Below are 288,358 nucleotides of genomic sequence, written 5' to 3' on the forward strand. Positions count from 1 at the left end.
GTGAATATAATGAGCATGTCTAAATCATTCATGATTCCACTAATTCGCAGAAGCAGGCATGATTAGAACTCGATTAGAACATTTGATCAATGCTAGAAATGCAGTAATAAGTGGGTAAATGATCATTAACAAAATAAAAAGGTGAGTTAGGCCTAAACACTATTTCACAAATAAAAAGATGCATAAACTGCGTTTATGTGCGTGTACCCTCCACTACTTCCCTGATTACATGTACTTTTAGTTGATTACTTATTTTGTGAATTTTACAATTGTCAAGTAACTGTTGCAAATGGTATTCTTCCTATGAACAAAAATTGTGTGGTGGATATGGTAATATAAATAAAGTGGCACAAACAATGTAGCCTTATTCTAGCAAAAACAACAACATCACAGGAGCTAGACAAAAAGTGGATCCAACATAGAGGAGGAAATAGCCCCATGTTCTTCACCTGTCCCATAGATCTTAGATAACTGTAAATCTCTATCAGTGGAAATTCCATCTGGGCTCCTGACACAGCCGTAGATGGTAGATCTTGATCATCTCATCCCAGTGTGAACCAGGTATGTGGAGTATGCTCCAGGTATGAACAGCATTGGTACCGCTGATTCAACTGCTTTAAAAAAAAACTTGTTTGAAACAAACGATTCCCCACAGTTTTTATTCAACCAATGCCTACAGTGGTTTGCACTGTAGGCAGCACCCATACTTTACGTTTACTTATTTGACTTGGGGGAATTCATTATTGTAGAAAGACTGTCATTTCTGGTTAAGCAGTAATTTTAAAATTGTGTATGATTTGTAACATGATTCAGTGCCTTCAGAAGGTATTCATACCCCATGACTTCTTCCATTTTTTGTTGTCTTACAGCATAAGTTCAAAATGGTTTAAACATCTACACACAATACCCCATAATGACAAAGTGAAAATGTTTTCACATTTAATGAAAATGAAATACAAAACTATCTCATTTACATAAGAATTCACACACCTGAGTCAATACCTTGTCGAAACACCTATGGCAGCGAATAAAGCTGTGTCTTTTCGGGCAAGTCTCTTTGAGATTTGCACACCTGGATTGTACAATATTTTCTCATTATTTTTTTTTTAATTCTTCAAGCTCTGTCAAGTTGATTGTTGATCATTGCTAGACAGGCATTATGAAGTCTTGCCATAGATTGTCAAGCCGATTTAAGTCAAAACTGTAACTATGCCACTCAGCAACATTGAATCTCATCTTGGTAAGCAACTCCAGTGTACATTTGGCCTTGTGTTTAGGTTATTGTCCTGCTGAAAGGTGAATTCATCTCCCAGTGTTTGTTGGAAAGCAGACTGAACCAGGTTTTCCTCTAGGATTTTGCCTGTGCTTACAGCTGTATTATGTCTATTTTCATCCTAAAAAAACTCCCTAGTCATTGCCAATGACAAGCATACCCATAACATGATGCAGCCACCACCATGCTTAAAAATATGAAGAGTGGTACTCAGCGATGTGTTGTGTTGGAGTTGCCCCAAACATAATGCTTTGTATTCAGGACAAAGAACCATATCAGGCCAAACATGGAAATAGACAAACCAGACACACAACACAGAATGCCCACCCAGCTAACGTCCTGACCAACACTAAAACAAGGAAAAACACACAAGAACGATGGTCAGAACGTGACAGTACACCCCCCCAGCTTCACCGATAGCTCCGATAACATCCATGGCTCCTTACGGTAAACAGGGGCTCAGGTCTGACTCCTGACTCTGCCACACTCTCCCTGTGCCTCCCCTGTGCCTCCCCTCAAGAAATTTTGGGGCTGCCTCTCGGGCTTCCAGCCGCTCTGCCGTGCTAGCTCCTCATAATGTCGCCTCTCTGCTTTTGCTGCCTCCAGCTCGGCTTTGGGGCGGCAATATTCCCCTGGCTCTGCCCAGGGTCCTTTCCCGTCTAGGATCTCCTCCCAAGTCCATTCTTCAAAATAGTGCAGCCTCTCCCACTGCTGCTGCTGCTGCTGCCTCTGTTGCTTCTCCTGCTGCTGCTTTTGCTGCTGCTGCTGCTTCTCCTGCTGCACCTGTTGCTTCTCCTGCTACTGCTTTTGCTGCTGCCTCTGTTTGCCACGCCGCTTGGTCCTTGGTTGGTGGGTGGTTCTTTAACGGTTTTCTTCTGGTGAAAGAGAGGCGGACCAAAACGCAGCGTGGTTAGGGTTAAACATCTTTAATCAAGACGAATACTGGGAAAAACACTACAAATATACAAAACAATAAATGTGAAAACCGAAACAGTCCTGTGTGGTGAAACAAACACAGAAATGGAAACAACCACCCACAAATCCCAACACCAAACAGGCTACCTAAATATGGTTCCCAATCAGAGACAATAACTAACACCTGCCTCTGATTGAGAACCATATCAGGTCAAACATAGAAATAGACAAACCAGACACACAATATAGAATGCCCACCCAGCTCACGTCCTGACCAACACTAAAACAAGAAAAAACACACAAGAACGATGGTCAGAATGTGACACGTAGTCACTTTAACTATACATTCATGTACACACTACCTCAATCAGCCCAACTAACCGGTGCCTGTACATAGCCTCGCTACTGTTATAGCCTCGCTACTGTTATAGCCTCGCTACTGTTATAGTCTCGCAACTGTATATAGCCTCGCTACTGTATATAGCCTCGCTACTGTATACATTCTCGCTACTGTATATAGCATCGCTACTGTATAAAGCCTCGCTACTGTTATAGCCTTGCTACTGTACATAGCCTCGCTACTGTATATAGCCCCGCTACTGTATATAGCCTCGCTACTGTTATAGACTCGCTACTGTATATAGCCTCGCTACTGTTATAGCCTCGCTACTGTATATAGCCTCGCTACTGTATATAGCCCCGCTACTGTATATAGCCTCGCTACTGTTATAGACTCGCTACTGTATATAGCCTCGCTACTGTTATAGCCTCGCTACTGTATATAGCCTCGCTACTGTATATAGCCTCGCAACTGTTATAGCCTCGCTACTGTACATAGCCTCGCTACTGTACATAGCCTCGCTACTGTATATAGCCTCGCTACTGTATATAGCCTCGCTACTGTACATAGCCTCGCTACTGTATATAGCCTCCCTACTGTTATAGAATCGCTACTGTTATAGCCTCGCTACTGTTATAGCCTCGCTACTGTTATTGCCTCGCTACTGTTATAGCCTCGCTAATATATATATCCTCGCTACTGTTATAGCCTCGCTACTGTATATAGCCTCGCTACTGTTATTGCCTCGCTACTGTTATAGCCTCGCTACTGTATATAGCCTCGCTAATGTTATAGCCTCGCTACTGTTATTGTCTCGCTACTGTTATAGCCTCGCTACTGTATATAGCCTCACTAATGTTATAGCCTCGCTACTGTATACAGCCTCGCTACTGTTATAGCCTCGCTACTGTTATAGCCTCGCTACTGTATACAGCCTCGCTACTGTTATAGTCTCGCTACTGTATATAGTCTCGCTACTGTATATAGCCCCTCTACTGTATATAGCCTCACTACTGTATATAGCCTCGCTACTGTTATAGCCTCGCTACTGTATACAGCCTCGCTACTGTTATAGCCTCGCTACTGTTATAGCCTCGCTACTGTATACAGCCTCGCTACTGTTATAGTCTCGCTACTGTATATAGTCTCGCTACTGTATATAGCCCCTCTACTGTATATAGCCTCACTACTGTATATAGCCTCGCTACTGTTATAGCCCCTCTACTGTATATAGCCTCGCTACTGTATACAGCCTTGCTGCTGTTATAGCCCCTCTACTGTATATAGCCTCACTACTGTATATAGCCTCGCTACTGTTATAGCCCCTCTACTGTATATAGCCTCACTACTGTATATAGCCTCGCTACTGTTATAGCCCCTCTACTGTATATAGCCTCGCTACTGTTATAGCCTCGCTACTGTATACAGCCTCGCTACTGTTATAGCCTCGCTACTGTTATAGCCTCGCTACTGTATACAGCCTCGCTACTGTTATAGTCTCGCTACTGTATATAGTCTCGCTACTGTATATAGCCCCTCTACTGTATATAGCTTCACTACTGTATACAGCCTCGCTACTGTTATAGCCCCTCTACTGTATACAGTCTCGCTACTGTATACAGCCTCGCTACTGTTATAGCCCCTCTACTGTATATAGCCTCACTACTGTATATAGCCTCGCTACTGTTATAGCCCCTCTACTGTATATAGCCTCTCTACTATATATAGCCCCTCTACTGTATATAGCCCTTCTACTGTATACAGCCTCACTACTGTTATTTTTCACTGTCTTTTGAACTGTTTTTATTTATTTTCTTATCTATTGTTCAACTAATACCTTCTTTTTAACTTAAAAATTGCACTGTTGGTTAAAGCCTGCCTGTAAGTAAGCATTTCACTGTAAGGTCTACCTGTTGTATTCGGCGCACGTGACAAATACATTTTGACTTGATTTGATATGTGCTTCACTTTGAACTGTGCTTCACTTTGAACTGGACTGTGTTAATAGCATGAGTGGGCATGATTAGATGCGCTTGTTTTGATATCAAATCAAAAGCTGCATTTCGCCAGCCGCCTCTGCACATTTGTTCATATTCTTTGCTGGTTAGTGAATTATTAGCCCAGTTATGGCTAATTTCTAGTCAACAATGGGGGAGTGGTTGCTTCCTACAAGAGCACAGAATGTGTACATCTCTAGCCATATTTGAAAAGTGAGTCAGGTAAAGAGCTTTTTTATGTCTTAAAGGGGCAGTGTTGTATTTTGAGACGGTCTTAAATAAGTAGTCAATAGGCAGAGGGTATCATCATTTGTCTGTTTTTTCTATAAAATTGGTATTAGAATAATAATGCATTTTATTTTGTGAAGTGGTATCTTGCATCAAATAACACAACATTTTCAGTCACCTCCTTGTCTGATGGACACATGGACAAACAGGTTCATGTCAAGCCCTGCATATTTTTTCGTAAATCTCATGGAATGTAGGCCTACATTCAACACCACACATTTGCTGCTACTGACAGAACAGCTATTTCCATATTAAAATGTTATGGGATGCCTTTTACTCCATTGTTTATGATGGTAAGCCACTCTGGCAGGCCTACATTATGACTAACAAGCCACAGTAGCCTACTTGGCCACTGTTAAAACTGTCATTTAAAGTGGGTACAGCCTCAGTGTTCACAGTAAACACACGACGGAAGTTGCACGAACATTGTGAAAATTCTAAGTTTGAGCTTAGCAGACCTGACATTTGCTCAGTGCCGAAAACAATCAGACGTAACATTGGGTGTGAATACTTTCTGAAGGCACTGTACATAAAGAACCTTGTTAGATCTGAATGATGTGAAATGAAAGTGATTACAACTCTAACTTGATACCTACATGATGTGCTATAGATGTTAGAAACTGTGGTTTATTTCCAGTTTGATCATGTTTTCAAAAAATGTGTACTGTTTTCAAAGATATCATAAAATCTAAAATGGTGCTGCATAAAATGAATAGAAAAATCCACAATTTTAGTATAATAACTAATGCGTAGTAATCATATGATAGATTTGATTTTTGACTTGACATGACTCAGTAGAGTCAAGTGAGTGTTAGCACCAGAAGAAATAAGCAGCATCCGTTGTTGGAACATAGGTATTTTCCAGAGAACTGTCCCTCCCCTTAGCCACCCTCTTTCTCTTTCCTTATGTGATGAGCTATGATTTGTGTATAAACTACAGGCACATGTGCAGACTGAGAGGAGTATAAAAACAGCAAACACTCTCACCATCTTAGAACTCTACTCAACCTATTGTAGGTGTATGTACTATAGATTGCAGAGCATACGAAGAGCAACCTGTACAAGATGGTGAGGGAGATGGTCAGCAGAAGCCTTGGTAAGGATGGCCTCTTATTGATGAATGATGACAACTGTGTTGTAATTGTTATAGGAGGAAAATGATAACGCTATATGTACATTTTCATAGATACAGAAATATAACTTATATTATAATGGTTCCACGTTGATCTTTATATCTACAAACATTAGTAGTACAATATATACACTACCGTTCAAAAGTTTGGGGACACTTAGAAATATCCTTGTTTTTTAAAGAATATTGAATTTTTTTGTCCATTAGCATAACAGCAAATTGATCAGAAATACAGTGTAGACATTGTTACTGTTGCAAATGACTATTGTAGCTGGAAACGGCTGATTTTCAATGGAATATCTGTATAGGCGTGCAGAGTTCCATTATCAGCAAACATGCCCTGTGTTCCAATGGCTTGTTGAATTAGCTAATCCAAGTTGATCATTTTAAAAGGCTAATTGATCATTAGAAAACCCTTTTGCAATTATGTTAGCACAGCTGAAAACTGTTGTGCTGATTAATGACGCAAAAAGATGGTTGTGATCAAACAAAACTGAGAAAGAATGTATGTCTGAAGTGACTGAGAATGAAACTGAAACTGCTTTACTGAAAGACATAAAGGCACAAAAAAATGGCCTTCTTTAGACTAGCTGAGTATCAGCATTTGCGGGTTCGATTACAAGCTCAAAATAACCAGAAACAAATACCTTTCTTCTGAAACTTGTCAGTCTATTCTATTCTTGTCAGGCTATTCCATGAGATCTTCAGTTTCTTGGCAATTTCTCACATGGAATAGCCTTCATTTCGCAGAACATGAATAGACTGACGAGTTTCAGAAGAAAGTAATTTGTTTCTGACCATGTTGAGCCTGTAATCGAACCCACAAATGCTGATGCTCCAGATACTCAACTAGTCTAAAGAAGGCCATTTCCCTTTTTCTTCTTCAATCAGAACAACAGTTTTCAGCTGTGCTAACATGACTGCAAAAGGGTTTTCGAATAACCCTTACCCTAACCCTAACCCTTTTAAAATGATCAACTTGGATTAGCTAACACAACGTGCCATTAGAACACAGGAGGGATAGTTGCAGCTGGTGGCCACACAAGATACCGACTGTTACTTTTGATTTTGACCCCCCTTTGTTCAGGGACACATTATTACATTTCTGTTAGTCACATGTCTGTGGAACTTGTTCAGTTTATGTCTCAGTTGTTGAATCTTGTTATGTTCATACAAATATTTACACGTTAAGTTTGCTGAAAATGAACACAGTTGACAGTGAGAGGACACTTCTTTTTTTGCTGAGTTTATTTCTAAGTAGATCAGAAAAGCTTTCTTCTGCAGTTCTGAAACTGCTCAAAGATTTTGTATTTTTCCTTCAATTAATCATACACATATATTGACTAGACTTCTTTATACTGATCTACTTTGTTGGCACAAAAAAAATTATTTGAGTAAAGCAGTTTCAGTTTCATTCTCAGTCACCTTCAGACATACATTCTTTGTTAGATTTGTTTGATCACAACCATCTTTTTCTTTATCATGACTGAGGTACTGTAGCATTCCAATGATTAACTGTAGTTGCTCTTTTTTAATCTCCTTTAGAGTCTGAGCCAGCACACATTTGTGGACCCCACTGCCTGGGCCCCTTGACCTTTCATAAGGAGGTGATGGGTGCCTTGGTGAGCCTGAGCCAGGGGGCCAGGCAGGCAGACAGGACTGGGGACACCTTCAGACACGGCCTGGTTTTCAGCAGCCGCCCGGTACGGCCCCAGGAGAGGGTGCGTCTGCGAGTGGAGTTGTGCAAGCTGACCTGGTTTGGAGCCATGCGTGTGGGCTTCACCAATGTGCTTCCTATTGCCAGAGCCCTGCCGTCCCTGGCCATCCCAGACCTCACAGACCTCTCTGGCCACTGGGCCACTCCTGTGCCTGAAATTTGCTGCCTGCCAGGCTCAGAGCTGGAGTTTTGGGTCTCCCATGGCGGTAGAGTGTATTTCAGGAATACCAACAGACGAAAAAACAGCCGAAAACACAAACTGCTGAAGGGAGTGGACCTCAGCCGCCCCCTGTGGGCCATGATTGATGTTTATGGGCAGACCTGCTCTGTGCTCTTACTGGGTAAGTTCAGAAATCAATGGAACATGTATGAATGAACAGTGCAGTCTGACCTAATTTGATTTCTTGGTTTGAAATGATGTCCATCTGTCAGTGTCAGTGACTAACCACAAATCTGGTTATTTCTTGTAGGGTCGGAGAAGAAAGAGTTTTTGGGGATTCAAAAGTCCTGTCCTGCTCCGCAACGGCGTTCCTCCTGTTCTGCTCTTCAGAGACACACCTCGCTCAATATTGAAAACTATGTGAATGTGAGACAGATTTGTGATTACATTCATGACAGCTATCTTTTTCCCCGTCCAGCCAATAAGCAGACATCAGGTAAGCATCACAATTATACAATAAATTCCTGCTATCTTGTTTTGGATATTCTTTTATGAAAATGGTACTTCATTTGAGTATAATATCTTGATATTTAATCTAAGGTATTTTTGGTTTAAAAAACTAAATATATATGTTTCTATTGTCACATGCTTGGCAAACCTAGTATTTTTACAAGTTAACATTTTACACACGTACTACTTGTGTAGCTTAACATTTACAGAAACATCTAAGCCACATTTGTTCAAGGACATAGATACAGTATATGTTAGCCTCACGTACTGTAGGACTCAGGGGCATCTATTGGGTATGGCAGAGTATGGCGGTTGCCATACCTTAGCTTTCAACACCAACAATTTCAATCCCCATTAAAAGGCAAATGCAGTTTAGTGGTATTAGTGGGCTGGCTTTAGGACCATGCAGATGGCTCAGAGCAGACTGGCACGGTAGCAGAGAGCATGTTTTAGGCCCATGTGGACACCTCGGAGCTGGCTGGTGGACACCTCGGAGCTGGCTGGTGGACAGCAAGACTTTTCTCTCAAAACAGTGCAGAGATGGAAGGTGGCTGTAGATGACTAGGACACTAGGTATCTGATGTTTGACTTGACATGAAACTAAACTCATTTTTAATCCCAGTGCTGAGCTATGGTGGAGCAGCTAATTGCTGTATGACATGTGTTGAGGTGAATTAAGCCACAGCAGATAATGTGATAATGGCTGGAGTCAGTTTAGCTAGTTTTTGCTGTTCTCCAAATAGTATTTTAGAGTTTTGAAATTGTGTAGAAGTGCAGTAAATTGAGCTTTAACCTTTTTTTTTTAAATACCTCCCCCCAGCCCTGTAACTTTGCCATATCCTAGGTTTAGCAGAAATGACACCCAGATCAACCTTATGGACACAACAACATTAGCCACCCTGAGCCAAGTCCCACTTGACCTTATAGGTCTTGTAACTGAGCGTATCTCATTTGATTGCAGACTGTGAGAGCGTGGAGGACTGTGTGGTGTGTATGAGCCAGAAGGCCTGTATCAGCCTGCAGTGTGGCCACCAGTGCCTGTGTCTCCAGTGTGCCATCAGAGTGATCCAGGAGTTTGGAAACTGCCCTCTGTGTCGCCAGAACATCAAGAGCATCAAGAACATCAAGAACATCAAGAACTAAATGACCCAGTAGGACTGACCCCAATTACTCGATTGGCCGATTGTTTGGTCACTAGGCTGTTGGTCGACAGAGATTGTTTTAGTCGAGCAGTAACAAATATATATATTTGCACCCATCTCAGTGACTTAATCCATTGTGGAGGCCTAGACTAAAAGCCAATTTATGTTTGATTAGAAAATGTGGTTAGAGGCTCCATATGGAGGGTGTGACACAATTGTGGAGCCTCCAGAAGCATGCAGAGGCCAAATCGAACTCTGTAACGCATCGCCATGTGCCTCCCAAAAATGTTTAACAATGTGGAGGTCTATGTATAATTCAGCATTGATATGATTGGTTGATGGTAGGTGGGGCGGTACATCCTGTATAAACACAAAATCACTTCCTTGACAACAGCTCTGCACTGCTCTGTGAAGGGCAATAAGTATTAATACCCTGACTTCTAATGAGGCCATTCCTGCCATGACTTTTGCTGAGGCCGTATCACCATAAATGCCGCATGGCCAACGTGGACGTCTGATTGGCCCAGATGCACAATGCACTTCTCTCTTCAGAATGTGCTCTCCCTGCCAATTTGTGCCAGTGGCCATTTTAGCATGTAAATCTTGGTGGGGCAAGCTCCCCCAAAACATATTGGGATGCATGTCAGCAAAGCTCTACACAACACTAAACAATACATTCATTGCACTACAACATTGACAAACGGTGCCCACAAACTGCTAGGGCCTACACAAAACTGTCCCCACAGCAGTCCCAACAGCAGTCCCAACACCTGACCACAACACCACTGGCCATCAGCGGAGCCTTGTCTGGCAGCAAAACACTTCATTCAGACTCATTTACTGCCTTAAAAAAAAACCATATCTATTATGGCTGATTTTCTGATTTTCTTTTTTTACTAACAATTGAGTAGTACAAACTATGGTATAAGGGAACGTGAGCGGATAAGAGGCAATCCACAATTCCGATTAAGACATGAATAAGCGAGCTAGGACGGACGTAGTCAATTTAACTATTTGTTCTGCACTTTCGAAATGTACAGCAACAGAATTGAAAACATGGGCCGTTCTTACACTCCCTGTACACCTGTCAGTTGACATGAAGGATCAGGAGACAGACGCAGGAATGGGTAATAGTTGTTTTTTATTGTACCCAAATTACAGCGTGCCGTGTAAAGGCACGGGGACGAAGACCAAACAAACACTACACAAAAACACAGGGTTGAAACCCAAACAAAAGAGCGAGGAGTACCTCGAACAAATGTGCACAATGATTAACACACAGGTTGAGACCTGTAATCATCTGCGCAATCCACAATGGCACGAAAGCCAAAACACACAGCACAGGTACTCACACGCACCAACGAACATAGGAACAATAATCGACCCTCCAAATGGAAACCAAAGGACACATATATACAAATGCTAATCAGTGGAAATAGGGGACAGGTGTTCCGGAGGGATCCGTGACAACACCAAGTCAGAACCGTAGGATAAATAAAGGGGGCATATAAGCAGACAATGAAACCTCTTACAATATTCTATGATTACATTTCTCTAAAACAGGCTATAGGCTACATGCACACCACCAAGTCAGAACAGTGGAAAAGGGACCAAATTATTAGAGTGAGGCACATTGGCTACTAACAGCTTACTACACAACATACAATCAGTATTACTTTCTTAACTACCGTATACATATCTCCCTGGCATATTAAGTAATTTATGCAGCAGCATACAAGACATTTTGGACTCACCTTGTTGTACTGTGCTCAATTGAACAGGAAGGTGGCACAGTGGTCCTTTGTTTGCAAATTTTGTTATTCAACTTTTTTAGATATATATTTTAGCTGAACAGGTGGGGCTCAAAACAGCTGGGGCTCTGTGTGAATTGTTTGCTTTCGATTGTTACTTATTTTATATCAATTCCCCGTTACATATATCACCAGTAGTAAATGTACAGTTAATTCCTATCATTTCGACTCTACAATGTTTTTTACATTGGTTACGGTCATTCATTTTAATGCATTTAACATTATTATTCCAGTCTTCCCATTATCATTGTCAGAATGGACACATTGTTTGCAGAGTGCACAACGTATGCTACACTTGTGAGAAATATATATATTTTTTAAATCCCATTTACAAGTTCTGTCAATTTAGTCATTGTATTTTGTTTGTATTCATTGTATTCACTGCACATTACTGGCCTGTATGCCAAAGTTAAAAGGAGGAAACCTATGTTTTAAAAAAATCCACTCCAAATCATTCATTATTTTTGCAACTAGGCCTTTAACTAACACTGCAAGACAAATATTCTTACTTTTTGGCCAAAATGAAAAACTACCGGTTTGGGTCAAATCTAATACAACACAACACATATTGGAACCCTCTGTGTTTTCATGTATTATGGTGGCAGCATAATTTCTCTTCTAAAATAGGTTTTGAAAGAGTTATTTTCAATTGTGGGATAATAATAATCAAAGCAGATAATGTCCATGGACATGTTTCTCTTTTGTAGGGTATGGGGGGCCCCTCAAAGGCATTTTGAAATGCTAACCCCAACCCTAATCTGAGCTTCATGTCAACACCCTGGCTCAACCTTAACAATAACCATAACCCTAAACCCTAACCCGTAACTCTTAGTTTAGGCAACATGATGTTGGGTAAATACTTAATCTGACCACTAAGTGGCAGTGTTACACTGTTAATGAAGAGTTAGGCTACACCTTCTAAATTCAAGAGGCAGATCACAGGCCACAAGTTTAACACGACCAGTTGTGTGACTTGAGCCACATTGAAACCAATGCCATAACCCACTAAATATCAATTTCTTATACACCTTTCTTCTTAATTTATGGTTGGTGTGACTCAGCTGATGGTAAGGTGACATGATGCTGGAAGCCTGGAACAGTTGGTTTTCTCTCATGAGGAGATAATGTGGACAGAGGGGAACAGAGAGGGTTGTTGATCTCACAGCACAGCCAGGCTGTTAAATATTTATCTTGGATGGCAGAGCGGAGCTGGGTTGCAGTCAGGACAGAGAGAGATAGAGAGAGCCAGAGAGAGGAGGAATCCACTAGTCCACCATGGGCCTGAAGAATATCTGAGGACTGAGTCAGACGTTGGGTAAGACAGAGGGGCCAGCTAGCCTCTCTGGCACAGGTTGTCAGGAATAACAACAAAACTAAGGAACTCTGTGAACCGAAACAGGAGGAATAACGTTGTACCTGTACTGTAAGTACACTTTCTGGACCAGATTATCTCTACTTCTGCACAGGTTGTTTATGTTGAGAAACAGGTTGTTTATACTGCTGTCATAACAGCTGTCATTACAACAGTTTAAAGGTAATTTCTCCAACCACTACCACATTCAACGAGTTTCTTGTTCTTCAGCATGTTTGATATTCTAAAGTAGAAAGCAGTTACCAATGTGTCCACTTTACACTGCTGTCCTGCTACATACTACAGTACTTTCCTCTGCAACACACTACTTCCCAAACTGGGTGGGCAAGAGAGGCCTGCCTTTGCAGCATAGGGATGGCTGTTTTTGGAGCAGATCATGGAAACACTGATTCTTCTCCTCCAGCTTTGGGCATGTGTATATCATGTAAATGTGTGACTAAGTGTGTTAGTGTGAGCCCAGGTCTGTATTTTGAATTTGTGTATTCGTGCAGAGATAGCAACCCTAACATTGCATGGCTTTGTGTCAACTTACATTATGACTCAAGGTTTAGTTTAGCAAATCTGCATCTCATTCTCTCACACCAACCTTTCTCAGAGCATTTCTTTTTATTCTGTACGTAATTCCGAGACAGTCCATTTAGTATTATATGTTACGTTTCGTATGGTATGTATTCATTTGTGGATGTCCATCACCCATTTCGTATGAAACAGTGATGCAAAAAAGTATTTAGTCAGCCACCAATTGTGCAAGTTCTCCCACTTAAAAAGATGAGAGAGGCCTGTAATTTTCATCATAGGTACACTTCAACAATGACAGAGAAAATGAAAAGAAAAAAATCCAGAATTCAGAAATCCAGAAAATCCAGTAGGATTTTTTATTAATTTATTTGCAAATTATGGTGGAAAATAAGTATTTGGTCAATGACAAATGTTTATCTCAATAGTTTGTTATATACCCTTTGTTGGCAATGACAGAGGTCAAACGTTTTCTGTTAGTCTTCACAAGGTTTTCACACTTTGTTGCTGGTATTTTGGCCCATTCCTCCATGCAGATCTCCTCTAGAGCAGTGATGTTTTGGGGCTGTTGCTGGGCAACATGGACTTTCAACTCCCTCCAAAGATTTCCTATGGGGTTGAGAACTGGAGACTGGCTAGGCCACTCCAGGACCTTGAAATGCTTCTTACGAAGCCACTCCCTCGTTGCCCAGGCGGTGTGTTTGGGATCATTGTCATGCTGAAAGACCCAGCCACGTTTCATCTTCAATGCCCTTGCTGATGGAAGGAGGTTTTCACTCAAAATCTCACAATACATGGCTCCATTCATTCTTTCCTTAACACGGATCAGTCGTCCTGGTCCCTTTGCAGAAAAACAGCCCCAAAGCATGATGTTTCCACCCCCATGCTTCACAGTAGGTATGGTGTTCTTTGGATGCAACTCAGCATTCTTTGTCCTCCAAACACGACGAGCTGAGTTTTTACCAAAAAGTTATATTTTGGTTTCATCTGACCATATGACATTCTCCCAATCTTCTTCTGGATCATCCAAATACTCTCTAGCAAACTTCAGACGGGCAAGGACATGTACTGGCTTAAGCAGGGGGACACGTCTTGCACTGCAGGATTTGAGTCCCTGGCGGCGTAGTGTGTTACTGATGGTAGGCTTTGCTACTTTTGTCCCAGCTCTCTGCATGTCATTCACTTGGTTCCCCCGTGTGGTTCTGGGATTTTTGCTCGCCGTTCTTGTGATCATTTTTACCCCACGGGGTGAGATCTTGCATGGAACCCCAGATCGAGGGAGATTATCAGTGGCCTTGTATGTCTTCCATTTCCTAATAATTGCTCCCACAGTTGATTTCTTCAAACCAAGCTGCTTACCTATTGCAGATTCAGTCTTCCCAGCTTGGTGCAGGTCTACAATTTTGTTTCTGGTGTCCTTTGACAGCTCTTTGGTCTTGGCCATAGTGAAGTTTGGAGTGTGACTGTTTGAAGTTGTGGACAGGTGTCTTTCATACTGATAACAAGTTCAAACCGGTGCCATTAATACAGGTAACGAGTGGAGGACAGATGAGCCACTTAAAGATGAAGTTACAGGTCTGTGAGAGCCAGAAATCTTGCTTGTTTGTAGGTGACCAAATACTTATTTTTCACCATAATTTGCAAATAAAATCATTAAAAATACTACAATGTGATTTTCTGGATTTTTTTCTTCGAATTTTGTCTGTCATAGTTGAAGTGTACCTATGATGAAAATTACAGGCCTCTCTCATCTTTTTAAGTGGGAGAACTTGCACAATTTATGGCTGACTAAATACTTTTTTGCCCCACTGTATGATAAAAATTACAATTCGTATTGTATGCTACAAATTTGCAAAACGTATGATATTTTACGAATTCTAGCTAGGTGGCTAACGTTAGCTAGGCTAGGGCTTAGGTTGGGGTTAAGTTAGGAGTTAGGGGAAGGGTTCGCTAAAAAGTTTAAGGTCAAGGTTAGGGGAAGGGTTAGCTAAAAGGGTTAAGGTAAGGGTTAGGATTATGGTTAGGGGAAGAGTTAGCTAACATCTTATGTTGTTACAAAGTAACTAAAAAGTAGTAAGTAGTTGAAAAGTTGCTGATTAGCAAAAATGCTGAAGTAGTCCATGACGAGATTCAAACTCTCAACATTTGGGTTGCTAGACGCTCGCGCTATACTCCCACCCATCCACCCCAACCAAGTAACGTTCTGTCTTTTGTTACCACACCAAAAGTTTCATATCATACTAATGCGAGTCAGATTTACATTTACTATGTCAAGTCTAGTTTATGAGACCAGGCTGCTCACACAGGCATTAGACGTGAATTAGATGTGAATGGAGCACCATACTATTACTGGATCTATCTCAAACAAAAGTCTGTTTTATTTAGATGGCTATGGAAATGGCCTCCTCGGTTTCTGCTCATGGAACACAAAAGGTTGGTGCCACTGAGGCTGTGCCTGCACGGGGATTTCTATTATTTCCAGCTGCAGATGGAAACTATTACAAAGTCACTGTATAGTGGAGTGGGGGGGGGGTGCATGCTCAAACACACACCCACACACACATACATACACACATACAGTCACTCACTGACACAAAAAAACCTTCAAACTCAAGCTCGCAGAAGATAAAAGACACCCTGTTGGCTGGAGAGAGTGAGAAAGAGCAGCAGTGGTTCTCTCCCTCCCTCCTTCTTTTTCTTTCTCAAGAACACCTCTCTACTCAGCCTGCACTGCTCTGTAAGTACAACTCTCTCTCTCTCTGTCTGTCTCTGGTGCTCCACACCAAGACTAAAAAACAGTTCATATTGTGAGACTCCTGCTCTCTCTCTCTTCTGCTCTATCACTTAGAGGACTGAAGAGATCAGGAGCATAATGACAGGATTATACACTTGAACTGTGGGAACCTGGAACTATATTTATATTTAGTTCTCCATGTGTGTCAATTACTTTTTGTCTGAATATTGTTAAACAGTAACAGCATAGTAGTTCTGGTAGAGTTCTAACATTGTGTTAGGGAGGAGCTATCTTTCACTGTCTATGGTTGAGCAGATAGGAATCAGAACTCCAAGGAAAAACAGGTTTCTGCTGTTTCCATGGCTGTTGTTTTGGGCTAAGAGCTATGCTGAATGAAACCACTTCAGTGCTGCACTTCTGGTTATGCTGTGCATGTTCATGTACACACACTGTATACGTTAATTTGTTCATTCGTTCATTCAACATGCCAGTGTTTTATCATGATCATTTTGTTACCATCCCGTATGTGAAGGGCTTACTAGTAATTTAACTATGATTTCCACTTCTATGGTTTTGGTGTTTGTTCTCCGTTGAGCTTGTTTAAAAAAAAAAAAAATTACCCCCTTTTTTTCTCCAAAATTTTGATTTTGTCTCTTCACGGCAACTCTCCAACTGGCTCGGGAGAGGCAAAGGTCGAGTCATGCTTCCTCAGAAACATGACCCGCCAAACCGCGCTTCTTAACACCCGCCCGCTTAACTCGGAAGCCAGCCGCACCAATGTGTCGGAGGAAACACTGTTCAACTGACAACCGAAGTCAGCCGGCAGGCGCCCGGCTCACCACAAGGAGTCGCTAGAGCACGATGAGCCAAGTAAAGCCCCCCCAGCCAAACCCTCCCTTAACCCGGACAGCGCTGGGCCAATTGTGCGCCGTCCTATGGGACTCCAGGTCACGGCTGGTTGTGACACATCCTGGGATCAAACCTGGGTCTGTAATTTTTTTATTTTTTTTATTTTACCTTTATTTTACTAGGCAAGTCAGTTAAAAACAAATTCTTATTTTCAATGACAGCCTAGGAACAGTGGGTTAACTGCCTGTTCAGGGGCAGAACGACAGATTTGTACCTTGTCAGCTCGGAGATTCGAACTTGCAACCTTTCGGTTACTAGTCCAACACTCTAACCACTAGGCTAATGACGCCTCAAGCACTGTGATGCAGTGCCTTAGACTGCTGTGTCACTCAGGAAGCCCTAGCTGGGTTGTTTTATCCTAGTAGTAGATAACCTTGAGAGCTCCAACTGGATAATGATTATTCAGATTCTTCTTTGGGCAAACCACCACAAGCATATCTTCTTGTGTTCATTCCTCTACTCTTATACTCAGCGTGAATAAGTGCTGTGCATCTTAGTGCTAATAGAGAGAACGAAATAGAGGTTTCTTATCATAGGTTAACTCTCAGAAGAGCATTCCTCTAAGGAGAGTCTAAGCAGAGGTATACATGGGAATGGTTGGCTTCACCATCAGTCAGCATTATGGCTCATAGGGTTGGGAGATGGACCGACCGCTGTCACCAAAGGTTTGTGTACAAGCTGTTGTGTCCTTCTGAAAGGCATTGTAAGAACACTGTCACATTGTACACTGAGTGTACAAAATATTCTCTTTCCATGACATAGACTGACTTGGTGAATCCAGATTTAAGCTATGATCTCTTATTGATGTCACCTGTTAAATCCACTTCAATCAGTGTCGATGAAGTGGATAAGATGAGTCAAAGAAGGCTTTTTAAGCCTTGAGACGATTAAGACATGGATTGTGTGTGTGTGCCATTCAGAGGGTGAATGGGCAAGACAAAACATTTAAGTGCCTTTGAACGGAGGATGACTGTGTCGAGAACTGCAACGCTGCTGGGTTTTCATCTTCAGGTTTCCCGTGTGTATCAAGAATGGTCCACCACCCAAACAACATCCAGCCAACTTGACACAACTATGGGAAGCATTGGAGTTACAATGTGCCAGCATCCCTGTGGAACACTTTCAACACCTTGTAGAGTCCATGCCCAACGAATTGAGGCTGTTCTGAGGGGAAAAGGGGTGCAACTCAATATCAGGAAGGTGTTCCTATTGTCTTGCTCACTCAGTGTGTGTCCGGCTGTATGGGTGACGGTGGTGATCATTTAGGCTGTATGGGAGACAGTGATGATCATTTAGGCTGTATGGGAGACAGTGATGATCATTTAGGCTGTATGGGAGAGAGTGGTGATCATTTAGGCTGTATGGGAGACAGTGGTGATCATTTAGGCTGTATGGGAGACAGTGATGATCATTTAGGCTGTATGGGAGACGGTGGTGATCATTTGGGCTGTATGGGAGACAGTGATGATCATTTAGGCTGTATGGGAGACAGTGATGATCATTTAGGCTGTATGGGAGACAGTGATGATCATTTGGGCTGTATGGGAGACAGTGATGATCATTTAGGCTGTATGGGAGACGGTGGTGATCATTTAGGCTGTATGGGAGACGGTGATGATCATTTGGGCTGTATGGGAGACAGTGATGATCATTTAGGCTGTATGGGAGACAGTGATGATCATTTAGGCTGTATGGGAGACAGTGATGATCATTTAGGCTGTATGGGAGACGGTGATGATCATTTAGGCTGTATGGGAGACAGTGATGATCATTTGGGCTGTATGGGAGACAGTGATTATCATTTAGGCTGTATGGGAGACGGTGGTGATCATTTAGGCTGTATGGGAGACGGTGATGATCATTTGGGCTGTATGGGAGACAGTGATGATCATTTAGGCTGTATGGGAGACGGTGGTGATCATTTAGGCTGTATGGGAGACAGTGGTGATCATTTAGGCTGTATGGGAGACAGTGGTGATCATTTAGGCTGTATGGGAGACAGTGATGATCATTTAGGCTGTATGGGAGACGGTGATGATCATTTAGGCTGTATGGGAGACAGTGATGATCATTTGGGCTGTATGGGAGACAGTGATTATCATTTAGGCTGTATGGGAGACAGTGATGATCATTTAGGCTGTATGGGAGACGGTGATGATCATTTGGGCTGTATGGGAGACAGTGATGATCATTTAGGCTGTATGGGAGACGGTGGTGATCATTTAGGCTGTATGGGAGACAGTGGTGATCATTTAGGCTGTATGGGAGACAGTGGTGATCATTTAGGCTATATGGGAGACGGTGATGATCATTTAGGCTGTATGGGAGACAGTGGTGATCATTTAGGCTGTATGGGAGACGGTGATGATCATTTAGGCTGTATGGGAGACAGTGGTGATCATTTAGGCTGTATGGGAGACAGTGATGATCATTTAGGCTGTATGGGAGACAGTGATGATCATTTAGGCTGTATGGGAGACAGTGGTGATCATTTAGGCTGTATGGGAGACGGTGATGATCATTTAGGCTGCATGGGAGACAGTGGTGATCATTTAGGCTGTATGGGAGACAGTGGTGATCATTTAGGCTGTATGGGAGACAGTGGTGATCATTTAGGCTGTATGGGAGACAGTGATGATCATTTAGGCTGTATGGGAGACAGTGGTGATCATTTAGGCTATATGGAAGACGGTGGTGATCATTTAGGCTGTATGGGAGACAGTGGTGATCATTTAGGTTGTATGGGAGACAGTGGTGATCATTTAGGCTGTATGGGAGACGGTGGTGATCATTTAGGCTGTATGGGAGACAGTGGTGATCATTTAGGCTGTATGGGAGACAGTGATGATCATTTAGGCAAAGGTCACCTAAGGATAAACCAGCTGAACTGACAGTTTTTATATTAAACGTCTTTCAGTGTTCAGCAATACTTAGTAATAGGATTGTACTACTATGTATTAAATCTTAAAGGCTTGATGGAAACCAAATAGTTCCTTTTATGGGCAGTTTTGATTGTTTAATTCCAAATGCATGATTCTATTTTGCTATAAATTCAGATACTGTAGAATAGTGCTTTACAAGGAAATGTTTTTCCTAAGCAGTAGTAGAAATATGCAGCCTATAGCCATCATCAAGTGAGGTAGTTCACTGGTATGTGACAGAGATTTATATCATGATGTATTTTCTCACTTGGCTTTCATTTGGGATTTTAATGACCCACACGATTGTTTCATAGAAACATCCTGGAACATCCAGGAAAATACCACTGAGGTTGGACAGGGTTTGATAGAAACATACTGGAACATAGTGACATACCACTGAGACAGGACAGGATTGAATGTGTTTTGCTGTCGTTGAAAGTTGCTCGGTGGGATTTACCAGTCTGGTACAGAGCTTGAGAGTTGCTAGGGTTAAGTTATTAGGATCCCATCACTGTTACAAAAACCATGCTATGAACTCAGTGGGATAGTGAAACAAGCTACAGTTCCCACCTCTCCAAATATAGTATTTATCATTGGAGGGAGGTACAGACAAGATGGCAGTGAGAGAGAAAGATATGTATGTGTATAGGGGAGAGAGAAGGAGAGAAGAGTGTTTGTGAGAGAGGTGCTGGGTCCTCGGCCAAAGCAGCGATCCCCTCTTGCACCTCATTGAGCCACAGAGTGACAGGGTGCAGGATTGGGTCACAGCGGGGGACTGTGCCTGCCTGACTTCCCTAACTGGGACCTATAGCCTACTCCACTACAGGCCAAACTATCCAGAACCATGCTTTCCTCAAGCAAAAACAACCTCCAGAGAAGGGGTGAAGACTCAGTAATGGATACTGCCTGGTATTTGCCTGAGTTTCACTGTCCCAAGCCAGACCACTGACTTATTAAAAAAGAGTTGACTATTTCAATTCCAACCTGGAACTGGCCAAGGAGAGGGGCTTGCACACACGCACGCGCACACACACGCATCCGCACACAGCTTATCAAATATTTTCTAGTTTATAGCTGGTCTGTCTGGAAAGTGCAATAAAGGTGAGTGGACTACCACCTGCAACGTGGGCCGTGTAAAGGTGAACTCAGTACCTGAGAAACATGTGACAGAAACATTTATGTCAGCATACAAAACTTCAGGGTTTAATCCAGTTTCTCTCCATTGGCAAACACTGCATACAAACTGTAGAACCCAGTTCTAATTTTCCATGTATGGTAGAGAGAACAACTAAGGAATATGAGAGTGTGCTGCTCTCTTCACTTTAACACAGTATAGTGCCATGTACCGTAATATCTCATGCACTTGATGTATGGCCTGTGTGCCCCAAAGGCTAAATATTATGAAAGACAAATTGGATATTTGAAAACAGAATATCTGGATTGCTATCAGTGGCTGAAGCATATTGAAATTGATTCACCTACCCTCATATATAGTTTCTCTTTAGTCATCGTACTAACGTGCTGTAGTTGGATATCAGTGATATGTGGAAGGGCAGGGGATGTGAGAGAGACCAGCTTTGTCTGTCTGCCTAGGGTCTAGTGGTGGCTCCAGTGTCAGTAGGATACATGGGGTGGACCCCCCAAAAGACTAATGATGCCAGAGGATCATCAGAGAACCCCCCTGGACTGAGAGAGCTCTTTCTCTCCCCTCCCCTCCCCTCCCCTCCTCTCTACTCCCATCCCTTTGACTGGACAGAGACCTAGCCTGTATATGCCCGCAGAACAGACACAAACAAACAGCAGCACAAAAGAGAGGGTGTCATGGGAGATAAATCGGCAGAGAGAGAGGTGTGTGATTAGGGTGGGGTGTTGGAGAGGTGGAGGTGATGAACTATTTGCATTCCCCTTTGGTTAACCCTGCGCTGTGAAATATCACCTCATCACAACAATGGGCCCTCTTCATTGAAGGAGCCCTACACTGACAAGCAAAGAGGAGGGTGCCTTTTGAACACGGCCCAGGGGTTGCCATGGCTATGCCTGTCAACCGGGAAGTCCTTCACAGGCGGAGCAAGTCCAGAGAGAGAGAGAGAGGGAGGGAAAGGGAGGGAGGGCAGGCGGGCGGAAAAGAGAGAGCGCGAGTAGAGAGTGACTGCCCACAACATATTGGGCTTACATGCACCACGGAGCAGACAGGACTTTGAGAGGTGTGTTGTTCCCTGGGATTCTGCATCAGAGGTGAGTAGCCTACATTTTTCCTATGATGAGGCAGTACTGTAGGATGACATAGCAGTAGATACACTTGTCAGATATAGCCAGACAGATATTTTGCACTAACTATGTAACTATGTAATCACGTGGTTGTGCTCTGCTCTGTTTTTATTGAAGAGTTGATTAGCCTGCCCGTCGGCTGTCTGCTCCTTGCTTACTTGCTTCACAGGATTGGTGAGGTAGACTTTCCCAGGAATTTGTCCGTGGTTTCTTTTAGAGACTCTCAGTAAACTGAGAGGATGGCCATACAGCGAGACCCAGTACAATATAAATATACTTACGTTAAGGCTGTCTCATTCTGACAAAAGAGGCTGATTTATTCTGCTACCCTCAGTGATGACGTCAATGCTGTGATTTAGGAACTGTCCTAGAGTAGCAGTCTGAGTTGTGGCATGTGGATGATTGAGTGGAGGAGAGGAGAGGGCAGCTCTGAGGCACCCCCTGTCACATTACAGGAACACAGAGGGTGGGCATGACAGGACGGGGCTGTGTTATTATGGTCCTTACTCACTGCTCTGCCCACGGGTTTGGAAATACTGTACTGTAATCATGGGGGCTTTCTTATTAACTCTGTATAGAGGTGTGATTCCCATGATGTGACATGTGGAAATAAACATCCCTGTCAGGGACACTTCCCTGGGACACTGCCCCTAACACAGGGCCCACTGGCTCCAGACATGTTCTCCCTTTACCTTGGGGGTTATTGTGGATGTCAGAAGGATTTCTACACCCTGCACTGATCCTCTTTGAGCTCTTCTGAGATCTCTCTTGCTCCATCACCACAGCCTTTACTGACTGGGAAAAAAATAATCATATCAATCATAATTACAAAAATAAAGGAGTGTAAAGGCTGAACTACCTTTCATAGCACTGCATGAGCCCTAATGTGAGTACAGTGACCTCTCTGAAAACTCCAAACACTCTCTGGTTCAGCCGTCATATTATTAGCGGCCCCCTCAAAGTGAGGCTATGGTATGTCTGATGAAGAGCATCTAATCTAGCAGGGAACATGTAGTATCTCCATTGACAAGTAACACTGAAGCCATGTCTCCCCCAAGCAGCAGGCTGAGGGGAGGGATCACCATACAAGGAGGCAGAATAGTTTCCTTCTGATAAATGTGTGTATCGCTCAATAAACGCATGTCATAAACAGGACGGGTCCAGGTCCTTGTATGGTCTACTGCTGTGTGTTCACATGGGCCAAGTTGCAGTCTGGAGACAAGGCAGGAGTGTGTGATTAACCTTGTAGGATACTTTAGAGAACCTCTTTATAATAACAACCTGATGACGAGTCACCCCTCAGGTCTTTGAAAAGGATTTGCGATGATCTTACATCATGTTCAAGCAAAAAGATATTGACGGTCTTTACAGGTTTATTGCTTTCATACGAAACTTATCCCCTGGAATTTACTACATTGTGTGAGATTATTTGATAAGGCATTACCTGCCTCCTACTCATCCGGAGAGTAGTTGTGCGAGTCCAGACATGGCTCACTGGGCACAGACGTCAGTTTTTATTTACATTTGATTGAGTTTTCAATTAACTGGAATTCATTGTGAAATCAACAAAACAATTCATGTTATTGGATTTAGGTTAAAAGTTGGGTGAAAAAAAAGACAAAATGCCCTACGATGACGATTTGTTGATAATCCAATCAGTTTTCCACTTTGATTCAACGTCATCACATAGAGTTTTGGGGTTGAAATGACGTGGAAGCATAGTTGATTCAATCAGTTTTTGCCCAAATGTAAAAAAAGAAATATATATATATCCATATATATATATATCCATTAAAGGATGCATGCAGATGAAAGGATGTTTATGCTGTCTGATATTAAAGGAAACCAAGATGTTTTCAGGACCTGTATTGCACTACACTCCAGGAACACACAAACAAACAAAATGACCACTTTAAGCAGACATGTCGGTGTTTTGGTCTGTCCTTATTAGTCTAACTCTGAGCAGGACTTAGATCCGTTCTCATGGCTGGGAACAACATTATGGAGTCAATGATTAACCTGCTCCTTCTGCCAAACACAGCCCCTCACACAGAGGCCAATGGAGATGGTCAGTCATAGAAATACAATGAATAGAGAGGATGTCGCTAGTTTGATTAGTTGCAGGGACTTTTTTAGGTGTCAAATCGAGTTATCCATAAAGTGACTTTGCACACCAATTTCACTATACTCAAGCTATGATACTCGTGATGGGGGAAAAATTGATATATTGCGATGTTATAAAAATGTTTTGCGAGATAGTGTTAAATCGGGCTTGTCAGATGTACCTACAACAAACTCCTGTATTTGCTTATAGCTTGTTCTCTATCTTCTTTTAAATAGTGAGCCAACATTTTTTCAGCACTTTTATTTCCATGACTGATCAAAACTAATTTTCTCATACTCTCTCTTTTCTCTCATACTCTCTCTTTACCCTCATGCGCTCTCTTCAGAACATCAAATTGCAGTATCGAATCACAATACATATGGAATTGTGAGAATTGCACTACATATCGTATCAGCACCTCAGTATTGTGATAATATTGTATTGTGAGGTCCCTGGCAATTCCCAGCCCTATATGATACTACCATGAACTGCACTTTTTGGTTTATGTCAAATAACATGAAAAATGTCTAAATCAATGCTTCAATTCAATTGTTGAGTTTCGTCCATTCTCTTTCAAGCTGAAAAATGTTTCCATTATGTTTGGCATGAAGACAAGTTTTTCTATTGTTATTCCAACTGACTGTAAACTCTCCCTCTACCTTGCTGGGGCTCTGGCAGGCTGCCTGTTGTGGTGATACAGTTGGTAGAAGAAGTTCAGGGGTCGCCACCACGACAACCAGAACAACAACTCATGAGGTCATTTCAACATCAACGTTACATTTGGTTGAGTTGTCAACTGACATGAATTCAATGTGAACTCAACAATACATTTCACCATGGATGTAGGTTAATATTTGGGTGAAAAAAAATAACATTGCCTTTTTATTTCACTAGGCTAGTCAGTTAAGAATAAATTCTTATTTACAATGACGGCCTACATGTAAAGCCCCCGCAGCCAAACCCTCACTTAACCCGGATAACGCTGGGCCAATTGTACACCGCACTATGGGACTCCCGATCACGGCCAGTTGCGATACAGCCTGGAATCTAACCCGGGTCTGTAGTGACGCCTCTAGCACTGCGATGCAGTGCCTTATAACACTGCAACACTCGGTGCAACACTCGGTGCACCACTCGGTGCACCACACACTGATGACTTTTTCCAAATCCAATCAGTTTTTCACATTAATTCAATGTCATCATATTGAAAGTTGTTGTTGAAATTATGTGGAAACAAAGTTGATTCAACCAGTTTTTGCCCAGTGGCCTCCTACAGCAGAGAAGAGGAGGAGAGGAGCAGAGGAGGAGAGGAGCAGAGGAGAAATCTGGGTGACAGAGAAACAGAGTGCCAACTCATTTTTCATGAGATCATCCTATTGCAACATTTGACCATAAAAAAATACTGGTGCTTAGAGAAATCCTGTTGTGAAACACCTTCTTGTAATAAAAGGTATTTATGGGATTGAAGATTAAAGCAAATATATGAAAAATGTCCCTGTACGTTATTGGCTACGATGAAAGCTAATATAGTTTGGTTTTTGCCCTAGCACTACACAGCTGATTCAAATAATCAACTAATCATCAAGCTTTGATCATTTGAATCAGCCGTGTAGTGTTAGGGCAAAGAGAGCTGAGCTTGGGAAACGCTATTATCAAAGACAGATTTACTCACAAATAAACCAAGATGAACCATACGACAGATCGCTCCAACAACCAGAGTGACATAGGCTATTAACTGAGATTGACAAACAATTTTCACCAAATGTAAATACCAATGTAGCAAAGATACTGTACACAAGCGATAGCCTTGTGTACAGCGATAGCCGATGTAGCATCCACAGTTACAACCAAACAACGAATAGGTGTCACTAAAAAAACAATATATGGACACATTTAATCAGTATAATTTACAACACAAACTCCATAGCCTTTCACAATAGATTTACATACTTCCAACACACACACACACACACACACACACACACACACACACACACACACACACACACACACACACACACACACACACACACACACACACACACACACACACACACACACACACACACACAACACACACACACACACACACACACACACACACACAAATAATAATATTATTATTATGTGAAATATTATTACACACACATATATAATAAGATTCTAACGAAATGTCCAACAATCAAAATGACTGAAAAATGCAATTCAAAACATCAAAAAAGTGTCTCATCAAAACAAAATTTGAGCTTGATTAATCAAATGCATCAAAGGATGCAAATTTTATTTGTCATGTGCGCTGAATACAACAAGTGTAGACCTTACCGTGAAATGCTTACTTAAAAGCCCTTAACCAACAATGCAGTTCTAAGAAAATAGAGTTTAGAAAATATTTACTAAATAAAATAAGTATAAAATAAAAAAAATAAAAAACCGTAACACAAAAAAATAACAGTAATGAGGCTACATTCAGGGGTACAGGTACCGAACCAATGTGCGGGGGTAAAGGTTAGTCGAGGTCATTTGTACATGGTGGTAGGGGCAAAGTGACTATGCATAGATAGTAAACAGCGAGTAACAGCAGTGTAAACAGAGAGTACAGTCGTGGGTGAACAGGGAGTACAGGAAAGGACTAAGCACACAACCCTGAGGGGCCCCCTGTTGAGGATTAAGGTGGCAGATGTGTCGTTGCCTACCCTTACCACCTGGGGGCGGCCCGTCAGGAAGTCCAGGATCCAGTAGCAGAGGGAGGTGTTTAGTCCCAGGGTCCTTAGCTTTGTGGGCACTAGTGAACAGGCAACTCCGGGATGCTGGCAGAGTTGCAAAGAAAAAGCCATATCTCAGACTGGCCAATAAAAATAAAAGATTAATATGGGCAAAAGAACACAGAACTCTGCCTAGAAGGTGCAGTATAGTGTCCATTCGTCAGACTGTTTTTACTTGCTCTCTACCTTTGTTCAGTTTAAGGGATGCAAGCGCCAAATTAGTCAGGAACGACCACGCCCGTCAACAATTTGAATGAATTTGAATGGAAAGCATGCATACCTTGACACCTTTCCTATGGTTTTGTAGCATTCTTAGCATATTTTTTTATTTTGAGCCTAAAAACCACCAGAATCATTGGGAAAAAACATTAGATAACAAAAAAGAATGATTAAAAAATATACAATTATATTTTCTATTTGGCTTTTCATAACAACTTTTTTATTTGATTATCACAGCATGGCTGACCCTGCCTACCCTGACCCTGCCTACCCTGACCCTGCCTACCCTAACCCTACGTCACTGATATAGTCATACAGCAGCTTTGCTGTTAGTTATCGAGTCGGTTCCTTGACCTATGTAACTGTGCGTCTCCATTCTACTCAGTTACGCGGTTGCTATTCTGGGCCGTGAGGGAAACGTCCCATAGATTTCCTGGGAATCAGCAGCAGGGAGTGGTGAAGTTCAGTGACCCCATGCTGACAAACACTTTTCTGTCTCACTGCATCATAGTGCACTGTTACTGTTACTAACACCACCTCCTACTTCCTCTCTCTGCAAAGTACAGTAGTCTGTTGTCTCAATCTAATTAGTCTACTGGTCTCTACTGATCTCTGTATCTGTATCTAACATCTGAGTTTGTGAACCATTATCTCATTAAATGGGAGGCAACTGCTTATGTATTAAAGGTAAAGTCACATTTATTGACACCCCCATTCTCTTGAAATGTGAGTCTATTGCAAAGCATCTGGCAAAGTTCAAAGGGACGAAATGAGTTCGGTTGAGCAGAGATGTGTGAGGCCATGTGAGAGGGATTACCACACAGACATCCTCCCTGTCTCCTATTGTCATATTTCTTCAATTATCTATCCTCTTTCCTTGTCCCAAAGCAGCCTGGTTGTTGCCCCATAAGGCCACAAGGCAGATGCTGGAAGACATGGTGAGGGCATTACACAAGGCACACTGCAGCTCTAGCAATCTGACATAAGATATTGCATGTGTGAGAAATGTTCAAAATTACTAGAGCATTCCAAATTATACCTGTGTGACTTAATCATGGTATCCAGAGTACAAGAAACATCTTGGACATCAAAGTCAAGTTGACAGACTCTGACATTCCTCACTAGTAGTAAACCAGCCCTGATCTTGGATTTTCAACCCTTATATGGTATACCAGACATTATGAGCTTTGCAGGTGTTTTTTATTCATATATACAGTATATTGCATTTAGATTAGTAGAATTGTATCTGACTTTGTTTAATACTGTTGGAGGAATCTGCTCCATGTGAATGAGATAGTAATGGTATTTGAACGTTACTAATCAGATAAGAATGTGTGGGGTGTTCAAAGTAAACATATCCCAGGGAGAAGCAAGGTTCTGGAGCAGGATTTGTTGCCAGATATCACAGCTGATTTTGCCTTATTAGGCTGGATCATGTTTGGTGCTCTATGAGTGGTAATATGCGTCGCTCTGGCTGATAGAGTTAGACCTCCATCCTCCATCCAGACTCATTTAGGTAAGGAGAATGGTGGAGACCAAATGCACAGACAAAAGGAGAATCATTTTTTGTGTGCTTCTAATGCATACTGATGGAGATACTTCTACCTATGATTTTATATTTTAAAGGCCCAGCGCAGTCCAAAACGTGATATTCCTGTGTTTTATATATATTTCAACATGAGGCTGGGGTAATACTGTAAAATTGTGAAAATTATGATGATGCCCTTTTAGTTTGAAAAGACTGCCTGAAATTTCAGCCTGTTTTGGGATGGAGTTTTGGTCTGCCTGGTGACATCACAAGTTAATAGTTATTGCTTGAGAAATTGCTCTTAGCTAAGAAGCTATTTGTATTTCTTTTTGACCATTTTAATTTGAAAATAATCACAATACGGTACTTATGATTTGATATTGAGATAAAAAAAAACACTGCATTGGATCTTAAAGTTGTTTTTGTTGTGATGCCAAAGATACTAAAACTACCTAGGCTGGAATTCTTTCAAACCTGCAGTAAGGAAGTGATATTGTTACTGCCATAATTGGAAATGCATTTGAAGTAATTTGGTGAATCAGAAAATGTTAAAGGATACTATTCTAATAAACGCATTAATTTTTGCAGTGCATACGTTATGCATGTCTATGCAGTATGCAGTGTGGGTGGGTGTGCCACAGTGGCTGTTTCACTGAATCCCGCCCTCAGGGCAGATATTGTAATGGTGTTCTGTTGTGAACTGAGAGGATGTTTGTCTGCAGCTGTTTTCTTACAAAGTCTGTAACAAAACAGTCAATGCATGTTGATCCCCCCTCTTCATGTATCATGATTCGATATGTCTCTCCAGTAATAACACAATTTATAATATTTATACATGAAAAGAAGAAATAAGAGACAGCCCTATTGCTGCAATGATTGACGTTGAGACATGAATGGCAGCAGTGTTTGGAACAAAAAGGAGCTCAATTGTTTGCCCTTTTGGAGTATTGGATTGAACAGTCCTCCTATGTGGAAATATTATTTGTCCAAAATGCCAATGAATTACACGTCTAGTTATCCATCAGTGAGATGGGATCTCAGAGTGAATGTCAGCCCAAAGAGCACCACATACAGCCAGACCTGAGGGTTGTAATGGCCACAGAATCAAAAGAAACCAACATGATGTCAAACATCTATAATGCTGCCTGCCCTAAAGGCCATTGGAAGTGTGAATATTTATGTTGAAATACCACAGTGAAAACAACCAGAAAGCCTAACTGATTAACACTGTTGGCAAGTGTGATATACTGTTAAAGTATCCCTCACATAAACATGATTACTTTTAGTGCAGTCTTAACATCTGTGTTGTATCTGAGTTGTAATGGTATTATTGTAGACAATGATCCCCCATTTCCCATATTTTCCCTCTTACGTAACCTGATTTATTCGGAGGTGATGAGTCAGAAAGAGTGACATCATTGTCCGGAACCAGAAACACTGATTGGATCTCTCTGCTACATTTTGTCCTTGTTGTTGTTGTACTGTACACAGACAGAGTGCATATATCTGTCTCTAAGCACTGACCATAATGATTACAGTCCGTAAAGTTGCGGGCCACATGGAAAACCCATCAACCCAAATACTCTTGGACAGCTCTCAGCCTCGCCTGGCCAAGGCACAAGTCGGAGAAAGTTGATCTCAAATGGAAAGTCTTAATAATCACGTATCAATTCTCAAGTCCCATGGTAGCAGTTGTAGATCTTTTCAGGTCTTGCGTTTCCATGCCAACCCTGTTATTATGGGCTTTTGGAGCCACTGTAGAGGAGAGGAAATGACCTCCCTTTGAGTCCCCAAAGGCCTTTGATGTAGAAACAGCTAATCTGATTTTCCAAGGTGCTGGTGATTAGGACCTGACTTCAGCCTGACATGGCTCACTCTCGCCACGGTGGCCATTCCCACAGCTCTCTTTCACTGTGTGTCATGGAAGAGTTTAGGGAGAGTTGTGACTCATGTTTTGAATGGCCTCTGCTGTGGTAACAGGGATAGGAGGATAACAAACGTTCTCCTTTCAGAATGCCTTGACCGTGGGTTAATAGAACCCCAGTCAACTCAACTCATGACTTAGTTTTGATTTATGGACGAAAAGGTTGTTTGGCAGACAGACTAATGACTCAGAGATTAAATGTTAAATGTTCCATTGAAAAGAATGGTCTGTGGCATAGGATGAATCAATCAATCCCACAGAGACCCAACAAAGGATGTTACACATTAACATGTAATATAGACGTGCAACGTTTTCTACACAGTAATGCTATTTTGATCTGGAATGCGTTCACTCGTCTTTAGAGAACACACAATTCAGTCTTGAATGCCTGCCTGCTCTTCTGCCGGGAATTGCATCAAAGTTCAGATCTCTGGGAGTGATGTTCGGCATTTATTAAAAAATGATCCAATAACTGAAGAAGCACAGTTTGTTGCATTATAAGTGACTTTTATCAGTGCAGGCAGCTCCTGAGCTCTTTGGTCAGTCCCTTCCCACTGGGCACAGATGTCAACTCAATGTGTATTCCAGATTGGTTCACAACAACGTTGATTCAACCAGTGTGGGTTATTTGCCTTCAAAACTTGGACGTGACCCAACTAAAAGGCATAATGAATTGTCTCTGGAATAAGAGGTAATTGACCATAAATCTGTTTCTCTCCTTTTAGGGTGTTGTGTAAGAGAATATGTTACCATGGTGTTCTCTGCATGTGAGTGACTTGATATCAATTATTTGCTCACCATCTAACCAGTATGTGTGTTTTGTTTATCACAGGTGAATACTTTGGCGGCTGCACGAAGACTTTGGCGTCAGAGACCAGCCAGGCTCATAACAAATGAAATGCAGTCTCAGGTACAGGCATTTTGGCTCACAAATTTCACTTAGGATTTGAGAGTAAAACTGACTTCTTTCTCTACAACTCCACATGAAGAGAGCTAGATTCTTAGTAGAACTGAATTCTATGAAAGAACATATTCAGACAGACCCAGAGTATTGAAGATGTGATAGAGATATTAAAAACAAATCGAATTTGCTGTGTCAGAGAAAATAATCTTTGAAGTCTACCTTGGCAGAGTTGGCATGAACAGCATACAGAGAGGTGCCTTTTAAAGATGCTATACAACAAGGCAAAACAACAACACATAAGTTAGAATGAAAATAACAGCTATTTATTGTATTTATAGGCTACAATTTCCATAAAAATGCCCCAGTCCTAGCTCCATAATGGTATCTCTCGGAATAGCTAGATACAGTTTCATCCTGTGTGAGAGGCACAAGAGCTTCCCATGACCCCCAGAGTTCATGCAGAGAGAGCTGAAACGCCCCTTGTGGACTCGAACACGCAGGAGTAGGATAAGAGGGGCAGTGGTGGGCAGTTGACACGGAAACTTAGAGAGCAGGGGAGGGCTTTGGGAGAATCACTAATGCTGGTGCACTTTCACTGCGGTCAACATCAGCGACCCCTTTTCGACCCCCTCGGCCTGGGCCACTCCCCCTAGTTGGAGAACACAAGGCCCAGCTGAATGGATGGTTAATGGGCTTATAATGGGCCTCTCCTGTTTCAGCCCCCTGATCTAGGTCCTGAATGGGCCCTTTCTACAGCCTCTGCAAGGGAGATGATGAAGTGGGTGGAACAGCACATCCTTCTGCTGCTCTGCTTTAAATAAATGAGAGGCCTTTTCACCAGGAGCCCCACTGTTAGGGTCAATTAATGTCCACATAAAAACAATGTCGTTAACAAGCCCACCCGACCTCCCTCAGAGAGAGAGAGCATTAACAAAATGACATGGCTGTGTTTAGATGTAGTGTTCAACTGCCTCTCTCCTCTAGCAACGTGTGGACATCCTGGACCATCTGAACGGCTCTCGTATCGTCTTCTCTGACGATGGCCCTCCCTCCAGCCAGCAGCATCACCTGTCCCCTCCAGACCTGACCCAGGAGGTGGTGGTCATCTCCCCGGGGCTCCCCACCCCCCTTCTCAGCCCCTTCCATTCCACAAGACTGCCACCCGTGGAGCTCATTAAGGCAAACAAAACTGTTAAGGTGATACACATGGTTATTGTACAGATGTAGAATCTTAATTTGGGCCAATTTGCTACAGCAGGAAAATAATCCTGCAGCAATAGGAAATGTGAATTATTATATGAATTATAATTAATGTACATTTATGTAGGGGTTGATACATTTTTCTTAAGGGAAAATCAAGTCTGACATTTCTAAGTGGAAATTGCAAACTTCAGAGGCCTTGTTCAACCTCAAATACACTAAAGGTTTTAAATGTCCTGCATTGCAGGAAAGTTCTCCTGAAACAGGGTGATCAAATTAAGACCATTGGATGACCTTTGGGTGGTGGACCATTCTTGATACACACAGGAAACTGTTGAGTGTGAAAGCCCAACAGCACTTAAATATTTTGTCTTGCCCATTCACTCTCTGAATGGCACACATACACAATCCATGTCTCAATTGTCTCAAGGCCTAAAAAATCCTTTAACGTGTCTTCCTCCCATTCTAATACACTGATTGAATTGGATTTAACAAGTGACATCAATAAGGATCATAGCTATCACCTGGATTCACCTGGTCAGTCTATGTCATGGAAAGAGCAGGGTTTCTAATGCTTTGTACTCTGTGTAGATCACACGTTATATTGAGAGACAACGGCTCCTTTCTGTGGAATTGTCTAGTATCACAGGTTCAGTGTTATGCCACTGGATTGGAATAGACTGGATACTGATAGAGGACCTGCATTTGTGTTGGCTAATCCAATATATGATAATGTGTCCTGCACTACAGACTATTTCCACAGTTTAGTTTAGTTTATTAAGATCCCCATTAGCTCCTGCACATGCAGCAGCTACTCTTCCTGGGGTCCACATAGAACGTACAAGTACACAACGAAGTACAGAACAGTAATAGACAAGAACAACAGAAGATATTACTTTTTTTTAAATAAATAGAGTTATATATAGTAAAAACACATTTACATTACATTTACATTTAAGTCATTTGGCAGACGCTCTTATCCAGAGCGACTTACAAATTGGCGAATTCACCTTATGACATCCAGTGGAACAGCCACTTTACAATAGTGCATCTAAATCATTTAAGGGGGGGGGGTGAGAAGGAGAGAGACAACAAAAATACTATTTACACACAATTCATATATACAATCACATGCTCTCCAACTGTTAATATTTATATCAGACTAATTGATTTTCCATCTTAGGTTACAGAGGTCAATGGGAGTGACCCTCTTACCGACCCTCTTCGTTTTGGATCATACTATGGCCCTGCTCAATCAAATGGTAGGATTATAGTTTTCTTGAAATTATCATATAGAGCATTACAGTTTGAGTTTTATGTTTAAGTCATGAATCAAATCAAATCAAATTTTATTTGTCGCATACACATGGTTAGCAGATGTTAATGCGAGTGTAGCGAAATGCTTGTGCTTCTAGTTCCGACAATGCAGTAATAACCAACAAGTAATCTAACTAACAATTCCTAAACTACTGTTTTATACACAGTGTAAGGGGATAAAGAATATGTACATAAGGATATATGAATGAGTGATGGTACAGAGCAGCATAGGCAAGATACAGTAGATGGTATCGAGTACAGTATATACATATGAGATGAGTATGTAAACAAAGTGGCATAGTTAAAGTGGCTAGTGAGATCTTTGGTGGGAGAGAAGACAAAACACTCTGGAATACTCTCAATGGAGACATGACTGATATGTGCTGCGGACGCAGTCTTCCGCTAAAAGACTCTCAGAACTCTGTGTTTCAAATGTCAAGGCTTAATGTCTATATAATGTATTTTTTATCATTAGCTTTAATGAAGACTTCACAATCATATTATTATCACCCTAAAATGTATTATAGGATGCAGGGCATTAACCACACAGTTGCTTCATAAATGAAAACAAACTTCACAGTGGCACTCTGTGGCCACCCAGTGGCAATGGTGCTGAAGAAGGCTTCATACTGCTACTCAGCTGAAATGTCATAGAAAAATGAGGACAGTTAGAATTGCTTTGATAACAGGTCTGTCCTGTCTTTCTGTAACAGGGGGTCTTTCTAATGGAGTCCAGACCAGGGGCTCTTCCACTCTGCCACGCAGGGTTGCTACAAGGGAGGAGCGCCTCATCAAGTTCTCTGGGATCGGCCCAGTGGATGAAACAGGGATGCCCATCGCCTCAAGATCAGTAAGATGAACACAGACAGATAGCAGCTTGCATAACCATACATAAAAGCATCTGCTACGTAGCATATATTATTGTTATATTTATATTATATTATAACCATATATCGCCCTAGGGCCCAGACTTTTTCTTAATCTGGTCACGCAGATAATAAAAACTCCTTGGTACACTCAAACAGGTGTAGGATCTTAATTTGACCAGTGTTGTCGCAGCAAAATAATCCTGCAGAAACAGGATTTAAACGTTTAGTCTATAATGGTGCTTGATCGATGGTTAGGCTATTAGCTGTCCAAAATGAGGCTACATGAAAAGTGCAATACTGTTAATATAATCCAGGCTGTATCACATTCGGCCGTGATTGGGAGTCCCATAGGGCGGCGCACAATTGGCCCAGCGTTGTCCGAGTTTTGCCAGGGTAGGCCGTCATTGTAAATAAGAATGTGTTCTTAACTGACTTGACTAGTTAAATTAAGGATAAATCCAAAAATACATTTAAAAAATAAATTATTATTGAATTTATGTAACACATGAAGCTCATCTGCATTTCCTGCGGTACAGCAAAATTCTCAGCAACAAAAGAGTGGTCAAATTAAAATCCAACATCTGTAGTTGTCATTTACCTGGAGCCAAAATGTCCTCATTCATGTACTCTGAAACTGCTGAGAGCTTTTTCTCATATGTCTAACAAGGTGTTTTTGTCACGTTTCCTTCTTTTCTCACACCAGAGCGTGAACAAGCCCAAAGACTGGTACAGAAGCATGTTCAGGCAGATCCACAAGAAGCCAGAAGGTATGACTTCTCCTCCCTTTCACCTTCTCTCACACACACTCACTCACACCAGCCCAGACAGAGAATTCCTTTCTATCAATGTCAGCCTCCAGAGAGCTGATCCAGAAGGCAGATTATTCCAGGGACGGGAGAACTCTCAAGATGTTTTGATATCTATACCCAATCATTCCAACTTATCTACAGTATCTCCACATATCTAGCACCATCCTAAATGTATTCCTTCATACCAGTTCGTATATCCAGTAGTCTATTTCTGGTTATGTGTCTGCTTGGTGGTATTGACAGGCAGCACTCAGGTCCTCAGAGTGACAGGACAGGAATGGCCAGGATGGAGTTTAAAACTGATTCTCAGGTGTCACCACTCTCCAGGCAGTTGGCTTTTAACCCACTACAGGTTTCACAGCCACTGATCCCTCCTGAGAGCAGTGTCTACTGCGCTGGTTCATTGTGCCATAGGCACCAACCTGATTAATGTGCAGGTGATGGATTCCTTTGGCAGAGTACGGAAAATATTTGCATTAGTCACATATCAGAATTGCATTGGAATGTCACTAGGGCCCGATTCTGACTGAGGAAATGACGCCTTTCGTAGGCACGCCGTTCAGCCCTTCTCAGTCGTTGATATTCAGACTTACCTTATGAAGGTGCGTAACGGGCTTTGCAGGTGTGGTTACCTTGCTCCGCTGAATAAATGTCATTGAACCAGTGATACCCCTCCCACTAGCTGGCCAACAGATTTTCTCATTGAGTTTTCATTCAATTGGGTTTTCAGTGCATTTTAAGCCATCCCTTTAAATACGGTGTACATTTAATTAGAATTTTGTCAGCAGACTAGAAGACATCGAGAGAACGGGTTCAGAAAATGGGGGTCAATGAAAGAAATCCAAATATGTGCATATTCGTCTCCGTTTTAACACCAACTCTTAGATAAAAACAAATATCTGATATTGTAGATTATATAGGCAAATTTTGGGGTTAGGAAAGTACAGAATAATTTTTTAAAATGGTTTGGAGTGCCTTTACACACAAAATATATTGATGAATCAAATATACAGTGGTTTGATTCCTTCTGGAAATTGCCATATTCCATTCTTTGACCCATGGTAATGTTAGAAGATTTTTATTTTATTTATGATTTATTTCACCTTTATTTAACCAGGTAGACTAGTTGAGAACAAGTTCTCATTTAAAACGGTGACCTGGCCCAGATAAAGCAAAGTAGTGTGACACAGACAACAACACAGAGTTTCACATGGACTAAACAATAAACAAGCCAATAACACAATAAACAAGTCAATGACACAGTAGAAAAAAAAGAAAGTCTATGTGCAGTGTGTGCAAAAGGCATGAGGAGGTAGGCAATAAATAGGCTATAGGAGCGAATAATTACAATTTAGCAGATTAACACTGGAGTGATAAATAGAAAAGTACATAAAAACAGTATGGGGTGAAGTAGGTAGATTGGGTGGGCTATTTACAGATGGACTAAGTGGACTAAGCGATCGGTTAGCTGCTCAGATAGCTGAAGTTTAAAGTTGGTGAGGGAAATAAAAGTCTCCAACTTCAGCGATTTTTGCAATTCGCTCCATTCACTGGCAGCAGAGAACTGGAAGGAAAGGCGGCCAAATGAGGTGTTGGCTTTGGGGATGATCAGTGAGATATACCTGCTGGAACGTGTGCTACAGGTGGGTGTTTGTTATTGTGACCAGTGAACTGAGATAAGGCGGAGCTTTACCTAGCATGGACTTGTAGATGACCTGGAGCCAGTGGGTCTGGCGACAAATATGTAGCGAGGGCCAGCCGACTAGAGCGTACATACAGCTTTCAGTGGTGGGTGGTATAAGGTGATTTGTTGACAAAATGGATGGCACTGTGATAGACTGCATTCAGTTTGCTGAGTAGAGTATTGGAAGCTATTTTGTAGATGACATCGCCGAAGTCGAGGATTGGTAGGATAGTTAGTTTTACTAGGGTAAGTTTGGTGGCGTGAGTGAAGGAGGCTTTGTTGCGAAATAGAAAGCCAATTCTAGATTTGATTTTGGATTGGAGATGTTTAATATGAGTCTGGAAGGAGAGTTTACAGTCTAACCAGACACCTAGGTATTTTAAGTTGTCCACATATTCTAGGTCGGAACCATCCAGGGTGGTGATGCTAGTCGGGCGGGCAGGTGTGGGCAGAGAACGATTGAAAAGCATGCATTTGGTTTAACTAGTGTTTAAGAGCAGTTGGAGGCCACGGAAGGAGTGTTGTATGGCATTGAAGCTCGTTTGGAGGTTAGTTAGCACAGTGTCCAAGGAAGGGCCAGAAGTATACAGAATGGTGTCATCTGCGTAGAGGTGGATCAGGGAATTGCCCACAGCAAGAGCGACATCATTGATATATACAGAGAAAAGAGTTGGCCCGAGAATTGAACCCTGTGGTACCCCCATAGAGACTGCCAGAGGACAACATGCCCGATTTGACACACTGAACTCTGCTTGTAAAGTAGTTGGTGAACCAGGCGAGGCAGTCATTAGAAAAACCAAGGCTATTGAGTCTGCCGATAAGAATACGGTGATTGACAGAGTCGAAAGCCTTGGCCAGGTTGATGAGGACGGCTGCACAGTACTGTCTTTTATCGATGGCGGTTATGATATTGTTCAGTACCTTGAGGGTGGCTGAGGTGCACCCGTGACCAGCTTGGAAACCGGATTGCACAGCGGAGAAGGTATGGTGGGATTCGAAATGGTCAGTGATCTGTTTATTAAATTGGCTTTCGGAAGACTTTAGATAGGCAGGACAGGATGGATATAGATCTGTAACAGTTTGGGTCTAGGGTGTCACTCCCTTTGAAGAGGGGGATGACCCCCTGCAGCTATCCAATCTTTGGGATCTCGGACGATACGAAAGAGAGGTTGAACAGCCTGGTAATAGGGGTTGCAACAATGGCGGCGGAAGGTTTTAGAAAGAGAGGGTCCAGATTGTCTAGCCCAGCTGATTTGTACGGGTCCAGGTTTTGCAGCTCTTTCAGAACATCTGCTATCTGGATTTGGGTGTAGGAGAAGCTGGGGAGGCTTGGGCGAGGAGCTGTTGGCTGGGGTTGGAGTAGCCAGGAGGAAGGCATGGCCAGCCGTTGAGAAATGCTTATTGAAATTTCCGATTATCATGGATTTATCAGTGGTGACCATGTTACCTAGTCTCAGTGCAGCGGGCAGCTGGGCAGATTAGTGTACATAGCATTATAATTGGTAGAATAGTGTACAATAGCAGGCTATACCCTCATCTATTGCCTGCACTAACCGGGGAACTGTGTGATTACACAGCCAAGTACTGCACCATGCGTCAGGTTCAAACTGTTACAGCTTGGTCTGCACTCCACTCCATAACAATTCAATTAGCATATATATATATATATATATATATATATTTATATTATTAACTGTTACTAATCATCCTCTTCAACAACCACATGACCGTGATGGCATTTACAGAGGAAGCAAATGAAGTTAACAAAAACAATGTAATTAAATGGAGTGATAAATTGGCAGTTGAATATATGTTGTTATTATGCCTACTGAGGGTCGGTACCGATAGTGGCTAATATTTAACATGATAGAAACAGGAAACAGAGGGAAAGTCGGGGTAGTCTATAACTAAGAGATTTGAAAGTGCCCATCCTTGCAAATTAAAAGACTGTATAATTTCAATTCAGCATAATGGCACAGTATTTCATAAACTTTACTGTGGGAAAGCTGATATGTTGATATGCTTCAGTTTGCTTTCATATGACTGATTTCACATTTGTCTCCATCAATTATAAGGTAAAATAGATCTAAAACAAGTGTCATTTATATTTACAACTCCCTTATCCAATCGGATTACTCATTTACATAGCTCTTGTCAATAGCTCTTATCAAGTTGTAAATTACAGTGCATGGAGAATGCTGTTATTTATAACAGAAAAAATAAAGTAGATGCTTTTTCAACCTGGGTCCGGCAGATTGCTCGACCTTATTCATGGTTTCCTCATATGTAAAGGTGGTGGAATTATTAGGGAGTTGAGTCAAGGTCAGAATATGGCGTATCTGTAGACACACCTCTGCCACTCCTTCATTTATTTGATCTCCACCCCAATCTAATAGCAGGAGAATAGCACGCTATTCTCATGCTTAAGTTCAAGGTCAGAATACGCATATATAGGGAATAACGTTCCATTTACGTGAGCTTAACTTGAGACGGAATTCGGAATCAGGGCCCTACTGAATAGAATATACACTATATATACAAAAGTACATGAACATGCCTTAACATTTGTGGATTTGGCAATTCCAGCACACAGCCATGCAATCGCCATAGACAAACATTTGCAGTAGAACGGCCTTACTGAAGAGCTCAGTGACTTTCATTGTGGCACTGTCATAGGATGCCACCTTTCCAACAAGTCAATTTGTCAAATTTCTGCCCTGCTTGAGCTTCCCCGGTCAAATGTGCATGCTGTTATTGTGAAATGGAAACATCTAGGCGCAACAATAGCTCAGCCGTGAAGTGGTAGGCCACACAAGCTCACAGATTGGGACCGCTGAGTGCTGAAGCGTGTAGCGCATAAAATTGTTCGCAACACAGTTGCAACACTCACTCATGCTACCTCAAATGTCAGCACATGAACTGATCGTCGGGAGCTTCATGAAATGGGTTTCCATGGCCAAGCAGCCGCACACAAGCCTAAGATCACCATGCGCAATGCCAAGCATCGGCTGGAGCAGTGTAAAGTCAACATTGGACCCTGGAGCAGTGGAAACGTGTTCTCTGGAGTGATGAATCATGCTTCACCATCTGGCAGTCCGACTGACAAATCAGGGTTTGACGGATGTCAGGAGAACGGCCCGAATGCATAGTGCCAACTGTAAAGTTTGGTGGAGGAGGAATAATGGTCTGGGGCTGTTTTTAATGGTTCAGGCTCCTTAGTTGGGGTGAGTGTACTATTTATGAGTAATGTTCTCTAAATCCCTCTAACTCTGCTATCTTTGCCCATTTGTTAGAAACTGACGAGGACTCTGAGCGATGGTCTGCTGAACGTGAGTAAAGTGGAAATAACATAGCCATGTTCTGGGGTGTAACTTATCTACTCTGTCAGATGGCCAGTCTTTGCTAACACTAATTTTGACTGATCCTCAGGGAGCCGGGCCCTTGCTGCTGACTCAGCCGGTGGGCAGCAGACTCAGACCCATATGGACAATTACGGAGCCCTCCCTGACTGGTGAGACTGGGAGAGACTGATGGGACTGAATAGGACTGGGAGATTTCACGTTCAACCTCCTCATTTAAACCAACAGTAGAGCTCATGTTGAGAATGTTAGAATGTATTTGTTTCTGTTACTGTATAACCATGACCAAGTTCACAGCATATCAGAAGCATGTGGTCAGTCATTGTGAAACACCCAGTTCGTGCTACTTCAGTCAACCTGGTAATTGGGTGAATGGTATAAGTGTGAATTCCAAACCCCGACCCAAGACAAGGAGTGTGGGGAGAGACAAAAACAACTGCCAGGTAGACACGTTTGGATCTGTTCCTACAGGCATTGACAATGAAACCATGATTAACTTGTGTTGTGTTGTGTTGTGTTGTGTGTGTGTGTGTGTGTGTGTGTGTGTGTGTGTGTGTGTGTGTGTGTGTGTGCGCGTGCGTGCGTGTGTGTGTGTGTGTGTTTGTGTGTGCGTGTGTTCGTGCATGCATGTTGTTGGGGATTGTGTTTCAGGAGTGAGCTGGGGGTTGAAGATAAGCTTTCAGACCGATGGGGGGAGCCACCACAACCCAGGAGCATATTTGACTTTGAGCCTGGACAGAGCACCACCTCAGAGGTCCACAGCCAGGTTAGGCCTTACCCTCCTTTACCAGGGTGCTTAACATGTAGCAATACCACACATTTTAATATAGGTGGTACTTGGATTGAACATATTTGTTTGTATTTAAAGGTTGCACTGTGGCAAATAATTCCTGATTTTAAAGCAACATGTTTTTCATTGAGGTTTTCAAAAGATTTGTGGCTTAGCTTCAAAACTATTTTTGAGAGTTTTTCTTTGAACTGTATTTGTTAGTGTGGAGTGGACTGCCTACAATAGCTGCTCGTGGTGGCAAACACCCTATCCCTTTCTTATTAGGATTAGTTTGTGTCAATACCCTGGAATGCTTCTCAGCTAAAAGCATCTCACGCCAGGTAATAAGGAAGTTGTTAATGCGATCATTGCTACAATGGCAAACCCACACCAGCTGTGTTCCGGCTTTCTTCTTAATTTCGAGATCATAATTTGTAGAACAAACAAAAGAACATGAAGACAATGTTTGTTAACCATGAACTGCCATAAACTACTGGATGGTCAACAGTGTATGTATTGCTGTCTCTGATGCATGTGTTCCCTTGGAAATGTATCTAACATTGAGTGTGTGTGTGTGTGTGTGTGTGTGTGTGTGTGTGTGTGTGTGTGTGTGTGTGTGTGTGTGTGTGTGTGTGTGTGTGTGCGTGCGTGCGTGCGTGCGTGCGTGCGTGCGTGCGTGCGTGCGTGCGTGCAGGCATGCGTGAGGCCCTTTGAATACTGTATGTCTGTCTGTTAAAACACTCTGAGTGATTTAGAGAGGAGTGTGTTTGTCTCTGGGCTGATGTTTTGAATGGCTCTTGTCGCCAAGCCCCAGATCTGGTGCAAATTGAGCCTGGCGTCTCACAGCGGGAAGAAAACAAATACAGGGCCCAGGCGTCTTGTGATACTGATTATGCCTGTTAAACCTCTTGTGGTGCGTTATGTTTCACAGTATGGAGGCGTATTTCATTTACTCTGAAGGTCATCACCAGGCTCTAGAATAGGTAGAAGTTGTCCCTCACCAACTGATACAGGGTCAGATGTGTTTAATACCCCTAATGGTTAAGAATTGGAGGTATTGTAATATGATCCTAGATCTGTGGTTAGGTACAGCTTCTGCCTCCAGCAACTCCTCTCCTCAGTTCAGGCCAGCCTGTGTACAGAGAATCACACAATTACAGAGGACAGACCAAATCAAGTGCTGAACTCCTGAGTAGTGATATCATTGCCTGTGATTGCAGTGATGACTACTGACTGAGAGAATACTTTGGCTTTCACAGGAACTCACTCTGCCAAGGTATTTCAAGGAACATGAAAAAGGGGTTGGGAGTTGAAGGTTTCTTAAGTTTATACCCTTTTAAAGTCGTGTAGCAACTCTTTCTAGTGTAAGGTACTGGAACATATGTCTTCTTAAAGGCCCAGTGCAGTCAAAATCCAGTTTGCCTGTGTTTTGCATTGGCTGATGACACTGATTTTTTTGGGGAAAAAATGTGATCTCTGTTATTTCCTGATAGTTGCTGGTTGAAAATACAATCTACACAGGACCTTCTAATCAGCAGGTTTGGGCTGGAGTTTCGGCTTGCCTGGTGACATCACCATGTGGTAAATTGGTAAATAAACCAATAACAAAGACAGTTCCAAACCTGCCAATAACAGGTAGTTTTAGTTTTCCTTCCCCACTCCCAGACAGTCCTAGCAAAATTATTGCTTGAGAAATAACTTTTTGTCAATTTTATTGGAAAACTAGTATGGTAAGGTATGTAAAAACCCAGTGCAGTCAAGAATGTGATTTTCCTGTGTTTTATATATATTTCCACACTTTAAGGTTGGAATAATACTTTGAAATTGTGAAAATAATGATAATGTCTTTTTAGTGTAAGAGCTGTTTGAAAAGACCACCTGAAATTTCAGCCTGTTTCCGTTGGAGTTTTGGCCTGCCTGGTGACATAGACCTTTAATTGTTACCCCAAAATGATTTGATATTGATATAAAAATGTCTGCATTGAGCCTTTAATCAGGGAATGAGTTCGGTTTCATCTGACTGTTGAATTATTTATGTGGATGTAGAGTTAATGAAGTAAATCAGATTGACTGACTATAAAGTAGTTTACAGGAACGCACTTCTGTGTTTGGCTGGATTACAAAAAAAACACAGGTTTTGTATGTATCCCAAACTATGATCATGCTTTACTGTCAAAAATCAAACTGCGGGGTTTTTTAAGTGGGAGATCTTGAACAATTGGTGGCTGACTAAATACTTTTTTGCCCCACTGTATATGACCAACTCTCAGGTGTCCCTGTCTGACTGTGTGCTCAGAGTCTATATGTTTGTGTTTCCCAGCCTCAGAGTCAGCCAGCCCAGAAGCCCCAGCAGCTTCCCATACAGCTGGCCCAGCAGCCTCCGATACAGCTGGCCCAGCACAGACCCACAGAGAAACCCTGGTCCCCCATAGAGAAGCCATCTAAGCCATCCGCTTTCGAGGTGAGTGCTCACAGTGATATGATAGTTGTCCTAACCTCCACCATGATGGCCAAAGGCAGTGATTGTTTTAATGAGCTAGCAAAGAAAAAGGAAAAGTTAGCATGGACAGATTGAATCATGCCAGGAGCATGAAAGTATGGGGCCACCATGAGTTACTGTATTTAGTTGGATATTTGATTGATTCATTCCTTCCAACCACCATGCTGCGTTGACCAGGAGTCTCTGCTCTCTGAGCTGAGCTGTTTTGAGGCTGAGCTGGACTCGGACATCCAGGGCCTGGAGAGGAGGCTTTCCCAGAAGAAGCAGACGCGGCGAGGCCGGGGTGAGGTACTGAGGCCCCCCTTGTGACTCTGCTGAAGCAACCCTCCTCCCTGCTACCCTGCCTGTAACCCTCTCCTTACTCTCACACTCCTCTAGAAATACACTGAGAGGAGGTCAGGTTGCTTGCATGGATAATGTCAATACCATACCTCCCTGTTATCTCCCCATCTCCCCCTCCTGTGAGGACTGTTTGAAAGACAGACAGGCCTGCATGCCAACCCCGACACTGCCCTGTGACCCTGCTACCCCCAGGACCTGCCTGCCTTGCACTTGGATGTGTCTGCCTCAAATCACACGCCTACAAATCTAAACCCCCCACAAATCTAAATCAGACTGCAAATCTAAACCCCCCACAAATCTAAATCAGACTGCAAATCTAAACCCCCCACAAATCTAAATCAGACTGCAAATCTAAACCCCCCACAAATCTAAATCAGACTGCAAATCCAACACGCATTTGTTATATTTTCCCTCGCGCTTTCTGTAGAAAAAGAGGTTCAATTCAATGAAGAACTTAACTGTTTGCAACACTGTATGCCTTGTATGCTTTTAATGCTGAATTGAAGGATTTAATTTCACTCTTCAAAAGTTGATGCTGATTCTCTTCACAACCTTAATTTGCACCTCATCTAATCAGCTGTATGTGGTTGTATACTGCCAGTCCTCAATCAAAGATGCCACAGAAAGATACTGTTACCAACCTTGTCATTGTATTCAATGGAGTGTAGGACCCAGGGGAGTTCTCTCTCCCTCTGGCTCATTTGGGAGTGGTCACCACCTCTGCTCTGTCTGAGTATCTGTGAGATTTCCTCCAAAAGAGAACAGCCTTCAATGTGATCTCTGCTTCCAGGGTGCCAGGAATGCTGATCCAGGAACTTCTGCAGGGACAGGGACAACACAGGACAACAGGTGAGTAATGGGACAGCGTTGTTGCTTTGTCTGTTGGTGTGATTGTACATACAATGGTTTTATCCCTTCAGTAAAACTATGTCTCAAGTTGTACAGGCTAGGTCATTGGGTGTAGCTGCATCACTTTTCTGATGTTGAGAAATATGTACAGGAATTGTTGTCGATACAGGAAAGTTATTATACTGTTCATTGTTTTATCCTGCTACTATAGTTGCGTCCCCAAAACCATGTTAACATCAACTGATTCACGCGCCATTATTTAATTTGCTCTGACAAATCTGTTCATGACAGTGGATTTACTCAGCAAATCTTTTAGCCTTTTTTTAAATCATTGGGGCCTTTCTTAAGCTTCCTTATCCAGACAATATTTTGTTTTGGACAAAGATCAAATCTGGCAGTTGGTCTCACTGACATGAATTGTGCTTTGTTTTTAGACCATAAAGTTTTTTTTACAACTTTATTGTCCCACAGAGGCTACAGATGCACTATTGACCTGTGTGCATAATTTCTGACTCAGTATACCACTTGGGTATGAGTAGAAAATCCACATGTTGTTACTACAAGATTAATGTATGTCAATGGTATTGAGACTATTGCTTGCGCATTACAGTTGGATGACTGATGCCTCTTCAGTGACTAAGCATCTACAAGTCTGTTTTACAACCATTTGGATTGCTGTTGTCTTGATACTAATGGGTGGGACCCACTTCCCCAGGCATGTGTCTGTGCACTGGCAGGTTGGTCATTGAAGAGTCTAGCTAGACTGCGGCTTGATGACCAGTGCAGAGAGATGAAGCAAGTCTAAGCCATGATTCAAATTATTGCAGTCAATGCATTTTTGCAGGCATGTGAAATAACCGCCCTACAGTAACAATGCCGTTTTTTAAAGACAATGCAATTCAAAAGCTTGTGACTTTCTAAAGATGTTCTCCAAAATGATCCCAGATTGTGCGGTTAGTGTGCAGCATGAAGCCAGTGTGAACTGCAGAGGGAGGTAACACCAGGACATGCCAGGTTAATGGTTGAGCCCCAGTCTGGCTGGGGGCCACATACCAGACCTCCTCTGAGCCCAACTCCCACGTTCTTAATCCAGTTACACATTTCTTCATCCACTATGGATACATGCACTTGTCCATCACATTACTCTTGCAATAAGTTACAGTCTTTACAGTTGTTGGTTCCCTATCAGTAAGAAATGAGAACTTAGCAAAGTAAAGTTAGTCTTGCTGCCGAGTAGACACTCTTATAGAATACTTAATAGTTGAGCTACATACCTTTTTAACAAATTGAAGTTCAGTTAATTTCTTGCCTACTGTGTAATACATTCTTGGACAGATCTCTCCTAGTTGTTGTTTGCTAAACTTAGCTCATGTGTTTTGGCCAAGCGACCTTCTTCCTACCTCGAGACCTCAGAGTCCGGTTACTGAGCAGGTTGCTAAGGAGATGTAAAATGGAAACATACAACAGTAAGAATATGGCAGGTTTTTACGGCTTCCTGTTGTCCAGGCCTCCTGTTTGGCTGCAGGCAGACAGCCAGCTGCCAGACTCTGACTGGATCAACAGGCAGGTGTGATGCCTTTCTGTGACTGTGTTTATCTGGTTCAGACAGTGGACAGCTGTTTACTGATCTAATGCACTTTCTCAGATACATGTTTGTTTAATAATTATACTGATTTGCTGATGCTGCTATGTCTTTTAACTTCACATTTATTGGAGAACCCTGCATGATGTTTCCCTGTCATTTACACATGGTAGTAAAGTCAGCCACTATGATGATGACTATAAGTTCTCCAAAGGCAGAAGGTCTCCAGAGTAATTTCCTCTCTCTCCTGTCTCCTCTCTCTCAATTTTGTCATCTGTTTCAACTTTGTTTGATCTTTATATGCAAACCAGCAGCTGTGGCCAGAGGCCAAATCTGCATGACAAATGTATATACTACTGCACACAGTAACCTGTCCTTATACAGTGTGGCGCTCCACCATGTGGGCTGTTAATGTTGGGAAACATCTAATTGACTGGAGTTTGTGGGAGCATACAGTCATATAGTAAACCTGTTCTCTTTTCCTGTCATTTTTTCCAGCTCTTTGACTGGAGCAAAGCAACTTCTCCATCCTCCCATTGTCCCCACAACAGCTGTTTCTCAGAGGGCAGACCCTAGTCCCACACATGGTAAGGCTATGTAGGAGTTGATCCTGGATCCAATCCATACATGACAACCTTTATTCAGAAAGAGTGATGCTAAGGCTAGGCCACTCAACATGCAGTCTCGGTAAAATGGCCCAGTAAAGACTAGTAACAGTAGGTTATGTATAATACTGCTGTGTACTTGAATGCTGTAGTTGGAATTGATTCATTTTAATAGTGACTAATGTTTCAAATCTAATCTGTGATACTTCCATGGAAAAACAGCCTCTACTAACGGAATACAGTAATTCAATATGGGACTACTGTTGAAGTCTGTGATTCCTTGTCATTTCCTGCAGACTTTCCTGATCTGTCTGAATGAATTTGTTATAAAACTGATCTGGATTAGTGAGAGGAGAGGTTTCTTACTTTTAGCATGGAAAGAGCTGTAGTGTATGGGTGGGGAGGTAGCACAGAAAATAGGGACTGCTGGCCGGAAACCTTGATTATAGATCAGCTTTATCCAACTGTTTTTCTTGGAGATTAGTCTGAGAACCAGCCCAAAGGTTTGGCTTCTTTAGAAGAACATACATTGAACTGGAGAGGGTTCATTCAATGTTTACATATCTTCCCACCAACTTGATATAATTACTCTTAAAGCATCAAAAGCTGGATTGGGAGGCTGTACAATTTCCTGATGAACCTTGTGATTCTGCTCCACTCTTTTGACCCGTGTCTTATTTCCTCACTCTCATCTGTTGCTCTCCACATCTTCATGCTGTTCTACAATAGAACGCCTCTCCCCTGCACCTGAAGTCATGGAGTTCCCACCCAAAAGACAGGAGAAGCAGGTAGATGCCTTTATCCTTCTTGGTGTTGGGATATGCACTTACTATACATACCTGTGTATACTGTACACAATGTGAAAACATTTAGAAAATGTATCTATGATCTTTGAGGAGTGAGGTTCATCGGAAGGTTTTGGTGCTTTATGTATTGTGGTCTGAAAAGAATCTGTATATATGAACACCATTGTTTTGTTTTCTTTTAGCTGCCCTGATTTAGATCTTGCTATAACTATCAACAACTGCAAGCTGGAACAGGCCTGTGCCCTTGTGAGAAGCAGACTTTCACATCTCGCCAATAAACTTTTTTTGTGTTTGTTTGTGCAGATGAAAGCAGCAAGAGCCAAGTTCAATTTCCAGGCTCAATCCCCCAAGTGAGTTATAATTCCTGCTGATCGGGTGCAAACCGTTTCCCTCACATGTCCGTTTAACTGTATTGTCAGTGGAAAGATACACACTCAATGTAATTATATCACATTTAGGCCAGTCAAACCTAATTTGACCAAACCGATTTTCTCAGAAAGCCCAATAATGTTAATATCGAGTTAGTAAAGCTGAGCTCTTCAATTAATCTAATGCATGTCCCTCGAGCCACAGTCTGACTTTTATCCTCCTCTTCCTAGGGAACTGTCTCTACAGAAGGGAGACATTGTTTACATCCTCAGGCAGGTAGACGCCAACTGGTTTGAAGGAGAGCATCATGGGAGAGCCGGTATCTTCCCCACAACCTATGTGGAGGTGGGTGTGCATCCAACTAACCTCTGAGTGTCGATTTATGTGATGCGCTCCACATGTCATTCTGAACCTCACTCATTTCCACCCCAGATTGTCCCTCCTACAGAGAAGCCCACACCCATCAAGTCTCCCACCATCCAGGTGCTGGATTACGGACAGGCAGTGGCTCTGTTCACCTTCAATGCAGACCTGCCTGTTGAGCTGTCCTTCCGTAAAGTGAGCATCCTACTATGTAGTCTATCTTTAACACGCTAATACCTGTATTAAATCCTGAAGAAAGCCAGCCTGGAATCAATGCAGGACATGTTCATAAAAAGGCTGCAAGTAAAAACACAGGGAAAGGACAATGACACACCCCCTCCACAGCACAGGACTGCAACACAGGAGCAGCTTCAGTTGCAGGGCCATCCTGCCCAGATGTTCCACAGAGGTTTAGACGGTCATTTCTACCCACAGCCATTTTACCCACAGCCTTTTTAATGTGTAATTGATTAACTGTTTTATGAGGTCTTCCCATTGAAAAATGTTGTTGCATGTTTTTCCCTCTCCAGAGTAGGTTAGAAAACAGCACTTGAATCAGACTATTCTTTTTGGGATACTATGGTACATGTGCCTTTCAGTGTTTTTTTTATTTTTTTTATCATGTGTTGGTCATTGTTGCGTGTCCTGTCATTGTAAGTCATTGATGCATGTTGTGATAAAACAATTTCCCAAATTGGGATGAATAATGTATTACTCATCTTTAGCTTTAGGATGTTGACTTTCCTTTCAGAATCTTTTAATCATTCAAAGTATTCCCTTTCTACTGTGTCTCTCTCTCACTGCCTGTGTTTCCTTCTTTGTGGTTGATACACAGCTGTATTCAGAATTACATAGATAGTGACAATTAACTGAGGTTTGAATGTATTATGTGAGAGTTATGGTGCTTTTGTCATGAACCATGATGTCCCTGCTCCTCTATCTCAGGGCGAGGTGATCAGTGTAACCAGGCGTGTGGATGACAGGTGGTTGGAGGGCCGGGTACCAGGGACTACCAGGAGTGGCATCTTCCCCACCAACTATGTCCAGGTTAACAAGTTGCCCCGCACCAAATCATCCTCTGACGACTACCCAGTTTGCCCCATGTCATCCACATCCCCAGAGCCAATGAGTCCAGGGCGTCCTCTACATTCACCCTGCTCTCCTTTGACCCGCTCGCCTCGGAGTCTGACACCCTCCTCCCGCAGCCCAGAACCAGGATTTCCCCCCCTGAAGCCGTCCTCACCCATATCCCATGGGACAGAAGCTTCCCATTCACGTTCATCCCTCCAGCCCTCACTATCTAAAGAAGCACCCAATCACTGGCCACACCCCACTTCTGGGCCTGCCTCCCCCACCCCCCAGAGCAACCACCGGGCAGGAGCACAACCGGCTTTGCACAACTCCATTGGCAGAGCTGATTCACCGTCCAATCAGATGTCCCCATCTGCCCACAGGGGAGGAGCAGCCCCGAACAACATCCCCAAAACAAAAACAACCAACAATGCTGGCTCAACAGTAGTGCAACGCCAACCGTGAGTCAAATGTTTTTGCCAATGAAAATGTGATTGTATGTAATGTAATGTAATTGAGGTACTGTTTATCTCATTTTTCACTGCCACAGTCTACTCACCTTGCCAAAAATCAAATCCCACACCCTGGTCTGTGCTCTCACTCAGATACAAAGCAGTTTACAACTACAACCCACAGAACAGAGATGAGCTGGAACTGAGAGAGGGGGACATTGTACAAGTGATGGAGAAGTGTGATGATGGCTGGTTTGTAGGTAAGACATTTACACAAGACTTGAAAGGGGCAATCTGCAGTAGCTACATCTATTTTTGGACTTTATAAATTAATGATATGTACCCATTGATTCTTGAAGAATGTAACTTATAAATGCCTCATGAGCTTAGTTCAACTATCATACCCATCAGCACCCAAAATATAAGCTTGTTTCACACAAATGTTTGTAAACAAACTAACATGTAAACAAACACTATATAGCCTCAAAACATGGTTAAAACTATGTTTATTTCATGGATGGTCTGTCCTTGCATCCATAGCTCTGTCTATGAATTTTAGAGTGCTTACATTTCTCCAGCCCCGCCCCTCAGCTTTTTAGCGGAATGTGCTGGGGAGGACACTTTGTTATTGTTTCGGTAGCAGATTGACACTTTTAAATTAAGTCAAATTAAATGCAAGTGTGCCCCCTATCAGGCAGCAAATGATATTACAAGTATTACTTATATAGTCAGATTAACGGACCAGGGTTGTCTTGGCTGTATGATGTAAAGTAGGAGAGAACAGTCTTTTGGTTTACAATTTGCTCTGCTCTTTCCTTAGGTACGTCAGAAAGGACACATGCCTTTGGGACTTTCCCAGGGAACTATGTCACACCAGTGTAACTGCTTCACTCTACCTTTCCACTCCACAACCACATGGACTGTAGTGGACACATGACTATTAGATCAACCAGCACATCAGATCATTCCAGCAGCCATATGACCAACCCCTTACCCCAACACTCACTGTCACCAACCTGGTTTAGTCAGGTCTGCATGTTCACATCAGCCAGTGACCACAGCTGTTGACCAGTGTGCAGCTAGTCTGGAGGTAGGAACACTGTGGTTTGACAACTCACCCCCAGCATGTGGTCCATCACTGAATAGTCTTGGAGTGATTTTCACAGACACTGCTTGAATGGATATAATGAATGCTGATGATACCGTTCCAGGTACAGTATAAAGAAATAACTTTGTCCTCATTGACTAAAACTCAAATTACATTCCTTCAGTACAGTTCAGCTACTTCTATGGAGTGTTTGGCTTAGCATGCACCTGCTGCACTTTGTCACCCAAGTGCCATCACAGACACAATGCCTGAGAATGTTATGGTCTCTATAACGTAGACAGAATGAATGTTGCCTTTTTAAATGTCTTCCTACACTTTGATTTCAGATCAATAAATGCGTCCTGGGTGTGTCCGAGGCTACAGCAATGATATGACCGTCCAATATACATGAATGGATCACTTGCTTTATTATTCGAAACAATGGCATAAAATATTTGTTGCTTGGTTACAAAATAGTTCTGCTGACTCTCCATTTGTTTAAGATTGTTTGCTCTGCTGCATAGAGTACTAATACAATCAAGGCAACGTCTTCATGTCCTTCAGTGTGTTATTGTTCGCTACTTACATCTTTAATTAATCTCACATGTAATGATTCAGCCAGCCATTTGTGCAGCTTGTATTTCTGTTGGGAATAGAGGTGTTGAGTGTTAGTGGAAGTTGAATGTGATGGTGGAGAAGAGGAATGTTGACTGTAACCCCCAAGTGAATGCAATACAGAATGTCTTGACAGAGCAGAAGTAGAGCTACACCAATTGTATCAATTCAGTGGACCTACTGACATTTTTAGGCCATGACCTAAGGGATAGCAATGAGATGCCATTGCTTCACTTTGGAGCACAGATCTTTTCTGAAACGAATCCTGCTTGTCAACTACAACATCAACCCACAATGGTGTTCAAACATTTCAGAAAGAAAGGCGTGAACAGTAAAATGGACCAGGAGATTGATTCCTTAGGCCACTGTACATTTGATTTGGTAGCTCAATTCTACTGCAAACTGTGTTTGTTTACTACTGTTTCTATTCTGTCGCTTAATTTTTTTTAACCAATTTGCTTTGACATACAGTATACATTAAAACAGCGAATCGGCGGTTTGCATACAAGTGTAACCAATGGCAAATATAAGTTTCAGTCAATACGAAGCAACTAAACCCCAAACCCCTATCATGATGTTGCCAAATGAAATGTTTCTCTGCTTTGGTCATTAACGGTATTGTCAAAATGCATCATACCTTTTCTAGCCACAACATATGATTGTACAGGGTTTTAACCATGTCAGATTAAACGTAATATATTTCATTTAATACCAACCAATGTTCTTCAATATCTATGATACACATACATTATGTAATTCAAATAAACCATATAAAGTGATAAAACGGTTTTGATGTGTGACTCGACTCGATTCCTGTGCGGTTTGACGTTTGTGAAGTAGCTTGGCCAGTGCTCTCCGACCCTGTTCCTGGAGAGCTACACTCTTGAAGATGTTCACTCCAACCCAGTTGTAAGTAACCTGATTCGCTTTATCAACCAGCTAATTATTAGATTCAGCTGCGCTTAGATTAGGGTTGGAGTGAAAACCAATAGAAGAGTGGCTCTACAGGAACAGGGTTGGAGAGCCCTGAGCTAGGCCTACCTCTATTTCCTTCATAAATATGAGTTTACAGTCTGTTTCTGCTCTCTGAAAAGACAGATTTCCCACAAATGTGTAGGCCTGTTCTAGGAGGACTATTTTATTCCAAAGTGTGATCATGAGCACCGAGACAACCATCAGCACACGTGACTATAGCTTGCGCTTCATTTCCTCTTCTTACAAAGTGGTCGTGTTCCCTGCTCAGGAGTTGCGTGCATCAACCAATTAGTGCTACGTCATCGATAGTGCTGCCGGGCACCAGATTGTTATAACATACGATGTGATGAACTGATATCTAAAATTCCTATCAAGGCGTTGTAAGATCTGGCATGGGTCAGCAATGTCTGATGAGAGAAACACGACCATCACGTGCTTAGCTGATACGTAAAATGCCTATCCAGGTGTTATTAGAAGATCCGGCATCCATCAGCAATGGCTGAGTGAAGGAACGAGACTGCTATCTCATGTTGCTAAATACAGTTGGACATTCTCTATTTTTTTTGCAGCGTTTATTTCCGTTAATGTGTATGTAGTTGATTTTGCAATTGCAAATGGCCGTTATGAAAAGCAAATGCTTGGACAGGGACTCATGTCTGAGCAGACTGCGTTTTGGCAACATATTCATGTCTCAGCCATATCCCCTGTCGCCTCACTCGTTAGTCCTACAGCAAATTGCTAGAGATAATTTCCCTGCCAAAATGAATTGGCAGTGTCTGCGGATACCATTTTTCTGAACCCTTCTTCCAGACAGTTTAAGGTCCCGAAGCTTCTGCGCATGTGCGGGATTTCTACTTTAAACACAGTCTCAGTTTCATGGGGATATGCATTTAGATCTTCTTGAGTCATAGTGTTGTTTCAAGGAGCCTACAGTGTTGTTTTGAATATGTGTTATTGGTCACATACACATGGTTAGCAGATGTTATTGTGAGTGTAGTGAAATGCAGTGCAGCAATATCTAACAAGTAATATCTAAAAATTCCACAACAAATACCTAATACACACAAATCTAAGTAAGGAATGGAATAAGAATATATAAATATGTGGATGAGCAATGTCAGAGTGGCATAGGCTAAGATGCAATAGATAGTATAGAATACAGTGTATACATATGAGATGAGTAATGCAAGATATGTAAACATTATTAATGTGGCATTATTAAAGTGACTATTATTTATTAAAGTGGCCAATGATTTCAAGTCAGTATTCAGGCAGAAGCCTCTCTGTGCTAGTGAGGGCTGTTTAACAGTCTGATGCCTTGAGATAGAAGCTGCTTTTCAGTCTCTCAGTCCCAGCTTTGATGCATCTGTATTGACCTTGCCTCCTGGATGGTAGCAGGGTGAACAGGCAGTGGCTTGGGCGGTTGTTGTCCTTGATCTTTTTGGCCTTCCTGTGACATCGGGTGCTGTAGGTGTCCTGGAGGGCAGGTAGTTTGCCCACGGTGATGTATTGTGCAGACCGCACCACCCTCTGGAGAGCCCTGCGGTTGTGGGTGGTGTAGTTGCAGTACCAGGCAGTGATACAGCCCTACAGGATGCTCTCAATTCTGCGTCTGTAAAAGTTTGTGAGGGTTTTAGGTGCCAAGCCAACTTTTGCTGTTGCACCTTCTTCACCACACTGTCTGTGTGGGTGGACCTGACAGTTTGTCAATGATATGTACGCCGAAGTACTTAAAACTTTCCCCCTTCTCCACTGCTGTCCTGTCGATGTGGATAGGGGGGTGCTCTCTCTGCTGTTTCCTGAAGTCCACAATCATCTCCTTTGTTTTGTTGAGTGAGAGGTTATTTTTATGACACCACACTCCGAGAGCCTTCACCTCCTCCCTGTAGGATTACATTTACATTACATTTAAGTCATTTGGCAGACGCTCTTATCCAGAGCGACTTACAAATTGGTGAATTCACCTTATGATGTCTTGTCGTTGTTGGTAATCAAGCCTACTACTGTTTGGTCGTCTGCAAACTTGATGATTGAGTTGGAGGTGTGCATGGTCACGCAGTCAAGGGTGAACAGGGAGTACAGGAGGGGGCTAAGCACACATTCTTGTGGGGCCCCAGTGATGAGCATTGGCGAAGTGGAGATGTTGTTTCCTACCTTCACCACCAGGGGTGGCTCGTCAAGAAGTCCAGGACCCCCATTGCACAGGGCGGGGTTGAGACCCAGGGCCTCAAGCTTAATGATGAGCTTGGAGGATACGATGGTGTTGAATGTTGAGCTATAGTCAATGAACAGCATTCTTACATAGGTATTCCTCTTGTCCAGATGGGATAGGGCAGTGTGCAGTGTGATGGCGATTGCATCATTTGTGGACCTATTGGGGTGGTAAGCAACTTGAAGTGGGTCTAGGGTGACAGGTAAGGTGGAGGTGACATGATCCTTGACTAGTCTCTCAAAGCACTTCATGATGACAGAAGTGAGTGCTACAGGGCGATAGTAATTTAGTTCAGTTACCTTTGCGTTCTTGGGTACAGGAACAACGGTGGCCAACTTTGGCCAGCAGACTGGGATAGGGAGAGACTGAATACACCAATCAGCTGGTCTGCGCATGCTCTGAGGACGCGGCTCGGGATGCCATCTGGGCCTGCAGCCTTGCGAGGGTTAACACGTTTAAATGTCTTGCTCATGTTGGCCACAGAGAGGGAGAGCCCACAGTCCTTGGTAGCGGGTCGCGTGGGTGATTTGGCAGCATGCCAGAAAAATGCGACCATTCACACAAACATCCTAAAATCTCCTAATATTTTTTTCCCCTTCATACAGTGACGTTATACTATGCTATTATATTCAGTTCTGTTATGTAGAATAGGCCTACTATCATTATGGGAACTTGTAGACATGGATTCATTTTTCATCTAACTTTATTAAATTATGCACCAATCACCAGAGTAGCCTGCAAACTGAAGTAGAGAATCCCGCACATGAGCAGTAGCTTCGGGACCTTTAGCTGCTGGGAAGAGGGGTCCAGAAAAGTGGGATCTGAAACCACTCTGAAAGTAATTTCATTAACCATTCAAGACACAGTAGAATGGGACCTTAAGTACTTACACAAATTAGTAACATATTGTACAAATGCACTTACAAATTCTGAACATATTGTACAAATTGGAATTCGTAACACACAAAAAAAGCAGAATGTAACATATCATACAAAATGGATGACGTTATACACAATTGTGCACAATTGTTCAGGGGCCCGTATTGGCTCGTGTGCCGTACTTTCAGAACTAATGGCTAAAAGTCAAACTAACCTCGATCTGGAACGCATCTTTAATTACCTAGTGGCCAATCACTTTGGACATTCTTTGTTCTCCAGGAGATTGCCTGTATGCACTTGCTCAGCACTTGCTCAGCAAGAGCTGTTTGGGAATGAATTGTCCCTGCAGCCAAGTGGGAGGTTAGTTTTGAGAAAAGTTTGCAATTCTCATAATAGTGTTTATTGTCATGTTTTGCTTTCCTACACTCTTAAAAGGGTTCCAAAAGGGTTCTTTGGCTGTCCCCATAGGATAACCATTTTTGGTTCCTCTGTGGAAAGGGTTCTACCTGGAACCAAAAAGGGTTCTTCAAAAGGTTATCCTATGGGGACAGCCGAAAAGAGTGTACTTGTTGTCATTTTTCAATCACTCATCCATGTATTGAGTCTTTTTGTGCCAACATGGTAATGTAAGGGGCCAGTAGGGATAACATACTTAGGCCAACCTGACGGGAAATGTTATGGAGATAGAAGGCCTATATTAATAGCACATTCTTCCTGACACAGAGGCTCAGTTGGTTTCAGATTTTCAGCTTGGATGGAGTGGAACAGATGGTATGGTACTTTATGTCAAGTTTGGGCTGACTGAAGACAATTTATTTAGCTACAAGTTAAGTGTGAAGTGACATTAAGCCAAAGTTTATTTTCTTGTAAGTACATGAATGCAGTTGTCACTACTTTCTGCACCTTTAGGCTATTCAATAAAATCCTGTACCAATTGCAAATCTTGCATTCTATGCATACCTACATTATCACCTACCTCTCTTGGCTGGATGGCATTTATAGGCATAGGCATATTTAGGCCTATTGTATTTTGGGATCCCTATGGATCAGTTGAATTTTGTAATGCTAAGTATTATCTGCAGATGGCGCACTAAGACAAATGTGCAAGGTCCAATGGCCTGGTCATGGCTAGAATGATCCAGTTTTTATCAAATTAAAGTCAGATTTTAATTTTCGTAGCAGATTAGACAAATTTACGCAGCAGGTTGGGATAATTGGGTTAAGGTTAGAAAAATAGTTAGCGTTAGCTAAAACTCAAAAAAATGTCCCTTTTGGCATTCATTTGACAAAAGCTGGATCTCTTCTAGCCATTACCCTATGTAACATCTCAATTATCACCCACCCTTCCAGTATCCCCGACACGCCCAGCGCACTCATGCCTTTATTTTCACAACAGCACGTGGCACTATGAGCCATTATATGGGTGATCACAGGTGGTTTCATATCCAATACCCAACAATAGAAGTACATTTCAGAAGTCTTCTTTTCTGACCCAGAGGCTTTTCATCACACTGACAACATAGTAGCGCGAATTGCTCTCAGAGAAGGCTGCGATACCTGTGAGCAGAAAGAACGGACATTGAAAACCTAATTTTTCTGCATTTTTGGAGGCGATTTGCGCGCAAGGGGTGGAGTGTTTCTGGTCCTGCGCTCTTTTAGCACTGTCTGTGAATTTAGTGCTGTCTGTCTACGAGTTTTTGACTTGTGATAGGCTATTCATCGGGAGAGCCCCGGTGTTGGATCTGCCGGTGTACGGACACACTTCGACTATCACTGATTTATTGACCAACTGCATTGATTTAGGTAAGTGTAATAGGCTACTTTCTGTATGTCTCCCATTACCGGTCAATTCACACTAGTCTATAGGCTAGGAATCATTTGATTCAATTAGGCCTCAATTCACTTTATATAGAGAAATGATAAGAAATCATGTATCCGAATGTATGCAATTTATGCTGGCCTATACCTATAAACATTAGATACAAGTGTTCTTGTTGACGCTGTCAAATTGTCTGTAAACCTTGGTTTGTGTAATTATTCACTTGATTGCTAATTTGAGGCTCCGTCAACACAGGCAGCCCATTTCTGATATTTTGTCCAATCAATAATCTGATTGGTCAAAAGACCAATTGGTGAAAAAAGATCGGAATTGGGCTGTCTGTGTTAATGTAGCCACAGTGCCCCAATGTTTTGTGTATCTTGGATTTATACCCAAACTCACAACAGGCTTGACTGTGCCTGTCTCAGACCTCCACCTGTTGGTTTGACCGAGTTTTCTTAATTAACTGTCACTGAAAAGAAGGAATAGTTGCCACCAACATCATTTTGGATTTCATTGACTGTGTTTACACAGGCGGTCTAATGGAGATGTTGCCGATTCTTTGGTATATCTGATACCAATCTAATCGCTTTCCTGATGTGTAAACAGCAAAACACAAATGCAATCTAATATTTTGAGTTAAGATTTATACCCTACCATGTATACTTCCACTGCTAAATAATTCCCCCACACACACGTTTTCAGGACCGAAAAATGCTTCAGTGCAAACTTAAATGCCTTAACCCAGACTGAAAGTGTGGAGAACAATATAGTTGGCATATAATCTTTTTAAGAACTAGAAATCACCAAAATAAAATCTAGACAGTCGAGATATGAAAATTCCCTACTGATTAATTTAGGAGTATTTTTGACAGGGCATGCAGTGTACATGCCCAGGGGCCCCCATTGGAGTCCCCATTTGGTTTTGTTATTTTTGAGCATAAGAACACAGAAATAGCCATGACAAAATGTAGAGTTGCAGGAAATTTGATGAAAAACGGCCAATTCTTCTCTCTGCTGGACTGATAAAAAATAAAGCCAAACTCTCATCCCCCTTCCCGTCTGCGACCATTGCCACGATTGTAAAAATAAATAAATAATACCATGCTAACACTGGTAGATTTAATTATTGGGCATTTTGAATGGGTGGGGAAAAAGCTGGACGTGTTTCCCAGGACTGTTGCTCTCAACCCAAGCCCCACTCAAACCCCCTGCCCCATTCCCCCTCCCTGCTGTTTGCACTGTACCTGTAACTCTCCATTGTGTTTGTTCTCTGCAACCTTTCATGTGATTGCTGCCCCCAACTCCCCTCCTCTTGTTTTCAATTGTCTATTTCCTGATGGTTCTGCTGTTCTTAGTGTGCAGGGCCATGGCACAAACAGTTAACAGACAAACAGTCCAGGGACAAAACAGACCACAGTAATTTTGGACAAGTAGTAGCCTACATTTTTGGAGAATGTAGGACAGTAGCCATCTCATTTAGCTGCTGTGGAAACATTATATATATATATATATTTGGCCATTTCTCTTGTTTTTCTTTATATGAACAACACAAATGATGTTTGCTATAGGCTCTATTGTGTAGAGCTCTTTTCCTGATTCACAAGAAGCAACATGCATGAAGTTGAAGTTCTGGAGGAAGTTACACACAGATGCAATCTGGTGGAGTTTGTATGATGAAAGCTTCACTGTTGCTTGTTCTCTTGTTTCGAGCATTGTGGTTTTCTCAGTGTCACTGGGTGACTGACTGGCACATGTTGACATCCTTTAAATACTTAGACATTTTTATTGAATTGAAACCTCAATTGCCATGTCTTTCGGTCTGTTTCTCCTTTCTTAGCATTTTCTTGTGTGTGTGAAACCACTGCCTGCGATGGCTTTAGACTTTGAATGAGCTGTGGAGACTTGTCGTTGCAACAGGATATTAAAAAAACAAATGTGCATGTGATCAACTTGACTAAGCAGTGGTAAATTTTCCTGTGACTTCCTCAGTGGTTCAGAAGTCTTAAAATCAAAGTTTATTGGTCTCGTACACAAATTTGCAGACGTTATTGCAGCGAAATGCTGATGTTTCTAGCTCCAACAGTGCACTAATATCTAGAAATGCATTAACAATGAGGATTGTCAGAGTCTGGGATAGCGTTTTATCTTTATACATACATACATACAGTTGAAGTCGAAGTTGACATACACCTTAGCCAAATGCATTAAACTTAGTTTTTCACGATTTCTGACATTTAATAATAGTAAAAATTCCTTGTCTTAGGTCAGTTAGGATCACCACTTTATTTTAAGAATGTGAAATGTCAGAATAATAGTAGTGAGTGAGTTTTTTAAATTTTATTTCAGCTTTTATTTCTTTCATCACATCCCCAGTGGGTCAGAGGTTTACATATACTCAATTAGTATTCGGTAGCATTTCCTTTAAATTGTTTAACTTGGGTCAAACGTTTCTGTTAGGCCCATTCCTCCTGACAGAGCTGGTGTAACTGAGTCAGGTTTGAAGGCCCCCTTGCTCGCACACGCTTTTTCTGTTCTGCCCACAAATTTCTATAGGACTGAGGTCAGGGCTTTGTGATGGCCACTTCAATACCTTGACATTGTTGTCCTTAAGCCATTTTGCCACAACTTTGGAAGTATGCTTGGGGTCATTACCCATTTGCAACCAAGCTTTAACTTCCTGATTGATGTCTTGAGATGTTGCTTCAATATATCCACATCATTTTCCATACTCATGATGATCTATTTTGTGAAGTGCACCAGTCCCTCCTACAGTAAAGCACCTCCACAACATGATGCTGCCACCCCGTGCTTCACGGTTGGGATGCATCTCTTTGGCTTGCAAGTATCCCCCTTTTTCCTCCAAACGTAACGATGGTCATTATGGCCAAACAGTTCTATTTTTGTTTCATCCCAGAGGACATTTCTCCAAAAAGAAAGATCTTTGTCCCCATGTGCAGTTGCAAACTGTTGTCTGGTTTATTTTATGGCGGTTTTGGAGCAGTGGCTTCTTCCTTGCTGAGCGGCTTTTCAGGTTTTGTCAATGTAGGACACGTTTTACTGTGGATATCGATACTTTTGTACCTGTCTCCTCCAGCATCTTCACAAGGTCCTTTGCTTTTGTTCTGTGATTGATTTTCACTTTTCACACCACAGTACGTTCATCTCTAGGAGACAGAACGCATCTTCTTCCTGAGCGGTATGTTGGCTGCGTGGTTCCCATGGTGTTTATACTTGCGTACTAGTGTTTGTACAGATGAACGTGGTACCTTCAGGCATTTGGAAATTGCTCCCAAGGATGAACCAGACTTGTGGTGGTCTGCAACTTTTTTTTTTCTGAGGTCTTGGCTGATTTCTTTTGAGTTTCCCATGATGTCAAGCAAAGAGGCACTGAGCTTGAAGGTAGGCCTTGAAATGCATCCACAGATATACCTCCAATTGACTTAAATTATGTCAGTTAGCCTATCAGAAGCTTCTAAAGCCATGACACAATTTTCTGGAATTTTCCAAGCTGTTGAAAGGCAGTCAACTGTGAACTTCTCACCCACTGGAATTGTGGTTACATTGAATTATAAGTCTGTCTGTAAACAATTGTTGGGAAAATGACTTGTGTCATGCACAGAGTTGATCTCCTAACCAACTTGCCTAAACTATAGTTTGTTAACAAGACATTTGTGGAGTGGTTGAAAAATAAGTTTTAATGGCTCCAACCTAAGTGTATGTATTCTTCCGACTTCAACTGTACATACATACTACCGTTCAAAAGTTTGGGGTCCCTTATAAATGTCCTTGTTTTTTAAAGAAAAGCACCTTTTTTGTCCATTTTTAAAATAACATCAAATTGATCAGAAATACATGTAATACAATATATTCATTGTTAATGTTATAAATTACTTTTGTAGCTGGAAACGCGTACAGAGGCCCATTAGGCGACTCCGAGATGCTGGCCTTCTAGGCAGAGTTCCTTTTTCCAGTGTGTCTTCTTTTGCCCATCTTAATCTCTCTTTTTTTTGGCCAGTCTGAGTTACGGCTTTTACTTTGCGTATCTGCCTTGGCCGCCTCTTCACTGTTGACGTTGAGACCGGTGTTTTGCGGGTACTATTTAATGAAGCTGCCAGGTGAGGCGTCTGTTTCTCAAACTAGACACTATAATGTACTTGTCCTCCTGCTCAATTATGCACCGGAACCTCTCACTCCTCTTTCTATTCTGGTTTATGCTGTTTTGTGAAGGGAGTAGTACACAGCGTCGTACAAGATCTTCAGTTTCTTGCCAATTTCTCACATGGAATAGCCTTCATTTCTCAGAACAAGAATAGACTGACGAGTTTCAGAAGACATGTCTTTGTTTCTGACCATTCTGAGCCTGTAATCGAACCTACAAATGCTGATGCTCCATATACTCAACTTTTCTAAAGAAGGCCAGTTTTATTGCTTTTTTTAATCAGAACAACAGTTTTCAGCTATGCTACCAATTGCAAAATTGTTTTTGAATGATCAATTAGCCTTTTAAAATGATCAACTTGGATTAGCTAACAACGTGCCATTGGAACACAGGAGTGACAATGGGTTGCTGACAATGGGCCTCTGTACGCCTATGTAGATTTTCCATAATAAATCAGCCTTTTCCAGCTACAGTAGTCATTTATAACATTAACAATGTCTACACTGTATTTCTGATCAATTTGATGTTATTTCAATGGACAAAAGCACATATTTTTTTCTTCTTTCAAAAACAAGGACATTTCTAAGCTGAATCCATGGCCATGGATTTGATTATTTCAGCAACATCCATTGCAATCTCCATAGTAAAACATTGGCAGTAGAATGGCCTGCACTGAAGTGCTCAGTGATGCAACGTGGCACTGTCATAGGGTGCAAACTGTCCAACAAGTCAGTTCGTCAATTTTCTGCCATACTAGAGCTCCCCTGGTCAAACTGTAAGTGCTGTTATCGTGAAATGTCTTGGGGCAACAATGGCTCAGCCGCACAGTGGTAGGCCACACAAGCACACAGAACAGAACCGCTGAAGCGCGTAAAAAATAATCTGTTTTAACTACCGATTTCCAAACTGCCTCTGGAAGCAACATCCGCGCAATAACTGTTCATCAAGAGCTTCATGAAATGGGTTTCCATGGCTGAGCAGCCGCATGCAAGCCTAAGATCACCATGCAATGCCAAGTGTCAGCTGGAGCTGTGTAAGTCTTGCCACCATTGGACTCTGGAGCAGTGGAAAAGTGTTATCTGGAGTGATGAATCACGCTTCACCATCTGGCAGTCAGGAGAACGTTACCTGTTTGAATAAATAGTGCCAACTGTAAGGTTTGGTGGAGGTGGAATAATGGTCTGGGGCTGTTTTTCATGGTTCGGGCTATGCCCCTTTAGTTCCAGTGAAGGGAAATCTTAATGCTACAGCATACAATGGCGTTTCTGTGCTTCTAACTTTGTGGCAACAGTTTGGGGAAGGCCATTTCCTGTTTCAGCATGACAAAGCCACCATGCATAAAGTGAGGTCCATACAGAAATGGGTTATCAAGATTGGTGTGGAAGAACTTCACTGGCCTGCACATAGCCCTGACCTCAACCCCATCGAACACCTTTGGGCTGAATTGGAACGCCGACTGTGAGCCAGGCCTGGTCGCCCAACCTCATTAATGCTCTTGTGGCTGAATGGAAGCAAGTTCGCCCCCCCCCCCCCCCAAAAAAAATAAATAAATATATATTTTCCACCATAATTTGCAAATAAATTCATAAAAAAAATCCTACAATGTGATTTTTCTGGAATTTTTTTTCTTCTCATTTTGTCTGTCATAGTTGAAGTGTACCTATGATGAAAATTACAGGCCTCATCTTTTTAAGTGGGAGAACATGCACAATTGGTGGCTGACTAAATACTTTTTTTGCCCCACTGTATAAGTAAATGTGTGTCCCAATACATTTGGTCCCTTTTAAAATGGAGGGACTATTTACAAAAACTGCTTTAGTTTCTAAACAGTTCACCTGATATGGATGAAAATATCCTCAAATGAAAGCTGACAGTCTGCACTGTATAACTTCAAAGCTCTGGAGTACAGACTCAAAAAAAAAACTCTGTTTTAATAATTACTGAGAGCACTGTGTATGGACAGTATAAACATAGAAAAGGTGTGTACAGCAGACGTTAATATGATCCGTGAGGGGGGTCTGATTGCTGACTCCCTACAATCTGTATAGTGATAACACCAGTAACATGATGCTGTCGAGAGGGAGTGCGAAGTGGAGCCAGTGCACTCTGAAGCCACACAACTGACACAACCATGGCTACTGTACCAAGTACAGTAGTAACAGTAGCTGCCAGATATGTGGCATGGTCGTTTTTAGGATAGTATATAAAGAACCTTGATAAAATAATGATGTCCCTTGCGTGGAAGGTTAAATTCATAATGATATTGAAATTCCAGAGATGTATTGGAGATATGTTGGGCTAAATATAAACGCTGCCAAGTTTTCCTTTTAAGAGGGAGTAACCTGCAGCTCACTATTAGATGGTAATATAGGTCTCACACAACATGGGAAGATCTTAGTCACTCATCTCCCTTCAGCAACACCCCATTCTTTTCTTATCTATTCTGTTATTGTTTGATATGTCCTCATCACCTTAGTGATGGCAATTTTACTTGATGAAGTCACTGCGTGTGATTAGTGTTAGAATGTTGAGAATGTAATTCCTTTTTGACACAGGGAGAGGCTTTCCATGGCATTCCTCTCTCTATTCAATGGGTGTGTGTGTCAGGGCAGGCGGCAGGACGGGTGTCCATCAGCCACAGTCCTCCTCACGAAAGGGAGTGTGCTTGAAAACATTACAGGGCATCAGCAAGACAAGAACACTCACGAAGGCTTTGTGAAGTTCAGAGCTAAATTGCCACAAGCGAGAGATTTTCATGTGTGAATCATACCCAGACCATTCTGCTACAACCACAGCAGTGGATGTGTGTTTCTCTGCATTAAAGTTCAGCCAGAAGCAAGTTGAGATGAAGTACATCTGCAGATTGAATCATGCCATTCCCTCTGCATTAGCACAAAGTTCTGCTCCAATGAATTTTGTCGCTGACTTCCAGGAAAAAGGCCTGTGTAAAACCTGGTTCTGTAGTAACCAGGGGGAAAAGTGAGGAGTGTGAGCTGAGCATGGTGCATAAACAGACATGTTCATATCCAGGCCTGGCATCTTCTCTGTGCTAGCCAACAAGACTCCTCTTTAAAGAACATCAATCAGAATAGAGAAACCAATGGCATAATTGTTGTTTAGTGACGTGCACATGAAACCAAAGACTCACCCAAAGGTGTGTTAGCATTATCTTGCTATACTTAGTTCTGCTAAACTGTAGATGATATCACAGACCTGTTTTAGCAGGACCCACACCCACTTTCACAATTACGTAGTTTTGAATGACGGTAAACAAAGAATTCACAGGGAGGGAGTACTTTAGACAAGTTGCATTGTGTCAAAGGTATGGCACTTGTGGTGGTGAATTGGCCTCCAGGTTACTCCCATCCCAAGCCCCAGACTCAGTGCCACCAGTGGACACTCCTGTATCTCTCTCTACCAAGTCGACAGCAGTGACCCTTTCCTGCCCCTGTGTGTTATGTTGTGTACTTGGAAGCGTTTCCATGTTGTGTATAGAAGATGCTAGTCACTGAGTGTACAGTCAGTAACCCAGGCTTACCAGTGGCTAAAGCTAATTGATTTTAATCTGCAGTGTGTGTGTTTGAGCAGTGAGGAACAGTCTGAAGGCCAACACCAAGATACTTGAGCTGTTCTACTCTGTCCTGTGTGTGTGTCTCCTACCTTTACCCTTAAGGGCTGCTCACTCAAAAACATGACAAGTGCCTTTTCATTTGAGTATGACCGTTTTAACTCTCCTCAGATGGATCATTCCCCACTTGGAAACTGAATGCAGCCTTCAAGTCTGTCTGTGCAGTTGATTTCCACAGCCTTTATCAAACTCATTATTGCTTCATTCACCTTTGACTCCAGATTTCACAACTGAAACTCTGGATGATACTGCATATAAAGTGCTGATAAAATGTCCCAGGTATTTGGTAGGCAGGTGTAGCACAGCGGAAGTGAGAGGTAATTTGACTCGCTGGACCTACCAGTTTCTATTTCCTACTGTAAGTACATTTACATTTTAGTCATTTAGCAGATTCTCTTATCCAGAGTGACTTACAGGACACACCGACAGATTTTTCACCTAGTCTGCTCAGGGATTCGAACGACCTTTCTCAGCGACTTTTCTGTTACTGGACCAACACTCTGCCACCAATTAATCATGAACTTCTGTTTACCTGATGAGTGAGGACATGTGAGCCAGATGTATTACTTCGTTACTTTAATTCCTCCCTGTAGTGTGGGTGTTTTTTATTGCACCGCCAGGGCAGGGAGATAGCACCAGAATAAAATAAGCCACATAGTTTTTTAACCCTCTTAAAGCTGGTGTGATTTGGACTACTAACCCTTTAGACATTGTTTTAGAGCTAGACTTCTGGTTTGTACCATTTGGATTTGTCTATTCCTTCGATATAAGTCTGTGTGATTAACAGGGGCTGAGCTAGAGTGGTGTTTGTGAGACTTGGGCAGATCCCGAAGGGGCCCGGTTTCAGGTCTATTTACCAAAACGTCTGTAGAGTAGGCTTGGGTGGCATACTAGGGTATTTGGAAATAGCCACAGTATGGATTAATCTGTCATTTATTTTTACTGAACAAAATATAAGCACAACATGCAACAATTTCAAATTTGACTGAGTTACAGTTCATAAGGAAATTGGTCAATTTAAATCAATTCATAAGGCTCTTATCTATGGCTTTAACATGATTGGGAATACAGATATGCATCTGTTGGTCATATATACTTTAAAAAAAGGTAGGGGCGTGGATCAGAAAACTAGTCACTATCTGGTGTGACCACCTTGCCTCATGCAGCGCAACACATCTCCTTCACATAGAGTTGATCAGGCTGTTGATTGTGGCCTGTGGAATGTTGTCCCACTCCTCTTTAATGGCTGTGCGAAGTTGCTAGATATTGGTGGGAACTGGAACACGCTGTTGTACACGTCAATCCAGAGCATCCTAAACATGCTCAATGGGTGACATGTCTGGTGAGTATGCAGGCCATGGAAGAACTGGGACATTTTCAGCATCCAGGAATTGTGTACAAATCCTTGCGTCATGCTGAAGCATGAGGTGATGGCACAATATTTATATCTCTGTGCATTCAAAATGCAATTGTGTTCATTGTCCGTAGCTTATGCCTGTACATACTATAACCCCACTGCCATCACGAGGCACTCTGTTCACAACGTTGACATCAGCAAACTACATTTAGAAATATGATGGCCATGCATAATATTTTCAAAAAACACCTTGGTTTTTCATTGTAAGCTCCTTTACCTCTGGCTCCAAGCGAAGTAACGTTGTCATCTGTTGAAAATTAAGTTATTTTCTGACGAATCTGCAGAAATGCGCTATTATTTGTGCTAACATTCTGGTAAGACTGCCAACGTTTCTTTTGTGTGTTTTTGGCACCCCCGTGTGGACTAAGCCAGTAATACCGTAACGGTCGGAATGAGAGGACACTATGAAAGTCTGAATACCGCCCAACCCTATTGTAGAGTCTGAATGATTTTGCGCTACAAACTATTAAAAACTACCTGTGGAAAGTTGAGACCCTCACAAACACGCACATGTAACATGTTTTGCTCTATGATGCTCAAGCTACACGAGTGTTTTGAAGAGAAGGGGTTCTTCTACATAAACCACAGGACATAGTCTAAAACTGTTATAAGCTTATAGTTGCTGTTGCACTCAACTCCACACAGTTGTCACTGACTAGTTGGATATTAATTTCAGCAAACAATATCTGTACTACAGCCTTCCTATACATTCCTTTTTATAAGGTTTTTGCTTTGGCAGCCCTTATTTGTTTTGACGTTTGTCAATACAACTCTTGAAAGCAGCTGTTTTTATAGCCTTTTGTTTTCTACTTGTAGCCCTGGTTGTCCTAAACATTTAAATGGTAAAACACTTCATTGTGTGGCTAAATATAAGGGCTGGACATGCAGATGAATGAAAAGCCGGTTTTATTTAAAAAACATCTACTGTATATTCTTGTGTCTCTGGACTGATGGGGTTAACACCTGAAGTGTAACTATATTACTGTAATGATCTGTTTACCAACAACAGAATTTCAGGTCAATAGCTCACGTTGACCTCAACTGATCTAACTGACAGACTATACCAATAGCAAACAGCTATGACCAATAGCAAGCAGTTATCACCCTTACGCTGCCAATAGCAAGCAGTTTTACAGAGAAGTCGGTCCATTAACACTGAATTAGCGCTGTGCCCTGTTGATAATGGCTCCAGTGGGAGAGCTGCTGATCCTAGTCCATTGGACTAATTCAACAGCCCAGAGGCTGGGAACATTAGTGTCTGTCCCGAGGGACTACAGCAGGAACAGCAGGGGCCTCGGCTGTTCCTCATGGCCACAGCAATTAAGGCCTGTAAATGATGGCGAGCCTGGTAACCCCACTAACTGCCTGACTGTGCTAATGACTGGGTTGGTTAGTGCTGCTTGTCCCAAAACCTTGTGGAATGTACAGACAGCTGTAGATGGCTGAAATGGGCCAGTTTAAGGAGGGAGAGATGTCCCAGATCCTGACTGACTGGGTTCACTGTCTGCTATGCTTCTGCCTGGGTGGCTGTGAAACCAGCCTTGGCTCCTAAAGATAGATGACCACCTCAATTGTAACACTATGGTATATGGAACTAGACAGATCATATTTCCAGGAAGATTTAAGGCCAGGGACGACATCCATGTGCGTTCTCCACCGATCAGTTGTTCCTTCAGTCCTGCTAGACATAAGATTAGGAAGGTTGCCACATGGTGTGCCAAGGTTTAGATGTTGATATGTCCAAGAATGTTTCATTTCAAATTCCTACATACACAGTAATGTAGTTGCATAACAACTTCTGAATCCAGAATTGGGAAACGTCAGCCTTTTGATGTAGGATTTGTCAACATTTTGTTTCTGGGTCAAACATGTTTAGTCACAAGTCCACTCCAACTCTCTGTGGCTGTATACGGAACAGATTTCAACAGGGACTTGAACACAATAACTTCCTAATTACACAAGACAAGTATTTGCGAGACTGGGCATGCTTTCTTTTCTATATTTAACTCGATGTTATGCAATTTAGGTTGCTGTCAGTTAAGAGAAGTTGTGTTCATTGAGCCCTCCACTGGTGATTTTTGGCGTTTTTAAATCTAGGTGTGCCAAGCTCCCCCCAAATATGTTGACGCATGCCAGCAAAGGCACTGCACAACAATACATTAATTGCACTATAATGGTGACAAACGGTGCCCACAAACTGTTAGGGCCTACATAAAGCTGTCGCAACAGCAGAGCTTTCTTTTCAGCACCATGGGAGTGAATCCTTAAAACCGCTACACCTGGCTATCAGCGGAGTCTTGTCTGGGAGCGAAACAGTTCATTCAGCCTCATTTACTGCCTTTTACGACGGATGCGGTCAATATAACTATTTGTTCTTTTTAAATGTACAGCGACAGAATTCAGAACTTGGGCCATTCTTACAGTACTCTCCCTGTACACCAAGTTCGAACCGCAGGATAAATATAGGGGGCATATAAGCAGACAATGAATGCTCTTAGAATATCCAATGATTACAATTCTCTAAAACAGGCTATAAGCTACATGTGCACCACCAAGTCAAAACAGTAGGCTAAGTTAGGGAGGGACACATTTATTACACATGGGCTACTAACAGCTTACGACACAACATACACTTAGCATTACTTTTTTACAGTATACAGATCTCCCTGGCATATTGCAGCATTCAAGCCATTTTTGGACTCACCTTGTTGTACTGTGCTCAATTTAACAGGTAGGTGGCACGGCGGTCCTTCTTGCGGGCACATTTTGTCGTCAAAGTATGGTGTTCTCTGGATTCATGGTGCTTTCAAGACGACTTGGAACCTGGAAAAAAAACTTTGTTGAATCAAGACATCAGTGATCTTCAGGTCGACGCTTCAGGTCGACGCTGTAGAATGAGGCCCGAGTTCCCAGCTTGGAGTTGGATGACCGTTCAAAGCATATTTTCTCAGACGGGGCTGAGTTCCCAGCTTGGAATTCCGAGTTGGATGACCGTTCAAAGCATATTTTCTCAGACGGGGCAGAGTTCCCAGTTGTCTTGAATTCACTGAAGTCTAAGATTTCCGACTTTCCCGTTGTTTTGAATGCGGCGGAAGTTATGCTGGATTAACCGACTGGTCAATGTATTCAACCTTTTTATGGCATGTGAATGTTTATCCTTTTAAGCTTGGAAAAGAGCCCCTTAAACCCAGACTTGGACACACCCACACCACTGACTAGCAGGCTAGTGATTGCTTTGTAGCGCTTGCAGTTATCCACTGATTGATTCCTTCCAAACCACTCCTTGTTGAATTTGATTTCCAACTTGTTGTGTAATGTTTGGCTGATGAGCACCAATATGTTTTGTCTATGATTTCTCTTCATATGATAAGGATGAAAAAGGGATTTGCCAGTAGATTGTGGACTTGAGTCATGATGACTGCTTGTCTAGCTAAGATTTTGAAAGTATGATGTTTAGATGATCAGTCCAATCACAGCTACGGTAGATAGATATAGCGTGATTTGACGTCATTTTCTATGTGTGCAGTAACGTTGAGCCTTCTTGAATGGGCACTTCTAATCTAATTCTGTGGCAGCACCCAAGGGGCTTCCTTTTTGCTCTCCCTGTAGATTCTGCAGCGACGTAGTGTCCCCATGAGTGACAGAACACTGAGCCAATCACGTTGCGACGAGAGAACATTACCAACTCCTACGCTCCGTATTTTCCGTTGGCTGTCCCACCACAGAAAGCACTGCATTTTGGAGCTGCCTTCCTCAATAAAGTATCAAATAGACCATGTTTGTATTTGGATTTATTAACTTTTTAATTTTTTTTACATTGTTTGCAAACTGATATGTGACAGGTATTAATGCCAAAATAAACAGGCAAAAAAAGAGTGTGTGCGCCCACACAATACCAGTTTGTCTATTTTCTATGTTGTAAAATAATAGTGAAGACCTCAAATCTATGAAATTACACATGGAATCACGTAGTACACAAAACGTGTTAAACAAATCAAAATATATTTTAGATTCGTTAAAGTAGCCACCCTTTGCCTTGAGAGCTTTGCATTGTCTTGGCATTCTTTCAACTAGCTTCACCTGGAATGCTTTTCCAACAGTCTTGAAGGAGTTCCCACATATCATTCACTCGGCAGTCCAACTCATCCCAAACCATCTCAATGGGGTTGAGGTCAGTTGATTGTGGAGGTCAGGTCATCTGACACAGCACCAAAAATCTTACATTTGAACTAATCAGACCAAAGGACAGCTCTCCACCGGTCTAATGTCCATTGCTTGTGTTTCTTGGGCCAAGCAAGTCTCTTCTTATTATTGATGCACTTGAGAAAACTTTCAAAGCTCTTTAAAATGTTCTGTATTGACTGACCTTCAAGTGTTAAAGTAATGGACTGTCGTTTCTCTTTGCTTATTTGAGCTGTTCTTGCCATAATATAGACTTGGTCTTTTACCAAATAGGGCTATCTTCTGTATACCACCCCTACCTTGTCACAACACAACTAATTTGCTCAAACGCATTAAGAAGGAAATTCCACAAATTTAATTTTGAACCTCCTATGGGATCTATGTCCTTCCACCGGGAAAGTTGAGCTAACGTGCACTAATGTAATTAGCATGACGTTGTAAGTGACGAACTTTTCCAGGATATAGACATGTCTTATTGGCAGAAAGATCAACAAGAATTTAAGCTAACTGCACTGTCCAATTTACAGTAGCTAATACGGTGAAAAAAATACCATGCTATTGTTTGAGTGCATAACAACAAACTTATGGCAACTGGTTTGATACATTCACTTGTATTCAATATACTTATATTCAATAATATTGCTCAGATTTGTCATCCTGAGGGTCCCAGAGATAAAATGTAGCATAGTTTTGTTTTGATAAAATACATTTTTATATTAAAATGTACGAACTGGGTTCTAAAATTTGAACCCCTGCTGTTTCTCAACATAACATGAATTACAAAGGAGAGGGAGCTTTCACTGTCTCAACATAAACACTACAGTAATGTTGTGCATGAGAAGGGCATGGAGTTATGGGGGCCAATTGTATACTGTACCCAGTAGATGCATTGGCATACCGTAAAACACACACTTCCTAAGGGAAAGGGCAGCATCCTGTGCTATGATCCCTTTTAAAATAAGATGGAAATAAGTCCATAGTGAAACGTAAATTAGATATCTGTGGATCTACTGAACAGAAATGTTTGACTTGATTTGTATCCTGTGGTAAGATACCACATTTTGCTATGTTATCATTTTTTTTTCATAAGGATATTTTACGGATTGATTGAAACTGTTGGTTTGCAGGAACTTGAACAATGTCAGTCATGTGCCTTTTGGGTTTCAGATTCCTTCCATTCCTTTTAGATGTGGTTACACAATGTTATGTTAAGTGGAAGTCAGGTGACAGCAGTTCTCACGTCTCCTCTCATTCTCTCTCTCGGGTTGGAACAGGCAGTAGGTGGCAACCTCTGGTCACGTGATGGCGCTGACAGTGAACCTGATTGGTCCGTCTCCATGGGGGTTTAGAATATACGGAGGAAGGGACTTCAAGAAGGCGATAACCATTTCCAAGGTAATTGCTAATGACCTTACTGCTAGTCTGTCACACCCTATCCTCTGTAAAGCAAAACATGGCATGCCAACTCCACTTCCTCAGTCTCTGCTGTACTTCTCTTCTCCTCTCATTGTTTATCTTCATTGGCTGCTTTCTACCTGTTTCCTTGACTACTGTATTTAGTCAGATTGGAATGAAGGCTACATCAGGAGGAAACCGGGGGGGGGGTGCTGCTGAGTGTCAGACCATTGTGAAGCAACAGGAAGAAGGAGCTGTAAAAGGGAGGACATTAGCATATCGTTCTCCTCTGAAAACAAATCAGAAAATCCAGGGCAGACTGCTCCCTGCCTGCCACAGCCACTCTGAAACCCGGGGCAGACTGCTCCCTGCCTGCCACAGCCACTCTGAAACCCGGGGCAGACTGCTCCCTGCCTGCCACAGCCACTCTGAAACCCGGGGCAGACTGCTCCCTGCCTGCCACAGCCACTCTGAAACCCGGGGCAGACTGCTCCCTGCTTGACACAGCCACTCTGAAACCCGGGGCAGACTGCTCCCTGCCTGCCACAGCCACTCTGCCCACTGCACATCCTGATTCCTCACTACCACAATTCTCTATCATTCCTCAAACCTTTTAATGCAAGTAGATCGTAGTGTTTTTGGGCTACTGTTGTTGACTTCAAAGGCATAATTTATTGTCAGCCCATTTAATAGCTACTTTCTTGTGACGATGGGCATTCCTTCTAATTTCCTCGCTCTCGTCAAACATGTAGTCAGCAACACCAGCATGCAGGAAACACAGGGAATTGTCTCAACTATCAAACAGTCACTTAAAAGAAACGGGGACCCATGCTGAGGAGGGAGACCTCATCAGTGAAAGTGGTTGTCAAACCTATTGGAGAAGCAGGATTCCCCCCCTCCTCCCTCTCTGGTTATGCAGCTATGGCTTTGGTCTGTCTGAAGTGGTTGTCAAACCTATTGGAGAAGCAAGATTTAATCTCTGGTTATGCAGCTATGGCTTTGGTCTGTCTGAAGTGGTTGTCAAACCTATTGGAGAAGCAAGATCAGCAACACCTCCATGCAGGTTATGCAGCTATGGCTTTGGTCTGTCTGAAGTGGTTGTCAAACCTATTGGAGAAGCAAGATTCCCCCCCCCTCCTGAGGAAACCTGGAGCTATGGCTTTGGTCTGTCTGAAGTGGTTGTCAAACCTATTGGAGAAGCAAGATTCCCCCCCCTCCTCCCTCTCTGGTTATGCAGCTATGGCTTTGGTCTGTCTGAAGTGGTTGTCAAACCTATTGGAGAAGCAAGATTCCCCCCCTCCTCCCTCTCTGGTTATGCAGCTATGGCTTTGGTCTGTCTGAAGTGGTTGTCAAACCTATTGGAGAAGCAGGATTCCCCCCCTCCTCCCTCTCTGGTTATGCAGCTATGACTTTGGTCTGTCTGAAGTGGTTGTCAAACCTATTGGAGAAGCAGGATTCCCTCCCCTCCTCCCTCTCTGGTTATGCAGCTATGACTTTGGTCTGTCTGAAGTGGTTGTCAAACCTATTGGAGAAGCAGGATTCCCTCCCCTCCTCCCTCTCTGGTTATGCAGCTATGACTTTGGTCTGTCTGAAGTGGTTGTCAAACCTATTGGAGATGCAAGATTCCCCCCCCTCCTCCCTCTCTGGTTATGCAGCTATGACTTTGGTCTGTCTGTTAAACCTGCAGCTATGGCTTTGGTCTGTCTGAAGTGGTTGTGTCTTGGCACTGAAACAACATGGATGGCCCCTCCCTTTCCCGTCCTGTTGGCCTGACTAGAGCCCCTTTTTCTGTCGGACATAGCCCCTGAGAAAGCTGCATCCTTAGTTTATGTGAATTGAAGCGTGCCCTGATCAGAAAAGGCAGGCACCATTGTGGGTTGCCACAGCAACGTGTAATTGCCACTCGAGTGGACCCACAGACATGGCACCTCTACCCTCTTGCTTTGCAAAATGGACAAACACCCTGTTGCCTATCATTCTCTCTGCAGTCGTCCATGTTTCTGCTGGAGATGTATGAAAGTGGCCTCTTCTCTTCACTGATTGGTTTTTCTTTTCTCCCCTATTTCTGTCTTTAATTGTGCGCCAGCCTTGTCGATCGCAAAAGTTGGGCTGCTCTCCGTTGTTCACAAGTGCTCAATACTCCCAAGTTAATCTCCTCATTTGGGTTTTGTATGGTTGAGTGTTTGCTGGTGTGTTTTTGTTCCTGGTAAATCCATTTGAACTCAATCCATTTTTGATAGCACCCCTTTGATTTGAACAAACATTCCCATTCATATATTCGCCTGTTGTGGAAGTGCTCAGAAAGTGACTTTTTGGACCTGAATGCCAAAACATTCAAGCGATAAAGTTGACCTATTTTTGCATACCCATACCATGTGACATAAACAGTGCAGATTGTAAGCTTGTAAAAGTTCTATATCAAACAGGGTTGTTAAACTATTTAATAATTTCTATCATATTTGTTTAATTCTCTAAACATGTAAACTCTTTTTTTTCATATGTTGTAGCTTAGACCCTATTTTCCATCATCTGATGTTTGTTGTGCCCGCCATCGGTTGAAACACAACACGCTCTTGAATACAGGGTGGGTGTCATGTTTTGGCTGGTGAATACAATTTAGATTTACTACAAAGAAGATGGGAGGTCCACACATCAGAGAATGTTGACTTGAATGGGTATGTCTGTTTTTAAATTACACTGTCAATCTTCCATGGGGAAACATATTGAAAGTAATTAGAATTGACAATTTCAATGGTGTACCAGCAAAATTTGCATGTCTTGTGTTAAATGTAGTTATTTATTTATTACTGCATTGTTGGGTTTAAAACTTTAAGAAAGGTATTTCACTGTACTTGAGTAGCATGATGTTAACTTCATCTGAAGGGATAGGTCCATTCTGTTAATAATATTTAAATTTTTGAAATGACACCCTGTATTCAAGAACATGTATCTCAACCAATGGTGGGCACAACACAAATCTCACATGATGAGGTTCTAAGTTACAACAAATGGGCCTTTTCTTCTTCTTTTCTAAACTAGTGAACAACTGTTTGAAGATGTTACAAAGCAATTATAAATTTTTCATTCTTTTTTTTCATGAGTACAAGATGTATAGTTTTGATTCAACTAATTTCTCGTGCTTCGAATCTTCACAGATTTGGCAAAATTCATATGACATAAAACACAATTTCTTTCCTTACATATATTATACTGTTATCATACAGTGCATTCAGAAAATATTCAGACCCCCTGACTTTTTCCACATTTTTTTACTTTACAGCCTCATTATTATAACATTGATAAAATATATTTTCTTCCTCCATCAATCTACACACAATACCCAATGATGACATATTGAAAACAGACTTTTTGAATTGTTTGTAAAATGTATTAAAATAGAACAACAGAATACCTTCTATAAATATTCAGACTCTTTGCTATGAGACTCGAAATTGAGCTCTGGTGCATCCGGTTTCCATTGAGCATCCTTGCGATGTTACAACAACTTGACTAGAGTCCACCTGTGGTAAATTCAATTGTTGGACATGATTTGGAAAGTCGCACACCTGTCTATATAAGGTCCCACAGTTGACAGTGCATGTCAGAGAAAAAGAAACAAGCTATGAGGTCAAAGGAATTGCCCATAGAGCTCCCAGACAGAATTGTGTTAAGGCACAGATCTGGAGAAGGCTACTTAAACATTTCTGCAGCATTGAAGGTCCCCGAGAACAGTGGCCTCCATAATTCCTAAATGGAAGAAGTTTGGAACAACCAAGTCTCTTTATAGAAAGAAAAGAAGCCAACAAGTGCTTAGCATATGTGGGAACTCTTTCAAGACTGTTGAACGCATTCCAGGTGACTAATTCATGAAGCTGGTTGAGAGAATGCTAAGAGGCAAAGGGTGGCTACTTTGAAGAATCTCAAATATATTTTGATTTGATTAACACTTTATATATATATATATATATTTTTAGTTACTAAATGATTCCATATGTGTTTTTTTCCCCCTAGTTTTTATGTCTTCACTATTATCCTACAATGTAGTAAATGTAAAGAAACTCTTGAATGAGTAGGTGTGTCCAAACGTTTGACTGGTACTCTGTGTGTGTTTTATTATTTATATATATAATTGCATGTAAAAACCAACCTGATATTTTGATGTTCAAATGTGGGTGGGGTTAAATGTGGAATGCCTGGTCAAGTGCACAGCCAACACCTCCTGTTCTTTCAAAGTAGGTGGTCACCCTTCTAACACAGTTCTATACATCTATCTATGAATTAATGGCTGCCCAACCAGTGCCAAGATGAGGGCAGATTTCTCCATTTCTGCATACAATTGAGTGTGTATTGACTTATTAATGAACTGTTACTGTAAATGGTTAGCTGACTGATATATCCCAGCTATCTAGCTAACCACAAGTAATCTTATTAAATGATGCTATACAGCCCAAACAGTGTATATATTGCTTGACTAGAGATATGCCCTAGCTTATAGTTTGTTAGTGAGTTGCAGATCTAACTAGCTGGAATGAAGCAAAGGTGTGAATAGTAGCCATGTAAATGTATCCTTGCACTGTTTACAGTAGGTCCTCAGCTAGCCAGACCTGTCTGATCGGGTGCCATGGGTGTGTCCAGCATACACCTGTGCAAATCTCTGTGTGTGTATCAAATGAATTAAACATCCAACCAATGCCTCGTGTAGTGCTGTAGGTCCACCACACACCTGGAGGTTGTGGGGTCCTGTCCAGACAACTCTGAGACACTTGTAGAAATATGAGAGAATTAGACAGGTTTAAGCAATACTGCCAAAATTGCACCAAGCCTGGACCTCTCACCATGTCACCACCTATTAATTCATCTGGGCAGTAGGCTAGGGGTTTTTTCTGGACAGGCAGTGGATATTTATGTTAGCTCAGTAATTCATTGTCTGGCACTGTCCCCAAAAAATAGCTGTCGAATACTTGCTTCCTCTGTCCTCAATTGCGTTTCCTTGATTCATTGCATCCTCTCTCCTCATCCTTCTCAAAACCCATTTGGATAAGAAGGTCAGAGGTCCCTCCCCTCTTGCCTTCTTATCCAATTGGTTTTGAGAAGTGAGGAATGAAGGAAATGAAATGGAGATTCTCCCCTTGTTTCCTCCATTCCTCAACTCCCTCAAAGCACATTTGGGGGAGAGGAGTGAAGGTTCCTCCCCTCAGGCTTCAATGCACTTTTTAAGGAGAGGCAAGGAGGACAGAAAGCAAGAATGTGATGTCTAGTTTACACGCAAACACACACTGCTTGAAGAGTTTACTGATTTTATGTTTTGGCATTCAGGTCCAGCAAGTCACTTTCTGGCCACATCATCAGCAGACATGTATGGGAAAGTTTTGTTTAAATCAAGAGATGCTGTCAAAGGTATTGAATGCAAATGGATGTACCCTTCCATTAGGCTGGAATTCCCCCTAATGCAGGCAGTAGACCCCATTGGCCTTGACATGGGGGGGGGGGCTGGCTGGCATCAAAGGTTAGGCCAGAGTAGTCAACCCCACAGCTCCAGTACTGGCCCACTGATTACTTTTCCCTCCGGGTGTCATAAATCCTCAATGTTGAAGTATTCCAGGTGCATGATGGGCCGTGGTGTCTTACATTTTGGTTGCAATAAACATTAGAATCACTTGCTAGAGTCCTGCAAGACCTGATTGACACCTGAAGGGCAAACTGAGAAACAGCCCATCTCTTCACAACAGCCACACAACCTGGCTGGGACTCATGTTATTACAATCATGACCGTTCACATCTGTCAGCCCTTGACAAATAGTCCAACACTCATAGGATATACAGCCATTCGTTCAGGCATGCTGGTTATTTACGTTGCTGATAGCACCATGTCTGCACCAAGTCCACAGGCAGTAGTGTGAGTCTGACTGCAGCTCTTACTTCTGGCCCACAGGTCAACGGGGGCAGCAAAGCCGAGCTGGCTGCCCTGCAGCCTGGTGATGTCATCCTGGAGATCAATGGAGAGAACACAGTGGACATGCTCAATGTGGAGGCCCAGAACAAGATCAAAAACTCCAAGACTCAACTGCAGCTGCTGGTGGAGAGGTAGGGTTCACTACATTGTACAGCTCCGGAGCATAGATGTATCCTCATGTACGGTATCTAAGAGTGTCAAGATGTTTTCATATCTTGGCGTAGATTTACATTTTTGCCATTTAGTAGACTCTTATCCAGAGCCTTGCTCAAGGGAATATTGACAGATTTGTCACCAAGTTTGCTTGGGGATTCGAACCAGTGACCTTTTTTGCTACTGGCCCAACGCTCTTAATTGCTAGGCTAGCTGCCTAGATTATTTCTATTCTGTAGGAAGTCCTTACATTAACAGCTTGGCCATGGAAACACTCATCCAAACATCAGATGGGGTCACCACAACGTGGCATCGAGACCACATCTGTGCCTTCTGGTCAGCTTAGATCTGCTGATTGCTTGTATATGTGCCAATTCCACAGTCGCCACATCCTCTTTCCCAGTTTCCACTGCTCTGCTGTTTTTGTTTTTTAATGTCATAAGATGTCCCAGCTCTCTCTCCCTACAAAGGACCAGTGGTTTCATTCTGGGGGAATACCAGAATGGGTCAGAATTATGTTGCCAAAATGTACTGTCTGTTACATTTTCCATGTTAATAAACTTTGTTTGGATGTTAGCTGAGACCTTGTTAAGGTGGCAGAGAATTGGCTCCACATTGGACCTTTTCCTGTGAAGTGAGACCATTCTTGGCTGGTGTTTTGATTATGGCTGTCTTTTTTTTTCCTGTCTCTCTCTCCCAGCAACTTCTACCTACCTACACTACTGTTCAAAAATTTGGGGTCACTTAGAAATGTCCTGGATTTTAAAGAATGTTTTTTTTTGTCCATAAAAATATAAAATTGATCAGAAATACAGTGCAGACATTGTTAATGTTGTAAATGACTATTGTAGCTGGAAACAGCTGATTTTTGTTTTCTGGAATATCTACATTGGCGTACAGAGGCCCATTATCAGCAACCATCACTTCTGTGTTCCAATTGTACGTTGTGTTAGCTAATCCAAGTTTATCATTTTTAAAAGGCTGATTGATCATTAGAAAACCCTTTTCCCTCAAGTCCTCAACTGGCAGCTTCATCAAAGAGTACCCGCAAAACACCAGTCTCAACGTGAAGAGGCAAGACTCTGGGATGCTGGCCTTCAAGGCAGAGTTGCAAAGAAAAAGCCATTTCTCAGACTGGCCAATTAAAAAAAAATATTAAAAAAAGATTAAGATGGGCAAAGGAACACCGACACTGGACAGAGGCACTCTGCCTAGAAGGCCATCCCAGAGTCGCCTGTTGACATTGAGACGGGTGTTTTGCGGGTACTATTTAATGACGCTGCCAGTTAAGGACTTGTGAGGCTTCTGTTTCTCAAACTAGACATTATAATGTACTTGTCCTCTTGCTCAGTTCTGCACCGGGCCCTCACTCCTTTCTATTCTGGTTAGAGCCAGTTTGCTGTTCTGTGAAGGGAGTAGTACACAGCGTTGTACAAGATCTTCAGTTTCTTGGCAATTTCTCGCCAGGAATAACCTTTCAATTCTCAGAACACGAATTTGTCTTTGTTTCTGGCCATTTTGACCCTGTAATTGAACCCACATGCTGATGCTCCAGATACTCAACTAGTCTAAAGAAGGCCAGTTTCATTTGCTTCTTTAATCAGAATAACAGTTTTCAGCTGTGCTAACATGATTGCAAAAGGGATTTCTAATGATCAATTAGCCTTTTTTAAAATTTTTATTATCAACTTTGATTAGCGAACACAGGAGGGATGGTTGCTGACAATGGACCTCTGTATGCCTGTGTAGATATTCCATAAAAACATCTGCTGTTTCCAGCTACAATAGTCATTTGCAACATTAACAATGTCTATTCTGTATTTAATGGACAATTTTTTTTTTTACCCCTCTTTAAAAAAACAAGGACATTTCTAATTGACCCCAAACTTTTGAACGTGTATTTTTTTTATGTATATCTCACACACCCCGTGAGATACAGACAGACGTGCACACACTTCCTATTTGCATGTCCTGGGCCCATGTGAGTGGATTTTTCCCTGCTGACCCCATGCCTCCTGAGCCAGAAACAGCACACACACCGTGACTCGCTAGCTGCCCAGGACAATGGTACTCTGTAGCTCTGCCAGCCACTTTGCCCCATCTGCTCCAAGTCCCACTGGTCTACTGGCAGAGACAGACAGGATGGGCAAGGCGGTGAAGGGTGGTCTGCACGATCAAGGCCCTACCGTCTTTAGATGGTAGGGAGTACCATGTCTCTCTTACCCTTCCTAGTCCAGCACCTCTCCAGCCACCTCCAATCAATTACAGTATGTTGCCCCATGTATGGTCAACCTGCAGCATTATGCAATGTGCTGTTCTTAAAGGAAAGTTTACTCCCAGAAGGCATCGTTCAAAGCGCACGCACACACTGCAGTGCAATGCCTGATATTCTGAAGTGTAAGCAGAGAGGACCCTGGTAAATGGGTTTACAGCCCTGCTGAACACAGCAGCTGGGTTTGCCCATGGGCAGAGGTTGGCATCAGCCCACCCTTAGAATAGGAGTGTTGGTTAAGGGCGTGACTGTCTTAAACTGTGGAACTGCTCCATTGCAGATACACTTGCCAGTGTTCAACCCATTAAACAACCCGTTGTGCAATAACCAGACTTGTGGACTCTTTGCTGTACTTCTTGATTCCAGTTTGAAATCTGCAGCTCAGTAGAGATTTTACTGTGATGCTCAATAGAAAATCACCAGCAGTATATTGTCATTAATGCTTGGTCATTTAGCCTCCATTGCCCTCAGCTGTCTCTTAATGAATCAATTGTTCACTGACCCTGTGTGCATGTCTTGAACCTCTGATCCTATTGGTCCTTGTAATGTGATGTTACTGAGCAACTGCAGATGGGCATCGGAAATTGTCTAACAGCTGTTCTATAGGCTACTATAGAGGCAGCCTTATAGTCATTTTGAGCCAAAGTCTCACGTCTGACTATTTCACCTTTATTTAACCAGGTAAGCCAGTTGAGAACAAGTTCTCATTTACAACTGCGACCTGAGCAAGAGCAAGCAAAGCAGTGTGACAAAATCAAGTTACATATGGGATAAACAAGCATGCAGTCAATAACAATAGAAATATCTGCATACAGTGTGTGCAAAAGAAGTAAGGAGGTAAGGCAATAAATAGGCCAATAGTGGTGAAGTAATTACAATTTAGCAATTAACACTGGAGTGATATATGTGTAGATGAGGATGTGCAAGTAGAAATACTGGTGTGCAAAAAAACATATGGGGATGAGGTACAGTTGAAGTCAGAAGTTTACATACACCTTAGCCAAATACATTTAAACTCAGTTTTTCACAATTCCTGACATTTAATCCTAGTAAAAATTCCCTTTCTTAGGTCAGTTAGGATCACCACTTTATTTTAAGAATGTGAAATGTCAGAATAATAGTGGAGTGAGTGATTTTTATTTCAGCTTTTATTTCTTTCATCACATCCCCAGTGGGTCAGAAGTTTACATACATTCAATTAGTATTTGGTAGCATTGCCTTAATTGTTTTAACTTGGGTCAAATGTTTCGTGTAGCCTTCCACAAGCTTCCCAACAATAAGTGGTTGTATTTTGGCCCATTCCTCCTGACAGAGCTGGTGTAACTGAGTCACGTTTGTAGGCCTCCTTGTAAGCACACGCTTTTTCAGTTCTGCCCACAAATTTCTATAGGACTGAGGTCAGGGCTTTGTGATGGCCACTCCAATACCTTGACTTTGTCGTCCTTAAGCCATTTTGCCACAACTTTGGAAGTATGCTTGAGTCATTGTCCATTTGGAAGACCCATTTGCGACCAAGCTTTAACTTCCTGACTGATGTTGCTTCAATATATCCACATTTTCTGGCCTCATGATGCCATCTATTTTGTGAAGTGCACCAGTCCCTCCTGCAGTAAAGCAACCCCACACCATCGTGCTTCACGGTTGGGATGGTGTTCTTCGACTTGTAAGCCTCCATCTTTTTCCTTCAAACATAACAATGGTCATTATTGCCAGTTCTATTTTTGTTTCATCAGACCAGAGGACATTTCTCCAAAAAGTACGATCTTTGTCCCCATGTGCAGTTGCAAACCGTAGTCTGGCTTTTTTATGGCGGTTTTGGAGCAGCGGCATCTTCCTTGCTGAGTGGCCTTTCAGGTTATGTGGATATAGATACTTTTGTACCCGTTTCCTCCATCTTCACAAAGTCCTTTGCTGTTGTTCTGGGATTGATTTGCACTTTTCGCACCACAGTAAGTTCATCTCTAGGAGACAGAATGCGTCTCCATCCCGAGCGGTATGGCGGTTGCTTGGTCCCATGGTGTTTACACTTGGGAGCAATTTCCAATAGTACGCAAGGTTGAACCATATTTGTGGAGGTCTACTATTGTTTTTCTGAGGTCTAGGCTTTCTTTTGATTTTCCCATGATGTCAAGCAAAGAGGCAAAGAGTTGGAAGGTAGGCCTTGAAATACATCCACAGGTACACCTCCAATTGACTCGAATGACGTCAATTAGCCTATCAGATGCTTCTAAAGCCATGACATCATTTTATGGAATTTTCCAAGCTGTTTAAAGGCACAGTCAACTTAGTGCATGTGTTCTGACCCACTGGAATTATGATACAGTGAAATAATCTGTCTGTAAACAATTATTGGATTTTGTCATACACGAAGTACGTCCTAACCGACTTGCCAAAACTATAGTTTGTGAACAAGAACTTTGGAGTGGTTGAAAAACGAGTTTTAATGACTCCAACCTAAGTGTATGTATTCTTCCGACTTCAACTGTAGGTAGTTGGTTGTATCGTCTATTTACAGATTGGCTGTGGACAGCTGCAGCGATCGATGCTTAAAGTTAGTGAGGGAGATAGAAGTCTCCAACTTCAGTGATTAAAAAAAATAATAATATATATATATATATGTTGCCATTTGTTCCAGTCATTCACCTCAGATCTTGATGGAAAAGCGGCCAAAAAAGCTGTTGGCTTTGGGGTTGACCAGTGAAATATACCTGCTGGAGCGCGTGCTACGGGTGGGTGTTGCTATGGTGACCAGTGAGCTGAGATTAGGCAGCGCTTTATGGATGACCTGGAGCCAGTGGGTTTGGTGACGAAATATGTAGCGAGGACCAGCCAACGAGAGCATACAGGTCGCAGTGTTGGTAGTATATGGGGCTTTGGTGACAAAACGGATGGCACTGTGATAGACTACATCCAGTTTGCTGACTAGAGTGTTGGAGGCTATTTTGTAAATGACATCAACGAAGTCGGATAGGTAGCATAGTCAGTTTTACAAGGGTATGTTTGGCAGCATGAGTGAAAGGAGGCTTTGTTGCGAAATAGGAAGCCGATTCCAGATTTAATTTTGGATTGGAGATGCTTAATGTGAGTCTGGAAGGATAGTTTACAGTCTCGCCAGACACCTAGAATGTGGACAACTACAAATACCTAAGTCAGAACCGTCCAGAGTAGTGGCATGCTATGGTCTATGTGAACAGTGTTCGAATGGAAGTCAAGATGTCTATAAGACAAGACATTGGTATGTACTGTATATTAGTTCACTGGATTGTCGCCATTCTTTCTGTTTCCATTATTGTGAAGTTGAGAAGGCAGGCACAATAGACAGATAGGAGTCTATGGAAACTGAAGAATGCATGGCAGGCAAAATACCAAGTCTCCTACATGACAAAGATCAACATACTGTTCCATTTTGGATCATAATACAAGTCCCTGTTCTGTGCAGGGATCAGATCTCTAGAGGTGAGACGATCATCTTCACCTCAGACAGCCACTGCCCTCAGCCCATGCTCATCCACCCATCTACTGCTGTACATGAGGCCTGTGGTAGAGGGCAAAGGTCATATTACATAAGGCCCAGCAGTTAACCTTGGATGCCTCTCATTGTCTGAAGGACATCAGTTAAATGTATCCTCGTCTCACTCAACCACAGGATCTTTCTTCTGTGAACTGTTGGCATTCCAAGTGAACACAGGCATTTCCTTACAGGGAACTTATTTTGAACTCTAATTAACCATCCATTATGTCCCATTTTTATCCTGTAAGTGTAATATCTTCCGACTGCTGTAGCATGAGGAGCCTGTTTTCCTATTTCAGCTGTTCCTCTGGTTGGATGTGTGCCTGCACATGTGGAGTATTCAGATACAGCCCAGGCCCTGTTTCTGCTGTTAGAGGTGTGTTTCTGGGCGATTTACCACAGGCATCCAGGGTCTTCCTGTGCGCCTCATTACCCTGGGCTGAGGCTCAGCTGAGAGGAGAGGCAGGCAGCCCTACAGTGGGGGATCACTAGTTGTTTACATTGGCTCGTACAGTCCCTACATATTTCCCTTCCGAACTCAATGATAGAACTGCGCATATGTTTTATTAAAGCGAGCACAGTGAAAGAGCTGGAAAGATGAGACTGCTAGAAGCGTCATGTTAAAGAGCATCAGAATCTTCAAAACAATTCTCTACTACCTGTCGACTGCAGGCATTTTTACTCAAAACGACATACCAGTGGTAGTACTGACAGCACTTTGGCATAGGGGAAACCAAAACAAGGTGTCTGATTCAAAGATCCGCTTTTGATTCTTGCAGCTGCGCACATTGGTGCATACTTGCGGTTTAGTCTTCAGTTTCGCGCTCTGATCTCTTGTGACATATATGCACTTCGGAGGCGGTAATCAGATTTTCATACCCACATACCGTTTATATACCATATCGGTGTATACGGTATTACAGGAAGTGCACACAAGGGGCGCTATTTCAAAAAACATACAGTACTTGTTAAGTTTGGACACCTACTCATTCAAGGGTTTTTCTACATTTTTTTTACATTGTAGAATATGGGTTGAGGTTGGGTGATTGTGGAGGCCAGGTCATCTGATGCAGCTCTCCATCACTCTCCTTCTTAGTCAAATAGCCCTTACACAGCCTGGAGGTGTGTTGGGTCATTGTCCTGTTGAAAAATACATTTTAGTCCCACTAAGCGCAAACGGGATGGGATGGTGTATCGCTGCAGAATGCTGTGGTAGCCGTGCTGTGAATTCTAAATAAATCACTGACTGTGTCACCAGCAAAGCACCATCACACCACCTCCATGCTTAACGGTGGGAACCACATTCGGAGATCATCCGTTCACCTACTCTGCGTCTCACAAACAGGCACGGTGGTTGGAACCAAAAATCTAAAATTTGGACTCATCAGACCAAAGAACAGATTTCCACCAGTCTAGTGTCCATTGCTTGTGTTTCTTGGCCCAAGCAAATCTCTTCTTATTGATGTCCTTTTAGTGGTGTCTTTGCAGCAATTCAACAATGAAGGCCTGATTCATGCAGTCTCCTCTGAACAGTTGATGTCTGTCACTTGAATTCTGAAGAATTTATTTGGGCTGCAATCTGAAGCTGTTAACTCTAATCAACTTATCCTCTGAACTATAGCCATTGACTTCTACTGTGCAAATATACTGTGCGTTATAGGGAAATAATGCACATTCTAGAACGCCCTTAAAGCCAATCAGAAACAAGTGTTCAACACCGCTGTCAGTATTTTGAAATACCCTGGTATACAATATAAATGGTATATTGCCTAATATGCACGCAAGTACACACACAAGTCCTCCGGCGCTCACAAAATATCTGAAATGAACCTTTTTGTGTAATGTATCTAACCACATCAAATCAGACCATTCTACTTAACATGTTGATGAATAATATGAGACATTACATTGGATGATGTTATCAGAGCTTCCAGTCTATCATTGTAGGGAGTACTTTGACATGGCTCAAGTCATCTAACAGACCTGATTTAAATCATTAGTGTGAGAATTACTGTAGTTGACCTTGGGTCCATGTCTTTGAAGTAAAACTCATGTGGGGGTTTTGGCTTGTATCCTGTAATGCATTGACGTATGCAAGCTTCCTTACTCATTATCCTTTAACAACTCATTTTAAGCAATCATGGTTTCGGGTACTTGTTTAGGGCTTGACATGGGTGAATTATGTGGTACTGAAGACGGTGTTACTCTACTGGGCCAGTGTTGCACTCTCCTGGGATGTGGATACCATTCTCCTGATTTATTACAGGTTAGGGTGTGTGTGTGTGTGTGTGTGGTCCATTGATCTCCAGTGTCTTCCTACAGGCCTGAGCCCCCCAGCCCTGAACAGACCAATGGAACTACCACCCCAGAAAAGCTCACTGGACGCTTCCAGGTCAGTCAACCATGTCCTCTATCTCCTTATGCAGGGGCTTCCATCTTTGGTCTGCAAGTTCCCTTTAGGACAGCTATCACCCTAAACAGTCTCACTGTAAAGTATTTAAACACTATCTGTGAATCAGTACTTTTGTTGATGGGCATATGATGGATGTAAGGCCTATTAAAACGCCGTAGGCCTTCACTTTATGACCCATCGAGACATTCTTTCCTACGGTGTTTATCACACTATCTTCCAGTATCTGGTTACATCAGCAGCATATCTCTACATGATGAATCCTGTCCTAATGGTTTGTGTAATGGCTGATGCCCGAAAGCCATGTAGATGCTGTGTCTGCTTCATATTTACATATCACTTATCAATGATTTTATTGGAGGTCCAGATGAGCCGGAAGCAGACATCCTCATGTGACTGTAGAGATATTCCATAACTCTGTGGCCCTGGGACAGAAACATGGGAGAGTAACCAGAGAATGCTGTAAATCAGCAGAGGTTTCTGTTTTTAATATGGTAACAGAACTACTGCTGGGTCTCCGTGGTAACACTGGCCGAATACGAGCCCATGCAGGGCACAAGGCTGAAGTCTTGGACCGAACACTCACTGTCATCATTTTCACATGGTGATATTACTTATCTGATTCCCACAAACCTGGTTTCACTTACCTCCGGATGTGCAGCTCTAACATGCCTGTACATTATACCTCAACGTGTACTGACTGTATTTCTGTCTTTTTGAAGACTTTTTTTTTTAATGAAGCATATATCCCAAGTGCCTACTTGTCAACAGCGTCTGAGCACCATCTAAAAGTACAAGGAGACAAATGTTTTAGTTACAGTTGAAGTCGAAGTTTACATACACCTTAGCCAAATACATTAAACTCAGTTTTTCACAATTTCTGACATTTAATCCTAGTAAAGATCACCTGTCTTAGGTCAGTTAGGATCACCACTTTATTTTAAGAATGTGAAATGTCAGAATAATAGTATAATTATTTCAGCTTTTATGTCTTTCATCACATTCCCAGTGGATCAGAAGTTTACATACACTCAATTAGTATATGGTAGCATTGCCTTCAACAATTTTAAACTTGGGTCAAACGTTTCGGGTAGCCTTCCACAAGCTTCCCACAATACGTTGGGTGAATTTTGGCCCATTCCTCCTGACAGAGCTGATGTAACTGAGTCAGGTTTGTAGGCCTCCTTGCTCACACACGCTTTTTCAGTTCTGCCCACACATTTTCTATAGGATTGAGGTCAGGGCTTTGTGATGGCCACTCCAGTACCTTGACTGTTGTCGTCCTTAAGCCATTTTGCCACAACTTTGGAAGTATGCTTGGTGTCATTGTCCATTTTTAGAAGACCCATTTCTGACCAAGCTTTAACTTCCTGACTGATGTCTTGAGATGTTGCTTCAATATAGCCACATCATTTTCCATACTCATGATGCTGTCTATTTTGTGAAGTGCACCAGTCCCTCCTGCAGCAAAGCACCCCCACAACATGATGCTGTCACCCCTGTGCTTCATGGTTGGGATGGTGTTCTTTGACTTGCAAGCGTCCCCCTTTTTCCTCCAAACGTAAGGATGGCCAAACAGTTAAATTTTTTTGCTTCGTCAGACCAGAGGACATTTCTCCAAGAAGTACGATCTTTGTCCCCATGTGCAGTTGCAAACCGTAGTCTGGCTTTTTTATGGCGGTTTTGGAGCAGTGGCTTCTTCCTTGCTGAGCGGCCTTTCATGTTATGTTGACATAGGACTCGTTTTTACTGTGGATATAGATACCTTTTGTACCTGTTTCCTCCCTTCAGCATCTTCATAAGGTCCTTTGCTGCTGTTCTGGGATTGATTTGCACTTTTCACACCAAGGTACGTTCATCTCTAGACAGAACATGTCTCCTTCCTGAGCGGTATGACGGCTGCGTGGTCCCCTGGTGTTTATACTTGCGTACTATTGTTTGTACAGATGTGGTACCTTCAGGCGTTGGGAAATTACTCCCAAGGATGAACCAGACTTGTGGAGGTCTACAATATTTTTTTTCTGAGGTCTTGGCTGATTATGTTTTAATTTCCCCATGATGTCAAGCAAAGAGGCACTGTGTTTGAAGGTAGCTTGTAAAGCCATGACATTATTTTCTGGAATTTTCCAAGCTGTTTATAGGCACAGTCAATTTAGTGTGAGTAAACTTCACGCACTGGAATTGTGATACAGTGAAATAATCTGTCTGTAAACAATTGTTGGAAAAATTACTTGTCATGCACAAAGTAGATGTCTTAATAACCAACTTGCCAAAACTATAGCTTGTTAACAAGAAATTTGTGGAGTGGTTGAAAAACGAGTTTTATTCACTCCAACCTAACTGTATGTAAACATCCGACTTCAACTGTACATTGTGAATCAATTTTTTAAACATCCTTGTAATTAAAGTTATTTTAGGAATACGGATAAGTAGTTTCACGTTTTTGTGTGTGGATAAATGTTTTGATCATGCGGACTGTGTCATGCCCTGTTCTGTTGTAGGAAGCAGTGCTGGTGAGTCGAGATGAGAACCAGAACTACAGAGAGTACTCCATCTCCAGCCCAGCCTCTCTGTCACCTGGACCCTACTCACCTGAGCCCCCTTCCAGCCCTGAGGGGAAGAGAGAGGGCACCAAGAGGTACATTACAGCATCCACCATCACCTCAAACTGACTTCCCTCTAAATGACGAGGACAAAAATCCGTTGCTTGAGTATGAAAAGTGGATAGATACCAGAATGGATAGATGGTGATAGGTTACAACCTTTATCCAGGTGTTTTAGTTAAAGGTCCACTGCAATCTTTTTTTACTTCAATATCAAATCATTTATGGGTAACAATTAATTTTTCAATTAAAATGGGCAAAAAGTAACCTATCACTTCTTAGAGTAATTTCTCAAGCACACATTTGCTAGGACTATCTGGGAGTAGTCTGAGTTGTGAGTGGAAAACTAGCTGTTATTGTCAGTGGTTTGGTACTCTCGTTTTGGTCTATTAACTAATTTAATACCTGTGATGTCACCAGGCAGGCCAAAACTCCATCCCACCAAAATAGGCTGACATTTCAGGCGGTATTTTCAAACAGATCTTGCACTTAAAGGGTATTATCATTTGTATGTGGAAATGTGTATTTAGAAAATACAGGTAAATCACGTTTTTGACTGTGCTGGGCCTTGAAGTTGGGGATGGTCGTAGGGTAGACTACTAGAGCATCCACTTACTGTAAGTGCTCCTTTGAGTCCTACACTGGACCAGAGTAAATTGGTACAATAGTAACTGGCAGAAAATGGAGCCATGGAATTGTGTGGTAGTAACAAAGGATGTGCACAGCATATCACATTCCACCCTGTTCATTGACAGCATCAATGGGCCAGGCCGTGGAACATTCGCTACTCTGCGCTGCTCTGTCTGTAAAGCCTAGCTGCTATTCACCTGGATCATTTTGTAGGTCACAGTTCAAACCTTATATTGCCCCGGGTGACTCGAATGCCTGTCTAGGTGCTGCGAAACTATGCTTATTTATTCCTGTCCTAGTAATCTGCAGAGCTAGTAAAAATATGATCCCATGACCTTGAACACACACATTTCATAAATTAATATGAACGGTAATGAGAAGTGTTTGTTTATGATATTTTGTCATGTATTTCCATTAAGACCATTATGGTTCTTTTCCATGAGATGGCACACACCCTTATCAGTGTAATCTTTTTCTGCCGTTTCATAGCATCCAGCTGTGTTCGTGGTCTCCAGAAGAGAAGACGTCTAGTTACAAGCTGTCCAGACCACTGTCACAGGTAGGTCTTCCTCATACTCCCATTGCCCTTTACTTCCTATGTGATTTCAACATGCGTAACTAATCAGTATAAACATAGACCTCCAAAGATTTGCGCAACTTGACGATGTAAGTTTCCAAGGCCTTTACAGTGAGAAAGACAGGATGCAGACAGCATTTGATATTTTCATTGCCGGGGAACTGAAAGGTCACTTTTTAAAGATCTGACATGAAGTTGGAACACAATCTGGAAGCGGTTTGTTTAAAGATCACTAAGGAGGAGAATGATTTAGCTCTCCATAAAACAATAGACTTGACCTTTTTTAGTGGTCTACTATATGAAACTCATTAGTGTAATCTCCACTGGTTGTCTCATTTGCAGTAAATAAATTATGTGGTTGGGGTTATCTGCAGACTTCTGCTTGAATTCACTTCGCTTATTTACTGTTCCAGCAACAAGCGCGGAAGGTGTCTGGAAAGATTTCAATAAGCTAGAGGACAGAGAATGTTGTGGGAAAATTCTTCATGAGATATTCCAGCTATGTCTTACTGCCCCAGTCCAAAGTATTGGTCCCACAGAAGAGACACCATGGGAGATGACCGCAGTAAAAAAAAACATGCAGGACCCTAATGGCCGGGGGACAGGGAATGGAATTCCATTCATTTTATAAGTTGTGTGAACATTTACATGGCGTTAGATAAATATGGCCACTCTGGCCTGGAGAATGAAGATTTAAACTCTTCATCTAAGGAGCCAATGACTTGATCAGAGGCTAGTATAAAAGTCTTGTCTAATATGGAATATTTTCATGGTGAGGGTGGTCCCGCTAGCCAAGCAGCTCCTACTGTTCAGTGTATTTTAATGATCGCAGAGCTCGTAGCTTATAGATATTACAGGTATGTATCATCAGTATCAAGCTGCCTATCAACACTCCTTTGGGGGCCTGGCCAATCCTTTTCCTTTTTCGGGTTGTCTGTCCTGTTTCTAGAACAGGACGGTTGTCTGGAGGAGGGGAGGGTTGTCTGGAGGAGGGGAGGGTTGTCTGGAGGAGGGGAGGGTTGTCTGGAGGAGGGGAGGGTTGTCTGGAGGAGGGGAGGGTTGTCTGGAGGAGGGGAGGGTTGTCTGGAGGAGGGGAGGGTGCAGACAGACAGTTCATAAGGACACTGTTGTGTTATGAGATGTTAATTTTCTGTGGAGAGCTTTGAAGCTATGTACCTCAGGCAGACTGGAGTGGAGACTATTAGGAGCTGTCCTAGTTGGCTGAGACCTTTTATCAGCAGCTTATTAGGAATGCACTGACTTACATGCTCCTCCATCATGTGTGGCTGTCTGGGATGACCATACATGTTTGTGGTATTTATGAAGGCAGGTGGGCCTTGTTATTTAAAAAAAAACTTTTTCTGACATTTTGGAGATTAGCTCTCCCTTGTTCTTCATCTCAAGTTTTGGAATCCATATCCCCTCTCTCACTCCCTCTGGGAGCCATCACATTCCTTCTGTCTCACTCCACTGAACATGGTTTTTATTTTTTCTCCTGTTTAACCAAATTCTTTAGGAGTCACACACTACTGTGTTTCTGAACTGAAGAGACATGAAATTCTAGAGAGGCCAGATAGATGTTTAATTGTTTGTCAGACCTGTGCATCTAACACATGTTAACAGTATTGCTGGCCTCCCCTTGCTGAGGTTTAACAGGGCTGACCTACTGTCTAAAGACATTATCTTGGGAGCCCTCGGTCACCACTTCACTCACCACCTCCACTGTGGCTTTGCTGGAGCCTGTCTTGGAGAGCTCTCTCTGTCCTGTCCTCCTAAGCCTGAAAACGTTCAAATTACTGAGATACAGGGCTGGTGGATGAGGTGTGATTTTGGCGGGACTCTTCCTCCATTGGAGGTATCTCTGGTTCTGAAGAGGAGACGAGCCTCCCACCCTGTATCTGCAATTAGTGAGTGGAGCCCTTCGGTGTGCTCGGCGGGTAAACTGCTGGGAAGAGGCATGACCTGTTGGCATGGACATACTGCTCTGTAGTGTTGTGCTGCTCCGGACTGACTGGCAGCAACACTGCAGCCTAGTGAGCAGCGGGCCTCTGCTCCCCTGACAAGGCTCTCTGTCACGCCTGAGAGGTGCAGAGTACTGCTGTATCAGGTGATCAGTCCCACTGTAAAGCATCATAGTGTTTTCCAAACCTCGTGTGAATCCAAGTGAGGAGAGTGGAATGTGCGACTGGATCCCCCATTTAGCGGGATGTTAGATGTACAGGTCATTTTGTCAGGATGATGGTAGGGGTTCTGGGAGGCTAATTTTGGCTTACCCCATCCTTACAAGGCCTGGCATTGTGAATGGGTGCTTGGGGAGCTGTAGGAGATGGGCAGGGGGGGGAGAAGTGTAGAGGGACACTTGGGACATGGGAGGGCCTCCACCATTCCCAAACAAAGAATGATGGACTGTAATTTTCTTTTGTATATTTGAGCTGTTCTTGCCATAATATGGACTTAGACATATTTGGTAATAGACTATCTTCTGTGTACCACCTCTACCTTGTCACAACACAGCTGATTTGCTCAAATTCCACAAATGTTATTTTAACATGGCACACCTGTTAATTGAAATGCATTCCAGGTGACTACCTCATGAAGCTGGTTGAGAGAATTCCAAGAGTTTTCGAAGCTGTCAAGGCAAATGGTGGCTACTTTAATTAAAATAAAGAAATCTCATATCTATATCACTTTTTTGGTTCCTACATGATTCTATATGTTTTATTTCATAGCTTTGATTATTCTACAATGTAGAAAATAGTAACAAATACAGAAAACCCTTGAATGAGTAGGTGTGTCCAAACTTTTGACTGGTGCTGTACATGCCATACACTCAGTGCCTTCGGAAAGTATTCACACCCCTTGACTTTTTCCACATTTTGTTACGTTACAGCATTATTCTAATATTGATTGATGAAGAAACATTAATTTCAATCTACACACAATACCACATAATGACAAAGCAAATCTATTCAAAATGTAAAAAAAAAAAATAGAAATACCTTATTTACGTAAGTATTCAGACCCTTTGCTATGTGACTCGGCACAGATCTGGAGAAGGTTACTAAAACATTTCTGCAGCATTGAAGAACCTTCCAGAAGGACAGTCATCTCTGCAGCACTCCACCATTCAGGTCTTTATGGTAGAGTGGCCAGACTGAAGCCACTCTTCAGTAAAGGCACATGACAGCCCGCTTGGAGTTTGCCAAAAGGCACCGAAACGAGACTCCGACCATAAGAAACAAGATTCTCGGTCTGATGATCCCAAGATTGAACACTTTGGATTGAATGCCAAGCCATCACATCTGGAGGAACCCTGACACCATCCCTATTGTGAAGCATAGTAGTAGCCTCACAGCATGATGTTACAGTGGCAGGGACACTACTCAGGATTGAGGTGAGCCGGGACTTCAACCTGATCGGACATCTCTGGAGATACCTGAAAATAGCTTTGCAGTAATGCTCCCCATCCAACCTGACAGAACGTGAGAGGATATGCAAGGAATGGGAGAAGCTCCCCAAATATCGGTGTGCCAAGCTTGTAGCGTCATACCCAAGAAGACTTGATGCTGTAACCGCTGCCAAAGATGCTGCAACTAAGTACTGAGTAAAGGGTCTGAATACTTATGTAAATGTCAGATTTCTGTTTTTATATTTTTAATACATTTTGCAAACATTTCTAAACCTTTTTTTGCTGTCATTATGGGGTATTGTGTGCGGTTTTGAGGGGGGGAAACAATTGAATAAATTATAGAGCCAGGCTTTAACATAACAAAATGTGGAAAAAATCAAGAGGTCTGAATACTTGGAGCAGTAATATTCTACATACAGTACACATGAAGGTCAACATAAGTGTGTGTGTGTATATATAGCATTTTGGAATAAAACTATTCAAATATACTGTAATGTTAATGCTTAGTATTATCTTCTGTTGCCTCATTTCACCATGGAACAACATGACTCCATTGTGTCCTGTGCTAGCTACTAGCTAGCCGATCTGCTGTCCCGGCACACCACCATGACAAGAGGAAGAGGCCAGCCTACTAAAGAGGGCAAATTTGGATCTGGTACCACATTCCTCCTATGATACCCTGAGTCAAGCCTGGAGCTGTAGATGAGCTGGCCCCGCGGCTTGCCACCTCCAGGAATCAGAAGGAAGCACTGCATCTGTTTATAACATCAGGAAGTGACCACAACAGGATCCCTGTTGAGATGAGTGGGGCCAAAACCAAGCTGCTTTTTCAGAATGCATGGCTTGTCATTAGGCCATTAGGGACAGGATCACCAGTCTGGGTTTCCAGTTGTACACTCTGAGGTTCCTGAGGGTAGCCTTGGTGGGCTGCCTCATCCTGTGTAGGGGATGGGACAGTTACTGTATAGATGTCCATCCTCTAGTATCATGGTTAACTTCACTGTGACACTCACCATGGGCCCCACACTGACCACACTAGGCAGTATGAACTTGGGCAAATGACATGCATCACTAAGCTCTTTATCCAGGGGAGGAAAACCCATCCCTCAATATATCCATTCAACCCATACTGTTCGTCCTGATGGGCGGGCAGACTCGCAGCAGGCCAGCCTGCACATAAGCCGCTGGTTTCACCCCAGTCTATTTTGGGGGGGTGTGGCGGGTTGGAGTGCAAAACTGTGGTTGTTGCTGTGGAGCAGAGATGGAGGCTTGGCATGCAGTGGTAGGAATATCACTAGATGTTGTTCAAGTAGAGTCAAAAAAATGTACTTGAAATTGCTCTGCTTTCTTTAGTCCGAGAAAATAATATTCAGAAAGCGTTTCATATCCAAACAGATTGAGAAGACGTCGTCTGACATGAGCTGAGCTGCTGTTTGGCTTGGCAGGCCTGGGGTGTGCTCTCTGACAGGGGCATGTTCTAGACAGTGTGGAGGACTAGTGGTGGAGGGAGTCAAGGAGAAGGGGGGATGTTTTCTCTTCTCCACAGAGTGAGGGCTGTGAGAAGACAGAGCCTGGCCTTTTCACGTGGGCCCTGGACATTAAGCTGGTGTCCATTGTGGCAACTCGTCAGACAGTATGCCTCTCCTCATCCCCACTGATTGATCAGCACTGTTTTTCTTTTCCCTGAAGTGGTCAAGGTAATCGTGTGGGTAACTGCACCTTCATATATTCAGTCCAGCAGAAACTGACACGTAAGCATGTATTCTCCAGTTTACATTTAGTATGTTTTATCATCTTAAGATAGCTAGGTGGGAAAACCACATCTCAGTCATAATAAGTACATTTTTCGTCATAGTAGCTATCAGCAAAGTCAGTTCTAGGTGGTTGTTTTTTATGCAGGAAATCAACTTGAGTTTCGTGTAGTGGTTGCCATGGCTCCATTTGTTTGTCGTAGGTCATAATTGTTAGGCTGGTAGAAGTTAGGCTGGTACAAATCTAGAGCTGCTCAGTCATAGACTGTAAATGTCCATCCAGTTAAATACTAGCCATGGGATTAATGAGAGCGGGAGCGAGAGCTCTCTAATTAGGGGTCACTAACGATTATCTTAGATAACATTATTACCTCTGACGAGGTGTCCAGAGAAATTAATAATTATTCAACCGACCTCTTAACACATGAGCACGATTCCCAAATCTTAAATTGTTAGGTTTGCAACTTGGCTGCTGTTTTTCTTCCATGGTGCCTCTCATTGTTATGCAGTGTAAATTAAAGGGTGGATTCTGCCAATAATAAATTAAATGTATCGTGAAGTCCAGCGATTTTAACAAAACCATAATGAACTCCAGATGTTTAATGAGTTTGATATGCAGCTCAAGTTGGAGACTTGTGGGGAATTTAATAGGGATGAAAAATGTGTTGCTCATAGCTCCCTCTAAGGATAAATAAACTCTCTCTCAGCCTGGCATCGGTTTCTCACTGTATCTGTGCCTGTTGGCCGACTGCTGGCTGGATGGGTGCACTGCCCCCCTTATGAGACCACCTATGATCTCACCATCACATGAGTAGGCTTTGCCTTGACACAGAAGTTTGAAGGGAGCTCAAGTTCTGTGTGTGCGAAGCTAGCCACAAAGTTTGGGGCAATATTAAAGTAATCATCCCCATAAGGACTGATTTATGATCTGAAAGGCCCCTTGTCATCAGGGAGTGTAATGATACTACCTTGATGGTAATAGAACAAACGTGCAAAGTACTATAACTACCACACAGACAGTTTGTTGGCTGAAAATATTGCAGTGCCTCACTCAGGTGGGTGTCAGGCTTTCAAGTCCAGCAGCCCTTTAAACATGTTCTCATTGTGACTAAGAAGGGTTCTGTCAGAACTGATATACTGCAACAGCACATGAAGTGGATCTGAAGTCAGCTTACAGACATCTCATTGTCTCGAATGTTCATTTGGCCCCTAATCTTCTCCATCTGGTTCCTATTCAGAGCTGTCTGCTAGGCTGTGTGGCCCTGACAAGTGGCAGTGTCGCTGTGTCTGTGGGCCGGGGCCCAGCCCGGCTTGGGGTGGGGTGGCTTCCGGGCAGGCCTGTAATTTGTGCTGACGTAATAGAGATTTACTGTAGTGATCTCTGACACTTGTAAGCTGTGTTATTAAACACTAATGTATAGCCCCTTCCGTATTTATCTGTAGGTAGCATGTATGAATGTGTAGCTTATGCATTCTTAACGTACTGTATATGGAGGCCACTCTGGGAGTTCAGCGTGGTTGTATTCTATCTGTAGCAGTGCTGATATGGAGGTTCAGTGTGTTTCGACATAGTGGAGGCCCTATGGTTGCTGTGTTAATGGGAATTCACACCCTGCAGTGTCCGAGCACAGCCAGAGTCCACATCCTTCTGAAACGTTCAATCCACCAGCAGTCAGCACTGATCCTGCCATTATCACTAAGGAAGCTTTGATCCTTAATGTATTTTGTGTGTAAACATTGGGAATAACTTTCTCTCAAATACTTAGCATGATCATATCGTATTTAGTGGTTCCACTCTGAACACTGTAAAGGTGAAGTAGGGGAAGCAGTGACTGAGGATAAAGTATCTCAGGTCTTTACAAGAGTCCTCCATGCATGTACACTGCTGGAGAGGAAATACGATACATATCTTTCACTCTGCTCCTTCCCAGGACTCCTGCCATCCCCTGGATGATTGTCCCATATTTATGTTCATGTAAAGTATTTTCATACAGCAGTCCCCAAAATAAAGTGATGTGCGTCAGCCTGCCTCTGTCTGCTGGCCCATGCCCTGTAATTGAAGCTGCAGGGTGGTAATGATGATGAAGATGCTGCACAGTGGCTGCGACTGGAGCCAGACTGAGAGCTCCTCCACTCCCAAAATGTAAAAGAGATGCCAATGCCCCCGCGTCTCCCATTGGCCCTGTCTGAAACACCTGCCCCCGCTTTGTCTCCAATCCTAGACTGAGGTGTGTTTTGACCTTTGTGCTCCCTCTTGCTTGTTCTCTCGCTTGTTTTCACTCACTCCATCCTCCTTCCATGCCCTGGAATTGAGATGCACTATAGCTTGGGTAAGCCTGACAGCATATTTCGGTGGCAAAATGGTAGCAAGGTGAGTGGCATGTGGATTAAATGTTAAGGCCCAATGCAGCCATGTTTCTCTCAAATCATTTCTGGGTAACGAAGTGCCTGAAGCAAGATTTTTGCTAGGAGTGGTCTGAGTGGGGAGGGGAAAATGGAAAACTAGCTGTTATTGGCAGAGGTTGTTGCTCTAACTAATTTACCACCTGGTGATGTTACCAGGCAGGCCAAAACTCCTACCAAAACAGGCTGACATTTCAAACCTCACTTATGCTAAAAGGGCATTATTACAATAACAATTTCACAGTATTATTCCAACCTCAGTGTGTAAGTGTGTATATAAAACACAGGAAAATCACATTGTTGACTGCACTGGGCCTTTAACTTCAGAGTTGGCTTTGAAGTGTTATTTGTCCTGTGCACACCCAGGCTTTGTGCAACAGGCAGACAGCGGTGGTCTCTGGTGATCCGGTGCTCGTTAAGAGCTTCTGATTACAGTTCAGAGCAGGTCTATTCTAGGAAGGCCTCCTCCCCCGCCAGCCGGTCAACCAGCCAGTCAGAGGAATTCTATGTTCCCCTCCTTCTCAACATTCCCAACACCATTCACCTTCTCCAAGACACAGCCATTGTGCCCGGCTGGCGGTGCCCCTCTGCCAGTGAGTGGCCTCCCCTGGGGGCATCCACAGGGGGCATCGCTGCCATTCGAGATGCCATGGCTGCTTTTGTTAAAGGTCAGGAGCACAGAGGATAATAGAAACACGTTGTTGATGCTCAAACTCCACTGCTTCTCTAACCATCTTAGATTTGGACTCTTACTACTTCATTAGCAAGGTTTATAAACAGTACAACTCCAGGTTGGCCTAAGATGACATGTAGCCATTAGAAAGTATTTCCATGGGAAATGTTCATCACAAGACTGACATCTTGACTTCTGTAGCTAATAGCAGGAGAAGGGAGAGGGTTTCTGCACTTATTCAAAGATGATATGGAGGGAGTGAACACTGATCGTTGCTGGTCAAAGCTTCCTGGCAAAATGACCAGTGATCTGCCCTGGAAAAGGAAAAGCTGGACCGTTTGAGAGCAGAGCCATTGTTCAAAGAGCTGCTGAATTGGAAGCGGGTGCTGTTGGTTATGGAGACAGTTCCTGGCTCTACCAGTGCCCATGCCTCAGTCAGCCCCAGGCCTTTTCTGGGGCTGGGAGGTGGGGTGGTTTGGAGTGGGGTGGAGACGCAGCTTTTCCTGGGATGGGCTTCTGAGGGCATTGATGCCAGCTGATGACGAATCTGGACAGGGAGTCGCATCATAAAACTACAGATAATACTGGTTAGGAAAGTTTGTAAGCCATCTTATTCAGACCTGATGTTCACTCCAACTGTATACAATACAGTAGTCATTGAACCACAATAACATCAGCCGTGTGTTTTGTAATGACTTCAGTCTGTTGAAGTATCTCTTTTTTTTCTTCATTCAGCTGCCTTTCTAAACTGAGATTTCTTTAATGCTCAATCTTTTTTGTAGCTTATGCTTTTCAACCTTCATTTCACTATTTAGCTAAATACCCCATAGAAAATAAATATTTTTGTGTGTCTGAAAGCTGCTTAGAATAGGATCTCAGGTGGTCATAGTTAGATGCAGTGCATAGCTTTATAATAAAGTATATTAGTTTGTTGGGATTCCTGACAGTAAAAGTGTCTGGGCTGAGTTATGAGTTGCTCAGAAGTGGACCAGGTGTGCCCTGTGTTCTGCGTGCCCCATGTCCCTGGGGTCAAATTCACTACGAACACACACCGACACCACACAGGAAACCCTTAAACTTGCGTACGTGTGCATACCAAACACACGCACAAACACACACACACACACACACACACACACACACACTGCGTGTACAAAACATAAGGAGTACCTTCCTAATATTGAGTTACACTCCTATTCCTTCAGTACAGCCTCATTTTTGTGGACCATTTTTGATACACACAGGAAACTGTTGAGCGTGAAACCCAGCAGCGTTGCAGTTCTTGACACTCAAACCAGTGCGCCTGGCCCCTACTACCATACCCTGTCCCAAGGCACTTAAATATTTTGTCTTGCCCATTCCTTCTCTGAATGGCACATACATGGATTGTGTATCAATTGTCTCAAGACTTAAAAATCCTTCAACCTGTCCCCTCCCCTTCATCTACACTGATTTTGAAGTGGATTTAACAAGTGACATCAATAACGGAGCATAGCTTTCACGTGGCCAGTCTGTTATGGAAAAAGCAGGTGTTCCTAATGCTGTTTTTTACCATTGGTGTATATATCCAATCAGTCCAATGGTGTCAGGACCTCTAGGGCTCTACTGCTTGGCTGTCACCAATGATGTTACTCTAGCACCCTCTTGGGGTCAAATAGAAGCAGTAGCTTCTCATGTGAGCAGTTAGGTAATTCAAGTAGGAAGCATTGTCAGTAAACCATTGACTCCCAGGTAAATAAAGGTGATGAACTTTGGCATTTTCTCTTTCCCGTCAGAATATAATGGTTCATGCCTAATTGTGTGAACTGTCGGACATCTGGCGTCCATGATGGAAGTATATGTTGGCTCTCCCCTTCTCTTCAAATGAACAAGGGAGCCAAAGCCAAACATCTGCTCCCATGCAAACAGCATCTCTGTCATCAGGCCTGGGGGCTGAGTCCCAGCTGAGATATAAATAGCAATCAAGAGCTAACAAGGTTGACACAGGCAGCCTACACATGGAGTTAGGGCTGGGAGATAAATGTGATATTGATTAGGAGGGACCAGTTAGTAAGAGGACAGGAATGCTGGGTGTGTCTCATGATCACTCCATAGAAACCTGCAATATGGGAGGAGCAGGAGCAAAACCATGACAAATCCGAGCATGTGTTAGCACCAGTCATGATGACTGGGACAAGCCTTTGCTATGGGCACCAGAATTATAGTGGAGGGGAAAAACACACTCCTGCTGTTGGGAGATGTTTGAGTTTGTACGGTCTTAACTCTACATATTTAGGAAGTGAAGGCTTATAGGTGTGTGTTTTCTATTCTCAACATCTGGGATGTATTCAGTAGAGTGAAACATTACAGATACTGTAGAACAAAATGAATAGAGCTCACATAAATCCCAGTTCTGCAACTAAAGCTTCAACTTCCTTGACTGCAGCAGCGCCTCTTCATCCTCAGGAGGCTGAAGAAATTTGTCTTTGCCTCGAAGACCATCATGAACTTCTATAGCTGCACCATTTGAGAGCATCTTGTCGGGCTGTAGCACCACCTGGTATGGCAATTGCACCGACCGCAACCAGAGGGCTCTCCAGAGGGTGACGCGGTCAGCCCAACGCTTCACTGGGGTCACACTGCCTGCCCTCCAGGACCTCTACAGCTCCCGGTGTCACAAGGCCAAGAAGATCATCAAGGACCTCAGCCACCCGAGCCACATCCTGTTGCCATCTAGGAGGTGGAGACGGTACAGGTGCAACAAAGCTGGGACCGAGAGACCGATAGAGGCTGTTTATCTCCAGGCCATCAGACTGTTAAACATTCACCACGAGCTGGCCTTCACCCAATACCCTGCCTTGAACCATAGACACTGTCACTTGCCAGCTACCCCCCTGATACTCTACTCTGCACCTTAGAGACTGCTGCCCTATCTACAGTGCAATCGGAAAATATTCAGATCCCTTTACTTTTTCCACATTTTGTTACATTACAGCCTAATTCGGCAGCGTAAACTAGTGGTTAGAGCGTTGGACTAGTAACCGGAAGGTTGTGAGTTCAAACCCCCGAGCTGACAAGGTACAAATCTGTCGTTCTGCCCCTGAACAGGCAGTTAACCCACTGTTCCCAGGCCGTCATAGAAAATAAGAATGTGTTCTTAATTGACTTGCCTGGTTAAATAAGGTAAAATTTAATTTTCTTTTGAATGGATTCAATAGTTTTTCCCCCTAATCCATCAACACAATACCCCATAATGGCAAAGTAAAAAACACTTTTTTGTAAATGTATTCAAATGAAAAAACTATGCCATTTACATAAGTATTCAGACTCTTTACTCCGTACTTTTTTGAAGCACCTTTGGCAGCAATCACAGCCTTGAGTCTACAAGCTGCAAGCTTGGCACACTTGTATTTTTCGTGTTTCTCCCATTCTTCTCTACAGATCCTCTTAAGCTCTGTTAGGTTGGACAGGAAGTGTCACTGCACAGCTATTTTCAGGTCTCTCGAGATGTTCGATGGGTTCAAGTCCGGTCTCTGGCTGGGCCACTCATGGACATTTAGACTTGTCCTTAAGCCACTCCTGCGTCATCTTGGCTGTGTACTTAGTGTCATTGTCCTGTTAGGTGAACCTTCGCCCCAGTCTGAGAACCTGCTCGACTTCATCAAGGATCTCTCTGTACTTTGCTCTTTCCGACTAGTCTCCCAATCTCTGCTGCTGAAAAACATCCCCACAGGATGATGCTGCCACCACCACGATTCACCATAGGAATGGTGCCAGGTTTCCTCCAGATCTGACGTTTGGCATTCAGGCCTAATAGTTCAATCTTGGTTTCATGGGCTAAGAGTCCTTTTACGTGCCTTTTTTTCAAACTACAAGTGGGCTGTCATGTGCTTTTTATTGAGGATTGGCTTCCATCCGACCACTCTACCGTTAAGGCCTGATTGGTGGAGTGCTGCAGAGATGGTTGTCCTTCTAGAAGTTTGTCCACAGAGGAACTCTGGAGCTCTGTCAGAGTGACCATTGGGTTCTTTGTCACCTCCCTGACCACTGCCCTTCTTCCCTGATTGCTCAGTTTGGCCGGGCGGCCAGCTCTAGGGAGAGTCTTGGTAGTTCCATACTTATTCCATTTATGAATTATGGAGGGCACTATGTTCTTGGGTACCTTCAATGCTGCAGAATTGTTTTGCTACCCTTCCCCAGATCTGTGCCTCGACACAATCCTGTCTAAGCTCTACGGACAGTTCGTTCGACCTCATGGCTTGGTTTTTGCTCTGACATGCACTTTCAACTGTGGGACCTTATACAGACAGGTGTGTGCCTTTCCAAATCATGTCCAATCAATTGAATTTACCACTGGTTGACTCCAATCAAGTTGTAGAATCAGCTCAAGGATGATCAATGGAAAACGGATGCACCTGAACTCAATTTCGAGTCTTGTAGCAAAGGGTCTGAATACTTATGTAAATAAGGTATTTCTGCAAAAATTTCTAGAAACCTGTTTTTGCATCTCATTATGGAGTATTGTGTGTAGATTGAGGGGTGGGGGGGACAACTTCATCAATTTTAGAATAAGGCTGTAACGTAACAAAGTGGAAAGTCGAGGGGTCTGAATACTTTCCGAATGTTTTATTTTTTTAACCTTTTTATTTTACTAGGCAAGTCAGTTAAGAACAAATTCTTATTTTTAATGACGGCCTAGGAACAGTGGGTTAACTGCCTGTTCAGGGGCAGAACGACAGATTTTGTACCTTGGCAGCTCGGGGGTTTTGAACTTGCAACCTTCCGGTTACTAGTCCAACGCTCTAATCACTAGGCTACCCTGCCGCCCCAATGTACCGTACATAGTCATTAAACACTGGTAACTTTACATACTGCTTTACCCACTTATGTATATACTGTATTCTAGTCATGGCTTATCCTTCCTATATAACTACTGTTGTACACCTTTTCTTTACATACATACATTACATACATTACATACATACATACAGTGGGGCAAAAAAGTATTTCGTCAGCCACCAATTGTGCAAGTTCTCCCACTTAAAAAGATGAAAGTCCTGTAATTTTCATCATATGTACACTTCAACTATGACAGACAAAATGAAAAAAAAAAATAATCCAGAAAATCACACTGTAGGATTTTTAATGAATTTATTTGCAAATTATGGTGGAAAATAAGTGGTCTGTGGTCACCACCTGCAGAACCACTCCTTTATTGGGGGTGTCTTGCTAATTGCCTATAATTTCCACCTGTTGTCTATTCCATTTGCACAACAGCATGTGAAACTTGTCAATCAGTGTTGCTTCCTAAGTGGACAGTTTGATTTCACAGAAGTGTGATTGACTTGGACTGACAGTTAAGTGATCCCTTTATTTTTTTGAGCAGTGTATATGTCTGTGTTTCAGCATCTACAGGTGGTTTGGCTGAACATCGGACCAGTGTGACGTTCTATTAATCTCGCTCTGTCTCCCCAGGAGTTCTCTTCTTCAGACTTCAGGAGTAACTCTGTGTCCAGTCGAACGCCCACCCCTCCAGAATGCTACTCGCCCCACAGCCCTGTCGACTGCGAGCTGTCTGTCTCCCCCAGGCGCAGGTAAGGACAGTCTCTCACCCATCAGCTCCTCTAGCGATCTACCATGGGGTACACTACACATTTAACAGCTCTGTCGAACTATAAATAATTACGGGTAAATCAAACTCCTATAGCAATTCAGTGGAACAGTAAGACTGCACTTACAGTGAGGGCAAAAAAGTGTTTGATCCTCTGCTGATTTTGTACGTTTGCCCACTGACAAAGAAATGACAAGTCTAATTTTAATGGTAGGCTTATTTGAACAGTGTGAGACAGAATAACAACAAAAAAATCCAGATAAACTCATGTCAAAAATGCGCTGCAGGATTTGTCCTTCACGGCGTAGTGTGTTACCAATTGCTTTCTTGGTGACTTTGGTCCCAGCTGCCTTGAGATCATTGACATGATCCTCCCGTGTAGTTCTGGGCTGATTCCTCACCGTTCTCATGATCATTGCAACTCCACGAGGTGAGATCAGGCCGAGGGAGATTGACAGTTCTTTTGTGTTTCTTCCATTTGCGAATAATCGCACCAACTGTTGCCACCTTCTCACCAAGCTGCTTGGTGATGGTTTTGTAGCCCATTCCAGCCTTGTATAGGTCTACAATCTTGTCCCTGACATCCTTGGGAAGCTCTTTGGTCTTGGCCATGGTGGAGAGTTTGGATTCTGATGGATTGCTTCTCTGGACAGGTGTCTTTTATACAGGTAACAAACTGAGATTAGGAGCCCTCCCTTTAAGAGTGTGCTCTGAATCTCATTTTGTTACCTGTATAAAAGACACCTGGGAGCCAGAAATCTTTCGGATTGAGATGGATTATTATTTCCCTCATTAAAATGCATATCAATTTATAACATTTTTGACATGCGTTTATCTGGATTTTTTTGTTGTTATTCTGTCTCACTGTTCAAATACCATTTTAAAATTATAGATAATTTTTTTGTCAGTGGGCAAATGTACAAAATCAGCAGGGGATCAAATATGTTTTGCCCTCACTGTAGCTAACCACAAAAGATGTGGCTGTGTACCAAAGGGGGGGGGGGGGGAGAGAAACGTGTCAATGTAAATTGTTCAGTGGCGATTGTATTAATTGTTCAGCAGTCTTATGGCTTGGCGGTAGAAGCTGTTGAGGAGCCTTTTGGTCCTAGACTTGGCACTCCGGTACCGCTTGCTGTGCGGTAGCAGTGAAAACAGTCTAACTTGGTTGGCTGGAGCGTCCGACAATTTTATTGGCTTTCCTCTGACACCGCCTATTATATAGGTCCTGGATGGCAGGGAGCTTGGCCCCAGTGATATACTGGGCCATTCACACTACTCTCTGTAGCGCCTTACGGTCAGATGTTGAGCAGTTGCCATACCAGGCAGTGATGCAACCGGTCAGGATGCTCTCGATGGTGCACCTGTAGAAACCTTGGCGATCTGGGGACCCATGCCAAATCTTTTCAGTCTCCTGAGGGGGAAAAGGTTTTGTTGTGCCCTGTTCACGACTGTCTTGGTATGTTTGGACCATGATAGTTTGTTGGTGATGTGGACACCAAGGAACTTGAAACTCTCGACCCGCTCCACTACAGTCCTGTCTATGATAATGGGGGCCTGTTCGGCACGCCTTTTCCTGTAGTCCACGATCAGCTCCTTTTTTGTCTTGCTCACATTGAGAGGTTGTTGTCCTGGCACCACACTGCCAGTTCTCTGAACTCCTCCCTATAGGCTGTCTTATCGTTGTCGGTGGTCAGGCCTGCCAATGTTGTGTCGTCAGCAAACTTAATGATGGTGTTGGAGTCGTGTTAGGCCTCGCATTCGTGGGTGAACAGGGAGGACAGCAGGGGACTATGTACACACCCCTGAGGAGCCCCAGTGTTAAGGATCAGCGTGGCAGATGTGTTGTTGCCTACTCTTATCACCTGGGGGCAGCCTGTCAGGAAGTCCAGGATCCAGTTGCAGAGGAAGGTGTTTAGTCCCAGAATCCTTCGCTTAGTGATGAGCTTCGGCACTATGGTGTTGAACGCTGAGCTGTAGTCAATGAGCAGCATTCTCACATAGGTGTTCCTTTTGTCCAGGTGGGAAAGGGCAGTGTGGAGAGCGTTTGAGATTGCGTCATCTGTGGTTCTTTTGGGGTGGTATGCGAATTGGAGTGGGTCTAGGGTGTCCGGGAGGTTGCTGTTGATGTGAGCCATGACCAGCCTTTCAAAGCACTTCATGGCTTCACGTGTGTGCCAAGGGTCGGTAATCATTTAGGCAGGTTACCTTCGCTTCCTTGGACACAGGGACTATGGTGGTCTGCTTGAAACATGTAGGTGTTACAGACTCGGCCAGGGCAAGGTTGAAAATGTCTGAAGACACTTGACAGTTTGGCCACACATGCTTTGAGTACATGTCCTGGTAATCCGTCTGGCCCAGCGGCTTTGTGAACGTTGACCTGTTTAAAGATTTTGTTCACAATGGTTGCCAAGAGCGTTTTCACACAGTCATCCAGGACAGCTGGTGCTCTCGTGCATGCTTCAGTGTTGCTTGCCTCGACGCGAGCATAAAAGGTATTTAGCTCGTATGGTAGGCTTGCGACACTGGCCTACTCGCGTCTGGGTTTCCCTCCCACAATCGACGGACGTCAGAGCCGGTATAGTAGGATTCAATCTTAATCCTGTATTGACACTTTGCTTGTTTGATGGTTCGTCTGAGGGAATAGTGGGATTTCTTATAAGCGTCCGGATTAGTCTCCGGCTCCTTGAAGGCGGCAACTCTTGCCTTTAGCTCTATGGGGATATTGCCTGTAATCCATGGCTTCTGGTTGGGATATGTATGTACAGTCACTGGGGACGACGTCATCGATGCACTTATTGATGAAGCTGATGACTGACTGAGGTGGTGTATTCCTCAATGCCATTGGATGAATCCCAGAACATATTCCAGTCTGTGGTAGCAAAACAGTCCTGTAGTGTAGCATCTGCATCATCTGACCACTTCCGTATTGAGCGAGTCACTAGTACTTCCTGCTTTAGTTTTTGCTTGTAAGCAGGAATCAGGAGGATATAATGGTCAGATTTGCCAAATGGAGGGCGGGGGAGCTTTGTATACATCTGTGTGTGGAGTAAAGGTGGTCTAGGATTTTTTTTTTTTTTTCCTGGTTGCACATGTGACAAGCTGGTAAAAATTGGGTAAAACTGATTTTAAGCATCAGACCCAGCTCTTACTATTATCCCCCCAAATGTCTTATTTCACTTCCTCCCCTAATTGGCCCCCCACTCTGTAGTCCCCAGCCTACACACCAAGCCTCTCCCCCCCCCTCCCACTCAGCCAATCACAGGCTTAGAGACACCCCCTGAAACGACTCTTTTCTCTCCAGTCCAATGAGTGGCAGTCAAAGGCACAGCTTTTAGTCCGAAACTCGCTCTTCTCCTGTGTCTGGTCTGGTGTAGATAAAGATGTGTGCCTTTGCTTGTTGGGTTACCACAGCTTAGGATAGATAGGCGTGCAGCCAGGAACAACTGTTTATCCGAAAGCAAAGATTGGCTAGCTGTAAAGGAATTCTCCTCTCTTTGTTCCCTCATTGTTTCTGAGGTGAGTTGTCTGACTTTTATTGTATTTGGTCATGAGTTTAGGGAACACTGGCTTTGATTTAGTATGTGTTTTTAAATGATAGGAAGCAATGGTAAACACCAACGCTCTTATTTTTCTCACTTTGGAGAATGCTGCTGGAGCTGACAGCATCTGTTTTGACTGAGGATTCTTTACTGGCCTGTAATCAGGATATCTCTGTGGAAACATGAAAAGGTGGCTTTTTCCATGAACCCATTTCTAGAGCGGTTTCTTAAATACATTCAAACTGTTGTGAAGAAAACTTGCAGTACTACATGAAACAATATTATTTTCAGGAGTATCAGTATACATACATACATTATGATATAGATTAGGCATCTTTCCACTTTCCTCAAGTTATGGCTATTTATGTAACTGATCTCCCTCTATATTGTATTTTGCCATTCACTGTTCTGACGTGCTATGCATTTGTGCTCTTAGTACATTTGACCCAGTATTTCCATTGGTTTGAAGATGTGATGTCAATAATAAGTGAAATGGTTTGAGCAGGGTGGAGTGTAGCATGAGTTGGACTTGGAGGGTGTGTTTTGGGAGTCTGTTTTCAATTTGAACCATGTTCTGTGATGTAAAGGGTCTGAGCAATGGGTTCACTTGGAGATTTATTGTCTCGTTGTTTTGCCTTCTCCTGTTTCAGCCATGTTACGTCACTGGGACCTAAGTTCCAAATGCTGATGAAAGGCAGGCACAAACTGCAGTCCACACACGTACATTAAATGCTATGAAATAATCTCTCAATCTTGATAGTGCCCCAAACAGGCTTAACCATGTGAATGATATTTTTTTTCTCCATGGTATTTTCATAGATTTGACCAGCATAAGAGTAAGTTATATGGTCAATATTTTGGCAGATACACTGTAATCTGGCATATGAGAACAGAGCACTAGATCCAGCTGATGTGTGTTGGTTGACATCTACTGACAGCTTAGCAGGGATGTTCTGCTCAATTGGCTGCAGGTGAATGGCAACACACCACACCTGGGGACTTGAAGGTCTGTCTGACCGGTTTTCACTTTTCACACAACCTGACTGACTGAAAGGCTCCCTCCAGGCAAACAATGTTGACTAGAGCATTGTATGGGTGTGGGTGGGTGCGTGTGTGTGTGTGTGTCCGTGTTTACATTTGACTGTCATCTTTCGGGCCATTTATTTATTTATTTTTCTCAGTTAACAGGCGGCGACAAAGATAACAATGGCAACCACACACAGTTACTATGGAATGAATAATAAAGTGAACCACTTTTCTGTTCCACCACCCCAGTAGCTAAGAATGTGCTGCTCATAAACCTGTAAGTGCAGTGCTACTGTGCTGCTGCTAATCTCCTTATTAGCCAGGCATCAGAGAAACTACCCTGAGGTGTCAACTCTCTGTAGACTATTTCCCACCACAAGCACTCCTATTGGTCCAAAGTAGTCAAACCATGAATTGTTCTCTTGCTTCAAATCTAAAAGGTGGCCCATTTGGCTCTAGTGGGTTATAAATATAGTGATTGTGTGAGAGGGAGGGATAGTGGTACATGATAGAAATATCACATCTCTGTGATTAAAAAAAAGAATAAAATCCATCCAGAAATGTCTGCAGTCAAACAGTAGGATTCCCCACTTTTATTTGGCCAAACATGGCTGCTGTGGTGGTGGGTATCAGGAAAGGTTTAGCCACAGTGCTACTTTACTAGAAATAACATTGGCTTTCTAAAGTCAGCCATTCACTGGAATGCCCTCACCTCAATACCCAAACACTGCACCAATAATGTATGCTAGTTAGTTGATATCATGGCATCTTCTAAATGATTATGTCTTCAGCTGTAAGCAGATAGGAAGGTGGTACAGCTCCGGTGTGAGTATGTCGGCTGAGATTAGAGGCTGGTTTGGCGACTTGCCTGCAGTATGCAATGTAGACTTTTGGCTTGAAGGTCAGTCACAAAGCTGACTGCTGCCACTGGCTTAATTTCCTCTGGGGTTGTTCCAACTCAAAAAGCACAAGAAAGAGGATTTTGACATCCACCAGCTCAGATTGTTCTGAAATCATTTATTTTAAAAACAAATAAGATTAGCATTCCTGCAACATAATTTAAAAAAAATATATAATTGGATCTCTGAAGTTAAGCTAATTGAGTGCATCCAAATGTGCTATTTTTAATAATAGGATTCATATTCAGTAAATATAGTACCTAACATCTGATTTGGACCAAACTTTATTTCTAACAATGAGTAAGACATGAGGAGACCAAGGGAGTGGTCAAAAGCCACCCACACACTCAACAATGAGTATATAGTATCAGTTCTCTGTCTGCCAAGTTGTATGTAGCAGCTGCTGGCAGTATTGTTTCTTAATCCTATGTATGTAATGTATTCCCAGTGAATGTGGCTATGTCCCCCCCCCCCCCCCTCCACAGTTCAGAGAAATGAGTCATTGAAGTTGTTAGGTGTATGTCCCATCCTACATCCTGGTATTACCAGGTGCTAACGATGGCGGGTGTCCATGGCTTGCTGAAATGACATGGAACGACCCTCTGGATGATCTCAAACCAACCACACATACATCCTCCACAATGTACCTTAAACATATAAACGGAATGTACATATGTAGCTACATAGATGTGACAGATTGTACATGGAGCTGATATGTATTGGCTGAATAATCTATTGGAGTGGTTACGTAATAGGTAATGGCTACATCCCCTCTCTTTCTCTCCCACCGCAGTTCCAGCTCTGACTTTACCATGCAGAGGTTTGACCGGGATTCAGAGGTCTACAAGATGATCCAGGAGAACAAGGAGTCTCGCACGGCACCTCGACAGTCCAACACCTTCCGCATGCTGCAGGAGGTTCTGGAGGCCGATGAGAAGGGTGAGCAGAGCTTCCCATAAACGCACTCGTCATCACTCGGTCTTTGTGTCAGGCAGTATTTCTGTTGTAATAAACAGCTGTGTGGGACGGACTGGAGCCATAAGTGTTTTGCTTTCATCTCCGTCCAGTTTGAGACCAATTTGATGGGTCTACGGGATGTCAACTCCGAGGTGGATAGAGGTCATTATGGCAAATTCAATAGAATTTGCCACAATTTACTGAATTGTTTCATCAAACTTTTATTCTGTCTGGCTACTAAGACAGTTATTTGATATCGATAGATGCATCTGGCCATAACCTGGCCCAGAGCTGACTTAGAGAATTGTTTTTGATGGAGAACAGTGTGAGTGTTGTTGTTTTTACTTTGCTTAGAGGACTGGCAAAGAAAACAACTGGAGCTGGTAATAAGAGTTTTATGAAGCGATAACGACCCTTGTGTGGACACTGTTCACACCGGGTCATAAACTACTGGTGTTCAGACAAGCAGTGTCTCCTACCGGATGCACAGACCTGACACAAGGCAGTAAAGAAGAAAAAGTGATGTGATAATCAGGCTGACAGAGGCATAACTCTGCCTTGATTCCCTGCTGTGTGTGTGTGTGTGTGTGAATCCATCTGCTATTTGCTCTGACTGACTGTGCTCTACTTTGTTGTTTTATGCAGAGGCAGCTGTGCGGTTCCCAGGGCTCTCTCCCAAAACCACCCCCCCAAAACCAACATCTCCCGGGGGTGGAGTCCCCAAGTACCACACCTGTGAGAAGTGTGGCATCAGCATTGTGTAAGACTCCATAATGACACGTCACCTGTTGTGACATGTTTTCTCTGTCCACAGGAGTAACTAGAAGTGTCATTGCGTATCAGATTAATAAGCAACTGACGAATACAAGCTCTGACAATGAGAACTTGCCCTAAGGTGCGGGATGTTCCTCATAAACACAGAGGAGCTGAATTAACGAGCCTTCCCGTAGTTTGTGTACATAATGTAGAAAGATTAAAAGGTTCCGAAACAATGTTTTCGTTTATGACTGTGTCCATCTGTCTGCAGTACACAGGCGGTGCGCATCATGGACGACCGCTTCCGCCACCCAGAGTGCTACACCTGTTCTACACCAGAGTGCGGTCTCAACCTGAAGATGCGAGGTCACTTCTGGGTGGGAGAGGAGATGTTCTGTGAGAAGCATGCCCACGAGAATTACCAGGGCCTGGGCACTGCCCCACGTGCCACCATCTCGCCCCGCCACTGAGGCTCCGTGACACCCAGCTTCTCCTCCCCTGGACCTCTGAGGGCTGGCACCCCACCTCTTACTGACTCACAGCGATAGACCATGGGCTAGGGAACAGGAGTGGGAGCTTCAGATGTTGCAGCATTTCTATAGCATTTAACTATACTCTGCAGTTATAGCATTCAGCTACTTACCTTTCCTGTAATTGGATGAGATTTGGATGGAACATTGTTTTCCCAGGCCCTCCTGGTTTAGGGTCATTGTTCGCTCTAATGTACAGCTGTATCTTATTCAGACCACTTAGTAGGTTACGCCTGCCACATTCACAACCTATTCAACCTATTACACAACAGGACTGGTTTCCTGCTGGTGTATGGATCAGATCAATGATAGAGCGTAACATTTAATCCTTTAAATCACATTGAATCTCCTGCTGACCCATTCAGAAGAATGGAAACCAACTCTTCATTTGAATTACATGGTGTCTGAAAAACAAGACAAACTACAAAGGGGGTCATTTTATCTACATCAAAGTTTGTGTGTTCAACTTGAGCAAGAGTTCTGATAATTCCTTTTGAAGTGATGGTTTAATAAGTGCCTGAATTGCTGCCATTTCCCCTGCTACTGGTTTCACTATTGAAATGTTTTAGTGGATTCATCTCTCCAGCCAGAAGCCTGTTTTGTTTTCCTTTTGCAATTTAATTGGAATGATAAAATACTTACTTGCTTTCTTATTGCTTTTTGTTGGATAAGGGAATATAAAGATACGTGATATATAATAAAAATGTTTTGTAAATGTTTCTTTGATAGAACAATATACAGTACCATATTATAGGACGTCTGAAGGCATGTGTGGGCACAGGGTTGCATGACTTGTATATCTTTTTCAGTGTGAAGAGGTTTGCTGATGCTATTACTGTATATTCTGTTTCTTCACAGCAGCACCCAGAGAGCAACACTAGAATGTTATTTTCATGTCACAGTTAATAAAAACACATCAAATTACGGTTGCTCTTTTTTTTAAATATATATATATATATATAATGCATACACTGAGTATACAAACATTAAGAACACCTAGAGCAGGCATGCCATAGACTAACCTGTTGAATCCAGGTGACAGCTATGATCCCTTATTGATATCACTTGTTAAATCCACTTCAATCAGATGAAGGGGAGGAAACTGGTTAAAGAAGGATGTTGAAACCTTGACAGTTGAGACCGTATGTGTGCCATTCAGAGAATGAATGGGAAATACAAAAGATTTAAGTGTCTTTGAACGGGGCATGGTAGTAGGGGCCAGGCACACCGATTTGTGTGTGTCAAGAACTGCAACACTGCTGGGATTTTCATGCTCAGTTTCCCATGTGTATCAAGAATGGTCCACCACCCAAAGGACATCCAGCCCACTTGACACACCTGTGAAAAGCGCATGAGTCATGCCCTGACGAATTGAGGCTGTTCTGAGAGTAAATGGGGGGGGGCTGCAACTCAATATTAGGAATGTGTCCTGATGTGTGTGTGTGTGTGTGTATATACACAAAAGTTTGGAAACCTACTCCAAGGGTTTTTCATTTTACTATTTTCTACATTGTAGAATAATAGTGAAGACATCAACTATGAAATAACACATACGGAATCATGTAGTAACCAAAAAAGTGTTAAACAAATCAATTTTTTTTTTGAGATTCTTCAAAGTAGCCACCCTTTGCCTTGATGACAGCTTTGTGCACTCTTGGCATTCTCTCAACCAGCTTCACATGGAATGCTTTTCCAACAATCTTGAAGGAGTTCCCATATATGTTGAGCACTTGTTGGCTACTTTTCCTTCACACTGGGGTCCAACTCATCCCAAACCATCTCAATTGGGTTGAGGTCGGGTGAATGTGGAGGCCAGGTCATCTGATACAGCACTCCATCACTCTCCTTTTTGGTCAAATAGCCTTGGAGGTGTGTTTTGGGTCATTGTCCTTTTAAAATAAATGATAGTCGCACGAAGTGCAAATCAGACGGGATGGCTTTTCGCTGCGGTGGTAGACATGCTGGTTAAGTGTGCCTTGAATTCCAAATATATCACAGGCAGTGTCACCAAGAAAGCACCATCACTCAAACACCTCCATGCTTCACGGTGGGAACCACACATGTGGAGATCATCCGTTCACCTACTCTGTGTCTCACAAAGACACGGCGGTTGGAACCAAACATCTAAAACATTTATTCATCAGACCAAAGAACATATCTCCACCGGTCTAATGTCCATTGGTTGTGTTTATTGGCACAAGCAAGTCACTTCTTCTTATTGGTGGCCTTTAGTAGTGTTTTTTTTTGAGTGCTCATCATGAAGGCTTGATTCACGCAGTCTCCCCTGAACAGTTTATGTTGAGATGTCTGTCACTTGAACTCTATGAAGAATTTATTTGGGCTGCAATTTCTGAGGCTGGTAACTCTAATGAATTTATCCTCTGCAGCAGAGGTAATTCTGGGTCTTCCAGAGTTCAGTTTGAAGGCTATAGATCATCCTATAGATGGGGACATCTGGCCTACTGGTGCTACCTCCCGTGTCTCTTTGATGCTTTTAAAAAGTGTACTGAGTTGAATTGGTAATTTTGTGTTACCTACAGATCCTAAAATGGAGCTCAAGCTTGTAAGTAAATATGTAAGGTATGTAGGCTAAAATATCCTTAGACCTTTTGCATGAACCATGTGGCCACGTAACCATGACTATATATGACCTACAGTACATGGATGAACAGTGATGCCAGGTCTGTGAGAGCCAGAAATCTTGCTTATTTGTAGGTGACCAAATACTTATTTTCCACCATAATTTGCAAATAAATGAATTAAAAATCCTACAATATGATTCTCTGGATTTTTTTTCTCATTTTGTCTGTCATAGTTGAAGTGTACCTATGATGAAAATTACAGACCTCATCTTTTTAAGTGGGAGAACTTGCACAATTGGTAGCTGACTAAATACTTTTTTTGCCCCACTGTACATGGATGAACAGTGATGCAAATCTAATGGAAATTCACATTATCTTACCACCAAATAAAAACTTGAATCTCAATGAGTCAAATAAAATGTTATGATTTTATGATCCCACACATAAAATGGCTGTGACTTGAGGGCACTAAGCTTTAAAGCACTACTTTGGGCACGACAAGCACAGTCTGCTCAGTCTGTCATTTATGCTTACGACTGTTTTTCACAGGTTCTGCTGTTTCATTTTTCTTCCAGAAGGGGGCCACATTGTCACACAATTCTGCACTGTACTGAGGCTGTCCAAGTATCATCCATGGTATGTATCCTACGGGAGTTGATAACGTAGTATCGTAATTCCGTGTTGTAGGTGTTATAAAAAAAACGCTTAAGTAAATCATTTTAAAAGAACTACTTCACAAAAGTGGATACAATCCAATAAATTCAAATATTGTAAACTATCGTACTTTTTACTGATTTCTCTCCCTGTGGGTTTGGCAAGGAAGTCAGTCCTCAGCAGCCTCAATGCTGACTCTAACCACTAGATGTCGTTGCTTCCTCAAGAAAGGATCAACATCAGACTTCATGCTGATACAGTACAGTAGTCTAGTAGTTTGTTTCGTATTAATTACACTGTAATGTTTTCCTCACTATTGGAGTTTTGCCTCCACTGATAGTAACGATAAGATGATTGGTACCTTATTTTCTTGAATATACTGTAACTAATGCACTTGTTTCATTACGTCTTTACAAACCTGTGATTGTATTCACCTCTTTGAAGATGGCGGTGCTCATTGTATTGTTGTAATGTGAGGTTGGGAAGTGCCAGTGGAAATGCCCAAGAGGGATCATCACATTCCTCCTCCAACCTGACCTCACTTCCACCCAATCTCTTTCAAAAATGAATCTCTCTTCTTCTCTCCTCAGATCAATAGCTTCTCAGCCAGTCCCTCCACCTTTCCTTTCCTCCATTCCCCCTCTCACCATATTCAACCTGGAATGGAGTCCAGACGTGGAACAGAGAGAGAGATTGCTTGCACCGCTATACGAGCTAGGGAGAAAATAAAGCGAGGGGAAAGGGTTATGCAGAGAGAATGTTGGAACAACATTAAAGTTAGTCTGGATGCCATTAAATACAATTTGATGTAATGTGCAGTTTGGGACGTGACATTTTAAATGGAAACTGTGCTCTCCAGATGAGAGAGATTTGGGGGCTGGGGAGTGGGAGTTGGAAGGGGGGTGTTGTACTTGAAGCCTTATTTAATGGCTTGGATAAACAGCCCTCTGTTTCATCGCTGAGCAGGCGCCCAACCACTCTTTCTGATTTCCTTAAGCAATCATGCTGGCTCTCTGAGCCTGCTCCAGTGTACAGTATCACATACAGGAATAACAAACCGGGGGTCTGAAGGGTGGGTCAGAGCACACTACACCATTGTACGACGGGACATGCTAGCACGACTTGAGGTGCCTGCGTTTTGGATATGTCTGTGAGTACATGTCACCCCCAATTGCACCAAGACCCATTTCAAATAATCTCCTGGTTCACCTTTTCATATTTCAAAATGCACTCCAGATTTGAAACGCTAAGGTTTCATTCCCCCACTGCCCCTCATATATCAGAAAGTATTTTTAAACATAAATCTGTGGAGTGCAGAACTATTGGGATTATTTCATAGACAAGGACAGACTTGTTGAAATTGAGGCCTGTACTGTAGGGATTTTACAGTCAAATGTATTTTTTGGAGTGTTCAAAATGATTTTCGGATACAAAAAGTCTTACCAGGCGGTATCTAATTTTACTCTTTCTTTCAGGAAAAAAAATAACATTTTCGAGTAGGCGGAATTGTAATGACATCGCCATGGAATTTTGATGTCAACACATGAGGATCAATACGCATCACTGCACAGCTTGATAGTCAACCTTGAAAGCAACAGGAAAAAATGTATTATCGGCATTTAGCTGTACTTAACTGTACTTCTTCCACCTGCATCAGAGTGATGCATCTGTCTTTAGATAAGCGATTGCTATAGTTGAAGCTTACACTGATTTGTATAATGAGCTGAAGCAGGCACTTTCATTAATAATGGGCACAAGCATTACTTGGGGCTGTAATGTTCTGAAAACCATGCCGTGAACTAAATCACAACTACTCACTGAAAGTAAAAGTGTCCATCTATTGCAATGAACAGTGGTGTAGTAAGTATCACTGCTTGTTCGTTGCCTTTCTTTCTTTTTGGTTGTTTACAGCATACAGTAGCCAGTGGATAAGGACCCATAATATTGCTTGCTATAGCAACAGGCAATTGGCGGTAGCAGTACAGTCATTAACATGTAGCTTCCTTGTTAAAACTCTCTAAACACATTTCAAAACGATTCACTTAGAGAATATGTGAACAACAGTTTGCCATAAAAGCAATGTTATTTCAGTTGCAAAAATGCAGTGATGTATAGACCTCTGAATCAAATTAGACAGTGACCCTGGCCCCTGCACTAAACAGGCCAGGGTCCGGGTGCAACAGTGACCCTGGCCCCTGCACTGAACAGGCCAGGGTCCGGGTGCAACATTGACCCTGGCCCCTGCACTAAACAGGCCAGGGTCCGGGTGCAACAGTGACCCTGGCCCCTGCACTAAACAGGCCAGGGTCCGGGTGCAACAGTGACCCTGGCCCCTGCACTAAACAGGCCAGGGTCCGGGTGCAACAGTGACCCTGGCCCCTGCACTAAACAGGCCAGGGTCCGGGTGCAACAGTGACCCTGCTGAGCTGACTTATCTAGACAGGCTGATCTAGACTCCTCTGGCCCTGACCTCAGCTTCTAACATGATAGCTTCAGCGTGGTTCTCTCATAACATTATGGCCTCACTACATTCTTCCTAAAGCTGGGAGAAGTTGATTTATGTGAATCTGATCTCTCATGATGGGTAAATAGTTCAGTAAATCCTCTTGTGATGTTAGAAACAAATCATCTGTCAACAAGAAACTCTCAAAGGTTCACTGAATTACTTTGCTCTAACAACTGATGTGCTCATTGAAGCCAACACCTTTTCCAGTCTATAACCTGCTTGCATGCAAGATCTTTGGTGGATTGAAGTCAACAGCAAACTTGTCAATGTTTTCTAGTTCCCAAAGTGTGGTCAGTGGAAGATATGAATTGTCAACTTCTTCTAACTGCTTGTGTTACTGCTCCAACTGCTCCAGCAGCAAGGCAAATCCCTGTATGTTGGCCTATACAGTGTACACACTGAGTGTACAAAACATTAGGAACATCTTCTTAATATATATCTTCTCGATACAAGGTATCAAAAGCGTTCTACAGGGATACTGGCCCATGTTGACGCCAATGCTTCCAACATTTGTGTGGCTGGCCGGATGTCCTTTGGGTGGTGGACATTCTTGATACACACGGGAAACTGTTGAGCATGAAAAACCCAGCAGTGTTGCAGTTCTTGACACACTCAAGCTGGTGCGCCTGGCACCTACCTACTACTACCCTGTTCAAAGGCACTTAAATATTTTGTCTCAATTATCTCAGGGCTTAAAAATAATTTAACCTGTCCCCCCCCCCCCCCTTCATCTACATTGATTGAAGTGGATTTTACAAGTTACATCAATAAAGCATCATAGTTTCACCTGGATTCACCTGGTCAGTCTATGTCAGGTGTTTCTGATGTTTTGTACACTCAGTGTAGATATGAGATCTACTGGCAAGAATATGCCAGCAACAGGGGATCATGCATAATCAAATTCATTTTTAGGTAATTTGCAAATTTCTGTTATCGATTCATCCTCTGATGATCCTGATAAACATAACAATACCATACATTTAAAGACAAAATATTGCATTTAAACTGTACTTTAGAGTAGGAAACACTGCAGTATACTAATTAGCTATTTGATGTAACCAAAAAGTGATGTGTGAATACTGTATTAATTCAAATGAAAATATAAATTGTAATTGTTAAATACATTAACAAAGGCTTGTCTATGACTATTGATATAATATTGATGTTTCAGTTATCATTTAAATCTTAGGACCTTATTTCTTTACAAATGGACAGTTTTGGCACCCGAAAATATCCTTCAATTGCAGATCCACTTTCAGACCGTCAGCTGGCTGACTGCCTGTTATTCTAAAAATTGATAGCAACCCAGTGAAACTGCCAAAGATAAGCTGCGCTAGGACCCCGAGGATCATCGCATAGCCGGCGACGGAATGGCCGCACTTGCTGTAGTAAGTACATTTGAGTGTGACAGAGTGGCAAGCAAAACCGCTAGATTTTGGGAATTACCAAGGAGCCGACCAGGACGCGCTTTGTCGTTTTCCAAATCAACTCATTTACTTTCAGATAAAGTTTCATTTAAATTGACACATGGAGAACTTAAATCTTGAAGATCCGGAATGGCAAACTTTGTTGAATGCCTTGAGAACATCGTGCCAAAACGAATTTCTAAATCTATGAATTAAACTAAAGCTGTGAAGGGCAGCAGATTTTATTCAACTGAGCTAAGGATTTGATCAAAACCACTGGAATAACGGAGTTTGGATATAGCCTAGGTTTGGACATATAAAGGTAGGGTAATCAAATTCTAATTGTGACAATCCGACCCAGAGTTGGAGGAATGCATCAGGGAGGTACAAACTTACGGACAATTGGACAAATACGTATTTTTTTTATCGCGAAACATCAACTTTCAAGTAGAGTTTTAGTTCAGGACAACTCGATTACAGTGAGTTTTACCGTGATTTCTCAAGCCACATCTACAGTAGGACTGTGAATATTGGGAGAGCAAAATACTGGGAATGCCTTTTTACCAGTAAGTTTCGAGCATCTTTTAATAGGACCTAAACGGATATTAGCAACGTGTTACACATTTGTAAAAAAAAATACGTTTGTTCTTCCTGTCATCGCCCCAGGAACCTTCGTGGTGGAGAAATGGGATGACAAGGGGACAGCTGAGGTGAGACTGATAAGGACAATGGTTGTGCCCGGCGTTGGCATCCCGCTCATGGGGCGTCTGTTGCTGATGCTGGTCCTGTTGTCTGCCTCTGAGTCGAGGCTCACTCAAGCTTGTTCTGGGCTCATCATTACGGGCTGCAGCTGTACAGATGAACGTTCCAAAGCCCACGCCACTACGCCGTGCCGGAAAAGAGTCAGCTGCGACAGTGAAGAACTCTCTGAAACTCCAGATCCGGGTCTGCTCCCTAACGGGACCGTTACTTTGTAAGTCGTGTTTTTTTTTACCGATTAAAACTGTGAGTTTTAAATACAGTAGGCCAGTGTGCAATACAAATATAGTTAATCAAAACTGTGACCGAGGAGATAGGGACTGGGCCTCATGATTGTCCAAACACTATAGACAGATCATGATGAATATATCAAACAATGTTGATATTCTGCATGTTCATTGAGAAACTATTTTGGTCTTTATTAGGTCCCAGAACTGAGTAAGAGAAAAACATATCAATGGACACTCTTCTCTCAATATGAGGAAATCATTCTCGAGGATGACAGAAGGGCGAAGTGCAAATATTTAAATGGGTTATGGGAAACTCTCTACCTTGGGCTTGGGGTATAGTTTAAATTGTGTTGTATGCTGATAAACCCTCCAAAACTGACCTTGTATTCTTAGTTCTACTGGTAGTTAATGTCTGATTGAGGTAATGGACATGTTTTTGTCCCATGAACGCCAGAAGTTTATACACTGGCATAGTAACAGACTACTATGTGAGCTGAAAGCTCAAACCCAGAGTCAGTTGTGTCTCTGAAAAGCACAGTGCAGGGAGTCTGGACCTGTGTCGATCCTGACGGCAGACTTTGTGAAGTAAAGCTGTCATCTGCCCCTGCCCCTTTGACACAACTCTGTCGCTTTAAATCTGATTCTGACCCAAGGAAACACACTGGGTTTCAGTGTCCCCCTCCCTCCCCGCTCCCCACACCCATCCCACAATCCAGCTGACTTTGCCTCGCTAAACTAGGATAAACAGAAACAGATTTCTACTCTTTTTATCCTCCCTCTCTGTGCTTTAATGGCAGCTTGGCTCCTACCTTTAATACCATAACATTCCAGCAATCTCAGGCAGCCACCTCACTTCTCTTCAGGAAGGAAGGTTGACCGACCGCTGTCCAGCTAATGGTGAGACCTAGCACCGTTGTCTGACATTTCCAACATCCTGTAGCACTGTTAGTCTGATAGACTATTCATGTGTGGCTGACAATCTGAATTCATATGATTGATGTGTTTATTCACCAATAAATCAAGGGAAATGTAGTCATGGCTTACACTACCTCACTCCATTCCAGAGAAGAATGGCTCTTAATAGGAGGTAAAGAGATTGTAGTTGCTGTAAGATAAGATACACCTACACAGTCTTCTGAGCTGCTGTATATCTGCACATGTGAAGCTGCTACCAAAAACCCCAGCCCTTCACAGAACACTCAAAGGTTCAAGCTGATTGAACCATTTTCCAAGGTACCCTGCTTCTCCACAATCCCACAATGCTCCTCCTCTCTGACCCAGTGGGAGCAGCACTCGCCTGCACATGGGCGTAGTAAAACCCCAAACTGGCCCATCGGCGCAATGCAAAGGAGGCACAGCCCGAGGGAGCCCAAGGCGGCCCGCCGTCCATTTATAGGCCTTGTGTTTCTGCTTAATAAAGGCAGCATAAACATCTGGAGAACACATTTCTCAGAACCAGAAGAGAGGAAAGAATAACAAAAATAGCCTGGGTGGCAGCGGTGGAGGTGATTGAAGATAATCTCACATCCCTGTACCTACCGTACTTATTTCACTTTATTTGTTTTCCTACACATGTTTAGCATACTGTGACACTTTTATGAGGCTGTGTACTAGGAGCAAACAATTACGTCCCAATCCCCTGTGAAAAACTGTCGTAAGCCATCCTTACCATTTCTGTACTGAAATACGATGTGACTGGTAAGGTAATTTGCCAGAGAGCTTTCAATGAATTGCTCCATATGCTCATACTCTCATCGTCGCTCATGACATTCGAGCCAGATGTGGAATGTGAGAAGTTGTGTTGATATTCCTGTTATTCCTGTCATTCCGAAGTCTTTACAAACTGTATCCCAGGTACAGTAGGGGGCCCAACTTCAGCTCAGCTTGCTCTGCATCATCCCCTCCCCAGATCGGGTGGCCTGTCACCCAGTTCTGCTGCCCCTCTTACTTACTTACTTACTGACTGACTGACTTTATTGTCCCCATGGGGAAATTTTGTTGCAGTGTCATGTACATGTTTAAAGTGGTGTTTAAATACAAAACAAAATTGACTTTCATAACAGTTACATACCAATAAAACATTTGGAAAAACATTACTGAGTCGATAGGAACATCAGCCCAAGCTATTTAGGAGGGATATCACACCTGGCACAAATGATTGTCTAGTTCTGTTTTTCCTGCTGAGGGGTGCCCTATACCTGCGCCCAGAGGGAAGTAGTTCAAAGTCCGGGTACAGGAGGTGGCTTGGGGCTAAGATGATTTTGTGAGCCTTAAAGACCTTAAAGATCTCATCCAGGCCTGTCTGTTTGACTCCAAGTACCTTGCTTGCTGTGGTGATAATCCTTCTCAGCATATTTCTCTGGTTGACAGTGGCATTGCCAAACCAACAAACAATACAAAAAGTTTAAATACTGTCAATGAAGGATTTGTAAAACAGAGTCAGTATAGTACAGTCAACATTAAAAGATTGCAGCTTTTTGAGACAGTACAGTCTCTGTTTGCTCTTTTTGTAGATCAGGTCTGCACATTTACTCAACTGAAGCTTATTGTCCAAGAGGACACCCAGGTATTTGTATTCCTCTACGATCTCTATATTCTGACCTCTGATAGATGTTGCAGAGGTAGGTGTTGTACACTTCCTGAAGTCTATGCACATCTCTTTGGTCTTGTTGGTATTGAGGACCAAGTGTGATTCCTCACACCACTCTACAAAGTCATCTAGAACCGGGCCATGATGTTCCTCGTCATCATGCAACAGGCTGATCAAGGCAGTGTCATCAGCAAACTTAACGAGGTGTCTGTCAGGATGGGAACTAGTACAACTATTAGTGTACAGGAGTGGCGACAAAACACATCCCCGAGGAGAGCCTGTGTTGGTATTGCGTATGTCCGACACGTGGGGACCTACTTTGACTCGCTGTGAGCATTGGCTCAGGAAGTCCAACAGCCACAAAACCAGCCCCCCATCTAAGGAGAAGTCCCAAATGAGTCTCTGTGCCAGAATGTAGGGCTGGATTGCATTGAAGGCAGAGGAAAAGTCAACAAACAGAACCCTAACATGGGATTTGGCACCCTCTAGATGTCTATAGACCATGTTAAGGAGGGTAAGAGGCAAACTGAAATGGGTCGAGAAGCTTCTGGGTGACGCTGAGAATATGACTTTTCACAAGTTTCTCAAGGCATTTCATTACTAAGGATGTCAGGGCAACATCTGACCCTCTCCTGGGTCAGGTTAGATTCATGTTCTCCCCCATGGCTCCATGCAGCCAGTTGTGGGCAGGGCTATGGGTCTTGGGGACACCAGGCCTGGCTGCTACGTGTAATACACAACAGCTGCCCCCCATGAACATTCCAGCTGAGGCCCCTCAGCCCATAGGAAATCCCAACAGGGGTTTGTTTATTAAAAGTATTAGTTGGATGTTTGTTGTTCCTGTGGACCAGAAAGGAACAAACAGTTAGCCTAACACTGCCACCTCCTCCTCTGACTCCCCATACCTTGTGGGCTTTGCATTGGTTTAATAATGTGTAGGCAATTGAGACCAATTTGATTAAAGTATATCAGACAGCGTTGGATATCCTCCATTATGTTAAACGATTTTAGAAGGCTGCACTTTGGCAGATGTTTTAGTGACTTTCAACTTGTCAGCAGTGCACAGTTACACAATTGTATTCGAAGGCTTTCTCCATAAGTTAGTCATCTTTCCCCCTTTTCCCTCATTCTATCTATCTATCCCTCCCTCCACACCCCTCTATCTTGAGTTCATCCACAGTAACTCTCAACATAAATATTTAGCTGTATTGGTAGGACACTGCCATGTCTAAAAGCCTTCCAGATGTGGGCCTGCGCAGTGCTGTGTTTATGGCTAATTACGCATGGCTGATAGCAGGGTGAGAGAGAGGGAAAGGGAAAGGGAGAGAAGAGGTAGGACAAAGAGAGAAAATAGAGAGAGGGAGAATAGAGGGAGAGGCTGAGTCTACAGGCTTGGCAGGCTGTTCAGAGGGATGTGACCCAGGAGGCTGACTGCTCCCCAGTCTCTTTTTCTCTCTCTGCCTACCAGACCTCAGGCACTGTGGGAAGAGCCAGAGAAAAGAGACTGAATCTATAGTATAGTTTTGATACAGTAGCATTTCATTAAAGGTACTTTGATGTTAACCATCCTCCCCTACACTGTAATAATGTTTAAATGGTATTTATTTTTTTATTTTGCTAAATAGTAGGACTAAATGTTGAATACATTTTTTGTGTGAGTGTGTATGTGCGTGTGTGTGTATGTTAGTATTGCTATCGAGTTTAGTACTTTGTAAAGGATACAGAGAAGCTGAGGTTACACATCCCCTTTCCTTTAGCAAGGTCTGGAGAACCATGAAGCCTCTGTCTCTAATGGTTAACAACAATGTAGCGCTGAGGTGGGGAAACCACTTCTTCAGTGGGAGGGAGTGTGCTGTCTATAAGTCTGGGTGGTTATAATTTATGCTTTCATAAAAGTCAAAACCTCTCCCCTCTTTTGACATTTGTTTTCACTGTTGCCTGTTACTGATGACCTTGGTCCAGCAATTGCCAACCCTAAGGAGTGGGCGCAGATGCGAGGGGTGGCAGGCTGGGCGGCACCAGTGCCTGTCCTTGGCCATCAGCAGGCACTGAGAGGAATGTGGAGCAGCAGGACAACCCCTCAGACAGCTGCAGAGTGGCTGCCCTCTGCCTGCGTGGGCGCAGTCAGGCCTGGGTCCTGTCCATACACCACTGTCTATATAGATTCTTATGGGAGTGTTAGAGTGTCTCCCATCCATTCATCAGACAAAAGCTCTGTGGCCTCATCAGCAAAAAGCCCTAGCACAAACAGACAGGTGACCAGTAGGTATATCTTGGATGGCATACTCAACCAATCGTCTTGATGGTTCACTGAAAACTCAGATGTATCAGTAAATACATACTGAATGATAAACTATCTAGACATAAGAGTTTTGTTTAATTCATCTGGCTTCTAAGCGGAGACCTTTAATTGACTTTGTCACAGCAGGCCTATATATAGCAATATGATATGCCTGTCTTTTATAGTTTATAGCCATCTTGTCCTCTCCCACATTGGGATCTTGGGAGTGGGGTGGGCCGTGTGTGGTTATCAAAAGGGCTAACAGATGTGCCATTGGTTTGTGTTGGGTCTGTTAGTCAGTATGTGTTGAGATGGGAGTATGTCGATGAAATGTCCCAACAGCCATCTTATCAGCAGTGAGAATTCCAATAGCTTTGAGTTGTGGAGCGCTCGGAGCACACAGGCATTCCTGCTGGGAGAGGGTTTATTTATGTGGGGAAAGGTGTTGAAAGGAGGGGGAGTGGGCTCTCTTCTGTTCGCAGATGTTAGGTGGGGCACTGGTCAGCAATGAGTAAAAACAAAAACAAAGGCCTGACACTGGATGCCCAGGGCACTACGAACAACCTCAGCACCTGTCAATGCCACACATACCCAGGACCCCCTGCCTCCCTGAGAGGTCAAGTTAAAAGTCACAGATGAAACAAATATTATTTGATATCTAATGTGTGTCCATTCAACTTTGGTTTTAGAAGTGTGGGGGACATAACCTGGCATGGGGGTCCTCCCTCAGAATTTTTTGGGTCATCTAAAGCTCATTTCATGCATTTCTGCCTGGGCTGTTCCCGACTTAAACAAATCTTGGTCCACCATGAATAGTCTTTTCTTTCGACCAATCAAATTTTAAAATGTGTATTTTTCTATATATAGACCCTATGTGTTTTAATAAAATCAACTATATGTACTGAACTTTTCTGATGCTTTAAGCACCCTGTTTTATTAAATAAATAATGAAGACACACAAAGGACTCAAGATTGGGCCTGAGATCAAGATAGCCTAACCAGAAGAGAAAAACCTGTTTCCAACCCTCCTTCTCCCGCTGCTGCTGGCTTACGCAGATTCTGCCATTATGCTCCAGTTGCCGGTAATAGGCTACACCAGCGGTCGACCACCTTTTCCATTTGGAGTGCCAATTTATCTTACCATTTCTACCCTTACAAAAATGTAACATGGTACTACCATGGTACTTTCATTCATACCATGGTGCCACTATGGTACTTTCACTTATACCATGGTACAGTCTGAATCATGAAAATGTACCATGGTTTTAGCTTTGAAGTATGACGGTACTGCCATGCACCTAAATATTACCATGGTATTGCATTATTTATACCATGCCATACATCTGAATCATGGACATGTACCATGGTTTTAGCTTTGAAATATGATGGTACTGCCATGCACCTAAATAATACCATGGTATTGCATAATTTATACCATGGCAAATGTGGATCATGGAAATACCATGGTTTTAACCTGCACTATATATTACATTGCATCCCACTACTGACACCAATGTAGTGAAACAGGCAGGGAGCAGGTCTCGATCCCTCGACCTTCTAACCCGAAGTCCAGCGCTATATCGACTGTGCCCCAAAAGCATGCTCAAGCGGCGGAGTTGATATCCACGCTTATAAACCCAGGGTCGTCACACTATGTAAATGACTGGGCATTCAAACACATCCATTCATAATCATCAATATTGTGTTGTGCAGTGACTGTGCACCATGACAGTGTCGTCTGTAGAGCTGCTAATACCATATCAGTGTGACAAGTAGGGAATTAGCTAGGGAAACTGACAGATCAATAACATTACATTGCTGTACTGACTCTAATAAAAACTAACATTGCGCTGCCAAAACAATGTCATAATATTGGTCTTCAATTGTTTGGTCACTGGTTTCATAGTTTGATTCAGGTTTAGTGTGATTGAGGTAAAAAAAAATCTACCAAAAGTTAGTGGGCTAGCTATCTAACGTTAGCCAGCTCTAATGGTACATCAACTAGCGAAAACTAGTCAATTTACTTCTGTTGAAATGGGACAAAACATTTCCATACACACAAAAGCTGTTAGATACTTCTATCTAACATATAGTAGCTAAAGGCTAGAACTGGACTGGCTGTGGTAGCTATTGCTAGCTAGTTCATTCTCTTCAGTCAGAACTTCAGCGAGAGGAGATAAAACAGCTAACATTACATGTCAGTTACACTACTAACTCAGCACTGGGAATATATATATTTTTCTGTTAAGTTAAACAGCAGTTACCTTGCCAGCTACAGCAGTCAAATAAAGAGTAGCCAGTTTATGCTCTGCTTGCTTTTACAAATCTGAGAAAAAGTGCAACACCCATAGACAACAGCACCATGCTGGTCAGAAGCTTTGCCTTCACACAGCCTGTCTGCACGCTCTGTGGTGTCCGTGGTCCTAAATCCAGCTGGCTGAAACCGCCAAACAGCCTACCCGACCACTCTGAGGCATCTGCATTGTCCTAAAGAACACTGATGCTGCTTTTTTGTATCACAGTGCAATGATAAAACTGGTGAATACATAGTCCATTTATCATTTTAGATTGTTGCTCAAAAGGCCATGACCTTTAAATTTGGCAAAAGCAGAGAAATATGTTGTCATAGCAACATTATACCCCTGGGTGAATTTTTCCTTATTATAGTTTTTCATTCCACACAGCTCCTTCTAATCTTACTCCAAAAGATTCATAACTTTCTGGTTATTCTTCTCCAGATATACCCCCACCCTTCTGTCTCTCTTCCCCTTCCCCTCTCTCTTCCCGGTGCTGAACCACATAAATGGCCCCCAGAGTTTCTGCTTTGGGAGCAGACTGCAGACCCACAGAGGGCGGCGGTGTGTCTGTGGTGAGAATGCTTTTGGTTTTTGTGTGTGGTTGTGTGTGTTTGTGTGTGTGTGTGTGTGTGTCTAATTCTGTGTTTGCGTGATACTGAGTATTGATATCTGAAGATAGTAAGAGTAAATCTACTGTATGTTTAGTGTTGAACATATTTCAGATCTACTTTATCAAATGTCTATAATGTTGCAAAATGGGCACTTGTCTGTGCTGATATACTGCTTGAAATTAATCATTGAATTACTGAAAAAGAAAATTATTCATTTGCTCACGTTGTAACTAAAACATAATTATGTTTGATAAATGGGTCAAATGTGTCAGAAACGGATTTTCGACTATAATTATTCAAATTGAGATGTCATCACTGTAAAAGCTTGTGGTTCTATCTTAGTTTAAATGTGTCACTCTAAATTAGATGTAATTTACACTAGATAAATCTTTCTGGTGAAGTGTATGAGAACCATTTGCATGGTGTGAAGAAACAATCCCACTGGGCAAAAACTGTTTGAATCAACGTTGTTTCCACGTCATTTCAACCCAAAAAAGTAAATGTGATGATGTTGAATCAATGTGGAAAACTGTTTGGATTGACAAAAAGTCATCAACATAAGGGCATTTTGTCTTTTTTCCACTCACATTTTAACCTAAATCCAATGACATGGTTACATTTTATGTTGATTTCACATTGAATTCACGTTAGTTGAAAACTCTAAACTAAACGTGGAACTGACCTCTGTGTCCAATGGGATGGCTTTACATTCGCTAGTTACCCACTCATTTTAGTGGAGTTGTTAATTCTATTCCATTTCACTGAGCATTACAGAGCCACTCAATAACACAACGCACATTTCTACTGTACATACATTTGAAGTCGGACGATTACATACACCTTAGCCAACTACATTTAAACTCAGTTTTTCACAATTCCTGACATTTAATCATAGTAAAAATTGTCTTCGGTCATTTAGGATCACCATTTTATTTTAAGAATGTGAAACGTCAGAATAATATTAGAGAGAATTATTTTTTTCATATTTTATTTCTTATTCTTATTTCTGTTGCTTCAATATATCCACATAATTTTCCATCCTCGTGATGCCATCTATTTTATGAAGTGCACCAGTCCCTCCTGCAGCAACGCACCCCCTCCACTTAATGCTGCCACCCCCGTGCTTCATGTTTGGGATGGAGTTCTTCTGCTTGCAAGCCTTGCAAACACTTTTTTCCTCCAAACATGACAATGATCATTATGGCCAACAGTTCTATTTTTGTTTCATCAGACCAGAGGACATTTCTCCAAAAAGTACAATCTTTGTCCCCATGTGCAATTGCAAACCATAGTCTGGCTTTTTTATGGCGGTTGTGGAGCAGTGGCTTCTTCCTTGCTGAGGGGACGTTCAGGTTATGTTGATATAGGACTCGTTTTACTGTGGATATAGATACTTTTGTACCTGTTCCCTCCAGCATCTTCACAAGGTCCTTTGCTGTTGTTCTGGGATTGATTTGCACTTTTTCACCAAAGTACGTTCATCTCTAGGAGACAGAACGCGTCTTCTTCCTGAGCGTGGTCCCCTGGTGTTTATACTTGCGTACTATTGTTTGTACAGATGAACATGATACCTTCAGGCTGAACCAGGGATGAACCAGACTTGTGGAGGTCTACAATTTATTTTTCTGAGGTTTTCCCATGATTTCAAGCAAAGATGCGCTGAGTTTGAAGGTAGACCTTAAAATACATCCACAGGTACACCTCCAATTGACTCATGTTATGTCATTTAGCCTATCAGAAGCTTCTAAAGCCATGACGTAATTTTCAAGCTGTTTAAAGGCACAGTCAACTTAGTGTATGTAAACTTCTGACCCACTGGAATTGTGATACAGTGAATTATAAGTGAAATAATCTGTCTGTGAACAATTGTTGGAAAAAATGACTTGTGTCATGTACAAAGTAGATGTCCTAACCAACTTGCCAAAACTATAGTTTGTTTACAAGAAATGTGTGTAGTGGTTGAAAAATGTGTTTTAATGACTATGTAATGCATTTAACTAACAACATCAAACTTGCTACCTAGTCAAACAGCGTTGTTAGTGGAAACACTGCTACTGTCCATCCCACGGCTGCTGTTATTGTTTTTGTTTTGTTGACAAAGCAGAGGTGAGGAGTATCCTGCAACATGGTAAAACAATTCTGCTTTTCTATCACGTGTGCAATGACATCCGTGGGAGAGAGTAGTGTTTGTTGTTTTAAGTAACTTCTTTGTTGTATTAATATCACGAATGGACGTGGCAGTTTCACCAATTAACAATTCCAGCTTTAAGTTATTTGGGTCAGAATGATTTTGTCCCTATCCTTTGTAAAAGCAAACCAATTTCCCAGCAGTCTTTGCATTGGAGCAGAAAACAGAGCTTAGTTATGAGACAGAACAATGAGACAATGTTAGTCAGGCATGGACCACATTCCACTTGATTGAAAAGCCTAGATTCACTAAATTGCCTCATTAAAATAACAAACTTTAGACACTGATGGAGTTGCTGACTAGGTTGGACTGCCGTTTTTAACCTTTTCTTGTGTTGGTTGGTAAGGTTGTTGGCAGTGAACTATGGGAATCTTAGTTGTACTTTTAACATTGACTTGCCGTGTTTTACTTTGGTTGTTAGGATTCTAGGCAGCCACTTGCTTACATATTTCATCTTTCATTCTTTGTTGGTTGCCCAGGTTTAGGAAATTGTGTTGCACAACTAAAAGGAAACCCTGAATAAAAGAGAAGTAGAATGCATAACCCGCATGTCATGGAAGTTGCTTTCTCATGAATTCAATTGTCCTGAGACTGTTTCCATCTCTGCACACAGGAGCACTGTGTGTGTGTGCGTGTGTGTGCATGTGCGTGTGCGTGCACACATGTGGGAAGGGAGTGCACGGCCACTGAGCCTAAAATAGGATTCCATCCTCCCCTCTCTAATTAGAGACTGTTTATAAAACCCAGATTTAAATTTTAGACTAAGGAATCACTGAAGGACTGCTTGCCATTTTACACTCAAACATATGCATGTGCTGGTGCATATGGATAAATCTGAATGTCACACACACATACACACACACACACACACACACACACACACACACACACACACACACACACACACACACACACACACACACACACACACACACACACACACACACACACACACACACACACACACACACACACACACACACACACACACACACACACACACACACACACACACACGCAACCACAAACCACATAGACTTACTCACTAGCCCAGCCTGGTTACCCAAGCACAATGCAGTATACTCTATAATAACCAGTTCTATGTATCAGATGCAAGAACTCACTCCCACATCCAGCTTCAGCTTCAGGGCAGGACACATTGCACTCAGCTGCCAAATGATAGTTTGAATTTGATATTAATCTTATGTAGTTCTTACTTTGATTTGACCTTCCTTTAGTTTGGTAAACAAATATTGTCCATAGCATCTTACACCCTTTGGAAGTACACTATATGACTTTCTGGTTTTCACAGCCTTTAACTGCACAGTAAGAATGACCCTTCACAGCTCTGAGAACAAACAAAGTCATCAAGGAGATTCTGCTCGCTTTTCCATAATGCTCGAATAACTCGATCAGTGCTTGTGATATGATTTTACTAAACCATTTGATGTGCAATTACATGGATACTCCTTTACATGACGGGAGATAAATAGGACTTGTAGTTTGGCACGGCTCCCTATTCCCTGCTGGAAGCACACTGGTGGCTCAGGGACAATGGACACATTCATGTCTCCAGACACATTTACTGCTTAAGTGCTCGTTGTGCTCAAGGGCGTTCAGTGGCCGCTGTATTCACTGTGGTGACCCAAGCCTCAGAGGACAGAGCCGGTGTCCCTGTGCCAAACAGAACTGCTGCCTGTCAGAGGTGGCTAACTACCACTGAGTGGCTGTGGAGGCTCCCTGGTCCACCTGATTCCACCTGTTATGGGTCTGGGACGTGACCAGGGCACTGAATGGTGAGTAAAGGCCCCTCAACTGGCCTTCAGGACAGAGACACCAGTCCAGTGCAGAGACACTGTAAGACCTTCCCTTTATTACAAATCAGGTCTACCATAAACACACATTCTCTCCATCTTTCTCCTTCTCTCTTTCTCCCTCTTTTTCTGTCTCTTTCTTACCCTCTCTCACACACGCCCGCACGCACTCAAGCACACACACACACACACACACACACACACACACACACACACACACACACACACACACACACACACACACACACACACACACACACACACACACACACACACACACACACACACACACACACACACACACACACACATGCTCCTGCTGAGATGGGGCTCCTGTGGCTTGCAGCAGTAATTGGTCTGGGCCTTCATTAGTAGCAGGACTGAGGGCTGTGACATGTCACAATGAAAGTGTGTGTGTTCAAGTGACTAGACTCCCTCCCTCAGCAGCCAGCTAACAAGTGAACACACCCCTTAACCCTATATTAACCAGCTCCATGTGTCTGTGAAGCAGACCTGCTCCTTGTCCACGACTTGTTTATCAACAGTGATATCACAGGATTGTCAATGAAAACCAGGCGCTAAGCTGTTCAAATGCTCACCAGCTATTCAAAAAGTTACACTCACATCCAAAGGCTTCATCTCTCTACCACCCTGTGATCAAACGTTATGTTGAATAGTCTGTGAGCGGCGCCGTACTCCTATGGCTGACCCTGTAAAACGACACATTTCACTGCACCTATCCAGTGTATGTGACAATAAAACATATATTTCAAAAATATATGTATACTCACACACACCTTGCAGTAGGTTTTGTTGAAGTAGTGGAGAGGGGCGGACAGCCTTGTGCTAACTGGCTAACTTTTTGGCTGGGGCTAGTCTGTTCGAGGCCAACTCTAGGCCATTCCATGTGTATGAGGTGAGCGTGAGGAAGGTGCTATGTAATGTGCTGTAGTTTGGAAATTGCTTTTGATGAATTAGACGTGGCACTTCGAAAGACTAAGAGGCCTTGAGAAGCTTGTTAACAGCCAAGTGAAGTAATGGAGCTTTTAATAAAACTGTGGGTTCACCCGCAATATTCACAGACCCAATCTGTCTGTCCTCTTCAGTCCAATTTCCAACCTCGTCATGCCTTTATTGAAAAAGAGTCTGCCATGTCGCTGCTGTACGGTAACTGCTCTCCTACGCACTGCCAGGACACTGAGTTCTAAAGCTGTAAATATAAATTGCTCAAACTCAAGGAGATTGTTTTGAATGACTTTAAGCTATGTATGGGATTCTAGTGGAAGTATCCAGACTGAGAAGGTTTACAAAGGTGCATTTTGTCTGCTTTAACATTAAGAGACATGAAGTCACTTCTTCCATGTTTAAAAGTCTCATTCAAGTTCCTCTATAAATCACTTTCAATGGGTTATTGGATTTAAATGGCTATATTTTGCTGTGAAATAATCCAATGCTTTCAGTATAAAGTGACAGTGCAGATTAAACTGGATTGAATTGTGATGCACAAACTCTCCTTGAACAGCTATCTTATTGACGGCACCTATTAGTCTTTTAATCTCTGAGCCAGGGCTTTATGTCGTGTGCTGAGTTTGTGGCGCGTTACCAAACTCTTTCAAGGGTTCTTGTCTTTCACCTTGTGTGTGGTCCTTTAGCAAAGAGGTTTTCCAAAGTTAAATGATGTTTACACAGTGGCACATTAGTTGTTTTGACTCTTTATTACATTGAACTGCACCTCTCTTTGTTTGCTTTGGGGACAGGGCCCATGGTCAGGGCTCATGTTGTTCCATTTGATTGTGTTTCCAGGGTGTTTAGTACGACGGGCCACAGCCGTGGCTGATCTTTGAACCCCAATCCCCAATCCCCAATCCCCTCTCCCCGTCTCCTGCAGCCTTGGGTGTTTGTTTCTGGACGACTCTGTAGATGATCAGTGTTATGATAGAGAGGTAGATTGTTGATGTTGTTGATGTTGTTGTAATGAGATGCTGGGTTGCCAGGATAAAGATGGTTAATGAGCGTGGAGAGCTTAGCCTGCAGAGGGATTCTTATTAAATAGAAATCCCTCCTTAAGACTGTTATCCTACTTGTGGTCGGCTGTAGAAGCCTGCAGCTAAAGTCCCTTCTGGAGTGGAGACAGGGAGAGAGGGACTCCAAGAAGCCAGGGCATTTGGGAAAGCAGCAGAGATCAGGAAAATGGTAACATGGGACTCTTCATTCATATAGTCATCTAACTATCATCTAGTTAGTCTTTATTATGTTTTATTATTGTTTGTTTCTTTGTAACAACACTTATTTTATTTACTTTTGATTTGATTGCAAGTCATAATGATCAAATGTAAGATTGTTAGCACAGTTATTTTATTTATTTATGTATTTTATGTAACATTTATTTAACTAGGCAAGTCAGTTAAGAACAAATTCTTATTTACAATGACGGCCAAACAAAAGGCAAATGAATGAGAGAGAAGGGCTAGAAACAAGGACCTGATTAGAAAGGGAATGAGACCTGTGCTAGAGACACAGTGGAGCAGAATGAAAGTTTATTTTTACAACAATGTTTATTGGGAACAGATATGTGCGATTTGAAAGAGAGGATATCCTGTCTTGTTTGAGAAGAATTTTATAAAGTGGAGATTTGTCCTAAACCTGTTTTCTTCCCTCAGATGTCATTTGAATAGCCGTACATACTGTAGCATGGCCTTCACATTACCACCAGAGGAGCATATTCACTAAACAATTATACGAGCAGAGGATGACCTGAAACCCAGTGTGGCTGTAGGCAAGCATGCACAAACACACAGAGAGGAACACAGAGAGGCACACAGAAAGGCACACAGAGAGGCACACAGAGAGGCACACAGAGAGGCACACATAGAGAGGCACACAGAGAGAGGCACACAGAGAGGCACACAGAAAGGCACACAGAGAGAGGCACACAGAGAGAGGCACACAGAGAGAGGCACACAGAGAGAGGCACACAGAGAGAGTCACACAGAGAGGCACACAGAGAGGCACACATAGAGAGACACACAGTGAGGCACACAGAGACACACAGAGAGAGACACACAGAGGCAAGCACGTACAACACACAGAGCGACACACAGAGAGACACACAGAGAGACACACAGAGAGACACACAGAGAGAGACACACAGAGATAGACACACAGAGAGAGACACACAGAGAGAGACACACAGAAAGAGACACACAGAAAGAGACAAGCACGTAGAGAGACACCGAGAGAGAGACACAGAGAGACACACAGAGAAACACAGATGAACAGAGGCAAGCACGTACATACACACAGAGACACTCACAGACATAGAGACAGACATAGACACTCCCTCCCACACACAAACTCCATCTACCCAATCCTTCACACCTGTGTGAGTGTGTGGTAACATTGGAGCTGATCAGAGCGATGATCCACCCAGCTGAGAAGGTTTAGTCTGAGACAAACAGTAGCCTGGAGTCACCATTTCTCCTCTCCTCTTTCCAGAGAGGAAGGAGCAAAAATAAATCAGTGAATGAATACAATATCGGACATGGTGACATGGTGACATTCCCTCATGTCTCCCTCAAAGGCATTGTGGGTTAAGGAAGCAAATTGAGCAAACCAACAAATTGAGTGGCATGGCCTAGGGAGGGGTTGCTGTGGTTTGTACTGCTGGGACAGGGCCCTTTGTTTGGCAGTCAGTGTGCATCTCACTGACTTACTGTCTCAGCCATGCACAAGGAGGGAGGGCTAAGGTATAGCATACCAGCAGTTTCTATAGAAACAGAGCTCAAGGATGGGATGTCTTTCTGTTTTTACAGTATGCTCTCTATCTCTCTGAGGTGACTATTTCCGGTTGAGTAATCATGTCATGGTACCGTATCCCCATTAGGAGAGACATGAGAGGAGTATGTGTGCCTGTCATCAGGGCTGTGACCTGTACACGCTCAACCTCTAGCAACAACAGCAGACCTACTGCTCCAACAGCTGAATCATCTTGGAAGACATGTCTCTTATCATTGGCCCTGCTGGTGTTTGATCTTCACTGAATGGCCTTAGATGAAGTGTCTTTATGTGTCCCCCAAAGCTGACCTGCAGCCCAGGGTTTACACACCGATGTTAGATTCAATTACTGACTCTGATCTCTGATAGGCCGCTGGTCTATAAAGGGCCTAATGAATGAGGCTAATGCAGCTCTGCTGTACCTTAGAGAATGTCTGGATTGAGTTAGTGCACTTTTCATATCGCGCACCATAGTGCTGCAATTGCATTTGGAGGCAGACTAACTCAATGTGCCGTCTGTCAAGGGGGCCGTCAGTGTGGAGACGCAGCAGCCCATTCAAAAAACACAGGCCACTCTATCAAGTTCCCCTCCTCCTCCTCACTTCAGTGATGAATAGTGTATGTGACCCATGCTTTTTCAATCAAGCACAGATCGCGCTCATTGCTAGTGCTTCTAAAAATACTCAAATACTCTATACAGCCTTTGTGTATTTCGATGTAGCAGTGAATGTTTCTCATATTCTTCGCTTGTTCTCTGTTCCGGTCACTCCTGTCTTCCACCTGCTCATGGACAGCGCTCTGCTCTGTGCGTCTCCTTGCTGTCCAGGAAGTTCTCTCCACCTGACCTCTAACCTCTGTCTGCCGCGTCCTGAACAAACAGCTAATTGTCTGGTTTCCTGTTTCGCCTAATGGGAGGGAGCAAACAGCCTATTTCAGGCTGTTTACAGAGCTCTGTCTCACCCTCGTTCTTTCTCGGTGTCTTACTCACTATTGTTTGTGTTGATCCTGTGAAAGAAGAATTTGCACTCTGCTACAGACATCAGAGATACACCGGTGTACTAGACTAGGAAAATGATATGCTAAAGTCCTGAATCGCCCAGACCCTTGATTTTCATGGAAATGTACGTCTTATGTTTCCACAATGTGCTTGACGCTACATGTTTGTGTATTTACTTTCAAGTTCTTCTGTGCAATGTAGAAAATACTGTAGGTTTCATTATATTCTGTTGAAATTGATGCACTTAAGGCTAATAGTTTTAGATACTGAGATGATTGGCTCAGACGACCCTATTTTGTCTATCACAAGCACCCACTACACAATCATGCAAAAATATGAACATGAACACACACATGCATGCACACACACGTGCACGCACTCAAGAACGCAATCACACATACACACAGCACTCAGACTAATCGACCTCTCTCTGAATAATAAGCTTAGTCAAAAAGGAACTCTCAATATCTAAACTTCTGTGTTGAATTAAATGGCTTGTTGCTTTGCCAGATGTGACTGTCTGCTCTGCTATCTGTATTGAATTATTCAGGCCGTTCCGGATCTTCTGTAGCTTTCATCTCAAGCCTGCATCGAGTTATATGAGAGATACTGTGTCTAACTGAAGCGTGAGACCGTAGGTCTGGAAGTCACAGGTTCAATTTCAGGCTACGCCCTAGGACGACAACGATACACATGAGTCTGCATTTTCTGCACATTTATTTGCATATGGATTTGAATATATTTTGTTTCAGGGGGAAAAAGGAAGGGAAAGCAGTAGCCTAGTTGAAGTAGACGGATAGATAGCTACACATTTAGACACTGTCAGTATACCAATGTTATAGTTTATTTATTACAGTGCTGACTAAGTGACTATTGACCAATGTATTCATTATCAACCCCTTAGTTGACAAAGTCACCGGTTGGTGCTGCACAAGGGGTGTGGTGATTAAATCTGTTCATTAAGTCAACAAAAAGGCGAGGAGGTGAGGGCTGTGTTTTTATTGATGTGGCAGGAAGTTTGGGGACTGCTTGATTCTGCTGCATCTGTAAATCTCACAGGCTGTTCACAGTGCTTCCTCTTTTAAAACACACACACACACGTGCTCCTCTCTGTTCCTCAGCATCGATTAAAAACACACTTCATCTCACTAACAGCCTATTAAGTGCCCCGGGGAATGAGGAGAGGGCGTAGTGAGTCGGGGGTGGGGGTGTTAATGACGGTGAGCTGTCGCCTGAGCCTGGCCCCTGCTTTACTCTGCTTCCCCGCTGAGGATCACAGAGACACAGTGTGGCAGACACACAGCCAACCTGACAGGGACCATGACACACAGTCGACCTGACAGGACCCACGTCACACAGCCAACCTGACAGGACCCATGACACACAGCCAACCTGACAGGACCCATGCCACACAGCCAACCTGACAGGACCCATGACACATAGCCAACCTGACAGGACCCATGCCACACAGCCAACCTGACAGGACCCATGACACACAGCCAACCTGACAGGACCCATGACACACAGCCAACCTGACAGGACCCATGACACACAGCCAACCTGACAGGACCCATGACACACAGCCAACCTGATAGGACCCATGACACACAGCCAACCTGACAGGACCCATGACACACAGCCAACCTGACAGGACCCATGCCACACAGCCAACCTGACAGGACCCATGACACACAGCCAACCTGACAGGACCCATGCCACACAGCCAACCTGACAGGGACCATGACACACAGTCGACCTGACAGGACCCACGTCACACAGCCAACCTGACAGGACCCATGACACACAGCCAACCTGACAGGACCCATGACACACAGCCAACCTGATAGGACCCATGACACACAGCCAACCTGACAGGACCCATGCCACACAGCCAACCTGACAGGACCCATGACACACAGCCAACCTGATAGGACCCATGCCACACAGCCAACCTGACAGGACCCACGTCACACAGCCAACCTGACAGGACCCATGACACACAGCCACCCTGACAGGACCCATGACACACAGCCAACCTGACAGGACCCACGTCACACAGCCAACCTGACAGGACCCATGACACACAGCCGACCAGACAGGACCCATGACACACAGCCAACCTGACAGGACCCACGACACACAGCCGACCTGACAGGACCCACGACACACAGCCGACCAGACAGGACCCACGACACACAGCTGACCGGACGGGACCCACGACACACAGCCGACCTGACACGACACACAGCCGACCTGACAGGACACACAGCCGACCTGACAGGACCCACGACACACAGCCGACCAGACAGGACCCACGACACACAGCTGACCGGACGGGACCCACGACACACAGCCGACCTGACACGACACACAGCCGACCTGACAGGACCCACGACACACAGCCGACCAGACAGGACCCACGACACACAGCTGACCGGACGGGACCCACGACACACAGCCGACCTGACACGACACACAGCCGACCTGACAGGACCCACGACACACAGCCAACCGGACAGGACCCACGACACACAGCCCTCTGAGCCAAAGTGGATCGCCTGCTCTGATCAGTGCATGCTGGTCCTAGAAAGCGCCTCACCCTCTTTTCTGATAAGGGCCCTATAAGCCAAATGATTTGCCAATAGGGAGAAGAGTAATTGTCTTGTCGATCGCAGACTTTCCTTTGATGTGGACGCTGTTGGCTTCTGATGTAAAAATGTATCCAGGATGATTATCATGATTACAGCTACCTACCGCCCACTCCCACCCCCCAATCTCAATTTCCTATTTAGTCTTTAGGATTGATTGGAAACAGCTTAGTGTAATGTCTCTGGCCAGGGTAATCATGTGTGCGACTGCTGCTCGGGAAATCAACATGCAATTTGCTTATCCTCTCATAAAGATTCTGACCCTCTTAGAGGAATCCTACTTTTATCTGAAATCCATTCTCTGGGCAATTGAGTTGTTGGTCATCTATTTCTCTGCTTTTGCACTTACTCCTTTCATATCCTAAATTAGGGGTCTGACAAATAGATCTTGTAGGCTACTGTATGAGTTGGATGTGTGTGTTTGTGCAATATTTTTGATGAAGCACAACTAATGATATCTTGGTTTTTAATTTTTCTTTACAGAATTTTGAGCAACAATCGGATCAGGGTTCTGAGAAATGGATCCTTTCTTGGACTAAACGCCTTGGAGAAACTGTGAGTACGCTTGTCATTTTCACATCATCTGATTCTGTGCTGGGGTCTCACTCACAAGTTCAACATTGGCAGGTTTAAAGACAACAGGTTAGCTGCTGTATGCTTGGAGCTCATATGGCCCCACAGAGACAGGGGGTCAGGGAGATCTATGCATCTTGCAGCTCGGCTATCCAGTGGGCTGGCTTCAGCAGGGAAGATGAAATACTGAGACTGGTTATTTATGTGAAAAGATTGCATAATTACACCACCATCCATCATTATCAGGGAAGCCCTGCTCTACAGGACAAGATAAGGGGATCCATGGGAGGAGCAGGCTGTTGGCGCTGCCTGCACTGCCTGCTGCTCAGACCGAGGCAGCCGGCTGGCTGGCTGGCTGGTTTATACTATGGAGGTAGGGTCTCAGTGCCTAGCTAGTTCACTGGCTGTTTATTGTCTTTCCTTACAGCTTAGATGACAGTTGAGTCCTCTGAGGATTTGATCTTCATCAGTGGCACAAAATGTCCCTGCTGTTGTCAACATAAGAACACAAATATAAAGGCTGAGTGACACTGATGAAGGGAGTTTTACATTGCGTCAACAAAATGAGAGTATACAGTGTTGTAGTGTACAGTATGTATGAAATGGGGCCAACAACTGTGCATGTCTAGGAGGCAGCAGTTTTGGGGGAGGGTCGGGGGCGAGGAGGTGCTTAAGCAATATTAGTTCCACATGTCAGTGAGCTGCCACACATGAAGTTAACAAGCTTTTCCAAAATGTTGAAAGAAAGACAAATATGGTAATTCGCTGCAGTTGTTAGCTTGTTAGTACCTACCTACTGGATCTCAAACCAGACATGCCAGGTCTGGAAAAAAAGAGCTACATTTGCAGAAACTGCTAGACCCTCTGTTATTGTCTGCCGTGTGAGCTACGCCAGGCAAGAAAACCTGTGACCGTGTTCTTACCTTCTTCTTAGGCTCTCTATTACCCAGAGGAGAAATCCGAGTTAGATCCTCAACCATTACAAGCTTCGTTTGCTCACCTTTATGACCTGTGTTGTTAGACCCTTTAGCTGAGATTTGATTAGTGGTATGGGGCTTTGGCAAACTAAAGGCTTGAGCAGAACTGTTTGTTTGATGTAAAATGAGATGATATTGCTTGTTTTTGCAAGTGCAGAAAAGACCCCCCAGAGTGCCCTGGGCTAGTGGGGTGAGTAACCTGAGCTTGCCCATTAACAGGCCCTTATACCTGGGACAGTGGTAAAACTAGCAGGGGGTAAGGGACTGAGCAGGCCTGCAGGACTACAGTACAACTCTGACCCAGTGAGAGAGACACAGAACCCAGAACAAACACACACACACACCATTAATGAAAATTGTACAATTTTCACATATGGAAAATCACATGAAAACATGTCAAATGTATGTGGTTTTTCTGTAAGGGTGCACACACAACCAGACACACACACTCAGCAGGAGCTGTGGGCGTCTGCTGCAAAAGATGACATAATGTAAATCACTCAGGGCTCGTTTCACTCCTCTGCTCAGACCTCTGACCTTCACCGGCCCTCTGACTCACTGCACTGGAGGTCTGCTCACTCATCTTGAGCTTCACACTCTGTAATTCAGCATTTCATGACTTTCACTTAAAATTGTCTTCATATTAAAATATCCCACCTTGACATAATTCAAAATCCAACCGGGCGCAGATGGATAGGAACGGATTCATGTGAAGTAAAAAAACAAAATGGTTCTAGCTTGTTGTCCACCTACTGTGCTCCTACCCCTGCGAGCTGCTGGGTTGTTTTGTTTTGTTTCTATCTTGGTCACCATTCAGGTCTGCTCATTATTTCCAGCCTGTTGTCTACATGTGCTTGTCATTTGGTCCAGTGGCTAGCAGTTACTCATATACTGTATGTGGTCAGCGGAGTAATCAGAGGCCAGCCCACGAGGGCCGGGTAACACACACTAGGGAATAACACCACAGCAGTCCTTCCTTAAATTCAGGAGGGCAACCAGACAGATTTCAGTGTATCTCAGTCTCAACTTCAGTGTCCGTCTACCTCCTGTGTGTGTGTCCTATTATGGGCATCCCGAACTCCCCCATGCATAATTTCCAGAAGTCGATGTCTAAACAGACCTGCTGTCCCTCTCAGCCTACTCAGCCATGTTTGAAACAGAAGTCCAAGCAGAGGCAGAGCTGAGTATAATCAGAGCTGTACTGTTATGAGTATGAAAGCACAGCTACAGGGCAGGAACCCCTCCTCCATTCAGAGCAGAGCAGGTCTTTCCTAAGGCCAAACATCCTCAAAACTGCTAATGCCTTCATAAACTTCCAACTTGCCAAGCCACCCAAGTGCAGAGAGCAATTTAGCATTGTTTGTTTACCCTCTTACAGGATATCTGTGTGTTGTGCTGCAGTTCTTTTTGAAAGGTTTGTATCCCAATATCTACAGTTGTATCTACTGCATACTTCCGCGTTCTAGTGTACAACACAGCTTTCTATTGTACACACACACACACACACACACACACACACACACACACACACACACACACACACACACACACACACACACACACACACACACACACACACACACACACACACGCACACGCACACGCATACACACAAATACAATCTCACACACCTTTCCTTGTACCCCCACCTCCTCACAGCACACCCTCTCTGATGGGAGCTGACGCAGGCCCTAACGAGGCGGGTCCACTAACGAGCAGGGACCTTTATGAGTTGTGGACAGATCCCAGCAGCCTGTCCTGCACTGATTTGAGGCGAAGTAATGAGAATAATGAGCAGAGAGGGGGTCTGGCTCGTGTCCAACTGGCCCCCACTGCACCATGGGACACAGGACAGCCAGGGCACAAGGGGCCCTCATTACCAGCCTGCTCACCCTACAGGGAGAGATGGTGCACAAAGGGAGAGGGAGAACAGAGGGGAGAGGTAAAGTGGAGTGGTAGAGAGTGGATAGGTGAAGGAGCAGGAGCACTGTGGTGGACAGGAAAGGAAGAGCTAAGTTAGCTGCATGGGATTGGGTCTGCCAAGCAGGATGAAGCCAGTTCACAGCCTTTTCAAAAGTCACTGTTGGACGTGATCCTTCCTGACCTATACATTTCCTTCATAGCCAATAACAGCCATTCATAGTTATTCTAACCATGGTTTGTCTGTAAGAAATGTTTGGTTTGCAGTGTGCTGTTTTATCTCTTTTTACCCTCACTTCCTGCCTAGTTGAAGCCACTTCAGCTAAGAACAGGAAATGCACACTTGTTGGTGATTTATATAGAAGGCTAAGAATGAGGGGATGTTTGCATTGAAAGTACTGGTCATCATAAGTCAAGAAGGGCATGGGAATCTGTAGATGTGGAGAGGGAGACAGTATAGCAGAGGGTTAATGTCCTTGATATGATTTAAATAAATCTACTGTGTCTCTGAAATACTGTGTCCTATTCATTCATATTTGTCCTGATAACATCAGTTATATAAAGTAGAGGCAGAAGCCTCTCAAGCTGTGCTTGAGCCCTGCTGAAGCAGACCTTGAAATCGTCTCTGCCATTCTGAGAAGTCAGGGTTAGGAACTAGGCCAAGTTAAACAACTTTACCATCCAACGCAGTGGAAGTGGAGACGAAATGGCTAAAGATGGTATGAAGGCTGTTGGTTAAAGAGAATGAGTGCACCAGCAGTTTCCCTTATATAAAGTCTTGTTGTTTTCTTTGGTGGGGGAGATTAACATTATTTCCACAGAGGCTAAGCAAATTATACCTTGATGAGTGGGAGTAGTGCAGAGGTGGGCACTGCTTTGCCCTGTAAATCCAGAGGTGGCTGTGGCTAGGAGCCCTGCTGTCTAGACCCTCTGGGCACAGCAGAGCAGAGCCCAGATCCAGGCTGCAGGAATGCTCTGATTTCAGCCATCCTCCCAAAAACAACCTGAACTCCTGACTGGAGCAGAGATGGCTGGACACAGGAGTCTCATTTCTCACTAACCAAACAAATGAGCGTTTGTGTTGTTACCTTTTCCTGCATACGCTTTTGAATGGCCCCTGTGAGGCAACAGCCACTTAATGAATGTGCGTGACATGAGAAGGTCGAGTGAGGAAGGGGTTAAGCGTGCTATAGAGTGGAAACAAAAAGAGGGGGGTACTGTTGGAGTTGATAGACTCCAGATGTGTCTGGGAGATAAACTGAAGGAACGGGGAGTGTTTGTATTGTAAGCTTAACTCAATCGTGGCTCTAGGGGTTTATTGAAACGGCGAGCAAGTCCTCTCCTAAGCTCATTACTAAACAGAATTCTTCATATGCCAGTGGTTCTTAAACGCACATGCAGCAAATTTGATATGATTTCAATGGCTTTTTCCTTCATAAATTCTTGAGGCCCCCCCCCCCCCCCCACTTCCGTTCTCACTCCGTTTCTGCTTTCCTCTTTGCATCTCCCCCTCTCCCAGTCCTCTCGGGCTCTCTACCGGACAGTCCCACCACCCCTCTCTTTCTCTCAGTACTCCTCTACTCGCTGTAGTCCGCCCACTGGATGCATTTTCTCACATCGCCTGTGATTGTGCTCCTTTTCATTGATATTTTGTATGAACAACATTGTTTACCAGTTCGTTCCCTATGGTAGAGTTGGTCCACTCCTAACTCTGAATGAAGTATTTCCGGACTTCTGTCTGCAACCTCATTGGCAGAGCGGTGGAGGAGGTCGCCTATTTCTGCTTTTGTTTTTGTCTGCTTTTCAAATAATGTTATGGATTTACTACATTTTCATATTTTCACTGCCTGTTTTATTAGAACCATTCTGTTCATTTACTGCTGAAAACTGTAGAATATAAGAGCTGGCTGGTTTCCAGGACTAATATCTCCACACTGTTATGATAGTCCTACACAGGGGGACAGTTGTTCATATACAAACAGGGAAAAGTAGCCAACAAGAAATACAAAAAATAAATCACCCCGTGCATTATAAATGAATGACCTCTATACTATACTGTCTATACTGTTGACATAAAGTGAATTGTAGTCAATTCACCCAATTTCGTGGGTGAAGTTGTGTATAACAGTGTTGCTAACAGTACCTCATGCATACTAATGGAAATCAAGAGAAGAGCCAAAGTGGGTATTGCCTCCCTTTTGTCATCTAGCCCTGTTCCTTCCAGAACCCAGAGTTGGAGTCAGTAAATCCACAGAGTTTTCCTTGGCAGAATAATCTCCAGTACCCCTAGCAGCAGACTGTAGAAACCTATAATCAACCTAGGAAATGTTACACTTCAAATAAAAGTATACACGGCTATTTCAGTACATCCTTTCCCCAACTAGCGTGCAGTTTGTACCACAGTTTAAATGAATGCCAGTCATGGCCAGAGCTGTGGCCAGATTCCTTCAGGACAGTTAACTCTAAAGCTCTGTGACATGGCAGGGTTGATATTACCCAGTGTTAGAACAGGCTCCTTTTCAGTTGCACCCAACATCAGATGTAACCCTATGTACCTTCAGGTGAAACATTACTTACAGCATGATTTTAAATCACCTGGATGTTTTTCTTAATGGTATTTCCAACTGAGGGTTGTATGTATGTGCCAGTAGTCTCTTTTGATTGTGTTTTCAAGGGTAATGATGGGGCTTGTTTATTATTTGTTATTAGCAGGTCATTATTGTTATGACAGAAAAGGCTGCATGCAGTGGGGTAGAACTGCAACTCTGGACTGTAGGACAAACCGACATGGCTAAAGCAACTGGTTTCCAGATGCACACGAGCTAATGTTGATTAGGGATCTAATCTGAGGGGAACCAGACAAAGAAAATAAAGAAAATAATCTGTGGAAGGGGCAGGAAAGCAGGAAATTAGTAGGAAAACAAGAGCTCGGCAGATCGTGGTTTCCTGTTTTGGGGGAAGGCAGGAGTAGGTTTGGGGGCTGTGTTACAGAGCCCCCATTGTGAGCAAGTGTGTTGAGGAGTGGGGGGGGGGGCATTACACAGGGCCACCCCCCATCCCCACCTGCCCCTCCCTACAGGGGAAAAGCAGCTAGTAAAAAAAATGAGAAATAGGAAACTGTAAAAAAAAGAGCAAGGGCCTCTGTGCTGGAGACACCAACGAGACAGGAAATGACACGCGGCACAAAAATGGTCTCCACTGACCTCTGTCGGGACCAAGGTGCCAGTTAACATTTAAGTCCCTCTTTCTTTCTTTGTCTCATTATGAACAACCAAACAAACATTTGTTTCATAGCTCGGAAGGTTGATAGTGTGACCTGGTTGTGCATCTGCAGATAGGTACAGTATAGAAAATGGGGAATGAAATACCTTTTCTCTCTACTTATAAAAACCTTATCCCCAATTGAGTGAATTCCAGTCTGGGTGATAGTGAATGGCTGTTCCGTGGCTTCAGTCATTCTCCCATTGCTCACCAGGGCTATGGCCTGAACAATGTCACTGGAGCACTCCATCCCCTGCCACAGTGGGCCTGATAATGGAGCACTCCATCCCCTGCCACAGTGGGCCTGATAATGGAGCACTCCATCCCCTGCCACAGTGGGCCTGATAATGGAGCACTCCATCCCCTGCCACAGTGGGCCTGATAATGGAGCACTCCATCCCCTGCCACAGTGGGCCTGATAATGGAACACTCCATCCCCTGCCACAGTGGGCCTGTTAATGGAGCACTCCATCCCCTGCCACAGTGGGCCTGATAATGGAGCACTCCATCCCCTGCCACAGTGGGCCTGATAATGGAGCACTCCATCCCTTGCCACAGTGGGCCTGATAATGGAGCACTCCATCCCCTGCCACAGTGGGCCTGATAATGGAACATTCCATCCCCTGCCACAGTGGGCCTGATAATGGAGCACTCCATCCCCTGCCACAGTGGGCCTGATAATGGAGCACTCCATCCCCTGCCACAGTGGGCCTGATAATGGAGCACTCCATCCCCTGCCACAGTGGGCCTATAATGGAGCACTCCATCCCCTGCCACAGAGGGCCTGATAATGGAGCACTCCATCCCTTGCCACAGTGGGCCTGATAATGGAGCACTCCATCCCTTGCCACAGTGGGCCTGATAATGGAACACTCCATCCCCTGCCACAGTGGGCCTGATAATGGAACACCCCATCCCCTGCCACAGTGGGCCTGATAATGGAAAACTCTACAGCCTGAAGCGCTATACAGCAGTCGTCTTAATTATGACCCTCTTGCTTCCCTGCGAGCACGTCCGGTCCAGTCCCAGACAGGAAGGACTCTTCAGAGCAGCACAGGATCAGCCCCATTGATTGGGAGAAGACTTGAAAAAAAATACAGTCTTTAATGGCAGCCTCTGGTGTTAGGCCCAGTTGAAGAACACAATGGCTCTTTTTAGACTGGCTGTGGGTTGGATGCTGTCAAAGCCCAATCATATGGGCCACATGTGGTGTAGGGGATAAAGCACTGGGCTTAAAGGGATGTTGGTTACAAATCCATTTGGGAATCAGTTATTTTTCCTTTCAACATTTTTTTGTTGTTGACATTTTGATGCAGATTGTCAGGTTATCAGTCTTTCGCCTCCATGTCCTATAGTCACAGGCACACAGGAGAGCTTGACCTGTTTTTGCTCTGGCCATGGTATTACTACTGCCGTAAGTCAGAAGTTTGATTTCATATTTATTTCAAGTATGTTTGTTCTACACCTTTAAGGGACGATAAGTGAAAGTGGGAGATGGTGGATAAGAGTCCATATAAGGGAGGGAAAAGTACACTTCAACATTTCTTGTGTTTGTTATTGGGACCCCAATGATAAGAACATACCCAACATCACATTCCAGATCCACAGAAGACCTACGACTGCAATTCCATGCTAGTATGTTTCAAGGTGAAATACATTGAGCATTTGCATTTGACATTTCTTCAGACATTGTTTATGCTGCTGGTGACAGCTGCTGTCATCAGTGTGAGGGCCAGTGAGCTGTGAAGTCGATGTCTGGGAGAGTGCTGCCTCAGAGGGCAGAAGGAAGTCATCGCCTGGGTGCGTGGCCTGCTGGGCCTGCATGGGTCTGCATGGCTCTGTTGACTCTGGTGCTCTCCTCCACATTCACCAGCTCGGTGATAAGAGAGTGTATTGGAGTGCCCGACTGTTGATACTCATAGACCTAAAGCACACACTGCTCTGCCCCTTCTAAGGCTGTGTATGAAAGGGCAGATTGTTGAGAGTATAGATGTATGGGTGCACATGGGACTTGATTTACTATCTGAAGACTGCTGTTGACCCATTGGGCATCAGGTTCACCTCCTGAGAAGGAACATGTGCAGGGGACTTAAGAAGACCAGAGTGCCAGTGTGTCTCTGTGGTAGAGAGTGTGTGTGTCTCTAGCACAGTACCGTAGTACATGCCAGTATGTGTATACCCAGCAAACCGGGAACATTCCCAGAACATTAGCTAAGATTCCATTTATAAGGGTTGTATCTAACATTCAAATGCAAACATCCCAAAAACACAAATGTTTTTAACATAAAATATCTTTGGAATGTTCTCCTAACTTTCACCTTAAATGTGGTGCACAACATCTGTAACAACCACACAGAACATTCCCCAAAAGTTCTAATTAGGTTTCCAGGTAATGTAACAACACAATGTAGCAGTAATGTTTTCCCAGCAAACCAAAATTGGTTCTGGAAAATTCCCAGAACATAAATTAGGTTGCAGCAAATGTTCTCATAACACAAAAACTGTCTAAAAACATTCACTTGTTAGAAGAATGATCCCAGAACACATTTAGTCTATTCTTTAAAGGTACCCAGATTTTTTTTTTTGGGGGGGGGGCATTGTGTAGTTATGACAAGATATAGGTTCCCAAAACACTAAAACTGTCCAGTTGTGCTGACTTTCAGATAATGTTTGTATCAGGGTGCAGAAAACATTCCTTTCATGTTGCTAGAATGTTGACAGAACAGCATTTCTGACTTCTTTAAAGGCTCCCAGAACATTTCATTAAGTTATGGGAGTTGCCTGAGATGTCACAATAATATTCTTGTGATATTCACACAGGTTGTACAGAACATTCCCACAACCGTCTCAGCATGCAAATGTTTTGCTCTTTAAAGCATATTGTAATACATCCCCATTGTATTTCTATCCAGATAAAAATAGCAATTAACATTTGAGGACAGGTGATATGGAACACATGGTATTTTCATTTCATTCATAGGACATTTGAACAGCATTTAATCATACAGACACAACCATATTTTTTACACGTCATATGTTGACAAGCTGAAAATGTGGGGTTTGAAACTGCAATGTTTGGTTCCCAAGCCAAGTTTTTTTATCCCAAGCCAGCATTCAATCATACATCCCAGACATCCGCACGACTGGACAGTTTTTGTGTTATGAGAACATTTGCCACGACCAAACGAATGTTCTGGGAACTTTCACAGAACCAATTTTGGTTTGCTGGGTATATTCTGTGGTTCTTGGTGTATCTCTATGGCAAAATGTAAGTATGTATGTGTGTCTACGAGGAAAAGTGTAGGCTATGTCTATGTCACAGGAGGTTGGTGGGATCTTAATTGGGGAGGACGCGCTTGGGGTAATGTCTGTAGCGGAATAAGTGGAATGGTATCAAATATATCAAACACATCGTTTTCATGTGTTTGATGCCTTTCCATTCGCACCATTCAATCCGTTATTATGAGCCGTCCTCCCCTCAGCACCCTCCTGTGGAGATTGTGTGTGTGTGTGTGCGGTGCAGTAAGTGTGTGTCTGAGACTCAGTAGTCACCATGAGGGAGGAAGTGGTGGGCAGTGCCCTGACTTTCATCACGGTGCTAACGAGCCCCGGGACACGCCAGGCTGGAAACAGTAGCATTGTTCTCCCCTCCCTGGGCAACAGCTCCAACGCGACTTCTGACTCTCTCTCTCTCACACACACACACACACACACACACACACACACACACACACACACACACACACACACACACACACACACACACACACACACACACACACACACACACACACACACACACACACACAGACACACATAAACAGACAAACACACACACACACACACACACACACACACACACACACACACACACACACACACACACACACACACACACACACACACACACACACACACACACACACACACACACACACACACACACACACACACACACATAAACAGACAAACACATTGTAATTTTCACTCTCACACACTCAGACATTTTGTTAATGCAAGGGATTTCTTACCAAACAGATATGGCAAGGTAGCGCAGTTCTGTTAGCACTCTGGTCAGGGTAAACTTTCACCTCTGTAAAAAGCTGTGAAGTTGTTGCAAAGTGTTCTGTCAGTGGGTCTGTCTTACTGCTTTCAGATAGACACATCTGTCTCTGGTCCACCCAGTCTCAGCCAGGACAATACTACACTCGACCAGCTCTATCATTATGTTACTGTATATACTGTCATTCTGATATGAGTGATGATGGCCCCGGATAGTCATGTCCAAAACAGATCTTGACCAATAAAAGCCATGCCTGTATCTCAAGGTATCGTAGCCATACTTCTCTCTCTCTCTCTCTCTCTCTCTCTCTCTCTCTCTCTCTCTCTCTCTCTTTATATATATATATACACACACACATATATATATACTGGAAACTATTCCCAGAATGAATATGTCCTGAATTGATAAAAATAGCTAATCTCTTGGATAGAGGACAAGAGTGGGCGAGGAGATGTTTGGGGGGCTAACATTTTAAATGGTGTGTGATGCGATGTGGTTAGGAAAATAGATCTGAGATCATGCATTGTGGGATAGTGGAGCAGAAAGTCCCTGAAGGTTCTGGCTACCACAATGGCATGCTGGGAAGGATTGGAACGGGGGGGGGGGACTGCTTCCTCCCTAAACGTTGGTGTTGATGTCTGGGAGCTTTTGTAAGGAAATCCTTCTCTGTGACTGTTCCTTTGGGAGCAGGCGTTTTTCATGCTGTAGGAACAAGGAACACATTGCCTTCACACATCAGCCTTGTCCTGCCTAAAACCCTTTGTCTGATGACCTCTTCCAACCTTGCTATTCCCACCTGGCCAAAGAGCTTCCCTGAGTTTTAGAGGTTAATTCTCTGCAGGTCTGACTGTGAATAGAGAAGGGTATGTGGTTGAGTTGTTTAACACATGGGCATGGCTCGGCATGGCAGGGCAAGAAGGTGGGGTGAAATGTGACGGGTAGTATGACATTAGATCTTCAAAGGTAGAAATTCATATTTATGGTTTGGCAATAGCCAGAGTAACTTTATCTTGGGAAGAGTCATTTATTTTCAAAAGAGTACTGAAAGAGTAGCACTCCTCTTGGATTCCAGCGATATTTTCTTTGGTCAACTATTGGCATCCTTGCGAGACCCAAGTCCAGGTGGCTGTTGGGGTAGGATTTCCAAACCATCCGAATACAGAAATATCCTGCTGTGTCCCACTGGTGGGGCCATATTTGGGGTATATGTATCCACTCCCAGTCATTTTAAAGAAACCTCTGTATTGCTGATCCTGGCTGAATATTGTATCCAGCTATTCACTGTTTATACTGTATTTACTCAGACATTAACACATTTTAATGAACACCTGGTGATTGCCCTCAAGGCTTAGTTTGGAGATGTTATGGGCCAATGTTTCAACTAGCTATGTGCAAGGCCGTAGGTCTCCTCATTGACATGCAGTCTAATGTCTTATGTTATTTTAATTTTTACATTTACATTACATTTAAGTCATTTAGCAGACGCTCTTATCCAGAGCGACTTACAAATTGGTGAATTCACCTTCTGACATCCAGTGGAACAGCCACTTTACAATAGTGCATCTAAATCATTTAAGGGGGGGTGAGAAGGATTACTTTATCCTATCCTAGGTATTCCTTGAAGAGGTGGGGTTTCAGGTGTCTCCGGAAGGTGGTGATTGACTCCGCTGTCCTGGCGTCGTGAGGGAGTTTGTTCCACCATTGGGGGGCCAGAGCAGCGAACAGTTTTGACTGGGCTGAGCGGGAACTGTACTTCCTCAGTGGTAGGGAGGCGAGCAGGCCAGAGGTGGATGAACGCAGTGCCCTTGTTTGGGTGTAGGGCCTGATCAGAGCCTGGAGGTACTGCGGTGCCGTTCCCCTCACAGCTCCGTAGGCAAGCACCATGGTCTTGTAGCGGATGCGAGCTTCAACTGGAAGCCAGTGGAGAGAGCGGAGGAGCGGGGTGACGTGAGAGAACTTGGGAAGGTTGAACACCAGACGGGCTGCGGCGTTCTGGATGAGTTGTAGGGGTTTAATGGCACAGGCAGGGAGCCCAGCCAACAGCGAGTTGCAGTAATCCAGACGGGAGATGACAAGTGCCTGGATTAGGACTTGTGCCGCTTCCTGTGTGAGGCAGGGTCGTACTCTGCGGATGTTGTAGAGCATGAACCTACAGGAACGGGCCACCGCCTTGATGTTAGTTGAGAACGACAGTGTGTTGTCCAGGATCACGCCAAGGTTCTTAGCGCTCTGGGAGGAGGACACAATGGAGTTGTCAACCGTGATGGCGAGATCATGGAACGGGCAGTCCTTCCCCGGGAGGAAGAGCAGCTCCGTCTTGCCGAGGTTCAGCTTGAGGTGGTGATCCGTCATCCACACTGATATGTCTGCCAGACATGCAGAGATGCGATTCGCCACCTGGTCATCAGAAGGGGGAAAGGAGAAGATTAATTGTGTGTCGTCTGCATAGCAATGATAGGAGAGACCATGTGAGGTTATGACAGAGCCAAGTGACTTGGTGTATAGCGAGAATAGGAGAGGGCCTAGAACAGAGCCCTGGGGGACCCCAGTGGTGAGAGCGCGTGGCGAGGAGACAGATTCTCGCCACGCCACCTGGTAGGAGCGACCTGTCAGGTAGGACGCAATCCAAGCGTGGGCCGCGCCGGAGATGCCCAACTCGGAGAGGGTGGAGAGGAGGATCTGATGGTTCACAGTATCGAAGGCAGCCGATAGGTCTAGAAGGATGAGAGCAGAGGAGAGAGAGTTAGCTTTAGCAGTGCGGAGCGTCTCCGTGATACAGAGAAGGGCAGTCTCAGTTGAATGACTAGTCTTGAAACCTGACTGATTTGGATCAAGAAGGTCATTCTGAGAGAGATAGCGGGAGAGCTGGCCAAGGACGGCACGTTCAAGAGTTTTGGAGAGAAAAGAAAGAAGGGATACTGGTCTGTAGTTGTTGACATCGGAGGGGTCGAGTGTAGGTTTTTTCAGAAGGGGTGCAACTCTCGCTCTCTTGAAGACGGAAGGGACGTAGCCAGCGGTCAGGGATGAGTTGATGAGCGAGGTGAGGTAAGGGAGAAGGTCTCCGGAAATGGTCTGGAGAAGAGAGGAGGGGATAGGGTCAAGCGGGCAGGTTGTTGGGCGGCCGGCCGTCACAAGAAGCGAGATTTCATCTGGAGAGAGAGGGGAGAAAGAGGTCAGAGCACAGGGTAGGGCAGTGTGAGCAGAACCAGCGGTGTCGTTTGACTTAGCAAACGAGGATCGGATGTCGTCGACCTTCTTTTCAAAATGGTTGACGAAGTCATCTGCAGAGAGGGAGGAGGGGGGGGAGGAGGATTCAGGAGGGAGGAGAAGGTGGCAAAGAGCTTCCTAGGGTTAGAGGCAGATGCTTGGAATTTAGAGTGGTAGAAAGTGGCTTTAGCAGCAGAGACAGAGGAGGAAAATGTAGAGAGGAGGGAGTGAAAGGATGCCAGGTCCGCAGGGAGGCGAGTTTTCCTCCATTTCCGCTCGGCTGCCCGGAGCACTGTTCTGTGAGCTCGCAATGAGTCGTCGAGCCACGGAGCGGGAGGGGAGGACCGAGCCGGCCTGGAGGATAGGGGACATAGAGAGTCAAAGGATGCAGAAAGGGAAGAGAGGAGGGTTGAGGAGGCAGAATCAGGAGATAGGTTGGAGAAGGTATGAGCAGAGGGAAGAGATGATAGGATGGAAGAGGAGAGAGTAGCGGGGGAGAGAGAGCGAAGGTTGGGACGGCGCGATACCATCCGAGTAGGGGCAGTGTGGGAAGTGTTGGATGAGAGCGAGAGGGAAAAGGATACAAGGTAGTGGTCGGAGACTTGGAGGGGAGTTGCAATGAGGTTAGTGGAAGAACAGCATCTAGTAAAGATGAGGTCGAGCGTATTGCCTGCCTTGTGAGTAGGGGGGAAGGTGAGAGGGTGAGGTCAAAAGAGGAGAGGAGTGGAAAGAAGGAGGCAGAGAGGAATGAGTCAAAGGTAGACGTGGGGAGGTTAAAGTCGCCCAGGACTGTGAGAGGTGAGCCGTCCTCAGGAAAGGAGCTTATCAAGGCATCAAGCTCATTGATGAACTCTCCGAGGGAACCTGGAGGGCGATAAATGATAAGGATGTTAAGCTTGAAAGGGCTGGTAACTGTGACAGCATGGAATTCAAAGGAGGCGATAGACAGATGGGTAAGGGGAGAAAGAGAGAATGACCACTTGGGAGAGATGAGGATCCCGGTGCCACCACCCCGCTGACCAGAAGCTCTCGGGGTGTGCGAGAACACGTGGGCGGACGAAGAGAGAGCAGTAGGAGTAGCAGTGTTATCTGTGGTGATCCATGTTTCCGTCAGTGCCAAGAAGTCGAGGGACTGGAGGGAGGCATAGGCTGAGATGAACTCTGCCTTGTTGGCCGCAGATCGGCAGTTCCAGAGGCTACCGGAGACCTGGAACTCCACGTGGGTCGTGCGCGCTGGGACCACCAGATTAGGGTGGCCGCGGCCACGCGATGTGGAGCGTTTGTATGGTCTGTGTATGGTCTAATTTCTCTTTTTCTCTCTCTCTCCCCAGGGACCTCAGGAACAACCTCATCAGCACCATCATGCCTGGAGCCTTCCAAAGTTTATCTGAACTTCGGAAGCTGTAAGTGCATACAGAATCAGCTCTGTTTTCATTATATCTTGTGCACTGTAAACAGTCATATTACATATATAAAGAGTTGGTTTAGTTGCCAGTCTCTCTGCATGTCACAGTATTGAGTATTTTCGAAACCAGCACACAGTCATAACTTTTTCTGACACATAAAACTATATGTAAAAGTATATATCCTCAGTTTTAGCGTCCATCATAAAAGCCTGGCTGGCTCAGAAATGTGTTGTGGATGGCTGGGCTAAGTGTATGTGCTGGTCTGTGCTGATCTCAGTGGGGCCTGGGATGACATGCCTGGTGCTCTGCTCTGCCGCCATGGGAAACCTCAGGGCCACGCAGAGGCTCCTCACACGTCATTGGATGTGACAGGGAAGCAGTTTGCGGCCGCTTGTAGCTCACTCATTGTGTGTTTGGACAGTCGGCTTCGGTCCTCTGCCCTGCGCTGCGTGAATCTTTTCCCCTCCCTGTACTGCTTGTGTTTTCCCTGCAAGGTCTGGGGCTTTTCAAAACAAACAGGGAGAGATAAAGACACACTCTCGACAGCTCTCTGCTGGGTTGTGTCAGGGGGACAGTGGAAGAAGGCTCACTCTGACACTGTCCTTATACCATGCAGACACAGCATGCAGGGGCTGCAGAGTGCATTTGCTCCTTCTTTGGTGATATGGCTTTAGTAGAGGTTCTATGGTCTATATCGATAAGGAACATTCACAGGTCACGAGAGTATTGCAAAATTCCAATTCCTTATCCTGCTGTGTTACATGCTGGCTAGTTGTATGAATGGGAATTGTGAAAGATGTGCCTACTGGCCAAGAAAGCCACTTTGGATAAGACTTTGTTATTGTAAACAAATACAATGTGCTGGAGAAGCCAGTTGTTCCCAATGAGATCACAAAAACAACATGCAGAGTGTCAAGATTAGGGTTGCAAATGTATCAGTAATTTACCAAAGTTACCGGAATCTTAAGTAATTTTGGATATTTATTTAAAAAAATATTAATATATAGTATTCATTTTTTATACAGTACCAGTCCAAAGTTTGGACACATCTACTCATTTAAGGGTTTTTCTTTATTTTTACTATTTGCTACATTGTAGAATAAAGTGAAGATGTCAAACCTATGAAATATGGAATAATGTAGTAACCAATAAAGTGTTAAAAAAATACATTTTATATTTGAGATTCTTCAAAGTAGCCACCCCTTGCCTTGATGACATCTTTGCACACTCTCAACCAGCTTCATGAGGAATGCTTTTCCAACAGTCTTGAAGGAATTCCCACGTATGCTGAGCACTTGTTGGCTACTTTTCCTTCACTCTGCGGTCCAACTCATCCCAAAGCGTCTCAATTGGGTTGAGGTTGGGTGATTGTGGAGGCCATGTCATCTGATGCAGCACTCCATCACTCTCCTTCTTGGTCAAATAGCCCTTACACAGCCTGGAGAGTGTGTTTTGGGTCATTGTCCTGTAGAAAGCGCAAACCAGATGGGATGACGTATCACTGCAGAATGATGTGGTAGCCGTGCTGGTTAAGTGTGCCATAAATTCTAAATAAATCACTGAAAGTGTCACTAGCAAAGCACCCCCACACCATCACACCTCATCCTCCATACTTCCAAAGGACAGATTTCCACCGGTCTGTCATTTCTCTTTGCTTATTTGAGCTGTTCTTGCCATAATATGGACTTGTTTTTTTTTACCAAATAGGGATATCTTTTGTATACCCCCCAGAAATACACACAAATCAACTTTTAACAAGGCACACCTGTTCATTGAAATGCGTTCAAAGGTGACTACCTCATGAAGCTGATTGAGAGAATGCCAAGTGTGCAACGTTGTCATCAAGGACACGGGTGGCTACTTTGAAGAATCTCAAGTAAAAAATATATTTTGATTTGTTTAACACTTTATTGGTTACTACATGATTCCATATTTGTTATTTCATAGTGTTGATGTCTTCACTATTATTCTACAATGTAGAAAATAGTAAAAATAAAGAAAACCCTTTAAATGAGCAGGTTTGTCCAAACCTGCTGACTAGTACTCTATCTGTGTCCATGTTGTCCATGAGTTTCTAGTAGATAGACCATATGGTTTAATAGAAAATAGCCTAATTAATGAAAAAAAGTACCTAACGTGCAATGGCATTATTTCCATTTAACTCTTTAACTCTTTTTTCACAACTGCCATCAGTTTGACAACATATACATATGGACACAGAAAAATGTAATAAAAAAATAAATGAAGGATATTTTATGCTGTAACCCTCATTTAAACACCAATGGAATTCATTAAGTTGAGGGTTTTAAGGCTTTGTCATTCTATTTTGTATTTAAAAAATGACCATTATTCACCGCTGTGCCCTCACTGTCCTTGTTATCTCTCCTAGCGACCTGTCCAACAACCGCATTGGCTGCTTGACTCCAGACATGTTCCAGGGACTCACCCAACTCACTAAACTGTAAGCAGGCTAAATAACTGACCATAAAGCAACACATTCTAGTGTAGTATTGTGGGTACGTAGTACAGTGATAGTGATTAAACATCTGTCTGGTTTCTCCTGTTAGGAACCTCTCTGGGAACATCTTATCTTCCTTGGACCCAGGGGTCTTCAAGGTGCTCCCCTATCTTAAACTTGTGTGAGTTCCTTGCTCCTCACTGCCATCCCCTTTTTCACAGTTTGCTCCAGACAGATGTTTGTATAATCTTCGGAAGCGATATAAATGCAATCTTGGCAATCTGATCACATGTTTCTCCCTATAGGCGTAGTTTAAGCAATGGACAGCCTTTTGTCACATCTGACATGTTGATCCTATAATGGACCACCAGAGAATAGATCTGAGCTGTTGGGCAACATGCCGTTAGAGGGAAAGTGCTCCCGCTCCTCAGTGTAATCTCCCCTGATGAATGCTGTTGTAAAACTCCCTGCTTTTTCTCACCAGGAACTTTAACTCTGACTTTCTGTCATGTGACTGTGGGCTGCGCTGGGTGCCGGGTTACTTTCGCACCAGGACAGCCCGGCTGGGGGACGAGACAATCTGTGCTTATCCCAGGAACCTCCATGGAAAGCCCCTGCGTGGACTGAGCGAAAGTCAGCTGAGCTGTGGTGAGTGTCTGACAGGAAATGGAATGCATATGAATGCGGTGGTTCACCACTATCACCCCTCAAATAGTATGAAAACTTCACTATATGAATGACAGAGTCATTGTTTTCTCATGGTAATATTGTGAGATGAGGTAAGTGTTTGTAAAAAGTAATAAGCTGTGAGTGAGCAAGTGGAAACATGTAAGAAGTGCAATAAAAATGCAAAATACCAATGTTCTGCTGTCTCCAATAACGTGTTTTCTATTGTATTTCCTCTTCCACTCAGTAGTCTGTCTTTCCAAGTGCACCAGTTAGCTGTGTTGTGCCTCCTCTGTGGTCGGCCTTTATGATTTGGGGCTGTCTGCATCCAATATTCCTAAAAAAGCAGGCTCATAATGGCTTCATCTGAAATATTTAGCTGAGGTTGTGTAATGAAAGAGCAGCAGAAGTAACCCAGAGTGATTTGTTATGGTCTCATCTGCCTTCCCTTCTCCTGGCTGTGCTGTGTGTTCCTCTCCTCACTCAGATGGGCCTCTGGAGCTGCACACCCTGTCTCTCCTACCCTCCCAGCGCCAGGTGGTCTTCAAGGGGGACCGGCTGCCCTTCCACTGCACCGCCGCCCTGGTGGACAAAATCACGGCGCTGCACTGGCACCACAACGGCCAGCTGGTGACCTCTGACCCTGAGCAGGGCGTCAGTCTAGAGACTAGCGTGGTGCATGACTGCACCTTCATCACCAGGTAATGTTACAGTACTGAGGGGTCCGTTGGTATATCTGTCGATCCCAGCACTTTTTTCTTACCTTTCATTGCACTCCTCAATTGTCATATTTTCATGTTTTTATCATAAAGTTAAATATGTTTTTGATTTAGTAATGGTTTATGAGGCCAGTGTTTGGTTCTCATGAATTGATGAAAAAAAACTGTTTGCTTAGTTTCTGCTGATAGGACATGAGGTGTAGTGTGCTGTCTGGGTATGTGTGATGGCAGTGCCTGATGTACTGTCTCCTCGGTTGCAGTGAGCTCATCTTGTCCAACGTGCATGTTGAGGCCAGTGGAGAGTGGAAGTGTGTGGTGGCCACTGGGCGGGGCAACACCTCCCGCAGCGTGGAAATCGTGGTGCTGGAGAACAGCGCCTCCTTCTGTCCGGAGGAAAGAGTCACTAACAACCGGGGAGAGTTCAAGTAAATAATTCCCTTCTCCAGAAAATAAATCCACAATAATAACAGTCCTTCTGATTAAAACATGCTGCATCCTCCTCCCTTGGTGTTTTTTTCTAGGTGGCCCAGAACCCTGGCAGGTATCACCTCCTACCAGTACTGTCTGCAGCTGCGCTACCCCTCCCTGTCCATGGGGGGTACTGTGGAGCAGAAGCAGGCATCACGATACTGTGACCGCTCAGGGAGCTGGGAGGAGGGAGACTACGACAACTGTCTCTACACCAACGACATCACACGGGTCCTACACACCTTCATCCTGGTCAGTACCAGGGGTGTGCTTGGGCTGTCGCAAGTTCATTTTGCCCAGTAACTATGAAATCAACATATGATACATATATTATGGTAGTAATATTTAAATAGTTGTTGCCTGAAAGGTAAATGTGTCAAAGTAACAAAACATTTGAGTTATTTGCTTTAAAATAATCATACTTCTCTCTTTTTCCAGATGCCCATCAATACCTCTAATGCAGTCACTCTGGCACGTCAGGTGCGCACGTACACCGTGGATGCATCCAGTTTCACTGACACTATGGACGTGATGTATGTGGCCCAGATGATGGAGAAATTCATGGAATATGTCCGACCACTGCGAGAGGTGGGACAATGAGATCTTTAATCGCTCAATGCATGTTTTTTAGTTTTTATTTTGTATCTGCGTTGTCTTTAATTGGAAAGAGTTGATAGGGACTTTTTGACTTGAATATTCATGATATATTCATTACCTTATGTCCATGATTAAGTTTCTTTCTGCCCCCTGTGTTTATGTAAATGCCTGTTTTTCTGCTTGCTTTTTCACGTCTTTACCTGTGTGTATGTATGTGTCAGCTGTCAGAGATGCTGGTGGATATGGGCAGTAACCTAATGCAGGTGGATAATCAGATCCTGGCCCATGCCCAGAGAGAGAAGAAAGCCTGCAGCTCCATAGTCCACTCTCTGGAGACTCTGGCCTGGCCCCAGCTCCACAGCCATGCCCAGGACCTCTCCACGGTACAACAACCTGCATTCCAACATGTTTTAAGGTTCTATATTATTTTTTATCTAACAGTCCTAAATGTAATCAACGTTGTTAACCCCCTTTAGCTCTCCAGGAACATTGTAATGGAAGCCCATCTTATCCGTCCGGCCCACTTCACTGGGATGAGCTGCACAGCTTACCAACGCCGGGAGACCTTGTTAGGCAACCTGGGCATGGAGGGGGCAGAGCCCACCCACGAACAGCAGCTCCGCTTCCGCTGCACCACTGGCACCCACAACACCTCCATAAACAACTTCCCCATGAAGGTAAGCACTGTCTCTGTCTCCCTCACCCAGACCTGAACCCAACCTTACCCACAAACAGGACTGTAGTTGTGTGTCTGTGGTACAATGGCAGACAGTGCATACGGTTGTCATTAGAGGGAACACACCTCAGAGCTTGACCTACTGGAGATGGTATGGATCTGCATTTAGCACAGTCATTTAGCACAGTCATTTAGCACAGTCAACAGCTGACATGAAAGAGGGAGAAAATCCTGAGGTTTTACATTTTGTCGTTTGGTGTTTGAAATTTCTGTTTCGTATTCCCTTGGGTTAACAGAGTCAAATATAGGTGAAAGTAGGACAGTAAAGAATGAATGGTATGATTCTCTCTCTCCCTCTCTCTCTCTCTCTGTCTCTCTCTCTCTGTCTCTCTCTCTCTTTCTATGTTTCTCCCTCCCTCTAGAATGCTGTAGCCCTCGCGTCTGTGGTTCTCCCTGCCTCTCTGTTCCCCCCGGACGCCCCGTCAGACTGTAAGCTTCAGTTTGTGGCGTTCCGTACAGGGAGGTTCTTCCCTTTCTCAGGGAACTTCAGTGGTCCTGGAGAGAACGCCCGCAGACGCAGTGTCAACAGCCCTGTCATCTACGTAGGCTTAGGTGAGGGAGCTGCTATAACACTTTTATTACACAATTCAACAAATTTACAGAGATGGGTCAAACCTGGTTATTTTAATACAATTACAAAATACAAATGTATGCGCTGGTGACAGTGATAGTGATGGTCATCTCCTCCTTTGTGTGGCAGACGGGTGCAGTATGTGGAACCACTCGGAGCCCATCTTGGTGTCCCTGCGCCACTCAATCCCGGGAAGTGACCCAGTGGCGGCCCACTGGAGCCTGCAGGCCCTGCAGCAGCAGCAGGGGGGATGGAGCCAGGAGGGCTGCCTCCTGGCCCACACTGACTCTGCCACCTCGACCCTGCATTGCTCTGTACTCAGCAACTACGCCGTGCTGCAGGTAGGGCGGGAGCACGTCCTAGGATCACTCACTTATTCCCAGAGACACATGGTGGATGTAATGTAATGATGACTCTGCACAACACGCACTGCACAACACGTCAATTCCTGTTGGATGTGGAATGAGGGAAAGCTCAGTTTGTTGTTTTGGAAAGTTCTGAAAGTCTATTGAAAAAGTTTGGTTACTAGCTAGCTACCTTTTGAGTTTGGATCCTGTGATCCTGCTGAACAAGGCTGGGTCTGAGGAGCTGCTTGGCGTAGCAGATAGCCTAGCTGTTAGCTAGCTGCCTATAGGGCGAGTGGGGTTTTCTTGAGGGCTTGAGTGTAGCCTGCGATGTGGATAGCATTGTGGCTGGGACCGTGGATTGTCCCGGGCTTGTGGCTGTCTAGATCCCTGCTGTTTGTTGTTGTACTGTCGCCAGACGCTCTGGACTGGGTACTGTCGCCGGACGCTCTGGACTGGGTACTGTCGCCGGATGCTCTGGACTGGCTACTGTCGCCGGACGCTCTGGACTGGGTACTGTCACCGGACTCTCTGGACTGGCTACTGTCGCCGGACGCTCTGGACTGGGTACTGTCACCGGACTCTCTGGACTGGCTACTGTCGCCGGACGCTCTGGACTGGGTACTGTCACCGGACTCTCTGGACTGGCTACTGTCGCCGGACGCTCTGGACTGGGTACTGTCACCGGACTCTCTGGACTGGCTACTGTCGCCGGACTCTCTGGACTGGCTACTGTCGCCGGACGCTCTGGACTGGGTACTGTCGCCGGACGCTCTGGACTGGGTACTGTCGCCGGACGCTCTGGACTGGGTACTGTCGCCGGACGCTCTGGACTGGCTACTGTCGCCGGATGCTCTGGACTGGCGAGGCGCATTGTAGGCATGGTGCGTGGTGCCAGAACTGGTGGTACCGGGCTGGGGACACACACCTCAGGGCGAGTACGGGGAGGGGGAAGAGGATATACTGGGCTCTGGAGGTGCACAGGAAGCCTGGTGCGTGGTGTTGGCACTGGTGGTACTGGGCTGGTGACACACACCTCAGGGCGAGTGCGGGGAGCAGGCACAGGACGTACTGGACTGTGGAGGCGTACTGGAGGTCTGGAGTGTAGAGCTGACACAACCCGTCTTGGCTGGATGTTCATTTTCGCCCTGGAACAGGACGCACTGGGCTGTGCAGACTCACCAGAGACACAGTACGCAGAGACGGCGCAGGATATCCTGGTCCAAGGAGGTACACTGGAGACCAGGAGCGCTGAGCCGGCACCCTCCTTCCTGGCTGGATGCCCATTCTAGCCCGGCCAATGCGAGCAGCTGGAATAGAACGCACCGTGCGCATCTCTGCATAACACGGTGCCTGACCAGTTACACGCTCCCCACGGTAAGCACGAGGAGTTGGCTCAGGTCTCCTACCTGACTCAGCCAATCTCCTCGTGTGCCCTCCCCCCCGCCCCCCCAAAAATCTTGGGGCTGCCTCTCTGGCTTCCGTGCTAGCCGTGTACCCTTATATTGTTGCCGTTCCTCCATTCTCCTGTATCCCTCCTCGCACTGTTCCATTGAATCCCAGGCGGGCTCTGGCACTCTCCCTGGATCGATCGACCACCTCTCTATCTCCTCCCAGGTTGTCACCCACTCATCCTTCTGCCGGGTCCATTTTCCACCAAGCGCGGTTCCTCCCTTTCACTCTGCTTGGTCCTGGTTTGGTGGGTTATTCTGTCATGTTCATCGAATAGAGGAGACCAAGGCGCAGCGTGATGAGAATATATTCTCCTTTAATTAACGAAGAACACTTAACAAACTATACAAAACAACAAAATTAACGTTAAGGTATGAACACCGAGTGCTGACACAGGCAACTATACATAGACAATAACCCATGAAATACCCATGAAATACCCAAGTAATATTGCTACATAAATATGGTCCCCAATCAGAGAGAATGATAAACAGCGGCCTCTGATTGAGAACCAATCTTGGCAACCATAGACATAAAAACACCTAGAACAGGACCAACCCCATAAACATACAAAACTCTAGACAGGGAGAAACACATATATCACCCTCGTCACACCCTGACCTAACCAAAATAATAAAGAAAACAAAGAATACTAAAGTCAGGGCGTGACATCTGGAACAAAATCATCCACATGTATTGATCACATTTTTACTGATGCTGTTGTACTTTGTTCTTTTTAATTTAAAAAAATCATCTTTATTCACCTTTAACAAGGTCGGCTAATTGAGAACAAGTTTTCATTTACAACTGCGACCTCGCCAAGATAAAGCAAAGCAGTGCGACACAAACAACAACACAGAGTTACACATGGAATAAACAAGCGTACAGTCAATAACACAATAGAAAAAAAGAAAGTCTATATACAGTGTGTGCAAATGGCGTGAGGAGGTTAGGCAATAAATAGGCCATAGTAGCAAAGTAATTACAGTTTAGCAAATTAACACAGGAGAGATAGATGTATAGATGATTATGTGCAAGTAGAAATACTGGTGTGCAAAAGAGCAGAAAAGTAAATAAAAACAATATGGGGATGAGGTAAGTAGATTGGATGGGCTATTTACAGATGGGTTATGTACTGCTGCAGCGATTGGTTAGCTGCTCAGAAAGCTGATGTTTAAAGTTAGTGAAGGAAATATAAGGCTCCAAGCTTTTTGCAATTCGTTCCAGTTATTGGCAGCAGAGAAATGGAAGGATAGGTGGCCAAAGAGGTGTTGGCTTTGGGGATGACCAGTGAGATATACCTGCTGGAGTGCATGCTACGGATGGGTGTTATCATGACCAGTGAGCTAAGAGAAGGCATAGCTTTACCTAGCATAGACTTATAGATGACCTGGAGCCAGTGGGTCTGGAATAGGTAGCGAGGGCCAGCCGACTAGAGCATACATACAGGTCGCAGTGGTGGGTGGTATATGGGGCTTTGGTGACTAAACGGATGGCACTGTGATAGACTGCATCCTGTTTTCTGAGTAGAGTGTTGGAGGCTATTTTGTAAATGACATCGCCGAAGTCGAGAATCAGTAGGATAGTCAGTTTTACGAGGGTATATTTAGAGGTGTGAGTAAAGGAGGCTTTGTTGCGAAATAGGAAGCCGATTCTAGATTTTATTTTGCATTGGAGATGTTTAATATGAGTCTGGAAGGAGAGTTTACAGTCTAGCAAGACATTTGTATTTGTAGTTGTCCACATATTCTAAGTCAGAACCGTCCAGAGTAATGATTCTAGTCGGGCGGGCGGGTGCGGGCAGCGAACGGTTGAAAAGCATGCATTTAGTTTTACTAGCGTTTAAAGGCATTTGGAAGCCATGGAAGGAGTGTTGTATGGTATTGAAGCTCGTTTGGAGGTTTGTTAACACAGTGTCCAAAGAAGGGCCAGATGTATACAGAATGGTGTCGTCTGCGTAGAGGTGGATCAGGGTATCACCCGCAAAAAGAGCGACATCGTTGATATATACAGAGAATTGAGTCGGCCCGAGAATTGAACACTGTGGTACCCCCATAGAGACTGCCAGAGGTCCAGACATCAGGCCCTCCAATTTGACACACTGAACTCTGTCTGAGAAGTAGTTAGTGAATCAGGTGAGGCAGTCATTTGAGAAGCCAAGGCTGTTGAGTCTACCAATCAGAATGCTGTGATTGAGTCGAAAGCCTTGGCCGGGTTGATGAAGACGGTTGCACAGTACTGTCATTTATCAATGGCGGTTATTATATCGTTTAGTACCTTGAGCGTGGCTGAGGTGCACCCGAAACCACCCGAGACCAGCTCGGAAACAGGATTGCCCAGCAGAGAAGGTACGGAATTCGAAATGGTCAGTGATCTGTTTATTAACTTGGCTTTCGAAAGACTTTAGAAAGGCAGGGCAGGATGGATATAGATCTATAACAGTTTGGGTCTAGAGTGTCACCCCCTTTGAAGAGGGGGATGACTGCGGCAGCTTTCTAATCTTTAGGGATCTCAGGCAATACGAAAGAGAGGTTGAACAGACCTAATTTTAGAAAGAGAGGGTCCAGGTTGTCTAGTCCAGCTGATTTGTACGGGTCCTGGTTTTCCAGCTCTTTCTGAACATCTGCTATCTGGATTTGGGTGAAGGAGAAGCTAGGGAGGCTTGAACAAGTAGCTGCGTGGGGTGCGCAGCTGTTGGCCGGGGTTGGGGTCGTCAGGAGGAAAGCATGGCCAACCGTAGAGAAATTATTACTGAAATTCTCGATTATCATGGATTTATTGGTGGTGACAGTGTTACCTAGTCTTAGTGCATTGGGCAGCTAGGAGGAGGTGATCTTATTCTCCATGGACTTTATAGTGTCCCAAAACGTTTTGGAGTTAGGATGCAAATATCTGTTTGAAAAAGCTAGCCTTTGCTTTCCTGACTGACTGTGTGTATTGGTTACTGACTTCCCTGAAAAGTTGCATATCGCGGGGACTATTCAATGCTAGTGCAGTCCGCCACAGGATGTTTTTGTGCTGGTCAAGGACAGTCAGGTCTGGAGTGAAGCAAGAGCTATATCTGTTCTTAGTTCTACATTTTTGGAAAGATGGTAAGGAAATTACTTTTAAAGAATGACCAGGCATCCTCAACTGACGGGATGAGGTCAATATCCTTCCAGGATACCCGGGCCAGTTCGGTAAGAATGGCCTGCTTACAGAAGGTGTTTTAGGGAGCCTCTGACAGTGATGAGGGGTGGTCGTTTGACCGCGGACCCAGGCAATAAAAAAATCTTTATTTAACTAGGCAAGTCAGTTAAGAACAAATTCTTATTTTCAATGACGGCCTAGGAACAGTGGCCTTTTTCAGGGGCAGAATGACAGATTTGTACCTTGTCAGCTCGAGGATTTGAACTTGCAACCTTTCGGTTACTAGCCCAATGCTCAACCACTATGCTCCCCTGCCGCCCCAATGAGGCAATGATCGCTGAGATCCTGATTGAAAACAGCAGCGGTGTATTTGGAGGGCAAGTTGGTCAGGATAATATCTATGAGGGTGCCCATGGTTATGGATTTAGGGTTGTACCTGGTGGGTTCGTTGATAATTTGTGTGAGATTGAGGGCATCTAGCTTAGATTGTAGGACTGTCGGGGTCTTAAGCATATCCCAGTTTGGGTCACCTAACAAAACAAACTCTGAAGATAGATGGGGGGCAATCAATTCACATATGGTGTCCAGAGCACAGCTGGGAGCTGAAGGGGGTCTACAACAGGTGGCAACAGTGAGAGACCTATTTCTAGAGAATTAAAGTTTTAAAATAAGAAGCTCAAATTGTTTGGGCATAGACCTGGAAAGTATGACAGAACTTTGCAGGCTATCTCTGCAGTTTATTACAACTCCTCCCCCTTTGACAGTTCTATCTTGACGGAAAATGTTGTAGTTGGGGATGGAAATCTCTGTTTTTGGTGGCCTTCCTAAGCCAGGATTCAGACACGGCATGGACATCAGGGTTGGTGGAGTGTGCTAAAGCAGTGAATAAAACAAACTTAGGGAAAGCTGTATCGGTACCCATTGGATGCAGTGATCACAATATAGTGTCTATTTCCAGGAAAGCCAAAGTTTCAAAGGCTGGGCCTAAAATAGCGTATAAGAGATTGTACAAAATATTTAGCTGTAGATGATGTTAAAAATATTTGTTGGTCTGATGTGATTAATAAGTAACATCCTGACGCTGCACTTGATGTATTTATGAAATTGCTTCTTCCAATTATTGATAAACATGCACCTGTTAAGAAATGAACTGTTAGACCTGTTAAGGCTCCATGGACTGATGAGGAATTGAAAAACTGTATGGTTGAAAGAGATGTGGCAAAAGGAGTGGCTGCACATCAAATTGAGAAGTGATGTGACTAAACTCAACAAAAATAAGAAACTCTATTATGAAGTCAAAATCAGTGATGTAAAGAATGATGAAAAAAGTCATCGTACTCATGGATAAAAATAACTAACAATTAAAGAAAAGCACTGTATGTTTCAATTGTGTAAAGTAGTGTGGGAGAGGTGGAAAAATGATTCTTAATGACAAACATCCTGGCATTGACTGTCACGATCGTCGTCAGGGAAATGACCGGACCAAGGTGCAGGGTGGTGAGCGTACATTTCTCTTCATTTTAAATGTCGCCAACAAAACAAGAAAAGAAAAAAAACGACAGTGACACTTACTAGGGCTATACAGGCCACTAACAAAGACAACTACCCACAACTAAGGTGGCAAAACAGGCTGCCTAAGTATGATTCCCTATCAAAGACAACGATAGACAGCTGTCCCTGATTGAGACTCATACCTGGCCAAAACATAGAAACAGAAAAAATAGAAATAAAGAAACTAGAATGCCCACCCTAGTCACACCCTAGCCTAACCAAAATAGAGAATAAAAGCCTCTCTATGGCCAGGGCATGACATTGACAACTTAGATGGAAAGCTACTGAGGATGGTAGCTGACTCTACAGCCACTCCTATCTGTCATGACTTTAATCTGAGCCTAGAGGAAAGTCTTTGTCCTCGGGCCTGGAAGGAAGCAAAAGTCATTCTGCTATCAATAGTGGTAAAATGGCCTTTACCGGATCAAACAGCAGACGAATCAGCTTATTGCCAGCTCTAAGCAAACTGTTGGAAAAAAAATTGTTTGACCAAATACAATGCTATTTCTCTGTAAACAAATGAACAACATACTTTCAGCGTGCTTATAGAGAAGGACACTCAACAAATGACTGATGATTGGTTGAAAGAAATTGGTAATAAGAAGATTGTGGGAGCTATACTGTTAGATTTCAGTGCAGCCTTTGATATTATTAACCAAATCAAATCAAACTTTATTTGTCTTATGCACCAAATACAACAAGTGTAGACCTTACAGTCAAATGCTTACTTACAAGCCTTTAACCAACAGTGCAGTTCAAGAAGAGTTAAGAAAATATTTACCAAATAAACTAAAGTAAAAAATAATAAAAAATATGCACAATAACATAACAATAACACAGCTATATACAGGGGGTACCGGTACCGAGTCAGTGTGCGCTGGTACAGGTTAGAGGTCATTTGTACGGTAGGGGTGAAGTGACTATGCGTAGATAATAAACATTGAGTAGCAACAGTGTACAAAACAAATGGGGGGGGGTCAATGTAATAGTCTGGTGGCATTAATTATTCAGCAGTCTAATGGCTTGGGGATAGAAGCTGTTAATTAATGAGCCTTTTGGTCCTAGACTTGGCGCTCTGGTACCGCTTGCCGAGTGGTAGCAGAGAAAACAGTCTATGACATGGGTGACTGGAGTCTCTGACAGTTTTAAGGGCTTTCCTCTGACACTACCTATTATATAGGTCGTGAATTGCAGGAAGCTTGGCCCCAGTGATGTACTGGGCCGTATACACTACACTCTGTAGCGCCTTATGGTCAGATGCCAAGCAGTTGCTCGACCATAACCTATTGTTGAGGAAACGTATGTGATGGCTTTTCAACCTCTGCCATATTGTGGATTCAGAGTTATATATCTACTATAACTCAGAGGGTTTTCTTTACTGGAAGCTTCTCTAATGTCAAATATGTAAAGTGTGGTGTACCACAGGGCAGCTCTCAAGGCCCTCTACTATTTTCTATATTTACCAATGACCTGCTACTGGCATTAAACAAAGCATGTGTGTCGATATATGCTGATGATTCAACCATATACACATCAGAAACCACAGCAAAAGGAAGTCACTGAAAGCCTTAAAAAAGAGTTGCAGACTTTTTTGGAATAGTAATAAACTGGTCCTGAACATCTCTAAAACAAAGAGAATTGTATTTAGTGCAAATCTTTCCCTAGGTCCTAGACCTCAGCTGAATCTGGTAATGAATGGTGTGGCTGTTGAACAAGTTGAGGAGATTAAATTACTTGTTGTTAACTTAGACTGTAAACTGTCATAGTCAAAACATATATATTCAATGTTTGTAAAGATGAGGAGAGGTCTGTCTGTAATAAAGGGATGCTCTACTTTTTTGACACCACACTCCATAAAGCAAGTCCTGCAGGCTCTAGTTTAATCTTATCTTGATTATTGTCCAGTCATATGGTCAAGTGCTGCAAAGAAATACCTATTTAAGCTGCAGCTGGCCCAGAACAGAGCGGCACGTCTTGCTCTTCATTGTAATCAGAGAGCAAATATTAATACTATGCATGCCAATCTCTCTTGGCTACGAGTTGAGGAAAGACTGACTGTGTCAACTTCCTGTTTTTATTAGAAACATTAATGTGTTAGAAATTCCAAATTGTTTGCTTAGTGAACTTACACATATCACTGATACACACAAACACTTACCCCACCAGACATGCCACCAGGGGTCTTTTAACAGTCCCCAGGTCCAGAACAAATTCAAGGAAACATACATTATTATACATAGCCATGAGAGCATGGAATGCCCCTCCATCTGTTTAGCGCAAGTGAACAGGAAACCTGGTTTAAAAAAACAAATAAAGCAACACCTCACGACACAAATCATCTCCCCCATGTGACCTACTTGTTGCATGTACACACACACTACATGCTAATGTTTTTAAATGTATGTAAATTGTAAAGTATTTCGTCTGTAATGTCTTTTTCATTATGTCGGACCCTATGAAGACTAGCTGTAACTATTGGCGCCAGCTAATGGGGATCCTAATAGATCGAAATAAAAAATCACTTCACTGGATGAATGTTCATGTTCTTTTCTCGAGGTCTGGAGATTTTATATCAAGCCCCACAGTGTGGTCATTGCAAATATATTAATAGTTCTCTTCTTCCTAGGAGGTTCCTGACTTCCCCCACTCCCCACCCATGTCAGTGAGGGTACTCCACCCTGTGGTCTATAGCTGTACTGCAATCCTCCTCCTCTGCCTCTTCACCATCATCATCACACACATACTACACCACAGGTACCGTGTGCGCGTGTACGTGTGCATATGCGTGTGTGTGTGTGTGCGTGTGTCTGCTATCTGACCTACCCCACAGTGTCTTTATGTCCATCTAATGGTTCTCTTTGTTTTCTTCTTCCTCCTGCAGTTCTATAAACATATCCAGAAAGAGCTGGCACACGTTACTCAATACCTGCTTCCACATCGCTATGACCACAGCTGTCTATGCAGGAGGCATCACCCTGACCAGCTATCCAATGGTGTGCCAGGCAGTAAGTCCCTCTCCTCCCAGAACCAGCTAATGCTCTCTACATGTGGTGTGTGTAGGCTGTATGTTTGACCCTGTGTGATTTGTGTCAGGTGGGCATCGCTCTCCACTACTCCTCCTTGTCTACTCTGCTGTGGATCGGGGTCAGTGCTAGAGTCCTCTACAAAGAGGCTGTCTGGAGGATGCCACGGCAACCAGAGGGAGAGTCTCCTGTTCCAGCTACTCAGCGGCCTATGCTCAGGTAAGTGATGTCATCAGGGTGAGACAGAGTTTACTTTTATATGAGAAGGTTGTGAGTCATTGTGAAACAGGTCAACGGTTGAGTTGTGAGCTCATTGTGGGGCGGTATTTTAAATGACTGTATTCATGTGAACGGACACACAAACTGTGTCATATCAAAGACCACCATTGTGTTTAGAACCAAGGATCTTCTGTTTTAGAAAGCCTTGGAGGGAAAAACAGTAGACTACTGCTAAGGCACAAAAGAGTAGCAGTGACAGATGCAGAGTGCTGAGCCCAGAGCGGGGGAGGTGTGGAATGTACGAGCCAGGGATAACAGAGGTTAAGGAGAATGTCGTAAATCTGGCAAGGGTGATGGAGGGGGCGCACTGTCCCCTCATTACTGCCCCCCTCCCCTCTTCCTCCCCCTTTTCCCCCTCTGCCCTGGTGCTCCCTGGCTGTGATCATGTACTGTACTGTTGACCTCTGTGGCTTTCCCAAACCCTTCTGTTGCCCACCGCCGCATGGGGTCAGCCCTGCAATGACACCTATCCCTGTGATAAATCACAACCCCCCCAGCAGCCTGTTGCCCTTTGTTACACTTTATCAGCTAGCTCAGAGAGGCTGCCCAACTTACAGCTCAGTTCAGCTCAGGAGATCACAGACAGCTAGCCTAGGGATCACTACAGCTGTGAAATGTATGCTTGCTGAGAGAAAACAACAAAGGAGCAAAGCCCCTAAATCTTATACAGAATAAACAGAAACTGAAATGTAATTTGTCATGCAGTCCTTGGGTTTAAGTTGTTGTTTCCAATATTGTGGCTGGGACATGATACTTCACATCTAACTGAGTTCACTGTCATTCACTCTTTCTTTCTTTTTCATCTAATTTTCTTTGATCCCTGTAATTTGTGTATTTTCTGAATACAGGTTCTATCTAATAGCTGGTGGTGTTCCTCTCATCATATGTGGCATCACTGCGGCTGTCAATGTCAACAACTATGGGGCCAACAGCCCTTAGTGAGTGCTTCTCATTTTACCATTGAGCAATTGGCCCTTGACACAGTATATTTTGGTTTAGTGCTTATTCAAGAGCTGAACTTGCCATTTTTTATGAGATTTTGAATACACAGAGGTATCCTTCTTTGCTATGACCTTACTGACTTTTGTATTGTATTTTCCAGCTGCTGGTTGGTGTGGCAGCCCAGTTTGGGGGCCTTCTTTGTCCCTGCAGGCTTGGCGGTATTGGTCACCTGGATCTATTTCCTGTGCACTGTGTTTCGCCTGAGGCAGCGGGTGGCCAAAGAATGCCCAGGATCCTCCCTGTCCTCCCCTGTGCCTGAGAGCCAGCCAGCCCTGGGGGGAAGCATTAGTCTCCTGTCAACAGACTCTGTGGTGGGGACCATGCATGCTGCGTTGACCCGAGAGGACCAGTACTCCCTGAAGGTGCAGTTCCTGGTGCTAGTGGCCACCCACTTCCTGTTCCTGGCCCTGTGGGGCTGTGGAGCCATGGCCATGTGGCTGACAGGGCACAGCAGCCTGTTGTTTAGCTCTCTCTATGGGGTAGCTGCCACCGTGTCAGGAGTGTTCCTGGTGGTGCACCACTGCTTCCGACGCCTGGATGTGCAGGCCTCCTGGCTGGGCTGCTGCCCAGGGTATCGCCTCTCCCAGCCTATGCCAGTCTACACGCACACCTGCACCACTGTTAGTGGGATGCAGACCACCTCTGAACAGGGATCCCAGATCTTCGTTGGCTGCCATCTTCCAGAGGATCCCCAGAACTCCTCATCAGCCAGGTCCTCCTCCATCCCCAGTGGGATCAGCAGTGTAGGCCATGGGCCCTGCAAGCTTACCAACCTGCTGCAGGTGGCACAAGACAATACCAACAATGCCACTCATGCCCCAGCAGGCACCAACACCAGCACCAGTACGGACAATAACAACAAGCAAGCAAACAACCTGCTGCCCACCATAGGCTCTGTAGCCCCTGTCCAACCTCAGAGGAGGAAGGTCAGTGGCAGAACTAAACAAGGGATCAGCCAGTATCACCACCGAGGTGAAGGCAGAGGTCACTACCGACTCAAAGCCTTGAGGGCTGGTGGTGGAGGGGGCAGTATGGGAGCACTGGGACCTACAGGTATAGAGCAGCACAACGCTGCCCATCCAGCCCACAAACAGGCCACTAGTGAGAACGGCAGCCTACATCACAGCCACTCTGAGAGCCATGCCAGCCCGCTAACCAACGGTAATGGTAGGAGAGTGGGGGAGACAGTTGCTACCAGCCCCTCAGAGGGTAGTGACGGGGGCAGCAGCGGGAGCCGTAAGCCCTTCCCTCTGCTTCCCTCTGTGGCCAGCAGGGTGGCTATGCAAGGTAATAGGCGGAGCGCCAGTCGAGACAATCTGAAACTGGCAGCGGCTGCAGAGCGTGAAGCTAAGCGCAGCTCCTACCCTCTGAACAACATCACTACCACTGTGCCAGTGGTTGCCCCTAACGGCACCCTCAAGAGCTCTGTGATAGAGCTGGAGTTGGACACAAGTGGCACGGACCATTCCCAGAGCTCTGTGGGCATGAAAAGTATGTGGAAGAGTGAAACTACAGTGTGACTATAGCTCTTTCCCAGCACATGTTCACAGTGGACCCTGACAAAATTTGATAAGATTGGACAGTTGTTATAGTCTCCTATGTCTATTCAGATTAATCCTAATATGAGATCCATGTGTGTAACTCAGACTTTCGTGTAAATGACATTAAAAGAATTGAACAATTCTTCTAATTTCAGATGTGGATCTCAAGTTGGGATTCAGATCATGATGAGTTTTTTCTTTTGAATGTGTAAAAGAGCTAGATTATGGGGTTGTGTCGCTTGCTACTTTTGTGTCCAGCGCCATTTAGCTTTCCATTACAATGATGGTATGGGATGTGTATGAAGACAACCATGTCCTGTACTCTCAGCTCTGTCACAGACATAACAACTGTTTGTTGGGTTTGCCATGAATTCAAGACCTGTTTTTTGTGTACTTTTGTTTTTCATATTTCAAACCTAAAATACTCATTTATTCTACACGTCACAGGAATTTTTACCAGCTATATCTAAAATCAACATAAGATGTTGATTTTGGATTCCTTAAGTAAAGCTTTATTGTTTTGTTTGTATTCTTATTCTATGCATATCGACTATGGCATGAAATGGAATCTAAGATTGGCCATTTCCACAGTACGGCTGTGCATTTCCTCTGTGAAGAATCTTTTTGCTTTTATTATATTTTCTTGTAGTATTGTGGGTATGTGGGCATGTGTGTGTGCGTGTGTTTGATTCTCAATCTAGGATGAGAGAATGCAGTTTCTAAAACCTTTTTTACTAAATCGTATTGACTTCGATTCAAATACGCATCAGCACTGAGAGGGAACTCCTCCCCTAATAAACAGGATTGAACAAGTATCAGTATTTGGACAAATTAACTAGAGTGACCTTTCTTTGACCCTGGCATGTACTCTGTAATGTCCATGGTGATTTCTTTATATGAACTTCCCCGTCCTTCTTCATATGTCCACTTTCCCCTTACTGTGCTCTCTCCCCCTTGGAGTTTCAAAGCTCTGGATTTACAGTTATTTGAACATGGATGTAGACTGCCCCCTCCAGGATTTCAAACATCATTGTTCATGCACTGACATAAAGGGACACATCAGTTTAAACCATGTTGAGTTTGCCATCTGTATCAGGAGGAAGGAGAATATGGTAATGAATGTTTTATTATGCAGTAAATAGCTCTGGTTTATATCACATAAACCAAGATAAGTGCTTACTGAAATACCCCCCCCCCCCCCCCTCACATTCACCTCATAATCCAATGGCTTCAAAGCTTGTTACAGTAATCATCAAATACTTCTACACTATTTGTTTATGTTTATGTACAAAGCTCAGAGTAAAGGCAAAAAAATGAATGACAGAATTCTGGTTCATTTATGCTACTTGGTTTTCTGATGTTGCTTCACACACTTTATCATACAATATTGTGTAAAACCATATTATGCCATTTTGATCTTCAGTATTCTTTTAGTTTGTAAGAATGCAACAGCTCAGTTCATCTTAGATACGCTCTGCTAAACAACTCCAATGTATTCAGGGAAATGATTGTGCCAAAGAATTGTATAGACTAGCAGAGCTTACCTCAACGTCAGTGTTTTGCAAATGGGATACAATTCATAGATTGTATCCTTATTCTAGGTCCTGAAATCTCCCTTTTGGTCAATGATAATAACATGAGGAAGAACTCACAAACTCACAAAGCTCAGAGTTGTGTTAAGTACAAAGCAGTGGTTGCACTTACCTTCCTCATTATTGTCTGTAGACAAAACACCATGCTTGTTACACTCATTTCCATTAGGTGTAAAATGTCAACACGTGCAAGAACACCATGGCAGAATGTGTCCTCTTTTTCACTAATGGTTACTCAGATTGTTAATGTTGCATCCATTTACTAACATTCATCCCATTTGTCCTGAAATGATTTCCAAGTTTTGTGTCCACTCTCATCTCGAAATGAAAAAGGGAGATTTCAAAATGTTTTATGTATATTTATATTTCATTTGTCATAATGACATCAGTATGAAATAACTGTTTTTAATTCAATAATATATTGTTCAAGAAATTCAGACTGTGCCTTGTAAAATAAACTCTGATGCAAAGTAAATACAACTTTAGTATTTTGTCATTTATTCTCATACTGATGGGGCAATAGCCTTCTCTGATATGAACAGGAGGTGAATGCAAATAAAAGAGTTTGAGAAACTCAATGACTGGATGTCTGAGCACCAGCTGTTCCTGAAGCCTCTGTTCATATTAGCCTTTCTTGATGTTGTGGTCTAATTTGTGAAATCTTGCTCTCTATTAAACGAAGCTGAAACCTTTGTCACTAAACCGTTTTTATGACAATTAGTTATATTTGTGTAGACCTTTTTTGTTAAATTACATTTCAAATTACAATACAATAACAACAAAAACATAAAATAACATTAAAGTAAATAATAAAACCACTACACTTTAATTGATTTTCAAAAGTTAAAGTACCTAAAATAAATCAAATAAGATCAGGGGTTACAAATGTACAAACCTGATCCTAGACCAGTGCCACTGTCCAATCACCGTAGGTCGTCAATTTATTGACGCAAATGTTAACCAATCAGATAGGAATGTAGGAGAGTATGGGAAGGAAGAATGGTTGATGAGGAAGTTTATCGTCCAACAAAGAAAAAAGTCAAGAGAGGCAATGAAAAGTAATTATTACAGACAGTCGTTGTGTTAGTGTTTGACCTCTTTGTATAACAACGCAGAGTACAATTTGCTTATAGAAGAAAATGTTATACGATGGTCCTTGTCGAACGTCTGAATTTGGGCAAATTAAAGTAGCTAGTAAGGTAGCTACTGCAGCTAACGTTAGCGAGTTCTTGATATTTCACCGTTACTTCGCCATTAAGTTAGCTAGTAGTAAGGACCAACACCTGGGTTGCATTAGCTAATTGAGACTGATATATAGGTTAGTTACATTACTCCGACTCCACCTGTCATAGCCACTGCGTCCGTAGAATTTTAGAGTGAAGTGGGAGTGTCAAGTGTTGTCGACATCATCATCAGATACCCGGCCGAGATTCGACAATCGTCATTTTACATTACCGAGGGCAACGACCTATCGGTAGTAACGTTTGGTCTGTCAGTCTCTGGAAGTGAAGACAAAGTCGTTAGGATATCCTAAGACCTGCCAAAGTATATATTTTTTGGGGGCAAGCTTAGCTAGCTAGCTAAAGCTTTGAAATGGCTTTGGCCGACCAAAGGCAAAGCCATCAGTGGTATCCCACAAGCGTACAGGTAACGGTGTTCCAAGCCAGGAATTTGAGGATCAAAGGCAAGAATGGAACAAACGATGCCTATGCCATCATGCAGGTGGCCAAAGACAAGTTTTCTACCTCGGTTGCCGAAAAATGTGTCGCACCGGTATGGAAGGAAGAGGCAACGTTTGACCTGCCACTGTTCCACCATGGAAATGCTGAACGCTGCACACTGTATATCATTGTAATGCACAGAGCTCTGGTGGGACTGGACAAGCTCCTGGGAAAAGCTGTGATCAACCTACTGGATCTACACGATAACAGTGCCCGGAAAAAGACTGAGTAAGTAGCCCATGTTGAATAAAGATAAAGGATCTGTGTGGATATTTTTATTATTTTATTTATATATATTTAAAACTAATTCTCCACTGAGAGTGTGGGGGGGGGGGGGGGTCTTTGTGTAGCCAGAATGGTATTAGTGATAGGAATGTCTGCTCTGTTACGTGTCACCATTGACTTGATGAATTTCAATGACATAGCAGAGCTGAAATTCCATTATGTTTATCAGGAGGCTGATAAATATATATTAAACTCTACATCCATCGACATCCATCCATCATCCTTCTGCACATTTGAACAGTCATGTTTACACACCTAAAGCACTGCCAGAGAAGGCCATTACAGATCCCTTATCAGTAGTTAAGTGGGAGAACCGAAACCATGGAGCTGGTTGGGAAAACGATCGGATTATGTTGGGTGAGGTCACTATTCCTCTGCCTCCTTGTCAAACTGTAGCTTTAGGCTGTGAATACTTGAGCTGATACCCTAACCATGTCTCACCTTTTAGTTGTTTGAAATGTTCCATCTGAACAGTGGTTGGAGAATTCCAGCTAATTTAGTTTGAGCCTATCTCTGGCCTTCACAGCTGGATGGGGTCATGCTGCGTGCCGTGTTATCTCATTGTGAGGAATGTTGTCCAGTGAATACATTCCTGCCATTTCCCCATGTTTCTTCAAGGTTATTTAACTGGGGGCTAATCAAACCATCATACTGACATGTGAAATTACATGGGTTGGGGCAATGATGTCATTCACAACAATGGTGGGAGAGGCTCTGTCATATGGGTGTAGCAAGCATTAAAACAAAACATTCGGCTTGCTGCCTTTCCATGATTTGATGCTAAATGTACACACCCATATCTTTATGTAATAGTGTTTTTAAGACTGTTCGCTGACTTAAACATGGACAGAAGACTGAAGGACATTTAAATGTCAATATTGAAGACTGCAGACTATCTAACTTTGACTTGTAGGCTATTTGTTGCAATTGAGGGCAGTGAGTGACTGTCATGGTTGAATCCTCCTGTGTAGAATACTCTGTGTAGGCTGTCCCAAGGGCAGCCTTTGTACAGCGATTAGGCTCATTCACTTGTTTACTGTACACTCATATCTGGAACCTTATCTAGCGTTTACTCAGTTGGGTTTGTACAGCTTTTTATGACTCATCTTGCTCCTTCTCTCTCATACAAGGGTGTTGGAAGGTTGCTCTTTGTTCCCTCTTGCAGCGTATAGTGTTAGATTACTGTCCTACATCAGTTGATGTGTTGGTTTGACATTGTCCTCTCCCAATGTAGCATAATATGTTCTCAGCATGAAACAAAGGGATATGATGCCAAATAACGCACCATGTTACTGACCATATTCCACAGTTCACACTTACCCTTTCACCTAATAGGCCTAAGTTACACAACTTGGATATTGAAAAATTAAGGCACTACTGACAACAATATAGGCCTATGTTAAGTGTGCTCTTTTGGTATTCCTGTTTCCGTATTAAAATGGACTTGGCTATAGACCCGTTTCATCTTCATGGTTCTTCTATCAAACAAATTCATACCGTTTAGTCTGTCATGTTAGGCATTAGCTGGATGTGACCTGTTAATCATTATGCTTCAGAGGGAAATCGGGGCCTCTACTACTTTCTCTCAGAGAGAACTCGTCCAACAGCAGACCACCACTCCTCTATCAGGGCCAGGGTTTTCTATTTATCTGTAAACACCATCACATGTGCCATGTCAACACACAGTTCCTTTTAACTCGTATAATCCCTTCACTGAACCATTGTTCAGAGTCTGACCTGTATTACAGAAAATACATTGAAATATTGTCTTATGTTCTCAATTGTATCCCATTGTACTGTGCTCTGGTAGTAGTTGCTGTTTTGCTTGGCATGGCCCAGTTTGAGAAGGAAATTAGGAATGCTTGGACAAGGCATAGCACATATTTCATTAGCCTACACCTCCTAGGAAGACTCCCTACTGTTCTGCTAGGCTTTATGGAATGTAGACTAGGTTTACTCCCATGCATGTTTCCCCACAGGTTCCTGTCTGGATTTTTGTTTTATTACACCAGTAAGGGCAGGGAATGATGCACTGAACTTCACATGAACCACATAGAAAGTCTGATCACTGCCCAGCATCGTACCGCGCATTTCAGCTGAACGCATCCTAAATATAGACCCATCGGCTAACTATCGGCAATGAGTAAAACGTGACCACTTTCTTTTACTGCTTATGGAAGTATGATGTCCTCCGGGAAGAATGTGTGTAGTGCTCAGTAGAGCCACAGCTTATTGATCAGAACTCTGACCCCCCCTGAATGCTTTCCTTGTCCCAGCTGACCCTGAAACATGGAGGTTCAGGGACGACACTGAATTTAACCAAGGATTACTGGCTTCCTTTTGTAGTCCTGTCTAAAATGTTTTTTTTTAAGCTTCCATTATGATAACTCAATTGACGATGCAAAAATATGAAGCTCCTAGGCCTGCTGCGAGTGACTGAATATGCAAAACCGGCACACTGCAAGGGGCTTCCACTTAACCTGCTCCAGCATGGGTTGTTGCTCTGGTCTTGGGAAGGTGAGAGTTCACCTGGGAGACAGTCTGAGCTGCACTTTGTATTACTGGGATTAGCCTACCGGTCTGCTTATTGACGAAATCTAGAAGTGCTCTTATTGTGCGAGGTCTTTACAATCACAGAGGCTGTTATGGAAAGGGCTCTCCAGAACTCTTACTCTTCCTTTTGTGCAGAGTGGGCCTAAACTGCATTGAGTTTACAGCCCATTTACCGCAGCACCGGATGAGCTGGATCTATTCTAGGTCAACTAGTGCAAAAGTTCAGTAATAGTTTTATCAAGTCATGTTTGACCCCATTTCCTGGCATCATGACGTTGAAAAAGTTTTCGTAGCTCATTCGTCACATTTGATCTTCAGTACTTTGGTTCTGCCTCATTTGGCCATATTAGTTTTTTAATTGAACGGGCGGCCCTACACTGAAACAAAATATAAACACATCATTTGTTGGTTTAATGAGCTGAAATAAGAGCCCAGAAATTTTCCATACGCACAAAAAGCTTATTTCTCTCAAGGTTTGTGTGCACATTTGTTTACATCCCTGTTAGTGAGCATTTGTCCTTTGCCCAGATAATCTATTTACCTGAAGGGTGTGGCATATCAAAAAGCTGATGAAACAGCATGATCATTACACAGGTGCACCTTGTGCTGTGGACAATAAAAGGCCACTCAAGTTTTGATGGGGCATGCATTTGGCATGCTGACTGCAGGAATGTCCACCAGAACTGTTGCCAGAATGTAATATTAATTTCTCTACCGTAAGCCGACTCAAGTCATTTTAGAATTTGGTAGTGCAACCAGCCGCACAAACACATACCATGTCTGAGACCAGCCACCCGGATAGCTGATGAAACTGGGTTTGCATAACCAAATAATTTCTGCCCAAACGGTTAGAAACCGTCTCAGGGAAGCTAATCTGCGTGCTCGTCGTCCTCAGCAGGGTCTTGACCTGACTGCAGTTCGGCATCGTAACTAACCGAGTTCAGTGGGCAAATGCTCTTCACAATCCCAGTTTCAACCGTACCGGGAAGATGGCAGACTGCATGCATGGCGTTGTGTGGGCGCGCGGTTTGCTGATGGCAATGTTTTGAACAAAATGCCCCATTGTGGGGGTTACGGTATGGGCAGGCATAATCAATGGACAACGAACGCGGCTATGTTTTATTGATGGCAATTTGAATGCACAGAGATACCATGACGTGATCCTGAGGCCCATTGTCGTGCAATTAATCCGCAGACCATTTCATGTTTCAGCATGTTAATGTACCACCCCATGTCGCAAGGCTCTGTACATAATTCCTGGAAGCTGAAAATGTCCCAGTTCTTCCATTGCCTGAATACTCACCCGACATGTCACCCATTTGAGTATGTTTGGGATACTCTGGATCGACGTGTACGACCGCATGACCCAGTTCCCAACAATATCCAGGAACTTCACATAGCCATTGTACAGGAGTGGGACAACAGGCCATAATCAACAGCCTGATCAACTCTGTGAAGTCAATGTCGCACCAGATTCTAATTGCTTTTCTGATCGCGCGCCTTTATATTATTATTATTTTACATGTTGATGCATCTGTGACTAACAGATGCATATCTATATTCCCAGTCATATGAAATCCATAGATTAGGTCCTAATGCGTTCATTTCAATTGACTGATTCCCTTATGAACTGTAACTCAGTAAAATCTTTGAAATTGTTGCAATTTATTTTTGTTGAGTGTAATATCTGTCTCCCACTCATTTTCAGTTGGTACAAACTGCTGGATAAGAATGGGAAGGAGGACAAAGTCAAAGGGGAAGTGATGTTGGACATTCAGTTTATGAGAAACAACTTGACAGCCAGCATGTTTGACCTTTCCATGCAAGACAAACCACGCTCCCGCATCGGAAAGCTCAAGGACATAGTGCGTGGGAAGAAAAAGGACAGCTTCTCTGACTCAGCCTCTGCAATAGTTCCCTCTGTCAGCCAGGTACTGACTGACAGCGAGGGAGAGGGTGACTCTCACTCGGTGTACTCAGAGTTCCCTGAGGCCAAGAAGAAATCCAAGCTGAAGTCCCTCTTTGCTCCTAAATCCAACTTGCAGCGCAACGTCTCCCAGTCCATGTCCACACTGGGTACTCTTCCTGAGAAGAATGCATCCCTCAGTGGCAGTCGCTCTTCTGGACTCAATGTGGATTCTCCTGATGGTGAGCTCTTTTCATTCAGCATAAACATTTTGACTACTGTCTGCAGACCTAGTTTATATTTGAGTAATGATGATGATTGTGATATGCAATAAACTCCTTCACTGTCGCTTTCTATCTACAGTTAAAAAGAAGTTCATGTTCCTGGACCACAAGCGGACAGGCAGCAATGACAGCAAGGTGTCTACAGGACCTTTTTCTCTTCTGGGCAGATCCAAGCAGAAGGATGACCCAAATGGCACGTGCATCAATGGCAACCATGTGTATGCAGAGGAGGTAGAGCCCAAGTCTGGGTCCACCCTCAGCCTCAACAGCTCTGGTCAGGGCTCAGTGGAGGATTTACGCAGCCGCAGGCAACCATCTGACGTCTCGCTAGAGTCCCTCAAGAGCCTCTCTGTCCCCACCTACAGAATGGAGTCTGCCGATGGGGCTCTGCTGGAGCAACGGCGCCTTCAGGAGGAGGAAAAAAGACTGGCTGATGAGCAGAGACGGAATGAGGAGAAACACAGAGCGCAGCTCAAGATACTGCAGAAGGAGGAGGAACGCAAGCAACAGGAGGAGCAGGAGAGGAGGAGAAGGTTCCAGGAGGATGAGGAGAGGAGGAATAAGCAGCGAGAAGAGGAGCTGAAGCGCCTAGCGGAAGAAAAGATACGGCTGGAGGCTGAGGAGCTTCAGAGGCTGAGGGGGGACCAGAGGCAGCAGGAGGAGGCCAAGAAAGCAGAGGAGCAGAAACAACAGGAGGAGGCCTCTGTGGCTGAGAGGCTGTCCTCTCTGTTTGGTATGATCAGGAAGAAGGAGGAGAAAAAGGAAGAGCAGCAGCAGACTAGCACCAAGGAGGAGAGGCCCAACCCAGCTCCCAGACGCTTCACCAGAGATTTGGAGGGCCCTCCACACACCGCCAACCCATTTGAGGAGATCCCCCTCAGTCCAGACCCTCCAAACCTGTCTGAGGAGAGCCCGGTGGACTCCCAGAAGGCTGTTTGCAGCCCCAACACCACGAGTGCTGCGGTCTTCCTCAACTCCAACCGCACTGCCAAGGTGTCTGCAGTCAAGCCTAGGTAGGTGTCAGTCTTGTTCTAATGCACTTACAGCTCTATTATAACTTGAGATCTGCGTAGCTAAGACCAAACTTTGCGACTCTCCCATCAATGCATGGTTTTAATAGTGCAGTTAGGATTTGTCCTTTTCTCTGCTGTAACTCTTGTCAGAACATCAGGTAGGCCTACATGACATTAGTAGGCTGACAAAGCTTACATCTCCAATGGTAAGTGGAGCTACTATATACACAATGTACTTCACTGCTGATCAGGTAACACTAACCAATAAACATTTTCTGTCTCAGAATTTTGCTAATGGGGTGGTAGACGGTTTTCATGTTATTTCCAGTTAACTAGTTTTATAGCATATGCAACACATCACGTTGACTGCCTTGGCAGCTTTTCATCTAACCATACATGTAGCTCTCCAATTATTATTATTTTAAATATAAACCACTTTCTCTTACTGCATTCTTAGAACTCTCCTAAATTCCATATTTTCACTCAAATTGCTGTATGTTGTCCTGATTGAATAGCTGTGGTGAGTGTTTTCCTTGCTTGCTATCCAACGGAACTTAAAGCGGTTTTAATATTCCCAGTTGCTTATGGTGGTTTGGGGATTAGTGATCAGATGGTGGTATGGTTTAGGTTGAATTATCTGTACCAGATCATGTCTCCAATCTATACTGGCTGCAATTAGCCTAGTATTCTGAGTTTCATCTTCGTTCCTCTTGATCGTATTTTAAAGATGGAATCCGCAGTAGGAGAAATGGTGCCACTCCACTTCACAGCCGTAGTTATTATTTTGTTGACGAAGCGGAGGTGAGGCGTAGTTAAAAATACGTTTAAAAACACTGTACAAATTCTGCTGTTCTTGTGTGCATGCAGTGATGTTTGGGGGGGGGGGGGGGTTGCAGTTTCACCATTAAGAATTCCAGCTTTTAGGCTCTTATAAAAGCCTTGACAAACATGAGCGTGGCTCACCATCGTGAATTCCATCTGGCGCGTGATGGACCTGTTTGGCCACTGTGCTGATTGGTCTGCAGTGTGGAATCTAGGTGTGTCTGAGGCTGGGTGATATAGTGCAGAACAGGTTGGGAGGGATGAAGTGAGCTAACACTGGGTGACTAAGTACATTGGGACTATCTGCTGGTGCAAACGAGGCTTTTTTTTTCTCTCATCTACTTCTGGATTTATTTTAATCTTTCTTTCCTAATGGTGAGTTGTCCACTCAATATAGTCTGAGTCCTTTTAAAGGAGGACATACTTTTTTAGTTTTGCCATAGCCTGATCTTATTTTACTACTGCATTTCTGACATTCTAAATCTAGATTTGTTTATTAGCTTTTTGCAAAAAATGATAGCCCATCTTAAAGTAAATGGAGTGTTTTTATAACAGTCCTTAAGTGTTAAGAGCAAGGCAGTTGTGGTTATTTCCAAATTGTTTAATTCCATCAAGACAATATCAGGTGTGATGATCTGCTTACAAAAAAATGTTGGATGTTTTTGCGTGTTTGGGGTAGAGCGTGTTTCAGATGGGAGCGGACGTAGGGCTGGGCAGTATGGCCCAAGTATCATATCCCGGTATTATTTTTATTTGCCGGTATTTTGTTTATAATAATAAAAGTTCTACATTTTAGTTTTGAGTAGTGTGACCCTAGGGTGGCAACATATACACTCTCTAAAGTGATTTCAATGGGTCTTTCTCCATTGTGATTGTTTTATACTGTTTAATTCAACTTTAATCAATAAATTTGATCATTTCCATTCTGACACGTAGGGTTGCACGAAATGTGCAAACAATCTTGACCATATTTTAAACAATATGTTGCGATTTGACTTTGTGATTTTAGAGCAAAACACTTGGGTGAACTGTTAGACTCATGGAAATAGTTTGAGTGTAATAGTGGGAACTTTAAATGGTGTTTTACATGATGACAAATTAAGTATTTCCTAGGGGACCCTTTATTCTTTGGCTACATTGATGTTTTCTCTTAGCTACTTCATGTAGCTAACATTTTTGCTTTTTGTACTCCTCTTTGAAGAAACTGTTGCACAAAAACATGCAATGTAGGTCTACACCTACAGGCTGTATAGCTAGTTAAGTTTGTTGGCTCAGTACATTTATTAGCTAGCAATTAGCATTAATGGCTAGCAAGAATTAGGCTCAACTTACTAAGAATAGACAAACTAGCTGTTTGCAGTAAGAAGCAAACTAAGTGTAATTACAGAACACTTAATATTAAGAAGCAAAATGAAAACCGCATTGTCATCAACATTGTTGCATGTGCTGCGTTGACTATGCAGAGACTGAACGCAAGTGTCATGCTCGAGGAACAACAAATGTTCTCGAGTGATGGGGCAGGGTAGGTCTGAAAGCTGCATGGGGAAAGCAGAGAAATAGATATACTACAGATCAAAAGATTGGGGTCACTTAGCAATGTCCTTGTTTTTGAAAGGACAAGCCTTTTTTTCTTTTCATTAAAATAACATCAAATTGATCACAAATACAGTGTAGACATTGTTAATGTTAATGACTATTGTAGCTGGAAACAGCTTATTTTTTTTAATGAAATATCTAGAGGCCCATTATCAGCAACCATCACTCCTGTGTTCCAATAGCATGTTGTGTTAGCTAATCCAAGTTTATCATTTGAAAAGGCTAATTGATCATTAGAAAACAAACCCTTTTGCAATTACGTTAGCACAGCTAAAAACTGTTCTGATTTAAAGAAGCAATAAAACTAGTCATCAGACTAGATGAGAACCTGTACTCCGGGATGCTGGCCTTCTAGGCAGTTCCAGTGTCTGTTCTTTTGCCCATCTTAATATTTTATTTTTATTGGCCAGTCTGAGATATGCCGTTTGCTTTGCAACTCTGCCTAGAAGGCCAGCATCCTGGAGTCGCCTCTTCACTATTGATGTTGAGGCTGGTGTTTTGTGGGTACTATTTAATGAAGCTGCCAGTTGGGGACTTGAGGTGTCGGCTTCTCAAACTAGACACTCTAATGTACTTGTTCTCTTGCTCAGTTGTGCACCGGGGTCTCCCACTCTTTCTATTCTGGTTAGAGCCAGTTTGCGCTGTTCTGTGAAAGGAGTAGTACACAGCATTGTACCAGATCTTCAGTTTCTTGGCAATTTCTCGCATGGAATAGCCTTCATTTCGCAGAACAAGAATAGACTGAGTTTCAGAATAAATATATTTGTTTATCCAGTTTGAGCCTGTAATCGAACCCACAAAGGCTGATTCTCCAGATACTCAACTAGTCTAAAGAAGGCCAGTTTCCTTTTTCTTCAATTAGAACAACCGTTTTTAGCTGTGCTAACATGATTGCAAAAGGGTTTTCAAATGATCAATTAGCCTTTTTTTAATTATAAATTTGGATTAGCTAATACAATGTGCCTTTGGAACACAGGAGTGAGGGTTGCTGATAATGGGCCTCTGTACACCTATGTAGATATTCCATAAAAAAAATCTGTCATTTACAACATTAGCAATGTCTGCACTGTATTTCTGATCATTTTTGTAATTTTAATGGACAAAATGTACATGTCATTTAAAACCAAGGACATTTCTAAGTGACCCCAAACTTTTGAATATAGATAGATATAGATATATAGATTTAAAACTAGGCAAGTCGGTTAAGAACATTCTTATTTACAATGACGGCCTTCACCGGCCAAACCCGGACGACGCTGGGCCGATTGTGGGACTCTCAATCACAGCCGGTTGTGATAAAGCCTGGATTCAAACCAGGGTGTCTGACGCCTCAAGCACGGAGATGCAGTGTCTTAGACCACTGCACCACTCGGCAGCCCAGCGACGACTCAAGTAGCGACGTAAAGTATAAAAATGGACGTTACATTTTAACAAACCAAACATTCAAAAAACTTTATAGAAGGTAAAGTAAAAACCCAAACAGGTCGGTGCATCAATACCACATATCGTAAAATACGGAATACCACCCAGCACTAACCAGACGGCATATACACTCCCTGTCAAAAGTTTTGTAACACCTACTCATTCAAGTATTTTTAATTTTTACTAGAATTGTAGTGAAGACATTAAAACTATGAAATAACACATGGAATCATGTAACCAAACAAGTGTTAAACAAGTGTTTTATATTATTCAAGTTCCTTTGCCTTGATGACAGCTTTGCACACTTGGCATTCTCTCAACCAGCTTCACCTGGAATGCAATTCAATTAACAGGTGAGCCTTGTTAAAAGTACATTTGTGGAATTTCTTTCCTGCTTAATCCGTTTGAGACAATCAGTGGTGGTGTGAAAAGGTAGGGGGTATACAGAAGATAGACCAAGTCCAAATTATGGAAAGAACAGCTCAAATAAGCAAAGAGAAATGACAGTTCATCTTTACTTTAAGATTTGACGGTCAGTCAATACGGAACATTTCAAGAACTTTTAAAGTTTCTTCAAGTGAAATCACAAAAACCATCAAGCTATGATGAAACTTACTCTCATGAGGACCACCACAGGAATGAAAGACCCAGAGTTCCCTCTGCTGCAGAGAATAAGTTCATTGAAGTTACTAGCCACAGAAATTGCAGCCCAAATAAATGCTTCAGAATTCAAGTAACAAACACATCAACTGTTCAGATGAGACTGTGTGAATCAGGCCTTCATGGTCGAATTGCTACAAAGAAACCACTACTAAAGGACGCCAATAAGAAGGGACTTGCTTGGGCCAAGAAACATAAGCAATGGGCATTAGACCGGTGTAAATTTGTCCTTTGGTCTGGAGTCCAAATTGAAGATTTTTGGTTCCAACCGCCATGTCTTTGTTAGACTGTGTGGATGAACAGATCTCTGCATGTGTATTTCCAGCCATAAAGCATGGAGGATGAGCTGTGGGTGTACTTTGCAGGTGACACTGTCAGTGTTTTTTATTTATAATTCAAGGCACACTTAACCAGCATGGCTACCACAGCATTCTGCAGCGATATGCCATCATCTGTTTTGCGCTTGTTTTTCAACAGGACAATAACCCAACACACCTTCAGGCTGTAAGGTCTATTTTACCAAGAAGCAGAGTGATGATGTGCTGCATCAGATGACCTAGCCTCCACAATCCACTGACCTCAACTCAATTGAGATGGTTTGGGATGAGTTGGACGGCAGTGACGCAAAAGCAAGTGCTCAGCATATGTGTGAAATCCTTCAATTTCTTGAGGAAAAGTATTCCTCATGAAGCTGGTTGAGAGAATGTCAAGACTTTGCATCAAAGCAGGGTGGCTTCTTTGAATCTCAAATATGAAATTTTGATTTAACACTTTTTGTATTCTTTACTACATGATTCCATATGTGTTATTTCATAGTTTTGATGTCTTCACTTTTATTCTACAAATGTAGAAATTTGTAAAAAATATCATCTCGAATGAGTAGGTGTTCTAAAACTTTTGACCGGTAGTGTATTATCATTACTTCACTGGAAAATAATTTTGAAACAAACATTTGAAATATCATACAGAAAATGCTCTGGGTTCACAAGTTTTTATCATTAGGGGTCCGAATGATGAACAAAGAATAGAAAAGAGCAGAGACTGATTTGTATTTTTTTGAGCAGACTTTAGTTTCTGAAATTTTCTTGGAAGTATTCAAGGTGCATCACATGTGAAGATAAGCTCTTGATGGAATGAAGCACCACTGTAAGATGAGGCAAACTCCTGAGTTGTTGGTTATTTCAGCTGTCATGGGCAAGCTTAGCCATGGTGTGACTGTCTGCCACTGACCTCCAGGTTTTCACTCCTAGGCAGATTAGTGGAGTCCCTGAAGCAGCCTGAAACCCCCGACAGACTCCCATAGGCAGCAAACTCCCTCCCTGCGCTGAATCCTTTCTCTCTAGCGTCCCCTCTGAGTCTCCTGATATGTTCTCCAACCTCCACTCCTCCCTTGCTCCCACTAAGGTGCGGAGGAGCCCCTCCAAGTATCCCTACAGCAGCACTGAGAACCTGGCTGCCATAGGATCTTCCCCCAATGGATCTGACAAGAAGCGGCGAGATCCTCTGTCCCCCAGTCCAATGGAACTGCAAAGCCATGCAAAATCCAATGCAGGCTTCAGAATTGTCTCTGCCAAATCTGCTGTTGCAAGTGGCGATCCTGTGCCAATTAAGGCGGTTGAGGGCAAAATACCTCCTCTACCTCTTCCTGACTACGATAGCCTGTTCCCACAGAAGAGACATGGAGTACAAGGACAGACTCGGTGTGACCATATAATTGCAGAGGTGAATCAGAGACAGCAAGAATATGTACCACACCTCATTGGTAAAGAGATGAGTGTGGATGGCCCAGACCTCGACTCACCAGGACCTCCACGCAATGATAAATATTCCTACTTGCAGGAGCGGGCAGCAGAGCACTTACACCAGCAACAGACACAAGTTCAGAAAGTTCAATCTACCTCTTTGAGGAGCGTAGGGCCCAGCAGTTCGCCAGCACTCACTCCCCCTTCCAAACCAGTAGCTGCAGTCCCCCTTAGACTAGTGGTAGACTCTAACACAAACCAAGACCAGAGCACTATACAGGCTAATCCACCTGAGGCGCCCAATGCCTTTGTCTCCAAAGTCTTGGTCTCTACAAAACCCATGGTTCAGAAAAGAGACATACCCTCCGTGACACCTCGGGAGGATGCAAAGAAGGTGATAAACACATCTTTTTCTACAGCCAGTGATGGCAAACCTGTTTTCTCAACAGAAAAACATAGACCTACATCACGAGTGGTTTTGGTGTCAAGTTCTACAGATGAACCTAAAGGACTGCCAAAAACTCCCAAAGAGATCCCCGCAGCCAAACCCAGACAAAAGTTAGTCCGCAAAGAGCCATTGAGACCTGCAGATCATGAGCAGACATTAGCAGGGTCTACCACTGTAGAGCAGGAGAACAGATTGGAGAGGAGAGCCTCAACCCTCGATATGATGAGAAGGAGTAGTCCAGTGACTGCAAAGAACACAGAGGTGACTGCTTACAATGAAAAACAGCTCTTGTTTGACTCTGCAGATAGGGACATTGAGAAAAAAACACAGTTTGAACACATTATGAAAGCAAAGTTTGCTGAACTTGACCCCTTCCCCTTTGCCGATATCCTGCCTAAAGACCCATGGGCCCAACCAGAGCCAAGCCACAGTGGAGATTACTTGTTCACTGGAGAACCACAGAGAAACCGCAAGCTTAAAGAACAGGCAATGACAACTGATTACTTGGATAAACTTTTCGTGCCAAACAATCCAACGGATCCCTTTGCCAGTTTTAATGATGGTAACTCGGATGAACCTCGAGAGCAGGAAAAAACGGAAAAACACAGTCCTGCTTTTCAAAGGGGATTTCCCCAAATTAAAAAGAAACAAGGAGCACCCCAGCCTTCAGCTAATTCAAGAAATAAAGCAGTGATTGGAAAAACTGAGCTAGTTAAACAAAACCCTTCACCCAGAGAAGACAAGCTGATCATCTCAGCCGCTACAACCGGATGTGTAAAACTGGCACCTCAAAATACTAGACAAAGTCAACTCTATGGCAGAGATGGGGTGGAATGTCAAGACAAGTGGGCAGCAGACCCTTTTACTTCCTCCTCCCATGTACCTTCTGTCCTGACTTCTCCTGAGCCCCCCCAGTCCGTAGTGGGAGAGCTTACTTCACAGACCGGGGAAAAGACCCTGCTACGGGCCTGGGTCTCACCCTCTGAGGTGCAGCCACTCACTGTGCTGAGTAGCAATGGTGGTGGGCCAACCTCAACTCCACGCAGGTGAGCCTAAACCCCTCTAGATATAACCAGCCTTCAATAATTGCATGTATAAACACAAGGGATTTTTTTTTTCACGTGTCAATTGGCCCATGTCAAACAAACAAACACTGGCCTCAATTAGAATTTCAATTATATGGATGGTCAGTCCTTGCATCCATTGCTATCTCTATGAATTTGAGTCGTTCCATTTCTCCAAGCTCATCCCTCAGCTTTTGTTTTAAATGACGGACTCCAGCTTTATGCTTCGTCTCACTTCTTTTTGGTAATTGGTGTTTCAGTCTTAATCAAATTCCTCAGGGAATATTTTGAAACGGCTGGGTAACTCTGATCAAGGGGGTGGTTTGTTAGTGGTTTTTGTATGAAACAGGGATATGCTGCGGCGTTTCTGTTTTGTTCAACTTGGGAAAAGTATTTTTCTCTCTGTGTAGCCTTATTTCATAATTGCTGTGCTTGTCTCACAGGGGGAGGATTTGTGGTTTTCTATACCTGGAGCCTAACTGAAATGGACCTCTGTTAATTCAATGAATCGTTTGACTTCTGTGACATTGTTATGCTCCTCCGTTTTAGTGTTTTTTGTTGTAGTAATTTTCTCTTTCCAGGCCTCACCCAGTGAAGCCCATGAGCTCCATAGAGAGCCAAGCTCCCATTAGCACCCCGGTAGTTGGAGAGATGTTGACTTATGACTTCACCCTGGGGAAGATGAAGGTACTGCATGTTGATATGTTTAATACTAATAAAACCAATACCTTTTTTTTTTTTTTTTAGCTATTAAAACCAAAAAGTGATGACTGCTGTGACACTGTTTTGTACCATCCTCAGGCGCCAGGCATGGTGGAGAGTGGGCCCTACACCCAGCTGACCCAGGAGGAGTTGATTACCCTAGTGGTGAAGCAGCAGACGGAGCTCTCCAAGAAAGACTCAAAGATCGTTGAGCTGGAGGAGTACATAGACAACCTGCTGGTGCGTGTAATCGAGGAGAAGCCCAGCATCCTGCTGGGCCTCAACTCTGTCAAGCAGGCCCTGTAAGGTATGAGGAGTGGACCAGGGAACTGCAAGATCGAGGGAGATATTTAGGCTTCCACTCCATCGTCCCCTGTAGTTTGTGTGCGTGTTTTTTTATTTTTTATTGTTGTCACTGTGTATTGGCTCGAGCTATCTCTTATTTCCTTTGAGCATATGCACTTTTTTTTGTCTCCATGAGGAGTTGGACTAGGACAATCTCGAGGTTTATTTTCAGAATGCTGGAATGTATGCTGAATAGTTTTTTAAGTTTTTTTTTTTTTTTTTTTTTTTTTTTTTTTTTTTTTTAGAACTATCACTCGATGCTACATCGCATCAAATTATTTTACAAGGTTTTGAAAATGAATGGCTTGTTGTAACACTATGGTACTGGAATTTCTTTTTTATACTCATTTACCATATGCAAACATCTCATGTCATTGCGTTGGTACTTTATATGCTGTATAAACCATAATTGGCCCTCATTAGGCAAAATGGAACTGGAAGCTGGAAGAAGGAAGAAAATGGAAAATGGTGGAAAATGGAAAATGGAAGAAGTATGTTGATGTCCATGTCACTGAAGAAATATCTCTGGCCAGGCCTTTGCACAGTGTTTCCATGTTGCCTACAATTTAGTGGATTTTAATTAGGCCATCTAGCTACTTTGGTGTCTACTCATTCCAAAGCCTTACCACATATAATAATATGCTGGTTAGTGTTTGTTTTGTTGCATTCTTAAACCTTGAACTTTCCTTGTTTTTCTAGGTTTATGTTTGATCCTTTTCTTTAAATGATCATGACGTGCCTTGGCGCTACCCCTTCTTGGTGTATTCAATCAAACACAAGTGTTAATCAAATACCAAATCGGATTATTGCGGGGTATGGTACAAGTACGTTAACCCTCTCAAAGTAACTGTAGCCTCATAGTGACATTTCAGATACACAGTGGTCTTACCTTATTAGCCTAGTTCGTTGAAGCGTTATTGGACCTGTGATTTAGGCTAGTTCACACAGGGTTTGTTTGGAAATGCTCATCTGTCAACATTGCTTATTTTAGTTTTTTAGTTTTCCCTTATTTTAGTTGTTTTATACTGCCATCTTTTTAATGTGTCTAACGGAGGAAAACATCATTTACAAAACCAGTGATGGATAGAGAACCAGCAATCTATTCCATGGTTGAGGCAGTGGATTTGGTCACGCTAACTATAGATGGAGAGACCTGCTGTTCACTGTTTTCTTTTATGTCTGTAGTATCTACTCACTTGACTGTGCAGAGCACAATCTTTTCTATTTATGCAAAATAATGTAAGTGCACAACATGTCAAATATTTTATGCAAGAGTAATGACTAAGTTCAAATCGTTACACTTTGAGAAAGATCTTCCAATATATTTAAGCATTATGAATGTAGTTTCAAAATTAACCTTATCCTTATTAAATTTTATGCCTTTTTATTAAGCAGTAGGCTTACAACTTGTGTAAATCTCTACGTCTCTGAATGTAATCTACTCAATGTTTCTTCGGTGACTATGCCTTTGTGAAATGACATAGCAATAAGAAACAATATAAATTATAAACATTTCTGATTGTGCCTTCAGGGATTTTACTCATAAGACTTTGATTACTGTAAAAGCTGGATTCCTTAAGATAGTTACCTTTTTTTGTTTACTGGTGTTAAATTCAGTGTGATATTTTCAATTGAAATAAAGTATAGTAAATCATGAAATGTTTTGTGTATGCTATTAGAGGCAGCTTGAAGACTTAATACTAGCTGTAGGCCCATGATACACCGAGGAACTGTGACATTAATTGAAACTACTTTCCTGCGTTCAATAGATTAACTCCAGTTGAAGTCGGACGTTTACATGCACCTTAGCCAAAGACCTTGAACTCAGTTTTTCACAATTCCTGACATTAAATCCCAGTAAAAATTCCCTGTCTTAGGTCAGTTAGGATCACCACTTTATTTTAAGATTTGAATAATAGTATTATTTCAGCTTTTATTTCTTTCATCCCATTCCCAGTGGGTTATAAGTTTACATACACTCAATTTGTATTTGGTAGCATTGCCTTTAAATTCAACTTGGGTCAAATATTTCCGGTAGCCATCCACAAGCTTCCCACAATAAGTTGGGTGAATTTTGGCCCATTCCTCCTGACAGAGCTGGTGTAACTGAGTCAGGTTTGTAGGCCTCCTTGCTCACACACGCTTTTTCAGTTCTGCCCACAAAGTTTCTATAGGCTTGAGTTCAGGGCTGTCATGACGTTGCCTTCTGAGTACAGCGAGCACCATCCCCCGCTCTCTGCTTCTACAACCAGACTGCTGTGGTCCGAGGTCATAAATTCCTGAGAAGACCTCATGGACACAGTTATAGAGTAGTTTTTCAGGAAGACAAAGGAAATCCTTCCACCTCACAGAACTTGAGGTACGAACAAATTTCATGTTCCAGAGAAAGTGTAAAATATCGGTGAAGAATCCAGCTACGAACTGGTCCGTTTGGCACAACTTGGGAAGCGCGAGAGACTGTGTGGCTACATTACCATAACACTGTTTATATAATAGCCTCAGATATGAGGTTTACACCTAATTGTTGTATAAGATGAATGAATGAGTATGATACTGTTTGTATAATTGTGTAATATGGTTGTGGACTGTTGAATGAAGAAAAACACAATTCCCTTTTTGATTTGAACTAAATCAGAGGACCGCCCCTGAGCCCAGTTAGGGTCAGACATCCTGGGACAGCCTTTTCTGCCATTCCGAATAAAACCCAACTTTGAGAAATGATCAACAGACCATGTTGCTCTCAATCACAGGAGTACAAAGGTTGCAGACCATTGCTGAATCTTTTAACCATCCCAAGTGGTTAAACTCTTAGACTATCGATACCGACAGAATAAGAACAAGTATTTGATATTGATTACTAGTCTGCAGCTAGGAATTCGGTATCATTGAACGCGAAGAACGACAATCGCCGAAACATCCATTCTATAACGAATGTCACTGAACTATCTCCTCTAACCAAGACCGAGAGGGAGAGAGACGGACAATTCTACAAAAGAAAGACTTTTTACCAGCGATCAAGACGACACATGGAGCGTAAATACACTGCTCAAAAAAAATCAAGTGAACACTTAAACAACACAATGTAACTCCAAGTCAATTGCACTTCTGTGAAATCAAACTGTCCACTTAGGAAGCAACACTGATTGACAATACATTTCACATGCTGTTGTGCAAATGGAATAGACAACAGGTGTAAATTATAGGCAATTAGCAAGACACCCCCAATAAAGGAGTGGTTCTGCAGGTGGTGACCACAGACCACTTCTCAGTTCCTATGCTTCTTGGCTGATGTTTTGGTCACTTTTGAATGCTGGCGGTGCTTTCACTCTAGTGGTAGCATGAGACGGAGTCTACAACCCACACAAGTGGCTCAGGTAGTGCAGCTCATCCAGGATGGCACATCAATGCGCGGTGTGGCAAGAAGGTTTGCTGTGTCTGTCAGCGTAGTGTCCAGAGCATGGAGGCGCTACCAGGAGACAGGCCAGTACAACAGGAGATGTGGAGGAGGCTGTAGGACGGCAACAACCCAGCAGCAGGACCGCTACCTCCGCCTTTGTGCAAGGAGGAGCAGGAAGAGCACTGCCAGAGCCCTGCAAAATGACCTCCAGCATGCCACAAATGTGCATGTGTCTGCTCAAACGGTCAGAAACAGACTCCATGAGGGTGGTATGAGGGACCGGTGTCCACAGGTGGGGGTTGTGCTTACAGCCCAACACCGTGCAGGACGTTTGGCATTTGCCAGAGAACACCAAGCTTGGCAAATTCGCCACTGGCGTCCTGTGCTCTTCACAGATGAAAGCAGGTTCACACTGAGCACGTGACAGTCTGGAGACGCCGTGGAGAACGTTCTGCTGCCTGCAACATCCTCCAGCATGACCAGTTTGGCGGTGGGTCAGTCATGGTGTGGGGTGGCATTTCTTTAGGAGGCCGCACAGCCCTCCATGTGCTCGCCGGAGGTAGCCTGACTGCCATTAGATACCGAGATGAGATCCTCAGACCCCTTGTGAGACCATATGCTGGTGCGGTTGGCCCTGGGTTCCTCCTAATGCAAGACCATGCTAGACCTCATGTGGCTGGAGTGTGTCAGCAGTTCCTGCAAGAGGAAGGCATTGAAGCTATGGACTGGCCCGCCCGTTCCCCAGACCTGAATCCAATTGAGCACATCTGGGACATCATGTCTCGCTCCATCCACCAACGCCATGTTGCACCACAGACTGTCCAGGAGTTGGCGGATGCTTTAGTCCAGGTCTGGGCCTCATTTTGACTTGTTTTAAGGACATTACATCAAAGTTGGATCAGCCTGTGGTGTGGTTTTCCACACACTTTTGAGTGTGACTCCAAATCCAGACCTCCATGGGTTGATAAATTTGATTTCCATTGATAATTTTTGTGTGATTTTGTTGTCAGCACATTCAACTATATAAAGATAAAAGTATTTAATAAGAATATTTCATTCATTCAGATCTAGGATGTGGTATTTTAGTGTTCCCTTTATTTTTTTGAGCAGTGTATGTTGATTGCAATTGTTCCCGAATGAGTGAGCATTCATGTGTAAAGGATTAGCATTTTAATTGTTACAATGAACTGTAGTGACTTCTTATTCGACCCCCCCCCCCCCCCATTGCCCCTTTGTTTAACAAGCCGCCATGCCGGTTCAGCCCACTAGGGCACATTCTATCATTTCATGTGACCGTATTTGTTTGTTTATGCATTTCTGTGAATTACTTATAACTAACTAAATAAATGATTTAAGACAATTGATGTATGGATGACCCATAGTGAAGACTGGGTTCGTGCAGATAACGTTTGGAATGAGACTAACGTGAGGTAAAATAAATAAATCATTAAATCAGTAATCAGAAGACTATTGATCAGATATGAAAATATCTGAAAGGTAATAACTGTGTAATCTGAATGCTTTCCTTGGTGCCCCAACTTCCTAGTTAATTACAGTTACATGATTATTCAGTTTCATCGTGTAACTAATTACAGAGAATCTTTGATAAACGAAGTTTTCAGTTTAATGATAGTAAAGACACGACAGGGCTTTGTGATGGCCACTCCAATACTATGACTTTGTAATCCTTAAGCCATTTTTCCACAACTTTGGAAGTATGCTTGGGGTCATTGGCCATTTTGGAAGATCCATTTGCGACCAAGCTTTAACTTCCTGACCGATGTCTTGAGATGTTGCTTCAATATATCCACATAATTTTCCATCCTCATGAAGCCATCTATTTTGTAAAGTGCACCAGTCCCTCCTACAGCAAAGCACCTCCACAACATGATGCTGCCACCCCGTGCTTCACGGTTGGGATGGTATTCTTTGGCTTGCAAGCCTTCCCTTTTTTCCTATAAACATAACGATGGTCATTATGGCCAAACAGTTCTATTTTTGTTTCATCAGACCAGAGGATATTTCTCCAAAAAGTACGATCTTTGTCCCTGTGTGCAGTTGCAAACCATAATCTGTCTTTTTATGGTGGTTTTGGAGCAGTGGCTTCTTCCTTGCTGATCGGCCTTTCAGGTTATGTCGATATAGGACTGGTTTTACTGTGGATGTTGGTACTTTTGTACCTGTTTCCTCCAGCATCTTCACAAGGTCAAGAACATAATAAACGGCTCTCTATCCACCGGATGTGTACCAAACTCACTAAAAGTGGCAGTAATAAAGTCTCTCTTGAAAAAGCCAAACCATAGTTAATATTTAATATAGTTAATATATCAGCCTATATCGAATCTCCCATTCCTCTCAAAAAATGTTGAATAAGCTGTTGCTTATTAAGCACTGCCTTCCTGAAGACAAACAATGTATACGAAACTCTTCAGTCTCGTTTTAGACCCCATCATAACACTAAGACTGCACTTGTGAAATGGTAAATTACCTTTTAATAGCGTCAGACCGAGGCTCTGCATCTGTCCTCGTGCTCCTAGACCTTAGTGCTGCTTTTGATATCATAGATCATCACATTCTTTTGGAGAGATTGGAAACCCAAATTGGTCTACATGGACAAGTTCTGGCCTGGTTTAGAGCTTATCTGTCCTTTGACAAATCAACTGTAAATTTCGGTGTTCCTCAAGGTTCCATTTTAGGACCACTATTGTTTTCACTATGTATTTTACCTCTTGGTGATTTAATTCGGAAACAATGTTAACTTACACTGCTATGCAGATGACACACAGCTGTACATTTCGATGAAACATGGTGAAGCCCCAAAATTGCCCTCGCTAGAAGCCTGTGTTTCAGACATAAAGAAGTGGATGTCTGCAAATGTTCTGCTTTTAAACTCAGACAAAACAGATATGCTTGTTCTAGGTCCCAAGAAACAAAGAGATCTTCTGTTGAATCTGACAATTCATCTTGATGGTTGTACGGTCGTCTCAAATAAGACTGAAGTACCTCGGCGTTACTCTGGACCCCGGTTTCTCTTTTGACGAACATATCAAGACTGTTTCAAGGACTGCTTTTTTCCATCTACATAACACAACCTTTCTGTCCAAAGATGATGCAGAAAAATGAATCCATGCTCTTGTTAATTCTAGGTTAGACTACTGCAATGCTCTACTTTCCGGCTACCCGGATAAAGCACTAAATAAACTTCAGTTAGTGCTAAATACGACTGCTAGAATCCTGACTAGAACCCAAAAAATTGATCATTTTACTCCAGTGCTAGTCTCCCTACACTGGCTTCCTGTTAAGGCAAGAGCTGATTTCAAAGCATTACATGGGCTTGCTCCTACCTATCTTTCCGATTTGGTCCTGCCGTACATACCTACACCTACGCTACGGTCACAAGACGCAGGCTTCCTAATTGTCCCTAGAATTTCTAAGCAAACAGCTGGAGGCAGGGCTTTCTCCTATAGAGCTCCATTTTTATGGAATGGTCTGCCTACCCATGTGAGAGACGCAGACTCGGCCCCATCTTTAAGTCTTTCCTGAAGACTCATCTCTTCAGTAGGTCCTATGATTGAGTGTAGTCTGGCCCAGGAGTGTGAAGGTGAACGGAAAGGCTCTGGAGCAACGAACCGCCCTTGCTGTCTCTGCCTGGTCGGTTCCCCTCTCTCCACTGGGATTCTCTGCCTCTAACCCTATTACAGGGGCTGAGTCATTGGCTTACTGGTGCTCTTCCATGCCGTCCCTAGGAGGGGTGCTTCACTTGAGTGGGTTGAGTCACTGACATGATCTTCCTGTCTGGGTTGGCTCCCCCCCTTGGGTTGTGCCATGGCGGAGATCTTTGTGGGCTATACTCTGCCTTGTCTCAGGATGATAAGTTGGTGGTTGAAGATATCCCTCTAGTGGTGTGGGGGCTGTGCTTTGGCAAAGTGGGTGGGGTTATATCCTGCCTGTTTGGCCCTGTCTGGGGGTATCATTGGATGGGGCCACAGTGTCTCCTGACCCCTCCTGTCTCAGCCTCCAGTATTTATGCTGCAGTAGTTTATGTGTCGAGGGGCTAGGGTCAGTCTGTTATATCTGGAGTACTTCTCCTGTCTTATCCGGTGTCCTGTGTGAATTTAAGTATGCTCTCTCTAATTCTCTCTTTCTTTCTCTCTCTCTCGGAGGACCTGAGCCCTAGGACCATGCCCCAGGACTACCTGGCACGATGACTCCTTGCTGTCCCCAGTCCACCTGGCCGTGCTGCTGCTCCAGTTTCAACAATTTCTATGCGTCTATGGATCCCTGACCTGTTCACCGGACGTGCTACCTGTCCCAGACCTGCTGTTTTCAACTCTCTAGAGACAGCAGGAGCGGTAGAGATATTCTTGATGATCGGCTATGAAAAGCCAACTGACATTTACTCCTGAGGTGCTGAATTGTTGCACCCTCGACAACTACTGTGATTATTATTGTTTGACCATGCTGGTCATTTATGAACATTTGAACATCTTGGCCATGTTCTGTTATAATCTCCACCCGGCACAGCCAGAAGAGGACTGGCCACCCCTCAAAGCCTGGTTCCTCTCTAGGTTTCTTCCTAAGTGTTGGCCTTTCTAGGGAGATTTTCCTAGCCACCGTGCTTCTAAACCTGCGTTGCTTGCTGTTTTGGGTTTTAGACTGGGTTTCTGTACAGCACTTTGAGATATCAGCTGATGTAAGAAGGGCTATATAAATAAATTTGATTTGAAATTGTCAACGTGGCATAATTCCTATAATAACTACAACCTAAAACTTCTTAACTGGGAATATTGAAGAACTGGGAATATTGAACCACCAGCTTTCCATATGTTCTCATGTTCTGAGCAAGGAACTTAAACATTAGCTTTTTTGCATGGAACATATTGCACTGTTTTTGCATTATTTAAACCAAATTGAGCATGTTTGTCATGATCGTCGTACGGAGGAGACCAAGGCGCAGTGTAATGTGAATACATTCATCTTTTATAAAGATAGACACTAAATAAACTATACAAAATAACAAAACGAACGTGACGCTATGATACAAAAGTGCAAACACAGGCAACTAGACATAGACAATAACCCATGAAATACCCCAAAAAGATGGCTGCCTAAATATGGTTCCCAATCACAGACAACGATAAACACCTGCCTCTAATTGAGAGCCAATCTAGGCAACCATAGACATATATAAACACCTAGATGATAAACAACCCCATAAACCTACAAAACCCCTAGACAGTACAAAAACACATACATCACCCATGTCACACCCTGACCTAACCAAAACAATTACGAAAACAAAGAATACTCAGGACAGGGTGTGACAATGTTTCATTTATTTGAGACTAAATACATTTTATTTCTGTATTATATTAAGTTAAAATAAGTGTTCATTGTTCATTCAGTATTGTTGTAATTGTCATTATTACAAATATATATATATACATCATTTGCATTCAATTCATAAAAAATCCTACGTGATTTTCTTGATTTTTTTTCTTCTCATTTTGTCTGTTATAGTTGAAGTGTGCCTATGATGAAAATTACAGGCCTCTGTCATCTTTTTAAGTGGGAGAACTTGCACAATTGGTGGCTGACTAAATACTTTTTTGCCCCACTGTATGAGATGAGTAATGCAAGATACGAAGACATTATTAAATTGGCTAGTGTTTCATTTCTTTAAAGTGGCCAGTGATTCCTATTGGCAGCCGTGTGGCTATTTAACAGTCAGTGGTGTAGTGTACAGCCGTGGCCAAAAGTTTTTAGAATGACACAAATATTAATTTTATTTTCACCAAGTCTGCTGCCTCAGTTTGTATGATGGCAATTTGCATATACTCCACAATGTTATGAAGAGTGATCAGATGAATTGCAATTAATTGTTAAGTCCCTCTTTGCCATGCAAATTAACTGAATCCCCCCAAAAAACATTCCACTGCATTTCAGCCCTGCCACAAAAGGACCAGCTGACATCATGTCAGTGATTCTCTCGTTAACACAGGTGTGAGTGTTGACGAGGACATTGCTGGAGATCACTATGTCATGCTGATCGAGTTCGAATAACAGACTGGAAGCTTCCAAACGAGGTTGGTGCTTGGAATCATTGTTCTTCCTATGTCAACCATTGTTACCTGCAAGGAAACACGTGCCGTCATCATTGCTTTGCACAAAAAAGGGCTTCACAGTCAAGGATATTGCTGCCAGGAAGATTGCACCTGAATCAACCATTTACCAGATCATCAAGAACTTAAATTGTTGTGAAGAAGGCTTCAGGGCGCCCAAGAAAGTCCAGCAAGCACCAGGACCGTCTCCTAAAGTTGATTCAGCTGCGGGATTGGGGCACAACCAGTACAGTGCTTGCTCAGGAATGGCAGCAGGCAGGTGTGAGTGCATCTGCACGCACAGTGAGGCGAAGACTTTTGAAGGATAGCCTGGTGTCAAGAAGGGCAGCAAAGAAGCCACTTTTCTCCAGGAAAAACATCAGGAACAGACTGATGCCTGTGCCATTAAACCCCTACAACTCATCCAGAACGCCGCAGCCCGTCTGGTGTTCAACCTTCCCAAGTTCTCTCACGTCACCCCGCTCCTCTGCTCTCTCCACTGGCTTCCAGTTGAAGCTCGCATCCGCTACAAGACCATGGTGCTTGCCTACGGAGCTGTGAGGGGAACGGCACCGCAGTACCTCCAGGCTCTGATCAGGCCCTACACCCAAACAAGGGCACTGCGTTCATCCACCTCTGGCCTGCTCGCCTCCCTACCACTGAGGAAGTACAGTTCCCGCTCAGCCCAGTCAAAACTTTTCGCTGCTCTGGCCCCCCAATGGTGGAACAAACTCCCTCACGACGCCAGGACAGCAGAGTCAATCACCACCTTCCGGAGACACCTGAAACCCCACCTCTTCAAGGAATACCTAGGATAGGATAAGTAATCCTTCTCACCCCCCCCCTTAAATGATTTAGATGCACTATTGTAAGTGGCTGTTCCACTGGATGTCAGAAGGTGAATTCACCAATTTGTAAGTCGCTCTGGATAAGAGCGTCTGCTAAATGACTTAAATGTAATGATATTCTGTAAAAGGTACAGGGATTAGACTGCTGAGGACTGGGGTAAAGTCATTTTCTCTGATGAATCCCCTTTCCGATTGTTTAGGGCATCTGGAAAAAAGCTTGTCCGGAGAAGACAAGCTGAGCGCTACCATCAGTCCTGTGTCATGCCAAAAGTAAAGCATCCTGAGACCATTCATGTGTGGGGTTGCTTCTCAGCCAAGGGAGTGGGCTCACTCACAATTATGCATAAGAATACAGCCATGAATAAAGAATGGTACCAACACATCCTCCGAGAGCAACTTCTCCCAACCATCCAGGAACAGATTGGTGACGAACAACGCCTTTTCCAGCATGATGGAGGACCTTACCATGAGGCAAAGGTGATAACTAAGTGGCTCGGGGAACAAAACAACTATATTTTGGGTCCATGGCCAGGAAACTCCCCAGACCTTAATCCCAATGAGAACTTGTGGTCAATCTTCAAGAGGCGGATGGACAAACAAAACACCACAAATTCTGACAACTCCATGCATTGATTATGCAAGAATGGGCTGACATCAGTCATGATGTGGAGTCCACGATCATCTCCTTACGTTTTGTTGAAATAGAGTGAGAGGTTATTTTCCTGGCACCACACTCCGAGCCTTCACCACCTCCCTGTAGGCTGTCTCATCATTGTTTGTAATCAAGCCTACTACTGTTGTGTTGTCTGCAAACTTGATGATTGAGTTGTAGGTGTGCATAGCCAACGCAGCCATGGGTGAACAGGGAGGACAGGAGGGGGCTGAGCACACACCCTTGTGGGGCCCCGGTGTTGAGGATCAGCGAATAGGTGTTTTTTTCCTACCTTCACCACATGGGGGCGAACCGTCAGGAAGTCTTCAGGGTGCTTCCTGTTTGAGTAACAGTGCGATTTGCCAAGGCAGGATACTCTGGGCGCAGCCCAATCAAGAAATCTGACAGTGGCTTCTGATTAAATTCAATTTTCACAGAACTTCTTGTTGCAATTTCGATGAGGCTCTCTTGTTCAGATATCGGTAAGTGAACTGGAGGCAGGGCATGAAGGGATAACGAATCCAGTTGCTTGTGTCATCTGTTTCGGAAAGGTACCTGTGTAATTGCACATCCAACTCACTCAGGTGCTTCACGACATCACATTTGACATTGTCCGTAAGCTTGAGTTTGCACACAAAAAAATCTTACAATGATGGAAAGATCTGTGTGTTGTCCTTGTTAATGCAGACAGAGAGGAGCTCCAACTTCTTACTCATAGCCTCAATTTTGTCCGAAACATTGAATATAGTTGCGGAGAGTCCCTGTAATCCTAGATTCAGATCATTCAGGCGAGAAAACACATCACCCAGATAGGCCAGTCGTGTGAGAAACTCATCATCATGCAAGCGATCAGACAAGTGAAAATGATGGTCAGTAAAGAAAACTTTTAGCTCATCTCAATTAAAAAAGTGTCAATACTTTGCCCCTTGATAACCAGCACACTTCTGTATGTTGTAAAAGCGTTACATTGTCGCTGCCCATATCATTGCATAGCGCAGAAAATGCACGAGAGTTCAGGGGCCTTGCTTTAGCAAAGTTAACCATTTTCACTGTAGTGTCCAAAGCGTGTTTCAAGCTGTCAGGCATTCCTTTGGCAACAAGAGCCTCTCGGTGGATGCTGCAGTGTACACAAGTGGCGTCGGGAGCAACTGCTTGCACACGTGTTACCCCTCTACTGTCTCCCTGTTATGGCTTTTGCGCCATCAGTATAGATACCAACATCAGCAGCAGCTGCGTTTGGCCACATACGGACCGTTTGTGGAATTCCTGCAAGAGAGTAACAGTTAATGTGACTGGATGTTAATTATTTGACTAGGCTACCTGTATTTGACACTGTGTTGTTATTTTGCTGAACACTAGATGGTTTGATTTTATTTTGGGCAGTGAAACGAAGCTACTCAGGCGAGAGAAAAAACTCACCCAAATGTATAGCTCTGTTGGAAAATATAAATGGACTGTTTGGGAATACCTGGTTTAGACCATTGCTCTCAAGATATTGAGGAACTATCTCAATTCACAGGTTTGTGGTTGGTCAAGGCTTATTTATTGTGAGTGCTTGTCTGCTTCATCTGGGTCACAGAACTCATTACCATGGTTTGTCACTTATTTGGTCTTATTAGAAGTGTATGCAAATTAATCACTGAAAATATCAACCACCCTGATAAGGTGTTGAATGTGTATGTGACCATGACAACAAGTATTCTCTTGAATTCTTTACAAATGTTCTTCTGCAGTCAACTCACAGCACTTTCTTTATTGATACAAATTAGATGTGTTGATGAGCAGAGATTTGATAATGGCATTCAAATCATAATCAATCAATTCTGTTGGACTGCTCTTTCATACCACCTGTGGACTTGCTTTGCCAGACAAACATTTACATTTTTTTAATTTATTGAATATTAAAACATACAATCTACTTGCAGTGTAGCCGCTCAACATTTACATTAGTCAGTCATCTAACAGACTACCATTCAGAGTGACCCACAGAAGCAACCAGGGTCAACGGCCTGCTTAATGGCACATCAACAGATTTCCCACAAGGTAAAAAACATGGAGATCCATCAGTCACTGGCCCAAGCTTGCCTAGCAGCCATATCAGATATGTTTTTTTTTTAAAGGCAGTAAATGAGGCTGAATTAACTGTTTCGCTGCTAGACAAGGCTCCTCTGAGAGCCAGATGTCCCAGTGGTAAGGATTCACTCTACGGTGTTGAAAAGAAAGCTCTGCTGTTGGGACAGCTTTATGTAAGCCCTTACATTTTGTGGGCATCGTTTGTCACCGTTAAAGTGTGGTTAATGTGTTGTGTAGTGGCTTTGCTGGCATGCATAAAAAATAAAGTGACTTTGCCCCACCAAGATGTACATGCTAAAATCACAACTGCATTATCATTACACAGGTGCACCTTGTGCTCGGGACAATAAAAGGCCACTCTAAAATGTGCAGTTTTGTCACAGAACACAATGCCACAAGTTTTAAGGGAGCGTGCCCTGCCCCATTTTGCAACAATATGTATTTTTTTGTATAACCTTTATTTAACTAGACAAGTCAGTTAAGAATAGATTCTTATTTACAATGACGGCCTACCCCTGCCAAACCTGGACGATGCTGGGCAAATTGTGCGCCACCCTATGGGACTCCCAATCATGGCCAGATGTGATACAGCCTGGATTTGAACCAGGGACTGTAGTGATGCCTCTTGCACTGAGATGCACTTAGACCGCTGCGCCACTCGGGAGCCCCCAATCTGTATATAAATTCCTGAAAGCTGAAAATGTCCCAGTTCTTTCATGGCCTGCATACTCACCAGACATGTCACACGTTGAGCATGTTTGGCATGCTCTGGATCAACGTGTACGACAGTGTTCTAGTACCCACCAATATCTAGCAACTTCGCACAATTATTGAAAAGGAGTGGGACAACATTTAACAGGCCACAATCAATAGCCTGATCAACTCTATGTGAAGGAGATGTGTCGGACTGCATGAGGCAAATGGTGGTCACACCAGATACGGACTAGTTTTCTGATCCACACCCCTACATTTTTTTAAAGGAAACAGATGCATATCTTTATTCCCAGTCATGTGAAATCCATAGATTAGGGCCCAATGAATTTATTTCAATTGACTGATTTCCTTATGTGAACTGTGAAGTTCACAAAAAAGTTCACACAGTAAAATCTTGGAAATTGTTGCATGTTGCGTTTGTTTTTGTTCAGTATACTTCATTACGTTTACAAAGATGTAACATGCATGATGCAACAATTTCTGTCACAGAAAGTAAAACTGTGTTTTAACTTGCAACTTGTCAAAAATGGAAAACAGGTTAAATGGAACCAATTTCAATCTTTTTTGACATGACCAAATGTGTTTAATTTTTGTTAGTTGTTGAGAGACGACTGAAGCTATCATCTTTGTCACCAAGCCAGGACCCTCTTCTGTGAGGTTGGAAGCTGCGTTCGCATCTGGTAATATGCATCACCTGTTAGTTACAACCTTGAGGTTGTAGAGACTTTTGAAATCAAGCAAAAACCAAACCCAAAGCACCTATTATTAAACCATCACTTTGTATGCATCATATGGGAATACACTGTACAATAAAGATAATGCTTATATAAACAACATAATGTACACCGAAGATGTCCATCATGATCAATCAACTCCTGATGTTTCAACATGTTTAAGAACACTTCAAATGCAGTATACTTTTTTTTGCAGCACTCTTGTTTGTGGCACAGTTTATTGCACTTGTGCAACCACTTAATAATCTTGTGCAGAAATGTACATTACTTTTCACAAAATATATATTAATTGGGGATGGGAAACAGTGGGAGTGGGGTAGGAAGAATCAACTATTTGAAAAACAAAAGTAATAATTTTACCATCTTATCTTACAGTACAAAAACCCTGACCAAAAATCTTTTAGCTGGTTTCAAGACCATTCTCTAAACAAATCCTGTGCGGGTGGGTGAGAGGGTGGGATGAAGGGGTTCACGCTGTTTGTGGCACAGTGGTTGGCAGGGATGCCGATGCGGCGGTGGCAGGTGAACATCTTGCGCAGCTCGGCACGAAAGCGGTTATGCAGCCAGGCATACAGGAAAGGGTTACAGCAGGACGAGCTCATGGCACACAAGTGGCACAGCAGCTGGATGAGCAGGAAGTAGCGCTTGTCGATCAGATCAATGTCAATGTCCCGCAGCACGTTGAACACACTGATGGGCATCCAGCACACGCCGAAAGCTGCCACCACCAGGGTGATCAGACGGAAGGTCTTGCGCTTGCGGGTTCGCTGGGCCTCGGCCTGGCTCTGGGTGCGGTGGCCAGGCACCACACAGTTACGGAGCTTGACAGAGATGCAGAGGTAAGAGATGCAGAGGGCAGACAGAGGCAGGACGTAGGTCATGAAAAGTGTGCTGTATGCGTAGGCCAACCTCTCTCTCTTCTTTCCCATCCAGAACTCCTCACAGATGGTAAAGCCATCATTCTTGAACTCCACATGGTAGGTGTGGGCCACGGCCGGGGCCACAAGCCCACAGGAGAGCAGCCAGATCCCAGATAGCAGGTAGGTACACGCCAGCACTGAGATCCGCTTCTTCAGAGGGTGCACTGTGGCATAGTACCTGGGGATAGGATCAATTTACCATGTCAAGTGTGGGAATCTTTTTTCTTTTTGATCTGACAATTGTGTAAAGACATCACATCATGCTTCTACTCATCCCTCTCCATAATTTGATGTGAATGTCCCTGCAGATGATTTTATTTCCTGTTATTGACGTAAAGTATGAATCATCTCTCTGAGTTGAACTTTTAGAAAAGTCTTAAGGGTGCTGAATAGAGCTGTTAAGAATTTTTTATGTGACAGAGTTGAATCTATACCTAATCATCGTTCCGGTCCAGCCACAAATACTGAAACACCATGGAGGAAATCTCAATAAAGGATAAATAATAAAAACTGTGAATGAAATGTAATTATGTAATGTGATCGAGAAGCTTACATAGAAATGTGATAATGTGCTCATTCACTCCAAGTCTAAAAAAGTGTATTTAATGCAACCTCGACCAAGGCTTACCTGTCAACACCAATAGCAGTGAGAGTGAAGACAGACACGTAGACGGTCACTGGTTGGATGAGGTAAACCAGGTAGCACATGAACCTCCCAAAAACCCAGCCACGGGGGTTGAAGGCATAGGCCAAGGTGAAGGGGACACAGGTGGCACACATCAGCATGTCGGAGAAGGCCAGGTTTCCAATGAAGAAGTTAGTGATGTTGTGCATCTTACGGGTGTGGCAGATGACGTAGAGCAGCAGGTAGTTGCCAAACACCCCGATCAGCACCACCAGGATGTAGCAGGGGATGATGAGCAGCTTGAAGGACTTCAGCAGCTCCACCCCCACAAACTGAGGGCTACGTTTGGACGAGGAGCTGTTCTGCAGCGCCACCTCAAACACCTGCCCACTGGTGTTCCACTCCATGCCAGCCACACAAGGCCCAGGGGAGGCCAGCTCTGCAGTCAATCCACTGCCACTGCCTTCCATCACAGAACTGGAGAAAGGGCAAGAGGTGCCTAGAGAGAAAAAAGAAAGCGGAAGCATAGCTTATCAGTCCTCTTGTTTCTGATGTGGCCAGGTCTACTTGCATTCCTTATAACCAAACTAAATATTTTAACCCAAATGCCTGTTTTTATTATAGCATTGTGGTGATGGTGATCAGATCTCTGAGAGGTCTGTGTTGCCTGCAATACAGACACATATTAAATTGTTCTGGATGAGATTAACATCCACTGAATAACTTCATTAAAATGTAATGTATGTATTTGACCAGCCACCCATTATATAAACCCTTCAGGAAACTCTTAATTTAGATTGACAAAATTGTTGGGTTGAACCACAAAAAACGTTGCCCTTCAGAGTGTAGAGGGAATAAAATGCATTAAGTACGTTTACACATCGCATGAATGTCTCTGGTCACTGAAATTATATTAATAATTGTGATGCAAATTAGCAGCACTCAGACACTGACACATGAGTGGGCCAGAGAGAAGCTCTTTATTTCAACAAGCCTCTAAATGTGTAATCATGCTTTCCTTGACAACAAATCGTGACCTAATCAGTCTAGAACAAAATCATTTTGCTGAAATAGTCACCAGATAATTAGGGTATGACAATAGAATCTATAGATGACTGCATACAGTGCCTTCAGAAAGTATTCTCACCCCTTGACTTTTTCCAAATGTATTGTGTTAGAGCCTGAATTTAGATTTGTCAGTGGCCTACAAACAATACCCCATAATGTCAAAGTGGAATAATGTTTATAGATTTTTTTAAAACAAATTAATTAATAGTGAAAAGCTTAAATGTTTTGAGTCAAGGAGTATTCAACCCCTTCATTATGGCAAGCCTAAATAAGTTCAGGAGTAAAAACATGTCACATAACAAGTTGCATTGACTAATAGTGTTTAACATCATTTTTGAATGACTACCTCATCTCTGTACCCCACAAATGCAATTATCTGTTCGGTCCCTCAATCAAGCAGTGAATTTCAAACAGATTCAACCATGAAGACCAGGGAGGTTTTCCAATGCAGGTACCAATCTGTTGTTCTGCCCCTGAACAAGGCAGTTAACCCACTGTTCCTAGGCCATTATTGAAAATAAGAAATTCTTCTTAACTGACTTGCCTAGATAAATAAAGGTAAAATAAATCCCCTCCAAGACTTGAGGCTGTAATCAATGCCAAAGGTGCTTCAACAAAGTACTGTGTAAAGGGACTAAATACTTGTGAAAATGTCAGTTTAAAAAAAAATCAAAAAGCTTGCTTTTTCTTTTGGGGTATTGTGTGTAGATCGGTGAGGCAACATAACAAAATGTTGAAAAAGTCAAGGGGTCTGAATACTTTCCAAATGCACTATTTGCAGTTGTTTTTTAAGTTATTGTCCTGCTGGAAGGTGAATTAGCTCACATCTACCAATAGGTGCACTTCTATGGAAGGTCAGCTCGGGGATTTGAACTTGCAACCTTTCGGTTACTAGCCCAACGATCTAACCACTAGGCTACCCTGTCACTCCAAGGTATGATGCTACAAGCTTGGCACATCTCTATTTGCAGAGTTTCTACAGATCCTCTCAAGCTCTGTCAGGTCAGATGGGGAGCGTCACTTCACAGCTACAGTTGAAGTCGGAAGTTTACATACACCTTAGCCAAAAACATTTAAACTCAGTTTTTCACAATTCCTGACATTTAATCCTAGTAAAAAATCCCTGTTTTAGGTCAGTTAGGATAACCACTTTACTTTAAGAATGTGAAATGATTTACTTCATATTTTTTTTATTTCGTCATATTCCCAATGGGTCAGAAGTTTACATGCACTCAATTAGTATTTGGTAGCATTGCCTTTAAATTGTTTAACTTGGGTCAAACGTTTCGGGTAGCCTTCCACAAGCTTCCCACAATAAGTTGGTTGAATTTTGGCCCATTCCTCCTGACAGAGCTGGTGTAACTCAGTCAGGTTTGTAGGCCTCCTTGCTCGAACACACTTTTTCAGTGCTGCCACACATTTTCTATGGGATTGAGGTCAGGGTTTTGTGAGAGCTACTCCAATACCTTGACTTTGTTGTCCTTAAGCCATTTTGCCACAATTTTGGAAGTATGCTTGGGGTCATTGACCATTTGGAAGACCCATTTGCGACCAAGCTATAACTTCCTGACCGATGTCTTGAGATGTTGCTTCAATATATCCACATCATTTTCTCTCCTCATGAAGCCATCTATTTTGTGAAGTGCACCAGTCCCTCCTGCAGCAAAGCACCCCCACAACATGATGCTGCCACCCCTGTGCTTCACGATTGGGATGGTGTTCCTTGACTTGCAAGCCTCCCCCTTTTTCCTCCAAACATAATGATGGTCATTATGGCCAAACAGTTCTGTGTTTGTTTTATCAGACCAGAGGACATTTCTCCAAGAAGTACGATCTTTGTCCCCATGTGCAGTTGCAAACTGTAGTCTGTCTTTTTTATGGCGGTTTTGGAGCAGTGGCATCTTCCTTGCTGAGCGGCCTTTCAGGTTATGTTGATATAGGACTCGTTTTACTGTCCTGTTTCCTCCAGCATTTATAAGGTCCTTTGCTGTTGTTCTGGGATTGATTTGCACTTTTCACACCAAAGTATGTTGATCTCTAGGAGACAGAATGTGTCTCCTTCCTGGGTGGTATGACGACTGCGTGGTCTTATGGTGTTTATACTTGCATACTATTGTTTGTACAGATGAACGTGGTACCTTTAGGCGTTTGGAAATTGCTCCCATGGATGAACAACACTCGTGGGTGTCTAGTCTGAGGTCTTGGGTGATTTAGTTTGATTTTCCCATGATGTCAGATTCACTGAGTCTAAAGGTAGACCTTGAAAGACATCCACAGGTACACCTCCAATTGACTCAAATTATGTAAATTAGTCTATCTATCTGCTGCAGAGGTAGTTGTCCTTCTGGAAGCTTCTCCCATCTCCACAGAGGAACTGTGGAGCTCTGTCAGAGGGACCATTGGGTTCTTGGTCACCTCCCTTTCCAAGTCCCTTTCCACCGATTATTCAGTTTGGCTGGGGGACCAGCTCTAGTACGTCTTGGTGGTTCTAAACTTCTTCCATATAAGAATGATGGAGGCCACTGTGTTGTTGGGGACCTTCAATGCTGCAGACATTTTTTTTTTACCCTTCCCCAGATCTGTACCTGGACACAATCCTGTCTCGGAACACTACAGACAATTCCTTCGACCTCATGGCTTGGTTCTTGCTCTGACATGCACTGTCAAATGTGAGACCTTATATAGACAGGTGTGTGCCTTTCTAAATCATGTCCAATCAATTGAATTTCCCACAGGTGGACTCCAGTTGTAGAAACATCTCAAGTATGATCGATGGAACCAGGATGCGTCTGAGCTTAATTTCAAGTCTCATAGCAAAGGGTCTGAATATTTATATAAATACGGTATTTCTGTTTTTTAGCTTTATTAAATTTGCTAACATTTCCAAAAAACTGTTTTCACTTTGTCTTGATGGGGTATTGTGTGTAGATTGATGAGGATTTTTATTTATTCAATCCATTTTAGAATAAGGCTGTAACGTACCAAAGTGTGGGAAAAGGGAATGGGTCTGAATACTTTCCGAATGCACTCATTTACATTACATTTAAGTCATTTAGCAGACGCTCTTATCCAGAGCGACTTACAAATTGTCGCTCTATACACTGGAGTTGCTTACCAAGACGACATTCAATGTTCCTGAGTGGTCTTGTTACAGTTTTAACTTAAATTTACTTTTAAATCTACGGCAAGGTCTGAAAATGGTTGTCTAGCAACGATCAATAACCAATTTGACAGAGTCTAAAGAATTTTGTAAATAATAATGGGAAAATGTTGCACAATCCATTTTTTAGAAAGCTCTTACAGACTTACCCAGAAAGACTCACAGCTTTTTTTGTTGCTGCCAAAGGTGATTCTAACATGTTTTGAGTTAGGGGTGTGAATACTTATCTAAATGAGATGTTACTGTCTTCCATTTGTATTAAATTTGCAAACATTTCTAAAAGTACGTTTTCACTTTGTTATTATGCGGTATTGTGTGTAAATTGGTGGAAAAAAATATTTAATCCATTTTGAATTCAGGCTGTAACACAACAAAATGTGTTATAAGTCAAGGGATATGAATACTTTCTGAAGGCACTTACTGTGTTATCATCAGTTCAGTCACTGTCCAATAGAAACTCATGTTGAGAACAGGTACACGTTGAGGACAGAAACAATGTACGCTTTTTAAAGGGGTACATTAGGGGAAGGATAATATCATACTAGGCAAAAGTTAAATCTGAGTTAATGATTTTATTTTCTGTCTTAGAAAAAGCCCATAAAAAATCTTTACAAGATATAGAAGAAAACAGAATTTCTAAACACAAGCAGGAATATGATATTTTACTTTGATTTTGAAGAGAGCCAAGAACTACAGGTTAAACTTAATTAAAACATACTATTTAATGGCAAATAGACCCGGTGAACACCTTGCAGCATCACAAAACAAATACACGCCAGTTATAGTTTTAAAAGATAAGAATACAATTATTAATTATTAATGACAATTATAAAAGCATCTATGAAAATCTATATATATCTGAATTAAACATCATTTGGACTGATCCCACAACCTTGTTTGACTCAACCCTGAAGCAACTATCAGCAGACAAAAAAAATCACAAAAAATAGAAATCACCCAAAAATAAATACTTGACACCGTTAAAACTTTCACACTGAGAAAAGCACCAAGTTTGGAAGGCTTTCCCATAGAATTGTACTTAACATTCTGGGACAACGTAGCGTCCGTATTTACTCAAATGACAACACACATCACTCAGTTCAATGCTTCCTACTTTGGAAACCTTAAACTTTCCAGTTGAAATAATACATTTCATAAAAATATTATATGAATATCCTAAAGCAAAAATATACACAAATAATACATTATTTGCTGAATTTGCTTTAGAAATGGGCACAGGACAGGGATGCCCTCTCTCCCCCCTTCTGTTTTGCACTGCCAATTGAACCGCTTGCAGAAAGAATTAGACAGGACCAAAACATAACAGGTATCAGTATTGGTAAACATGAGCATAAACTAAACGTATTTTCTGAAGATCTTCTGATGTACCTGATAAATATTGAAAAGTCAATGCTCCCCTTGTTAAAAATATTTTAAGAATACTGTAAAAAAATATATAATAAATGTGGAAAAAACTGAATGGCAGTAGGAAAAATACAAATAATAACTTGCAATTTACAGCAATCCTTTAAGTGGACCACAAAAAATATTAAAATACTTAAGATGCTTAATAAATGACACAACAAATATATAAAGATAACTTTATCCCATTACTCAACAACATGGAAGCAGATCTAATTAAATGGAACAATATACCCAGAAATCTTATAAGTAGAATAAACTTTTTTAGAAGGGCATGACTCCCAAAATGTTTAGATTTATTTTCGGTAATACCAATTACCCCACCGAAGACATTCTTTAAAAAGTATACTTGGTCATAGCAGACTTTTATATCGGCAAATAAAAAGTTTAAAATGTTCCTAAGTCTGAAGGTGGTTTTAACCTTCCGGACTTGGAATTGTGTCAACTTTCCGCCGAAGGCTTTTATTTATGTCATGTTAAATGCACTAAAGAAGAACACTTGGTAGATATTGAAGAGGTGCATGCTCATCCCCAGAATATTTCCACGTGTCTATTTTCAAAGGATAAAGCTAAGAACATTAAGAGGTTAACAACTTCATAGTTAAGAACACTATAACAGCATGGAAGAAAATTAAATGGATATACAAAAACCAATATCACTCCCTAAAAACACACCTTTATGGAACAACGCTCAAGGTACTAAACGATATCATACCCGCCATCGATAAAAGACAGTACTGTGCAGCCGTCTTCATCGACCTGGTCAAGGTTTTCGACTCTGTCAATCACCATATTCTTATTGGCAGACGTAATAGCCTCGGTTTTTCTAATGACTGCCTTGCCTGGTTCACCAACTACTTTGCAGACAGAGTTCAGTGTTTCAAATCGGAGGGCATGTTGTCCGGTCCTCTGGCAGTCTCTATGGGGATGTCACAGGGTTAAATTCTCGGGCCGACTCTTTTCTCTGTATATATCAATGATGTTGCTCTTGTTGCGGGCGATTCCCTCATCCACCTCTACGCAGACGACACCATTCTGTATACTTCTGGCCCTTCCTTGGACACTGTGCTATCTAACCTCCAAACGAGCTTCAATGCCATACAAAACTCCTTCCGTGGCCTCCAACTGCTCTTAAACGCTAGTAAAACCAAATGCATGCTTTTCAACCGTTCGCTGCCTGCACCCGCACACCCGACTTGCATCACCACACTGGATGGTGCCGACCTAGAATATGTGGACATCTATAAGTACCTAGGTGTCTGGCTAGACTGTAAACTCTCCTTCCAGACTCATATCAAACATCTCCAATCGAAAATAAAATCTAGAGTTGGCTTTCTATTCCGCAACAAAGCCTCCTTCACTCACGCCGCCAAACTTTCCCTAGTAAAACTAACTATCCTACCGATCCTCGACTTCGGCGATGTCACCTACAAAATAGCTTCCAATACTCTACTCAGCAAACTGGATGCAGTTTATCACAGTGCCATCCGTTTTGTTACTAAAGCACCTTATACCACCCACCACTGTGACCTGTATGCTCTAGTCGGCTGGTCCTCGCTACATATTCGTCGCCAGACCCACTGGCTCCAGGTCATCTACAAGTCCATGCTAGCCTCTTGAAGCTCTAGGGGCGCAATTTCATTTTTGGATGAAAAACGTTCCCGTTTTAAACAAGATATTTTGTCACAAAAAGATGCTCGACTATGCATATAATTGATAGCTTTCGAAAGAAAACACTCTGACGTGTCCAGAACTGCAAAGATATTTTCTGTGCGTGCCCTAGAACGTGAGCTTCAGGCAAAACCAAGATGAGACGGCACCCAGGAAATGAGCGGGATTTTTGAGGCTCTGTTTTCCATTGTCTCCTTATATGGCTGTGAATGCGAGAGGAGTAAGTCTGCCCTTTCTGTCGTTTCCCCAAGGTGTCTGCAGCATTGTGACATTTTTGTAGGCATATCATTGGAAGATTGACCATAAGAGACCACATTTACCAGGTGTCCGCCCGAAATTGGTGCGCAAAAGTCAACTGCAAGTATTTTTCCATGGAATTTAGAGAAGAATACAGGCTTCCACGAACGATATATCAATGAAGAGATATGTGAAAAAACACCTTGAGGATTGATTCCAAACAGCGTTTGCCATGTTTCGGTCGATATTATGGAGTTAATTCGGAAAAAGTTTGACGTTGTAGGTGACTGAATTTTCGGTTACTTTCGGTAGCCAAATGCGATGTACAAAACGGAGCGATTTCTCCTACACACAGACGCTTTCAGGAAAAACTGCGCTTTTGGTATGTAACTGAGAGTCTCCTCATTGAAAACATCCGAAGCTCTTCAAAGGTAAATGATTTTATTTATTTGGTTATCTGGTTTTTGTGAAAATGTTGCGTGCTAAATGCTACTCAAAATGCTAAACTAGCTTAGCATACTCTTACACAAATTAGTCCATTGCTATGGTTCAAAAGCATATTTTGAAAATCTGAGATGACAGTGTTGTTAAGAAAAGGCTAAGCTTGAGAGCAGGCGCATTATTTTCATTTTATTTGCGATTTTCAGAAATCGCTAATGAGCCTGAGGCTTTAGTCACGATCCCGGATCCGGGATGGGGAGATTCAAGAGGCTAGGTAAAGCTCCGCCTTATCTCAGTTCACTGGTCCCGATGGCATCACCCACCCGTAGCACGCGCTCCAGCAGGTGTATCTCACTGACCATCCCTAAAGCCAACAACTCATTTGGCCACCTTTCCTTCCAGTTCTCTGCTGCCTGTGACTGGAACGAATTGCAAAAATCGCTGAAGTTTGAGACTTTTATCTCCCTCACCAACTTTAAACATTTGCTATCTGAGCAGCTAACCGATTGCTGCAGTTCTACATCGTCCATCGGTAAATAGCCCACCCAATTTACCTACCTCATCCCCATACTGTTTTTATTTATTTACTTTTCTGCTCTTTTGCACACCAGTATCTCTACCTGCACATGACCATTTGATAATTTCACTCCAGTGTTAATCTGCTAAATTGTAATTATTCACCTACCTCCTCATGCCTTTTGCACACAATGTATATACTCTTTTTTATTTTTCTACTGTGTTATTGACTTGTTTATTGTTTATGGAGTAACTCTGTGTTGTTGTCTGTTCACACTGCTATGCTTTATCTTGGCCAGGTCGCAGTTGTAAATGAGAACTTGTTCTCAACTAGCCTACCTGGTTAAATAAAGGTGAAATAACATTTTTTCTTTTTAAATCCTTGGATAACTTTTCAGAATTAATCGATAAATTGGCCCACGTGGAAAACTAAAGGCCAAGAAATCGTAAATGATGTGGTAATAGGAAATACAATTGGAATTTAACAAACAAAATTACAGTTAACGAAAATGCAGGTTAACTAATGTATAGAATGTATTATACAACGAACAATATTCGCAAATTCTACAACACAACGGCAGAGTCATGTCTTAAGTGTAAAACTAACAATGACTGATTAATTCATGCCTTCTATGAGTGTTATAGAGTACAAAATTTAGGGGCAATCCGTCTATCGGCATACTACAAGACATGCATATGAGGATGTGGTGAGATACCCCAATAGTCTGGACAATATTATTTTGGTCACTTATATTTAAAAAACTATTGCTTAAATACTGGAAGTCAAATGACACTCCAACATTAAGAGAATGGAAGAATCAAATGCTTTATTATTTAAATATTTCAGAAAAATCAGGCTACAGACAGAAACAACATAACACAATCTGAGGTCTTATGGGGCACTGTCTTACAAGCATTAAAAACTGTCTGTTGTTACGATGGGAACACGTGAGTCTGAGCAAGTGAGATGTCAATTAATGTTTGTTGAAATGTATGCAAATGTCAAGTTGTCTATTGTTTTTGTCTATATATGTTTTTTGTTTATTCAAAAAAAGAATACAAATAAAGTCAAATAAAATATGACCAGAAAATAGAACAGGTACCCAGATGGTGTGGTGGGAAGTCATCAGTATGAGTTTGATCAACTGGTCAGATCGCCTTGTGCATTATAATACTGAAGGCAATCATGCACTGAGGCATAAACTGTAATCACTCTCTTTCCAATTAATGTTGGGTTGAATGAGGGAGGATATTGTCTCATCTTTTCAATCTGCCGTGTTCATGGGAGACACTGTGCCTGTGAGGGAGGGCAAACCACCAGAGCCAAAACAGATCATTTACATAGCTGAATGTCTCTCAAATGTTTGAAACATGGATTCATCAGGATGCACCCATTGCAGGTGATGGACAGACATCATATTTTAGCACGTAGTTGGTGTCTTTCTCTATTTTGTATTCAGCCACATTGTGGAGTAAAATAGGGTAATGGACTTGTTGAGGTCCTCCTCAGATTGCATAGTGCTGGCTGTGCACCAACAGAAGAAAATATACTCATGACTCCTGCTGATCAGGTGGAATAGATCTGTGAATGTGACTGTGAATGTTTTATCTTTATGTCTCCGCGTCACATCAGAGAACAAACAGGTTGTCTAAAAACTCACCCACTCTACTGGGAGACAGACAGGGCCGGAACACGAGACAATCTATATCCCTCAGTCAGGCAATATCTGTTCTGCTCGTCGCTAGTCTCATAACTCAACTCAGGACAGAACATATTAACAAAGAGGATATCTGATTCAATATGATACTGTATCTCAATCGCTGAAAAACACAGGATTCAGCACAATAAATGCACATTGTGCACATGGGTTTCACTCTCTCTGCAATGTGGTGGAACAGGTATTAGCTTGGAACATTTTGGTGTAATAATGTTGGTGCTTGGGGTTTTAGGCTGGGTTTCTGTACAGCACTTTGAGATATCAGCTGATGTAGGAGGGCTATATAAATAAATTTGATTTGCTGCCCCCAGGCACCCAAACCTTCTATTTCTAATGCGAGTGGCAACACGTTAGAATGGTTCTGAATGGCAGCTAATGCAGGTCTATCTCTTGGTAGTGCTGATGGATGTCAACCTGTTAAATACCCTGTCTAGGTAGAACCCGGTTATTAAAGAAAATATAAATACATTATACTACGAAGCCTATTTCCATTTCCCGCATAACCCATCCACATCTGATACAGCATGTATAGAAAATTATGTGCTCATTATGTGCTCATTAAAAGAGATGTCTAAAAGCAAACATTATTTGACTGAGAGCTCATTTGACTGAGAGCTCATTTGTTTTAATTTGTAAACATACATAATGTCCCTTGTTGCATTATTTGTAAAACATTGGAAGGTAATATTTTCTACCCTAGAAATTGTGATGTTGCTAATTCCGTCCTTTGAGAAAAACTATTGTAACATGATTTCCTATTAAGGCTAGAAAACAGGAACATTCATAGTTTAAAGCTTACCTATTCGTCGAGAGGAGCAGGTGTCCAAATTTGAATTCCTACAATATCAGCGGAGACAGTGAATCTGTCTGTGACTGTCAACTTTACCACACTTGGAGAAAGCGAAGTGTGCGAATCAACGGTCTCCACCGTAGTTTCCCGCTCCACTTAAGAGGAGCAAAGTGAAATAAATACCTTTCGAACTCCCTCAAATATATTCTTCTTCTTCTGACTTACATCATAGATTTGATACGTTTCCCATCACAACGTTCATAATAACGGTACTTTGTGAAAATGATCACCAAAGCTTCTGTGGGCTGCAGAGCGCACAACTTCTTCCGAAGACCAAAATGATTGCTAGTAGCTTGTAAGCAACAGGTATTCGACAGCGTCAGTTGCAGGCTTGTAGCCTATTTGACCAATACAGTTGGCTGTTTGTGATGATGTTATCAAATAGCTAGACAGCAGTATCATAGGCTACATTTTCTATACAGTCATCAGAGCTAAAATAGTTTTCTTTTTAGAAGTGGATATTGGACTGACAAAACAACCTGGAGTAAATAGTAAATGTAATCTTAGACACTTCAATTACTGTTATATGAGACACTCCAATTAGTATTATATGTAGTATTATACACTTTGTATGGTAGGCTATGTATTAATTTGTGGATGTCCATCATCCCATTTCGTATATGTTACGAATTACAATGTCTGATATGTTACAAATTGTTATGAATTGCAATTCATACAATACGCTAAGAATTTGCTAAATGTATAATATGTTTCGTATTCCAATTTGTTGAGGCTCACATTATCTAGGTGGCTACGTGTTTAACGCTAACATTAGCTTTGTGGCTAATGTTAGCTAGGTTAAGGTTAGGGGAAGGGTTAGCTAATATGTTAAGTAGATGCAAAGTAGCTAATTAGATAAAATGCTAAAGTTGTCCATGCTGAAATTCAAACACGCAATCTTTGTGTTGCTAGATGTTCGCATTATATGCCTACCCATACATTCCGACCAACCACACTACTTTCTTTTTTCCTTAAGTAAACGTAAACTATCATACTAATTTGAGTGTCCTGGATGTATATTTACTATGTTATGTCTAGTCTATGATACCAGGCTGGGCAGAACGGTGAAGGTAAAACATAGAGATCAAACTTAGTAAAGGTTATAGTAGTGTTGTAGTACGGGTCTCGTGTCCGGACTTGAGACCACATATTTAGTGTCCTAGTGTTGTCTCGGTGTCAGACAGATTTTTACTAATTTTTTCCCGAGACCAGCGAGTTATCAGCTTCTATTCAGTCAGAGGAATTTGTTGGAAAGTTGCACACTCACTAATAGTAAAGGGAGACCGGGGAAATTATAACCGTTTTTATATCTTTTATAGACATGTTTGTGCAGTGGTGAACCTATTGTACCAAGACTAGGCCTTACGTGTGTGACAGGCTCATGATGATGAAGGACAGCAACCGTAATCCAAACGCAATGATGTAGGAGTGCACTTTTTGTAAAACACAAAGGGACAGAGGTGTAGTGGAGGCTATACATATAACATGAATGTCTAGCAACCCAATGGTTGCGAGATCAATTTAGCAATTTAAGCAATTTAGCATTTTAGCTAATTAGCACTTTTCAACTACTTAACACTTTTTAGCTACTTGGCAACTCCTTAGCATGCAGGGTTGGGGAGTAACAGATTACATGTCATTCGTAACATGTAAGGGTTTACAAAAAAACTGTAACTGTAATCCATTACATTACCAGCACATTTTTAAAAATCAGATCACATATACTTTTGAAAAACTAAATGATTACTTGGAGCCTTTCTTTCAAATTCAGAAAGGATGTTTGCGAAAAAAAATAATTGACACTTCTCTGTTTTCTCAATGACATTGAAATCATAATTGAAAAAGGCTCAAGGTTAAATTTGTTCAACGTAAGCGAGTCTGACCATAAAATAGAGACCACTATGATGACACACAAAATGTGTTTGATGGATCGCGAAAAAAGAGCAGGAATAGGCTTTTGTAGGCTACAGTCATAGCTATGTCTTCCAAAGATGATCCAATTTGAATAAACGTTTGGAGGGAAGGATGACAGCAGTGGTGTAGTCCACGGCGATACAGATATCACGTATCTACATAGCGCATTGATGTGAATCACACTCCTGCTTTCTTGTTTAGCTATTTGCGCCTTACGGATTGTGGTTTTTATGGATGGCTGTTCACAAATCTAAATATGTATTTGAACCCAATAATGGTTGAATTGAAGAAGTTTAAGTTCCCTATCAATCATTGTTTTATAAACCAGTGGGTAGCCAGTGAAAAATGCGCTCCTGTAACAGGTGCTTAGTGCGAATCCCAGCCTATGGAATAAAAGTGAGGCTTTTATTGCTCAATCTAATTCATGCTGATAAAATAAATAAATTAATATGCCTAAAGGACAAATTCTCAAACTCGCACACGTTTGAGAGACCTAAATTGGCAATATGTAGTTGCTACATCCATTTTTTGACTATATAGAGTGGGGCAAAAAAGTATTTAGTCAGCCACCAATTGTGCAAGTTCTCCCGCTTAAAAAGATGAGAGAGGCCTGTAATTTTCATCATAGGTACACTTCAACTATGACAGACAAAATGAGAAAGAAAAAAATCCAGAAATCACATTGTAGGATTTTTAATGAATTTATTTGCAAATTATGGTGGAAAATAAGTATTTGATTAATAATAAAAGTTTATCTCAATACTTTGTTATATACCCTTTGTTGGCAATGACAGAGGTCAAACGTTTTCTGTAAGTCTTCACAAGGTTTTCACACACTGTTGCTGGTATTTTGGCCCATTCCTCCATGCAGATCTCCTCTAGAGCAGTGATGTTTTGGGGCTGTTGCTGGGCAACACAGACTTTCAACTCCCTCCAAAGATTTTCTATGGGGTTGAGATCTGGAGACTGGCTAGGCCACTCCAGGACCTTGAAATGCTTCTTACGAAGCCACTCCTTTGTTACCCGGGCGGGATGTTTGGGATCATTGTCATGCTGAAAGACCCAGCCACGTTTAATCTTCAATGCCCTTGCTGATGGAAGGAGGTTTTCACTCAAAATCTCATGATACATGGCCCCATTCATTGTTTCCTTTACACGGATCAGTCGTCCTGGTCCCTTTGCAGAAAAACAGCCCCAAAGCATGATGTTTCCACCCCCATGCTTCACAGTAGTTATGGTGTACTTTGGATGCAACTCAGCATTCTTTGTCCTCCAAACACGACGAGCTGAGTTTTTACCAAAAAGTTATATTTTGGTTTCATCTGACCATATGACATTCTCCCAATCTTCTTCTGGATCATCCAAATACTCTCTAGCAAACTTCAGATGGGCCTGGACATGTACTCGCTTAAGCAGGGGGACACGTCTGGCACTGCAGGATTTGAGTCCCTGGCGGCGTAGTGTGTTACTGATGGTAGGCTTTGTTACTTTGGTCCCAGCTCTCTTCAGGTCATTCACTAGGTCCCCCCGTGTGGTTCTGGGATTTTTGCTCACCATTCTTGTGATCATTTTGACCCCACGGGGTGAGATCTTGCGTGGAGCCCCAGATCGAGGGAGATTATCAGTGGTTTTGTATGTCTTCCATTTCCTAATAATTGCTCCCACAGTTGATTTTCTTCAAACCAAGCTGCTTACCTATTGCAAATTCAGTCTTCCCAGCCTGGTGCAGGTCTACAATTTTGTTTCTGTGGCCTTTGACAGCTCTTTGCTCTTGGCCATAGTGGAGTTTGGAGTGTGACTGTTTGAGGTTGTGGTCAGGTGTCTTTTATACTGATAACAAGTTCAAATAGGTGCCATTAATACAGGTTACGAGTGGAGGACAGAGGAGCCTCTTAAAGAAGAAGTTACAGGTCTGTGAGAGCCAGAAATCTTGCTTGTTTGTAGGTGACCAAATACGTATTTTCCACCATAATTTGCAAATAAATTCATTAAAAATCCTACAATGTGATTTTCTGTATTTTTTTTCTAATTTTGTATGTCATAGTTGAAGTGTACCTATGATGAAAATTACAGGCCTCTCTCATCTTTTTTAAGTGGGAGAACTTGCACAATTGGTGGCTGACTAAATACTTTTTTGCCCCCCTGTATATCCATTGATTCTTGAAGAATATAAGTTATAAATGCCTCATGAGTGTAGTTCAACTGTCACGCTCCATGAGAACCCAAAATATAAGATTGTTTCCCCCCCCCAATGTTTGTAAACAATGTAAATGTAAACAAACACTATAGCCTCATAACATGATTAAATAAAACAATAATTTTGATATCATGGATGGCCAGTCCTTGCATCCATAGCTCTGTCTTTTAATCTGAGAGTGGTTACATTTCTCCAGGACCATCCCTCAGCTTTTTACCAAAACAGAAGTGGGCGACTGTTTTGTTATTGTTTCATCTGTGGATTTGCCCTTTAAACAGCTGCATATTATCAAGATATCAAAAATTCCTCAACAAAAACGTAAACAGTAGGCCTATAGAAAATGCAGCATATGGCATTCGTTTTTCACATGTAAATAGCACTTTTCAGTAGTGCTCAAGGCATGCCATTCCATGAGTGCAGCGTTTATTTTTCAACTTGAATCAATGAGCCCAATCAGTTCTCCATGACAACAAAATCATAAACAACAGTGTAGGGTTGGCTAATAAGTCCTTTGGGGTTATACTTAGGTAAAACTATTTAGCTAATCTATTCTTCCGTATTTCCAAGTCCTATTCTTGAAGATCAAGGGGTATAACATTTATTGGAATGACTGGAACTCTGATAGACTTTGTTTTTTAATATAAATATAGAATTTAAACATAATGTTATATGTAGTAGAAAGCGATGGGTTTGAAGCAGCCTACATAACCAACCCAAAAAGTCATATTTAACATCCATATATGGCTAGCTATGTAAACTTTAACATTAATTTATCCTTCAATAGATGTCCTTCAATTGGTAACACACATTTTTGTCATCTTCTAATGCCTCTTAAGGGGAACGTAATCTAAAAGTAACTGAATGTAATCAGATGACCTTACTGAGTTTGGGTAATCCAAAAGTTACGTGAGAATCTAAACCACAACACTGGCATTGTAAGTGCCATGCTCTACCAACTCAGCCAACTAACCCAATCGCCACTATGGGGCACTCTGTTCAGAATGTTGACATCAGCAAACCGCTCGCCCACATGACGCTATACATGCTGTCTTCCACCTGCCCTGTACAGTTGAAACTGGGATTTAGACACAATGTGCAAACTTCTCCAGCACACTTCTCCAGTGTGCAAGTGGCTATCGAAAGTGAGCATTTGCCCACTGAAGACGGTTACAACACCGAACTGCAGTCAGGTCAAGACCCTGGTAAGGATGACGAGCAAGCAGATGGGCTTCCCTGAGATGGTTTCTGACAGTTTGTGCAGAAATGATTAGGTTATGCAAACCCACTGTTTCATCATCTGTCCAGGTGGCACGTCTCAGACCATCCCACAGGTGAATAAGCCGGATGTGGAGGTCCTAGGCTGGTGTGGTTACACGTAGTCTGTGGTTGAGAGGCCGATTGGACGTACTACCAAATTCTCTAAAATGACTTTGGAGGTGGCTTATGGTAGATAAATGAACATTCAGGTCACAGGCAACAGCTCTGGTGGACATTCCTGCAGTCACCATGCCAATTGCATGCTCTTTCAAAACTTGAGACATCTGTGGCATTGTGTTGTGTGACATAACTGCACAATTTAGAGTGGCCTTTTATTGTCCCAAACACAAGGTGCACCTGTGTTATGATCATGCTGTTTAATCAGCTTCTTGATATGCCACACCTGTCAGGTGGATGAATTCTTTTGGCAAAGGAGAAATGCTCACTAACAGGGATGTAAACAAAAGCTTTTTCTGCGTATGGAAAATTTTGGAGATCTTTTATTTCAGCTCATGGGACCAACACTTTACATGTTCTGTTTATATTTTTGTTCAGTATAAATGGAGTGGCTCGAATTTACATACAGAATAATATGAAATGCTTTAAGACCAGGCTGCAGCTTCAGCGGAAAATCATCTACAAGCAGCAAGAGCACACCGCTCTCAACTGGTTGTTGCATGGAGCATCTCACAGAAGAACATCAGTAGCCGTTAAGGTAGGGAGGAAAGACATTTCAATTTATGATATCTACCAGTAAATGCTAACCAAAGCAACAATGGGTATCCAACCCGGTATTGAAAAAGTTTCCCCCTAAGTAGTTAGTCCAAATCAAATTAAATCAAATCAAATTGTATTTGTCTCATGCGCCGAATACAACAAGTGTAGACCTTACCGTGAAATGCTTACTTACAAGCCCTTAACCAACAATGTAGCTCAAGAAGAGTTATTAAGAACATATTTACCAAATAAACTAAAGTAAAAAAAGAAAATAATAATAAATAATAAAAAGTAACACAATAACATAACAATAACGAGGCTATATTTAGGGGGTACCGGTACTGAGTGAATGTGCGGGGCTACAGGTTAGTTGAGGTTTGTACATGTAGGAAGGGGTGAAATGACTATGCATAGATAATAAGCCGCAAGTAGCAGCAGTGTACAAAACAAATCGAGGGGTAGGGGGGGGGGGGGGGCAATGTAATATTCTGGTGGCCATTTGATGAATTGTTCAGCAGTCTTATGGCTTGGGGGTAGAAGCTGTTAAGGGGCCTTTTGGTCCTAGACTTGGCGCACAGGTACCACTTGCCATGTGGTAGCAGAGAAACAGTCTATGACTTAGGTGACTGGAGTCTCTGACAATTTTATGGGCTTTCCTCTGTCACCGCCTATTATATAAGTCCTGGATGGCAGGAAGCTTGGCCCCAGTGATGTTCTGGGCCATACGCACTGCCCTCTAATAGGCCATTTGATATCTGCAATTCAGTCATTATGCACTGTTTGCCTGAACATTTCTAAAGGCTTTCCCAAAAACCTTCCAAATGAAATGTTGACTGCAAAGTAGGCCTACCTGACAGAATGATATCATGCTGATTTTTATAAATGGGGATGGCATTTGTTTCGCTCAGCTGAATTAAAGGGCACCTTTAACCTAAAAAAAAAAAAATATATATATTTTTAAATTGTCCCGTACATCAAAAATTGGCTCCTGTGGTTTAAGCATTATTGTGGACTTAGACATCACATTTTTGTCATTTTTTAATTTAAAAAGTGTGATTTTGAGAGTGAAAATCTGAAAAAAACAAATGGCGCCTTTCCTTCGCAGGCCGGGATGTACACTGCATTCGGAAAGTATTCAGACCCCTTGACTTTTTCCATATTTTGTTGTTATGTTACAGCCTTATGCTAAAATGGATCAAATTGTTTGTATTCCTCATCAATCTACACATAATACCCCATAATGACAAAGCAAAACAGGTTTGTAGAACATTTTGCAAATGTATTAAAAATAAAAGGGGGGAGCTAACCATCACTAACCATCGCCATCCACATACATTCCCGATGTCCTGGCTGTGATGCCTCAGCCATATACCTGAAACCTAATGAACACAGAAGGCAAAGCAAGTAGGCTCAGGTGGGAGAAGAATCATTTGCAAACACATAGCCACGAGTGGAGAAGACAACACAGTAGGGGAGAATAACAGCATGGATTCATGATTATTTCAATGTCTTCTTATACTCTATAAGACAAGAAGATACATACACTGAGAGTACCAAACATTAGTTGCACCCCCTTTTGCCCTCAGAACAGCCTCAATTCGTCGGGGCATGGACTCTACAAGGAGTTGAAAGTGTTCCACAGAGATGCTGGCCCATGTTGACTCTAATATTTCCCAACCTTGTGTCAAGTTGGCTGGTAGTGGATCTCTATTCCGAAAAGTTTGTTCCATCTCAACCCACAGATACTCAATTGAATTCAGATTTGGTGACTTAATTTTTTTATTTTTTTATTTAACCTTTATTTAACCAGGTAGGCTAGTTGAGAACAAGTTCTCATTTGCAACTGCGACCTGGCCAAGATAAAGTATAGCAGTGTGAACAGACAACACAGAGTTACACATGGAGTAAACAATAAACAAGTCAATAACACAGCAGAAAAAAAGAGAGTCTATATACATTGTGTGCAAAAGGCATGAGGAGGTAGGCAAATAATTTCAATTTTGCAGATTAACACTGGAGTGATAATTGATCAGATGGTCATGTACAGGTAGAGATATTGGTGTGCAAAAGAGCAGAAAAGTAAATAAATAAAAACAGTATGGGGATGAGGTAGGTAAAATTGGGTGGGCTGATCAGTGAGATACACCTGCTGGAGCGCGTGCTACGGGTGGGTGCTGCCATCGTGACCAGGGAACTGAGATAAGGCGGAGCTTTACCTAGCATGGACTTGTAGATGACCTGGAACCAGTGGATCTGGCGACGAATATGTAGCGAGGGCCAGCCGACTAGAGCATACAGGTCGCAGTGGTGGGTGGTATAAGGTCCTTTAGTGACAAAACGGATGGCACTGTGATAAACTGCATCCAGTTTGCTGAGTAGAGTGTTGGAAGCTATTTTGTAGATGACGTCGCCGAAGTCGAGGATCGGTAGGATAGTCAGTTTTACTAGGGTAAGTTTGGCGCCGTGAGTAAAGGAGGCTTTGTTGCGGAATAGAAAGCCGACTCTAGATTTGATTTTCGATTGGAGATGTTTGATATGAGTCTGGAAGGAGAGTTTACAGTCTAGCCAGACACCTAGGTACTTATAGATGTCCACATATTCAAGGTCGGAACCATCCAGGGTGGTGATACTAGTCAGGGTGTGCGGGTGCAGGCAGCGAACGGTTGAAAAGCATGCATTTGGTTTTACTAGCGTTTAAGAGCAGTTGGAGGTCACGGAAGGAGTGTTGTATGGCATTGAAGCTCGTTTGGAGGTTAGATAGCACAGTGTCCAAGGACGGGCCGGAAGTATATAGAATGGTGTCGTCTGCGTAGAGGTGGATCAGGGAATCGCCCGCAGCAAGAGCAACATCATTGATATATACAGAGAAAAGAGTCGGCCCGAGAATTGAACCCTGTGGCATCCCCATAGAGACTGCCAAAGGACCGGACAGCATGCCCTCCGATTTGACACACTGAACTCTGTCTGCAAAGTAGTTGGTGAATTTGTTCGGGTCCAGGTTTTGCAGCTCTTTCAGAACATCTGCTATCTGGATTTGGGTAAAGGAGAACCTGGGGAGGCTTGGACGAGTAGCTGCGGGGGGGGCGAAGCTGTTGGCCGAGGTTGGAGTAGCCAGGCGGAAGGCATGGCCAGCCGTTGAGAAATGCTTGTTGAAGTTTTGCATTTCAAGTCTTAGTTCTGCATTTTTTGAACGGAGCATACTTATCTAAAATGGTGAGGAAGTTACTTTTAAAGAATGACCAGGCATCCTCAACTGATGGGGTGAGGTCAATGTCCTTCCAGGATACCCGGGCCAGGTCAATTAGAAAGGCCTGCTCACAAAAGTGTTTTAGGGAGCGTTTGACAGTGATGAGGGGTGGTCGTTTGACTGCGGCTCCGTAGCGGATACAGGCAATGAGGCAGTGATCGCTGAGATCCTGGTTGAAGACGGCGGAGGGGTATTTGGAGGGCCAGTTGGTCAGGATGACATCTATGAGGGTGCCCTAGTTTACAGATTTAGGGTTGTATCTGGTGGGTTCCTTGATGATTTGTGTGAGATTGAGGGCATCTAGCTTAAATTGTAGGACTGCCGGGGTGTTAAGCATATCCCAGTTTAGGTCACCTAACAGAACAAACTCTGAAGCTAGATGGGGGGCGATCAATTCACAAATGGTGTCCAGGGCACAGCTGGGAGCTGAGGCGGGTCGGTAGCAGGCGGCAACAGTGAGAGACTTATTTCTGGAGAGAGTAATTTTTAAGATTAGTAGTTCGAACTGTTTGGGTATGGACCTGGAAAGTATGACATTACTTTGCAGGCTCTCTCTGCAGTAGACTGCAACTCCTCCCCCTTTGGCAGTTCTATCTTGACGGAAAATGTTATAGTTGGGTATGGAAATCTCAGAATTTTTGGTGGCCTTCTTGAGCCAGGATTCAGACACGGCAAGGACATCAGAGTATGCAGAGTGTGCTAAAGCAGTGAGTAAAACAAACTTAGGGAGGAGGCTTCTAATGTTGACATGCATGAAACCAAGGCTTTTTTGATCACAGAAGTCAACGAATGAGGGTGCCTGGGGACATGCAGGGCCTGGGTTTACCTCCATATCACCCGCGGAACAGAGGAGGAGTAGTATGAGGGTGCGGCTAAAGGCTATCAAAACTGGTCGCATCGAGCGTTAGGGACAAAGAATAAAAGGAGCAGATTTCTGGGCATGGTAGAATATATTCAGGGCATAATGCACAGACAGGGGTATGGTGGGGTGCGGGTACAGCGGAGGTAAGCCCAGGGTAGGCCACTGCAGTAAGCTGAATTTACTATCACGTTTGTGGAACCATTCCTTGACAATCCTAGCCTTGTGGCATGGGGCATTATCCTGGTGTGATGAATCACGCTTCACCATCTGGATTTGGCAGATGACAGGAGAACGCTACCTGCCCCAATGAATAGTGCCAACTGTAAAGTTTGGTGGCTGTTTGTCATGGTTTGGGCTAGGCCCCGTAGTTCCAGTGAAGGGAAATCTTAATGCTACAGCATACAATGACATTCTAGACAATTATGTGCTTCCAACTTTGTGGCAACAGTTTGGGGAAGGCCCTTTCCTGTTTCAACATGACAATGCCCCCGTGCACAAAGCGAGGTCCATACAGAGATCGGTGTGGAAGAACTTGACTGGCCTGCACAGAGCCCTGACCTCAATCCCATCAAACACCTTTGGGATGAATTGGAACGCCAACTGCGAGCCAGGCCTATTCGCCCAACATCAGTGCTCAAGCTCACTAATGTTCTTGTGGCTGAATAGAAGCAAGTCCACCTAGCAGTGTTCCAATATCTAGTGGAAAGCCTCACAAGAAGAGTGGAGGCTGTTATAGCAGCAACGGGAGGACCAACTCCATATTAATCCCCATGATTTTGGAACGAGATGTTCAGGTGTCCAAATACTTTTGGTCATGTAGTCTACCAGAGATACCAGACATCAGAAGGTGAATGTCATAGTGCACAACGCATTTTCACATTGTCAGTAGAACCTATCTTTCTCCTGATTTCGAAAAAGCCATGGAACATCTTTTCTCTTTTTCAGTCAACTGAGAGGAGATAATAGGGTCTGCTTGATGATTCCAGAATTCAGTGCATTATGTATTCAACCTCAATTTGATTAAGGTCTTCTTAATATTTTAGTATCTATCTTACTGAATAGAGAACTACCTCATTATTGGCTTTTTCCATGCCATCGTAGATGTGCGTGTTGTGATTTATAAATGTCAGAAAGATACCTTTTATTTATCTTAACAACCAGGTATACTGTACAGTATTGTATGTTTTCCATTACCGTATGCTGCAGAAGAGCTTTTTTAGAAGGACTGATAATTGAGGTTTATGATTTAAATAGAGGACTACTCTGCTTAGTAATAGTTGCTAGTTATTGTTTAATATTATTTTACTACAATACCATAATATTATTGCTAATTTGATTAATCTTTAAAATAATATAAGTACCCTGTCAAACCTGCTCTTGTATTATTCATTGTGTAAGCTTCAGCTTGTGCTTTAGAGGTTATGCTATGCTTTACAGGGCCATCAGAAAGTATTCACATCCCTTGACTTTTTCCACATTTTATTGTGTTAAAACCTGATTTTTAAATCTATTCAATTTAGATTTTGTTCCACTGGCCTACACACAATAGCCCATAGTGTCAAAGTGGAATTATATTTGTAGAAATGTTTACTAATTAATAGAAAATGAAAAGCTGAAATGTCTTGAGTCAATAAGTGTTCATGTAAGGAGTGACGCCGGACAGGAGAAGCAGGTACGGGGAGTTAAACATTTAATAGGGAACATATGTAGAACACGACAGGAACAGCGTCAGCACACAGGTAAAAAAAAAGGACCTATGACAAACAATTCCGAAGCAGGGAACAGAGCTTGGGCACAGACAGATATAGGGAAGGTAATGACACATGTAATTGAGTCCATGTGAGTCCAATGATCGCTGATGCGCGAGCGCCAGAGGGAGGAAGAGCGGGAGCAGGTGTGACAGTACCCCCCCCCTCTCTAGTGGCGCCACCCGGCGTCCCACCTGGGCGAACCAGCTGAGACATTGGCGCTGGGCAAGGCGGCTGGGGGAAGGGAAGGAATAGCGGGAGCAGGCGTGACAGTTCAATCCCTTTGTTATTGCAAGCCTAAATACATTCAGGAGTAAAAATGTGCTTAGCAAGTCACATAATAAGTTGCATGGACTATAATAGTGATTTTCGAATGACTACCTCATCGCAAATACCAGGGAGGTTTTTCCAATGCCTCGCAAAGAAGGGCATGTATTGGTAGATGGATTTTTTAAAAAGCAGACATTGAATATTCCTTTGAGTGAAGTTATTAATTACACTTTGTATGGTGTATCAATACACCCAATCACTACAAAGATACAGGCCTCCTTCCTAACTCAGTTGCCGGAGAGGAAGGACACCACTCACACTTCACCATGAGGCCAATGGTGACTTTAAAACAGTTGCAGAGTTTAATGACTGTGATAGGAGAAAACTGAGGATGTATCAACAACATTGTCGTTACTCCACAATACTAACCGAAATGAGTGAAAAGGAAGCCTGTACAGAATACAAATATTCCAAAACATGCATCCTGTTTGCAAAAAGGCACTATAGTAAATCTGACAAAGAAATGTACTTTATGCCCTGAAAACAAAGCGTTATGTTTTGGGCAAAACAACACATCCTTGAGTACCACTCTTCATATTTTCAAGCATGGTGGTGGCTCCATCATGTTATAAGTATGCTTGTCATTGACAAGGACTAGGGAGTTTTCATGGATAAAAATAAATGGAATAGAGCTAAGCACAGGCAAAATCCTAGAATAAACACTGATTCAGTCTGCTTTCCAATAGACACTGGGAGACAAATTCACCTTTCAGCAGGACAATAACCTAAAACACAAGGCCAAATATAGACTGGATTTGCTTACCAAGATGCCATTGAATGTTCCTGAGTGGCCTAGTTAAATTTTTTCATTTTTTATACATTTGCAAACATTTCTAAAAACATGTTTTCACTTTGTCAGTTTGGGGTATTGTGTGTAGGTGATGTGTATATTTAATACATTTTGAATTCAGGTTGTAAGACAACAAAATGTGGACTAAGTCAAAGGGTATGAGTACTTTCTGAAGGCACTGTATGTTCAAAGGGAATCAAGGCTGGAAGTGTTCATTTGAGACCTGGGAACTGATAACATACTTCAAACAGATGACAAAGGGAAGATCCAGCATTGCCACTTCTATCCTTATTGAAGGAGCTGTAGGCAAGGCTTTAGGATTGGAGGATGGGATGTGGGGCTTAGACCAACAGTGTTCCATATGTATTCTGGGTGCACTGCTGCTGATTGCTGCTTGTTCATTGACACTTTCATCTTTACCACTGCAACAACCAGATCAAAGTTGTTCCCTGTCCACTCAGCACCCTGTCCCCACCAGCACCCCTGCCAGTAGAGTGTGAGCTTGTTTGGGGTTACTTCACTCAGAAATAGATCTGATCTCATGGGTATACACACTTCAGTTCAAGCGCAATATGAAGTGTACCCTCAGTTGTGGTTCTGTGGATCATCATGGGTGTGCCCTCAAATGTCTCACAAACAACCAATGTAAAAAAACATATATATGTGATGCTTATGTGAACATATGATATGTTGTGCTTATTACAGTTTCTACAGTTACAGTTGTTGTACTTAAATTACTTATATATGTTTTGTTAGCTCTGTGTGTACTGTTTTTCTCCAGACAAGACCCCAGGGGTCTCCCAGGTGAAGTTACCATATCTAGGATGATGTCCATCATCAAAGAAAGCTTGTAGATTCCTTTCATTTCTCTCACTGCATGACCTCACTCCAACTCTTTTCAAACACAGCATTCTAGTTTCTGATCCATTTACTGGACTGAGAGAATCTAATACGCTCTAGAGGTCAATCACATCAAAAGAATATATCATAAGTTCAGTGCCCTCTGATTCTTTCAAAGAGACTGTGCAGAGCATACAGCTACAGAATGAAGAACAGAAAAGAAGAATTGGCAACCCCATTTATCTTATTACATTTTGACAGGGTTCTGTTGCTCTTTAGAGATCTGGAGATGAGATAAATAGATGAACTATGAATTACATGTTTTTACTAGACCAAGCCTAAATAGCCTAAATAGGGGTGAATCTACAGTATGTGGTAGGGAGGCAGTCTACTTTGTGTGTTTGTCCTCAGAGTATAGGGCCAGTAGTTTTGAAGAACATTTTGAGGCATTGTTCCCCCAAAACTGCCACAAAACGCCTGGCCCTAGTATGATGACTACTAGTTATTGGTCTCTGCATCATTGTCGATACTGAGCATTACCACTGCTGAGACCTGGGCTTGATGAAAGATCAATGGAACAATTTACCACAGTGGTTAGTGACCACAGGCTGTCACACTGCTCTGCGTGTACACTGAGTAGTAAGTGATGTAAGCAGACTTCCTGGTTAGCTGTCTTGCTGTGTTAATTAAGGGAAGTATTTTGATCTTACTAAGTTCGATGAACAATCAGCTTGTCTACCTGAAATGCCCCTGTTCCTTGAAGAGAGTGGTTAAGTCCCACCACTGCTGCTGAGATGGAGATGAGAGTTGGACAAGATGTCTGGTTTACTGAATTACTTGACTGGCATGGATAGAACCAGACGCCTGTCTCTACATGACTCTCTGCCAGCCTGGCCAAATCTCAATGCTCAAACATTTTATTAAAATATGAACTTTGCCTGAACCCACTCACCCTGGTTCCCTCTCACTATCCATGAAATACAGTTCAGTGGTGCTGCAACAGATGTGAACAGATTACATTTTTTCCTGTATGTGTTTTGAGAGAGAGATGTGAAAATCAAAGGGCTGTTTGACAGATTGCTAATGGCCATCCATTATGGTACTGTAGATGTTGATTATGGTCATTGTTTACCCTAAGTGCAATGGGAAGAGTGGGCCGATCGTCCATTACGTACCCTCCCTAGTCATTTTTCGCCCGGATGTTTTTGAGGTTACAGCACTGCATTTGGGCTCTGTCATTATGAATCTGGCGAAAGGGAATTTAATGCCAGGCATGTTAACAGATTGTCTTTAATCTGCATGCGTTTCATTTTGGGTCGCCATGGTTTTCATTTTCTCACACTGAATTCAGTTGAACTTTTCTTATTGCATTATGAGCAAAGTATCAATCATTACATTTGAAACAGAAGTTGTGAAAAAACTCAAGAGTAACAGCCTACATTGTAAGAGCTGTAACATTTGATTTTCATAACCCATGGCTGCCAGTTAACATCTGCTTACACGTCAAATCAGTATTGTATAGACAATGTAGGCAATGTACAATGACCTAGATATAAATATATAAGGCTATTTTAATGTATCTGCCTGAATGTGAGTATTGTCAGTGTCAGGAAGCATCAACAGGTATGACGATGTTCCTGCGTAGGTCATTTAGTCAGTAAACCTTGTTTCTTGGAATTGGGAGCTGTGATCTGCTACGTACACAGAGTCTTTTGTCCTGGACATACAGTATATCTTGGTTTATATACGTGGGTGATATCAATGGCAGCAGCGAGGTTGTCATGGCTGGAGAGCATCTTTGCGCATTTCAGTAAAACATTGATGTGTGCTTCTTGCCTGTGGCTTATCAGCTCCAATTGTTTTCCTCAGGTTGTTTTTCCTCCTGTTGATTTAACATATGATAGATTGTGTTTGGCAAGTCCCCGTGTCTAGAGGCACAGACTGATGTTTCTGCAGGCACACAAATTACATAGCAAAGCATAGGACATTTCGAATAGACTGTCTTATCTGTGATGTTAGGGAGTTTGTATTAATATTATGACATCAGCTGTCTTCACAGAAAACATTTACATTTTTGATTATGGGTTATGCTCTGACATCTGTGATCACATCTCTTATTCATACATTCATAATGTGGCTGTGTCACATTTATGATATGCTTATCCTTATAGAGGTGTAATGTATGCTTGATGAACATACTGTAGGGCCTTACAGCCAATGCAAATCATTACCCAGTTTTTTCTACCAACCCAAATTTCTATACAAGATCCACACCAACTTGCCTGGGAAAATTGGAGCTGTGTATGACTGGGAGCTGGATTGATCTACACTGGGCTGAAACTATGTGTTATGTGAGGTGTAGGTGTGTGCTGTGGTTGATGTATATTTTGTCCTTTCCACTCACATTGTCACACTGACATGTAAGGTTCAATATTAGGCAACAATAAAGCAAGGGCATTTTGTGAGAGGACGGGTTTAAAAAGAAGGGGCTCGACGAGCAGGTGTCCATGCACTTTTGGTCATGTAGTGTATCTGCTGACATCTCTCTATTGGGAAAAGCCTTCAGTAACTTTTCACAAGACGGATCCTGTTGATTTAAGACTACATTATTAAGTCTCCATATCCATTTTTATTCCCTCAGATATTTTATATTGAACTAGAAATGTTATGTCTGTAATATTGTTGTGCATTTGATTGAGATTCCCCCAAAGGCACTAAAATCAGTCTGGATAGTACTGAAGGCTCCTCTCAGTAATGGATGTTGTGTTGCTCAGGGGCAAAACAGTAGTTCCTTATGCACCGCTTGGAATTTCAATCTGCATCCTCTAGATACCACCTTTGCATTTAGCAAATAACTGGACCACAACATTGCCTGTCTACTGAGTCTCACTTCACCGTAGATTGCAGATTATATATTCATAATTATTCTGAATAATATCATTGTTTCTAAAATACAACAAGGAAGTATTTTTGCCCGCGCTGGCGCTGCAGACGGCTATATCGGTTGGCTAATACAGGACTATTAGAGGCCCAGTGCACTACTTTTCTTACTGCAACCCCCTACTTCCCGCCGCTATGCTTACAAATACAGTTAGTAGAAAGAAAACCTATCTATCTACCCTACCAGAAAAAAAACAGCAGAAAAACAACACTACAGCACATCGATCAGCAACATTTCTTGTTGTCAGGGAATAAATACAGAACATTCTATGCCGGAGCAGAATTCTACTGTCTAAAAAGGTACCGACACTGATGCAGCACTTTTTTAAATTGTCTGAAAGTTTATCGATTGTCGCTATTGACTCGTTACTGTAGCGGCGTCCTATGTATGAAAAGGGTATAACTCTAAAACATGTTAGTGAATGCCATTCGTTTTTTGGCTGAAATAACTGGACTCCAATGGGGAATCAGATTGTGAATGTACAAAGACTGTAGTAGTGTATTCATGTAAATGACACTGAACATTTCATGTTTTAGATTTCGGAGGGCTGTTGTTCGGATTTCTGGAAACCTGATTAACCGTGGATAAAAATAAGGAGTTTTCTGCACATGTGCAGGATTTTTTATGCGAAGCTGCTGCTCACTCTTCTGCCTACTTAGATGCTGCTCAGTGCAACGCTGCTGCTTTCCCCTCCTCGATCGGCGATGAACGTCTTTGGTGTAAACTAATCAGATTAAGTTCGATTTCATGTTATTTATTTCAGTTGGGGAGCTAGGCTACATGTAGCTATTTACATGTTGTACACAAAAGACATGATCAACATGTTCATACAAACTCGTAGATTGTTTTTTTGCCCCAATGCAAAACTCAAGTGGGGAGTTACATGCAGCTATCTCGACAGTACATCAAACACAAGCAAAACAAAGACACACAGTCTAATTAGCGATGTAATGTTATTTTTTTAATCATCATTGCAAACAATGGCTAAGCAGGAGGTAGACAAGCAGTCAGAGTAGTAGTGTTCTTTTTCAACAACTCTGGCTAGTGGCTACGATATGACAGCAACTACAAAGACTAGCTTACATCATCACACAAAACGTAGATTGTTTTTGCTCCAATGCAATGTGTAGGGACTGCGTCCTGCTTGTGCAACTGCAATATCCGTTACAACAAACAGAGGTTGTAATCAAACAATCAATATTCAGGTAAACAACATGGATGTATTTCCTAATGACGTGAGCACCATCTTATTATGAAAATTGGTATAGTACACTTAATTTTAAAAGTTTTAAGAAGGTTTTTAATTATTTGTCACTGCACATTTATTTGACCTTCTACCATGGAACTACCTGTATGCATTTAAAATAATATCTTTCAATGTGCCACAAACAATAGGTTACAGTGTAAAATAAATTGGTCAATAAAAAACTGAAAAGGTTGACCTTAATAATTTCATGGTTACGTTATCACTAGAGTTAAAATAACATGTTAAAAATTACAAAAGGGTGAAACTATCCAATTGGGCAGTGTTCTATGAGTGTTCTGTGAGCACAAACAACAGTCATTGCAGTGAAGAGGATGAAGAATTCAAAGATTATTAAATGGCAGACTGATAGGCCTACTAGAATCCGACTGGGAACGTGGCTTGGACAATCCCTCTACTACTCCCATATTGTAAGTGTCACAATTGTTGTCTCTATAAGGTCAGGATCTCTGTTTAACATCTCATCCAAAAGATGGACCCTTGTCTTGACTACACAAGAACCCTTTTACCCAACTAGGGCATTAGGATCTACTTGTACCAGAGGAAAGAGTGCTCCTTACTGGACTACCACAGCACAACTATATGCCTACAATATTTCCAGCTATTTAGGTTCAAAATACCATATGCCATAGTTCATATTCACTAATCCCTACCTCTAATTTAACGCTTGGATGTTACACTCTACATACTAAAGTCAATTGTTAATTTGTTTAAATAAATGATAACTAACAGCCATTTTCCTTATGAATTCAGCCCTAATTCGTTTGGTATTTTATGTGACACAAAGATGCTTCCTTCACATGATTTAGTCAAGCTGAATAAGGATTTTATGGAGGCTGTCACCAGGGGCCTCATTTATACTTGAACTTAGTCGTAAGATAATTTCAGATGGTGTGCTTACATTCGATTCATAAAAGATACTGGGCATAAAAAACCTTGCTTACACAGGTTCTAAGAATCCCATTTTGTAACGTACGCACCTGTGATCTATAAATCTAAAATTAACTTAAAATTGACGGCACCTGAACATGCCTTACAATCAACGATTTCCCCTGATAGAATGCTAGCACAAATGAGGGTTTAGTCAGGAATAGCCATGGACCAAAATAGAAAAGCAAACCTTTTGAAAGATGAGATCACAGCGATGGTAGAGGAGATCGAAGACAGGAAACACGTATTATTCGGTGGGTTGACAAACAAAGCCAAACAGCTAGCTTGGGAGTGTGTCGCCGCTGCAGTGAACCAGGTGGGGCAGCAAGACAGAACTGTGGCTGATGTGAAAAAGTAAGTGTCTGACCTTAAAACTGCAAGGGGAAAAAAAGAATAGTCCTACATAACCAGCAGGAAAATCACCTACATAGAGTCTAGACTTTCCGTAGGGATAAGATAATTTCCACGTCAAAGTAAGGTTTTATAAATAACTACTTATACGTGGCTTTCTGCGTAAGTCATACTTAAGATCAAAATTGATCATGAGTCCGTTTTATAAATGAGGCCCCAGGTATTGTAATTGACATCAGAAGACAGAGGTCAATGCCAGGTGGATGGACTCAGCTATATAGTCTAGGTTACAGCTGTTGATAGCACTCACATTCAGACAGCCATTGGGATGCAGGTAGATATGTCTCCTCTTTTCCAGGAATTCCACTTGTTGGACTAAAGGAGACAGGTGAAGGGATCATAATCAAAGATTAAGGACATTCAACATGGAACATAGCACTTACGTAACTTACTGGTACCTACGTGCACAATAAACAGTATAGTGGACATGGACATATACTGTACAGTATAAAGTATATGTCATTTAGCAGAGGTTTTTACGAAGCACGACTCAGCTTGGCTATAAGGGGTAGAATTCAGGTCAATAAAACTGTACAACATCATTGCTAAAGATATAAAGAATATATTTCAGAATTAAGTGGATGAAAGCCAACTAGAGATGAAAATTGTGAGATAAAATTGCTGACACTAAAGGCTAGCTAGATAATGTAAAGAAACAAAATCAACTGTCTTGATGCAGTGCATAAATTGTCTACATTGTTTGTGGAAACAATAAAAAAAAATGCTGATATACAATGCCTTCAGAAAGTATTCAGACCCCTTGACTTTTTCCACATTTTGTTACATTATAGCCTTATTCTAAAATGGGTAAAATAAATAAAAATCCTCAGCAATCTACACACAATGCCCCATAATGACAAGGCAAAAACATTTTTATTTTACATTTTATCAAATGTATTAAAAGGATTTACAAGTATTCAGACCCTTTGCTATGAGACCTGAAATTGAGTTCAGGTATATCCTTGAGATGTTTCTACAACTTGATTGGAGTCCACCTGTGCTAAATTCAATTGATTGGACATGATTTGGAAAGGCACACACTTGTCTATATAAGGTCCCATAGTTGACAGTGGATGTCAGAGCAAAAACCAAGCCATGAGGTCGAAGGAATTGTCCGTAGAGCTCCGAGACAGGATTGTGTCGAGGCGCACATCTGGGGGAGGGTACGGAAAAAATGTCTGCAGCAGTAAAGATCCCCAAGAACACAGTGGCTTCCATCATACTAAATGGAAGAAGTTTGGAACCACAAAGACTCTCCTAGAGCTGGCCGCCCGGCCAAACTGAGCAATTGGGGGAGAAGGGCCTTGGTCAGGGAGGTGACTAAAAACCTGATGGTCACTCTAGAGTTCCTCTGTGGAGAACTTCCAGAAGGACAACCATCTCTGCAGCACTCCACCAGTCAGGCCTTTATGGTAAATTGGCCAGACAGAAGCCACTCCTCAGTAAAAGGCACGGCAGCCAGCTTTGAGTTTGCCAAAAGGCACCTAAAGGACTCTCCGACCATGAGAAACAAGATTCTCTGGTCTGATGAAACCAAGACTGAACTCTTTGGCCTGAATACCAAGCGTCATGTCTGGAGGAAACCTGGCACCATCCCTACGGTGAAGCATGGTGGTGGTAGCATCATGCTGTGGGGGATGTTTTTCAGCGGCAGGGACTGGGAGACTAGTCAGGATCGAGGCAAAGTATAAAGGCACAAGGCGAGCCCCAAATGCAGACACGGGAGGCAGATGGTTGGAGTTTAAGATGTTTAATAAATCCAAAGGGAATAGGCAAGAGTATGGTCGTGGACAGGCAAAAGATTATAACCAGATCAGAGTCCAGGAGGTACAGAGTGGCAGGCAGGCTCGAGGTCAGGGCAGGCAGAATGGTTAGGCAGGTGGGTACAGAGTCCAGAAACAGGCAAGGGTCAAAACCGGGAGAACTAGAAAAAGGAGAAAAGGCAAAGCAGGAAACTGGGAAAAACCGCTGGTAGGCTTGGACATACAAGACATACTGGCACAGAGAGACAGGAAACACAGGGATAAATACACTGGGGAAAACAAGCGACACCTGGAGGGGGTGGAGACAATAATGAGGATAGGTGAAACAGATTAGGGTGTGACACAAAAATGAACGGAGCAAGTACAGAGAGTATCATGGCGCCGGAGAAGATAGACAACATTTTTTACGTGCTCCTAACCAACTGTGTTTTTTTGTTTGTTTATTTGTGTTGTTTTGTAACTTTAAAAAAAAACTTATTCTGAACATAATGTTGCTGCTACCGTCTCTTCTGACCGAAAATAACTTCTGGACAGCAATCACTCACCACGAACTGTCAGAATTTGTTTTCCTTTAATGATTCCGACGAGCCCGACTTGAAGGACATACTGCTTTCCCGGGAACAGGCCCAAATCCTTGTTATTTGCGTGAAGAGAAGACAGAGAAAATGAGGACGGAGGTCGGGCTGCCTTCTGAGAATTTGTAGGCGATCGAATAAACACCCACTGCCTTTCGTTCCACTAACTAACATGCAAACATTGGAAAATAAAATCGACGACCTACGAGGAAGATTAAACTACCAACTGGACATTAAAACTGTAATATCTTATGCTTCATGGAGTCGTGGCTGAACGACAACATTATCAACATACAGCTGGCTAGTTATACGCTGTATCGGCAGGATAGAACAGCGCCTGATTTGACAAGGGGTGGCAGACAATGTATATTTGTAAACAACAGCTGGTGCATGATATCTAAGGAAGTCTCAAGGTTTTGATCACCTGAGGTAGAGTATCTCATGATAAGCTGTAGATCACACTATTCACTTAGAGCGTTTTCATCTGTATTTTTCGTAGCTGTCTACATACCACCACAGACCGATGCTGGCACTAAGACTGCACGCAATGAGCTGTATTCCGCCATAAGCAAACAGAAAAACGCTGATTCAGAGGTGGCGCTCCTAGGGGCGGAGGACTTTAATGCAGGAAAACTTAAATCCGTTTTACCAAATTTCCATCAGCATGTTAAATGTCCAACCAGAGGGGAAATACTCTAGACCACCTTTACGCCACACACAGAAACGTGTACAAAGCTCTCCCTCGCCCTCCATTTGGCAAATCTGTCCATAATTATATCCTCCCAATTCCTGCTTACAAGCAAAAATTAAAGCAGGAAGCACCAGTAACTCGGTCAATAAAAAAGTGGTCAGATAAAGCAGATGCTAAGCTACAGGACTGTTTTAAGTAATTCATTTGCATTTTATTGCATGACATAAGTATTTGATACATCAGAAAAGCAGAACTTAATATTTGGTACAGAAACCTTTGTTTGCAATTACAGAGATCATACGTTTCCTGTAGTTCTTGACCAGGTTTGCACACACTGCAGCAGGGATTTTGGCCCATTCCTCCATAGAGACCTTCTCCAGATCCTTCAGGTTTCGGGGCTGTCGCTGGGCAATACAGACTTTCAGCTCCCTACAAAGATGTTCTATTGGGTTCAGGTCTGGAGACTGGCTAGGCCACTCCAGGACCTTGAAATGCTTCTTACTTCTTAGTTGCCCTGGCTGTGTGTTTCGGGTCATTGTCATGCTGGAAGACCCAGCCACGACCCACCTTCAATGCTCTTACTGAGGGAAGGAGGTTGTTGGCCAAGATCTCGCGATACGTGGCCCCATCCATCCTCCCCTCAATACGGTGCAGTCGTCCTGTCCCATTTGCAGAAAAGCATCCCCAAAGAATGATGTTTCCACCTCCATGCTTCATGGTTGGGATGGTGTTCTTGAGGTTGTACTCATCCTTCTTATTCCTCCAAACACGGCGAGTGGAGTTTAGACCAAGAAGCTCTATTTTTGTCTCATCAGACCACATGACCTTCTCCCATTCCTCCTCTGGATCATCCAGATGGTCATTGGCAAACTTCAGACGGGCCTGGGCATGCGCTGGCTTGAACAGGGGGACCTTGCGTGCGCTGCAGGATTTTAATCCATGACGGCATAGTGTGTTACTAATGGTTTTCTTTGAGACTGTGGTCCCAGCTCTCTTCAGGTCATTGACCAGGTCCTGCCGTGTAGTTCTGGGCTGATCCCTCACCTTCCTCATGATCATTGATGCCCCACGGGGTGAGATCTTGCATGGAGCCTCAGACCGAGGGTGATTGACTGTCATCTTGAACTTCTTCCATTTTCTAATAATTGCACCAACAGTTGTTGCCTTCTCACCAAGCTGCTTGCCTATTGTCGTGTAGCATATCCCAGTCTTGTGCAGGTCTACAATTTTATCCCTGATGTCCTTACACAGCTCTCTGGTCTTGGCCATTGTGGAGGGGTTGGAGTCTGTTTGATTGAGTGTGTGGACAGGTGTCTTTTATACAGGTAACAAGTTCAAACAGGTGCAGTTAATACAGGTAATGACTGGAGAACAGGAGGGCTTCTTAAAGAAAAACTTAACAGGTCTGTGAGAGCCGGAATTCTTACTGGTTGGTAGGTGATCAAATACTTGTCATGCAATAAAATGCTAATTAATTACTTAAAAAATCATACAATGTGATTTTCTGGATTTTTGTTTTAGATTCCATCTCTCACAGTTGAAGTGTACATATGATAAAAATGACAGACCTCTACATGCTTTGTAAGTAGGAAAACCTGCAAAATCGGCAGTGTATCAAATACTTGTTCTCCCCACTGTACATACCCCAACCAGAAGCCATGGATTACAAGCAACATCTGCTCTGAGCTAAAGGCTAGAGCTGCCACTTTCAAGGAGCGGGACTCTAACCCGGAACCATCAAACTGGCAAAGCATCAATACAGGACTAAGATTGAATCATACTACTACATACTATCATACTCCGGCACTCGCCGGATGTGACAGGGCTTGCAAACCATTACAGACTACAAAGGGAAACACAGTTGAGGGCTGCCCAGTGACACAGGCCTACCAGATGAGCTAAACTACTTCTATGCTCGCTTTGAGGCAAGTAACACTGAAACATGCATGAGAGCACCAGCTGTTCCGGACGACTGTGTGATCAGGCTCTCCACAGATAATGTGAGTAAGACCTTTAATCAGGTCAACATTCACAAGGCCGCAGGGCCAGATGGATTACCAGGACTTTGAGCATGCGCTGACTGTGAGCTGTGAGCATGCGCTGACCAACTGGCAAATGTCTTCACTGACATTTTCAACCTCTCCACGTCTGAGTTTGTTATACCAACATGTTTTAAGCCGACCACCATAGTCCCAGTGCCCAAGAACACTAAAGTAACCTGCCTGAATGACTACCGACCCGTAGCACTCACGTCTGTAGCCATGAAGTGCTTTGAAAGGCTGGTCATGGCTCACATCAACACCATTATCCCAGAAACCCTAGACCTATTCCAATTTGCAAACCGCCCTAACAGATCCACAGATGATGCAATCTCTATTGTGCTATTCATTAAATACAGCTTAGCGTTCAACACCATAGTGCCCTTGAAGCTCATCAATAAGCTAAGGACCCTGGGACTAAACACCTCCCTCTGCAACTGAATCCTGGACTTCCTGACGGGCCACTCCCAGGTGGTAAGGGTAGGTAACAACACATCCGCCACACTGATCCTCAGCACAGAGGCCCCTCAAGAGTGCTTGCTCAGTCCCCTCCTATACTTCCTGTTCACTCATGACTGCACGGCCAGGCACGACTCCAACACCATCATTAAGTTTGTCGATGACAAGTTTGCCGATGGCCTAATCAGTGACAACAACGAGACAGCCTATAGGGAGGAGGTCAGAGACCTGGCCGTGTGGTTCCAGGACAACAACCTCTCCCTCAATGTGATCAAGACAAAGGAGATGATTGTGGACTACAGGAAAAGGATAACCAAGCACTCCTCCATTCTCATCAACGGGGCTGTAGTGGAGCAGGTTGAGATCTTCAAGTTCCTTGGTGTCCACATCACTAACAAACTAACATGGTCCAAGCACACCAAGACTGTTGTAAAGAGAGCACGTCAAAACCTGAAAAGATTTGGAATGGGTCCTCAGATCCTCAAAAGGTTCTACAGCTGCACCATCGAGAGCATCCTGACTGGTTGCATCACTGCCTGGTATGGCAACTGCTCGGACCGCAAGGCACTACAGAGGGTAGTGCGTACGGCCCAGTACATCACTGGGGCCAAGCCTCCTGCCATCCAGGACCTCTATACCAGGCGGTGTCAGAGGAAGGTCCGAAAAATTGTCAAAGACTCCAGCCACCCTAATCATAGACTGTTCTCTCTGCTACCGCACGGCAAGCGGAACCGGAGCGCCAAGTCTAGGTCCAAGAGGCTTCTAAACAGCTTCTACCCCCAAGTCATAAGACTCCTGAACGTCTAATCAAATGGCTACCTAGACTATTTGCATTGCTCAGCCCTCTTTTATGCCGCTGCTACTCTCTTGTCATTATCTATGCATTATCACTTTAATAACTCAACCTACATGTACATATTACCTAAATTACCTCGACTAACCGGTGGCCCCGCACATTGACTCTGTACCGATACCCCCTGTATATAGTCTCGCTATTGTTATTTTACTGCTGCTCTTTAATTACTTGTTCCTTTTATTTCTTATTCTTATTTGTATGTTTTAAACTGCATTGTTGGTTAGGGGCTTGTAAACATTTCACTGTAAGGTCTGTTGCACCTGTTGTATTCGGCGTATGTGACTAATAAAAGTTGATTTGATTTGAGAGATCTTTGATAAAAACCTGCTCCAGAGCACTCAGGACCTCAGACTGGGGCGAAGGTTCACCTTCCAACTGGACAACGACCCTAATCACACAGCCAAGACAACGCAAGAGTGGCTTCGCAACAAGTTTCTGAATGTCCTTGAGTGAACATTTCTGGAGAGAACTGAAAATAGCTGTGCAGCAATGCTCCCCATCCAGCCTGACAGAGCTTGAGGGGATACGCTGAGAAAGGGATAAACTCCCCAAATACAGGTGTGCCAAGCTTGTAGCATCATACCCAAGAAGACTCAATGCTGTAATTGATGCAAAAGGTGCTTCAACAAAGTACTGAGTAAAGGGTCTGAATACTTATGTAAATATATATAATATGATATTTTATAAAAACCTGTTTTAGCTTTGTCATGATTGGGTATTAAGTGTAGATTGATGAGGGGCGGGGGGACTAGTTAATCAATTTTAGAATAAGGCTGTAAAGTAACGAAAATATGGAAAAAGACAAGGGGTCTGAATACTTTCTGAATGTACTGTAGGACTTGATTCAATCCGTATCCCTGAAGTACAGTGCTATAGCTCCGCATTAGCGGAGACTACATTTACAGGAAACGCTGTATATGCCGGTTCAATGGAAATTAACTTTACATTTTAAGGGTGCTATAGCGCTGAACTTCGGTGATACTGATTTAATCAAGCCCATAGACAGGTACAGTGCTCTACCACTGTTTGAATTGGTTGAAAGATGACAAATCCTAAACTTAACTTAAGCCCCGTTTCCATTGGCACTTTAAAGTCAACCCAGGTTGGGCTGGCCTTAAGTGGGCTAGCTCAAATTGCGTTTCCACTGCCTCCAGCAATGAGAAATTATGTAATGTTGTTAGGTAGCCATTATGTGACTGCAGCTGGCTTCGCTAATGTTGCTAGAGATGTTGCTAGCTAATGTTGCTACTTTGAAGAATTGCAAATATAACAACTTTTTTGCTTACTACACGACTCCATGTGTTATTTCATAGTTTTGATGTCTTCACTATAATTCTACAATGCAGAAAATTATAAAAAAAATAACGAAAAACCCTGGAAAACCCTTTTGACTGGTACTGTACATTAATTGGCTACTTTATGGCCAACAGAGGCAAATGTTTTTGTTTTCCCATAAAAAGAACCAAGTGAAGGAGTTCCATAACTTCCATTTTAAATTTCCACTCGAGCAGCCTCCAAGAACCAAGAACTGAGGATGCATAAAACACTTTGCTTGATAATGCAACGTCAACGTTAGAATGCAGTTTAAACCACCTCTGAGCGAATTTATGTAATGCGCTCTAATGTACCCAAAATCATTTTCCAGTGCTTTGTCCCCATTATTTCTTGATGTGCATCAGCTCTAGGTCATGTTTTACAGAAAAATGGTTGGAAGTAGGTGTCTCCATAATGACAATCTAAATAGCCTACCTTCAACTAAAAAGTTGTCACAACATGCGGGTGCTGCTCCCTCTCCTCTTGCTCACTCAACACACACACACCACTCACTCAGCAACAGCCTGCATCAATGCCTGACACTCAGCAGCTGGTCACAGTGAAATATATATATATATTTTAAGAGAAATTACATGGCGGTCACAGTGCAATTTAGGAATAGCCCAAAAACCCGCAACCCGCGACCAATGCATTTTCACCCGGGCTTAATATGGTTTGCTCACCATTCAGCCCAGTGCAACAGTACAGTCCACCTTGCTGGATCAGGTGATCCCAGCTGCCAGGACATCCAAGAAGCCTTAGCTTCTCTCTCAACCTCTCTCTGACCAGTATGCCCCTCTCCACCATACTCTTCACTCCTTCCTGCCTGGGACAAGGATTTGCAGAGGTCTATTTAACTTATCATGAAGCACTAGTTCCACATACTGTAACCAGACTTTGTATGATCACATTTTATACTAGAGAAGCCTTGAAGACAATGCTATTGAAGCATAGACTAGCCATAATGACTTACCACTCCACATGGTGGGCAGGGTTACTGAGCACCGTGGCAACCACACGAGCTCCTCTGACAGATGGCCGGGACCACAAAGCCCTGACCTGCTTCTCGGCCTGGGACTGAACAGCTAGCAGTGAGGAGCTCTGCTTTAGGACACATAAGAGGTGTCCAACTCGCTCGCCTGTAGTAAGGACAATATTTAAAAAATGCATTTCCATACAGAGTTTTACTGTCAATATGTGTCCTGGGGATCTTACATTCGTCACATTTGATGAAAGTAAGAGACGTCAATTGATAATACACTAAGAGACAAGTGAACCCTTGAAATGGCTCACCGTAAAGCCCAAAGCTGTGGGAGAAGGACTGGGCACACAGAAGCTCCATCCCCAGAGAGGCACACAGACGCACTGGCCAGGCGTCTTGTTGAAAATCCCCATGGCATAGGCCCTGTGCAGGCAGCAGGAAGAAAGGGAAAAACCTACACCTCTGAGAGTGTAGAAAAAAGATGCAGAGAGAAGAATAGAGAGAGCATGAGGAGACTGAAGAGGACTACTATAACAAGTGTTTCTACTGTAGAAATGCTACTTCCTGGGATAGACTGATGCCAGGACCTCCAAAAAAGAAAAAAACCCATTGATAAATGACTTTGCTGATAACTTCTTTATTGAGGAAAATATTTACTTACTACAACTGTAATATGTGGTTGTCTCACCAAGCTATCTTAAGATGAATACATGAACTGTAAGTCACTCTGAATAAGAGTGCCTGCTAAATTACTAAAATATATAATATATTATATGTATAACATCTGTTACATTACTAACGACTGTAAAAACAGTTGGGTTATGGAGCAGTACCACCATAAGCTGAGTGAGGAGTCTCCAGTGCTTCTGGGAGAGGTCTGAACCAGTAGGGCAGTGAGCAGAAGCAGACAGAACAATGACACTCTGCTCTGGAGCCATCTCCAGATCCTCCATCATTTTTTGCACACCCACACCCCTCTGCTCTGTATCCCAATACCGATACCAACGGACATCCTGGATCCCTGCTGCCTCAAAGATACCAGCCAAGGAGTCTGCAGAAAGGAACATGATGACTAGAGCTTCAGCACCAATATCATCAGCAATACCAATACTATATTGCTCTGTGATTGTGTTTTTAACTATGTGCATGCTCTCCTCCCCCCGCTACTTACCATCACAGGGGGAGGAGAGATAGACTGGCCCACACCAGACACCGCTCACATTGTACCAGTGCTTCAAGAGCTCAGCCCCCAGACGGACAGCCCCAGTACAGCCCACAGTCTGCACACCCAACACCTATAGAATAATGAGCACAGGGGAGGGGAGTAAAATCAAAATACTCTCAGCCATAATGTATTATCCAATGCCACTTACAAGCTGATGTTGATTGATTACATAAAAAGTAGTGTGTGGATAGGGAAGGGGTGGCCAAAGTGTAATTACATAATTTACGCTGCCATTGAGCTTGTGAAAGGCCTATCTTTGTGTTCAGATGGCTGTTCTTGATTGATGGCTTGGTGCAGTGCTTGTTTAAAGACAGTTTCATAACCTTGAGCTATAAATCAGCAAGCCACCTACTTACTGTATGAGAAAACTGTGAGGATCACACATGAGGTCATGTTGATCCATGGAACATACACAGAAGACAGCAAAGATTACCCTGTTCTCCACAATGGCATGGCAGTCCCTGCCCAAAACCAATTCTGTTGCTCTCCTGGTGAATTCTGGAAGGCCAAAGGATGATGGATACTCTGGACAGAGAGTGGGGTCTGTGCAGATCTGTTGCATTATTTTCCCAATGAGCGGGCTCACAGAGGTCTGACCTTCCTTGTTGAGATACTCTGAGGTCCCAAAAAATAGTTATGACAATAAATATTTTAATGCTTAGGCTAGAATAAGCTGTAATATATTACCCTAAAATAGTAACTTCACAAGCTTAACTAAATAATTATAAAATATATATTATTTGATCAGTAGTGATATTCTGCCATTTAGTCTAGTTGAACTCAGTCAGTGGTTCTTACTCAAAGCACAAGGACCAGACACTAGGGTCAGTGACAACAAACGCGAATGAGATGCATAGAAGTCAGCGAGCTGAATTTATGAGCTAACTCACCTCTTCCCGCCAAGTACACTTTGCTGAGATGAGTGTCTGTTTTGAAGTCAGCCAATAGCTTGGTTTCAGGATTCGGTTCGGCAATTGGAGTGTCGACGAATATAGAGAGAAGAGTTATTCCCCGGGCTTGAACATTTTCAGTGGAACCCACTCCACCATCACTATTACATGTTTGCCTCATCTTTTTTAGTTTCATCACCCTGTTCTGTCAGCACTAAGTAAGCCACCAAGCCTTTGTTTATGGTTGTTGCTTAGCTACATAACATCAATTTAAATACCGTATCTTGGCAACGTCTGTGATGGATGGCTTCTATCGTTCTCTTATAAATAATATCAACGGGTTTCACTAGTTAGTTACCACAGCCATAAAGTCAGCATTGGATATCGTAAAAATTAATAATAAAACAAATGTTGCTTGTTGTTCTTAACTTAAGTTTAGGGTTAGGCTTAAGTTTAGCAATTTGGTTAGGGTTAGGGTTAAGTGTAACATCTAATTTTAAGAAGATCAATTACAGAAATAGGCCGGGGTTAGGATTTAGTGATTGTGGTAACTAGGGACGACCCTTATAAATTGACAGGTTTGAGATTTCGTTCTCATTGACCTCTATGCTGAGTAGCCTTCGCATCGACACCGAGCTGCAATTTTCCTAGGTTAAAAAAATGATGTAATCTTCAACCTAGCGATTTCCCAGGAAGTGTTCCAGAACAGGTAAAAGTGTGGCGTTTGCTTTCCTTTAATGAAAGTATGTCCTCTTCACTTTTTGGCAATATAACGTTTATACAGTAAAAATGTAGGCCTATGGAAACAAAAAAGTTGCTTTTTTTAAACATGGCGCCCTGCTCCTGTTCCTCAAAACCCAACTGTAGAAACCCACAGAAGAGAGAATTGAAAAATATGAATTAGATTATCCCTGTCAACAAGCTACAGACTCTTTTGTGTGGTTTTAAATGTAAATGCTGCTTTTAAAATTAACATTTTTACTCCATGTTCCTGATTGAACATTTGAACCATTCAAACCAAATTGTCCCTTTGTAAAGTAAGGCACAATTAAGCATTATACTCAAGGCCCTTTACTCAAAGCCCCCAGTCAGACTGCATTGATGATGCCGACACAGCAGTTTTCCTATTGAATCCCTGTATAGTAGCAAGTGTAGACACATGGTTGCTGACTGAAGCACCTTTTTAAGATAATTTGCATGTTAGAGGGTCGAGATTTTTCAGAAATTTGCAGCTAGAAATGTAACATATAGAGCTACTGTCTCATCTCACGTTTACATTCAATGCATTGTATTTTGCATTCAACAAGTGTGAACTTGGTGCACATCATTACAGAACAAATAAAAGCTCACATTTGTGGTCACAACATTTGAGGCAGATTGTTCAGACTCAGCTGTACACTAGGTGGCACTGCATGTTTACGTAAATCGTTCTTGCTCCATTTGCAGTAGGTATACTTGAGCCCCTGATTCTTGTTGGAACCCTTCTTCACAGAATACAACATGTTGGTACTCTTTTGATCTTGGGCAGTGTGAATGATGAAACTCATGTTTGTTCTCTCTTAACATTTGACCTAATTTAATCTCCTTTTGATGCCAATAGATTCACAAGATCCAATAGATTCACAAGAACCTCATTGATCATCTAGCAGGGTAGTCTAGTGGTTAGAGCGTTGGACTAACAACTGGAAAGTTGCAAGTTCAAACCCCCTAGCTGACAAGGTACCTGAACCTTAACTGCCTGAACAGGCATTTAACCCACTGTTCCTAGGCCGTCATTATAAATAAGAATTTGTTCTTAACTGACTTGCCTAGTTAAATAAAGGTAAAATAAAAATCTAGTATGCATGCATATCACTGTTGTAGTTATGAGATGAATACTCCCCCTGACCTACTGTATGACTGCACTTCACTGTGTGAATACATTCTTGTGTATTATGCAAGCTGATCACTGCAGAGAAGCTGCCTGACCTTCAAATGTATCAGATAGGCATCTCTCTCTGTACAGTATGGCCGTGTCCGACATCTGGCTGGGCTACTACTTACTTAAACTGCATATTGAGTACTAATTGTACAACATACTATTTAGAACATACTGTTTATTAAAAAACAAATCCAGTAAAGCTGCATTCATATCCACGTGGGAAGGCAATTACCAGTTGTGAAGTCGTAAATACCAGTTAGATGCATTCATGTGCTTTGAACTTTGGCTAATGGCCACCAACCTGCGTCAACCATAAATTACAGAGTTAAAGATGCATATAATTATTATTTTTTTAAATAGTGACACTGACAAGGTACAAATCTGTTGTTCTGCCTCTGAACTGGCAGTTAACCCACTGTTCCTAGACCGCCATTGAAAATAATAATCTGTTCTTAACTGACTTGCCTAGTTAGATAAAGGTAAAATGTACATAGAGGTAGGGGCAACAGGATAGATAATAGACAGGAGCAGCGGCATACATTACGTGGTGTGTGTGTGTGAATGTGTGTGTGTGAATGTGTGTGTGGCGTCAGTGTAACTGGTGAGAAATGGCTATCTAGTTAGCGGGGTGCGCGCTAATAGCGTTTCAATCTGTGACGTCACTCGCTCTGAGACCTTGAAGTAGTTGTTTCCCTTGCTCTGCAAGGGCCGCGGCTTTTGTGGAGCGATGGGTAACGATGCTTTGTGGGAGGCAGTTGTTAATGTGTGCAGAGGGTCCCTGGTTCGAGCTCAGGTAGGGGCGAGGAGAGGGACAGAAGCAAAACTGTTACATTAGTATGCATGTGTGCGCATGTGTGTGTGTGTGGTGGAATGCCAGTGTGGGTAGAGTCCAGTTTTTAATGTAATTTTTTTAATGTATTTCACCTTTATTTAACCAGGTAGGCCATTTGAGAACAAGTTCTCATTTACAGCTGCGACATGGCCAAGATAAAGCAAAGCAGTGTGACAAAAACGACCCCAACAGAGTTACACATGGGTTTAACAAACGTACAGTCAATAACACAATAGAAAAATCTCTATACAGCATTTGCAAATGCAGTAAGATTATGGAGGTAAGGCAATAAATAGGCCACAGTGGCAAAAATAATTACAATTTAGCATTAACACTGGAGTGATAGAGGTGCAGATGATGATGTGCAAGTAGAGATACTGGGGTGCAAAAAAGCAAAAATAAATAACAATATGGGGATGAGGTAGTTGGGTGGGCTATGTACAGGTGCAGTGATCTATGAGCTGCATTGACAGTTAGTGCTTAAAGTTAGTGAGGGAGATTTGAGTCTCCAACTTCAGTGATGTTTGAACTTCGTTCCAGTCATTGGCAGCAGAGAACTGGAAGAAAAGGTGGCCAAAGGAGGAGTTGACTTTGGGGATGAACAGTGAAATACACCTGCTGGAGTGCGAGCTACGGGTGGTGCTTAAAGTTAGTGAGGGAGATTTGAGTCTCCAACTTCAGTGATTTTTTGATCTTCGTTCCAGTCATTGGCAGCAGAGAACTGGAAGGTGGCCAAAGGAGGAGTTGGCTTTGGGGATGACCGGTGAAATACACCTGCTGGAGCGCGTGCTACGGGTCTGTGTTGCTATGGTGACCAGTGAGCTAAGATAAGGCGGCGCTTTACCTAGCAAAGACTTATAGATGACCTGGAGCCAGTGTTGCCAACTTAGCGACTTCATCGCTATATTTAGTGAGTATTCAGACCCCTCTAGCGACACATTTTCAAAAAATCAACTTGCGACAAATCTAGCAACTTTTTCTGGTGTTATTGGAGGCCCCACCCCTGTCCCAAAGCACTCACAGGCAGCCCAGTCCTCACGCAGCAGTCCCTCCTAGCTGCAGTCAGAGCAGGAGATGTTCACCCCTCCGCGTCCAGATTGCAAATGAATCGCGCATGCGGGAAGCCGCCGCTGGCTGATTCCGCCCTGGCTTACATTCAGGGTGGGATGTAAATGTAAAATGTTCTTTGTCTAAAATATATCACAGCACAAAATAAATCACTGCATTTGACTCACACAGCCTTGGTCACTTACTCACCTTGTCCACTGTGTGTGTGCCTCTCTGTGACATAAGCTAAACATCTAGCTGGCTAGCTCATCATGTCACAGTCTCAACTGTACACTCAAAAATACAGAAAGCAGTGGATATCAAACACTGAATTCAAAGGCTGGTTGAAGCCGTTTATTGTAAGGCTGATTTCTATGCCAAACTTAGTGATGTAAAAAACACATGACAACTCAAAAACATACTCAAAATGCAAAGCTGCCATTTATGGTTAAAAAACTTGACTCTGCAAAAAAGGCTGAGGCCACCATGGCATTAGCTATTGCTAAACATTGTTCCATGCTGGCATGTGATCACATTAGAGAACCATGTAGAGCTGCTTTCTCAGACTCCACTGCTGCTACCCACTTCAACATGTACAGGACATAGTGCACTGAAATGATTAATGGTGTTCTATCACCATACTTTCTGAAAAGGTTGGTTACAGGTGTGGGTGACCAGCGTTTCAGCCTCCTCAATGAGTCCACGGATGTAAGTGTTTCTAAGTACCTGGGGGTTGTGATAAGGTACTTTAGTGACACCAAGCTGACAATTGTATCAACATTTCTGGGGCTTGTTGAGTTGGAGGAGATGCCAAATCTATAGCCTGTACTGTTGTGGCTTTCCTCGAGAAGTGTTGTCTTAAAAAAGAGAAACTCCTGATGATAGGGACTGACAATGCCTCTGTTATGACGGGGATTAACAATGGGGTCCATAAAGTGCTGAAGGAGGAGTTTGGCCTCAAATATCTGGTTCTTTTTCACTGTGTGTGCCACTCGCTGCAGCTTGCTGTAAGTCATGCTCCCAATGACACCATCCCCCGTAGTGTGGAGTACTTGGTACGAGAGACTTATAACTGGTTTTCAGTGTCTCCAAAGCACAGGGAGGCCTACAAGGCCATATATGAGACCATCAACTGTAGGCAGAAACCTTTACAGGTAACCAAGGTGTGTGCCACATGTTGGCTCTCCATTGAACCCACGGTTTCATGCATTTTGGACCAGTGGGAGGAGCTTAGGCTGCATTTCACAGTCACCAAGTCCAGTGAACACTGCTACATGGCTGAGGTTTTATACTCCATGTACAGTGATCCTCAAAACATATTGTATCTGACTTTTTTGAAGTCAGTGCTGGTTGAGGTACAGTTGGCCATCAATGCTTTTGAGGGAGAGCAAGTAGATCCTATTAAGCTACTTGACAGCTTGGTTAGCCTGATCAAGGGTGCTGAATCCACTGGCAAATGTTGATGTACTCGAAGGGCCAAAATATGGATACATCAGTCCCAAACCTTACCTTGGTTACCTTTTTGAGTCAAAGGCAGCTGAGCTCCACCTTGCGCCTGAGGATGAAAACGATGTCCGAAAGTGGTGTGTAGCCGTCACCATCTCCCTCACTAATGGGGCGGCAACGTAGCCTAGTGGTTAGAGCGTTGGACTAGTAACCAGATGGTTGCAAGTTCAAACCCCCGAGCTGACAAGGTACAAATCTGTCGTTCTGCCCCTGAACAGGCAGTTAGCCCACTGTTCCTAGGCCGTCATTGAAAATAAGAATTTGTTTTCTTTACTGACCCCTAGTTAAATAAAGGTAAAATAAATAAATAAATAAATAAAAATGAGTTGAGGGTGAGACTGCCGGACAACATCGAAGCATTGCAGTACATGTCAGTTTTCAATGTGGAGGAAACTCTAAAGCACAATAAGAGCAATGGAGAAATAGACAATAGAAAAAATAGCCAAGCTCCTTGGCTACTCCTCTGCAGAGATAGACAAGATTGCCCAGCATTGGCATGCCATCCATCTTAGTAAATGAAATGAGACAAAAAACACACTGGGCTTCTGGAGTGAGATTTGGAAGTTCAGGGATGCAGCTGATATCAACCCTTTTCAAGAACTTGCCATGGCTGCTGTGTCTGTGTTGTCCTTGCCACACTCAAATGCTGAAGTCGGGAGAGTATTTAGCTAGATGAGTGTGATAAAAAGCAAACTTAGACATCGGATGTCCTTGCAGACCCTTAACTCCATCCTGTACATTCGATATGGACTGAAGCTGTCTGGTGAGGCTTGCTATGAGCACCAGCTGTCTGATAATGTTGTGCAGATGTTTGGCTCATCAGCTGCTTACTCATTTACGTCAGCTCCCTCAGTTGCTGAACCTGCCATAGAGAGCCTTAACCAAAATGACGATGACCCACTCTTTCTGTGAGCCAGCATAGCCTGTATGTGTGTGGATGGGGGTCTGAAAAAACAACAACAATTAACCTGAATTAGGGCCAGACTAGTTACCATCATTTTCTCACATTGACGTTGACAGTTTTTTGACAGTCTCTTTTTGGTCCATTTAGGTTGTATACAATCTACATTAACAAAAAAATGTAAAAAATTATATAGTTAAAAATGTTAATGTTTTACTGTGACTTGTTGTAGGCTCCTAAGTGGACCATAAGGTTAAAAACGAAACCAAATTAAGAAAACCAAACTAAAAAAATAAACAAAAAAACAAAGTAACTCCGCCAGTGTCTCTTTTGGTTCACTTTTGCCCAGTTCCAAGCCCGGATAAAGGAGGAAGGTTGGAATTGTGACATAAAAAAAACAAGAATCAACAGAAAGTTAATTTGTAGTTCTTAACATATTTAGGGTGTTTTTTACTCACTTTTTTCTCTCCCACGACGGTATTCTTCTCTCCTACATCACAATTACATGCACATGGCCAGTTATGCAAATTAGGCGATGCCGTCATTTAGCGACTTCTCGCGACATTTAGGACTGCCAATAGCTACTTTCCTTACTGAGGAGTTGGCAACACTGCCTGGAGCCAGTGGGATTGGCGACGAATATGAAACGAGAGCATACAGGTCGCAGTGGTGGGTAGTATACAGGGCTTTGGTGACAAAACGGGTGGCACTGTGATAGACTACATCTAATTTGCTGATGAGTGTTGGAGGCTATTTTGTAAATGACATCGCTGAAGTCAAGGATCGGTAGGATAGTCAGTTTTATGAGGGTATGTTTAGCAGCATGAGTGAAGGAGGCATTGTTGCAAAATAGAAAGACGATTCCAGATTTAATTTTGGATTGGAGATGCTTAACGTGAGTCTGGCAGGAGAGTTTACAGTCTAACCAGACACCTAGGTATTTGTAGATGTCCACATATTCTAAGTCAGAACCGTCCAGAGTAGTGATGCTAGTCGGTTGAAGAGCATGCATTTAGTTTTACCAGCATTTAAGAGCAGTTGGAGGCCACGGAAGGAGTGTTGTATGGCATTGAAGCTCGTCTGGAGGTTTGTTAACACAGTGTCCAAAAGAAGGGCCAGAAGTATACAGAATGGTGTCGTCTAAGTAGGGTTGTACCTAGTAGGTTCCTTGATAATTTGTGTGAGATTGAGGGAATCTAGTTCAGACAGTGTGTGTGCATAGAGTCAGTGTAATAGAATTGTTTCAAAAAAGGGTCAAATTTGAGGCTATGAATAAGAAGTTGGAGCTCTTTTCTATCTGCATTAGCAAGGACAACACATAATTGTATGATTTGTGTGTGCTAATGAACTCAAGCTTACGGACAATATCAAATGTGATATAGCGAAGCACCTGAGTGAGTTGGGTGCATAATTATGCAGGTACTTTCCCAAAACGGATCACACAAACAACTGGATTCGTTATCCCTTTCATGCCCTGCCTCTAGTCTACTACACAATATGTGAACATGAGAGCCTCATCGAAATTGCAACAAACGGTTCTGTGAAAATGTAATTTAATTGTAACGAGTGCGCTGAGAGTTGGGAAGAAAGTACAGGGAGTGATTGTTTTAATAAATAAATGAAACAATAAGCACGAAACAGAACCAATGCACTGACATGAAACAGAGTCAATAACACGTGAGGAAAGAACCAAGGGGAGTGACAGATATAGGGAAGTTAATCAAGGAGGAGATGGAGTCCAGGTGAGTGTCATGAGGTGCTGGTGCGCTTGACGATGGTGACAGGTGTGCGGGATAATCAGTTGCCTGATGACCTAGAAGCCGGAGAGGAATTATATGCGACAGTACCCCCTCCCCGATGCGCAGATCCAGCCGCAGGACACCGACAAAGGGGACGAACCTGGGGATCAGGAGCAGCCCGATCACGAGGCATGGGAACCTGTCGAGCCGGCTGGGGCGCGGAAACCTGACTGACCGACTGATGCATGGGAGCCTGGTGATCTGGCTGAGGCATGAGAGGCTGACGAGCCGGCTGAGGCAGGGGAGCCTGGCGATCTGGTTGAGGCATGAAAGCCTGTAGCGGTTGCCAACGTCATTTACACTGACCCCAAAAATATAATAAAATAACACTCTCCGATGCTTCCCTTAAGTGAGATGTTATTCTGTAATGAGTGCGCTAAGAGTTGGGAAGCAAGTTCAGGGAGTGAGTGTTTTAATAAATAAACAAAGCAATAAACACGAAACACAAACAATGCACCGACATGAAACAGAGTCAATAACACCTGAGGAAAGAACCAAGCGGAGTGACAGATATAGGGAAGGTAATCAAGGATGTGATGGAGTCCAGGTGAGTGTCATGAGGCGCTGGTGCGCTTAACGATGGTGACAGATGTGCGGGATAATCAGCAGCCTGATGACCTAGAGGCCGGAGAGGGATGAGATTAATGAGATTAATCAGAAGCCACTGCCAGATTTCTGGACTGCGCTCAGAGTATCCTGCCTTGGCAAATCGCATTGTTAAGACACTGATGCCCTTTGCAACCACGTACCTATGTGAGAGTGGATTCTCGGCCCTCACTATTATGAATACTAAATACAGGCACAGACTCTGTGTGGAAAATTATTTAAGACTGAGACTCTCTCCAATACAACCCAACATTGCAGAGTTATGTGCGTCCTTTCGAGCACACCCTTCTCATTAACCTGTGTGGTGAGTTATTCACAATTTTCGATGAACAAATACATTTTTATATGTAAGATGGCTAAATAAAGAGCAAAATTATTGATTATTATTATATTAGTATTTGTGCCCTGGTCCTATAAGAGCTCTGTGTTACTTCCCACGAGCCGGGTTGTGACAAAAACTCACACTCAGTCTTTTGTTTAATAAATGTATCATATAGTGTGTGTGTGGCAGGCTTACAATGATGGCAAAAAAAAAAAAATTTGAGAGTGCACTGACCCTGGTGCTAGAGGGGAGGGGGTACGCAGCTGGAGGTTGAATGTTTGATGGGGTACAGGACTATAAAAAGTTTGGGAAACACTGTACTAGATGAAAAACTGAAGAGTATGACATCCTGACATTTAAAGCACACTACATTTTTTTTTACATTTCACATACTATGAAACACATTTTTTCCCATACCCAAAATGCCTACTATTTATAATGCAAGTGGGCTATGGCTATTCAGACACGGCCAATGACTATCTGGTCTGTGTAGGATGATTGATTTCATTTATGGGTATGTGACCTTTGCATCATCATTGTCTCACCAAACTGTAATTTGCTTGTGCTTGTTCATTGAGACCGTTTGCTCTATAACCAATAAGAAGACACACTGGCCTTCAATGCTAATGGGTGGCAACAATCTCATATTCGTTTGGACCAAACCGCATCAGATAGATGGCCTGTAGAGACACTCGCTCACTCTCCAGTGAGATACATTCAGCCTCTTGAGAAAATTATGAAACAGAGACAAAAGATAAATTATTGTAGAGATTAAAAAAAAAAAATGTATTGGTAAATTTTTTGCAGAAGCCTGGCCTCCCTTGGCATCCATGAATACATGCCACTGGTTATAAAGCAGTGAGGGGTTGTTTATCCTTGTAGATGACCAGTACAGTAGGTTGTGTGTGATTAATGAAGGCTTTACCAGCCTGCCACTTAAAAACTGTAACAGGAATTACCTGATAGGAATCGAGTTGAACTCCGGTCCGGATAATTGTTTCCATCCCAAGGAGTTGAGGAGATATGGATGTTTTTGTAGCATGAGTGTTTTCAACCCCACACAGTTACTGTGAGCGTTATGCGTTCCAGGGCTTATTCCCCTAGAGTGAGAGACAGACTACATGTATTTCTCTACAGCCAAAATTCGCCCTCTCACTCACCCTCCACTATCTCTGTCTGTCTGTCTCCCTTTTTTCTGTCTCTAACTATGTCTCACTTACTCACTGACTCACTCTCTTTCTCTGTTTCTGTCTCTACCTCTGTCTCACTCACTCACTGACTCACTCTCTTTCTCTGTTTCTTTCTCTAACTGTCTCACTCACTCTCTTTCTCTGTTTCTGTCTCTCTCTGCTCCCTCTCTTTCACACATTGATACAAGTGAGAAGGATCATGGAAACCTTGTCATTTACTTCAGTTGTACAGTCATATGATTAGTGAATGGTTTGTAGAGGTACCAATTGTCAGAATTCATAATGACTTAACTTACCAATATTGAATTAATGTTATTTTTGGAAATTACATCACACTCATTCACTGCTTCATTGCTGTCTAAAAATAAAAAATTAACACATTTTTGTACTCATATGACATCCTATAGCATCAACAATGATACACAATAAATAAGTTATGAGCAAATATGCTGCACGAGATGCAAGGAAGTGTTAGTAGATCTTATGGGTCAATGCAATGTCTGCAATCAGTGATGCAGATGGTCCTGCTGTGTGTATGAAGCACCATAATGATGTAATTTGGCTGTGGGTCAGTACACCTGATAGGTGTGCTGGTAAATTTAGTGTGGCTGATGCTTCAAATCATCTTAGGTTTTCATGGATTAGTTGGCAGTCATTGCCTTACATTCATAATTGACTGTTTTGTGCAATTTATGTATTTTAGTTACATATCACTATTTATAAAATAATATGTTAATGTCCTTGATCAGAACACTTATTTCAGTTGCAGTTTTTAATTAGGTTGATTTGGCAGTGAAGAGGTTGATGATATGAAATCTGAAAAGAAAACCTGTTGCTACACTATGGACATTACTGGACAGTAAAGACATATGGCATAATATTCCTGTATTAAGTTGACAAGTTTTGCATTTACAGATAAAGTTGAGATATAATAAATAAATAAATAATTTAGCATTAGATAATGTACAAAATGTATTCTGATTCCCCACTTTTGACCATACATCACTGTGTATTACTGCGTCACGTCCTAAGAGCTACTGAAATCCTTTCTGGTTGTCAGGGAAGAGTCTGTCCTATTGTACACAGTATGCTGTGAGCGTGTTGGTGGTAGCCAATGCCAGGATAAGTCAGTTAATGATGATGATTTATTTGATGTTGTATTGCAGTGAACAGTGAGCTATCCTCACAGTCTCAGGCCTACATGTGGCAGGGTGGTGTGTTAACACAGTTGGTCTTCAGGTCTTGTGATTAGCACCTTTAAACTGGTGCTACTCCCAAAGTCCAGACCAGCCAACCCAAACTGCCCAGTCCAGTTCTCCTTCTCAGGGTTTTGACATCAGTCAATCTTCCTTGCCCATATTCACCAGGACCAGCTCGTCTGCCATCTCCTTTGGTTTTCCTTTTCGCAGTGTCATCTCAGCCATTCCAATCTCTGCTCAGTCAGTTGTGAAAGTCAGTTTTTCACCCGTCCAATTCCTGTAATGTGAAACTGAGTTAATAAGGAGAACTGAGTTTTTGTGCTTACTGTATTGAGTCATATTCCTGTCATACTTCATATTCCAGACATTGTTAAAGCCTATGATTCACTGAGTACTAAAAATGTCATTTCGGTTTGCAAGATAATTACTTTTGTGGAATGTTGATGCCATATTAGCCAAAATATACTAAGCACATTTTACTGTAACAAATTCAGAGCCAGCAGAAAGTGGCTATTGTATCAATGGTGAAATATCGACTCTAAAATAAAAGGTGTTTTGTTTTCCCAGCCTTGGAGAAGATGAGATTTTTGCATTGATACTGTATATTCAAGACCTCACCTTTTTGGAAAATATTTATTTTTACAAAATGATGGAATGGAACTCAAAGCATTGGGATCCAACCCTGAAATTGATCCAAAGATCTTATTTGATCATGTCATTTACATTTAATTTGCAATATCAGACTTGTTGTTCACCCCATCCTCCCATTAAATCCCAAACACACGCTCATTTACTGTTAAAGAATCCAGATATGAAGGCCAACTAATGGTCTCATCAGGAGATTATGTGTTTGTTTGACTTGGCAAATGCCCTTTGTGAGAGGTTACTCTGACATGGTGGGAGGAGGTGGAAATGTGTATCTTACATAAATGTATTGAACATTGTGGGATTTGGGTTCATTTCAAACTGGGAAACAGTTTTACTGCTTATTTGAGTTTGAGCTTCTCAACATATCTCTCCTGATTGATTAATTTCCATCCTATCCCCATCAATCACTTCATGGTAGTGTGTACTCTAGTAGGTTTCTCTTTCCCCCAAACATACCCAACCAATCCTTTTTTCAAAATGCCAAAGATTCTGATCCTATCAGTTTTACAGTACATGTCTACGCAGGAAAATATAAACAATGCCCACCATTGTTTTGCTAGAGAAATCTACAGAAAAATGAAAACATTTTATGAAATACGACTCAAGTACCCTTAGCCCTTATAAAGCAAGTACTGTACTTTCACTTGGTCTTCTGAGGGAAATAATTGCATGTGTAGTTTAAATCCTAGTTCAAATTTGGCTTTCGCTTCATCCCAAAGTCTCAGGCAGAGACATCCATCATTTGAGTTAAGTGTATTTTCTTTTACAGTACATGTCAACAGGCAAAGGTGGACTTTGTGGTCAGAAATTGAGGTCTTGCCTCTGGCAGGTATGGGGCCAAAGGGTTTATTTTGTAATCCTGTCTACTACAGTGGAAGTGCCAAATATGTTGATTTCTATGATTGATGGCACTAAAATATTTCAATCAAGTTGTTTGCAGTTTCTTAAGAACCACCTGGAGCACATGGTTCCTCACCATTAAGAACCTTCCAACACATAGATGTTTCTTTCCAGGCCTCAGGGTATTACTATCAACACTACAGTAAATTGGAAAGAAACAATCAATGAGATTAAGTTGATTTAAATTACCTACATTTTTTTGTTGCTTTATTCAACTGCAGACAGTGCAGTAAAACATTGACTTCAATCTCCTCTCACCATTTTAAGATGTGTCCCATGTTGAACTACTTACTCAACTCCAATACCACACCATTTAGGCCTGCTCTATGATGCTGTAGGATTTGATCAGATACTCAGCTCTCATTGACAATGAGTGTCGAAGAGTGTCATTACCATGCTTTAGCTGATCCTGTTCCTAATTTCATGCTCTCTGAGGTAATATCTCTTTCTAATCCAACAAAATACTTATATAGCATGTGGTGCTCAGTTGATGGCAGTGCTCACATATTTAAAAGGAACATTTTTGGTCTGTCATGGACGACTGCACATGAAGAGCTCTAGTTCAGGTAATTTCCTGGGTAAGTCGCTACTGCTGCAGTTTCTAATTTTATAGAATCGTGACACTTTTTTTATATACAATTCTTGTCACCTGCTGTAATTTGAAAAAGTGACCATTGTGTTAAAGATTGTACAATGTGATTTATTTGTGCCAGAATGAAAAGGCTTGCTTTCATCTGTCAACTGTCAACTGTTTTATTCGTTTTACAAATATAACTTAATTGATGCGCATATTTTCTGTGGCCATCCTGCATGCCTATAACTGAAAAGTATGTACAGTGTATTTCATTGATACCATTAGGAGAAATAGATGCATGGACGAACTGTAATGACTTTCTAAATATTGACTGGATTTTTTACCGTTGATACCAGTGATGATGACAAATGCTGTTTAACTGACAAATGATGTACAACAGAGTACAATGTTTCTGTTTATTCATAATAAGACAGCGTTGCATTCCACTCTCCGGGAGAAAGGATTTAGATTTTACACATTGCTGGGTAGCGTTACAAACTCAGCATGTAGCTCTATATCTAGGACCCAAGCCAGGACATCACCAATGTCTGTTGAAAATAGTGCTGGTGTCACCTAATGTGTGTATAAATGTTTACTCAGTCATTTGGAGTAATAAGCCAATTGTGGCATGCACTCTGAATCACTCAGTACATTAGGCTGGGCCGCAGATCGACATATTTCCACTGCCTCTCCTCTTGGTGGATTCTCTCCAAAAGCTATTTCTTGCCTGATATATTTGCCGTGCCAAACAATTGGAAGCTGAAACAACAACACAAGTTCAGAGGGTGAAAATACAGTGTAATGTGTCTCTCTAATCTGTGCAATTCAATTTGCTCTGAACATATCCATTAGAGAGTTGTGTCTGAGTTCAAACTGTCACAACATGTTGGCCTTCATTGCTTGTTGTGACACCTCGTGAGTGTTATTGCACTTAATCCATTACTGAACTGAATATAGGTGCCGCACAGCAACTTCTTAACCCAGGACTTCTGTGAGAATTTGATGAGAATTCTAGGAATCTTTCATTTGCTGTATTTTGGGAGGTGATTTTGATAACAATATCTGACACACTACATGTTTCTGTTGAGGGACATGGTGTTTGGATAAATATATCTTGAGGCATTTGGCCCTGGATCACCCCAAGGGGTGAGATCATGCCTCAGTCTCAGTTGCTTGGTAGCATACAGAAAGAGAGTTTAGTCCATCAGCCATCAGATGGGAATTACTGTTCCAGGCATGTCCCACAAAGCTATTCCACTGAAAGCTGCATGACTCTGTCAGTTGGTCATTTGGGACACAACCTTTTAGTGCCAGGGCAAACACAAAAGTTAGTACCACTGAGCTAATGGTTGCAAAGCCATTGCAAAACAAACCTATCTTTTATCATGCTTTTATAGAGGCTCTGCCATTATTGATGCTTAATTAATATGATGATCACATGTTATTTTTTTTGTGATAACGGCTTCTCTCTATTATACAGTCATTTTGTCCCATGGAGGAAATGTCCTGTTTGTTCTATCTGAGTCTGGCTGAATTGTTAACAAAACAGGCATTCACTCTTTGCTGAATGGCTCAATTGAAGATAATGAAATAGTGCTCTAGAGGTTGAACCTGCAATCTTGATTGTGTTGGCCTTGTATAACCAAACAGTATTAGGGCACATTTTAAATTAGAATGTGTTCTTCAATCATTTACTGTTTCCCCTTGCATTACAGTCTTATCACATTTCCCCTGATCCATACTGAGCAGGCCACTGCAGAGCATACCACTGCTTATAAAAGAGAATGGGTATGTGATAACTATTACAAGATGCTGTAGTGCTGCCGCATCATGAGGACTAAAACAGTAGCAGCTGTTCCTCTTTAGATCTAAAAACAGTTTGATATGAGAAACTCTGAGGACATTAGCTACAGTAATTTGATTATTTTGCTGCTATGCATGCTAGTAAAAAAGACTGTACTGTACAGAATGAACAAATTACACAGGGTTTAGTTTAATTATGTCACATTCCATGTATTTCTTAATGAAGGATAGCTTTGATATTTATGATATTTATGTGATATGTATCATTTATAAAATACACTGCACGGCCAAGAGTATGTGGACATCTAACTACCATCATGAATTTCCCATGTGGCATCGACTTTGTTTGGAACAATGAATTAGCAATAATTTGTACAAAGCTCCATTCCCTATTTAGGGCATTTTGTCATGAACAAATAGTCATAAGACTAGATATAACAATAGTCATTACCCTGCTAGCACATTTAGTTCCTTGGAAGTTGTGGGAACATAAGTTTTAAGTTTCTCATTGGTTCTGGGAATGAAGCCATACGTTTCTTGACCGTTAAAATGGAGTGTTTTTTAAACCTCTGAGAACGGAAGTGAACATTTCGCCTGTTCTGGAACATACATTTTTAGGTTGCAGGGAGGTTCTGAGAATGTTTTACTATGGTTCCCTGAAAACTTTCATGGGAGGCTTTATTGATGTTCTGAGAACAGAAATGACAAGTTATTTGAAGGTAATTAAATAACGTTCTGAGAACATGTTTCAATAATACCTTTAATAACACTACTAGCTAAGTTTGGGTTAACTGTTTTGAACTCCAAGCACAGATAAGACACAATTATTTTTCATAGGCATTAATCATGCAAACATATTCATTTTTTATTGTGGTGTGGCATCAGTGAGATTCCAACATACAGTGCAATCAGAAAGTATTCATACCCCTTGACTTATTCTACATTTTGTTGTTTTACCACCTGGATTCAAAATGGGAGCAAAAAACAAATTCACTCTACTACACTCAATTCCCCATAATAGTGAAAACATGTTTTTAGAACATTTTTAAAATGTATTGGAAATGAAATACAACAATATCTCATTTACAAAAGTATTCACACCCCTGAGTCAATACTTTGTAGAAACACTTTTGTTAGCTATTACAACTGTAAGTCTTTCTTGGTAAGTCTCTAAAAGCTTTCCACACCATGATTGTGCAAATTGTGCCTATTTATTATTTTCTAAATTCTTCAAGCTCTGTCAAATGAGTTGTTAATCATTGCTAGACAACCATTTTGGGGTCTTTCCATAGATTTTCAAGTAGATTTAAGTCAAAACTGTAACTCAGCCACTCATTCACTGTCTTCTTGGTAAGCAACTCCAGTGTAGATTTGGCCTTGTGTTTTAAGTTATTGTCCTGCTGAAAGGTGAATTCATCTCCCAGTGTCTGGTGGAAAGCAGACTGAACCCAGGTTTCATCTAAGATGTTGCCTGTGCTTAGCTCCGTTCCGTAAATGTTTTATCCTGAAAAAATCCACAATCCTTAACGATTACAAGCCTACCCATAACATGATGCAGCCACCACCATGCTTGAAAATATGGAGAGTAGTACTTAGTAATGTGTTGTGTTGGATTTGCCCCAAACATAACACTTTGTATTCAGGACAAAACGTGAATTGCTTTGCCAAATGTTTTGCAGTATTGCTTTAGTGCCTTCTTGCAAACCGGATGCATGTTTTGGAATATTTTTATTTTGTACAGGCTTCCTTCATTTCACTTTGTCATTTAGGTTAGTATTGTGGAGTAACTACAATGTTGTTAATCCATCCTCAGTTTTCTCCTATCACAGCTAATCACAGCCTTTAAACTCTGTAACTGTTTTAAATCACCATTGGCTTCGCAATGAAATCCCTGAGCGGTTTCCTTCTTTTTTGGCAACTGAGTTCCGAAGGATACCTGTATCTTTGTAGTGACTGTGTGTATTTATATACCTTCCAAAGTGTAATTAATAACTTCACCATGCTCAAAGGGAAAGCATGTCTGCTTTTTAAATGTTTAACCATCTACCAATAGGTGCCTTTCTTTGTGAGGCATTGGAAACCTCCCTGGTCTTTGTGGTTGAATCTGTGTTTGAAATGTACTGCTCGACTGATGGACCTTAGAGATAATTGTATATGTGGGGTATAGAGATGAGGTAGTTATTCAAAAATCAGGTTATTAGTCCACTGCGCCACCAGGATAAGCTCGCATGCCATATTTTTTAAACTCACACAAAGCTGTTTATTTTAGTTTCGTCTAGAGGTTGACCGATTAGGATTTTTCAACGCCGATACCGATTATTGGAGGACCAAAAAAAGCCGATACCAATTAATCGTCCGATTAAATAATTAATTTGTAATAATGACAATTAAAACAATACTGAATGAACACTTATTTTAACTTAATATAATACATCAATAAAATCAATTTAGCCTCAAATAAATAATGGAAACATGTTCAATTTGGTTTAAATAATGGAAAAACAAAGTGTTGGAGAAGAAAGTAAAAGTGCAATATGTTCCTTGCTTAGAACATGAGAACATATGAAAGCTGGTGTTTCCTTTTAACATGAGTCTTCAATATTCCCAGGTAAGACGTTTTAGGTTATAGTTATTATAGGACTATTTCTCTCTATACCATCTGTATTTCATATACATTTGACTATTGGATGTTCTTATAGGCACTTTAGTGTAACAGTATAGCTTCCGTCCCTCTCCTCGCCCCTACCTGGGCTCGAACCAGGAACACATCAACAACAGCCACCCTTGAAGCATCATTACCCATCGCTCCACAAAAGCAGAGGCCCTTGCAGGGCAAGGGGAACAACTACTCCAAGTCTCAGAGCGAGTGACGTTTGAAACACTATTAGTGCGCACCCCGCTAACTAGCTAGCCATTTCACATCGGTTACACCACCCTAATCTCGGGAGTTGATAGTCATAAACAGAGCAATGCTGGAAGCATTGCGAAGAGCTGCTGGCGAAGAGCTGCTGGCGAACTCACTGTTTGAAAGTGCTGTTTGAATGAATGCTTACGAGCCTGCTGCTGCCTACCACCGCTCTGTCATGTCTTGTTATGTCTGTTCCTGTCCTTTCTCTTCACTCTGTCTCTCTCTGCTGGTCTTTTTAGGTTACCTTCTCTGTCTCTCATTCTTCAGCTGTTCTACATCTCCCCTAACTAGCTCATTCACTCTTTCCCCACCTGTTCTCTCTTCCCCCTCTGATTAGGTCTCTATTTCTCTCTCTGTTCCTGCTACTTTCAGTGTCTGATTCTTGTTTGTGTTTTTGATGCCAGAAGCAAGCTGTCGTCCCGTTTGCTTCCACCTTGTCCTATCCTGTCGGAGTCTGCCTGGCAGGTGCATCCTGCATTATACTACGTTCTTTTGTTCCATTGACTACGTTGGAAGAGGATTTATGCCATTCCTGTTTTTTCATTAAAGAACTCTGTTTTCTGTTAAAACCGCTTTTGGGTCTTCACTCAAGTACATAACAGAAGAATCAGACCAAGAATGGACCCAGCGGCTCCGGACCCTTTTCACTCCGCCGTCGAGATCCAGGGAGCGATGCTAGGCAGACACAAGGAGGAATTGTCTGCTGCTCGACATGCCGTTGAGACCCTGGCCGTCCAAGTCTCCGACCTCACAAGACAGGTTCACCAACTCCACCTCGATCCACCGCCCACTTCCAGGGTTTCCGAGTCTCCGGAGCCCAGGATCAACAACCCGCCGTGTTACTCTGGGGAGCCCACTGAGTGCCGCTCATTCCTCACTCAGTGTGATGTGGTGTTCTCTCTCCAGCCCAACACTTACTCCAGGAGCGAAGCCCGCATCGCCTACGTCATTTCTCTCCTTACCGGACGGGCGCGTGAGTGGGGCACGGCAATCTGGGAGGCGAGGGCTGAGTGTATTAACCAGTATCAGGACTTTAAGGAGGAGATGATACGGGTTTTTGACCGTTCTGTTTTTGGCGAGGAGGCTTCCAGGGCCCTGTCTTCCCTATGTCAGGGGAATAGATCCATAACGGATTATTCTATTGAGTTTCGCACTCTCGCTGCCTCTAGTGACTGGAACGAGCCGGCTTTGCTCGCTCGTTTTCTGGAGGGTCTCCTCGTCGAGGTTAAGGATGAGATCCTCTCCCGGGAGGTTCCTTCCTGTCTGGACTCCTTAATAGCTCTCGCTATTCGCATAGAGCGACGGTTTGATCTTCGTCGCCGAGCTCGTGGAAAGGAGCTCGCGTTCTCCGTTGCTCCCCTCTCCACATCACTGCCACCTGCCGCATCACTGCCACCCTCCTCCGCCGGCTCGGATGCTGAGCCTATGCAGCTGGGGGTATCCGCATCTCGGCCAAGGAGAAGGAACGGAGAATCACCAATCGCCTCTGTCTCTACTGCGGCTCCGCTGGTCATTTTGTCACCTCATGTCCAGTAAAAGCCAGAGCTCATCAGTAAAGGGAGGGCTACTGGTGAGCGCAACTACTCAGGCCTCTCCTTCTGGATCACGCACTACCTTTCCGGTCCATCTCCGCTGGCCCGGTTCATCTGCTTCCTGCAGTGCCTTGATAGACTCTGGGGCGGAGGGCTGTTTTATGGACGAGACCTGGGCTCGGGAACATGACATTCCTCTCAGACAGTTAGGGAGCCCACGGCCTTGTTCGCTTTAGATGGTAGTTCTCTCCCCAAGATTCAGCGTGAGACGCTGCCTTTAACCCTCACTGTCTCTGGTAATCATAGCGAAACCATTTCTTTTTTAATTTTTCGTTCACCTTTTACACCTGTTGTTTTGGGTCATCCCTGGCTAGTGCGCCATAACCCTTCTATTAATTGGTCTAGTAATACTATCCTATCCTGGAATGTTTCTTGTCATGTGACCTGTTTAAAGTCTGCTATCCCTCCTGTTTCCTCTGTCTCTACTTCACAGGAGGAGCCTGGCGATTTGACAGGGGTGCCGGAGGAGTATCACGATCTGCGCACGGTGTTCAGTCGTTCCAAGGCCACTTCTCTCCCTCCACACCGGTCGTATGACTGTAGTATTGATCTCCTTCCGGGAACTACTCCCCCCGGGTAGATTATACTCTCTGTCGGCTCCCGAACGTAAGGCTCTCGAGGATTATTTGTCGGTTTCGCTCAACGCCGGTACCATAGTCTCCTCCTCCTCTCCCGCCGGAGCGGGGGTTTTTTTTGTTCAGAAGAAGGACGGGTCCCTGCGCCCATGCGTGGATTATCGAGGGCTGAATGACATAACAGTTAAGAATCGTTATCCGCTTCCTCTTATGTCTTCAGCCTTCGAGATCCTGCAGGGAGCCAGGTTTTTCACCAAATTGGACCTTCGTAACGCCTACCATCTCGTGCGCATCAGGGAGGGGGGACGAGTGGAAGACGGCGTTTAACACTCCGTTAGGGCACTTTGAATACCGGGTTCTTCCTTTCGGCCTCGTTAACGCTCCAGCTGTCTTTCAGGCACTAGTTAACGACGTCCTGAGAGACATGCTGAACATTTTTGTTTTCGTTTACATGGACGATATCCTGATTTTTTTCTCCGTCTCTCTCGATTCATGTTCAGCACGTGCGACGCGTCCTCCAGCGCCTTTTGGAGAACTGTCTTTATGTGAAGGCTGAGAAGTGCATTTTTCATGCCGCCTCTGTCCCTTTTCTCGGTTCCGTTATTTCCGCTGAGGGCATTAAGATGGATCCCGCTAAGGTCCAGGCTGTCATTGATTGGCCCGTTCCTAAGTCACGCGTCGAGCTGCAGCGCTTTCTGGGCTTCGCTAATTTCTATCGTCGTTTCATCCGTAATTTCGGTCAGGTGGCAGCTCCCCTCACAGCCCTTACTTCTGTTAAGACGTGCTTTAAGTGGTCCGTTTCCGCCCAGGGAGCTTTTGATCTTCTTAAGAATCGTTTTACATCCGCTCCTATTCTTGTTACACCTGACATCTCTAGACAGTTTGTTGTTGAGGTTGACGCGTCAGAGGTGGGCGTGGGAGCCATTCTTTCTCAGCGCTCTCTCTCTGACGGCAAGGTCCATCCTTGCGCGTTTTTCTCTCATCGCTTATCGCCGTCAGAACGTAACTATGATGTTGGTAATCGCGAACTGCTCGCCATCCGCTTAGCCCTAGGCGAATGGCGACAGTGGTTGGAGGGGGCGACCGTTCCTTTTGTCGTTTGGACTGACCATAGGAACCTTGAGTACATCCGTTCAGCCAAACGACTTAATGCGCGTCAGGCTCGTTGGGCTCTGTTTTTCGCTCGTTTCGAGTTTGTTATTTCTTATCGTCCGGGCTCAAAAACACCAAGCCTGATGCTTTATCTCGTCTCTTCAGTTCTTCTGAGGTCTCCACCGACCCCGAGGGGATTCTCCCTGACGGGCGTGTTGTCGGGTTGACTGTCTGGGGAATTGAGAGGCAGGTAAAGCAAGCACTCGCTCACACTCCGTCGCCGCGAGCTTGTCCTAGGAACCTTCTGTTCGTTCCCGTTCCTACTCGTCCGGCCGTTCTTCAGTGGGCCCACTCTGCCAAGTTAGCCGGCCACCCCGGCGTTCGGGGTACGCTCGCTTCCATTCGCCAGCGTTTCTGGTGGCCCACTCGGGAACGTGACGCGCGTCGATTTGTCGCCGCTTGTTCGGTCTGCGCGCAGACTAAATCTGGGAACTCTCCTCCTGCCGGCCCTCTCAGACCGCTTCCCATTCCCTCTCGACCGTGGTCTCACATCGCTTTAGATTTTATCACCGGACTGCCTTCATCAGCGGGGAAGACAGTTATTCTTACGGTTGTCGATAGATTCTCTAAGGCGGCTCATTTCATTCCTCTCGATAAGCTCCCTTCTGCTAAGGAGACGGCTCAGATCATTATCGAGAATGTTTTCCGAATTCATGGCCTTCCTTCTGACGTCGTTTCCGACAGAGGCCCGCAGTTCACGTCCCAATTTTGGAGGGAGTTTTGCCGTTTGATTGGGGCTTCCGTCAGTCTCTCGTCCGGCTTTCATCCCCAGTCAAGCCGAACGGGCCAATCAGACTGTTGGTCGCATTTTACGCAGTCTTTCTTTTCGTAACCCTGCGTCTTGGTCAGAACAGCACCCCTGGGCAGAGTACGCCCACAACTCGCTTCCCTCGTCTGCTACCGGTCTATCCCCTTTTCAGAGTAGCCTCGGGTACCAGCCTCCGCTGTTCTCTTCTCAGCTCGCCGAGTCCTGCGTCCCCTCCGCTCAGGCTTTTGTCCAGCGTTGCGAGCGCACCTGGAAGGGGGTCAGGTCGGCACTTTGCCGTAATAGGGCGCAGACTGTGAGGGCCGCTAATAAGCGTAGGACCAAGAGTCCTAGATATTGTTGCGGTCAGAGAGTATGGCTCTCCACTCAGAACCTTCCCCTTAAGACAGCTTCTCGCAAGTTGGCCCCGCGGTTCATTGGTCCGTTCCGTATTTCTCAGGTCATTAATCCTGTCGCAGTGCGACTTCTTCTCCCGCGCTATCTTCGTCGCGTTCACCCGGTCTTCCATGTCTCCTGTGTTAAGCCCGTTCTTCGCGCCCCCGCTCGTCCCTCCCCCCCCATCCTTGTCGAGGGCGCACCCATCTACAGGGTTCGTAAGATTTTGGACATGCGCCCTCGGGGCCGTGGGTCATCAGTACCTAGTGGATTGGGAGGGGTACGGTCCTGAGGAGAGGAGTTGGGTTCCCTCTCGGGACGTGCTGGACCGTTCGCTGATCGATGATTTCCTCCGTTGCCGCCAGGTTTCCTCCTCGAGTGCGCCAGGAGGCGCTCGGTGAGTGGGGGGTACTGTCATGTCTTGTTATGTCTGTTCCTGTCCTTTCTCTTCACTCTGTCTCTCTCTGCTGGTCTTTTTAGGTTACCTTCTCTGTCTCTCATTCTTCAGCTGTTCTACATCTCCCCTAACTAGCTCATTCACTCTTTCCCCACCTGTTCTCTCTTCCCCCTCTGATTAGGTCTCTATTTCTCTCTCTGTTCCTGCTACTTTCAGTGTCTGATTCTTGTTTGTGTTTTTGATGCCAGAAGCAAGCTGTCGTCCCGTTTGCTTCCACCTTGTCCTATCCTGTCGGAGTCTGCCTGGCAGGTGCATCCTGCATTATACTACGTTCTTTTGTTCCATTGACTACGTTGGAAGAGGATTTATGCCATTCCTGTTTTTTCATTAAAGAACTCTGTTTTCTGTTAAAACCGCTTTTGGGTCTTCACTCAAGTACATAACACGCTCAGTCAGACTGCTCTATCAAATCACAGACTTAATTATGAACATAATAACACACAGAAATATAAGCCTTTGGTGATTAATATGGTCGAATCCGGAAACTATCACTTCGAAAGCAAAACGTTTATTCTTTCAGTGAAATACGGAACCGTTCCGTATTTTATCTAACGGATGGCATCCCTAAGTCTAAATGTTGCTGTTACATTGTACAACCTTTCAATGTTATGTCATAATTATGTACAATTCTGGCAAATTAATTACAGTCTTTGTTAAGAATAAATGTACTTCACACAGTTCGCAATGAGCCAGATGGCCCAAACTCCTGCATATACCCTGACTGCTTGCATCATCACACGTTTACACGTTCATCACACGTTCACACTTCATCACACGTTTGGCGAAGTAGGCTGTGATTCAATGAGAAATTAACAGGCACCGAATTGATTATATGCAACGCAGGACACGCTAGATAAACTAGTAATATCATCAACCATGTGTAGTTAACTAGTAATTATGTTAAGATTGATTGTTTTTTACAAGATACGTTTAATGCTAGCGAGCAACTTACCTAGGCTTCTTGCTGCCCTCGCTTAACAGGTAGTCAGCCTGCCACGCAGGCTCCTCGTGAAGTGCAATGTAAGGCAGGTGGTTAGAGCGTTGGACTCGTAACCGGAAGGTTGCAAAAACGAATCCCCGAGCTGACAAGGTAAAAATCTGTCGTTCTGCCCCTGAACAAGGCAGTTAACCCACCGTTCCTAGGCCGTCATTGAAAATAAGAATGTGTTCTTTACTGACTTGCCTAGTTAAATAAAGGTGTAAAAAAAATTGGCCAATCAGTATCCAAAAATACTGATTACCGATTGTTATGAAAACTTGAAATCGGCCCTAATTAATTGGCTATTCCGATTAATCAGTCGTCCTCTAGTCTAGTCAAACCACAGAGATATATATAAAGGACTCATCTTTATATCAGTGCCATTATAGCGTCTTTGATGGCATCGGCAGTGCCATTGAGGCTAAAAACCATAGGAATCCCCAACCAGTTAACTACTTAACTGCTTTAAAATGGTGGATGATGGCAATGTCTAATAGAAATGGCACTGTCCATGCTAAAACAGATATCTATGATGAGTCCCCTATTTTTTACTTTGATTCAAACAGACCCCATTTCAAAGGAAACAAGCACTCATTAAGATTACGTGTGGCCAATTAGTGGGTGTGGCCAACACACCTGAACACACTTAACCAGATGTATCTGTTTTAAAATATAATTATTAGAAAGTTCTTTGAATGTTACTAATGTTTTCTAGTGGTTTTTATGGAAAGTTTTCTTAATGTTCTGAGAACATAACTTTAAATAGAACCATGAGGAAACCTATAGAAAATGTTATGCTAAAGTACTGAAATTCCCACCTAAGAAACATATGGTTCTCAGAATGTTATGTGCTAGCTAGGTATCCCTGATTCATGCTCTGTCCTAGCCTATCCCCCTGCCTTCCCGGGGCTAATAGGGAGTTCACGCATTATTATTCACATTCAATAGACTGTCAAAGCCACGGCCCGGTTTTTCTGATACACCTAATGATCTCACTCTAGTACAGTGAGCTATAGCCTTCTTACACAGGCTGAATTACTGGACACTCTTAAATGGTTCCTACGTTTCTGCCCAATTAATTGCATCTGTTAAAGAGCTCAGAGATTGCAACATTTCGGAAACAATTGTGACACTGCAAATGAACTGTTTACATAAAAAATATATATATTGCATGTCACTGGCCTATTCATATTACTGGACTGTTGTCAGCTATAGAGCTTTTAAAGTCATCGTTAGATCCAGTATTTGCATGTTAGAGAAGAATGTGCACTCATAATGATTCCTAACTGCCCCTGAAACCCACGGAACAAGATCAGTATAGATAACACAGCCTACTACACTTCAACTGTAAATTGATGCAGTGAGAAGTCAGAAGTGAGTGAAGGCACTTGTTATGGATTAAATTGGTAGTCATTAAAAAGGTAACCTGATCCCAGCATCTGTATAGTATAAGTGACTCTCTGCAAATTGGATTGGTTTGGTAAGACACATGTTTAGCAGTCTAACCATAAACAAACCATGCTCTTATGTGTGCTCCCAATGGCTATTTGTCTTGTAAACAGCCTCTCCCGGTGAGCGGAAGTCTTGTGGCTCAGTGATAAAGGGTTATCAGCTGTGGGCGGTTGTTGGACAGGCTGCAGAGGGGCCCTAGCAGAGGCATAAACACCATCAACTCACTCTATTGGGAAGCCCCTCTATAATGTCTGCATCAGACATTCACACTTTTGGACACTTTTAATTGGGTTTAGTTTTGATGTACAATACTTTACTATAATGCATATTTTTTGTCATAAAAAAAGCTATATTAATTTGTATGTTTTCTTACCATTTTATCAACCTTTAGTTTCTAAATGGATAATTAATTGGTATTGAAGTTTCCAAGACACAGCAAGAAGAGGTGGTTAAGGGTATAGTAGAGTAAACAGCTACAGAAGCCTAAATTACACATGGGGATTTGAAATTATTTGTTTTTTTGAGAACCCTTGGTAATATGTTATTAATTTGTATAATGTGCCACATTCAAAGGTAACATAATACGGTAGCAGCAATTATAAATTAATCTACAGTCTTGAAATTAATTACTTTGATAATAATCATTGATAATTATCTTTGATATGGATCTACACAAACATGAATATTTGCATATTACATTTCACATTGCGTTATAATGTTGTAATATTCATCTTTCAGAATGTAAGCATTGAGTACATTCATTGTTAGGCCTACATTGTTCCAGCACCTTAGTGTATTCAGAACATATCCAAATATATTGAACATGCATGCCCAGTGAGCTCTACGAAACCTGTGAGTGAAGGATTCAAAGAGATGGTTTGATTTACCAAACGTATCCCCTCTCCCAAAGGAATACCGCGAAACTACAGACATGATCCTAAACATGCCCTCTGGATTGCAGCAGTACACTGCCCTCCTGATGTCTTAGCATTGTTTCAATTATGTATTGAATGGTTGACAAATGACACACACACATAAATTGCGTAATCAACCTATGGTAGTGTATTTCAACATTATGAAGAGACTTTTCCCTTCATAATGTGGAAATACACTACCATAGGTTGATTACGCAATTTATGTGTGTGTGTGTCAGCAGATATCAATTGGCCTAGACTTGTAAATACAATTAGGAGTAACATTTTTGTAAGCTGAACTAAAACATTTATAGCATCTACGGAATGTTAATTCTGGTACTTCTGTTGATTTTATTTTGTTCCCATTGTATTTGGTCGGTCCTTATTTTACAAGCTGAACTTTAAGTTCAGTGCTCGCTTTGGTTTACAGTATGCTTGTATATTTTGTCATAAAACTGTCATCTTTCAATTCACTTCTAAAGGGATTGTCTCTGTAAAACTTAAGTGAAATATATGTCAGTTAACTCTTTTAATTCACTTTGATACTGGAGGATTGAGAATTAGGTTTGTCGCCTTGCATGACAACAAAAGGCTTGTATAGACATGGACCATGGCGTCTTCTCAAGATAAACTATCACTATCAAATTGAATAGTGTAAATGCTAATAAGTGCAAATTTGAGATCTGTGAAATTTAAACATAATTCTCCAACAATGACCCCCCCTCCCCATTTTTCTATGCATTGTTTAATGGATTTATCATGGAATGAGAGAATTTTGTGTGCAACATTTTAGATGATAACAATAGGAAACTTACAATTCATTTTCTGGTTTGGAGAATTCACTGAACTGTGTGTTGCCGTTAAAGTGTGGGGGTCCTGGGGAAGGCTCCTCACTCTTGTCGCTGCTCTGACTGCTAGCCAGGCTCTCGTCCCCCTCAGGCCTGGCAGCAGCAGGGGGCTTCTGGAAAGAGCTGGCTGCCTCAGGCGAACCCAGGAAGCAGGGGCAGTGCGTCCGCTTCTCCTTGTAGACACCTAAGGTGTTTAATCGTGGGGTGGAAAACCAGGGGCAGCCCAGCAAGTTCTTGAAAGCAGTGCGGAACTCAGGGCTCCTGCAGTAGATTATGGGGTTGAGGCCAGAGTTGATGTAGCCCAGCCAGTTGAGCAGGCGGAAGATCTCTCCCGGGGGCACGTTCCTGTCAAACACGTTGATGATGTTAGCCACAAAGAAAGGCAGCCAGCAGAGGGTGAAGGTGCCCATGATAATGCCCAAGGTCTTGAGGGCCTTGTGCTCCTTGACAACGGTTAGTCGTGAGGGTCTTCGCCTGGAGCTTCTCTTGCGAGGTGAGCTGGTGCAGCTGCTACTGCCACCATAGCCCAAGGGCAAAATGTTGCAACTGTGGTTGCTCAGCTGTGTTGTCGTCGGCGCTGGCCATTCATTCTGGAAGCGCAGCCGGGTCTTGTCTATGAGCTGTACCTGTCGTGTGGCTATGAGGAAGACTTTGACATAGACAAATATCATTATGAGCAAAGGGATGTAGAATGACACTACAGAGGATATAATGGCAAAAGTGCTGTTGGTCATAAAGTCACAGCAGGCAGGGTCCTGATAGCACACCAAGGCCTCCGGGTCCTCTTCTGCCCGCCAAAGCTGGTTCATGATGGGCACAAAAGAGATCAGAGCAGACACAATCCACACCACACACACTATTAGTCGGGCGCGCCACTTATTGAGCAGAACCTTGTGCCTGAGGGGCCTTGTAATAGCAATATAGCGGTCCACTGCAATCACGCAAAGAGTCTCGATGCTGGCCGTGACACAGAGCACATCTACGGAGGTCCAGAGCTCGCAGGAGATGTCACTCAGCTGCCAGTTCCCCGTCACCACGATGGTGGCCCCCAGAGGGACCACCAGGACCCCCATGATGAGGTCAGCACAGGCCAGGGACATGATGAAGATGTTAGTCATAGTCTGTAACTGGGATGTGCGTGCTATAGCGATGATGACCAGCAGGTTGCCCACCACGATGGTCATGATGATGATCACCAGCAATAGTAAACTCCAGGGTCCCGCTGCAGGATGGTAGGGTCCTGTATTGTTGTGAAAGGGGGTCACAGTGGTGTTGACCGCATAGAGCACTATGCTACTCAAGTTAAAATCCATCTTCATAAGAAAAGACATACACAAAGGTAAAATTGACTTTTCATGCATTAAGAGTAAAAAACAAAATTTTGTAATAGCATTTTTAAAGTCAAACACACAACAATTTGGTCTCTCTATGTCACACCCTTGCGTTTTTGTTCATTCCAAGCAAATGTAAATCTCCCGCTGACATGTTTCACAGCTTTCATGTATCACTGGTAAGTGTCCAGATAATCCAAACATGTATGTCTGTCTCCTATGTCTCCAAACACCGGTGACAACATGTTGTCTTGTCAATGCAATGCATCCAAAATGTCCAAATTAAAACCCCGAAAACAATCCTTTTTTGCTAATTTTGTCTTGGTTTTATACATCCCTGGAGAGGATAGTGAAAAAATAACAAATTCAAGAAGTTAGAAAAACTTTTTAAAAAGGAGGCAAACCCATATTCCTCTGAAAGAAGAAGTCCAATCATACATACTGTAATGTTTGTCTGGAGCACTTTTCGCTGTGTGCTATATGAGAGCAATGCCACACTGTCAGAAAGCAAGCAGCTGTGACGCTCCTGCTAGAACCACAAGAGTGCACCAAGTGGCTGCCCTCCCTCTTTGGCTGTATATCACTCCCTACCTCTCTCTCTACCCTGCTCTCGCTCTCTTTCTCTCTCACACTCACTCTCCTGCTCTCTCTCTGTACCCTTCTCTCTCTCTCTCTCTCTCTCTCGCTCCTGCTTTCTCTTTCTCTCTCTCTCTCAATTCACAATTCAATTCAAAGGTTTTATTGGCATGGAAAACACATGTTAACATTGCCAAAGCAAGTGAAGTAGATATAAACAAAAGTGAATACACAATAAAAATGAACAGTAAACATTACACTCACAGAAGTTCCAAAATAATAAAGACATGTAAAATGTCATATTATGTCTATATATAGTGTTGTAACGATGTGCAAATAATGAAAATCAATAAACATAAATAGTGTTTGTTCTTCACTGGTTTCCCTTTTCTTGTGGCAACAGGTCACACATCTTGCTGCTGTGATGGCATGCTGGTGTTTCACCCAGTAGATATGGGAGTTTATCAAAATTGGGTTTGTTTTCAAATTCTTTGTGGATCTGTGTAATCTGAGGGAAATATTTGTCTCTAATATGTTCATACATTTGGCAGGAGGTCAGGAAGTGCAGCTCCGTTTCTACCTCATTTTGTGGCCAGTGTGAACATAGCCTGTCTTCTATTGAGAGCCAGGTCCAAGCCAGCACCAACATTCGTACTGAGCTAAAGAGTAGAGCTGCCGCTTTCAAGGTGCGGGACTCTAACCCGGAAGCTTACAAGAAATCCCACTATGCCCTGCGACGAACCATCAAACAGGCAAAGTGTCAATACAGGGCTAAGATTGGATCATACTACACTGGCTCCGGCGCTCTTCGGATGTGGCAGGGCTTGCAAACTATTACAGACTATAAAGGGAAGCACAGCCGCGAGCTGCCCAGTGACACGAGCCTACCAGACGAGCTAAATCACTTCTATGCTCGCTTCGAGGCAAGCAACACTGAGGCATGCATGAGAGCATCAGCTGTTCCGGATGACTGTGTGATCACACTCTCTGTAGCCGACGTGAGTAAGACCTTTAAACAGGTCAACATACACAAGGCTGAGTGGCCAGATGGATTACCAGGACGTGTGCTCCGGGCATATGCTGACCAACTGGCAGGTGTCTTCACTGACATTTTCAACAGGTCCCTGATTGAGTCTGTAATACCAACATGCTTCAGGCATACCACCATAGTCCCTGTGCCCAAGAACACAAAGGCAACCTGCCTAAATGACTACAGACCCGTAGCACTCACGTCCGTAGCCATGAAGTGCTTTGAAAGGCTGGTAATGGCTCACATCAACACCATTTTCCCAGAAACCCTAGATCCACAGATGATGCAATCTCTATTGCACTCCACACTGCCCTTTCCCACCTGCACAAAAGGAACACCTATGTGAGAATGCTGTTCATTGACGACAGCTCAGCGTTCAATACCATAGTACCCTCAAAGCTCATCACCAAGCTAAGGATCCTGGGACTAAACACCTACCTCTGCAACTGGATCCTGGACTTCCTGACAGGCCGCCCCCAGGTGGTGAGTGTAGGTAGCAACACATCTGCTCCCCAGGGGTGCTTGCTCAGTCCCCTCCTGTACTCCCTGTTCATCCACGACTGCATGGCCAGGCATGACTCCAATACAATCATTAAGTTTGCTGACGACACAACAGTGGTAGTCCTGATCACCGACAACAGTGGTAGTCCTGATCACCGACAACAGTGGTAGTCCTGATCACCGACAACAGTGGTAGTCCTGATCACCGACAACGACGAGAAAGCCTATAGGGAGGAGGTCAGTGACCTGGCCGGCTGGTGCCAGAATAACAACCTATCCCTCAACGTAACCAAGACTAAGGAGATGATTGTGGACTACAGGAAAAGGAGCACCGAGCATGTCCCCATTCTCATCGATGGGGCTGTAGTGAAGCAGGTTGAGAGCTTCAAATTCCTTGGTGTCCACATCAACAACAAACTAGATTGGTCCAAACACACCAAGACAGTCGTGAAGAGGGCACGACAAGCTTATTCCCCCTCAGGAAACTAAAAAGATTTGGTGTGGGTCCTGAGCTCCTCAAAAGGTTCTACAGCTGCTACATCGAGAGCATCCTGACCGGTTGCATTACTGCCTGGTACGGCAATTGCTTGGCCTACACCTGTTGTATTTGGCGCTGTTGACAAATAAACTTTGATTTGATTTGAGGTCTGCCTACGGACCTTTCTCAATAGCAAGGCTATGCTCACTGAGTCTGTACATTGACAAAGTTTTCTTAAGTTTGCGTCAGTCACAGTGGTCAGGTATTCTGCCACTGTGTACACTCTGTTTAGGGCCAAAAAGCATTCCAGTTTGCTCTGTTTTTTTGTTAATTCATTCTAATGTGTCAGTTAATTATCTTTTTTTGTCTCATGATTTGGTTGAGTCTAATTGTGTGTCTCTCTCTCTCGCTCCCTCTCTCTCTCAGGTCTGTAACCTAGAATGCCGGTCACCCTCACACCTTTAAATGATTTAACCCATGATTCTCTGAATCACTGATACTTGCAAGCTGTACAGAACTTTTTCGAGTTGTTCCATACTGTTACAGATGGTATTGGAATTGCATATAAAACATACAAACACATTTGTATTGTTTGTTACCCTTTGTCACACATAATTGTTTCACACTTTGTCACATATACCAGCACTTCCCATTTCTGAGGAACGTTGACAGGTTTCTTACCTGGACAAGTGCATTAAATTGTTTGTTTACAAACTCTAACACAATCTGTGGTAAAAGTCTCTCTAACAAGTTAAGACTGCAAGTCAAGACACCCCCAGCTGAAAAGGAAACCAGTTTCCTCCCTCTAGTACACCAACACTAAAAATAATAGATTGTTATCTTGATACAACTCACGCCAGCTAGTACATTGAGGGAGAACAATCAAGAAAATGTCTGGAATGCCATCCGCCATTTGCCATTTATCATCGTAGTTCCTTCTATGGCCAGTTCTGTATTAGCAGTTTCCGAATGCCTTTTACTGACTCTGTGTATCTTTCACAATGACAATGTCATTTTTGTTTCTCTGATTCATTGTGGTGAGGACAGTACAGTCACTTGCCTTTTTGTTCCTAGGATATGACAACCGGCATCTGATTAGGATTTATCTTGGATAAACATTTAGATTTGTTAGAATTAAGATCGTATTTCAAATGGTCAGAGGAATACAAACAGAACATGAGGGACCCCTCTGCCATAATGGTAATTAATGACGATAAGGAACATCAGCCATATTTACTTATGGCTTCCATGGATCATCCCTCGTAAAACTGACTATCCTACCGATCCTTGACTTCGGCGATGTCATTTACAAAATGGCCTCCAACACTCTACTCTACTTGCTAAACCCACTGGCTCCAGGTCATCTATAAGTCTTTGCTAGGTAAAGCCCCGCCTTATCTCAGCTCACTGGTCACCATAGCAGCACCCACCCGTAGCAGGCGCTCCAGCAGGTGTATTTCACTGGTCACCCCCAAAGTCAATTCCTCCTTTGGCTGCCTTTCCTTCCAGGTCTCTGTTGCCAATGACTGGAATGAATTTCAAAAATCACTGATATCTCCCTCACTAACTTTAAGCACCAGCTGTCAGAGCAGCTCACATATCACTGTACCTGTACATAGCCCATCTGTAAATAACCCATCCAACTACCTCATCCCCATACTGTTATATATTTTTTTGCTCCTTTGCACCCCAGTATCTCTACTTGCACATTCATCTTCTGCACATCTATCACTCCAGTGTTTAATTGCTATATTGTAATTATTTCGCCACTATGGCCTATTTATTGCCTTACCTCCCTTATCTTACCTCATTTGCACACACTGTATATATACTTTTTTTCTATTGTGTTATTGACTGTATGTTTGTTTATTCCATGTGTAACTCTGTGTTGTTGTTTGTGTCGCACTGCTTTGCTTTATCTTGGCCAGGTCGCAGTTGTAAATGAGAACTTGTTCTCAACTAGCCTACCTGGTTAAATAAAAATAAAGGTGAAATAAAAAATAAAAATCCTGATCTTCATCGATGCAGCAGTTTAGTTTAGGTGCCTTGGTCAAGGACATGCCTGGAGGCTCAATCTATTGCTGATGCAGTAACTGCTTTATTGGCTGCAGGGAGAATTGGTGGATGTAATGGAATTTACAGTGCATTCGGAAAGCATTCAGACCCCTTGACTTTTTCCTAATTTTTGTTATGTTACAGCCTTATTCTAAAATCAATGAAATTATTTTTTCCCCCTCATCAATTTACACACAATACCCCATAATGACAAAGCAAAAACATGTTTTTAGAAATTTTAGGAAATGTATTAAAGATGGAAATATTAATTTACATAAGTATTCAGACCCTTTATTCAGTACTTTATTGAAGCACCTTTGGCAGTGATTACGCCCTCAACTCTTCTTGGGTGTGACTCTACAAGCTTGCCACACCTGCATTTGGGGAGTTTCTCCCATCCTTCTCTGCAGATCCTCTCAAGATCTGTCAAGTTGGATGGGGAGCGTTGCTGCACAGCTATTTTCAGGTCTCTCCAGAGATGTTTGATTGGGTTCAAGTCCAGGCTTTGGCTGGGCCACTCAAGGACATTCAGAGTCTTGTCCCAAAGCCACTCCTGCGTTGTCTAGGCTGTGTGCTTAGGGTCGTTGTCCTGGTGAAAGGTGAACCTTCACCCCAGTCTGTGGTCCTGAGCGCTCTGGAGCAGGTTTTCATCAAGGATCTCTTGTACTTTGCTCTGTTCATCTTTCCCTTGATCCTGACTAGTCTTCCAGTCACTACCGCTGAAAAACATCCCCACAGGTGATGCTGCCACCATCATGCTTCACTGTAGGGATGGTGCCAGGTTTCCTCCAGACTTGACACTTGGCATTCAGGATAAAGAGTTCAATCTTGGTTTCATCAGACCAGAGAATCTTATTTCTCATGGTCTGAGAGTCCTTTAAGTGCCTTTTGGCAAACCCCAAGCGGGCTGTCATGTGCCTTTTACTGAGGAGGGACTGCCGTCTGGCCACTCTACCATAAGGCCTGATTATTGGAGTGTGACAGAGATGGTTGTCCTTCTGGAAGGTTCTCCCATCTCCACAGAGAAATTCTGGAGCTCTGTCAGAGTGACCATTGGGTTCTTGGTCACATCCCTAACCAAGGCCCTTCTCACCTGATTGCTCAGTTTGGCCGGGCGGCCAGCTCTAGGAAGAGTCTTGGTGGTTCCAAACTTCAGACAATTCCTTCGACCTCATGGCTTGGTTTTTACTTTGACATGCAATGTCAACTGTGGGACATTTTATAGACAGGTGTATGCCTTCCCAAATCCTGTCCAATCAATTTAATTTACCACAGGTGGACTCCAATCAAGTTGTAGAAACATCAGTGGTCAGTGGCGTGTCCAGGGAGTGATGTCATATTCTTTCTGGGCAACAGCGTCAGATACATGGGCTTCAGACACTAAGACAAAGGGGCATTGTTTGCCTTGCTCGGATGCTTTCTCTGGTGAAATAGATTCAGCCTCTTGCGAATAATAGACACAAGTTTAAAAATGGTTTATTTATTTTAGTGTTAACATTTCTGGAGAAGCATGGCTTCCCTCGGCATCCATAAATACACGTCACTTTGTAGGCTGAATGCCATTACACTAATGGTGTTTGTAATCCCTTTCTAATGTCCCTTTCTATTCAAATGGCGGGTGTACAGTGTACTGTTCAGATGCTGGACTTATTTTCGAATAGACAAACGTGAGCAGTAACCTAGTTAACCTACCTTCAAATGAAAACATGACTGGTTGTGTTCATGACCAGTGGTAAAAGTACTTAAGCAAAAATACTTGAAAGTGCTACTTAAGTCATGTTTTGGTGTATCTGTACTTTACTTAACTAAACTCAGCAAAAAAAGAAACATCCTCTCACTGTCAACCATGTTAATCTTCAGCGAACTTAACGTAAATATTTGTATGAGCATAACACGATTCAACAACTTAGACATAAACTGAACAAGTTCAACAGACATGCGACTAACATAAATGGAATAATGTGTCCCTGAACAATGGGGGGGGGGTCACTGCAGTGCATCTCCTCCTCATGGACTGCACCAGATTTGCCAGTTCTTGCTGTGAGATGTTACCCCACTCTTCCACCAAGGCACCTGCAAGTTCACAGACATTTCTGAGGGGAATGGCCCTAGCCTTCACCCTTCGATCCAACAGGTCCCAGACTTGCTCAATGGGATTGAGATCCGGGCTCTTCGCTGGCCATGGCAGAACACTGACATTCCTATCTTTCAGGAAATCACACACAGAACGAGCAGTATGGCTGGTGGCATTGTCATGCTGGAGGGTCTTGTCAGGATGAGCCTGCAGGAAGGGTACCACATGAGGGAGGAGGAAGGCCTTCCCTGTAACACGCAGCGTTGTGATTGCCTGCAATGACAACAAGCTCAGTCCGATGATGCTGTGACACACCACCCCAGACCATGATGGACCCTCCACGTCCAAATCGATCCCGCTCCAGAGTACAGGCCTCGGTGTAACGCTCATTCCTTCGATGATAAATGCGAATCCGACCATCACCCCTGATGAGACAAAACGACAACTCGTCAGTGAAGAGCACTTTTTGCCAGTCCTGTCTGGTCCAGCGACAGTGGGTTTGTGCCCATAGGCCTACAAGCCCTCAGTCCAGCCTCTCTCAGCCTATTGCGGACAGTCTGAGCACTGATGGAGGGATTGTGCATTCCTGGTGTAACTCAGACAGTTGTTGTTGCCATCGTGTACCTGTCCCGCAGGTGTGATGTTCGGATGTACCGATCTTGTGCAGGTGTTGTTACACGTGGTCTGCCACTGCGAGGACGATCAGCTGTCCATCCTATCTCCCTGTAGGGCTGTCACTTAGGCATGTCACAGTACGGACATTGCAATTTATTTCCCTGGCCACATCTATAGTCCTCATGCCTCCTTGCAGCATGCCTAAGGCACACTCACACAGATGAGTAGGGACACTGGGCATCGTTCTTTTGGTATTTTTCAGAGTCAGTAGAAAGGCCTCTTTAGTGTCCTAAGTTTTCATAACTATGACCTTAATTGCCTACTGTCTGTAAGCTGTAAGTGTCTTAACGATCGTTCCACAGGTGCATGTTCATTAATTGTTTATGGTTCATTGAACAAGCATGGGAAACAGTGTTTAAACCCTTTACAATGAAGATCTGTGAAGTTATTTGCATTCTTACGAATTATCTTTGAAAGACATGGTCCTGAAAAAGGGACGTTTCATTTTTTGCTGAGTTTATTTTTATTTTTGACAACTTTTACTTTTACTCCACTACATTCCTAAAGATAAGTATGTACTTTTACTCATACATTTTCCCTGACACCCAAAAGTACTCGTTACATTTAGAATGCTTAGCAGGACAGGAAAATGGTCGAATTCACACACTTATCAAGAGAACATCCATGGTCATCCCTACTGCCTCTGATCTGGCGGACTCACTAAACACAAGCTTCGTTTGAAAATTATGTCTGAGTGTTGGAGCGTGCCCCTGGCTACCCTGGCCCCTGGCTACCCTGGCCCCTGGCTATAAAAAACAAGGAAATTGTACCGAATGGTTGGCTTAATATAAGGAATTTGAAATTATTAATATGTTTACTCTTACTTTTGATACTTAAGTATATTTTAGCAATTACATTTACTTTTTATACTTAAGTATATTTGAAACCAAATACGTTTTGACTTTTACTCAAGTAGCATTGTACTGGGTGAATTTTACTTTTTATTGCCCCTCCCAAACTGGGTCTGTACCCCACCTTGGCCACCCCATTTAAAATGTTCAGGACACGACACTGATTACAGTATGTTTATTAAGTTGTCTTTATTAACCATAGTTTAAGAAGGGGAAAAAAGTTAATTAAATATGTACTCAGTGTTCTTGTGTCATAGTGGAAGTCTGACTGTCTGCATCCGTACTCATTTGTTACCTGGGCAATAAATGTTCTCTCTAAGGTAAATGTTCCATTAGACAGAAACTAATAGGTACCTTTTTAGATGCTTAATTGAATTGTATTTAAAGCATGTACTTCTCTCCGTCATCAAGATGCATTACCACTAACTGCCTGTGTCCTCTCCAGAGTGAGTCCCTCCCTCTTCCCCTGTATCCTCTTACTGTATGTCATTCTTTGTTCAAGGCTCTGTGGTGCTGATCGGCTCAGAGAGGAAGCAGGGCAGTGGGGAGGGCAGAGGGGAAAGGTAAGGTAAGGTAACACTGTGCTTAACTGGGGTGGTGGCAGAGAGGCCTGGATGGCTGGTTTTGAATGCATCAGGGGAGAGACTGTGTGAAGGAGTTGACAGCTTGACAGCTGCTCATTTGTCTTTGCGTGAGAAGATGCCATGGATGAATCCGGAGCTAGTGCTAGTCCAGCGGCTGGGCATGGTGACTGGCACAGTTTGAGCTGTTGATGGAGGAATGGGCCCGATCGGAGTACAGCTTTTTTACCCTTCCACACTGGACAGACTGTTGACATCATTTCTGGAGACTGCATTCCCCTATCATGGCTGTGATTTATTTCACACAAATGCCACTTGGGAAACTTGTGGCATGTAGCCTAAGCCAAAGATAAAAAGCCATTGATGGGTAACTGCACATGGTCTCCTAAATTTTGATTTTTTTTGTGTTGACCTTCTACCTCTTTGCAGTGAACTTTTTAAAAAATTGGTTAATTCTAGAGACATTATTCTGAACCAACTAACTAGCATACTGTTCAAGTAGTGCAGTGGTCAAGGCATGGCATCTCAATGCTAGAAGTGTCACTTCAGACTCCCTGGTTCAAATCCAGGCTGTATCACAACCAGCTGTGATTGGGAGTCCCATAGGGCGGTGCACAATTGGCCCAGTGTTGTCTGGTTTTGGCTGGTGTAGGCCGTCATTGCAAATACAAATCTGTTCTTAACTGACTTGCCTAGTTAAATAAAGGTTACATAGGTGTGTATCTGTTCAAGGTCTTTCTTAACGTCTACTAGATTTTTGCCCATGACAAACAAACTCTGCGTCCTTGGAGATGTTAAAGAGCAGCAACTCAATTCTTCATAGGAGGGAAACCCAGTTTGCAAAATGCAAAGGTGCTACAGTAGCTGCTCAATGCAGTGTCAGCCAGTAAATCACGAGAGCTGTCAGAGATAGTTAGTTCAAGTTAGTTTTTTTTGCACATACACATGATATACGTGGAGTACACAGTGCAACGAAATGCTTATTCGCAGGTTTACCTCTCGACAATGCAACAACCATAGGAAAGTAATTCAAGTTATCCATTCTCCTTTTCACATCATTGAACACCTGATTTACTTAACAAAAGGCACATCTCAACAGACATGACATGACACAAGTGCTCCTCTATTGTTCCTCAAGCAAGGGGAAGGAAGATGACATCACATTTGGCCATCGGACCAACACATTGAATGCCCTACTCCAGGTGTAGGCAACCCTGTTCCTGGAGTGTCGCAGGTACTGCAGGATTTTGGTCCAACTAGACACCACACCTGACCAGCTGAGTTAATTGATCAGTTCAATGATTGCCTAAATTCAACACACCTGGTCTTCCAGATTGGTTAAATGAAAAACATGAAATGCCTGCGGCATTCCAGGACCAGGGTTGCCTACCCCTACCCTACTCTTTGAAGTTTGCAGTTGTGTCTATAATCACAACTTGTTTTGCTCAAAACATATCCTTCAGTGTGTGTACTTTACTGTATTTATACTTGGGATATCGCTTTTCAACAGGAAAAGTTTAAAAAATTGTTGGTGGACCTCTTTAAGTGATTAAAGAGTATACAAAATAAAATAAATTAATACAAAATGGGATAAAAAATTTGCAAAAATATTATACAAGGCACTCAATACAATATATTTACACATGTTCTGGGGAATTATGCAATAGATTGGGCAATAATAATAGACATTGTGCAGTAATACGAATAGTAG

At 43.0% G+C, this 288,358-nt stretch overlaps 8 protein-coding genes across 18 annotated transcripts; 5 read left to right on the forward strand and 3 right to left on the reverse strand.

Annotated features, from left to right (window-relative positions):
- Positions 1-5,779: 5,779 nt before the first annotated feature.
- Positions 5,780-10,516, forward strand: LOC135513536 (E3 ubiquitin-protein ligase NEURL3-like). The gene is made up of 4 exons (XM_064936417.1): positions 5,780-5,909; positions 7,491-8,003; positions 8,133-8,318; positions 9,294-10,516. The coding sequence occupies exons 1-4, from the start codon at positions 5,879-5,881 to the stop codon at positions 9,473-9,475; spliced, it is 912 nt and encodes a 303-aa protein (XP_064792489.1). The 5' UTR covers positions 5,780-5,878; the 3' UTR covers positions 9,476-10,516.
- A 1,975-nt stretch (positions 10,517-12,491) lies between these two features.
- Positions 12,492-52,882, forward strand: sorbs3 (sorbin and SH3 domain containing 3). Of its 6 annotated transcripts, XR_010451634.1 has the most exons (21): positions 21,855-21,972; positions 31,375-31,452; positions 32,431-32,643; positions 33,830-33,908; positions 34,677-34,813; positions 35,536-35,599; positions 40,619-40,654; positions 40,755-40,836; positions 41,336-41,450; positions 43,774-43,914; positions 44,131-44,241; positions 45,086-45,144; positions 47,225-47,313; positions 48,061-48,119; positions 48,441-48,487; positions 48,737-48,851; positions 48,939-49,064; positions 49,815-50,401; positions 50,546-50,652; positions 51,213-51,603; positions 51,827-52,882. XR_010451634.1 is itself a non-coding variant. In XM_064937314.1 (20 exons), exons 2-20 carry the CDS (start codon positions 31,441-31,443, stop codon positions 51,272-51,274), a joined length of 2,241 nt encoding a protein of 746 aa, XP_064793386.1. In that variant the 5' UTR covers positions 12,492-12,708; positions 31,375-31,440; the 3' UTR covers positions 51,275-52,882. The 6 variants fall into 6 exon arrangements, 5 of the variants coding, with proteins under 5 accessions (XP_064793386.1, XP_064793385.1, XP_064793388.1 ...); XM_064937314.1 differs by lacking the exon at positions 21,855-21,972 and adding an exon at positions 12,492-12,708 and having other exon boundaries at positions 51,213-52,882; XM_064937313.1 differs by lacking the exon at positions 21,855-21,972 and adding an exon at positions 15,777-15,910 and having other exon boundaries at positions 51,213-52,882.
- Positions 52,883-57,553: 4,671 nt separating this feature from the next.
- On the forward strand, positions 57,554-113,329 carry pdlim2 (PDZ and LIM domain 2 (mystique)). Of its 2 annotated transcripts, none has more exons than XM_064937318.1 (10): positions 57,554-57,963; positions 72,643-72,763; positions 78,696-78,847; positions 86,975-87,044; positions 89,564-89,700; positions 90,785-90,854; positions 104,563-104,681; positions 110,956-111,101; positions 111,765-111,879; positions 112,147-113,329. In XM_064937318.1, exons 2-10 carry the CDS (start codon positions 72,671-72,673, stop codon positions 112,343-112,345), a joined length of 1,101 nt encoding a protein of 366 aa, XP_064793390.1. In that variant the 5' UTR covers positions 57,554-57,963; positions 72,643-72,670; the 3' UTR covers positions 112,346-113,329. The 2 variants fall into 2 exon arrangements, with proteins under 2 accessions (XP_064793390.1, XP_064793391.1); XM_064937319.1 differs by lacking the exon at positions 57,554-57,963 and adding an exon at positions 66,040-66,127.
- Positions 113,330-119,520: 6,191 nt separating this feature from the next.
- adgra2 (adhesion G protein-coupled receptor A2) lies at positions 119,521-174,498 on the forward strand. Its single transcript, XM_064937320.1, has 20 exons — positions 119,521-120,119; positions 120,220-120,526; positions 140,226-140,297; positions 155,075-155,146; positions 157,539-157,610; positions 157,717-157,788; positions 158,092-158,255; positions 158,761-158,974; positions 159,253-159,417; positions 159,514-159,712; positions 159,899-160,048; positions 160,279-160,440; positions 160,534-160,734; positions 161,156-161,345; positions 161,494-161,705; positions 170,467-170,594; positions 170,722-170,845; positions 170,934-171,082; positions 171,991-172,080; positions 172,245-174,498. The coding sequence occupies exons 2-20, from the start codon at positions 120,282-120,284 to the stop codon at positions 173,662-173,664; spliced, it is 4,101 nt and encodes a 1,366-aa protein (XP_064793392.1). The 5' UTR covers positions 119,521-120,119; positions 120,220-120,281; the 3' UTR covers positions 173,665-174,498.
- Positions 174,499-176,269: 1,771 nt separating this feature from the next.
- rab11fip1a (RAB11 family interacting protein 1 (class I) a) lies at positions 176,270-193,499 on the forward strand. Of its 5 annotated transcripts, XM_064937325.1 has the most exons (5): positions 176,270-177,226; positions 181,545-181,984; positions 182,106-183,039; positions 191,375-191,480; positions 191,595-193,499. In XM_064937325.1, the coding sequence occupies exons 1-5, from the start codon at positions 176,871-176,873 to the stop codon at positions 191,799-191,801; spliced, it is 2,043 nt and encodes a 680-aa protein (XP_064793397.1). In that variant the 5' UTR covers positions 176,270-176,870; the 3' UTR covers positions 191,802-193,499. The 5 variants fall into 5 exon arrangements, with proteins under 5 accessions (XP_064793397.1, XP_064793394.1, XP_064793395.1 ...); XM_064937322.1 differs by lacking the exons at positions 176,270-177,226; positions 181,545-181,984; positions 182,106-183,039 and adding exons at positions 183,937-184,236; positions 188,017-190,775; XM_064937323.1 differs by lacking the exons at positions 176,270-177,226; positions 181,545-181,984; positions 182,106-183,039 and adding exons at positions 183,937-184,236; positions 188,790-190,775.
- A 13,185-nt stretch (positions 193,500-206,684) lies between these two features.
- On the reverse strand, positions 206,685-208,374 carry LOC135513537 (prolactin-releasing peptide receptor-like). Its single transcript, XM_064936418.1, has 2 exons — positions 207,908-208,374; positions 206,685-207,457 (listed from the first exon to the last, which is right to left on the reverse strand). The coding sequence occupies exons 1-2, from the start codon at positions 208,372-208,374 to the stop codon at positions 206,770-206,772; spliced, it is 1,155 nt and encodes a 384-aa protein (XP_064792490.1). The 3' UTR covers positions 206,685-206,769.
- A 30,192-nt stretch (positions 208,375-238,566) lies between these two features.
- got1l1 (glutamic-oxaloacetic transaminase 1 like 1) lies at positions 238,567-249,417 on the reverse strand. The gene is made up of 8 exons (XM_064936419.1): positions 249,230-249,417; positions 248,773-248,954; positions 248,286-248,409; positions 247,948-248,165; positions 247,426-247,576; positions 247,106-247,271; positions 246,816-246,958; positions 238,567-238,750 (listed from the first exon to the last, which is right to left on the reverse strand). The coding sequence occupies exons 1-8, from the start codon at positions 249,408-249,410 to the stop codon at positions 238,611-238,613; spliced, it is 1,305 nt and encodes a 434-aa protein (XP_064792491.1). The 5' UTR covers positions 249,411-249,417; the 3' UTR covers positions 238,567-238,610.
- Positions 249,418-259,550: 10,133 nt separating this feature from the next.
- On the reverse strand, positions 259,551-278,412 carry LOC135514109 (beta-1 adrenergic receptor-like). Its single transcript, XM_064937326.1, has 2 exons — positions 276,463-278,412; positions 259,551-260,829 (listed from the first exon to the last, which is right to left on the reverse strand). The coding sequence occupies exons 1-2, from the start codon at positions 277,854-277,856 to the stop codon at positions 260,790-260,792; spliced, it is 1,434 nt and encodes a 477-aa protein (XP_064793398.1). The 5' UTR covers positions 277,857-278,412; the 3' UTR covers positions 259,551-260,789.
- Positions 278,413-288,358: the final 9,946 nt, after the last annotated feature.

This window comes from Oncorhynchus masou, chromosome 25 (assembly GCF_036934945.1).
Source record: "Oncorhynchus masou masou isolate Uvic2021 chromosome 25, UVic_Omas_1.1, whole genome shotgun sequence".
NCBI lineage: Eukaryota > Metazoa > Chordata > Actinopteri > Salmoniformes > Salmonidae > Oncorhynchus > Oncorhynchus masou.

Excerpts from the sequence above, each read along its gene's own strand:
- LOC135514109 (XM_064937326.1), bottom strand. The coding sequence starts at position 277,856 with ATGCATGAAAAGTCAATTTTACCTTTGTGTATGTCTTTTCTTATGAAG. Across the intron at positions 260,830-276,462 it reads TCCAAACCAGAAAATGAATT|GAATTGGACGGGTGAAAAAC; the intron begins GTAAGTTTCCTA and ends TTCACATTACAG.
- LOC135513536 (XM_064936417.1), top strand. The coding sequence starts at position 5,879 with ATGGTGAGGGAGATGGTCAGCAGAAGCCTTG. Across the intron at positions 8,004-8,132 it reads CTGCTCTGTGCTCTTACTGG|GGTCGGAGAAGAAAGAGTTT; the intron begins GTAAGTTCAGAA and ends TATTTCTTGTAG. Across the intron at positions 8,319-9,293 it reads AGCCAATAAGCAGACATCAG|ACTGTGAGAGCGTGGAGGAC; the intron begins GTAAGCATCACA and ends ATTTGATTGCAG.
- got1l1 (XM_064936419.1), bottom strand. The coding sequence starts at position 249,410 with ATGAGGCAAACATGTAATAGTGATGGTGGAGTGGGTTCCACTGAAAAT. Across the intron at positions 248,955-249,229 it reads AGTGTACTTGGCGGGAAGAG|AGTATCTCAACAAGGAAGGT; the intron begins GTGAGTTAGCTC and ends TTGGGACCTCAG. Across the intron at positions 247,577-247,947 it reads TCCTCACTCAGCTTATGGTG|AGGTGTAGGTTTTTCCCTTT; the intron begins GTACTGCTCCAT and ends CTACACTCTCAG.
- rab11fip1a (XM_064937322.1), top strand. The coding sequence starts at position 188,905 with ATGTTCTCCAACCTCCACTCCTCCCTTGCTCCCACTAAGGTGCGGAGG. Across the intron at positions 190,776-191,374 it reads CCAACCTCAACTCCACGCAG|GCCTCACCCAGTGAAGCCCA; the intron begins GTGAGCCTAAAC and ends TTCTCTTTCCAG. Across the intron at positions 191,481-191,594 it reads TCACCCTGGGGAAGATGAAG|GCGCCAGGCATGGTGGAGAG; the intron begins GTACTGCATGTT and ends TACCATCCTCAG.
- LOC135513537 (XM_064936418.1), bottom strand. The coding sequence starts at position 208,374 with ATGGAAGGCAGTGGCAGTGGATTGACTGCAGAGCTGGCCTCCCCTGGG. Across the intron at positions 207,458-207,907 it reads ACTGCTATTGGTGTTGACAG|GTACTATGCCACAGTGCACC; the intron begins GTAAGCCTTGGT and ends TCCTATCCCCAG.
- pdlim2 (XM_064937318.1), top strand. The coding sequence starts at position 72,671 with ATGGCGCTGACAGTGAACCTGATTGGTCCGTCTCCATGGGGGTTTAGA. Across the intron at positions 90,855-104,562 it reads TGTCCAGACCACTGTCACAG|GAGTTCTCTTCTTCAGACTT; the intron begins GTAGGTCTTCCT and ends CTGTCTCCCCAG. Across the intron at positions 104,682-110,955 it reads TCTGTCTCCCCCAGGCGCAG|TTCCAGCTCTGACTTTACCA; the intron begins GTAAGGACAGTC and ends CTCCCACCGCAG.
- adgra2 (XM_064937320.1), top strand. The coding sequence starts at position 120,282 with ATGGTTGTGCCCGGCGTTGGCATCCCGCTCATGGGGCGTCTGTTGCTG. Across the intron at positions 161,706-170,466 it reads GCAACTACGCCGTGCTGCAG|GAGGTTCCTGACTTCCCCCA; the intron begins GTAGGGCGGGAG and ends TCTTCTTCCTAG. Across the intron at positions 170,846-170,933 it reads ATCCAATGGTGTGCCAGGCA|GTGGGCATCGCTCTCCACTA; the intron begins GTAAGTCCCTCT and ends GATTTGTGTCAG.
- sorbs3 (XM_064937314.1), top strand. Across the intron at positions 34,814-35,535 it reads TGCCCATCGCCTCAAGATCA|AGCGTGAACAAGCCCAAAGA; the intron begins GTAAGATGAACA and ends TTCTCACACCAG. Across the intron at positions 40,655-40,754 it reads TGAGCGATGGTCTGCTGAAC|GGAGCCGGGCCCTTGCTGCT; the intron begins GTGAGTAAAGTG and ends ACTGATCCTCAG.